The sequence below is a fragment of the Myotis nattereri genome (genome assembly GCF_964212035.1).
Source record: "Myotis nattereri genome assembly, chromosome: 2".
Classification (NCBI taxonomy): Eukaryota; Metazoa; Chordata; class Mammalia; order Chiroptera; family Vespertilionidae; genus Myotis; species Myotis nattereri.
Window position 1 is genome coordinate 143,140,216 of NC_138076.1, and position 288,358 is coordinate 143,428,573.

The following is a 288,358-nucleotide window of genomic DNA, read 5'->3' on the forward strand; positions in this document are numbered from 1 at the left end:
ATGTGGGGTCCATGCTTCATTTGGACTCCAAGCAGAAAGACATTTCCTATCAGAGTTTCTCTTATCATCACATCTAAATGTCCATAGAAACACATGATCAATTACTATAGGGAGAATGAAAACCCAGAACGTTCAGATTAGAGTGACTGAACTGCAGAATTACCCAGGCATTCTCAACTTCCACGAGTAAAAATGCTTATGTACCAATACAGCGAGAATGATAACAGTTTATTCTTTGTGATTTTCTTCTTAATATTTAGAGTAAACAAAATGAGATGTGTGGAAATATTTCATAAAGTGCAAAGAGAAAAGGGGCTTAACATTCACTGAGCATCACCGAGCTCCAGGCAGCACAGGTGAAGGAAGTAGCACAGGCGTGTCTTGGATCTCTGGCACTGCACTCTGTGGGAGCATCCAAACATGTTAATTTCAGAGGTTTATTGTACTCTGTCATACTTTATGTAAGAGGAGGACCTTCATATTTGAATGCTCAGACTCACTGTTAAGGGCATTCTCTGTTGTTTCCCTAAATTTAAAGTGGTTTCATAGGATCTCACCTAGCTCTACATTATTTTGAATGACTTTACTATAGCTAAGCTTCAAAAATGTTATTTATATCTGTTCTTCTTAAGTTGTAGTATTTAAATTAAATAAAAATTTTCTTTCTTCTTTTTTTTTCTTTCTTAATCCTCACCCAAAGATATTTTTATTGACTTTAGAGAGAAAGAGAGGGAGAGAGAGTGAGAAACATTGATGTGAGAGAGAAACATTGATTGGTTGCCTCCCATACATGGGGAATCAACACCACAACCGAGGTATGTGTCATGACCAGAAATCAAACCTGCAATCTTGTGGTGTATGGGACAGCGCTCTAACCAACTGAGCCACCTGGCCAGGTCTCCATTAAATTAATTTTATTATTTAATCTATCTCTGTCTTTCCAAGTCACAAATAAGGAATAGAAATTGTCATTCCAAAGGGAAAGGAGTTGTCTCAAGAAAGAGAGTCCCTCGATGGGGAAAATGTTACTGGGGGGAAAAACAGATATTCAAACGTAAAAGAATAAAACTGCCCCTGTCTTACACCACTCACAAAAATTAACTCAAAATGGATTAAAGACTTAAACATAAGACCTGAGACCATAAAACTTCTAGAAGAAAACAGGAGAAAAGCTCTTTGACAGTAATTTTTGCATATGACACCTAAAGCACAAGTAATAAAATAAAAAGTAAACAAGTGGGATGACATCAAACCAAAAGCTTCTGCACAGCAAAGAAACTATCAACAAAGTGAAAAGATGACCAATGGAATGGGAAAAACATTTGTAGACCTTATATCTGATAAGGGGTTAATATTCAAAATTTCTACACTAATAAAAGAGAAACATGGTAATTGGCGTACAACCACTACCCTTTTCATTGGCTAATCAGCAAGATATGCAAATTAACTGTCAGCCAAGATGGCGGCCGGCAGCCAGGCAGCTTGAAACTAACATGAGGCTTGCTTGCTTCAGTGACGGAGGAAACCAACGTTCCCCGCCTGCGGCTGCAGGCCTCTGAGCCTGCAGTTTCAAACATTGTAACAAATACCGCCTGACTTCAGCCAGCAGATTCGCAACATTGTATGCAAAGGCCAGAAACCTACTTTCAGGAGCAGAGGCCTAAGAGCTGGAGCCAAGCCTCAAGCTAAAGCTGGCCCAGAATAAAAAAAAAAAAAAAGGAAAAAAGCCCTCAGCCCCTCACCCAGACTGGCCAGGCACCCCAGTGGGGACCCCCACCCTGAAGGGTGTGTGACCAGCTGCAAACAGCCATCATCCCCTCACCCAGGCTGGCCAGGCACCCCAGTGGGGACCCCCACCCTGATCCAGGACACCCTACAGGGCAAACCAGCCAGCCCTCACATGTGCACCGGGCCTCTAGTATAATAATAAAAGGGTAATATGCTAATTAGACCTGACGTCCTTCCAGACAAAGCCAGGGCTGGAGGGAAGCTACCCGGGTCCTAGGTGCCAGGGGGAAGCTGGTGCCAGCAGCCAGGGGAAGGAAGGCCTATTCTTTTTTCTTTTTTATAATAATAAAAATTAAGTTTTATTTTAAAAGGTAAAAGTTTATACATCCTTGTAAAAGAAGTGGTAGCATTTTGCCAATGTAAAACATCACAGAATTCAAATCACAGTTTGGATCTCCAAGGTTCAAGTGTTGTATCCCATTAAGTAAAATGTGGTCAGTTTTAACATAAAAATTCCTCCTCTGGATATCCTGTTTCAATCAAGTCTTTCTTTATCATCATCATCTCACATGGTAGGATAACTGGCCAGGGTGGCGATTCCACAGTGGTTGTTCCGGTGCTTGGCCATCTTTATGTAGTCACTCTTGCCCCAAGCTTTACCCCATCTATCCTTGACAATCCAATATTTATTGCTACTTGATTCTTCTCCTTCAAAGCCATAGACAACAACCAGAACACCATGATCTAGTGCTGCTGCAGTGCCACTCATAATAAATGCCATCTTCATAGAACCAGAAGCTAAGATGGCTTGCATCTATAACAACAGAGATGTTATAGATGGTTGCCATTGCCTTCCTGAGGGACTCTCCTGCTCAGGGATGTCCATGAAGCCAGTGTCATTGGCAACAGAATCCTCGGGCCTGTATTTGCAGGGTCCAACCTTTGCATGATATAGATAGGACTCCTCTGAGTCTAGGCCTCTGTTGGACTTACTAGTAACATACTGGAAGGCATTCTCCATTAGGCCACCATTGCAGCCCTCATTGCCTTGAGCCTGAGAGCAGTCTACAAGGTTCTGCTCACTCAATGAGATAAGTTTGCCAGTTTTCCAGAACATCTGTCCTTCAAGGGCACCTGTTGCACTCACTAACTGCCCAAAAATAACCACAGTGACCCTGGTTCTTCATGGGAGTTACATAGCCTTCTTCTCTCCAATCCACAGTTGGGGGGATTTCAGTAATGTACAGTTCCTGGATCACTCTCCTTTTCAAGTACTTCTGGTTTTGATGGCTATTCATCACCTGTGTGAATTCTTCATTGGTCATGTCACCAAAAGCATTCATTGCAAGGTGAAGCTCTGTCTCCCTAGGTTGTATTCTTGGTTGTGCACGTCAATCATTTTCATATTCTTCTCCCACACTGTTCTCCTCCATCCTTCTTCATTGGAGCCATATAGTTTACTGTGTGTTGTCTTCCACCAGTGCCATCGTGACTCTAAACTTCCATCAAGTTTTAGAGCAGCTGAAGCTATTCCTAAGTAAAGGGCAATCAAGAAGAGTGAAGGGAGAAACTAAGATGGCGGCATAGAGAAACACCGGGAAATAGTCGCCTCCCACAGCAATTGAAAATTATCCCAAAGGACGGAGCAAACATCGTCCAGAACAACAGGAAGGCTGGCTGAGTGTAATTTCTACAACTAGAAGAAAAGAAAAGCACGCTGAGAGCCAGAGGAGCTGCGGAGGCTGAGTGCAGAGGTACGGCGGCGGCTCGCGCGCGGAAAGGGGGTGGCACCTGAGGACGCGGCTGTCTTTTTGAATCACAACCTCCCGACTACTCTGAACTCTGGTTCTGGGAAATCTCTGGAGACCCAGGTCTCATACGGGGAGAGGCTGTTCTGTCAGGCGGCAGCGGGCGAACTTGAGGGTGGATTGCCCTCAGAGGTGCTTGCAGCCGTTACCCGGACACTGAGACGTGCGACTCCGGGCGCGGAGAATCAGCCATTGCTTCTTTCTCCGCCTTTTGACTCCCTGAGACTCCGCCCCACCCAGGCTGCAGCAGAGGCTTTTGCATGTGAATGTACCTAACTATAGCCCAGCCAAGCAGACCCGGAACTTCCAAGAGAAGGCCCAAGGCCCCACAGCGGCGTGCATTGCTTCACAGCTGAGCCTCTTCGTGGCGGCTCGGGCTGTGAGGCCTCAGGCAGGGGCTGAATTAGCACCTCCTTAGATCCAGGAGCCATTGTACCCAGTGGTCAGAGGGGGACCATTCTCCCACTTCAGACACAGCTGCTTCCCACAGCCAATTGGCCTGGAGGTCAATTCCTCCCAGTGATCCTACATCAACCAAGGCACCAAGAGTGCACCAAGAGTGTCCACCCCAGGTAACTGGGGAGGCTGAGCCACTGGGCCCTACAGGACACCTGGCGCGCAGGGCCACTCTATCAACACAGGGAAGCAGCCAAAATGCGGGGACAAAGAAACAGGTCACAATTGGCAGAAACGGAGGAGGACAGACGACTGGATATAGAGTTCAAGGCCACGTTTATAAGGTTTGTCAAGAATTTTATGGAAACCGCCGATAAATTTAATGAATCCCTCAAGGAGTATAGTGAGACCATGGAGGACATGAAAAAGGACCAACTAGAAATTAAGCATACACTGACTAAAATAAAGAATAATTTACAGAGATCCAACAGCAGACAAGAGGATCCCAAGAATCAAGTCAAAGATTTGAAATACAAAGAAACAAAAAATACCCAACCGAAAAAGAAAAAAGAAAAGAGATTCAAAAAATATGAAGATAGTGTAAGGAACCTCTGGGACAACTTCAAGCGTACCAACATCAGAATTATAGGGGTACCAGAAGGAGAGAGAGGGCAAGATATTGAAAACCTTTTTGAAGAAATAATGACAGAAAACTTCCCCCACCTGGTGAAAGAAATGGACCTACAAGTCCAGGAAGCGCAGAGAACCCCAAACAAAAGGAATCCAAAGAGGACCACACCAAGACACATCATAATTAAAATGCCAAGAGCAAAAGATAAAGAGAGAATCTTAAAAGCAGCAAGAGAAAGACAGTCAGTTACCTACAAGGGAGTACCCATCCGACTGTCAGCTGATTTCTCAACAGAAACCATGCAGGCCAGAAAAGAGTGGCAAGAAATATTCAAAGAGATGAATAGCAAGAACCTGCAACCAAGATTACTTTATCCAGCAAAGCTAGCATTCAGAATGGAAGGTCAGATAAAGAGCTTCACGGATAAGAAAAAGCTAAAGGAGTTCATCACCACCAAACCAGCATTATATGAAATGCTGAAAGGTATTCTTTAAGAAGAGGAAGAAGAAAAAGGAACTCTTACCATTTGCCACAGCATCGATGGAACTGGAGAGCGGATAAATACCACAAGATCTCACTTATTTGTGGAATATAATGAACAACAAAAACTGATGAACAAGGACTGATCCAGAGACGGAGAGGCTTTGATTGGACTGTCGGGCCTTGGAGGGAAGGTAGGGGAGGGTGGGGGCAAGGGGGAAGGATCAACCAAATGACTTATATGCAAGCATATAGGCCTAACCAATGGACACGGACAATGGGGGGGTGAGGGGATGAGCGGGGCGGGGGGGGGGGGGTAGAGGGTACACATATGTAATATCTTAATCAATAAAAAAAAAAAAAAAAAAAGAAGAGTGAAGGATTCATGCTTCAAAACCTTCGGGGGCGCAGCTGAGCAGGTGCAGTCAGCATGTGCTGGTCCAGGATCTCCCAGGAAGGCCTACTCTTGCACGAATTTCGTGCATCGGGCCTCTAGTATATGAAGAATTTACAACTCAATAGTAAAAAAAATAATAATAGGCAAATAATCTCATTTAAAATGGGCAAAAAGCCTAAATAGTTTTTCTTTTTTTAGTTTAATTTTAATTTTTCAATTAGAGTTTTGTTTCAATGTTATTCTGTATTCATTACAGGTGTACAGCATAATGATTAGACTATCATATATTTTACATAGTATTCTCTCTCTCCCCAATATTTCCCAATATTTCCAGTACCTAACTGGTACTATATATTGTTATTACAATATTACTGACATATTCTCTATGCTGTACTTTATATCCCCATGACTATTTTGTAACTACTAATTTGTACTTCTTTTTTTAAAAAAATGTATTTTATTGATTTTTTTTTTTTTTTTTTTTTTTTACAGAGAGCAAGGGAGAGGGATAGAGAGTTAGAAACATCGATGAGAGTGAAATATTGATCAGCTGCCAAGGTACATGCCCATGACCGGAATCGAACCTGGGACCCTTCAATCCACAGGCCGATGCTCTATCCACTGAGCCAAACCAGTTAGGACTAATTTGTACTTCTTAATCCCTTCATCTTTTTCATGTAGTCCATAAGCCACTCCTCCCCCCCTCCCCTCCCCCCCCAACCCCCCCGTGGCAACCACCAGTCTGCTCTATGTCTATGAGTCTGTTCCAATTTTATTTGTTCATTAAATTTCAAATATAAATGAAATCATATGGTATTTGTCTTTCTCTAACTGACTGATTTCACTGAGCATAATACCCTCTAGGTCCATCCATGCTGTTGCAAATGGGAAGAGTTCATTCTTTTCTTATGGCCCAGCAATATTTCATTTATATATGTACCACAGCTTTTTATTTACTTGTCTACTGATTGGTCTTGGATTGCTTCCATATATTGACTATCTATGTATATAAAAGCCTGAGTGATCATCCGACCATTTGACCGATCACCCAGTAGCTAAGTGCAATGACTACCAGGGGGTAGATGCTCCAATCAGTAGAGGGGGGAGCCCAATTCCTCGCAGAATCAGCCATCGGTTAGCTTGCTGCTGGGGCACTGTCGGCCCCAAATCTGCTTCACCCACACCCCGGACCCAGAGATCGGTTTCAGCCTGATCCCCACAGGACAGACCAAAGGACCCGATTGGTGCACAAATTCATGCACTGGGCCTCTAGTTATAAATAACACTGCAGTGAACATAGGGGTGCATATATTCTTTTGAATTAGTGTTTTGTGATTCCCCAGAAGTTGACTTGCTGAGTCATAAGTCAGTTCCATTTTTATTTTTTTGAGGAAACTCCATACTGTTTTCCATTAGTGGCTGCACCAATCTGCATTTCCACCAACAATGCACAAGGCTTTCTTTTTCTCCACATCTTCACCAACACTTGTCATTTGTGGATTTGTTGATGATAGTGATTCTGACATGTGAGGTGATATGTCATGGTTTTCATTTGCATTTCTCTGACAATTAGTGACTTTGAGCATCTTTTCATATGTTTATTGACCATCTGTGTGTCTTTTTTGGAGAAGTGTCTCTGAATAAACATTTTTCTAAAGAATATATACAAAAGACCAACAAATACATGAAAACTTGTTCAATATCACTAGTCATTAGAGAAATGCAAATCAAAATCACCTTACACCTACAAGAATGGTCATCATCAAAAAGACAAGAGATAGATGCTGGTGAGGGTATGGAGAAAAGGGTGCCCTTGTACACTGCTGATGAGATTGTAAACAGATACAGCCACTATGGATGAGAAAGCGAGCCGAGAGCAGATAACCCTGCCCTTACTTGCTCCACCATAACCACGCCCTTGGCTTCTGTAATCTCACTTGCTTCTTGCATCAGCCAACCGCCCAGGCTGCCACGTGTGTGGAAAGACCCCTGAATACCCAGGAATTGATCATATATAAAACAAGGTCAGAACCTGGACGCGGGGCTCAGCCTCTGGAGGAGACTCTGCTGAGCCAGCACCGGTACAAATAAAACAGTTCTTTTCTGAATCTTGGGTGCATATGGTTTGTAGCTTCCCGCCAGCCTAATTTCTGCCATAACATGGAAAACTATCTGGAGGCTCCTCAAAAATTTAAAAATAGAACTACCATATGATCTAGCAATTTACTTCTGGGAATATATTGAAAGGAAATAAAAACACAAAATTGAAAAAGCATCTGCACCCCAGTGTTCATAGCAACATTATTTACATTAGCCAAGATATAGAAACCTAAGTGTCCATTGACAGATAAATGGATAAAGAAGTTGTGGCATATATATATATATATATATATATATATATATATATATATATATCCCAATGCACCAAATTTGTGCAAGAGTAGGCCTTCCTTCCACCGGCTGCCAGCACTGGCTTCCCTCTGGCACCTGGGACCCAGGCTTCCCTTGCAGCCCCGACTTCATCTGGAAGGTCATCCAGAAGGACGTCTGGTCTAATTAGCATATTATGCTTTTATAATATGTGTGTGTGTGTGTGTGTGTGTGTGTGTGTGTGTTAGAGAGAGAGTGAGAATAGAATATTATTCAGCCATTTTTTTTAAAAAGGAGTCCTGTCATTTGTGACAACATAGTTGAACCTTGGGGGCATTATGCTAAGTGACATAAGTCAGACAGATAAAGAAAAATACTGTATAATCTCACTTATACGTGAAATCTTAAAAACAAAAACAAAAAAACTTTCTCCCTTCCTCTCTGAAATAAGTTAAAATATATTTTTTCAAAAAAAGAGAAAATCTCAAGAGTTCTCATCACAAGGAAAAAAATGTTTTTTGCCTTCTCTTTTTATTTTATCCATATGAGGTGATGGCTGCTAACTAAATTTATCGCAGTAATTACTTCATAATATATGTAAGCTAAACCATTATGCTATACACCTTACACTTATACAGTGATGTATACCAATTATATCTCAATAAACCTGGTCCTGGGTGGGTAGCTCATTCAGTTAAAGCATCATCCTGATATGCCAAGGTTGCAGGTTTGATCCCCAGTCAGGGTACAGACAAGAAACAACTAATGAGTGCATAAATAAGTGAAACAATAAATTGATCTTCCTCTCTCTCTCTCAAAAATCAATCAAAAACACTGTGTGTTTATTTTTAAAAATCAATTTTTAAAAATTTTAAAACTATAAGAAAAAAAAGGAGAGCCCCTAAGCACAAACTTTTCCTAAGATCTCCTAAGCAGACATTAAATCAGTCTCAGAATACAATCATATAGTAAAGACCAACAGCTTAAGATAAAGGCATTCTCTCCTTTTCATAACATGAGAAGGAAAAGGGAGAAAGGCAAATAAATACTTCAGCCATTTAGAGAAGAAGAAACAAAGACTCTGAAACCAACCTCATAGAACCTGGTTTCAAATGCCATTCCACCAGTTCCTTTTTAACTTGAGTGAAGTTAAGTAACTTTGCACCTTGATATTTCTTATGAAAATCCAGATACTATCTAAGGGCTGTTGTGAGGATTAATTTACGTAAAATTTAGCATAATAAATAACACATACAAATCATTCAGTAAATGCTTATCCATTTATAAGAGCTATGTTTGTGATATATGGACCACACAAAAAACTACAGATCCCTGCTAGATTGGCCTACAGATAATTAAAATAGTGACCCATTTTTCATTTTCCCCTTTCCATTTTATTGCAAAGAGACAATATAAAGCCAATCCAGCTATAACCACAATTTTTTCATATCTGTTAAGTTCCAGTTTTTGTAAGTGCAATAAAATCAGTTCCTCCTTGACTATAGCCACTTATATGCCTAACAGGAAGAGACTTGAACCCATCTTGCCTCACACAAGCCTTTCTTTTTTCTGACTTCCTGATTTCTTTGAATAATATCACTATTCTTCCAGGAACTGATGCTTGAAATGCTAATCATTTTTGACAACCACTTCTCCCTCACCACCACATACTGATCTTACTTCCTCATTGTTCTAAAAATCTATCTCCACCCATCTCCATTTCTAGAGCCACCAACCTAGTTCAGGCCTCCAACCTGGTCTTCTTGCCTCATCTTTTTTCTCTACTAAATTCTTTTCATCTATAGTTGCCAAATAAATATCTCTCTATATAAAAGCCTAATATGCAAATTGTTTCCACGGGAGTTCGACCCGGAGACCTATCGCTTGCTATGACATGCTGACCACCAGGGGTCAGTGTGGAATGAAGGAAGGCCCCACCCAGCAGCCGGCAGCCAGGGAAGGGAGGCCCTGTCTGGCTGCCGGAAGGAAGGCCCTGACCGGCCCTGATCACCAGCCAGGCCTAGGGACCCTACCCATGCACGAATTTTGTGCACTGAGTCTCTAGTTAAGTAAATAATGTTTTGATGACTCTACCTGCTTCACCCTATTACCTTTGCCTCTGCTCAAACATCTCTGGTAGCTCCCCATTGCTTACCAAATGAAAGCCAGACACTCAACACCTTCCATGAGATGACTCTATACTATCTTTCTGTTATTGTCTACCATCTGCATCCTCCTGGCATTCCCCAAGAAGTTCCCCTTATTTTTTTTTTAACTCTATATATCTATTATTATTTCTTATACTGTACTCTGAAAAACCTACACTCTTATTTCACTTGTCCAAATCATGTCACCCTTTAAGGCCAAAAGCCCATCATCTCTATCAAATGAAATAGATTTGCAGAAAATTCATTTTAAATTCAATGAATTTATGTGTCCATTAAGTAAATTAACCAATAAATTTGCAGGGTTTGACAATAAAATTCTTCCCTGCCTTTAGGTTGATTTCTGGCAACAAGATCAAGAATTAAAATGGCTGGGTGGCTCAGTTGGTTGGAGCATCATCCTATACACCAAAAGGTTGTGGGTTCTATTCCCAGTATGGGCACATACCTAGGTTGCAGTTTTGGTCAGGGTGAGTACAGGAGACAACAGATTGATGTTTCTCTCTCACATGGATGTTTCTTTCTCTCTCTCTCTCTCTCTCTCTCTCTCTCTCTCTCTCTCTCTCTCCCCCCCCCTCTCCCCCCTCTCTCTTTCCCTCTCTTCCTCTCTCTAAGAATCAATAAAACATATCCTTGAGGGGAGAGTTAAAAAAAATCATTAAAATGGCTATGTTTCATTGGTCCCAAAAATTGTTCAAATATATCTTGGGAGGAAGTAGCAGAGAATCTGAGAGTAGGGTAATGTTAGGTTTATACCTGCATCCCCTGGTTTATTGATGTCTGATCCAAACCACAGCTTTATTGGATCAGAGTTTTGATTCCCTCCTCCCCGCTCCAGGTAGCCTCTAGAAGAAAGACTGGGGCCTGGACTTAATGGCAATAGAATCTCCCAGACTAGCTGTAATGTGTAGATTTGAGTGCTGAGGTCCTAGGTTTGTTCTGAATCATACCCTTTCTAGTTAATAAAACTACAGTTATCTTCACTACGTATAGTTAGATAGTCTAGATCTCACAGTCTATATCATTCACTAGAATGGGAGTAGAGAGTATGGGCTGCAAGGAACTAGGCAGGGATCCTCAAACTACGGCCTGCGGGCCACATGCAAATACAAATATTGTATTTGTTCCCGTTCTGTTTTTTTACTTCAAAATAAGATATGTGCAGTGTGCATAGGAATTTGTTCATAGTTTTTTTTAAAACTATAGTCCGGCCCTCCAACGGTCTGAGGGACAGTGAACCGGCCACCTGTTTAAAAAGTTTGAGGACCCCTGAACTAGGGTGATTATTCTGCTTTAGAAGAAGAGAGACAGGTGAAATACAAGATAGCTATAGAAAATGGGCAGGAGCTATAGTTTTATGATCTTGGTGGTAGGAAGGAAGCCCAGGAAGAGATTGGATAATGTTTAGAGGGTTTTATGAATGAGATATAATAAAGAGCCCCAAATTTAGTCTCCTGTCTGCAAGAGTTTCCCTGGCACAAGTTAGAGTAGACCTTGGGAACTACTTCAATTTGACAATTAAGCATTAGTACCTCAGTTCAAATAGTTTGTAGTTCCGCAAATTAGTCATGCATAGCTAAAGTATAGGAAGAGATGAAGGACACGGAAAATGGAAAACATAGTTTATGTGAGAGGGAGGGTTTGACATGAAAAAGTGCAGGACTATATTATTGTTTTAGGGGAAATCAGTAGTGAAAGGGAAAAATGGTCTAGATATTTGTCTTGATGGTAGGCCACAGTCCTCTCAATCAGCCAAAGTTAATACGTAAAGGAAAAGCAAATGTTGGTTTGCCAAAGAGAAAAAAAGACACTTGCAGCCCTGGCCTGCGTGGCTCAGTGGTTAGGGTGTCAGCCCTTATAGGTTCAATCCCAGCCTGTTCAGGGTGTGTGAGCAAGGCAGCCAATTGATATGTCTCTCTCACATCGATTTTTTTTCTCTCTCTCATCTTCTCTCCTCCCCTCCCTTCCACTCTCTAAAAATCAATGGAAGGAATACCCTCAGGTGAGAATTAACAACAAATACACTGACAAAAACAGGATAGAAATGGGAAGGAGGGATCAATATTTCTTAAGAGAAATAGACCAAACTAGGGCTGAATTATAGGAAATTTCTAGGTGTCAAAAACAAAGTTCAGATTCTGTGGTGGTCATTAGCCTATTTGCTGTGAGATCCATTATTCCCAGCCCTTTCCTTGCTCTACTCTGAGTCACAAAACATGACCAAGTTAAACAATATTTCTCAATATACTTTTCCAATTGGTTTCTGTTTAGACTCAGCCAATAGAAAGTACTGGTGGGAGATTGGAGGGGGGAATGAAGGGAGAAGCATCCTGCCACTAAGAAAGAGGCACAGTGAACCATCACATACACACTTGGAGTGGCTTGGAAGGCTGCCAGTTTTGAGTGGGCTCAAAAAGCGATTGCTCCTGGGAACAATTACTCTTCATTTATAGACCTGTGAAAATAAAGAAACATTATCTGCCTCCGACATGCCCAACATTCAATGGTGAGACAGATGTAGGATAATAGCTATAGACTTCCCAGTTCAAAGAGGAGAACAGAGATAAAAAGGAGTCTCTTGTCCATAGCAGTTTTGAAACAGAATTGAGTGAATATTGGAAGTTCCTTAATTAGGTTATTTGGCTTGGGAATAATCCTGCAAGGCTCTCAGCTCTGCCTTCTGGGCTCTTGTTTCAGCCTCTGAGTCATCCTTTCTTTTCATGGAAGGTGGATGTGTTCAAAGATGAGTAGGTTTATCAGCCTACTTCCTGCCCTTAAAATTTGAGAGTCGACATTATTATTTGTTTTGTATTGTCTCTGTCCTTCCAATTCCAAGTTGGCATTTCATCTGCTAAAATAAATTTCTTAAGGACTTTATGGTGACCTAGCTGGTTTGGCTTAGTAGATAGACCATCGGTCTGAGGACTGAAGGGTCCCAGGTCTGATTCTGGTCAAGGGCACATTGCTAGGTTGCGGGCTCAATCGCCAGTAGGGAATGTGAAGGAGGCAGCTGATCAATGATTCTCTCTCATCATTGATGTTTCTGTCTCTCTCTCCCTCTCCCTTCCTCTCTGAAATCAATAAAAAATATATTTTTAAAAAAGAACTTTGAGTCTTCTTATATTTCAATGGAATTCATTCCATTAGACAAAAACCACACAATTCACAGATTGTTTCAAAATAATTTCATCTCAATCTTTGGCTCCTGGTGAGAGCCTAAAGTTGAAGAACAACACCTTTATACTACTTAGAGGCCCAGTGGTTTGATTGAAAGTATCTGAAGCATGCCCTTAGTCTTTTGAAATGGCCCTTTGTATGACTAAGCTCCCTGATCTTTTAATCTCTGAGGTTTTAACAAAATATTATAGAGTTACTCCCTGGGCATTTTCTCTGCAGGAGGCTCTCCTGACAATGTTCAGAAGTCATCTCTTAGTGTTAGTACTTTTCACCACCTGGGGAAGATGAAGATTTTCAAAATCATTACATCCTATCCCTTTGTGTTTAACAGTTCTTCCCTTAAATTGTCTCTCTTTTCTTTCATTTACCTATAAGAAGCAAGAATAAACCAGTTGTCACCTTCAACACTTCACTTGTTAATCTCCTTAACTACATAACCAAGTTCACTACTTACAAGTTCTGCTTTCAACATAATTACAGGTGGCAATGTCACTAAGTTTTCTGCAACTACCTAACAAGGCTTCCTTTTCCTCTAGTCTCCACTAACATGCTCCTCACCTCCTTCTGAGTCCTCAGTAGCAGTGTCCTAGTGTCCATGTTTTCATTGATAATCTGGTCATGATAATTTAGGCTTTCTCTGTCATGCTCTTCAACATTCTTCCGGTCTCCACTGACTGCTCAGTTCCAAAACCACAGGCACATTTTTAGATATTTGTTATAATAGCATCCTACTTCCAGGTATCAAAATCTATATTGGTCTTCTATTGCTGTGTAACAAATTCTATAAACTTAGTGGCTTAAAACCACACGCATTTATTATCTCTGTTTCTTTGGGTAAAAAGTCTGGGCACAGCTTAGTTAGGGTTTCTACTTTTAGGTTTCCCCAGGCTACATTAAATGTGTCAGCTGGACTGTGTTCCCACCTGGATGCTTGACTGAAGAAGAATCTGCTTCCAAATCCTCTCAGGTTGCTGGCAGAATTAATTTCCTTGCAGTTGTAGGGCCAAGAGCTTCAGAGATTTCTGCTGGCTGTCTGCCCGAGGCTGTCCTCAGCTTCCAGGGGCCATCTGAGCTCCTTGCCACATGGTCCTCTCCATAGGCAGTTTGCCATATTGCGGCTTGCTTCTTCAAAGCCAGCAGGAAAGTGAGACAGAGCAATTCTGCTAGCAGGATGCAATCTTAGATAATGTAACATAATGATGAGAGTGATGTATCCCATCCCACAGCCATATAATGTAATGTAATTATGGGAGTAACACTCCATTGTCTTTGCCATATTGTATTGACTGGAAGCAATTCACAGGCCCCAGCTACATTCAGGGATACGAGCTTAAAGAAGAACATTAATACCAAAATGCAGAGATCATTGGGAGTTATCTTAGGGTCTATCTGCCACATTCAACAATGGGGAATGGAAACTATAGTTAAGTACTCCCCTCTTCTTCACTCAGCCAGACAATTCTAGATGAATTCTAAGCAACTAGTCAAAGATCTGGAAAAACAAGGCCTCGTTGCCTACAGCAATGCTTAGATTGATAATGTACTCTTGAATTGGCTTTGCTTCCTTCCATATTGTGTTTCCCAGTTCTCCACTCTTATTCACTAGGATCCCGTCTCCAAATCAACTACCTGCACACAAGTTATATCAGACTCTAATTTCTGGTAGGAACTTAGGTTAAGATAGAAGAAGTGAATAAAACTGTATAAATGGTACATTGCAAAATAAGAGGGATGATAAGCAGAAAGTTCTCCCTACAGAATTATGCCCTGAATCCTATTTCCCATATAATTTCTCTAGACTACTTTTAATGAAGCAATGCTAAAACTTCATGAAAGAAAGCACACAAAAGGATTCCAAGATACAGTATCTTCACTCTCTCATTCATAAAGCCAGAACTTTAGCTGGATACTAGATTGGAGTGGGCTGGCAAGTGGAGCTCAATTTGTTTTTGTTGTAGAGAGAGAACTTTATAAACTATCAACTTGACAACTCAAAAAAAGCAACCGAAGTATCCTATCTAATAAGACAAAGATGGTAATGGACCATACCTTTACTATGCCTCCCATTGGCTAATAAGTGTGACATGCAAATTAACTTTCAACAAAGATGGTGGCTAATTTGCATACTGCAGGCAGGGCGGGACAGCGTGAGCCACCAGTGTGCCACCATCCAGCAGGACCCAGAAGCCCCAAAAGCAGCAAGGCAGCAGGCAGGTGGGACCCAGAAGCCCCAGAAGCTGCCTGATATGGCAGTAACTCTTATGAGTAAGCACTCTGAAAGTCAGTGGCATAAATGCACCAATTAAAAGACAGATTATGAGGGTGAATCAAAAACAAAACCCACTTTAAATATAAAGACACATATAGATTAAAAGTAAATGAATTAAGCTGCAGCCTGTTTTACTCAGTGGATAGAGCATTAGCCTGTGGACTGAAGGGTCCCAGGTTCGATTCCAGTCAAGGGCATTACCTCAGTTGCTGACTTGATCCCCAGTCCCTATCAGAGCATGTGCAGGAGGCAACCAATCAATGTGTCTCTCCCTTTCCCTTCACTCTCTCTAAAATTCAATGGAAAAATATCCTTGGGTGAAGATTAACAAAAACAAAGTAAATGGATTAAGTAACATAAAGAGATTATAAGAAAAATATATTCTAAATTTTGTTAGTTGTATAATGGTTATGTTTAAATTATTAACACCTAAGAAATTGGGTGAAGGGTACATATAATATGCTGTAGTATTTTATAGGGGTTTTTTTTTACATGTATGAGATTATTTCAAATTAAAATACTAAAAAATAAAAAATTAATAAAATATTAATTGAAATGTATCTGCATTACATGAAAAATCTCCTAATTGCTTCTAGCATAGTTTATTAAATTGTGCTAAAATTTACAAGGGTTCAATTAAAAAATACCTTAATTCTAAATGATATAATAGAAAATATATAATAGTGCAGTTATAAACACTTACCTGAAAATAAAAATTTAAAGAAGTGAAGTTAAAGAAGGGATTAACCAAAGAAAATATATACACAACTCATGGACACAGACAACAGTATGGTGATGGCCAGAGAGAAGTGGGGGGCAAGAGCTGGGTAGAGGAGGCAAAAGGTGGGAAATAGGGACATCCTATATAATAATAATAAAAGGCTAATATGCACATTGACTGAACGGCAGAATGACCGGTTGCTATGATGCACTCTGGCCACCAGGGGGCAGACACTCAATGCAGGAGCTGTCCCCTGGTAGTCAGTGCACTTCCATATGGGGAGTGCCACTCAGCCAGAAGCTGGCTCATGGCTGGCCAGCGTAGTGGTGGTGGCAGGAGCCTCTCCCATCTCTGTGGCAGCACTAAGAATGTCCAACTAATGGTTTAGACCTGATCCCTTGGGGGCCTAAGACTTTAGTCAGACACCCCCTGAGGGCTCACTGGCTGCCAGAAGGATGTCTAACTGCAAGCTTAGGCCTGATCCCCCCGGGGAGTGGGCCTAAGTCGATAGGTGGACATCCCCCAAGGGGTCCTGGACTGTGAATGGGAGCAGGCCGGGCTGAGGGGGATTCCTTCCCCCTGCCCCGAGTGCAAAAATTTTTGTGCACCGGGCCTCTAGTTTGAATATAAAGGAGAAAATGATTGAAGAACATTGATCACAAAACAGCAGTTCTTTCAGTTATCTCTATCTTCATGCCACCTCAATTGGTGGCTAACATTCACTCTACTCTGGAGAGTAACTATCATTCACTCTATTTTGGCCAAGGTATTTATTTGTCAAATCATAAAGATGAAATGAGATGACTGTCAGGTCATAGGTTTAGGGCTGGGGGTACAGATGGAATCACAAAGTAAGGAAAACCATGATACTTGGGGAAAGAGTTAGGAGGAAAACCATGTCTGGCTAGGAAGAAAACCAATAGTGCTTTAAAAAGGACTTGAGTCAGAGTCATCTAGCACAGTGAGTTATAATAATCCTCACATAAAACTTCTAAAATGATTGCCTGACGATTAAACTGGCCACATGATCAGGCTTCTCACTTCCTTTTCTTAACATTGGGTGGGTGCTCTTTGAAATTCCTAAAGACAGGTGGCTACCTTTTGGTTGAGTGTATGTACAAGCCCAACACTGAGCTAATTGCTTGGCATTCAATTTCACAACTTCTTTATGAGGATAGATGCTATTATTATCCTTTCCCCTAAGTACTAGGAAACTGTTAACCTCAGTTAAGATGTTGAGTAACTTGCCCAAGGTCACACAGCAAGTAAATGACAGAGCCGAGACCCAAGTTCATGTCTGCTGACTCTAAAGTTAAGGTTTTTAACCATAGTATTACATTGCTGCTTCAGGCTTCAAGACAAGAAATTTCAAAAACAATGTTTTCAATATTTAAAAAGAATTTAAGTTTTTCCATATCTCATTTTAGTCTCTTAAAGTACTTAGCTTACAATTTATGTTCTTCTCTAGAAAATGCAAACTTATAGTGACAGAAAGCAGATCAGTGGTTACTTGAGGATAGCCGAGGCTGGGAGGGGCAGGAGGAAAGGAAATACAAAACCACATGCAAAAACTTGAGGGAGTGATAAATATTTTCATGATCTTGATTGTAGTGGTAGTTTCACCATTGTATACTTACATCAAAATTTATCAGATTATCTTTTAAATACGTGCAGTTTATTGAATATAAATTTTACTTCTTATTGCAGATGAGGAAGTAGTTATCAGCAAGTGAAAAAGTGTCTTGTCCAAGATTAGCCAGAGAGGTGGTGGCAGAGAGACAGGATAAAAATAAAATTTTAAAGATTTTTGAACAAGTCATTCCCCCCCCCCCCCCCTTCAATTTAATAAATGATTCCCACATGGTTTCAACAGGATTTGAGGAGACATAAAATATGACAGAGAATTGTGTTTAAGACGAATTCTGGGTTAACTTGCATGTCAGTTGAGCACTAGAAATCCATTGTGAATCATTTGATGAAAAAGTTCAATTCATCTTTTTGCAAGTTAGTCATCATATGCAAACTATTTTTTAGGAATTCTACAATTGTATGACCAGCAGGGGGCAACTAAATACTTAAGAATCATCATCTTGTACAGAAGAACAAATTAAAATTGAAGACAGCATTCTCAGTTGTGTAGGAGAACTGAATTCTTTCTAAAATTATAATTAACTCCCAGTCACACATTCTCACAGCATTGAATTTGTGAAGACAATTAGAATACTCCCCTAAGTAGACAGATTATAAAACCACAGTCTAAGGCCTATATGCGACAGGTTGTTTTGGTTATTTTTTTCATACTACAAGGTTCTTTGTAAAAATTTATGCATTTTATAACCAATGAGGATTTTTTGGAAAAATTCTTGTATTACAAAAAATATAATAAACATTGACTTTTTTGTATATTATTCTAGGATTCTGCTATTTCACTCAACATTCTAATATCCAAGTAAATAGGGTTTGCACGGGATCTTCCTTATGCTTAACCTAAAATTTAATAAATGTCCTAACTTCCATAGAGATTAATTTTAAGGTTGTTGTATTAGTCATGGTTCTCCAGGAAAAAATAACCAAACACATATGTATATTTTTCCCCCTTTTTTTTCAACCCCCAAATGAAACTAATATCAAAAGCTATTGCCCTGAACGGTGGAGCATTGTCCGTATACCAAAAGGTTGTGGATTTGATTCCCTGTCAGGGCACATACCTAGGTTGTCGGTTCTATGCCTTGTCGGGCATAACTGATCGATGTTTTTCACAGCAATGTTTCTTTCTCTGTCTCACACACCCTTCCTCTCTTTAAAGAGCAGTAAAAATATGTCCCTGGGTGAGGATTAACAAAACAACAACAAACCTATTAATTCTTTCTCCAAAACATAGCTCCATCCTAGTTTAGGCCTCATTTAGCTCTTGCCTGGACTTTAGCCCTTATATCCTGTCTCCTTTTCAGCCCTCTAAGGAGAAACTACAACTACCTTTTTAAAAAGCAAATTTGGTTACGTCACTTACTTGCTAAAAACAAACCAGTGATTTCCTGTTGCACTCTCAGTAAAATGTGAAACTCTAACCATGCCATGTAGCCTCCTACAGGATCTGGCTTCTATTTACTTCTTCAGTTTAATTTCCAGCCATGCCTGTTTTACTCACCATAACATATATTTCGTTCCTAGCATAATTTGGCTCTCGAAAGGCATTCACTAACTATTGAAAAATTAATGCATAGAGATGATGACTTAAGTTTTAGATATATTTGTGGTGAAACGCCTAACTGGACTTTACAAAAATTAGTGATTAAATATATGATCATGTCTGTAAATAGAATTGTAGTATTTAAAGCTTTAGCTTTCAGGAAAAAGAAGTAAGAACTCAGCGTGTGCATGGCAACTCGAGCGTATGAGAGGTTTGAAGGAAGATGCCTTGTAGAGTCAGTCAGGTGGCAATTGTCAGATTGTGGGAATTTCTTTTCCCTTCGGGGTACACGATTTTGTCAAAGGGAAATATTTCTCCCAAAATTGGGAAAAGGCAAACTACTAATCAGTTTAGCTTTGTGTTGTATGCTAGTTTAAAAAAGAAAATGTGTAATATAATGTAAAAAAAAAAAAAAAAGCTTTTATGATGGATTTTGTAAATAGATTTGTTACAGGGTAACCTGTTCTCTAGCTGTGATCTTACCACTTCAAATGGGTGTGATTTGAATAAATTTTGTATGGTATCGGATCAATATAATGATTTTTTTAAGAGTTGAAAAAAATATATATGATCATGTTGCTCAGGAGAGAAGAATAGGCTAGAGATATGTACAATAAAAAGAATAAGAACACAAGAACCATTTTTTTTCTAGAAAGATGATATAGAGTGAAGATAGAAGAGGGCTGAGTATGGAATTTGGGGGCAATTAAAGAAATAGTAAAAGGTAAACTTGAAAGGAGACTGAGGAGCAGTCAGGAAGGTAGGTGGAAAACTAAGAGAATATGGTGGCATAAAAACTAAAGAAAAAGAATTGAGACATATAAAGAAGTTGCCAGTTGGTGGCGACTGCTAAAATGAAAAGGCTATGTGGATCTCGTGCTGAGGTCCCCCTTATAAGCCATGGGTAAGATGTACAGGCAAAATAACTCAGCAGGCAAATACAGGATTTGTGGCAGTAACCAGCGAGGCAGGTGCTCTGGCAGCCTGTATCTCTGAAAGATACAGGCTTGTGTTGATGATGATTCAGCAGCTATATGTAGATTCAGTAGAAAATAGTGATTTTTATAAAATAACTTTTTGTTATTATAAATGTAGTACATGAATGGTAGAAACTAAATATAAGCAAAATAGGCAATAAAAATAATTGTATTCCCTACCCACAGATTACCACTGTTAACAGCTTATTGTATATCTTTAATTTCCTCTGTATATGCATATAAATACATGAATATATTTTATTGTATTTTTAAAAAATGTATTTTTATTGTTGATAGTATTACAGATATCTCCCACTGAATATGTATTTTAAACCAAAGTGGTATCATACTCAATATGCAGTTTTCTAACCTATTTACTTTTTAAAATGAACAATCTCTACCTCTCCAAGTCAATAAATGTACACCTCATCTACAAGCTAAATTCAGATTTTCCTATTAGTTTCCAAAATATCTTTACTGTAAAATTTAGTAATTAAAAATAAAAAATTGCTATTTATTTTTCCTTTGCTGTAGGAACCGTATTTCAGGGTAACCAGCTAGTTCCAGGTAATAGAGGCAAGCACTAATTTACCACAGAAAGTCAGAATATAGAAGGAATGATGGAATTAGAATGATTTTGCAATTCTCATGGCAATTATTGACTTGTGTAAGGGTTTTCAAGAGGTGTTAAAACATGGCATTTATGTTTGAAGGGAAACTAGACATCTGCAAAATATCAATGCTACACAAATTACTTATTAGTCACAAATTTATAAAGTAGAGATAAGAATAATATATCATTAATTCTATTTAAAGTCCAAACATCAATAATTGTGCATCAAGCAAATAGCATCAAAGATGCCATATAAAAATATACTACATTGCCAACCAGTGTGGCTAAGTAGTTGAGTGTCAACCATGAACCAAAAGGTCGCTGGTTGGATTCCGCCCGGGTTGCAGGCTCAATCCCCAGTGGGAGATATGCAGGAGGCAGCCAATCGATGGTTCTCTCTCATCGATATTATGATATCTCTATTCCTCTCCCTTCCTCTCTCTCTAAATATATATATACTAGGGGCCCGATGCACGAAATTCGTGCACTGGGTGTGTGTGTGGGGGAGAGTGTCCCTCAGCCCAGCCTGCCCCCTCTCACATACTGGGAGCCCTCAGGCGTTGACCCCCATCACCCTCCGATCGCCTGATCGGCCCCTTGCCCAGGCCTGACGCCTCCGCCAGAGGTGTCAGGCTTGGACAGGGGACCCCCATCTCCCCCCGATCACTGGCTCTGGCCCCCGCCCAGGCCTGAGGCCTCTGGCCCAGGAATCATGCCTGGGCAGGGGACCCCCATCTCCCTCTGATCGCTTGCTCCACCCCCCGCCCAAGCCTGACGCTTCTGACCCAGGCTTCAGGCCTGGGCAAGGGGACCATCATATCCCCCCAATCCCCGGCTCCGCCCCCCACCCAGGCCTGATGCCTCGGCCAGAGGAGTTGACCCTCATCACCCTCCAATCACCGGATCGGCCCCTTGACCAGGCCTGAAGCCTCCGGCAGAGGTGTCAGGCCTGGGCAGGGGACCCCCAGCTCCCTGCGGTTGCAGGCTCCACCCCTGCCCAGGCCTAACGCCTCTGGCCTAGGCATCCGGCCCAGGCAGCGGGGACCTGCAGTGGCAGCGGGGGGCGCCGCGATCGTGGGCTTCGCTTTAGGCCCAGGCAAGGGACCCCTAGCTCCTGGGACTGCCAGCTTCGACCTTGCCCAGCTCCCATGGCCGGCTCCACCCCTACTTCCTGTTATCACTGGCCAGGGCGGCAAAGGCGCCTGATTCTCCGATCATGGCTGGGGGGCAGGGCAAAGGCGGCCCCAGGGCCGCCTTTGCCCTGCCCCCCAGCTCTTAGCTCCCCCCTGGGTTTCAGATCACTGTCAGTGGCAGGGGGCTTCTTCCTGCTTTCCCTTTCGCCTCCCTGCATTGTGCCTACATATGCAAATTAGCCGCCATCTTGTTGGCAGTTAACTGCCAATCTTAGTTGGCAGTTAACTGCCAATCTTAGTTGGCAGTTAATTTGCATATAGCCCTGATTAGCCAATGAAAAAGGTATCGCCGTACGCCAATTACCATTTTTCTCTTTTATTAGTGTAGATATATCTGCCCGGGCCAGACGCCTAGGCCAGAGGCGTTAGGCCTGGGCAGTGGCAGAGCCTGCAACCGCGGGGAGCTGGGGGTCCCCTGCCCAGGCCTGACACCTCTGCCGGAGGCCTCAGGCCTGGGCAAGGGGCCGATCCGGTGATTGGTGATCGGAGGGTGATGAGGGTCAACTCCTCTGGCCGAGGCATCAGGCCTGGGTGGGGGGCGGAGCCGGGGATTGGGGGGATATGATGGTTTCCTTGCCCAGGCCTGAAGCCTGGGTCAGAGGTGTCAGGCTTGGGCGGGGGGTGGAGCAAGCGATCAGAGGGAGATGGGGGTCCCCTGCCCAGGCATGATTCCTGGGCCAGAGGCCTCAGGCCTGGGCGGGGGCCAGAGCCAGTGATCGGGGGGAGATGGGGGTCCCCTGTCCAAGCCTGACACCTCTGGCGGAGGCGTCAGGCCTGGGCAAGGGGCTGATCAGGCGATCGGAGGGTGATGGGGGTCAACGCCTGAGGTCTCCCAGTATGTGAGAGGGGGCAGGCTGGGCTGAGGGACACTCTCCCCCCCCCCCCCCCGCCCCCCACACATACACCCAGTGCACGAATTTCGTGCACCGGGCCCCTAGTATGTATGTGTGTGTATATATATATATGTATATATATTATATCAACTATATTTTAGCCCAAAATGTTTAACTTGAATCCATTAAGTCTTTACTTCTAACATCTTTCAAAGATATTAGCTTTCAAAAGCCATTTTTACATTTATAAAATATCATAGATAAGATGTTCTGGGTTGCTAAGCAACACTATGAAGACATAAGAAAATACATGCACTACTATATGTGCTTAGAGATAAATTTTTTTTTACCATGATTTATTGTACTTAATAAGTCTGGCAAGAGTGAATTGGCTTAGATTGTTGAGTCCAGCTATTGTAAGAGGAGGTTGGTTGGAAGTCTTACTTGAATGGAAAACATAACTCTGAAATTGAGTCTATCTAGTTCCTGATTGCTGAAGTAGTGGCTTTCATTCTCACATCACATATGAGATACCGATATTTGAATTGGGGATTGTATAGATTCTTAAATAAATCAGCTTTTATGACCCGAGGTTATGTCTCTGTTTTCTATAATTCTCTGAATTAGGGCAGTTCTGCAAAAGCCTTGATATCAATGGAAGATTAGTGGAGTGTATGTATGGTCTGTGTGTAATTTTCTTATAACTGAGTGGAGTGAAAATACAGTTTGTAATATTAGTAGAATATAACATTCCCCCAAATAGTAATCATAATAGTTTCTATGTCTTGAGTTCTTGAATTTTTATTTTTTGTTATTCATCATCCGAGGATATTTTCCCCACTGATTTTTTACAGAGAACAAAAAGGAGGGGGAGAGACAGAGAGAGACACTGATGTGAAAGAGACACATAGATTGATTGCCTCCTGCACTCACCCCAACCAGGGCCAGGATGCGGCCTGCAACCGAGGGACATGCTTTTGACCAGAATCAAACCCTCGACCCTTCAATCTATAGGCCGACACTCCAACCACTAAGCCAAACTGGCTAGGGCTTGAGTTTCTTTAATTCTTATAACACTGCAAAATTGACTTTTTAAAAAACTCCACAGATGAGAAAAAGAGCATTGGTGAGGTTACACAGCTAGTAAATGATAGGGCTAGGATTAGAACTGAAATCTGACTTTATAGTTGAGCTCGGTTCCTCTATTATACTACTTTATTGAGTCAAATTTGTATTAATGAACCTTATAATGTTGATTAAAGTGATGTTGATATTTTCTTTGGACCTAATAGTAATACTAACTCACAATAGTTTCTGGATTATCACTGCCAAACTTAGTTCTTGTCAAATATTAGCACTAAAGAAATAAAACATTAACTGAACACTTAAAAATTTTTTTCAGGTAACATTCAGTACTATTCAAGGCAAACCTAAACTTTTACTTGACATTTTTTTTCTACTTTTTATGAATTTGACAGTTGTGCATTTGGAATCTCTTCAAATTCTATTTGTAGCTGAATCATGTGAATGCCAAGGAGATCAGTACATCTGCTTCTTAGCATCTCTAGAGTAATCTATATTTGCAGAAAGCTTTATATAAATTTGAACAGGTTAATGTGTTCAATCTGATTTATTTACCAGAGGTCATGTGATATTAGCCTTTCGCAGGGGTTTAGAAGTTGGAACAAATAACAGGTAGCATGAGTAGCTTTTGAATTGAATACTTTTACTAAGAAAAAGCAATGACGTGATAAGGAGGGAATGATTACTGTATTTGGTTAAGAGTAGAAAATGACAAGCAGTGTAGTAGAGTACATTTCCACAGACCTGACCTACAGGTAGAGAAAAGACAGAAACATATTTTCAAGTTCTTTTTTATTTTCTAAAGCAGAGGCCCATATAGTTTAGAGTATGTGTCTCTAACATCTGAGACATTAAAAAAAACACGCAATCACATATCATTATCATATCTAAGACAATAACTAATGATTCCTTAATAGCATGTAACATCTAGTCAATATTAACATTTCCCTGATTGTCTCACTGACATATTTTTATAAAAGTGCTTTGAATCACAATCTAAAAAAAGTCCATGCATTACATTTGGTTGCTATGTCTAATGAGTCTATTTTAATCTATAGCAGTGCCCTCTTTTGTTCTCCCTTGCCTTTATTTGTTGAATAAAGGTCATTTTCTTCTAGAATTTTCCCTGTTCTTAGTTTAGATCATTATATTTATATGGTGGACTACTTTTGTAACAATTTAAGGAAGGGTTGTTAGGATGTAAATGATGTCAGGTCCAAGACTATTGGTTGACAGAAAAAGGAAGTTAGTGGGAGTAATCAACAATGGAGGACCACCAGGGGTAAAGTCTCTGGCCATCTCTGGAAGGAACTGACATTCAAAGATGAAGTCTTAAATATAGGCGTGCCAACTCCAGTCCATTTCCAGGAGGGTGTTAACAGGGATTAGGGTTAAAGGAAACCACTGGAGGAGTCAGATTGGGAGTCTGGTCTCAGCTGCGCATGTCAGAATACCAGGCAAAAGTAAGGCTCCCACAGGAATTGACTGAAAACAGCTAGGGGAGAATATCAAGAGGGCCCAGAGCAGAGGGAAGAAGCAGACAGGGACGCATTGAACAGATGCTTTCCTGTTTGTATGTTTTTTGAAAATTTTTATGAGTTTATTTGAGCCACACTGACGACTTATGTGGAGGGAGATCTCAAATGCCCCAAGAATAAGTTTTGCAGCTTCTTTTATTCATTTCTAAACAGATGTTTTTGGAACATAAGAGTAGGTCCCCTCTTTTTTTACCTTGTCATCTCTGGGAATTTAGTGTCTGGGGTAAGAGACACTAAATATCTAGATTTGGCAGAAGGCATCTAGGTAGGACCTGTCATTGTTGGGATGGGTGGTGTTAGATGGCTGCTACCTGATAATGCTGTAAGTATGCATGACACCTTCATTCCCAGCAGAGAATAGCAGGAATGACAGTTCTGAAACCTGTTAGTTTACAGGGTGTGGCCTCTTGCTGGTTTTTGCGTTCATTTCAGGAAAGAGGTGAAATAATCTATAGATATTTGATTATATTTTTTCTTTTGTAAACAGGATGGACCTTTGACTGATTAAAAACTGATAACATTAAATTGAAAGACAATGTCTATTAAATTGAAAAACAATGTACAATCTGGCTTATACAAATTGAATTACTTGTGACCTCTCAGAAAGTTTATAGATGCATAAATAGAGGTTGGACAAAGCTAACTGGATAATCTATACTACTAATATATAATCTTTTATATGTTTAAAAAATACAAACATAAAAGTCATTTGGACATTCTGCAGTGAAATTATAGATTTGGTTTTATCAAGAAGTATGCTTTGAATAATCACATATGGTTGAAGGAAAGAGAGTGCAAAGCTTGGTTAAAAAAAATACATAAATAAGTAGCCCTGGCCAGTGTTGCTTAGTTGGTTGAGTATTGTCCCCGTGCACACAAAAGAGGGGTGAGAATGGGAGGCAACCCATTGATGTTTCTCTCTCACATCAATGTTTCTTTCTCTCTCTCTTCCCCTCTCTCTAGAATCAATAAAAACATATTTTTTAAAAGTAAGATTATTTCTTTGCCATTATAGTTACAACTTTGGAAATTTAAGGGATTATTTGTTCTGTTTCCCATGTTTACATAATTATGATAAACAGATTTTTATATACTCTCATGCAATTGAAATGACAGACATATTTACAACTGGGAATAGGTAGTCTATGTAGCTATCAGAAAGAAATGAGTTTTTCTTTTTAAAATTTATTTGGAGTTTAGGATGCCCTCCAAGCTGAACTCAGGAGTCAATTCTTACCCTGAGCATACATTTCTAATTATTTCCAGAGACGGTGTTAAAAATCATAGTACCTAATTTTGAATAGGCAAGGTGGGTGGAAGAGTAGGCAGAGTTTTTCAATAGGACTTAATTGTCTTTTAACTGTGACTACATAATTATATAATTCATTATGATGAACTTTCATTTTTAGACTTCTATGGTGGGAATCATTAACACTTCATAGTTATGTGAAAATTGTATATAATGCTGCGTTTTATTACTCTGTATCATGATGTTCTAAATATGCACTAATTTCTTAGTCTGATTATTAATAAATCACCTTCATTGGTACATTATGCAAATTTGAAATAACAATGCCATTATGAAGAAAAACTTAAAATGCTGTACCAGTATAGCTATTTAAAAACAGAATAGCAGTAAAATATTAATATAATTTTGCCTATATGGATGAGAAAAAAATAAATGGAAATGTTTAGTGTTTTTGCTTCTAAAGGCATAAACCAGATGGAAATAATTATCAAATGGGTATAGTACTTGGTCTGATGAGGTTGGTAGGTATAAAGTGAGAATTTTATTGAACTTATTCTGATGTTGGGCAAATGAGTAATTGTCATTTTTCTTTTAATATATTATTAAAATAATTTTAACAATTCACTTTGCATAATCAATAGTTTTAAATTTATATAAATATTTCCACTTTCAATGCTCTTCCTTCAGTCTCAACTCAGACCTTCCATTTAGGATCATTTTATTTTTGCCTGTAGGAAGACATTTCTTTAGACTTCCCATTAGTGAGACTATATTAGCAGCAAACTCTTTTGCTTGCCTGAAAATGCCTTTATTTTTGCCTATTTTTTTAAAAAAATATGTGTTTATTTATTTTAGAGAGAAAGGGAGGAGAGAGAAACATTGATGTGAGAAGGAAACGTGGATTGGCTGCCTCCCGCACTCACTTGGACAGTGGGATGGTGCCCACAGCCTGGGCTTGTGCCCTGACCGGGAATTAAACCGGGGACCTTTCAGTGCACAGCACGACGCTCAACCAGCTGAACCGCACCGGACAGGGCTGGCCTCATTCTTGAAAGATTTTTCCACTGGGTAGTGACAGTCATTTTCTTTTAGCCCAGTGAAGATATTATTTGGTCTCTGGTTTCTACTGTTACTGATGAAAGTCAGTTACCAGATGCTTTGAGGGTGATCTGTATTTTTTTTTTTTTTTTTGCTACTTTTAAGGTTTTCTATTTTGTGTTTGATTCTCTACATAGTTTCATTATGATGTATCTAAGTGTGGATTTATTATTCTTTAGCTTGCTTGGGATTTGGGGGTACTTAAGCCTGCAGGTTGGAGTCTTTCATCAGTCCTCAATCCTCAATCATTATCTTGTCAAATATTGCCTCTGTCCCACATTCTATTTTTCTGGAGCTATGATTAGATTTGTTTTAGATCTCACAATACCTCCTATGTCACTTAAAGTCTCTTTTATATTTTCATTTATTTTTCTTTTTCTGTTGTGTTTGGGATTTCTTCAGCTCTAGTTCCCAGTTCACTAGATTGTACTTCTGCAGTGTCAAAGAGACTATTAAACTTGCCCGCTGAGTTTTAAATTTTAATAATTTATATTTTTTAATTCTTTAAGTTCTATTTTTTCCAAATATATTCAGTCATTCTTTACAGTTTATTGTTCTCTGTAATATTTTCAAGTTTGTCTTTTATTCCTTTATTCATATTTTATATAATTACTTTATAGTCTGTGCCTGGTAATTTCAGTATCTGAAGTACTTTTGAATCTGTTTCTGCCGTCTTGTTTATACTGTTTCTCACTAATGATTTCTTATTATTTCCGTGCTTGCTATTTTTAAAAATGTGAGCTGCTCGTTTTCCTCAGAATTTTATTTATAATCCTTCTGTAAGGCTTAAAATGAAGACGAGTTCTTCCAGAGATGATTAGCATTTGTTTCTGCCTGATATCTGAGAGTATAATTAGTTAAAAATTGTCGGCTTAAGATGTTTTGGATTCACCCAGGCAATATAAATTCAAGTTACATCTTTGTGTGAGAGCTGGACTGTGACTCCAAGTTAACAGATATGACTTTGTTTTTTCCCCTGTCCACTAGGTGTCAAGGTTTAAAACAGTTAATTTTCTTTGTAGAGAGGGGGGGTGTATGCTAGTAAGGGGCAAGTTTATTTCTAGTATATTTTCACACTGAATGAATAATCTTTGGAACCATAGCTTTCCGTGTGTGTGTGTGTGTGTGTGTGTGTGTGTGTGTGTGTAGGGCAGGTGATGAATTTTGTCTCTTATAAGGCAATGAAAACCAAGGCTTATGTTAACTGGGTTTGGCAAATGACTTTAGGGTAAAAGGCTGGCTTTAGGCTCTGCTCTTCTAGGTTCTGCCTGCATTTCATTTATGACCTAATAATTTCTTACTTATTTCCAGTTAATCAATATATTTAATAAGATTAAAAATAATTTTCCAGGAATTTTGTTTTCAGTGTGATCATTGACTGAGGTATAGAAACAGAAGCCTATATTCTTTTTACTTTGGTTATTATCCAAATTTTCCTTGAGGAAAATCATACTAAACAGAAGTACTTAAAATCAATATGCAAATATTTTGCAAGCAAATCTGTAGATTTTATAGACTTTACAATATATAAATATTAATTGTATGTTTGCCATATATGTGGTGGATGACTTTGTAAATTATTATTATTTTATTAAATAGAAGTTTAAATATTATCATTCTATAGTGCATTTAACCTTTGAACCACTCATCTATCAGGTATTGGCTCGAATTCACTTTAGGTGATTTGTGAGATTATGCTACTATTATACAACAATTTCAAAATGCTCTGTGATTTAGATCAACACATATTTATGTTTTACTCTTGTGTGATGTTAGTAGCTTCAGGTCAGCTTCCTCAGGACTGTTCCAGGGTAAAGGTCAGTTTTGGATCTACTCTATGTATTTTCTTATTCAGAGACCTTACTTGGAGCACACCTTTCTCACGGCAGCCAGCACAAGATTAAGAGATTGACCTGAACCTTGCACACAGATTTAAAGCAGTTAGCACGTGTCACATCTGCTCCCAAACCATTGGCTAGAGCAAGTCACATCACCAAGAGTAATAATACAATCTACCACAGTGTTCAAAGTTGTGAATGCCTTATTTATGTCTGAGGTTGTTCTCAATCTTAAGCTTCAAGAAAAATCCTCATTAGCAACCTTTGGCAACATAATCATCTACATGGATGCTTATGAGGCTAAACAAAAATACAAAAACAACCTCAAGCCCAATCTCTCATTCTAGGTCAGGGTTTTAAATGCATTCTGTGAGAAAGATTATCATGCCAGTGAGTGCTTAAACTGTTTTGGAAAAAATCCTTCTCATTCTTAGAAATTAATAATTTATTAAACACTAAGCAAAAGAGATGATTTTTTATTGGAGTTAAAATTGGACAGTTATAATTTAAAAGTTTTATTTAAAATGTTATTCTTAAAATCACTTTAGTAATAGCAAACTGCAAGGTATCTCTTAACATAGTAATGGGTATTATCGGATATTTTTCAGTTACAGTAAAAATCACACATAGTTTCTTTTTATGTTGTGATTACATTGAAAATAGTAGATTGATCATGTGCTGGAATCATAGAATATTAGATCTGAAAGTATCTGAAAAGCATATATTTTCAACTTTAGTGCAATGATACATCATTGTGTTGTGATCAGTTGTGAGATACGCCAAATCATTAGTTATTCATGATAAGGAGCTATTATAAGTAACTAGAGGCCCGACACACGAAATTCGCGTGTGGGTACAGTCCCTAGGCCTGGCCTGTGATCAGGGCCATCTTCCCCAGCTGCCTGCAGCCGGCCCCGCCTCCCTGCCGCCACCCCCCTGCCCCCGCCCTGGTTCCCTATTCGCCATAGGGTCAATATGCATATTACCCTTTTATTATATAGGATAGAGGTCTGGTGCATGGGTGGGGGCTGGCTGGCCTGCCCTGAAGGGGGTCCCAGATCAGGGTGGGGTGTCTGCTGGGACAGGGCCAGCCTGGGAGAGGGCCCGCCTGGGGTTTGCAGGCCGGCCATGCCCCCGATCAGGGTGGGGGTCCCTGCTGGGGGGTGGTGCTGGCCTGGGCGAGAGGCTGAGGGTGGTTTGCAGGCCAGCCACGCCCTCAATCAAGGAGGGGGTCCCTGCTGGGGGTCAGGGTGGCCTGGGCGATACCCCGGCTTTGTCAAGAAGGATCTCCAGAAGATGTCGTCTAATTAGCATATTGCCCTTTTATTAGTATAGATACTTAATATATAGAAGATTTGTGAAATATATACTTACATTTGTTATCCTATATCTTCACTTTCACTTACTTGCATTCTGATTTTTTTTTCTTGAGTATGGTGAAAGGAGTTGAAGCTAGTTTGGTAAGAATTTGTATAATCCTTGCCTAATCCTCTTCTGTCTTAGCCCCACTTTCTTATATTGGCTATTGCATAAACAAATAGGTGTACCATGACTATTTGTTTCAAATCTGAACATCACCCATTAAGAGAAAAGGGTTGACTATCATACCTTGAAGAGCATCTAGTACAACTCCCTACTTTTACCAGAACTTGAAATGCAGAGAGTATTTTATCTAGTCACACATCTAGTTAGCTAAGCCTATAACCTAGGCCTCTTTGCTTTCAGTATAGTACTTTCCATTCCAAAAAATAACCATTCATTTTCAATAGTCAATATAAGAAAGTGGGGCTAAGACAGAAGAGGATTAGGCAAGGCAATTTGCCCCCTTTATCTAACCTTGAGCCTCACTTCCAAAGTAAAGGAAAAGCACCCGAGAACAGAGCCCTGCTGGTATATTTTGCATGTCATCTATGCTTTAGGAACATTATTTATCAAATCTATTTGATTGCAACTCACAATAGGAAATATAGTTTAAATCACAGCATAGGATACACTCTCCCTCTCCCCCATAACTAAGACAAAGGTTTTACAAAGCAATACTTGCCCTTAGTCGATATGCATTCTGACTTTAAATTCTACTTCATTAAAAAATAAAACTGATTTTTTAGTCAGGTTGAAAAAAACTGCTCTGGAAAATAGGAGACAGGTTTCAATCTGTTGACAAACTATAAAGTTACTAGCATTGCTGAAATAATTTCGTTCACCGAATAATAAACTTACCTCATTTATTTGAATCATAAGTACCATCTCTCAGACTTCAGAACCTGTAGAATCTTTTCCTCATTGGAACTCTAGTTCATTACAATATCTCATAGATTCTGAAACTCATTGTTTTTCACATTTTAACATCTCTGAATTCAAGATGTGTCTTTAAAAATAATCAATGAGCTGTAACCGGTTTGGCTCAGTGGACAGAGCGTCGGCCTGCGGACTGAAGGGTCCCAGGTTTGATTCCGGTCAAGGGCATGTACCTTGGCTGCCGGCACATCCCCAGTGGGGGGTGTGCAGGAGGCAGCTGATCTATGTTTCTAGCTCTCTATCCTTCTCCCTTCCTCTCTGTAAAAAAAATCCATAAAATATATTAAAAAAAAATCAATGGCATGGCATAGTTTCTTTTTCTTTCTTTCTTTCTTTTTTTCTCTTTCTTTCTTTCTTTCGTAACACGAAATAATGGTGAATCTTAAATTCCACGATTTCGTAGAGTTTCTATGAAATATATTAATAATAATTATATATGCCAAACTCTACTGCTTACTCATTTCAAAATATCCAGTTGACCAGAAAACTTTTTGATGTGTTATTAAGAAAATGTAGTGAGATGAAGAAAACTGCTCAAGAAAAAGCCTTAACAATGGAAGGAAAATGTTACAAACGGAGTTTAGTTACTACAGAAAGCTTTTCCATGTATTTTCTTATTGGCATTTGATTATAAACTTTCTACTTTTCTATCTCCCTTATTTCTGTATTTTTTTTTCTTCCTTTTTGCGACTAGCATTTTATTCTTTTCCTCCCATCAACAAGGTTGAGGGAAGGTTCCCTCTGAAAACGGTTAAAAAGAAGGCAAAAGGTTATGCCCAAAAGGTAAGGTACTTCAATAAAGACTGAGGCCCCCCGATGTGGCTCAGTGGCTAGCGCGGACCTGGGAACCAGGAGGTCACGGTGGGATCCCAGGCCAGGGCACCCGCCTGCTTGTGGGCTCCATCCCCAGTGGGGGGCGTGCAGGAGGCAGCCAATCAATGCCGCCAATCAATGACTCTCTGTCATCATGGATGTTTCTTTCCCTCTCTCTGAAATCAATAAAAACATGTTGGTTTTATAGAAAAAAGAAGTAGGCTTTATTTTAAAAATGGAACGAATTGCCAAATACCCAACTGCCACCGGCCTAACACGTTGTAAAAACTTAATGGACTGTAAAACTGGCACGAAGGATCCTGAACAGGACTAGGAACAAAAATAAGTTTGCTATTTTCATCCAAGTGTGACTGACATGCACCATCCGTCTCTTAAAAATGAGAACCTCTAATGAAGAAAGCAGTAAATTAAGTGCCACAGTTCACGTGTTACTAGAAATAGGAACAAGCAGTTACTGCTTTCCAAGCCAGACACCACGAGACCTTTTTTTCCTTTGTTTGACTAAAGCTTGAGCAAGCCCCAGGCCAGGAGGCGGGGCGGGCCGAGCGAGCGTGGGGTCGCGAGCCCTGAGCAGGGAGCTCGCAGGCGCCGTGCGCTCAGCCCGGGCAGGACCCTGCACGACCGGTCCCGCAGGCCCCGCCTCGGCCAGTCACAGGCGTGGGGCGGGCGGTGGTGGGCTCGCAGCCCGCGGCCGCCCTCGGGTGTGCGGAGGCGAGGCGGCGGCGATAAGACTCCGGCAGAACCTGGCGCGGCCAGCTGCTCGGGCGTGGTGCCGCCGGGCCCGCAGGGGAGGCCTCCGGCGGCCGCCCCCGCGCGCCGTCACGTGACGACAAGGGGCGTGGCCGCAGCCCGCGCGCGGCCGGGCGGGACACGGACGGGGAGGGCGCTCGAATGTGAAGATTCTCCGCGGCTCCGGGGACCCAGAGAGGCGGCGACACGGCCGATGACAACATTAGGCCGCGACGCGCTCCGGGTCGGGCGGTAGGGGTGGTCGTGGCAGCCCCAGCGGCTGCAGCGTGAGCTTTCGCCGCCGCGGCGAGTGCCACCGGTTCCCCACAGCCCGAGGCAGGTGGGGGCCCGCCCCGGCCGGTGGACCGCGCGGGCCGGAGTTCCCGCCCCCCCGGAGCGGCGAGCCGGCAGCGCCTCCGCGGCGGGGAGACAGAGCCCTCCGTCTGGGCTGTCTTCCCAGCTTCCGCCGGCGACGGGGGCCGAGAGAAGTTGAGGTCGGACCGGACGCGTGCAGGGCCCCAGAAGAACCGGCCCTCTGGGCCCCGCCAATCCGGCGGCTCCGCACCGGTGAGGGTCGCGTGGGTCCCTGAGTTGGGGGGGCGGTGGGTTCGCACCCCTACGGAGCTGCACCTCCCGAGCCTCACGTTCTGAGCTGGGGCCGCGGGGACTCCGGGCACCCGCCCCGGGGAGTTCCTCTGGGGCTCCTTTGTCCCCTCCGGAGTGGGGGGTTCCAAAGGCCGGCGCGGTGCAGTGTTTGGGGGCCCACCGTGGGTGCCTGTGCCTCCTTCCACCGCGGCAAGGGGGCTGCGGGGAGGTGCGAGCCTCTGGGCCGCCCTGAGTGCCTGCCTCCTCCCGAAGTCTGGGGGGACGGCCGGGTCTCGCCGGAAGCCCCTGCGCCCGGGGCGGTGAAGGTGAGGCTCGGGGTTTCCCGTGCCAGCCCTGGGGCGGAGGCTGTGCGCGCCGCAGGCTGCACCGCCCTGGCACCGCCGGATGACACCGCGCTGTTCCTCTCGCCTCAGTTCCTGTGGCCTCCGTGTAACGCAAGAGGAGGGCGAAGCCTGAGCTGTGCTCGTCCATTTAAAGTTGGTTTCAAAGCCCCTTCTCGGGAGTGGGTCCCGGTTCCCAGGAGCTTCCCAATGGAGTGTGCTCTCGGGTTCATGGAGACACCCACTCGAGACCGGCGGAGGGGGCGAAGCAACTGTATATGCAGATTTTCCATTCACAAAAGTCATTTAACACTTTGTGAGGTACAGCTGCGCTGGGGAACTCACCCAGTTTCATCTGATCTATATGCTGTCTGAAATGATAGGTCACTCGGGCTCCTACTTAAACAGGTTACAAAACTTATCTGATGACATAAGCATATTTGCTTTAAATACCTAGTTTAATGAATTTTTTTTGCCTTTCTGATGCTGGAAGACTTAAATGGCATCTGAGTAGAATGCCCCGTGTATGGTAGAATTATTAATGTTTATTAACTTGCCCAGAAATTAAGGCTTTTTTAGGAGAGCAAGGATCGTGGGTGATTTGCTTCTTAGGGTTTGTGCATCCCATCAGGCATCGTCTATCTAAACGGATCACACTCTGAAGCTATGGTCAGTTTCTATGCTTGCTAGAACCTGTCTTGGAATGAAATTACTAAGATCATGCTAGTTTTGTAAAACAGGTTGGAGAAGGGAGATTAAGGGAATGCAGTTTGTCCTCTTGAAAATACAACTAATATCAAATATCTGTTACTTCTTTATTTGATAGCAATTATGCATGGATGACTATGGTATGCTTGTTCAGAGTACTAGGAAAGGGAATAGAGGAAACATAAGAACTACCTTTTAGGTCTTTAATTATGGAGATTAAGTCCTTGGGGTCAAATTCCATGTGAACCGTTTGAGCCACCATGCATTGTACACTGGTGCTTAGAAATGCCTGTTTAATTAAAAAATGGTCATGGTTTATTTTTCTTTCATTGAATCATAATATTTATTGTACCTGTGATATGTAAAAAGATGCTATATTTTTGCAGTTAGAATGTTACTACATTTTAGAGGCAATCAAATGCTTCTTTTAAAAAATACTGATTTTGAGAGAGAGACAGAGATAGACAGTTGTTCCACTTACTTATGCATTCATTGGTTGCTTCTTGAATGTGCCCTGATTGAGGATCAAACCTGCAACCTGGGCATATCAGGATGATACACTAACCAGATGAGTTACCCAGCCAGGGCTAATCAAATACGTTTCTTAGAACACATTTATGGCACTTAGGAATTTGGTAATACCTAGTTTTTTGTCTCATTTTGAATTGAAAAACCTTAAAATATGCTTTGAGGAGAAATTATACAATTCTAAAGAAAACTAGTAAAATACACCTAAGCCTTCAAGAAATAAGAAATATACAATTTTGTGTAATGGGGTTATATTTTGGTTTGATTTAAGAAAAAAGTAATAAAATTATGAATTTACAAAATCTGCATTATAAAAGGATCTCCTTTTAAAGGACAGATTGTAGAATTTTTTTAACTAGAGAATGTTCTTAGTACATTTAAATTTGATTTGTTTATAAATAATCCTCCAAGAACAGGTTACTTGTATTGAAGTATGAAGGACAAAATAAAGAACTGATACTTAGCATTCTAATTATTATTTTGGAAAATTATTATCCTAATAGCAATACCTGAAGAATTGCATTTTAATATTTATATTATAATATTTAAAGCTGAACACATTTGTAGTAATGATCTCTGATCATCAGGGGATTCAAAAGTGGAAGACATGGGCCCTACCTTATTCTTAGGAATATGATCTACAAACAATATGTAAATACAACTTGCATAAAAAGCTGCTTCTAAGTACTTTATTTTATTTTTAAATGTATTTTATTGCTTTTTTACAGAGAGAAAGGGAGAGGAATAAAGAGTTAGAAACATCGATGAGAGAGAAACATTTATCAGCTGCCTCCTACACACCCCCCTACTGGGGATGTGCCCGCAACCAAGGTACATGCCCCTGACCGGAATCGAACCCAGGACCCTTCAGTCCGAAGGCCAGTGCTCTATCCACTGAGCCAAACTGGTCAGGGCTCTAAGTACTTTATTAATGAAGGTGGCTGTTTTCAAGGAGATTGATGGAGGTACTTGATTATAGCAATTGCAATTGCTCTGAAGTATAGTAGTTTCCTTGTAAATGGGACAGAGAAAGATGTCTGGACTAATGTGAGATTTCATGTCAGCATGAGGGAAACCCCTGAGAGATTTTTAGATCTCTCCTTCCTTCCACCTTGGTCCCCATTCCCTCATGTATCTTCTCAAAGGTGTGAAGCTGAGGTTCTCATCTGGAAGACCTGATATGTGGGATTTTTCCTCCCTGAAAAATGTTATCAGGTTTTCAGGCTTTCTTCAGAGACTTTGTAGGGAAGGAATCCTTGCCCTGGAACATCATACCCTTAAACCCTGTGTTATTTAACTTTGTTAATGTTGCAAACAGTGTAATATGCCCATGATAGCAAGGACCTTGTCTATTTTGCTCATCATTGGCCCAGCAAATGTTATTGAATGAAAAAATGTAGTTCCAGATACATGACTAGAGAACAAAAAGGAATATGTGATAATGTATTCCAAAGTAGATACAAAGCAGTGAGATGATGAGGATATTGGCTTCCGGAGAGTGGAGCAGGTCTTTTAATCAGGGAATCTTTCTTGGTGGTGTTGTTTCTTAAGTTAGGTCTTACTGAAAGCGGTATACCTGAAGATAAGCAAGTTTTCTAAGGGGGTAGATAGCATAAACCAAAGCATTTAACTTGTAATCACATCAAATTAAACACAGTGAGTCATTTTTGGTAACATGAAGAATTTTTCTTCTCCTAGAATAGAACTGTCGCCTCTACAGATAAGATTGTCATACCTTATAAGACCTAAGGTTTTGAGTACTTGAGTTTTGAAAGTGACAGTGGTACAGTGAAAGCAAGAGAATTAAATGTGGGATCAGAAAATCTGAATTATATTTCTGATTGCATTTTATACAAGCAAGTGTCCTTGGGCAAATCACTGGGCCTTAGTTCTCTCACAATCCTTATTCCATATGAATGAAATTGCATAATGTATATGAAAATGCCTACCTCAGTATTTAGCACATAGGGGAAATCAACAAACATTAAATTATTTAAAACATTTATTTGTCTTTAGATATTTAAAAAATATTTTGGTGTATTTATCAAGAAATTTAATATCTACTTGACCAAGTGTTACTGTTGTAACTAGCTAGCTGATATTAATAATAAGAAAGGAACAAAGGGGAGGTCAGACATTATAAGTATGGTTGTCTGGGCTGGAAGCTGCAACTTTTCACTCCCCAGGGAACCACCATTTCCATTCCCTGCAGATCACTGGGGAAAGGGATCAAACAAAGGGGAAGATTGGTGTATGCATAGTGAAGGGGTTGCATAGTGAAGATGCTTGTCTGTTGGTCTAACCTGGAACTAAGATAATTGGCTAGGAGGTTGAAGCCACCATAAGCCCGAGAAAATTTGGGAATACATAATCCCTAGGCAAAGGAATTCTCTCTTTCTCGTTCCTTTAACTTTGCTCCTGCCTCCTTGCAGTCATATTCCCTCCATAGCCATGTGGCCCTAAAGCCGCATGGACCATGGCCATGTCGACTCCACATGCAATGGACTACAGCTGGGAATAGGAGCTAAATAAGCTAGCCTGATGTGCAAATATGAAGCAGAAACTCTGGGCAGCAGCTTTAATCCTAGCTCTGCTGAAGACATATCTGGACTGGTGTCGGGATGGAGGGAGATAGAGACCTTGGAAACTCAGAATTCCACAGAAATAAAACTTTTCATGCAAATCAACATCACTCATTCTCCTGTGTTTGTCTCAGAAAACTCATGGTTTCATGGCAAAATTAGATGCTTGCTTTTCTTTCAGTCACGCATATGCTTCCTGATAGAAATGAGGCTTAATTGTGTTACTTCTTAATATTAACACAAAGAATGGTAGATGCCTCAGATTTTTAAAGCTTCAAGTAAGGGATATGTATGGTTGAAAATCTGAGCCTTTAGGCTTTTCTTCTAAACAGTCTGTTTTTGAAGAAATTGCTTTACCTGTCATGCCATCTGTCTAGTCATTGTTGTGAAGAAATGGGATTTTCCTACTATTAAGAAGAAAAACTACCAAAAATATTCTCTATATGTTTCTAGTGCTCTGAGTGATTGTAAACCATGAAGGATCTCTACCTGCTGTTTTATTTTAGAATTCAATATTTTCTGAGCATGCTAATTGACTTTTGCATCATTTCTTATCTAAGCTCTTTGTTCCAGTAGCTGTTTATTCTTCTATGAATCTCAAAATTTCATTATACTTTGTGAAGTCTTTGTAGCGTTTTTACTCTATGGAGTAGTCTGTACTTTGTAATAATATTTGGAGGGGAATTTTATTATTATAAGAAGACTGAAAAGAGTCTTGAGTCTTCAAATGATGAAGAAACCAGTTACCTACCATCTTCCATATTCACAGAGGACTGAAAAAAAAGGGGAAACGGTTTTAGAGTTTGAAGACTCTTCCAAATTAAGAGGAGAAAATGTCAATTTAGGGTTGTTAAAAACTTGATAGATTCAAAGGGAGATTATTATAGCTCCCAAAGGTGTCTTAGTAGGAGTGGTTGATCATCATAATAATAGCTAATATGTTTTGACTGCTAATCTATGTGCTATTTTAAAAGTATTTGACATATGTTATATTTATTCCTCACAATGATCCCCCTCCCTCCCCCCCAAAATCAGGCTATTTTCTTGTCCTTTTTAGGCCTCAGATACTGAGAACTTAAGTAATAGGTATTAGAGCCAGGATTTGAATTAGACTGAGTCACTGGGAGGCTAAGGTGGTGGAGCCTATCGAAGGATTTGAATTTGAAGTTTATTGAGACCTTTGACTTTAGAGCCTCTTCTTTAACCACGGAATGATGCTGCCTTGTATAGTTTATTTGCAGTTGCCCCTCATAACAGGTTTTGACCTTGTGATATTTGTGAGTCTGTTTTGACTATGATCTGATGAAAATATACTTTGTAGTAAGATGACATATAACCTCGATCCCCCCCCCCCCCATTTTATGTGTATTTGACTATTTTTTAAGTTTAAAAAATACAGTAAGTAAAATAATTCTTTGTTATTCAGTTGCCATTTTTCACTAGGAAATTCAGGCTCTATTGGAAATATAAGAACATGGTAAATATAGTATTTTAAGGTGACTTGTTCTAATTTTTAAAATTCATACTTTAATTAATTTACTTTTTTAAGAATAAGGTATGCACAGAAATAATGTGGATGGTTTTTATATAGTGTATTTGAAGGCCACAAATATATATAATTGAAATCCTTTTTTCTTTCCATGACCAATCTAAGTTATTTAAGTTTATTTAAGCCATCTCCTGCTGAATTTTCCACCATTAAAGTAACTTGTTTTTTGGCTGCCCAATGCCACATATTAGCAGAAATACTTTATCAGATTATATAATTTGTAACAAAGAAGGCTAAGGTACCTGAGGAAATTGTGAAATATGTGTAGGTATGTTTTGATAGGGTTGGGGAAGTGGTAGTGATGCTGTTGTTATAACCTGGTTATTATATAACAGGAAAAAGGAGGAAAGTGAAGGTTATGTAATATAGACATGCCATTTATACAGCTTTGCCAAAAAGCTGCATTTATCACTCCACGTCTGTTCCCTGCTGATTGATGGGGGAAGGGACTGGACAAAGGCAGTTTAGACACATGCCCAGTAAAGACCTGAGTGAGGTGGGAAGGGGCCTACCTTCTTGCAGGTCAGTCACATCTGGAAGCCAGTCACTGGCCAGAATGGAGGTGGCCACAGCAAGTGCCCCAAACCTAAACATTTAAATTTCCAAGTAAAATTCCCTCTCATCTCTTTGGCATGCTGGGTTCCTGGCTTTCCTGTGTCAGGGGATGTGCTTCCCTTTGCCCACATGGCTCATGGCTATGTGGGACTCCACACATGGACTAATGGACTTTAATTAGCTGGGATGTTAAACTATACCCAGAACGGGAGCTCTGGGCACTGGTCATGCTTCTGGCTTTACTACCAGCAGCCCCTATTTCAGGACTGGCTTGGGGGAAATGGGATATTACAACCCGAGGAATGTTATTTTACGCAAATAAAGCCCTTTTCCACATCCTATCCTCCCATGGGGGGGGGGGGGGTGGGTTCTGAAAATTCTTATTTCAGCAGTACCCCAAGAACCTCAGCCTTATTCCCATGAGCGACAGGAAAGTTTGATTCTCCAGTAACAGTAGATCTGGGGAGAGAACAGTCCAGTCTAAGTAATATTATTACTGGGTTAGAATAATGAGGTAGAATGCCTCGGATATGAGGGCATAGGTACATTGTTCAAGTGGAGAGGAAGATAAGGAACTTCGGAAAACTAGCTATGCTTACTGTATACTAGTAATTTTGCCTGTTTGTTTTTTTTTTTTACTATAACATTTAAGATTAGCAATTCAGAAATGAAGAAAAACAGTGCTATGTATCATAGTGGGGAGTTTGTACTAGTTTCTAGGCTGTTTTGCAAGCTGTGGATACTTGAGGGGAGAACCAAGATAGTGGCATAGGTAAACCACAACCACATCAAAATTACAGCTAAAACATAAAACAATCATCATTCAGAACCACCTGAAAGCTAGCTGAATGCAAGTCCTACAACTAGAGAAGTAAAGAAGAAAATATGTTGAGACTGATAGGAGGGGCAGAGGCCTGGCACGGGCTGGTCTGACACCCACATGTGGCATGTTTTAACGGGGAGGGATATCTCTGAGGCCTCCGTGAGGAGCAAAGAGTCCTAGCCCCACACCAGACCCCTAGCCCAGGGTTCCAGAACTGGGAAGAGAAGTCCCCATAACTTCAGGGTGTATAAACCAGCAGGAATTGTGGCTGAGTTACATGGAGGCTGCTGGTGACTTAGGCAGTCTTTCTTAAAGGGCCAGCACACAAACTTACATGGTCTTGCTCTCTCTCAGCTCCAGCGCTGAGCAGCAGCATTGGAGGAACCAGGAACATACAGGGAGGAACTGGATTGTATGGCATCTGGGCAGGAACTTGGGGGTGGCTTTCTCCCTGATGGAGGGGCTCTCAGGGGGTCCTTGTTCCTGTGCTGGGGCCCCCCACCCCCATCACAGAGCTGATTGGTGGACATATCTGAGTTTCTATCAGCTTACCTCACACTGTTTGCTACACCCTTCTGATTCCTTGAGACCCTGCCCCATCCAACTTGCCGCCCCACCCAAGCTGTTTGCAGTGGCTTTTCCATATGAATGGCCTGTCCTGGCTAAGGCTTCAGGCTTTGCTAAAATCTCTTAAACAAGCAGCAGCTGGCATCAGCATGTGCCAAATCTATCAATGAGAGGCTCAAGACCTGGCACTACCACCAGTCTGCCTTGCTTCACAGTTGGGCCTCACCTGGGCATTTCCAAGCCTAATACAAAAAGTAGCCATTTGCAGATCACTTGGTAGCTCTTCTTGGGTGGCCCAGGCAGTGGCTGAGTTTGCATCTCTTGTAGGCCCCAGAGCCAGTGCACCTGGGGGCAGCTTCAGACCGTACCAGATTACAACTCTACACATCCGCAAGTGACACACTCAAGGGGCAGACTCAGTGAGCACCAAAGCCCCACAGCAGCTCTTTCACTGTAGTTGCAACTGGTCCTCACAGCCTATTGGCCTGGAGGTCAATTCCAATGATGCCAGCAGCAATCAAGGCTCAACCACAACAAGACTGTGTGTACAGCCCACGTTGGGTGGTCTGTACCTAGAGTGCCCAGCTTAGGGGACTAGGGAGGCTGAGCCACTGGGCCCTACAGGACACCTGCTACACAAGGCCGCTCTACCTAATACATAGAAACAAACACAGGGAAGCAGCCAAAATGTGGAAATAAAGAAACGTCACAAATGAAAGAATGGAAGAAATCTCCAGAAAGAGAAAAATGAAATTGAAGCAAGCAAACTACTGGATACAGAGTTCAAAACAATGGTTATAAGGTTGCTCAAGGATCTTAATGAGACCTTCAAGGGACTCAAAGAGAGCTTCAAGGGGCTTAGTGAGGCTTTCAAGGATCTTAGTGAGAATTACAAAGACATGAAAAAGGACCAGTCAGAAATTAAGCATACACTAACTAAAATAAAGAATAATTTACAGTGATTTAACAGTAGAGGATTCTGAGAATCAAATCATAAAAGAGCAAAAAGAAAAAAGAATCCAAAAATATGAAGATAGTGTAAGGAGCCTCTGGGACAACTTCAAGCGTACCAACATCCACGCTGTGGGGGTGCCAGAAGCAGAAGAGAGAGCAATATGTTGAAAATCTATTTGAAGAAATAATGACAGAAATAGATTTACAAGTCCAGGAAGCTCAGAGAGTCCCAACCAAGAGGAATCCAAAGAGGACCACACCAAGACACATCATAATTAAAATGCCAAGGGTTAAAGACAAAGAATCTTAAAAACAGCAAGGGAAAAGCAGTTATTTACAAGGGAGTGCCCATATGACTGGCAGCTGATTTCTCAGCAGAAAGTTCGCAGGTCAGAAAGGAGTGGCAAGAAATATTCAGAGTGATGAATAGCAAGGATCTACATCCAAGATTACCCAGTAAAGCTCTCATTTAGCATTGAAGGTCAGATAAAGAACTTTCAGACAAGAAAAAGCTAAAGGAGCTCATCTGCCACCAAACCACATAAAATTACATGAAATGTTGAAAGGTATTCTTTAAGAAGAAGAGGAAGGAGCAGGAGAAGGTGGAGGGATAAAAAATATGAGCAATAAAATGGCAATAAATACATATATATCAACAATTGAATCTAAAAATCAAAATAAATGAACAAGGAATCTAATGAGCAAAATAAAGTGATGAATAAAATAGAACCATGGAAACATGGAACAGACTGGCAAATCTCAGAGGGGAGGGAGGGAGTGGGGAGAGATGAACTAAAAATGTTATATGCACATATGAATTACCTATGGATATAGGCAATAGGGTGGTGAAGGCTTGGGGTGGAGTGGGAACTGGGTGGAGGGAGGCAATGGGGAAAATAAAAGGGAATATTGTAATACTCCCAACAATGAAGAAAGTATAGAGAGGCAGAATAGTACAGGCTTGAACTCAACTGTTCAAATTTAGAACCTGCGCAGCCACTTACTAGCTCATTGCCCTGTATCTAGCCCTATGCTGACGTGGTGGCTGCAGGGTAAGAAAATGGTGTATTTAATCAGAGTGAGACTCAGCAGTGCATCCTGTGAGTTTTCCATGGTTCTTATGTGGTATGAAAGACATCTGGAAGTCCTCACATAATCATAGTGAAGGAAATAGAAATTAGCAGGGATCCAGCAAGTCTGTCATGAGGCTAGGGGGCGACCATGCAAATGAGGTTGTGGGTAGGGCGGCTGTAGCAGATTCAGCTCAAATGTCCAGCATAGTTTGTGCTCCTTCTTGTGGTATAGTTCAAACTGGGAAGTGGTTGCTCAGCCAGGAAATCATTTTTCAATCATTTTCCTCCTCTACCACCATCCTCCCTCCCTCTATTGAGGTGGGGCCATGTGACTGGTTTTTGCCATTGGAATATGAGTGGAAATATGCCATAACTAATGGGTTGAGGTGACTGAAAGCAGGTGTTCTTTCTCTACTTTCTCTTTCCCCATCTAGAGGCCAGATGCAGAGGCTGAGGCTCTTATGAGTTGATAGAGCCATAAGGTTGAAAGGATCTGGAGTCCCTAAATTAGCATGTGGGAAAAAGCTGTGCACCAAATAGGAGCACCCACACCAGACTGTAATTTTAATGAACATTTTTAATTACGTTAAGTGACTGAAAATTTGGGGTTTATTTGTTAGGCAGCTAGTGTTGCCTTAATTATAAACATGAGCTGCATAAAAGAGGTCTTTGAAGCTCTAATAATATTCATACCAACAGGAGCTGAGGTGGGACCAAGTTAGGAGATCCACTGGATACTGTTCCAAAATATACATGAGCATATGCTATTATGATTCTATGAGGGCCAATAGCCGAATCTTAAAGGGCTGTGAGGAACCCATTCAGACCAATCATAACACCCTAAAGCTTTACTCTATGACCACATACTATCATAAGAACAAGGAGTAGATGCCAGGCTGTTGTGGCTCAGTGGTTGAGTGTAACCCATGAACCAGGAGGCCACAGTTCGATTCCTGGTCAGGGCACATGCCTGGGTTGTGGGCTCAATCCCCAGTAAGGGGAATGCAGAAAGCAGCCTATCAATAATTCCCATCATTAATATTTCTAATTCTCTCTCCCTTTCTCTCTCTGAAATCAATAAAACATATATTACACACACACAAAATGAGGAGCAGAGAGAAACTACAAAAATTTTTCTTTAAAAGTCTGAAGAGTTTCCTTACAGCAGGGTTTGTCAGCTTGACACTATTGACATTTTGGGCTAGATAATTGTTGTGAGTGGCTGACCTGTGCATTGTAGAATGTACAGCAGCATCCTGGGACTCATTAGATGCTAGTAGCACCTCCCAGAGTTATATAGCAAAAAATGTCTCCATATATTGCAAATATCCCTTGGGGGACAAAACTTATCATATATATATATATATATATATATATATATATATATATATTTCTTTATTGATTTCAGAGAGGAAGGGAGAAGGAGAGAGAGATAGAAACATCAATGATGAGAGAAAATCATTGATCGGCTGCCTCCTACACACCCCCTACTGGGGATCGAGCCCACAACCCAGGCATGTGTCCTTGGCCGGAGTCGAACCTGGTACCCTTCAGTCCATAGGCTGATGCTCTATCCACTGAGCCAAGCTGGCTAGGGCAAGAAACTTACCATTAATAAAGGACTTTTTCTCCCCTTAGGAAATCAGTGGAATTCATGGGGGGAAGTTTATTTATGAATTTGCAACAAAGAAAGCTATGTTTTTATGAGATACACCAGTTTCTATTAAATATTGATCCACACTTCTTTTAATTTATCAATTTAGACATAAGTATTTTCCATTTTATCTTTCTTCTTTTCTATTCCTTCTGAACAACTATATTTCTTATTCCCTAAATAAGTATATCTCTCTCCTGCTCTTCCACCCAAATTACTCTAGCTGTCATGTCCATAGATTCTATCTAAATGGTGAAAACCAGTAAGTAGTTGAAATTAATCAGTGATACATTTTGTGGCTATGAGACAAATTATGATTTTAATTAAATTCAGAAAATGTATGACTTTTTGGTATTCTCTAAGGTTTTTTTTTGTTATATTGATTAATTTTCTTTCAGGAACAGACTTTCAATATAAGAATTATCTCCATAGTTTCTTATTAGTGATCCTTAGGTATTAAAAATCATGTTGGTTCTCATAGATCCTTTTGAATTGGCAAACAGAAGTGTAATTATGTCTTGGTTACTTACACGATAAGTTAAAGATGATGATTACTTTCTGTGTAGTAACCTATACTAGTACCTAGAATTCAAAACACAGAAGCATCTAGGCCAGAGTGAAGTACTCAGGTATTTTTCTTTCATGTTCAAGATAGAAAGCCGTTCATAATCTGTATTAAAATATATGAAGAAATGGTTTTGGGATTGAGTAAAAAAATCAATAATCAAATTATTTGAGATTGTCTTTTTTTTTTTTTTTTTATTAGTTAAGGTATTACAAATGTGTCCTCATCCCCCCCATTAACCCCCAACCTCCCCCCCCCACACACAAACTCATGCTCCCATCCCCCCGTTGTCCATGTCCATTGGTTTGGCTTATATACATGTATACAAGTCCTTCGGTTGATCTCTTCCCCTTACCCCTGCCCTCCCCTACTTTCCTTCTGGGGATTGATAGCCTGATCGCTGTTTCTCAGTCTTTGGGTCTGTCCCTTTTCATCAGTCTATGTTGTTCTCTATAATCCACAAATGAGTGAGATCATGTGGTATTTATCTTTCTCTGACTGTCTTATTTCACTTAGCATAATGCTCTCCAGTCCCATCCAAGCTGTTGCAAAAGGCAAGAGTTCCTTTTTTTTTACCGCAGCATAGTATTCCATTGTGTATATGTACCACAGTTTTCTAATCCACTCATCTGCTGATGGGCGAGATTGTCTTAAATTAACTTGAGATCTTGCATTTCAAGCTTTAATATTTAGTAAAGAACCCTCTGCTTAAGTATGAGTATGGATTTTACTTGTAGAAAATTGGGTAACTTTTGGTTTATTATAACCAGTTAACATACTTAATAAATGAGAAACACATTCATTTTTTTTCTAGTATCTTAATTTAAAACCAGGTTCATATTTTCCTTAGAAGATGATCTTTCAAGAAAACTGAAAATTTATGCTGAATCAGGTAGTAAATTAAAATATCCAACTTTAAAAACAGACTTAAAATCCAAGGGAGACATTTAATATATAAGACTAGATTATTACTGTATGATTGCCAGTATCATATTTGCTAGCACTGTCCTTTGGTGGCCTTGATTTATTGCTGTCTCAGAAACTCTCTTTTGAGACCTTCTGTCACAGACAGGCTTGTACAACCTAGAATTACAAACACCAACTGATTTAGTAAACAGATGCACTGGGAAAGTAAGGAACCTGCCAGAAGTGTTGTCTTTCCTATTAAGTAAGTAACCGTGTGACCTTGGCAGCCACTTGGTCTCTGTGGGTCTTAGTAAAATGGAGAGTTTGGAACAGATAGCCTCTTAGGTTCTTTAGAGGATTCCTTAAAGATGTTAGGTGCTAGAATTCCAATAAGATAATATATTATGTAATATCCTTATAATAGCTCTGAAATAGATAGTATTATTCCTGTTTTACGGATCTACTTATTCATGTTGTACAGATTCCTTGTTCAAGAAGCATGCTTGGTCATGTAGCTACTAAGAGGCAAGCAAGAAGTTGAACCTTAGCTTATGTCATTTTATAGCCATGTTGCTTTTAGTGTACTATACTGTCTCCCAAGCCATGTTGCTATAGTAGACCACCAGATTTTAGTCTTAAAACTTGTTTCATTTCTTAGTCTGTAGCTTGTAATAAATGTACTTTTGCCTTACAGGATCTGTTATTCTGCAAACCAGAAGTTAGGGATCAGGCCTATGCGCTGTGCCCAAAGTACAAATGTGACCAGTTTTTAAGTAAACATACTAGGATTTGTGTGTCTAAGAGTTAGCTTGAATTCATTTTTAGTAATGTCACTGTTGTTCAAAAATACTTCTGGAATGACTCCTTTGTCATTTCTTTAGTGCAGGGGTCACAACCTTTTTAAACAGGGGCCAGTTCACTGTCCCTCAGACCGTTGGAGGGCCGGACTATAGTTTAAAAAAAAGTATGAACAAATTCCTATGCACACTGCACATATCTTATTTTGACGTAAAAAAACAAAACGGGAACAAATACAGTATTTGTATTTGCATGTGGCCCGCGGGCCGTAGTTTGAGGACCCCTGCTTTAGTGTGTTCAGCCTCATTCTTTTTTTTTTTTTTTTAATTCTTTATTGTTGAAAGTTTTACTTATGTCTCCTTTTTTCCCCATTGACCTTTCCCCGCCCACTCCCGCCCTCCAGCACATACCCCAACCCAGTCCACCTCATTCTTTTAATCTACATTCTATGGTGACAAATGGCATCTTTAGAAAATGAATTTGATATTTGGAAAGAGTAGCAAGTCATTCTGAACGGAATCTCATCATAAAATTAAGAATCACCGTGAGAAATGCCATTTTAGTTCAAAAGAAGCAGTAACCAAAGGAATGAAACCTATAGGTAGCTAAGAAAATTAGAAAAGAGGAGTTCCAAAATTGCTTTGTTTAGTGGCAACTTGAAATGGTCTCTAAAAACGACTACTCTAAATGAAGACAACCTTTTATTTGTATGTAAACTGCTATATTAGTTAAAATTACATCTTAAGATAATATAACTGTTAGTCTGTGTTTGCCACTTAGGCCATTGCTATGCTAATTTAGCTTGCACTTTAGAGAACAAGAATTGGTGAATGAATTATCGATGTCAGGTATTCTTTCCATTTTAAAGGAGATCAGAATCTGTAGAGCATGTGTTTACATAATAATTCTTGGTTATATGCATAATATTTTAATTCTTGGTTATATTCATACTTATTATGTAATTTGTACTTAAGGTTATCCATGTTGAGGTTTAATTCCAGGCAGCTACTCCATCTTATTTTCTAGTATGATCTAAAACCACTTCTGTTGCCTCAGTGTACTCTTTGATGCAGATTTACAAGTAAATTAAATTTGGGGGGGGGGGGCAAAAATTATCTTAGGCTGCCTTATACACTTACTGTTGAATGGCTTTTGAATATCAGTGCTGTACTCTTGTGGTGCAGATAATAAACAATAATATACCTCTAGATACCTTGTTGCACAGAGGAGCTTGTAATAGGAAGATTTCATTTTATATTTTTAAGGTATTATTTTTCTTGATTTAAACTCCCAGATGATACAGTCTGATGAAGCTACCTAATTTATAAGTATTAATGAATGATAAAAATAAATCTCTAGTCTGCCCCCCCCCCCTTTTTTTAAATCCTCACTAAGAATATGTTTTTGGTTTTTCTTTCACTGATATTTAAAGAGATGGGAAGGGAAGGAGGGAAGGGGGCAGGGGGGAGGGAGGGAGGGAGGGAGAGAGAGAGAGAGAGAGAAAGAAAGAAGGAAGGAAGGAAGGAAGGAAGGAAGGAAGGAAGGAAGGAAGGAAGGAAAGAAAGAAACAGAAAGATTGATTGGTTGCCTTTTGTAGGCACCCTGCCTGGGGATCAAACCCTCCTCTCTCTACCTTTTGGTGTATGGATGATGCTCCAACTAATCAAGCCACCCAGCCAGGGCTAGTCCCTTTTAAAAAATTAATTAATTATTTTTTAAATTTAAAATTTATCTTTACTCTTGAAAGTATTACAGATGTCCTTTCCCCCCCTCCATTGACTCCCCTCTCCCCTACTCCTGCCCCCTCCCCAGGCCTTTACTGTACTATTGTCTGTCCATGGGTTATGCATATTGCTGTCCAGAGGTTATGCAAATAAGTTCTTTGGTTATGTCTTTTCCCCCACCCCTCTCTGAAATACATCAGTCTGTTACTTGCTTCATTGTCTCTGGATCTATTTTGTTGTCAGTTTATTTTGTTCAGTAGATTCCACATGTAAGTGAGAGCATGTGATACTTGTCTTTTTCTGACTGGCTTCCTTCACTTAGCATAATATTCTCCAGGTTCCTCCTTGTTGTCTGGAAGGGCAAGAGATCCTTTTTTTGTACAGTTGCATAGTATTCCATTGTGTAAAAACAGTGTGGAGCCCTAACCGGTTTGGCTCAGTGGATAGAGCATCGGCCTGTGGATTGAAGAATCCCAGGTTCGATTCTGGTCAAGGGCATGTACCTTGGAGTTACGTGTGTGTGCAGGAGGCAGCTGATTGATGTTACTCTCTCATCGATGTTTCTAACTCTCTATCCCTCTCCCTTCCTCTCTGTAAAAAATCAATAAAATATATTAAAAAAACAAAAACAAAACAAAAACAGTGTGGAGTTTCTTCAAAAAATAAAAAATGGAACTGCCATTTGACCCAGTGATCCCACTTATAGGAATATATCTTAAGAAGCCTAAAACACCATTCAGAAAGAATATATGCACCCCTGTGTTTATAGCAGCATTATTTACAATAGTTGAGATCTGAAAACAGCCCAAGTGCCCATCAGTAGATGAATAGATAGTTCCTTTTTAATAATACCTTTCCTTTTGAGGTTTCAAAATAATTTAATGTTAAAAGACAGGTATTTAATTCAACAGATAATCTGAGTGCAAGTCACTAAGCAAGGAGTCGAAAATTCAGTGGGAGCTAGGTAGACATGTGACTTCTTTGAGTTTGTGTATGTGGGAAGGGTGAGGAACAGAGTAAACTGTTAATTGCACAATTCATTGTGTAATCTCCATTGTGGAAAGTGCTAAGAAGAAGAAATATGGGGTGACATAAGAATTTGCTCACCTAGTGGGGGAGAGGAGGCAAGGATGATGACTCGAGCAGTGGTAAAAACAATATTTCAGGCAGCACATCTTGTTTAAATATCTTGGAACAGCAAACAACTTGGCTTTTGCTAGACACTGAAAGAGTTCACGTGGCTGGAGTATAAAAAAGAGAGAGAGAGAATAATAGCATGTGGTGCAGTAGGCAGACTGGGTCATGCAAGGCTTGATAAACCATATTAAGGATTTTGTTATTTGTCTTAATATTCCTTGGAAACTATTAGAATATTTTAAATAAAGGATCATGAAGTGATCAGGTTTAGAATGAATGATCACTTTGTATGCTATGTAGAGAAAGGTTTGGAGGCAATTAGAGAAGATGGTGGGAGATCCATTAGGTTGTGTTGAGATTAAGGTCCTGTGGCTTTTCCAAGGGAGAATTCTGTAGGCCAATGGTTCTCAAAGGGTGTGCCACCTGGAAACTTACTAGTAATACATATTCTTGGGTTCTGTCCAGACCTTTGAAATCAGAAACTTTGGGGTTGGGCTTAGAAATCTGATTTTGAATAAGTCCTCCAGGTAATTCTGATGTATCCTAAAGTTTTTGAACCTCTGCTTCAGGCCATTAGATAATGGTTTTTGAATGTAGGAGAAAGTTGTAGGCTGGTGGTATAGATCAGCAGTAGTAACTGCACTAAGGTGGCAGTTGAAAGTAAGAGGAAGAGAAAAGGCTCTAAGAGAGTGAAACCCTAAGATACTTTAATGTCAAAGTCCTTGACAGAGTGAGGGGAGCTTGTGAAAGACTGAAAAAGGGGTTAATTAGAGAGACTACCAGGTTCCAGAGAGTCTTTGAAAAAGGGCGTGGCAAAGTGAGTGTTAAATTTGATAGTGAATGATCTTTGTGTTAGTATTTGGAGTAGAATTACAGAGGTGGACACCATCTTTGACAGGATTGAGAAGGAAATAAGGAGAGAGGAGTGAAGAAAGTATAATTTATTAATGTAGGACATTCCTTACCCTTTGGACAGATATTTCATATTTAAAAACTATGAGAAATCAAAATAACCTTGAGGGCGGCTAACCAGCATAAGATCCTATTGAAAACTATATAATAAAATCTCATGGTTTGGATCTGTTGATTCTGAAATTAATCATTTACATAGAGGACTGAGCTCAAGTTTAGCATTGTCTTTAACCATCTTGCAAGGAATGCCATAGTATAATAATAAACCTATGGGAATGGGATTAGGGGATGTTTAGCTTACCAAGAATTCTGTTTATAACATGATTAAAATAACAGCAACACAGCTTAGCAGAATGCTTTTATATAAAAACTAGAGGCCCCGTGCACAAATTCGTGCATGCGGTAGGAGGGGCTGAAGGTGGTTGGCAGGCCTGCCCCGCCCCCTGGTCCAGCTCCCAGACGAACTCCCAGTTAAGGGGACAAGGCTAATTTGCATATTAGCCTTTTATTATATAGGATAATTTTTAAATTTCAAATACATTAATTCACTTTCTATTACTATTATGTATCTAAAGGAAAATGGCTTTAAATGCATTTTATAATCAGACTTAAAAATTACCTAATTTTTAAGAATTATTCTAACATGTTAATGTTATGCTATTCTTTTTTTTTTTTCTTAATGCTATTCTTAAGGGAAGACCACATTTAATGTGAAGACAAATTAAGATAATTTCAAGGTCAACCCCACTCACATAGTAATATCTTTGGAGTGTGTGTGTGCGCGCACATGAGTGGAGACAGAAGTGGATAGAGGGAGACGGAGACAAAGCATTTTGAGATGCATTTTCTTTTCTGGTCGATACATCTATTTGCTTTTCTAAAATTTTTTTTAAGGAAAACTGATTTCTTTTTTACATTTTATTTAATTTTATTGGGTTAACAGCATTATGTAAGTTTAAAGTATACATTTCTATAGCACAAAATCTGTATATTGCATTGTGTTCTCATCATCCAGAATCTAGTCTCCTTCTGTCATCATATATGTGACCCCCTTTACCCTCTTAATTCTCCTCCCAACCCCCTTCCTCTCTGCTAACCACTATACTGTTGTGTGAATCTAAGATTTAAAAACATTGTTTCCCAATGTGTGGCTCAGTGGTTGAGCATTGACCTATGAACCAGGGGCACATGCCTGGGTTACAGGCTACATCCCTAGTGTGGGGCATGGAGGAGGCAGCTGATCAATGATTCTCTCTCATCATTGATGTTTCTGTCTCTCTCTCTCCCTCTCCCTTCCTCTCTGAAATAAATAAAAATATACTTTAAAAAAGAACATTATTTCCCATCATTTGCTTGTGTACTCAGTAGATCTCCTTGCTGCTTTTAAGTAAGCACTGACAAAAAAAAAACTTTTTTAGAGCTGATTGGTTTTTTTTTTTTTATTAAAAATTCACACCAAATGTGGGATGTGGGTGGGTCTGTGTTTGGTTGTACTCATTGACTGCTCATGGGAGGTAAGTTACATGGGACCTATAGCCTGCTCCTTGTTCAGGAATCTTTAAAGAATGTGTCATCTTCTCACATAAGTGTCGTAGAAAAGCCAAGAGCTGTAGGGATAGAAGCCATTGGTATGAGGCCAGGAACTGTGCTCTCTCTGCTTTTTGGCTTTCCACCCTGAGATTATTTGCTAAGTAAAGTTTTCATGAAAACTTGAGAAGGCAAAGTAGTCTTAGTTTGAAGAATCTTTGAGTGAAGGTGTTCAGCTTTTGAATTAACATTGTTATGTTATTAATGTTACATTTATTAAAAGATGGTTTTTGTTTCCCTGCTTTTAGTGTTTTAAGTTGCTGATATTATTTCCTTTTAAATGTTAGTTTTCATCTTTTTTTAAATAATGTTCTTTTTCTACTAATATTTTATGGCGCTCCTCTAATTTCTAATTGTTAGTTTTTATTTTTCTAATATTTTCTTGTCACCTTTATATATTTTTAGTTTCTTTACCCATTTCATTTGATGTTTTGCTTAAACTCTTTTTTAAAATGTAGTTTTTCTTTTTCCAAATAAAATTTCGTTAATTGTTTTCGGGTAGTTTTTATTGCGTGCTAACAGGTGGCGCGGGCCATTTTTACTAATTTTTTGTGCAAATGGCAACGTTCAGTAAAATTACGATAACTTTAGTTTACGTATTTATACGTTACCCGCATTCTACCGCTAGTCTATAAAAAACTTATTAATACGTGTCCCGCGCTCTACTACCAGTCATCGTAAAACGTATAAATAACGTTTCCCGCATACAATGTGTTAAGTCAGAGAGACACAAAAAGTATAAGGAAAAATCATTGAGAAAACTAATGACCCCAACAGTGGCTTGTCCAGGGAGAACTTTAATGTAAATGTACTCTTTATTGGTATATGTGTATTCTTTTTCTATATAAGGGTAATTGGGTTGGCATAGTTCTAAGGTGGATAGCCCAAAATTTACTTCACACTCTTAGCAAGAAATTCAAGAGTGTGAATTTCCCCCCTCCACTTATATAATAAATAGTAGCTCTCAGGGCTTCTAATTAAGAAACTTTCTTATTCCTTTAAATTTTGAACCTCTTCCATCAAATCTATAATCTGAGTAATGCAGATGTACCACAGGCAAATTCCCCGTTGTTAAATAAAATAAGTTAATTTACAGCAATAAAGCCTTCAAATTATACTTAAAGGGACTTCTTTCACTGTTTGTCATCTCTAGCCATTTGAAGTTCTTTGATGTAAAAAAATTTACAGTCCTTATTTTGCAAACAATAAATAATCTTTAGCAGTATCAGCCTTCCAAAATCTCAACAACAACAAAACAAAAAACAGTAGTGGGTCTTAACTAGTATTATTAGTCTTATTAAAACACTTTTTTCGTAATTTATAGTTCTTAAACTAGATACTTCCTTTTTAGTGTATATATAAGGGGTGGGGGAAAGTAGGTTTACAGTTGTGAGTACATGACACACAGAGTTTATTCTTATATTATTATTTATTTATTATTATATATATTTGTATTACAACTACAAACCTACTTTTGCCTACCCTTGAATATATAGGAAAGGCTTTGAAAACTATTTTATAGTATAAAATACTATCATCATGAAAAAATTTTAAATGAAAAATTATTTATGATTCTGATGATGTAACACATCAATAATTTTTATGTTTTATAAATATTTCAGCTATTACATTGATATGTAACATATGGGCCCAAGATAAGGTCATTCTTTAGTCTCCACATGTTCTACTATGAGCCAAGGATATTGCTCTGATGTTACATGGAGCAGATAAAACCTTGTTTGTTAACTGTCACTACATGACATCCTTTCTCACAAAAGACTTGAGTTAATTTAATTTGTAGCTTTGTTGTCCTCACCATAGCTACATTGCTGCTACTCTGTTTAAAGGTCAGTATTATTGCCCTTTAATATTTTGTTTCCCATTGTGCATCTCATTCTCCTCCTACATTTCTCTCATTCTGGGAACTAAGTTATACTAGCTATCTTGGCTATCTCTTCCTAGAGAAAATGGTGAAATGACACTTCTGTTCTGTATATAAAGTATAGAGAGGAATTACTCTGCCAAATATGTAAAATCTTAATTTAAGGCTTATGTTATTTTGAATGCCATAGGAATGCTAACCCTGCATTATTTTATTTAAACATTTAAATGTATACATGTAAAAACACTTCAAAATTATAAATGTTCAAGAATCCTGATCTTACTCACATTAGGTCTCCTTAAATACAATTTTAGCATTCTGATACCTTTTAAGTATTATGCCATGAAATAATTCTTGTAGCTGCATAGTTCTCTGAGGAGATTTTTTTATATCTTGTTTTCCAAAATAATCACTTAGAGGATTCAGATTCTGGAAAATGTAAAGGTTTTCATAATTTTAGGAGTGCAGTGACAGCTGCACAGCAAGTCCATATGTTGCTTAGCTATAATTATATTTTAATAATTTTTCTTTGGGGAAAGAGCTATGGCTAACCTCCAAGAGACTGAAGCAGATGAATGTAAGCATTCATGTTTTTTCAACAGAAAGACAGAACTTTTCCCCCACTTTAAACATGAATGTATTTATCTGGTGCCATAGCATCAACTGGATGAAGTTACTATTCTGGATCTTACTGTAAAATTTAAATGAGTATTTGCATTAGATAGGAAGATTACCTTGGTGGTGTTTTTTTTTTTTTTTATACTCCCTTATATAGACTTGCTGCCACAGGCATACTAATTTTGATATCTCCTACACGACTTCCTTCTTTCCGCTTCCGTTCTTCTGCACAATCCCTTTACCTGCAGTACTGTCTGTCCTTTCCATCCATTTCCTTTTAAAAATGGCATCTAAAATTATTTTCTCTAGATTATTTTATGATTTACTCCATGTATCTGTTACTTATTTTCTTGCTTTTATCTTAACATTTAACATTGATAGGTACAGATTCAACTAATCTGAGTTGTGTTTCTGTGATGTACCAGGTATAGTGTTAGCTATCTCATTTAATTTTTACAGCTATCCTGTGACTTATTAGTCCCATTTTACAGATGGAATTAAATACATTCCCTGTACATTCCTAGTTTTAACTGTGCTAGAATTTGAACTATTTTCATGATTTAAAAAACATTGCTTTTACTATGTCATTCTGCCTTTCAGTGTTTCTGTAGTCTTGTCTTTTTTGCTCTTACCACTTACCCTACCAACATCACTTTAAAAAAACACCAAAGTACTTATTCAGATACAATTTGCATAAAGTAAAATGTACCCATTTAAATTACATAATTTGTGCATTTTGACAAATGTATACACCTATGTGAACGCCACCACCACAATAAAAATACAGAACATTTCCATCAGTCTCTAAAATCCCTTGTGCATTTTTTCACTTAGTGTTTCTCCTTCCCTACACTCACAACTCTTCCCCAGATAACAGCTGATCTGGATTCTGCCCACTATATATTGTTTTGTCTGTTTTTGAATTTCATATAAATGGGATTTTAAATATGTACTTTTGTCTGACAATTAAAAGGAAAGATTGTGACCAGCCAGTGTAGCTCAGTGGTTGAGCATCGTCTCATGAACCAGGAGGTCATGGTTTGATTCCCTGTCAGGGTGCATGCCCAGATTGCGGGCTTGATCCCCAGTAGGGGGTGTACAGGAGGCAGCTGATCCATGATTCTTATCATTGATGTTTCTATCTCTCTTCCTCTTTCTGAAATTAATAAAAACATATCTTTTAAAAAAAGAGAAAGATTATTCCTTTGTTATGAATGAACTAGAGGCCCAGTGCATGAATTCGTGTACCAGTGGGGTCCCTCGGCCTGGCCTGTGGGATAGGGCTGAAACGGGCTCTTCAACATCCCTCGAGGGGTCCCAGATTGCGAGAGGATGCAGGCTATACTCAGGGACCCCACTAGTGCATGATGGGGGCCAGAGAGGGACGTGGGAGGTTGGCCAGCCAGGAGGGGACCGTGGGAGGGCTCCAGGGTGTGTCCGGCTTGTCTCGCTCAGACCCAATCGGCCCGACCCCAGCAGCAAGCTCACCTACCGTTCAGAGCGTCTACCCCCTGGTGGTCAGTGCACGTCATAGCGAGTGGTTGAACGGCCTTAGCATATCATTAGGATATTACGCATTGATTGGTTGAACAGCCGACTGGACGACCGGACACTTAGCATATTAGGCTTTTGTTTATAGGATATACTACAATTTGTTTATCCATTCCCTGGTTAATAGACATTTGACTTATTTCTAGTTTTTGCCTATCCTATATAATAGAGCTAATATGCAAATGGTCATCACACCCTTGTGTCGTCGCATGCTCATGCCCTCGCACCCTTGCCCCGGGGCTGGGGGACCTGAGGCTGTGCCCCCAGCCCTGGTGCTGGGGCCGGGGGACCTGAGGCCGGGCCAGGGGACCTGAGGCTGTGCCCCCCGCCGGGCAGGGCTTGATGGGGGACCTGAGACCGCGCTCCCTGCCCTGGCACCTGGGCTGGGGGACCTGAGGCTGTGCCCCCCGCCGGGCAGGGCTTGACGGGGGACCTGAGACCACGCTCCCTGCCCTGGCACCGGGGCTGGGGGACCTGAGGCTGGGCCAGGGGACCTGAGGCTGTGCACCCTGCCCGGCAGCGCTTGACGGGGGTGGGGCCGGCTGGGTTTGGGTCTTGCACGATTTTGAGGCGTGCGCAGGTGGGTGGGTGGGGGGGACTTGACTCTGGGTCCCGCAGCATGCCCCAGACTCTGTGACAGGTGGGAGATTTTCATATACATTTTACTAATTTTCTTTCATCTCTGACACTTCTATTATAGAGAAAGGGCAAATAGAAATATTAAAATTTTCCTCTAGTTAATTCCCTTTTAATGTGCACGAATTTCATGCACTGGGCCACTAGTTATAAATAAAACTGTTACGAAAAATCCATTTAGAAATCTTCGAGTGGACATTTTCCATTTCTCTTAGGTAAATACCTAGGAGTGGCTGTGCTATTTTGCATTCCCACTGACAGTATAGGAGAATTTTAATTGTTTCCCATCCTTGTCAGTGCTTATATTGTCACTTTAAATATTTTTAGCCATTCTAGAGGTTGTGTAGTAACTCATGGTGGTTTTTCATGTATGTTATACTGAGGACCAGTGGTATTGAATATCTTTTCATGGCTTTACTGGTCATTTGTATAACTTTTTTAAGTAAATCATTTTAACTATTTTGTCTGTTTGAAATGTTTTGTTTCCTTATTGTTGACTTTTAAGAGTTCTTTATGTATTTTTGGATCATGGTTCTTTATCAGATGTGTGTATTGTGCCTATTTTCTATTTGGCTGTGTTTTCATTTTCTTAACTTATTTTTAAAAAATTATTTTTAAAATTGATTTGAGAGAGAGAGAAAGTGAGAGAGGGGTGGAAACATTGATGAGAGAGAAACATCAACATTAATTGGCTGCCTCCTGCACACACCCTGCTGGGAACTGAACAGGCCACCTCTTGGTGCACGGGTCGATGCTTCACCACAGAGCCACACTGGCAGGGCTTCTTCACTTTATTTTTGAAGAGAAGCAGCTTTTAACTTTTATGAAGTCTAACATGATTTGTGTTTTTAGTCTCCTAAGAAATTTTTGCTCAGCCCAAGTTTGGGAAGATTTTCTCTCATGTTTTATTCTAAAAGTTTTATAAGTGTTGGCTTTTACATTTAGCTCTATTCATTTCAAATTAATTTTTGTGTTTACTGTTAAAGTCAAGATTTTTTTCATTTAATAAATATCCCTTTTTATTGAAAATATTTTTGTTTTCCATTGGGTTTTCTTGGCACTTTTGTTGCAAATTAATGTGTGATCCATTTCTGGACTGCCTATTCTGTTTCAGAAATTGATATATATGTGGCATACCAATATCACACTTTTACTTTATTTTTATAATAAGTTTTGGAGGTAGTGTAAATCCCCCAACCCAGCATCTTTTTGAAAATAGAAAAAAAAAATCTTTGTATAAATCACTCTCTTGCCTTGGTTGCTTATGTTTGTGTTGTTGTTTTTTGTTTTTTGTCTGTTTCTTCTTTTAAAGATGTTGCCCCCAATAAAGACTTGTATATTCCAGGACAGATATTGTTTGTAGTAAGGAAGATGCTAAGTACTTTCAGCAGACTGGAAGGACTTAGCAATTGATGTTATTCCATTGCCTATCATTGGAAGAACCAACTCTAGGTTCGACTGGTATATCTGTATGGTCTTCGATTGGAGTTGCAATAGCACACGTGTGTACTAGACACTAAGTGTTTAAATACCAAGTGTGAAACTTGGCAGAAAAGGAAATTGAAACACTTTTCAATTACGTTAAAATCATATATAGTTTTCTTTCTCTTTCCTATCTCTAACGGAAACATCCTAGCCTTGGCTAAAGCAGTCTTTGCATGAATATTTGAGTAGCTCTAATGACAATTACCAAAACTATAGCCTGTTCTTGGTGGGAACGTGTTGAATTGAAGAAAAATGTTAGATACAGATTGCATTTAATTTAGTTTCTGACCACATGTAAATGGAAGTAAAAAATCCTGGGTTAAGGATACCATTCTTGGTTTCAAAACAACACCCATATGCTTGCATTTTTCTTCTTTTCTTAAGCTGCCTTTCTTTAGAATAAAAATAATAGGAAAAAAGGTAAATGTAGCATATATTCAGTTATATATTGGTTTTTATTTATCAGTTTCATATTTTTTTGTCTTTCCAATTAAATTGTATGCTTTCCTATACAAAGATTTTATCTTCTGTTTATTTTGTATCCGTTTTTTTTACTTTCCACATTCTAGAAATGTTGATGGATCTTGATTATTTCATTTTAATTAACCTGTTGTAGTTAATAATAAATCCTAGCTATAGTAAAAATATATGGGTATTTTTTCTTCCTACTGAAATCACATTTCTTCTTTGAAAGACATTTCTAAGCCTTGTACTGAACATAACTTAGAATTTTAGAAACCAGGTAGGTGATGAGGTAGAGGTGGGTAAATAGCTTCCTCTTTATTAGTTATTAGTACAGGATGATTATGGTCCAGGGCCTTAAAAGGATTGGCCATCCCTTTGATTCTGCTCCTGTATTTGTAGCAGATTATTAGATCAGTCAGACAAATGGAACTACCAGTCAGCTGCTCAAATAGATATTTTTAGATGTCTCACCTCTTAGTACTGATCATGCATCTGACCACAAATCCTTCACTTGATAGTGAGATGATATGAAGCAGGAGCTGCAGAGGAAGCACCTTGGATATTAAGATCCAAACTAAAATTGAGGTAGAGATCACATTTTTTAGTAAAATAGTTTTTTCTCCTTATGATTCTGATCAAAACCTAATGTTTATATCATAGATCTCAATGGAATTAAAACAGCTTGCTAGAAAAACATAGATGAATATTACATTATTTTTTTCTTATGACAACATATATGGTATTTTATGCTCTAAGCCTGACAGAAATTTTACTTTTGTAAATTATGAGAAAATACTTTGAAGTTAACTTCCATTTTGTTTTAATATTCTAAGGTTGACTATTTTGGTTATAAACGAATGGCTGAAATAGAATCTATGTCCATTTAGGGTTCTTTGGTTCAAACAATAGGAAGCTTTGGCTAACTTAAAAAAAAAAAAATTACCAGAACGGTAAGCTCATACTCTTGAAGTAATAATGGAAAAACTGAGTTTTAGAAAGAATTGACACTTGAACAACTGTGCTTTACAACGAAAGAATCCACTGCTGGTATAGTTTCTAGGCTAACATAATATTTCTTTAATGTAATAGCACTGTATTAATTATTTCTTGGCTGAACTCAAATCTTTCAGCCTTTACAGATTTGCTGTGATTAAAATAGAGCAGTCATGCCCTGGCTGGTTGCTAAGTGGTTAGAGCGTTGGTCCACAGACAGAAGATTCTCAGGTTTGATTCCCAGTCAAGGGCACGTACCTCACTTGTAGAGTCAATCCCTGGTCCTGGTTGGGGCTTGGAGTTGGTGGCAACCGGTCAATGTGTCTCTCTCTCACATTGATGTTTTTCTCTTCTACTCTCTTTTACCTCCCCCCTCCCTTCCACTCTCCAAAAATCAATGGAAAAAATATCCTCACTCCTTGGGTAAGGATTACAAAAAAATGGAGTAGTTATTAAATGCCCATGAAGACAGGTCAGCTTTATACTTCAGTTCCTTTTCCTGTCTTTTGTACATACCCTTAAGTGAATAAATGATTTAAACTATCTAGTCTTAATTACTTTTAAGAAATTTTTTCTTAGTTACTGTTACTCATTCAATGAATTTTTTTTCAGTGCTTGTTAGATGCCAGGCACTATACAAGAAGCTGAGATTTCAAAAATAAAAGCTAACATGTTCCCCGGCCCAGCTTTATTGAGATATAATCTATACTAATACTAATAAAAGGGTAATATGCTAATTAGACCAGGTTGACCGGCCATCTTCCTGATGTCCAACTTCCTTCCAGATAAAGCCATGGTGGCAGGGGCTGAGGCAGAGTCAGTTAGGGGCGTCAGGCTGGCAGGGGAGGGCCGTTGGGGATGAACTGGCTGGCAGAGGAGGGTAGTTGGGGGTGACCAGGCCTGCAGGAGAGGGCAGTGGGGGTGAGATCAGGCTGGCAGGGGAGGGCAGTTGGGGCAACCAGGCTGCAGGGGAAGGCAGTTGAGGGCCACCAGCCTGCAGGGGAGGGCAGTTGGGGGCTACCAGGCCTGCAGGGGAGGACAGTTAGGGGAGACCAGGCCAGCAGGGGAGGGCAGTTGGGGGTGACCAGGCCAGCAGGGGAGGGCAGTTGGAGGTGACCTGGCCTGCAGGGGAGGACAGTTGAGGGCAACCAGGTTGGCAGGGGAAGGGAGTTAGGGGTGGCCAGGCTAGCAGGGGAGGGCAATTAAGGGTGACCAGGCCTGCAGGAGAGCAGTTAGGCATAGATCAGGCTGACAGGGGAGTGGTTAGGGGGTGATCAGGCTGGCAGGCAGAAGTGGTTAGGGCAGCCGTGGGCAAACTACGGCCCACAGGCCGGATCCGGCCCATTTGAAATGAATAAAACTAAAAAAAAAAAAAGACCGTACCCTTTTATGTAATGATGTTTACTTTGAATTTATATTAGTTCACACAAACACTCCATCCATGCTTTTGTTCGGCCCTCCGGTCCAGTTTAAGAACCCATTGTGGCCCTCGAGTCAAAAAGTTTGCCCACCCCTGGGTTAGGGGCATTCAGGTAGGCAGGCAGGTGAGTGGTTGGGAGCCAGCAGTCCTGGATTGTGAGAGGGATGTCCAACTGCCCGTTTAGGTCCGATCCCAGGTAGTCGGACATCCCTCGAGGGGTCCCAGATTGGAGAGGGTGCAGGCTGGGCTGAGGAACACACATACCCCCACCCTCCACCCTGTGCACGAATTTCGTGCACCGGGCCTCTAGTTTATGTATAATTGTTTATCGTAATCTCTTATGATCCTTTGTATTTCTGTGATATTAGTGGTAATGTTGCTTTTTTTATTTTAAATTTTATTTACTTGAGTCTTATCTGTCCCCCACCCCACCCCACCCCACCCCACCCCACCCCCCTTAGGAAGTTTAGCTAAAGATTTGTTAATTTTATTTCTTTAAAAAAACAATTCTTTGTTTTATTTGTTTATTTACTTTTGTATTGTTTTTCTCCTCTCTATTTCATTTATTTCTGTTTTGATCTTTAGCTTTTTCCATTGCTAACTTTGGCTTAGATTATTCTGGTTTTTCTAGTTCCTTGAGGTTCCAAGGTAGGTTGTTTATTTGAGATCTTTACTTTTTCTTAATTTAGACATTTATCACTGTAAACTTTCCTCTTAGTACTGCTTTTGAGATATCTCATAAGTTTTGGTATGTTGTGTTTTTATTTTCATTTATTTAAAGTTTTATTTTCCTTTTTATTGCTGCTTTGACCCATTGGTTGTTCATAAGTGTGCTGTTTAATTTCCACATATTTGTGAATTTTCCAATTTTCTTCTGGTTATTAATTTCTGGTTTCATACATTGTGGTTAGAAGAGATATTTGGTATGGTTTCAGTCTTAAAATTTTCTAAGACTTCTTTTGTAACCTAACATGACTTATCCTGGAGAAGTGTCCTTGAAAAAATGTGGATTCTGCTGCTGTTGGGTAGAATGTTGTGTCTTAGCTTTATTTGCTAAAAAGTGTAATTCAGTTCAATGTTTCCTACTGATTTCCTGTCTGGATGATATATGTGTTGTTGAAAGTGGCATATTGAACTCCCCTATTTTATACTAGAGGCCTAGCGCACGAAATCGTGCGGTAGTCCGCTGCCCTGCCTACCTGCAGGTGCTCTGCGGCCCTGCCGCGCTTGCAGCCCCGCTCAACTGCCTGCCATTGTTCGCAGCATTTGAACTCTCTTAAGGGTGGTTGGGAGGGAATTTCCAGTCCCACTCTTTTTCCTCTAATGGTTTTCCTGCCCCTCCCCCTTTTCCCTATGCTGGTCAGGAGAGCCTCTGGCTGCTCCCCCATCAAGGGCTAATCAGGGCAAAGAGCCTTTGACCTTGGCTATAAAATCACCTGTCTAATCACTGAGCTTATTAGGCCACCTGGAGTCCAGATGCATAAGTTACTTCAAATAAACATTTTTGGGGTGTGTTTGAAAATTTAGGTCTCTGATATTGAGAAGAAAAAACTATTGCTTTGAAATAATGACAACACCTATTTCAAATATTGTAATGAAAGTATGAAAAAAAAAGGCTCACATAAAAAGGCTGCAAAAATGTTATTTTACTTTGAAGACAGTAATAACTGGAAATAATAGGTTTCTTTTAGGCCACATCCTAAAAGGGTATCTGCTTTTTTATGTCTTAGGCCTATACAAAGGTCTTCAAAGACCCCTGACCCTGCCTCCTGAAGATTTTAGGTTAACACGTTTGTCTTAAAAACTGTGAGGTGTCGATAATTTTTAAAAACAACCAGCCACATCCCCTTCCTCAACCATATTGTCACATCATCTAAGTTATACTTTATAAACAGCCTTGAAGTGCTACACATGTGCAAAAAGTACACAAAGTGGGTAAACTACTTTGCCTTAGAAGTATATATTTAGTAATCACTTAGTTACATTATTTTATTTTTGTGAAATGAGAACTGATCGACCAGACCTTTCAAACAGAGCTACCAAACAATAAATATCACCATATGTTTGATTCACAGTACATTTGGACATAAACACTTTGATTACAGCTTTGTGTTTAGTATCAAAAACCTTTTCTTGCGTGCGTGTTTTTGCTACAGATCCCTTGCTCTGGATTACATTTTGAAAACTGCCTATTACAGATAAAGCACCTTTTCAGGTACGCTTCTGTGAAACATGTATTTATGCACACAAAGGTGTGTGCACACCTTTTCACACACAGATGTCCATATGATGCCTGCGTCGCACTTCCAGCACATGCCCACCGCATGTGTGTGGCTGTGCACCCGGGTCCCGGCATAAATAGGCTGCCCCCAAACATGCCGGAGCCCTGCCAGCCTCCCCAGCAAAGTTTTTGTTTTTGTTTTTGTTTTAACTTTGAAATAGTTTTATTGGCTCATAAGACCTTTGCACATAAAAAAATACCCCAGAACATTATGCAGTATTAAATCACAATTACATTTTTTTTTAGCAATTAAAACTACCCAGAATATACATTTTTAAAGGGAAAAAAATCCTACAGAACTGAATTCTGAAATGACATTATGATTTAAATACTGTGACAAAATAGTAATTCCTTATAACATTAATTCATTGCACAAAGCTGCTAGACACTTCCATACGCATAACTATTGCAGAGTGCAAATGAATACAATTTAACATTACACCCTTAGCTGAAGTAGCTGTGCCTCCACTTAAGAAACTCTCAAATTTCTGGCACAAAAAGTTGGGCTGTTTTAACTTTTACCAGGAAACCAACTTCACAATCCATTTACTCTCTTGCTGGCCATTCCTATTAAAAAAAAAAGAAGAAGAAAAAGAAACGTCCTTCTGCTGTCATAGCCTCAAAGAGTCAGCATCGCTTCTGCTTGAAGAAATCCACACCTCTCAATTCTTCGGGCAGGTATTCCTGGTCCACAGGCTCGCTGTACATGGGGTTGTATTTGTAGCCCTTGCTGTAGCCCTTGCCATAGCCCAGGTCCTTCAATGAGCCGGGTCGGCGTGTTCCTCAGGTGCAGCGGGGCAGGGGCAGAGGCCCCTGGTGGTTCCTTAGGTAGGCTTTGACATTGTAGGTGCTGTACACCTCAGTAGACTTTGGGGCCTCTGGCAAAATAGACTACACACTGGGCCAGAGGCACTCACATTCGGGCATGCCTATGAAGTGGCAGCCCTGGTAGGCGGCCACTGCTTGTGGTAATGCGGATGGATCTGCCGGACCTATGTCTTCACTGGCAAACCTCACCAGCCGCCTTGCCACATACAGTGGGTCCTCTCCTCCTTCGAGCATGCTTGCCAGCCAGTAAAGGGAGGCGCTCGGGTCTGAGCCCCGTATCAACTTAAGAAGAGCAGAGATGCAAGTTGTAGTGCTCTTCTCCTGCTCGCTCATATAAAATGTGAGACTTCTGGAGGCCCTCCTTCACATCATTCTCAGTGATCAGAACTCTTCTGGGAGAATAGGCTTGCCCACTCTTCTTATAAATATCTGCCTGGAGCTTAACCTGGCCAGCACTGCCAGCTGTAGTCCATTCAGTCCAATTCGGACTCCCCAGCAAAGTTAACCGGCATTGCTACACCGGCCATGAGACATATGAAAACATGCTCAAAGTCACTAATCGTCCGAGAGATACAAATCAAAACAACAATGAGGTACCATCTCACACCTGTCAGAATGGTTATCATCAACAAATCAACAAAGGACAAGTGCTGGAGAGGATGTGGAGAAAAAGGAACCCTTGTGCACTACTGGTAGGAATGCAGACTGGTGCAGCCACTATGGAAGACAGTCTGGAGTTTCCTCAAAAAATTAAAAATGAAACTTCCATTTGACCTAGTAGTCCCACTTCTAGGAATATATCCCAAGTTTACTTTTGTTTATTATTTTTTACATTAAAATATTTTTATTGATTTTGAGAAAAAGAGTAAGGGAGAGGGAATGAGAAAGAAAAACATTTTACAGGCCCCCTGTGGGGGATTGAGCCACACCCCAGACATGTGCCCTGACCAGGAATTGAACCAGCAACCTTTTGCTGCACAGGATCATGCCCAACCAACTGAGCCATACAGGCCAGGGCTTTTATAGTTACTTTTAATACTTGTTCTTCAGCTTTTATGTTTAAAGTGGTTAATTCACCACCATATTACAGTATGAGAGTATTCTGAATCTTACTATATACTTGCCTTTACCAGTGCATTGTTTATTTTCATAGGTTTTTATATTACTAGTTAGTGTCCTTTAGTTTTACCTTGAAGAACTCCTTTCAGTATTTGTTATAAGGAGTTCTGGTGGTGAAGAACTACCTTAGCTTTTGTTTGTTTGGGAAAGAATTTTGCTTCCATTTCAGGACAGCTTTGTTGGGTAAAATATTCTTGGTTGATAGTTTCTTTCAGCACTTAGAATATGTATCTCATCATTCAGTTCTTTCCATGTTTCTGCTGAGAAATCCACTGATAGACTTATGGGGCCATTTTGGCATATGAAAATATTTTTCCCTTGCTACTTCTAAAATTCTCTCTTTGTCGTTGGTTTTAGACCATTTTATTATGTTTTGGATTGACATTTTGGGTGACCTATTAGTTTAATGAACTTGAATGTTTAAACATCTCCCAAGGTTTGAGAAATTCTCAGCCATTCTTTCTTTAAATAAGCTTTCTATTCCTTTCTCCCTGACTTCTCCTGGGAATCCAAAGATACATACCTTATTTCTCTTAAGGATGTCTCATAAGATCCAGAGGTTTCTTCATTCCTCTTCATTCTTTTCACTCTTACTGGATAATTTCAAAATATATGTCTTTGAACTCAATTGATTTCTTTCTTTTTCTTGGTGTAGTCTTTTGTTGAAGCTTGTTATTGAATTCTTTGATTTATTATTGTATTCTTCAGCTACAAAATTTGTTTGATTCTTTTTTTGTTTTCTATCTCTTTGATGAACTCATATTCTTGTGTTGTTTTCCTGATCTGTATTCTCTTGTAGCTCTCTGATAATCTTTAGAATTATTATTTTGAATTTTTTGTCAGCCAATTCTGGGGTCTCCCATTTTGTTGGGTCCAGTTATTAGAGCATTACTATATTCCTTTGGTTGAATTGTGTTTCCCTGATAATTTTGTATCCTTATATCTGCGTAGGTGTCCATACATTTGAAGAATCAGTCAACTTCTTCCTGACTTTATGTATGGACATTCACCTGAAGGCAGGGGTATGCTGATACATGCTGTGAGCCTTGAGACTAGAGGTGTAGGGTGACAGACTAGTTGGAGGTATGTGTGAAAAGCACTGGGTTCTCAGGGGACACCATGGCTCTCTGGCTTGGGCCATGGGTACATAGTATCAACAACTATGTGGTGTTTGGCTACCACTGTGGGGGATCCGCAGAGGCTTCCAGGGCTGTTTGGGTCCTCAGTAGCACCTCCAGGTCTAATAGCTAGGTTTCAGGGCAAGCAGTGATAGTGACTGAAACTGGTGGTGTGCACATACTCAGATGAGGAGGTCAGCTGCCAGCACCTATGAGTAGCAGGTGTGGTTGCAAACACATACTGTATATAGTGGTGGGGATCAAGGCAGGCAGACAGCTGTGGGGGTGTTTACTGTAGGCATGTACTACCATGGCTGCTGCATCTCAGCATGGGTGCATGACAGTTGAGGCTAGTGATGCAGGTGCACAGCTGAAGAGGCTAGCTGCAGGTGAGTGCAGAGGTACAGGCTAGTGCAGCTGTGGGCAAGCTACGGCCCGCGGGCCGGATCCGGCCCGTTTGAAATGAATAAAACTAAAAAAAAAAAAGACCGTACCCTTTTATGTAATGATGTTTACTTTGAATTTATATTAGTTCACACAAACACTCCATCCATGCTTTTGTTCCGGCCCTCCGGTCCAGTTTAAGAACCCATTGTGGCCCTCGAGTCAAAAAGTTTGCCCACCCCTGGCTGGTGACAGAAGATAGGACCTGATCTGGATCTACAAGCACCTGTGGTGATCCTGGCTGCTCTTTCGTGGCTGCACAGTCTCCCCCTGCTCATGCACACAGCCTGGAGGCTGGTACACCACGCATCAGGTTAGTGGTATGCAAGCACAACTGGAGAGGCCAGTCCTGAGCATATGCACAGCAGTGAAGAGCTAGGCAGACATCTTGCATTGAGCAGCTGAAGAGGCTTGGGCTGGCTGCTGGTTCCAGTCCCTAGGCCCCAGTGGGGGCAGGAGTGGAAAGGGCAGCTGATGTTAGTGAATGCAAATACCTGTGGGACAAAAGCTGGTAAAATCTGCCGACAGTCTGTGGCACCTGTGCTGGCTGTTGTTTTTTCCAGTGTAGATGCTTGGGTCCTCTGCAGAGCAGGTCACTGGGAACTGTGGTTGCTCCCACTGCGTGGCTGCTATTAGTAGTCCTTACTTTTCTTCCTTGTTCCTAGTTCCTAGCCATGTCTGTATGTTTCAGCTTTGACACTCTCTGCATGGGGTGAAATAAAAGCAGATCCTTTGTGCAGTACCCCTAAGAGCCAGAAAAGCTGGATGCTCGCTGGGCTTTCTCTTTTCCATCAAGGGGAACTTTGCTAGGGAGTTTCTTCTTGGTGCTGAGCAGTGCTGTGTGTGTGTGTGTGTGTCTGTGTGTGTATGTGTGTGTGTGTGTGTGTGTCAAGGAGGAGGATAATGAGTGAGATATTCAGGCAAAATCAAAATGCAGCTGCTTTCCTTCCCTTTTTTTCTGTGTCAATACTTACTTTTCTTTCCTAGTGTTGCTAAAGTTTTAGTGGACTGCAGATCTTTCCCAAAGCTCTTTTTGTTCAGGGATAGCTGTCTAATTGTTACCCTTGTTGGAGGATGAACCCTGGGGGCTCCAGTGCTGCTATTTTGGTCCCTGAATTTTTCTGCATGATGGTTAACTTTGATGCAGAAGGCATTCAGTAATTAAGACTGAACTTGACAAAATGTGATCTATATATATAAAAGCCTAAGCGACCTCTATGACCGAATGACCGGAACAACTGGTTGACCAGTTGCTATGATGCTCACTGACCACCAGGGGGCAGACGCTCAACGCAGGAGCTGCCCCCTGGTGGTCAGTGTGCTCCCACAGCCAACCTCCCCTGATAGGCCTGGATCGCCCTCCAGGCCAAGGGACCCACTCCGTGCACAAATTCATGAACCGGGCCTTTGTTTACATAGAAAAACATTCTTCAGATTATTTAGAACCAGATAGAAAATTTTCTAATCACATCTCTTAGTAGACATTTGCAAAAGTACTCATAGGAATGGCTTGTGAATCACTGTTGACTTGATCTATTATTAACAGCTAGAGGTCCGGTACACGAAAATTTGTGCACTGGAGTGGGAGCGGGGGTAGGGGTGGGGGAGGGTCCCTCAGCCAGGCCTGCACCCTCTGACAGTCCGGGAGTCCTCAAGGGATGTCTAAGCTGCAGTCTGGCCTCCCTCTGCGAGAGGCGAACTGGCAGGCCGATCAGGATCAGGGGACAGTACCACCCCCATCACCCTGTTGAGGCTGCCACCTGGCCTTTCTTTGTGGGATCGGCCAGCGCTGCCCTCATCACCCCGCTGCAGCTTCCACCCGAGCTTTCTCTGCAGGATCGGCCTGGCGCCACCCCCATCACCCTGTCACCACTGGCCTTTCTCTGCAGGATTGGACCAGCGCCACCCCCATCACCCTGCTGCACCCTCCACCCAGTCTTTCTCTGCGGGATTGACCCAGCGCCGCCCCCATCACCCCACCACGGCTTTGCTGGTGGCCTCCCTCTGTGGGAGGCAACTGGGCAGGCCCCCCAATTGCCCCTCCGCCACGGCTGGTCGCCATGCCCCTCCCCCCCATTGCTGTTTCCTCCCTCTGCCTGCTGGCAAGCGCTTTGGCTGGCCTGGCATAGCTTGCTCGCTGGCCCTGCCCCCTGCCGGCTGGTTGTTCTGCCGTTCAAACACTTCTGATAGTATAGGGTGAAATTTTACAGGGGGTGGTATTGGATAGTAGTGATGTAGACAAGGATGAACAGGCTGCTCTAAGGCAATTCTCTATTGGTGTCTGTGTTTCTGCACTTACTGTACTTTGTTCTGGACTATCTTTTCAAGGATGTTTGTATAGGAAATAGCCATGGAAGACAGATAGTGTCTTCCTCCCAAGGAAAGAACAAGTTTGATTACAGCTCATTATAAAAAAGGGGGCGATCCCTAAGCTCAGAGTGCTGTATTGCAACCCATTGCTTCTATATGGATGCATCGGGGCCTGTACACATGGCTGCTTTTAAGATTCTCTCTGTCTTTGACCTTTTGCATTTTAATTATGATGTGTCTTGGTTTGGGCCTCTTTTGGTTCATCTTGTTTGGGACTCTGCACTATCTGGACTCATATGTCTATGTCCTTCACCAGGTTAGGAAAGTTTTCTGTTATTTTTTTAAAATAGGTTTTCAATTTATCGCTCTTTCTCTTTTTTTGGCACCCCTATGATGTGAAAGAATATTGGTAAGCTCGATGTTGTCCTAGAGCAGCGGTTCTCAACCTGTGGGTCGCGACCCCTTTGGGGGTCGAACAACCCTTTCACAGGGGTCGCCTAAGACCATCGGAAAACACATATATAATTACATATTGTTTTTGTGATTAATCACTATGCTTTAATTATGTTCAGTTTGTAACAATGAAATTGGGGGTCACCACAACATGAGGAACTGTATTAAAGGGTCGTGGCATTAGGAAGGTTGAGAATCACTGTCCTAGAGGATCATTATACTATCCTTGTTTTTTTTTTTTCTTTTTGCTATCCTGATTGGGTGTTTTTTATCCCTTATATTCCAAATTGCTGATTTGATTCTCAGCTTCATCTACTCTACTGTTGATTCCCTGTAAGTTATTCTTTATTTCAGTTAGTATATCCTTAATTTCTGACTGGTCCTTTTTTATGATGTTGATGTTCTCACTAAGTTCATTGAGCATCCTTATAATCAATGTTTTGAATTCTGCAACTAGCAGATTGCATGTCTCCATTTTGTTTAGTTCTTTGTCTGAAATTCTGTTCTGTTCTCTCATTTGGGACATGTTTCTTTGTCTCTTTATTTTGGCAGCCTCTGTGTGTTTCTTTCTATATATTAGGTAGAACTGCTGTGTCTCCCATGCTTGGTAGATTGGCCTAATATAGTAGGTGTTCTGTAGGGTCCAATGGCACAAGCCTCTCCAATCACTAAGCTGGCACTCAAGCTGCACCCTCCTCCCGTGTGGTCTGTGTACACCCTCCTCTTGTAGTTGAGCCTAGGTTGCTGTTGGCACATCAATGGGAGGTATTTAACCCCAGGCTCATCAGCTTCAAGGACTGGCTGCAATACCAACCACTTTGGAGGATCAGCTGTGCAGGGGCCCCCACTCCACAGGGCAGGACTTATTTCAGTAGGGCTCTGGTGTCAGCTGCGTTTGCCCCTTGAGTGTGTCACTTATGGGGATGGTTGGGTGGTGATGCTTTGACATGGTTTAAAGCTCTCCACTTGTGCTGGCTCTGGGGACTCCTGGGAGATGCAGGCCAAGGTTAGCTGCTGCCTCTGTTTTGCCTGGGGTCACCTAGCATGAGCTACAAAGCGATCTGCAGGTGGCTGCTACTTGTGCTGGGTTTGGAGATACCCAAGTGACTCTAAGGCTACCTGCTGTGACCCTAAGAACAGCAGGTCAAGGCATGCTGAGGCTATATGCTGCTTGTTTTAGAGATTTTAGGAAAATCTGAAGCATGAACCAAGACCGGCCATTTGTATGGAAAAGGCCTGGAAACAGCTTGGGTGGACCTGAAAGTTGGGAGGGCTGGGGCCTCAGGAATTCTCCAGGATGGGGTGAACACTGTGAGGCACATTAATGGTGTCTCAGATATGTTGCCCACGTGCTGGCTCTGTAGGGAGAAGGCTCATCAAATGAACAATGGCCTCTTCCAGAACTTCTGTCTGGGAGAAAGCTGTCCTTCCTTACCCCCAGCTCTTGCCCTGATGCCAGACTATTCAGTTTCTCCTCATATGTCTCTGTTGTCTTTCAAACTGCTTCCCCCGTGATGGAGCTCAGAGGGAGTAAGTACGTGTACAGTCTCTTTAAGAGGAATTGCATGGGACTCCATCAGACCTCCATCTCCCTCAGCCTTAATCCCTGTTGGTTTTTACAGCTGGAAGTTATGGGGACTTCTTTTCCTTGCACTGGAATCCTGGGATAGGGGACCTGGTGTGGGCCTGGGACCCCTCACTTCTTAAGGGGGACTTCCACAACCAAAATAGCTCTGCCAGTTTTTATCTGCCACACATGAGTGTGGGACCAGTACGTTCTGCATCTCCATTCCTCCTACTAGTCTCAATGTGGCTGCTTCTTTAATTCCCTAGTTGTAGGATTACCATTCAGCCAGATTTCAGGCAGTTCTGAATGATGGTTGTTCTGTAGTTGTAATTATCATGTGGTTGTGGGAGAAGGCAAGTACCCATTTACTTGTGCCACCATCTTGCTGGAAGTTGCCACATACCACTTTTTAAAAGGCAGAAGATTTATATGATCTGAAGAGAAATCAGAGTATCACACACCACTTTTTAATACACTTATTTGGTAGGCAGAAACATTAGTTTTGTTATTTACACTCCTTTGCAGTCACAGCATCCTATCTAATAAAAGAGAAACATGGTAATTAGCCCTACGCCCGCTACCCTTCCCATTGGCTAATCAGGGCGATATGCAAATTAACTGCCAGCCAAGATGGCAGCTGGCAGCAGGCAGCTTGAAGCGAACATGAGGCTTGATTGCTTTAGTGACGGAGGACTCCAGCGTTCCCCGCCTGCCGCTGCCGGCCTCTGAGCTTGCAGTTTGAAACATTGTTACAAATATAGAAGCTAAACAAAACCTCAGAAACCTACTTTCAGCCAGGCGGTATCTCAGAGCTGGATTTGAGACAGTGTTTCGATTATAGAACCCAAACAAACCAGATACCTGCTTTCAACAGCCAAGGCCTCAGAGCTGGAGCCAAGTCTCAGAGCTAAAGCTGGCCCAGAATAAAAAAGAAAAAAAGGAGCGGTTGGGAGCTTCAGTCACCCGCCAGCCTGAAAACAGCCCTCAGCCCCTCACCCAGACTGGCCAGGCACCCCAGTGGGGACCCCCACCCTGAAGGGTGTGTGACCAGCTGCAAACAGCAATCATCCCCTCACTCAGGCTGGCCAGGCACCCCAGTGGGGACCCCCACCCTGATCCAGGACACCCTTCAGGGCAAACCAGCCGGCCCCCACCCGTGCACCAGGCCTCTATCCTATATAGTAAAAGGGTAATATGCCTCCCAGCACCGGGATCAGCGGAGCCGCGAGGCCTCCCGGCACCGGGATCAGCGTGACAGGGGGCAGCGCCCAAACCCCCTGATCGCCCTGCGGCTCTGTGTGTGACAGGGGGTGGGGCCACAACCCCCTGATCAGCTCTGCTCTGTGCCTGATAGGGGGAAGCTCCCCAACCCCCTGATCGCCCTGCAGCTCTGTGTGTGACAGGGTGCGGTGCCCCAACCCCCTGATTGGCCCTGCTCTATGTGTGACAGGGTGGGGTGCCCCACCCCCCCACCCCCCACCCCCCCACGGGCCCTGCTCTGTGTGTGATGGGGTAGAGCCATAACCTCCCCATCGGCCCTGCCCTGAGTGTGACAGTGGCAGCGCCCCAACCCCCTGATTGGTCCTGCTCTGTGGGTGATAGAGGGCGGCGCCCCAACCGCCCCCCACGGGCCCTGCTCTGTGTGTGACGGGGAAGAGCCATAACCTCCCCATTGGCCCTGCCCTGAGTGTGACAGGGTGCGGTTCCCCAACCCGCTGATCCGCCCTGCTCTGTGTGTGACAGGGGGCGGTGCCCCAACTCCCCTATCGGCCCTACTCTGTGAGTGACAGGGTGGAGCTCCCCAACCCCCTGATGGGCCATGCTCTGTGCATGACAGGGGGGAGCTCCCCAACCCCCTGATGAGCCCTGCTCTGTGCGTGACAGGGGGGAACTCCCCAACCCCCTGATCGACCCTGCTCAGTGCATGACAGGGTACGGAGCCCCAACCCCCCTGATGGACCCTGCTCTGTGAGTGACAGGGGGCAGCGCCCCAACCCCTTGTTTGGCCCTGCTCTGTGCATGACAGGGGGTGGTGCCGTAACCTCCCCATGGACCCTGCCTTGAGTGTGGCAGGGGGCGGTGCTCCAACCCCCCAATCGGCCCTACCCTGAGCATGACTGAGGGTGGCAACGCAACCTCCCGATCCGCCCTGCTCTGTGCATGACAGGGGGCGGCGCCCCAACTCCCCAATGGGCCCTGCTCTGAGCCTGACCAGGGGCTGCACTTAGGGATTGGGCCTGCCCTCTGCCACTTGGGAGCAGGCCTAAGCCAGCAGGTCGTTATCTCCCGAGGGGTCCCAGACTGCGAGAGGGCACAGGCTGGGCTGAGGGACCCCCCCCCTCCCCCCAGTGCACAAATTTTTGTGCACCGGGCCTCTAGTATTTGTATAATTAGGAACTCAGTTCTCAGTTTTTGGCTACTGTGAAAACCCAAGATGTGTTTTATGAACATTTAAGGATATTATCATTCACATCATATTAAGTGCTGATTTAGTGGTTTATTTGGACCCTGATGTTGGATTATTAAAGTACAAGAAATGCTTTTAGGAAGAAAATAGCAGATAAGTAAAGTGATGTTTTGTTTTTTTTAAATATATTTTATTGATTTTTTACAGAGAGGAAGGGAGAGAGATAGAGAGTTAGAAACATCGATGAGAGAGAAACATCAATCAGCTGCCTCCTGCACATTTCCCACTGGGGATGTGCCCGCAACCCAGGTACATACCCATAACCGGAATCGAACCTGGGACCTTTCAGTCCGCAGGCCGATGCTCTATCCACTGAGCCAAACCGGTTTCGGCAGTGATGTTTTTTAAAAATTTTTTTTTTTTTGCTCATTCTATGCAACAAATTATTCTTTTGAGAACTTGCTTCTTCAATAGTAGAGGAATGTCAATATTTTACACTCTTAATTGCTTCTTTTCCTTACTACTTTTTTTTTTTTATATATATATATATTTTATTGATATTTTTTACAGAGAGGAAGGGAGAGAGATAGAGAGCTAGAAACATCGATGAGAGAGAAACATCGATCAGCTGCCTCCTGCACATCTCCCACTGGGGATGTGCCCGCAACCCAGGTACATGCCCTCGACCGGAATCGAACCCAGGACCCCTCAGTCCGCAGGCCGACGCTCCATTCACTGAGCCAAACTGGTTTCGGCCTTACTACTTTTTTTGACTAAGAGAAGCAGCTACTAATGGACTCTCACCAGTGGTTTAATTTCTTTAAAATGTCTAAGTGAGTAGCATGTTTAAATTTGAATGATCAAATTCAGAATACAGAGTTCGGTGAAATAGGACTGATCTCATATTTGGGTAATTTTTTCTCTCCCATTCTTTTATCCGCTCATACCTCCTCCCACATTATCTCGTTATCACCAATGCAATGTACAGTGCTACGGGAAAAACAGAAGAATATAGGAGAGGCTTCCCGCCCTAGGGCTTATGCATATTCTCTACTTGGAATGTGTTTCTTGCCATTCTTTGTTTAGCTAGCTACCACTCATTCTTTAGGTCTCAACTTAAAACATCACTTAATATGAGAAACTTCCCATAACCTCATGGATTTCATATGAGGTGATAGACCATGTGTATTTTGTGCAGTTTGGTTCTCCACAAGGTAGTGGAATGCTTGTCACATATCAGGAACTTATTAATTGGTATAAACTGTCATCATGGAGCTTTGGATCTAAATGGCAGAGGCAGATGGATAAACTAATTAAGAAATACAGTGTACTCAGTTTAATACTAGAAGCAGTTTGAGTTCACAGAGAAGGAAACAACTTTGCAAAAGAGGAGAACTGGAGTCATTTGCTCTTCTGTTCCTTTTTCGAACTAGTATGATATTAGTATCTATTTTTCAAGTGAATTCATTAATTTAAAAACATTTGGAATATCTATTCACGCCCAAAAGTTCATAATAAAGCTTTCCAAAACAATTAAATTATCCATATTTTGTTTCTTGTGGCCTTTTGTTTAAAGTTGTTTTCTTTGAGATGTTTTACAAGATGGTGTGTGGGAGGTAAGTGAGAGGGAAAACTGTGATTCTTGTTTCTGGTAGTTTTTATTAAACTAATACGCTCTTGTATGTCATTTTTCTTTTTTAGGTTCTTGAAGCCAGATATTTGAAATTTACCATTGTCTATCTGAGCAACTGTAACTTGTCTTTGTTGTATATACAATTATAAAGATATTAATTATTCTTTTTTTTTTTTTAAATATATTTTATTGATTTTTTACAGAGAGGAAGGGAGAGAGATAGAGAGTTAGAAACATCGATGAGAGAGAAACATCGACCAGCTGCCTCCTGCACATCCCCCACTGGGGAAGTTCCTGCAACCCAGGTACATGCCCTTGACCGGAATCGAACCTGGGACCTTTCAGTCCGCAGGCCGATGCTCTATCCGCTGAGCCAAACCGGCTTTGGCGATATTAATTATTCTTAAAACAGTTTAAGTGTCAGGTTATGGAAGAATATAAATGAATACATTAGTAAGTAGATAATATTTATGTTTAATATTTTTCATAGATAGCTGGTAATGTACTATTTACTTATCTTTATAATTAAAAATTCATCTATATTATGTAATTAGTATAAAATATTTTAAAGACCTCACCTGAAAATTTAAGATTACAGTGATCTCCAGAAACATCTAGAGAGCATGAAAATGATTATTTTATTCATCTTTAAGCTTTATTTTTTTTCTGTTTTCCTGCTTTTATGTTGTCACCATACTCTTTCATTTCTGCAATAGAATTCAGTATGAAGATCCATATTATCTTCTTTATTTTTATTTATTTATTATTTATTGTCTAAAGTTTTACATATGTCGCCCTCCCCTCCCCCCAGTTGGTTCCCCCGACCCCCAACCATTCACACCCCGGGCAAGCCCCCACTGCCCCAGTGTCTGTGTCCATTGGTTATGCTAATATGCATGCATACATGTCCTTTGGTTGCTCTCTAACCCCCTGCCCTTCCCCAGCCATTTGTCTCTGGATCTATTCTTGTTCCCCAAATTGCGTTGATCATTATAGCCCACATATGAGTGAGATCATGTGATATTTACCTTTCTCTGACTGGCTTATTTTGCTTAGCATAATGCTGTCCAGTTCCATACATGCTATTGCAAACTGTAAAAGTTCCTTCTGTTTTATAGTGTCGTAGTATTCCATTGTGTAGATGTACCACATTTTTAATCCACTTATCTGCTGATGGGCACTTACGTTGTTTCCAAATCTTAGCTATTATAAATTGTGCTGCTATGAACATAGGGGTGCATATATCCTTTCTGACTGGTGTTTCTGGTTTCTTGGGATATAGTCCTAGAAGTGGGATCACTGGGTCAAATGGGAGTTCCATTTTTAACTTTTTGAGGAAACTCCATACTATCTTTCACAGTGGCTGCACTAATCTGCATCCCTACTGGCAGTGCACAAGGGTTCCTTTTTCTCCACATCCTTGCCAGCACTTGTTTGTTGATTTGTTGATGATAGCCATTCTGACAGGTGTGAGATGGTATCTCATTGTCCTTTTCATTTGCATCTCTCGGATGATTAGTGACTTTGAGCATGTTTCCATAAGTCTCTCGGCCTTCTGTGTGTCCTGTTTCTGTATGTGCTAAATAGAAAAGTGTCTAAGTCCTTTGCCCATTTTTTGATTGGATCATTTATCTTCCTTTTGTTAGGTTGCATGAGTTCTCTGTAAATTTTGGAGATTAAACCCTTATCTGAAATATCATTGGCAAATATGTTTTCCCAGGCAATGGGCTTTCTTGTTGTTTTGTTGATGGTTTCCTTTGCTGTGCAGAAGCTTTTTATTTTGATGTGGTCCCATTTGTTTATTTTCTCCTTAGTCTCCATTGCCCCTAGGAGCTGTGTCCGTAAAGATATTGCTACGAATATGTCTGCAATTTTGCTGCCAATGGAGTCTTGTAGGATTTTTATGGTTTCCCATCTTAATTTAAGTCCTTCAGCCATTTTGATATTGTTTTTGTGTATGGTGTAAGTTCATGATCTAGTTTCATTTTTTTTTTTTTTTGCATGTGTCCAAATTTCCCAGCACCATTTATTGAAGAGACTGTCTTGATTGACTCCATTGTATGCTCTTGCCTCCTTTGTCAAATATTAATTGAGCATAATGGGTCGATTTCTGGGTTCTCTGTTCTGTTCCATTGGTCTATATGTGTGTTCTTGTGCCAGTACCAGGCAGTTTTGAGAACCGTGGCTTGGTAATATAGCTTGATATCTGGTATTGTGATTCCTCCAACTTTGTTCTTCTTCCTCAGGATTGCTACGGCTATTCAGGGTCTTTTTTTTTATTGTAGAGTTTGTTCTAGATCTTTGAAATATGTCATTGGTATTTTAATGGGGATTGCATTGAATCTGTAGATTGCTTTGGGTAGTATGGACATTTTAATGATGTTGATTCTACCAATCCATGAACACGGTATGTTCTTCCATTTGTTTATGTCTTTCTCTATCTTGTTTTTCAGTGTCCTGTAGTTTTACAAGTACAGCTTTTTTACCTCCTTAGCTAACTTTATTCCTAGATATCTTAATTTTTTTGGTGCAGTGGTAAATGGGATTGTTTTTTTTCGTTTCTCATTCTGTGAGTTCATTATTGGTGTATAATAAGGCCATAGATTTTTGGGTGTTAATATTGTATCCTGCTACATTGCCGAATTAATTTATTAGGTCTAGAAGTGTTTTGATGGAATCTTTGGGGTTTTCTATGTATAGTATCATGTCATCTGCGAATAAGGATAGTTTTACTTCTTCTTTTCTAATTTGTATGCCTTTTATTCATTCTTCTTGTCTAATCACTATGGTTAGCTCTTCCAGTACTATATCGAACAGGAGTGGTGAAAGTGGGCATCCCTGTATTGTTCCCGTTCTTAGAGGAAATGAGTTTAGTTTTTGCCCATTGCGTATGATGTTGCTGTAGGTTTGTCATATAGGCTTTTATTATGTTGAGGTATGATCCCTCTATTCCCATTTTGCTGAGAGTTTTTGTCTAGAAAGGGTGTTGGATTTTGTCAAATGCTTTTTCTGCATCGATTCATATGATTATGTGACTTTTGTCTCTCAGTTTGTTTATGTGATGTATCACATTTATTGATTTGCAGATATTATACCATCCTTGCATTCCCGGAATAAATCCCGTTTGGTCATGGTGTATGATCTTTCTAATGTAATGCTGTATCCGATTTGCTAGCATTTTGTTGAGGATTTTAGCATCTATATTCATCAAGGATATAGTTCTCTTTTTTTGTGGTGTCTTTATCTGGTTTTGGAATTAGGGTAATTCTGGCTTCCTAGATAGAGCTTGGAAGTGTTCCTTCCTCTTGAATTTTTTGGAATAGTCTGAGGAAGATAGGTTTTAGTTCTTTGAATGCTTGGTAGAACTCCCCTGTAAAGCCATCTGGACCAGGGCTTTATTGTGATGGAAGATTTATGATCACTGCTTCAATTTCTTCGGCAGTTAAAGGCCTATGCAGGTGTTTTGATTCTTCTTGATTGAGTTTTAGGAGCTTGTATTTTTCTAAGAATATGTCCGTTTTGTCTTGGTTGTCCATTTTGTTGGAATAGAGTTTTTCATAGTATTTTTTCATAATCCTTTGTATTTCGTGGGATCGGTTGTTACTTCACCTCTTTCATTTCTTTATTTTTAAAGTTAAATCTTTATTGTTCAGATTATTACAGTTGTTCCTCTTTTTTTCCCCCCATAGCTCCCCTCCACCCGGTTCCCACCCCACCCTCTGCCCTTACACCCACCCCCCGTCCTCATCCATAGGTGTACGATTTTTTCCAGTCTCTTCCTGCACCCCCCCACCCCTTTCACCCTGAGAATTGTCAGTCTACTCCCTTTCTATGCCCCTGATTCTATTATATTCACCAGTTTATTATGTTTCATCAGATTATTTATTCACTTGATTTTTAGATTCACTTGTTGATAGATGTGTGTTTGTTGTTCATAATTTGTATCTTTACCTTTTTCTTCTTCTTCCTCTTCTTAAAGGATACCTTTCAGCATTTCATATAATACTGGTTTGGTGGTGATGAACTCCTTTGGCTTTTTCTTATCTGTGAAGCTCTTTATCTGACCTTCAATTCTGAATGATAGCTTTGCTGGATAAAGTCATCTTGGTTGTAGGTTCTTGGTATTCATCACTTTGAATATTTCTTGCCACTCCCTTCTGGCCTACATAGTTTCTATTGAGAAATCAGCTGACAGTCGTATGGGTATTCCCTTGTAGGTAACTAACTGTTTTTCTCTTGCTGTTTTTAAGATTCTCTCTTTGTCTTTAGCCCTTGGCACTTTAATTAAGATGTGTCTTGGTGTGGTCCTCTTTGGATTCCTTTTGTTTGGGGTTCTCTGTGCTTCCTGGAGTTGTAAGTCCATTTCTTTCACCAGGTGAGGGAAGTTTTCTGTCATTATTTCTTCAAATAGGTTTTCAATATCTTGCTCTCTCTTCTTCTGGCACCCCCATAATTCGGATGTTGGTACGCTTGATGGTGTCCCAGAGGCTCCTTACACTATCTTCATATTTTTGGATTCTTTTTTCTTTTTGTTTTTCCGGTTGGGTGTTTTTGCTTCTTCGTATTTCAAATCTTTGACTTGATTCTTGCGATCCTCTAGTCTGTTGTTGGATCTCTGTATAATATTCTTTATTTCAGTCAGTGTATGCTTAATTTCTAGTTGGTCATTTTTCTTATCCTCGAGGGTCTCACTAGATTTATCGAGGATCTCACTAAATTTATCGGCGGTTACTAGAAAATTCTTGAAAATCCTTATACCCGTGCTTTTGAATTCTATATCCAGTAGTTTGCTTTCCTCCATTTCTGTCATTTGTGACCTGTTTCTTTGTCTCCGCATTTTTTATGCTTCCCTGTGTTGGTAGAGTGGCTTTGTGTGCTAGGTGTCCTATAGGGCCCAGTGGCTCAGACTCCCCAATTACCTGAGGTGGACACTCTTGGTGCACCCCTTTGTGGTCTTTGTGCACAGTTTTGTTGTAGTTAACTCTTGATTGTTGTAGGTATCACTGAGAGGACTTGACCTCCAGGCCAATTGGCTGTGAGAATCAGCTGTGTCTACAGTGGGAGAACTGTGCTGAAGACACCCTTATGGGGCAAGACTTGCTTCAGTGGGGCTTTGGTGCTCACTGAGTCTGCCCCCTGAGTGTGTCCCTTATGGATCTGAGAAGTTGTAATCTGGATGGTCCCACTCTGACCACTGGGTACACTGGCTCTTGGATCTCTAAAGAGGTGCTTATTTAGCCTCTGCCTGAGGCTACCCAGCAGGAGCTATGGAGAGATCTGCAGATTCCTCTTCTTTGTTTAGGGTTTGGAGGTGCCCAGATGAGGCCCAGCTGTGAAGCAGTGCAAGCTGCTGTGGGGCCTTGGGCCTTCTTTTGGATGTTCTGGGTCTCTCTGACCCAGCTGCAGTTTGTTAGGTAATTTTCAGATTGCAAAGGGCCAGGCCTTTCATATTCAAAAGCCTCTATGCACAGCTTGGGTGGGTTTGGGTCTCAGGGGATCAACAGGGTGGAGCAAGCAGCTATGGCTGCTCTTCAGTCCTACCCTAAGAGGCCCCGAGTCTCAGTGTCCCGGTAATCACTGCAAGCACCTCTGAGAGAAAGCTGCCCTCGAGTTCTGCCCTATGTCAGACAGTCCAGCTTCTTCCCGTATGAGTCTGGGTCCCCACAGACTCGTCCCGAACTGGAGTTCAGAGCAGTCGGGAGCTTGAGACTCCCTCCTGATTGAAAAAGACAACCGTGTCCTCAGTTGCCAGCCCTTTCCGCGTGCGCCTCCATACCTCTGCACTTTTACTCCCGCACCTTCTCTGAATCTCAGTGTGCTTTTCTCTTTCCTTCTAGTTATAGAATTTCCACTCAGTCAGTCTTCCTGTGGTTCTGGATGATGTCCGTTTTGTCTTTTAGTTGTGTTTTTGAAGTGGCTGTGCGAGGCAGCAATTTCCTGTGATTACCTATGCCGCCATCTTGGTTTCTCCTGGATCTGTCCTCTTTCATTTCTGATTTTGCTTATTTGGGTCCTCTCTCTTTGCTTCTTGGTGAGCCTGGCTAGAGGTTCATCAGTTTTGTTTATCCTTTCAAAGAACCAGCTCTTGGTTTTGTTGATCTTTTGTATTTTTGTTTGTTTGTTTCTATGTCATTTATTTCCACTCTGATCTTAATTTCCTTCCTTCTGTTTATGCTGGGCTTTTCTTGTTGCTCTCTTTCTAACTCTTTGAGTTGTAGGGTTAGATAATTTATTAAAAGTTTTTCTTGTTTTTTGAGGTAGGCATGTAGAGCTATGAAGTTCCCTCTCAAGACTGCTTTCACTGTGTCCCATAGATTTTGCATTGTTGTGTTTTCATTGTCATTTGTTGCCATGATGCTTTTTATTCATACCCACATGCTCCAGGGAAATCCAGTTAAGTGGAGTCATCTAGATTTCCCCTGCCTGCCTCTTTTCACCTTTATATCTTTAGGTCATTTACTGTGCCCTTTCCCTCTTCTCATAGTTGGATTGATTAGTTCAGTCTACTTCTGCTTACCTGATTAATGTTTCTAATCCATTGCCCTGAAGTTGAATAGCTACATGGAATAACGTGCCTTGCATATTTCTATCCCACTTCCCCTTTGCTCATCAATGTCCAGCTTTTTTGCCTTCCTCCTGGTCTTTCATTATTATCAACATCATCATTGTTGTTACTATTTGTAGAGTGGAGAGAATCTTAGGATAATTAATAGGTGCCAAAATATTAAATATTAGCACACTCTGGGAAGCATGTGTACTATACTATTTTGTAATAATTTTATGAAAGCCTTTTGGGTAGATAGACTGCTTTAATAGAACAATCACTTTAACATATTTTTTCTTTCACAGTGTTTATGAGTAAGATTTTGGTGCTAGCTTGCTTTTCAGGAACTGGCACATTTATAAAGTTAATTTCTCACTATATTATTCTTTCCTTTAGAATTTGACTTAGTATAGATTAGTTTGACTAGCTTAACCAAGTTCTTATTTGCATCTAATTATTTTGTAAAGTTGGCAGTGAGATTAAGATTATTTAATTCAGTTTTCAGTGATAAGATGTTATAGTTTAGAAGTGCGGAGTGTTCATTGATAATACTCTTACTTTTGAGCATTTTTGTTACATCTGTATTTAACAAAACAAACAAACAAACAAAAAACTTCTGGGGCTTCCTGTGAGATAGGAAGCCATAAACTAATCATATACATCTTACTGCTGCCTTTAGAGGCAGCCATTATCCAATACAGCAACATAAGGTTGTTAGGTTTAAACAGCATGGGTTAAGCATGTTGGCCTTGCTTAGTAGAGGCTCCTTCCTTTTTTCTGTGACTGAAATAACAATCTGTGTCCAAAATAGAGAAGAGAATAATTTTTATAAAAATTGCTTTCTCTACAAACTTTGTAAGTTTAAGTGCAGATAGTGGGGCACCAGTTCCTGAACAATTGCTAGAGTACTGGTAACAAAAAACAAACAAACAAAAGAGGGAATAGTCATCTTTAAACTTTGAATTCAACTAGTAATTATGTTTAAATTAGGATGCAGGCCTAGTTTTAGCTTGCCAATTGGATTGTGATACACTGTACTCCTTTACAAAAAGTATATTTAACATTCTTTTTGGCTATAGAAGTAATGTTCAGTGTTTTAAAAATTAAAATGGCAGAAAAGACTGCCTTTCTTCTCTTCAAGCCAACTCCCTAGAACCAAGTGCCATTAAGTTTGTTTTTAATTACTGTTTTAACTTAAAAACAGACTTTTCTATTCTCATATTTATTATCGCTTAAACATCTTTGACTTTCACATCTGAATGATGGGGAAATTAGCATGCTTATACCGTATTTTAAGCATCCAATCACCCACCCTCTCCTTCTAGGATTTCTTGTTACGTATTTTTAGTTTTAGTCTTTGGCTTCAAAGAAAATACTAAAAAGTTGTTTCTTGACATATTTGTAGTATCTCTCTATCTTCACTCCCTTTTTTCATAGGTGAGGAATTTACGGTACCTATCCTTAATTTGGTCTTTTCTTTCCTCTCTCATCTCTCTTTTAAAATTAGTCATGCTATAATTTCATTTTTACTTTGTGTTTGTGTTTCTTTGCTTTTTATATAAAGCAATTCTCTCTTTACATAATTATATATAGTCATTTTGAAATTTGAAAACCAAAAATTGTGATTCATTCATTCTATAAATATTGATCCTTTAATACTTAAGTATCTCTGGGTTCTGAACTTGCTCCTCTGTTCTCACTACACAGATTCCCAGGAGATCTCCTTCAGTCTCACGATTTTAAATTTCATCTATATGCTGACTCCCAGTTCACATTTCTAGCCTGACTTCTCCTCCTCAAGCCTCCCATCTGCATATCCAACTGCTTCCTTGATATTCCTACTCAGATGTCTAATTGATATCTCAAAGTGTATATGTCCAAAAGGAGATCCTGATATACATCCCTTTCTCTCTCCAACTTTTCCCACAAAGTACTCCATATCTATCAATGGCAATTTCTTTCTTCTATTTGTTCAGGGCCGAAACCCTTTAAGTTTCTGCTCTCCCACTCTTTTAAAATTCACACCTACATCTGGTTCATTGACAAATGTTTTCTGACTTATATTCAAGATATTTAAAGAATTTGACACTATTCTTCACATCCTCTGCTACTATTCTGGTACAAGCTGCCATTGCTTGGATTATAGCAATAGCTATATAATTTTTGTGTCATCTGCTATTTTGGATTATTTTATTTATTCATATAGCTAACTGAGTTGAAAGAATTAATTCAGTGCAACAAGTGTTTATTAAATGTCTACCATGAACTAGTGCTGGATAGTCAGATCATTAAACACTGTCTCTGCCCTAGAAGAGAATTGGATCATGAGAACAAATAATTACAATGCATTGTAATACATAGAGTGAGGAAGTGTATGTAAGATTCACAAGTTAAAAGTCAGCATGGCTTGAGCATATATTGGTTATATCGAAGAAACCAAATGATATCCCTTAAAGCCCAATTAAAAAGTATTTTCAGCCTGGCCAGTGTGGCTCAGTGGTTGAACATTGACCCATGATCCAGAAGATCATGGTTCCATTCCCTGTCAGGGCACATACCCGGGTTGCGGGCTTGATCTCCAGTAGGTGGCATGCAGGAGGCAGCTGGTCGATGATTCTCTCTCATCATTGATGTTCCTGTCTCTCCCTCTCCGCTCCTCTCTCTGAAATCAATAAAAATATATTTTAAAGAAATATATTTTCCCCAGCATTTATATGTCAGTACAGACTTTTATACCCGCAGAAAAAAAGTGTTTTTGGAACTCCAAGAAATGACTAGAAGTCTACTGATTTGTTGAGTTTTGTTGTGTTAGTCAGCTGTTTTAAGGAAGAATTATTAGAGAGGTTATTAGAGACTTCTGAATACATGTAGTTACTATAGGAGATCTGCTTGGAGTTTTTGTTAGTTTAAACGTACAAAAGAAAAAGACCTGTGGTGAAGATACTCTTTCTAAGACTCTCAAAATAAAAATAAGTACAAACGTAATACAAGTTCATTATAAAAATTTAAAAATATAGAAACACACAGAGTATTTTACGTTCTATCATTTGCTTTTTCTACCTCATGTGTCATGGTCTTCTTTACAATTTAGTATGTCTAGAGCTATTTCATTTTTTAAAATGTATGATATTTCATTTTATGTCTGTAATCTAGTTTAAGCAAACTCTGCTGATGGACATTGTTTCCAGTTTTTCCATCATATCTATTACTTTGTTGGATGTGTTTATTTATATATCTTTATGCATTTGTAGAAGTATATATGTGAAATAATCCCTAGCTTTGAAATTGTTGGATGGAATCATTTGTATTTTAAGTTGTCCTTAAAAAAAAGTTATGATTTATATTCTTATCACAAAAATATATGAGAATACCTGTTTTCCTACATGCTCACCAATGTTGGATATTAGCACACTCTTTAGTTTTTGCTAGTGTAATAACGAAAAAACTAATATCTAATATTATTTCATTAATTAAAAGAAGATTTAAATATCTTTTCAAATTTTGAACAGTTTCATGTCTTTAACCCTGTTCTTGCTATTTCTCCTCACTTGGAATATGTTCTAACATTTTTCTCTGAACCTTTACCATTTTTCAAGCTATGTCAAAATCTGTGGGTTTTTTTTTCTTCCATTATTGGATTTCTCAGTAACCTCACCTAAAATGATTTCTCCCTTCTAACATATTTAATGTTTCATTTTCCACTTGTCACATTTTTATTACTCCTAATACATATTGTTTTCTTTTTCTAGAATTTCCAGATTCACGGGATGAATAAACCTTAGTGGAAAGAGAAGCATAAACCCGTCTTCTTTCACTATGGAGGCAGGTTTGGCAGATGGAGAACCTGACCGAATTTCGGTGAGTGGTTCAAAGATAGCATAATAAGATACTATCATCTACAGCTATGAAGTGTTTAAGTTATGATTTTATTTTAAAAATGTATTTCAAACAAGCTTTAAAAAACAATACTTTAACTCCTCTGTTGATATGAAAGTTACAGATAGTTTAAATTCTTTTGGAGCACAACCTAGTCAATTTTCTGATTTTTTTGCCCCATCGCCTCCCTTTTTTCCCTTTCTAGTGGTATAGTGTAAGATATACTGATGTCATAGTTTGTGTTTATGTTTTCCTTAAAACTTTCTGCCTTAGGGAAGTCAAGAGAATTATACTACATTGAGGAAATTAAATGCCTCCAAATCTCACATCATGTGAACTTATGAGCAGGCAGAGGGAGTAAAACAGTTAAAATAATTAAGAATTAAGAGTAGCTGCCACGTATATTCTTTCTATAAAAGTCTGAAGATTTAATAAACATTGCTGCCTTGTGATTGTGATTGAATTGTATTCTGAAATAAAATTAGTAGGAATAGTGGTTAAGTATACCTTACCAATAAGTAAAAAATAAAATCCACCAGGAGGGTATATTAAATGATGATTTGCCATTGTAAAAAAAAATGTCCCATGATAATTTCATTTTCAATTCTCCTGCAGCATTTTGACAGATCCCATTAAATACTGATTTATACACTCTTTATTAGGAATGTTTCTATTACCTAAAGTAAGGGTGGTAACTATATAAACTGTCAGTTTGGGAGCTCTGATTTGTTAGGTGGAAGATTCTTTGACAAATTTGTATTGTTGGAATAATGTGAAGGTCAAATTGTCTATCTTTCACATTGCTATGGAGTTGAGAGTCACTAGTATATTGAGAGGCTTGTAAATTTTAACTTGGTGAATGTCCTTTGTTCAGGCTCAAATGTAGGACAGTCTAATGATTGACAGCAAAATGCAATTTTGCTTACCTGTATTAATTTGGTCCCAACCTTTCTTGAATTTCTACTTCAAACTTGTTTACTTTCTTAAGTGGTCAAAAAATAGTTAAACTTTAAAATGATGACTTGTTAATAGAGAATAAAATGCACATGGAAAAAGCTTGATTTGTGAAGGTAATTGTCATGATGCTTATAAATGGAAAACTGATGGTAAGTTATTTTATTTTCACTATCATTTCAGAAACAAAGTTAAAATTAAGGGTCCTGTCTTAAAATATGGTGTATACTTTTCCATAAGTAGCATCTTATTTAAAGCTAATGGTCTTTCATAAGTCATTTTAGTTGAAGTATTTTAAATCTTTTAGTGATAATAAAAATGCTAGAAAAGCAACAGTAGCTGTTTTCTAAGTCTGTACTTTGTCAGACTATCCTCATAACAGCCGTTAAAGGTAGATACTTGTCTGTCCTCACTTTTGTAGGTGGGCAAATAGATCAGGGAAGTTTATTATGTTCCCTAAGAACTCATAGCTTAACCGGTGGAACTATCTGTCTCTGAATACTTTACTTTGCCACTAGGGTATTCACTACATATCTGTCTTTCTGAATAGAATTGCTTTAAATTTATTGTTACCTGTTAAAATATGTATCTAAGTAGGTAGTATTAAATTCTATAGCTGAATACCTGTAGTATATTAATGAAGTTTTAACCATTTTTATACTAAATTCTGTGCTGTTGAGAGGTTGGAGCAAGTTATTTAAAAAGCAATGAGAGCAATTTTTTGTATTTGTTCATTAAGTTTCTTCAGGGAATCGAACCAATGACCTCTTGGTTCATGGGTCGATGCTCAACCATTGAGCCATGCCGGGCAATATTTCTAGATTTTAAAAATGTATTCATTATTCTAGTTACCTATAGTTCAATTTTTGTTTTAGTGTTGTTAGTCTTAGGTGGTAAATATTGAAAAATATGGATTGAATCTCTTTATATGTGGTACTAAATATACTAAAGAACACAATGTACATTTAATATGTCTTAAAACATTTTGTAAAAGTCCAGAATTTATATCACTTTAGAAATAAACCACTAAGAAATGCTTAAAGTATAGGAGTCAACTTTCTATTAATAAATTGAGGTAGACTAAACTGAAATATCCTCTTAGATTAAAAAAAATTGAATATGTTCCTTAACTTAAGGAAAGTCATTAAATGTTTGAATATTTTATATATTATTTCTCTTACCAGAGGAAACTACTTTATAAGCTATAGTAGAGGTCAAAATTTTTTGTTGTATTAAAATTGATTATATAAATGATTTTTAAAAAATATGTATTTTTATTGATTTCAGAGAGGAAGGGAGAGGGAGAGATAGAAACATCAATGCATGCTCCCCCACTAGGGGTCAAGCCCGCAACCCCAGCATGTGCCCTGATGGGAAATGAACCATGATCTCCTGGTTCATAAGTCCACACTCAACCACTGAGCCACTCCAGCTGGGCCTCCTATTTGCTTTTAATTTTTCCTTTCAATATATTGAGGAAATGAAGTAGTCTGTCCTGTAGAGTTTCCCACAATCTGGATTTTTCCCATGGTGATTGTTTAATGTGTTCTTCAGTCAGTTATCTTTATTGCAAATTGGTCATTCAGATTAGACACTTGCTCAGATTCAGGTTCACTTTTTTTTTTTTTTTTAAATAATACTTCATTTATGGTGTGTGTATTATCATCAGGAGACATAATTAGTCTGTCTCTCTTCTTGTGATAATAGCAGCCCTTGATGACCATTGCCTAGATCTGTTCATTCAAGAGGGATATAAATGAATATTATAACTGGCTTAGAAAAATGGGAGCTGGAGAGAATGACTGACTAGCCTCTACCTTAAAGCAAGTAAACCAACCAGCCTACATTAGGTTAGGTATTTTGTCTTTCCATCATTTTACATTTAACCTTCTAAAGGGAGACATTTAATAAAATGATAAAACAATTTGGTAGGGATGATTTATGCTATATTAACATCTGAAAGTTACAAGTTAGTAGTATTTAAATATTTGTAATTTAAACTAACCAAGTGGGAAAATATTGCTCAATATTTCCTATTGTATGAGTATTTAATTCTTTTATCTTCATTTTTTTCGACTTGTTAGAGGTACTCTTGTTCTTCTTAGAGGCTTGAGTAATGTAAAAAATATGATGGGACTCTTTAATACATTTGGGGAATTGGGTTGGAGAAAGAGTTAGTTTTTTAAAAAGTAAAAGAAATAACCATTGACACAGTACATCAGCAGAATTGTAAGCTAGAATTTTTTTCTGTTCCATTATGCTTGGAGGTGGTCTCAAATTCCGTTCCCAGGACTATGGAACTCCTTCAGAACCTTTCATAGAATCCGTGAGGCCCAAATTATTTTTGTAGTAATACGATGGTATTTGCTGTTAACTGCCTTTTTTCTCATTCTCTCCTGAGTGTAGAGTGCACTTTTTCAGAGCTGTATGAGATATGATGTCATTGCTGTGCTGAGTAATGGATGTGTGCTTGCGTATTCTTGTTTTCAGATTTTCCTAGTTTAATTTTTTTTTCTAGGCAGTGTTTTTTTCTTTATATAATAAACTTAATTTTTTAGAATAGTTTTAGTAAATTCTCACTTAACATCATTGATAGCTTCCATGACTTTAAGCAAAATGATGTATAACAAAACCAGTTTTACCATAGGCTAATTGATACAAACGAGAATTAAGTTCCTATGGCATCTCATCAACATTATTTCAAGACATAGTTGCTATATACCTTGTCTCCAGTTTTTCCTGTTACTACCTTATTAGCCTATATTTGATATAATTAATGACTCCATATTGAAATATTATTAACTGAAGTTCATACTTTTCCCAGCTTGCCTTAGCTGTTACCTAATATTCTTTTTCTGTCCTAGGATCCCATCTAGGATAGCACATTATATTTAGTCAGCATGCTTCCTTAGGGCCCCTTGGCTGTGATAGTTTTTTTTTGATGACCTTGATGGTGTTAAGAAATACTTATCAGAAAGGGAGTGGACTGACTCTTCTTGGGGGGGAAAGGGGTGTGGAGGATCCGGGAAGAGACTGGACAAAAATCGTGCACCTACGGGTGAGGACAGTGGGGGGTAGGGGGGGAGGGCGGAGGGTGGGGTGGGAACCGGGTGGAGGGGAGCTATGGGGGGAAAAAAGAGGAACAACTGTAATAATCTGAACAATAAAGATTTAATTAAAAAAAATAAATATTAAAAAGAAAAAAAATACTGATCAGATATTTTTTGCAATGTTCCTCAATTGGGATTTGTTTGATGTTTTTCTCATGATTAGACTGGGCTTATGGGTTTTTGGGAGGATACCACAAAGGTAAATACCATTTTATCACATTATTATCAAGAGTATACTATCAACATGACTTACCATCTTTGATGTTGACCTTGATAGTGAATAGATGAGTCAGTGAATTTCACATATAGCAAATATAAATAGGTATAATCCATATAAATAACATTTCTTTGGAGTCCTCAGTAATTTCTAGGAGTATAAAGGAATCTGGAAACACAATAGTTTGAGAATTGCTTGTTTAAATCTTCAGCAACCAACACTTAGAAGAATAATTGTTAAGAAAAGAGAGACCCAGAAGGTGATGGGGGTGGAATGAGGGAGTGGTGACCAAGATAAAATTTGCCTATTTCATAACTGAACTGAGCATTAAGACATGATCTATACCTTCAAGGAATTTTGTTGTTGTTTTTATTATTTTCTTTCTTCATGTTGACATTTAACAGATATCTGTTGAATGCCGACTTATTTTGTCAGATTCATATCATCTACAAATAATTTTTTTCTTTTTTTAAAATCCCTACACAGCTGAGTCTTTGGTTTTGTGTATGCATGTTTGGCAGCACAGCCAAGGGTGAACATGAGTTGGGACGGCTGAAAGGCTTAGAAAAGACAGACAAGAGAATGAAAGCTGGGTCTCGGTGGGATGCTGCTTCTCTGAGAGACAGCGACCACGCCCACAGGCCGTGTCTTTATTTTATAGCAGATGCCATGAGGCAAAGTAAGGGCTTGACCAAGATGTTTACAGCATTCTCGTTGGTTTCAATCCTCCTCAACTACATGCACCTGAACTCTATCAAGCCCACATCACTCAGGCACGTGGGGCCACGTGTTCAGACCATAGGTTCAAGCTTACAACTACACCTGTTGGCTATGATTGTGCTGGGAGGGCCCTGCTCTCCAAGCTGGGACTTGCACGTGGCAGTGAGAGGACTGTGCCCTCTCCTCAGTCCAAGGCTTGAACCTGTCCAAACACTGTAGCGGCTCCCCACACATGTTTAAGGGAGAGAGTTGGGGTAGTCTATAGCTTTTCATATTTTTCAAGAAATTTACTCATTTTGTGTAGGTTTCAAATTTATTTAAGATTTAATATTTCCTATGAAATAAAGAGGTAATATGAAAATTGACCATCATGCCCTTGCACAAGATGGCTGCCACAAGATGGCCAGCAGGGGAGGGCAGTTGGGGGCAACCAGGTTGGCAGGGGAAGGCAGTTAGGGGTGATCAGACCAGCAGGGGAGCGGTTAGGGGGTGATCAGGCAGGGAGGCAGGCGAGTGGTCGGGAGCTAGCAGTCCCGGATTGTGAGAGGGATGTCCGACTGCTGGAATAGGTCCAGTCCCACAGTGATCAGGCACTCTCTCTCTCTCTGTCTCTCTCTCTCTCTCTGTCTCTCTCTCTCTCTCTCTCTCTCTCTCTCACACACACACACACACACACACACACACACAGCAGTGCACGAATTTTGTGCATCAGACCTCTAGTTTTTTAAAAGCCCATCATGTCCTCTTTGGGGGTCTTCTATTTTGTGAATGTGGCACTTTTGTTTTTTTCTTACATCTCTCTTAAGTTTTTTTTTAATATTTTCCATCTTTTTTCTCCTTATGCCTTCTTGTTGAATTCTTTTATTATTATTCCAGCTCACTAATTTATTATTGTGTCTTTTTGTTGTTGTTGAAACCTGCTGAATACTTTATTTTACCATGCTATCTTATAGCTGGTATTGCTAGCTGTTTTTTTTATGATTGCTTGGTTCTGCTTTATTTTTACAATATTTTCCATGTCTTTATTATGGTTATTTTAAACTTAGTTCACTAATTTTTGCGTCTTCTACCAAGATTTTTCAGTTTTTTTTCTTTCACAGCACTTGAGCTCCATAGGACATTATTTTTGTTTGTGAGCTTATACTTTCTTGGAAATAATATTCTCCTGGGAATATTAACTGCCTTGTCTCATGCTGCCCCAGATAAAAAGGGAGGGACACAGAGACTCTTTTGTTCAACCTAGGGAATACATGTGTTAGGGTAGAGAACCTCTTGTTAAAATTGTTGCTTTATCATTCCTCATTTGCCCCTTCCACTCTTAAGTTCTGTTTCTTAGAGAACTTTTTGTTTCTTAGAGAACTTTTTGTATTTGTGCTGTGGGCCATAGTTCTTTTCCACAAGCTGCCTCCTTATTTATATTCAATTCATTTGGGGGAAAGGGCAGTGGAAGGTAGTGGTCAGCTTCTTCATTGGCATGTATGTGCATACTGCAACTGTACATGTGCACAGTTTAAAAACAAAAGTCTTTAGAATTGTGTTTAATGCCTCTGGTTGGTTGAAAATCTTTTTCTGCCCTGGTGGTAAAGACACGAAGGACAATGATCTATCCATTATTGCAAAGAGAAAAGGGCACAGAACGATAGCTCCCAATCTTACTTCCTACCTCCACCTCCCTTACCTTCCTCCATCTGTGGTACTATACTCTCTTCTACTCGAGGGTTGCTCTCCATCCATCCATCACTAGGCATGGCTTTAGGGAGGGTGTTAGTTACTTATAAGTGACTCAGTTCCCATTTGCAAAAAGAAATCGATTACTTTCTTTTTGGCTTTGTGTTCCCAGCGTGAAGAATGGCTAAGGTGGTGGCTGAAAATGGACTAAGGATTCAAAAGAACAGTAGCTATATTGGGCAGTTCATTAATATAAGATCCTTGCCCGCTGTCACATGCCCACAATTTAAAGGTCAAAAGTAGAACTATTAAGGTAACTATCTCCCAAGTAAATAGGTCATGCCATTTACCCAGTAGATTTTTTTTTTTTTTTGCTAGACTAGACTAGAGGAGGAAAACTGACTTTTTAAAGATTTATTATTTCTTTCAATATCCATAAATAATGCAATATTTAGTTTTTTAATGTATAGATTAAAGATTTTTCATAAGCATTATTACTTGCTGTTTCTCCTTCATTTTAAGACATGCAGGTGCATCTTGTAAGCAGGATATAATTAAAGCCAAGACACCCACAGCTCTGCATTGAGCTCTTAATTATAATTACAGTGAGGCCTTGACTTACGAGTGTCCCAACTAATGAGTTTTTTGAGATACCAGCTGTCTCTCGGCCAATTTTTTGCATTGAGTTGATAGAGTAATTTGAGTTAACGAGCTCGGTCTCAGAACGAATTAAACTCGTAAGTCAAGGCCCCATTGTACGTGCATTAAGAATCTTAACATAAATTTCTTCCTACTTAAAAATAAAATAACATGGGAGTCCCATAAACCTCAGGAAGAGGTTTTATGCAAAGGATTGGGGTTTTATCATGTTGGAGATACATGAAGATAAATTTGATTTAAAGTTAGAGAAAATCTATACCTACCAACTGTGATGGGAGAGCAAGGAAGGATTTTTATCTAGACTCAAGATCACTTTAGTAGGTTTTCATTAACTTATGGCGATTTCAGAAGTCCCCTACTGTAAATTTATAATTTAATATAAATTTAAAGTGGAAACAGCAGCAATGGAGCAAGAAAGAGATTGGGAGAGAAAATGAACTTTTTAGTGTGTATGTGCATATGTATATGGATTTATATTAATGTATGTACATGCACATACATTAATATAATGTATACACATGTACATGTACACATAAAATTTAATTTTGGTCAAACATTTATTGAGTTTAGCAAACTAACCTACTTTCAGTGAGTATACAGCTATGTTGCTAGGTTTTTTACTATATTATGTTCAGAGCAGGTTTTTGAGTCTTACAGGGAATATTGTTTACTACTTTAGGGGAATTAGTAGAAAGTAAAACTAGAGGAAATGAGTAACAACTAACATTTATTAAATTTCTATTACGGCCCCGCTGGTTTGGCTCAGGTTGAGTGTTGACCCAGGAACCAGGAGGTTGCTGGTTTGATTGCTGGTCAGGTCACATGCCCTGGTTGCAGGCTCGATCCCCAATAGGGGCTGTGCAGGAGGCAGCCAATTGATGATGTTCCTCTGTCATGGTTGTGTTTGGGCTACTATATTTGTGTGGAGAGAAAACAATTTTTTTGGCACAATTTTTATGAGTCCTGACCTCATTTATCGTTTCCATAATACTGTGAAGTATATAATATATATTACTGTCTCTGTTTTAAGAGATGAAGAAACTGAGGCTCTGAAGGGGTTATAATTTTCCTAAGATCACCTTGCTAGTCAGTGGGTATGTTAAGGTTTCAATACAGATACTCTAATTCTGTTATTCTTGTCATTGAATGCAAAGGCTAATAATATGTTTATGTATAAACGGATATGTTTTATACCTAGCCTTTTTAAAACATTCCTTTAAAGTTTTTACATACATTGCCTAATGTATACTTCGAAAAGTATGTAGTACATGATTTATTTTATTTAACCCAAAGCTTTGTTCACCTGTAACTAATTTTGACTTTTTTATCTGGGGTGAATATTTTGGCATTTAGGAACTATGTAGTTGCTGACACATGAAGAGCCATTGCTAACTGCATTTTTATGTGTGATAGATACTATGAATCATGGAGGTTGATATTTTCGTAATATTATTCACAATCTTGCCTGTGGCTTGCTACTGAACACCATGATATACCAATCAGTCATATGTTAGAAATAGAATAGAATTCTAGAAGGAAAGTATTTGCTATGTAGTCCTTAAGTCTTTTTTAAAATTACCTTTCAATTATAGTTGACATTCAATATTGTATTAGTTTTAGCTGTACAGTATCATGCTTAGATATTTATGTAACTTATAAAGCGATCCCCTGATAAGTCTAGTACCCACCTGACACCATACATAGTTATTAAAATACTAGAAGCCTGGTGCACAAAATTTGTGCGGGGGGGGGGGGGGTCCCTCTTCCCGGCCTGCACCCTCTCCAGTCCAGGACCATTCACCTGCCTGCCTGCCTAATTGCCCTAACCACTCTGCCTGCCTGCCTGATCGCCCCTAACTGCCTCTGCCTGCTTGCCTGATCGCCCCTAACCCCTCTGTCTGCTGGCCTGATCGCCCCTAACCGCCCTCCCCTGCTGGCTGATTGCACCTAACTGCCCTCCCCTGCCGGCCTGATCGCCTCTAACTGTTCCCTTGCCGGCCTGATTGCCCCTAACCGCCTCTGCCTTGGCCCCTGCCACCGTGGCTTTGTCTGGAAGGAGGACTGGATGACCGGAAGATGTCCAGTTGACCCGGTTTAATTAGCGTATTACCCTTTTATTATTATAGCTAATTGACAATATTCCCTATGCTGTACTAGTCCTTATGTCTTAATTCAGATCCTGGTCATGATTAAATATAGGATATAGGCTCATGCATCTGTATGAGAATTGGCCACAGTGAAATTCCAAGTAACATAAGCTCTTACTTCAGACTCAAAATCAAAATAATTTAAATAGGTCGTAAGAGCAAGCATCATATACATGAGCTATCTCATAGAACTAGTTTCATACCTAACCTGGCATGATTGTGATGTGATAACATGGTTTCTGTTAATTCATAACATTTTCAGGTAACCATGGATGGTTAGGTTGGATATAGAGGAGAATGTTAGTAAGGTCAAAGGCCATGATTATGGGTTTATTTTTTTAGTAGTAATCACTTTTCCCCCCTGATTTCATAACCACAAACTTCACCAGCAGTCTCACCAGATGCACGGCATTAGTTACAATTGACATATTGATTGATTTTGAACTTTCCTTGTATATGAAGACCTAGATGAAGGAGGTTGATGTAATCATGGCAAGAGACCACTAGTACTGAAAGAAATACAATTTCTGTTCCATTACCAAAAACCAATGGTAAGTCTGTAACAATGTTATTTATAAAGGACAGAATTATTTAAGAGAAAGGATGGGGGAATTCCTAACATTGGAATTTGGGCATATGATGATAGCCAAGACTGATAGTTGAAGAAAATATGAATATGCGTTAAGCACAACTAAGGATATTAGCATTGAGGCACTTTTCTATGTTGAATTTTTAGTATAACAATTTTAGGACAGTTCTCATGAACAATAAGAACATTAAATTTAAGATATTTATTTGTTTACCCAGGGAATCTTGTGGAGAGATTTCATGATTGTAATCCATATTAGTTCTTTGTGTATCCATATTAAGTGTGCAGAATGTTAAGTTTTGTAAAATATAAAGGTGAATAAGACTTGTTTTTGCTGTAGAGAATTTAAGCTAATTCATTTAGTAAACAAGTAACTCAGCAAGCTACATGTAAAAAATCCTTTGCTAGATATTAGGATTATAATAATGATTATGCCCTTTTCATTTATGCATTTATTCAGTATTTATTGAGTGTCTACCATGTGTCAGGTTCTGTTCTAGTTTTAAGCAGTACAACAGTGAACAAAACAAAGTTCCTACTCCAGTGAAACTAACATTCTAGTGGAGGAAGAAAAAAAATACATAATTATATACTACTCGAGGCCCAGTGCATGGATTCGTACACTGGTGAAGGGCGTGGCATGTGGGGATGGGCTGCTGTGGGAGTGCCGCTCATCCCAGTCAGCTGAATGGCTGTGGACCCGCCCTCTGAGCAGCGGCTCCTGCTGTGGGAGTGCCACTCATCCAGGTCAGCCAAATGGCACTCCCATTGTGGGAGCACACTGACCACCAGGGAGCAGCTCCTGCATTGAGCTTCTGCCCTCTGGTGGTCAGTTCGCATCATAGCGACTGCTTGACTTACCATTCTGGTCGTTCCACCATTTTGTCACTGGGCTTTTATATATATAGATGTTATGTGATGATTGTTGTGATGAAAAATAAAGCAGGGGAGAAAAAGAGTACTGGCATAGGGGATGGATGTTGTTGTTTTCTAGGAATATCATGGAAGTCTTCTGATGAAGTGACTTTTGAACAGAGTCCTAAATGTAGTTTTCTATGCAGAGAAAAGAGCTAAGTGTGGAACTCACAGGCCTGTTAGGCAGATTGCTGATTGGGCTGTAAGTGTTGAGATTTGGGGGAAAGGTGAGTGAGAGGTCTTTCCACCTCCTTAGTCAGGAAGATGGAGGTACAGGGACAATGTCCTTAGAAACATGTGGAGCTCCTTTCTGCAGTTCTGCCTGATAGAAGGATGCAGTGACAATCAGATGGAATATCCCTTTTTCTGCCTGGCTGGGATATAGTATCCCTTTGTTATGCTTGACATGGAAAGTTAGGAAAGACCTTAACCAAGGGTGTGATATTTTATCTGGGGTAAGAAGAATGATTATACTGGGAAGGTGATTGGGATGGCCTTAAGGGGTTGGAGCTCAGGAGAGGGTAGGTGGGAAACTAATTTGGGGAATTGTCAGGGAATAGAGCCCATTTAAAAATCAAGTCAGGGAAAGCATATTGAATGAGGACAGGAGAGATTTCAGAATGCAGCCTTGGGAAATAACTATCTTAAGCGGGCAGAAAAGGAAGGGAGCCAAGCAGAGAGAGGGAAGAAGAGAAAGAAGAGAAAATAGCTGGAAAACTAGGAAAGGGAAGAGAGTTTTGAGAAAAAGAGTGGCCAGTAGTGGCAAATGCTAGATAGAGAACGGTCAATTAAGTTGAGCTGGGGAAAGGTAAGGTTGTACTAGACCTGAGCTGTCCAATAGGGCAACTATTTATGGTAAATTTACATTTAAAGTAATTAAGTTAAATATTTAATCTCTCAGTCTCACTCGCTACATTTCAACAATTTAATAGCTATATGTAGCTATATCTATTGATTAGCATAGATATACCAGTAGAATATTTTCATCATTGGAGAAAGTTCTATTTGACAGAACTGTATTAGACCATTATAATACCAGGAAAAAAGTTAAATAACAGTTTAATTTTTATGATAGCAACAGAGAAAATACTATAAGATAACTATGAATTGTAAAAACAAACAAGTTGATATTTTAAGGCCAGAGTTGGGGAAAGATAACTTTAGCTTGAAGTTTGGTAGCAGAATTGGCTATTTGAGTTGAGCCTTCAGGGTCAGAGAACTTTCGAGCTATTGAGCAGGGAAGCAAAAAGAAAGCAGGTACAAAATTGCAGATCACTCTGAGCAATCAATTTTCCTAGATAGAATTTACTTAAGTGGAGCTGTGGAGTGCAAGGCTATTTCATAGGAGATCAAAACATTTCTGTGGAGTGAATGATTGTAGAAAATTTAAATATCGGTGTTTGGAGCTTATTTTCTAAGTAATGGGTGCTATCAATGTTTTTAAGTTAAGGAGGAGCAACATGGCTAAAGTCATAGTTGGTAAATTAGTCATTCCCTTCTCCATCCGTAGTCTTTGTCATTTGTTTTACTACTAAGTAATTTTGCCTTACGTCTATGTATTGCTTTAAAAAAAAAATCTATAAAGCAGCCCTAGCCAGATTGGTTCAATGGATTGTCAGCCCATGGACTGAAGGGTCTTGGGTTTGATTCTGGTCAAGGGCATGAACCTTGGTTTCAGGCTCTATTCCTGGCCCTGGTTGGGGCACGTGCAGGAGGCAACCAATCAATGTGTCTCTCTCACATTGATGTTTCTCTCTCTCTGTCTCTGTCCTTCCCTTCCACTCTATCTAAAATATCAATGGGAAAATATCCTCAGGTGAGGATTAACCAAAAAAAAAATCTATAAAGCAAAGTCTGGAAAGTTGTAAGTTTTAATAATTATGTATTCATAGAGGAAAAAATTAACTTCACAGAAGTTAAATTACTTGCTAATTATGAGGCTAGCTTCAAAAATGAGTAATTTAGGTAGACTGGAGATAACTTGTCAAATAAATTACTACACAATACATATAGTCTTCAATATATGGTGATTGCCTTGACAGTAGGAAACATGTCTTTATCATGTTTGTGAATTTTAGTACCTAACATAGTAAATGAATGAAGTGAGATTGAATGCAGGAATATCTGTTGAAAGGGAGATAGATGCAAAATTTGATAAATGAGATAAGTGGATCTGGCCCTACATTGTATTAATAGAAATTGAAAGAAAGGGCTTGGTGTGAGAAAGACATTGTCTAGGTAAAAATCATCAGAACTTAATGACTTGTTCAGATGTAAGGGAAAAAGAGTTTCAGATGACTAAAGGATTTAGGAAGATGGTACCATTGAAAAATTAGGCAAATTGATGTGGAATCTTGTTTCTGAGGAAAACTGCTGAGTGCTCTTCATTACATAATGTCTTGTAAAACAAACTAAAGCCCTTTCTTTGTTAATAAAATTCTGTAACAAGAACTTAATTTGCAATAATGTCCGAACATACAGATAGCAATGCTTTGTAATGAAGGTCTGTGAAAAAACAAAGAACATTCCAGAGAGAACATCACAGGTTAGAAGATTGACTAATTTCCTAAAGCCTCAGGATTTTTTTTTTAAGGATTTAGTTTCTGGTGTAAGCTTAATATTGCACTCCTTCCTTCCTTCCTTCCTTCCTTCCTTCCTTCCTTCCTTCCTTCCTTCCTTCCTTCTTCTTTCTTTTTTTTTGCTACTTAAAGATTAATGCACCTCTTAATTCATTTACTCAACTGTGGGTGCTGTCTAGATTCAGATTCTGGTGTATGAGATTAAATCACTCCTGAGAAAATTTGTTTCTTTTTTAGATCTTGCCATATTCAGAAGTTGCTGAAGGTGAAGAGACAGTGAGTAATATATATGGTGTTATTTTTTGAAATGTTAACATTTTAATATTTTTTTTTAGGATTTCAAGTTGGATTCTTAAAATATATGTTTATTGGATTTAATCATAGATTATTTTGTCATTCTGAGAAGTAGCTAATGTAGCCTAAAAAGATTAGTTTAAAAAATGTTTTTATTTTTTTCAAAATGTAAATAGGCATAATCATTTTTACTATAAGAATAATACATAGTACTGTGGCATATTTAAACAATATAAAATATAATAAAATTCTACCTTATAAAGCTAACCACTGTTAATATTTTGGTGACATATTTCCTGTGTGTTAATATGTGTATATCTTACATATGAAATTTTAGAGAAGTTGAGTCATATCATACATACTTTTTAATAAAGTCCTTTTAAAAGCCAATATATAATGGATGTTTTTTAGTCAGTGAAAAAAACCTTTAATTACTAGTGATAGTATTTTATTGTATGACTATATTTTTAATTTATACCTTGTTTTAAATAGGTTATTGTTTTAGAGGACTGTAAATATTGTGATATATACACACACACATACATACATACATCTTTTTGACCATTTTGACCTTAGTATACATTCCTAGAAGTGGGGGGTCAAAAGTGGGATCAAATGTGTGATTAGTTTATTTTAAAATAAATGCCTGGCCAGTCAGATCATATTTTCCTAGCAGTAATAAGCTCTGGTTCCCAGAAAAAATATTGCTTAAAATCTCTCCTGTAAAACTCAGGGGTAAATGTGCACGTGTATGTTTTGCAGGCAATTGCAGGAATGTAGAAATTCAGTTATATGTTGAAAGAACAAACAGATGTCAGCTGCATTATATATCCCTCACTGAAGTTTCTTGCTGTAAGGGCCCAAAATAACACTAAGTAGAGCACTCTTGAGATGTGTTATATAATCCTGCTTCTGAATTGTGGCTTCTGAGAGCCAGCTGCAGTAGGATTGCTTCTAGGAATACAACCTGATTAGCTTTATTGGGGTAGAGGTTCCACCTGCTTGCATCTTTATTTTCAAGGTGTACTCATATCAGTGCTTGATAAGCTTGTTATGCTTTCACTTAAGATCAAAAGATGACTTAAATCAATGTATATGTTAAGGAGATGCTGTGCTAAAGGCAATGGAATCAAGTTGATGTATAGATCTCATGGGATTATTTTGTATAACAGGGTAGCTATCTGTCCTGGATAGCTCTGGACTGAGGTTTCCCAGATCACAAGGTGTGATTGATTATGAGCTTCTACCTATTCCTTTACATTTCTTAAAGATTGCAAATTTTATGCTAATTATTCATGGCAAATACTTAAAAGTACATTAAAGTAAAATCACATTTTTTTCCATAATGTTCTTTTTCTGAGATTTGTAGACTAAATTCAGTAATGACTTTCATGCTTTTAATTAAAGTATGTTGGTAATACACTAGCATATCAGTATAATTTTACTATTTTCAGCCTATACTTTCTGCCAAAAGAGAGTATTTATTTATATGTTAAAAAGATTATTGAGGTGACTGTGTGGACATTGTCTAAGGCAGTGGTTCTCAATCTTGGCTGCACATTAGAATCACCTGGGAATCTTTTTAAAATCCTGATTTCTGGGCCTCATGCTCCGGAAATTTTGTTTCTTTGTTACTAATGTTGTGGCCCCACCCCATAACGAAGACACAGAATTTCTGGAGGATGAGGCGCAGAAATCAGGATTTTAAAAAGATTCCCAGGTGATTCTAATGTGCAGCCAAGGTTGAGAACCACTGGTCTAAGGGATAATGGTAAGTATGATAAATTACTCAAATAAAGAAAATGTGTGTGTCAAATCTTAATGGTCTTTTTCTGAACAAGCTGAAGAAACGTTCCTAGATTCTTTGGAGATTCTAGTAGTATTTTGGTTTGCTAATAAAAGTCAAGGAAAGTGGCTAGCTTTTTGTTTGTCTGTTTTTAATATCTTACAAGATGCTTGTGTAAAGTGTTTCCACATCAGTAATTTCACATTGTCTTTATTCATGTATTATACAATATGGAACTGCACAAATTAGATCCAGGTCCTAAAAGTGGTAAGAATAAGAAGTTAGTAAGTTACTTAGTAAAATTAACTTCTAATCTTTAATTATGTGTAGATCGCACAAATTTCGTTCACTGGGCCTCCAGTTTACAATAATTTCTTACCAATTTACACCTTTCCCTATATAGGTCTGTTTGTCCAACTGCCTGTTTCACATTTTTATTTGGATGTCTAACAGGCATTTCAAACGTGCAAGCAACTCTGGGAGGATTTCACTTGCATCCCAATTTAATGCCTTGGTTTCCACATCTTCCTGGGGGAGGTTTCTGAGGCCATGCGTATTTTTCATGGTGCTTCTGCTTTTATTTGGAGTATTTCAGTTCTGTTCCATTATTTGTTTTCTGGTGCCTGTTCTTTATTCTTGTGGCATTTTTTAATCTAATAGGTAATATAGCCTAACTCTCACAAACATCATAATCTGTATCTATAAAAGCCTAAAAGCCACTGTTACGACAGAAGGACTGGTTGCTATGATGCACACTGACCACCAGGGGGCAGACACTCAACTCAGGAGCTGCCCCTAGCCCACAGGCCCCCATCACCGATGGAGCCTGCTGGTCAATCTCCCAGTCCGTGCCCCCAGGCTGGGACCGGGAACTGGGGGTGGGTGGCGGCAGATGTGGCCCCTTTCCCAGGGGGGCCAAGGGCTGGCTCCCTTCTCAGGGCTGGCGGCCAACCTCCTGGGTCCTCTTCCCCCTCCCCCTGGCTGGCAGGTCCACATCACCCAATTGGGGCCGGGCCCCAGGCTGAGATGGGAAACTGGGGGTGGGTGGTAGCGGATGCGTGTGGCAAGAGAAGGAAGTGGTGGGGAGGCGGAGAGGCAGGGGACCTGATTGGCCCTGATCATCAGTCAGGCCTAGGGACCCCACCCGTGCACAAATTTCGTGCACTGGGCCTCCAGTTTATAATAATTTCTTAGCAATTTACAGCTTTCCCTATACAGGTCTGTTTGTCCAACTGCCTGTTTCACAATTTTATTTGGATGTCTAACAGGCATTTCAAACTTGACCTGTTCCAAACTGAGCTCCTTACATTTCTCCCTGTAAACTAGTTGCTCTTGCTGTCTTTCGCATCTCAGATAATGGCAATTCTGTCCCTCCAAGTGCTCAGACCTCAACATTTGACATCATTTTGATTGCTCTTTTTTTTTTTTTATCCCATAGTTGGTCTATTTGGAAATCCTGTTGGCTTTATTTTAAAAATATATTCAGATATCAGCTACTTCTCATCACTCTCATTGCTACCACTTTGGTTCAAGTCTCCTTCATCTCTTCCCTAGTTTATTGCAGTAACCTCCTAACTGATTATATATCCTTGTCCCTGGTCTAGTCTCAACATAGCAGCCAGAGCAATTCTATTAAAAAATAATCAGATTATGTCACTCATTTTCATAGAGCCAATCAGTGGCCCTCATTTCATTCAGAATAAAATCGAAGTTATGGCTAGGTCTTATAAAATTCCGTACAATCTGACACCCATTTACTTCTTTGACTTTATCTCCTCCTAATACTCTCCTGCTTGCAGTGTATTTCAGCCTCTTTGGCCTTTTTACTAGTCCTCAAACACTCCAAACTTGCTTCCTTATCAATATTCTACTCTATACTTGCTCCTCCCTCTGCCTGGAATACTCTTCCTTTTTATGTCCTAAGGTAAATTAACCTCATTTTACTCAGTCAACCCTGTAGTGGGGAAGTCTTCTTAGGACACTCTATCTAAATTTTTTTTTTAAAAATATATTTTATTGATTTTTTACAGAGAGGAAGGAAGAGGGACAGAGAGTTAAAACATCGATGAGAGAGAAACATCGATCAGCTGCTTCCTGCACACTCCCCACTGGGCATGCGCCCGCAACCAAGGCACATGCCCTTGACCAGAATCGAACCTGGGACCCCTGAGTCACAGGCCGACGCTATATCCACTGAGCCAAACCGGCCAGAGCTCTATCTAAAATTTTAACTCCCTCTTTCTTAACATTTTATATGTCCGAATTTTCTTACATATTTTTGCGTGTTTATTATGTCATTGTTCATCACACCCATTAGAACATAACTGCCACAAAGACAGGATTTTTGTCTGTTTTGCTCACTAGTATATTTCTTGGTATCTAAAGTAATACCTGTCTATATAGTAGATGTTCAGTAAATATTTAGATGCATGGATGGATCTATGATTGTATTAGACTATGCTTATTTTAATTATTATTCATTTTCTTAATCTGAAAATAATATTAGATTATGTCAATAGAATTAGATTTATGTGACACAAAGATGCTTTAGGATATAAAATTGAAAGCCAGCATACTTTGAAACAAATATTCAGAAATTGCTGTGTGTACTAAGGATTTTTTTCTGGGAATAAGCAGGCAAGGGGTACAACTGTACAAAAGTTGAGAAAATGCTATTAATCAACAAAAATTGAGAATATAACAGAACTGTACAATGAAAGTAAATTTAAGCCCAACTCAAAAACCTTCAAATATGACCAACCTTGTGAAATTAAACACTCCCAACCATGTATAAATGTTTAGAACAGTGGTTCTCAACCTCCCTAATGCTGCGACCCTTTAATACAGTTCCTCATATTGTGGTGACCCCCAATTTCATTGTTACAAATTGAACATAATTAAAGCATAGTGATTAATCACAAAAACAATATGTAATTATATATGTGTTTTCCGATGGTCTTAGGCGACCCCTGTGAAAGGGTCGTTCGACTCCCAAGGTTGAGAATTGCTGGTTTAGAACCATTACTTTCAGTTAGGAAGTTCCTGATAAAACTAGGGAAACTAGTAATTATTCATATTAGTACAGGAACATTTTTTTAGAAAATGTCTGTGAAACATTTGTAGTTTTCCACAGCTGTCTCTGTCAATTTCTTAACTTCTTTCCATTTCCAATGTTATATTTATTGGTGTTAGCTTATCATCCTAAAAGTAAGTGGTATAAAATGAAAAGCATTTATTATCTTACAATTTCTGTAGGTCAGGAATCCAAGAACAGCTTTGCTAGTTGTCTCTGGCTCAAAATCTCTATATAGTTGCAGTCAAGCCACTGAGAAGGGGGCCTGCTGCAGTCTTTTTTTTAAAAAATATATTCTTATTGATTTTTAGAGAGGAAGGGAGAGGGAGAGAGAGATAGAAACATCAATGATGAGAATCATTGATCAGCTGCCTCCTGCATGCCCCTCACTGGGGATCGAGCCCGCAACCTGGGCAAGTGCCCTGACCAGGAATCTAACTGTGAATTCCTCGGAGTTCATAGGTCAGCACTCAACTACTGAGCCATGCTGGCTGGCCCTGCTGCAGTCTTGCTTGAACGCATGACTGGGTGGGTTGGAAGGGTCAAGGTGGGAAATGAAAGTTCACTTAGTGATTATTGACAGACCTGTTTCTCTGAGTCCTGGGCCTCTACAAGGCTGGGCAACTGGCTTTCCCTGATGACCTACCTAAGAAAAAATATGAGACTCCAAATAAGATGGAAGTGGTAATCTTTTTACAATCTAATCTTAGAAGTAACATCCCTTTCTTTTGCCATATTCTGTTCATTAGAAGTGATTTCAGCAAGGAGATTATACACCAAGAAGTGGGGATCACTGTGCCATTTTAGAGATTGCCTACCGTAAATATCTCTTACCACATGCTTGCTAGTTGTTCTCACATGGTAATAAGGACTTTAGCATAATTAGTTCATTGTCACTGAAGTTGTGGGATGTTTTCTTACCCTGTGAAATTGAAATCAGTTTATTAAAAAAAAATGCACTTAAATGGGCAACTATAGGAAAATCAATAAAGCATATGCCTTTATTTATTTTTTAAGCAAATGCCTTTAAAAGGCATTGGAAAATAATTTCAAGCATTGTGAAATAACCATCACTTCAGGAAACTAACAGGGCCAAGATTTTTTTCCTAGGAGACAACAGAAGCCCAAAACAAACAACTGCTATTAATTGTCATAACCAATTAAGACTCCCTCATTCCCCTTAAATAAGGCCAAGCAATAATGTAATTGGTGGGAATATTTGTTTTTGTTATTTTAGTTTTGTTATGTTATCATAGTTGGTATTTGAAATGAAGGAGAGCTAATGACTTTGTCCCTACTAAGGAAAACCAAAATACTTGTCCATAGGTGACATTTAGTGTAATGTTGTATGTTTAAATAGTAACTAAAAGTCAGCAATCTTTTTTTCTGTTTCTTTTAGTTGATTTCAAGTTATTCATTTAAGAATTGGGTCTTATAACTTCCTAAAGATTAGTAACTCTAGGTGGTATGGTTGATATTTAGTAGGCCCTAAGGAAATTCTGTCTGACTTAATAAAATTTATCATTCTAATCAATATTCCTCTTTGTGTTTTTGCCATTTGAGAAAATAATTGTATTACTTTGTTGATATCTTTGTAAAAAGGTCTTTGCACAATGCTTGGAACATAATAAGCACTCAGTAAATGTTCCTTTCTTTTTATAGAAAAAATAGACTGTATTACCATATAGTATTAAGTGCTTTCTTGGCATGCAGAACTAATACTTAATAGTGCATGGGTGCTATATAATTTTAAACTATTTAAATTTAAGAATGAATACATTTTGGCTGAACCTTACATTTCTAAATAATTTTTACTACTCCTAACCCATATCTTAAATTCTAATTGAAAGTAGTTTTTGACTTGAGTAATTTTCAAAACAAAATACTTAGGTGATTTCATTTTTCTCTTTCTACCTTCATTTTCCAGAATAAAATATTGGGTAATGCCTAAGCCAAGATCTTTTTATGTGTGGAAAAGGAAATTTCTTCTGAATTGTGATTGTTAGGATTGATGTGCATGTGCTTTCTACTTATAAACTAATGCTATTTTCCTTGTCCTTTTGTTTCACTGCTGCTTCAATCCTGATGCATTGTGCTTCTTCCTTGTTTGGATTGTATTTGTTCGCTGCTCAATTACACTGCATTAAAAGCTTCTTGGTGATAGCAAAGATGTCCTTGGCCCACCAAGTAAGTAGCTAAAGTTCAAATGGCATGTTTGGAGACATGATAATATTTTGATGTGTACTTATAAAAGGCATGCGGTATTTTTGTTTTGATTATTTAAGTGTTCTACTTTTCTTTCCAGACAGTGAAATATAAAGAATATCGTCATTTAGTGCTTATCTGTTGACAATGTCCATCTGAGCTTGATAGTATTTGTATATTTACATCTGGATTATCTAAGGATAGATTATTTACTTAATTATCTAGTTAATAATTTAGGACCTTTTCTCCATAGTATTCCTTTCTGCAATCATCACAAAAAATAGGTCAGGCTACTTTGAGGCTGGACATGGTCTTAAAAAATTCACTGCCATATGACAATGAGAAATACTGTTTTGTTTTGTCAGAATTTTTACATAATAAATAATTTGGTTATGAAATGTATTATTTATACTTTGGGATTTCATAAGTGAAACATGTTTCATCTTAGGAATTTAGAAGATGTCTCCCCCCCCCCCTTTTTTTTTTAACCTGCACTGTTAGCTTTGGAGGATACACGAAGAATAAAACCTATGCTCTGCCCATAAGGATCATTATAGTCTAGCAAGGGAGTTAGACTCATCTATAACAATAAAGTATAATATGCTAATTAGACCGGATGTCCTTCCAGATGAAGCCATGGCGGCCGGGGCCGAGGCAGAGGAGGTGGTTGCCACGGCGGCAGGACCTGAGCCCCTTGCATGAATTTTGTGCACCAGGCCTCTAGTCTATGTATGTATATAAAAGCCTAAGCGACTGGATGACTGGCCAGTAGCTATGATGCGCACTGACCACCAGGGGCCAGATGCTCCACACAGAAGCTGCCCCCTGGTGGTCAGTGATCCCCACAGTTAACCTCCCACAGCCGGCCAACCTCCCGTGGTTCCTCCCCCCGGCTGGCCGGGTGGTCAGTGAGCTCCCATGGCCAACCTCCTGCAGTCCCTCTCCCTGGCCGGCTGGCCCCGATCGCCAGCCAGGCCAAGGGGACCCCCCTCCCACCATGTACAAATTCATGCACTGGGTCTCTAGTGAATAGATAATTTTAAAGCATTGTGACAGGGGAAACTTTTGTTTTAAAGTTTTGTATTAAAAGTCACAGAATTACTGCCCTGGCCTGATGGCTCAATTGTTTGGAGCATTGTCCTGTGCACCAAACAGGTTATGAGTTTGATTCTAGGTTAGGGCACGTACATAGGTTGCGGGTTCTATCCCTGGTTGGAGTGTGTACAGGAGGCAACTGATTGGTGTTCCTCTCTCTCTCCCTCTCTCTCTCTCTCAAAAATCAATAAAACATATCCTCGGGTGAGGATTTAAAAAAAAATCATAGGATTACTGAGATGAAAGGAACTTCAGATGTCATCTAAAAAGATGAAGATACTGAAGCTAAGAACTGAAATGTCCAAGAAATTAGAATTGGTTACTTACCCAGTGTGTCTTCTACTGGTTTTCAATAATTAAAATATCACTGCATTGTGAATTGGACAAAGATTTTTAACTTTATTAAAAGCAATGTGGAAATTATATTGACTTAGGAAGTTTTAGTATTTTTTATGAAATATATATCTGACTGTTGTAAGTTTGCTCATTCCTTTAGGGTTCATTTTGTTGTTCCATTGGCAAAAGGAAGGGACTAAGCAAAATAATGGCAAGATTTCTTCTAGTTCTAAAATTATTTGATCTAAAACAATTGCTATTTGTCTCTAATGTATTATGTGGGGAGCCAACACGGCCATGGCATACTCAGCCCCAGGGCGCGTTATGTGCCATGCCAGCTCAGCCTGGTTCAGTGATCCTGAGTGGGGGGGTGAAAGGATTGAGAAAAGACAGACAAGAGAATGAAAGCTGGGTCTCGGTGGGACGCTGCTCCCTGATGAGGAGACAGCGCCAGCACCCACAAGCCGTGTCTTTATTTTATAGCAGATGCCACGAGGCAAAGTAGGGGCGTGATCAAGTTGTTTACAGCATTCTCCTGAGTTTCATCCTCACTTAACTACATGCACCCGAACTCTATCACAAGGCACGTGGGGCCACGTGTTCGGACCATATGTTCAAGCTTACAACCATAGCTGTTGGCTATGATTGTGCTGGGAGGGCCCTGCCCTCCAGCTGGGACTTGCACGTGGCAATGAGAGGCCCTGTCCTTTCATTAGTCCGAGGCTTGAACCTGGCCAAAACACTGTAACCGCGCCCCATAGTATTATTTTTTTAAAAAAGAGAGATGATTTAAGGTAATACGCTAAAATTCCTTTTTTAACTGCAGTAATTTATAGTATTTTAAATATATTGTTTGTTATACAATCAGCATTATTAGAATAGTAGAAATTTTGAAAGTAAAGTACACAAATACCAAAACATTTTTGTTTTCTTATTCAGCTTTATTTGTGATGCATGACAGATATTTTCTTTCGTGTGTGTGTGTGTGTGTGTGTGTGTGTGTGTGTTTTGTTGTTGTTGACAGTATTACAGATGTCTCCCATTCTCCCTTTTTGCCTTCCTCCACCCAACCACGCCCCACCCCAGGCCTTCCCCATACTATTGGCTGTGTCCCTAACTTATGCATATGTGCATATATGTTCTTTGGTTAATCTCTTCCTGTCCCCTGAGATCTATTATTCTGTTCCAAGCATCCATACCTCTGGACCTATTTTGTTCATTAGTTTATTTTGTTCATTATAGTCCACATGTGAGACAATTTGTCTTTCTCTAACTGGCTTATTTTGCTTAGCATAATACTCTCCCAGTCCCTCCATGCACTCTTAAAGGGTAAGAGCTCCTTTTTCACAGCTGTATGGTATTCCATGGTGTAAATGTACCACAATTTTTTTATTCACTCATCTGATGGGCACTTGGGCACTTAACTGTTGTAAATAAATGCTGCTATGAACACAGGGGTACATACATTCTTTCTAATTGGTGTTTTGGGATTCTTTAGGGATATATACCTAGAAGTGGGATTACTGGGTAAAATGGCAGATCCATTTTGAATATTTTTAGGAAACTCCATACCATTTTCCATAATGGCTGCACCAGTCTGCATTCCCATCAGCAATCTACTATAGGGTTCTCTTTTCTTCACATCCTCACCAGCACTTGCTATTCATTGATTTATTGATAGTAGCCATTCTGGCCGGTGTGAGGTGATACCTCATTGTAGTTTTAATTTGCATCTCTTTGATGATGAGCGAATTTGAACATTTTTTCATGTTTATTGGCCATCGGTATGTTCTCTTTGGAGAAGTGTCTGTTCAGGTCCTTTGCTGATTTTTTAGAATGGATTGTTTGTCTTCCTGGTGTTGAGTTGTATGAGCTCTTTGTATATTTTGGAAATTAATCCCTTATCTGATGTATCATTGGCACATAAATTTTACCAAAGTATGTTCTCTTTTCATTTTGTTAATGGTTTCTTTTGCTGTGCAGAAGCTTTTTATTTTTATGTAGTCCCATTTGTATATATTTTCCTTTGTTTCCCTTGCCTTTGGCAATGTATCGGTGAAAATATTGCTAGGTGAGATGTCTGAGATTTTACTGCCTGTGTTTTCTTCTAGGATTTTTATGGTTTCCCATCTTACATTTAAGTCTTTTATCTCTTTTGAGTTTATTTTGTAAATGGTATAAGTTGGTGGTCTAGTTTCATTTTTTTTTTTTTTTGCATGTACCTGTCCAACTTTCCTAACACCATTTATAGAAGAAACTATCTTTACCTGGCAGATATTTTCAATGGATTTTTCAGTTACTCTAATTACCTTATACATTCAAATGTTGGCTCAGATGAACTGATTGACATAGCTGAACTTTATAAATAGAATTTAATTTTTTTTAAATATATTTTATTGATTTTTTACAGAGAGGAAGGGAGAGAGACAGAGAGCCAGAAACATCGATGAGAGAGAAACATCGATCAGCTGCCTCCTGCACATCTCCCACTGGGGATATGCCCGCAACCCAGGTACACGCCCTTGACCGGAATCGAACCTGGGACCCCTCAGTCCGCAGGCTGACGCTCCATCCACTGAGCCAAACCGGTTTCGGCAATAGAATTTAAGTTTTAATATCAATTAAAATGATTCTAATTTGGGGACTGGGTTTTATAAGTGGAGGTCTTTAATTTACTTGGAATATAAGAAATTTATTGTATATTTTATGCCTATAGAAATAAAAATATACAGCATATATTAGGGATCGTTTATATTGTGCTCTATCAACTGTTAAAAGGGGACTGTATAATTATTTCATGGAGACCATATGTTTTTTAAAGTGGAAAGTAATTTCATATAGTACTTCATTAGGATCTGTACTGTTGAATGAAAAAGCTATAATTTTATATCTACCAACATATTTAATATATTTAAGTATTTGGGAAAAGGTATACCATCTGTAAGGGGAGATTTAGAATTTATGTAGAGATCATTTATGACTTTAAAATATTTACTTAACTTCAGCTTATCTTAGCTTTCACTTAGATTAAGGGCAAATACCAGACTTTGAAGCTTATACAGTTCTTCAGATTTTATATTGATGAGTTGAATTCAGAAAGTAAAGAATGATAGTTACAGAGTCATATTCTCCTTAGAAGTTGCAGTTGGTATGTTAATATGTTACTGCTAATTATTCCATTGTGATTAATTTTACTGTAGTTAAGATAGTAAAACAATATGAATAGCAAAGTAGGTTACTTTACTTCCACTACAAAATACAACCATGAGAGGGCACTGTAATGCTATCATTAGTAGGTGAAGTAATTGATTGTAATGTTAGACATTACACTGAAATCATGCAGTCATTCATTCGTCAAATATTTATTCAGTCATTTAGCATGGATTTATTGTCACTTTTATTTCAAGGGATACAAATAAAAACAAAGTCACTACCCTTTTTAAGCTTATACTTAACTAGTCTACAATTGTGCAAATGATGTAAGCTATCAAGATGACTTTTATAATGTGAAAATTCCTTTTTCTGTGTATAATGTTAATGTTTATGAATGGGGTAAGAGAAAAAGTAGGAAAATGCACTTTCTGTACATTGCTATTTCTACAACCTTCCCACTTCAAGGTTATCAAAATCATAAGCAGTAATACCTCAATCAGTAAGAAGTTAGGGGTGAATGGAACTAAATATTCACTTCTTAGACTATTGCCTTTTTTTATATGGTAAAGTTATTCAAGACATAGATACCTATGTCTCACTGACGAACACTAAAGCATACTTTAATTCTATTAGTTGTCCTTCTCATAATGTATTTTAAATTAGCCTTAATGTACTGCCTGATACTACAAAAAAATGTAGCATATGTAAATTATAAAGCATGATTATACAGTTAAGACACTTTGAATTTACCACTTAAGAACATGAATCTTAAAAATATTTCATGTCCATTTGTGTGCTTCTTCTCTTCTTTTCCTGTGCCAGAGGTGATGACTATTTTGTATTTTATCATTCTTTACTTTTTTAAAATAGACTTTTATGTTATTTTTAATTATGTATGTATCACTAAGGTTTACTTGGTTTTTAATTTTATGAGAATGGTAGCATGACAACATGTCATGTTTTAGGACTTGTTTTTTAACATTTTATTTCCAAGATTCAGCCATGCTATTGGGTATAGCTAAGATCACTCCTTTTTCAGTGCTACATACTATTTCATTATAGGCATATACCATAATATATAAATCCATTTTATTTTCAGTTGATGAGTATTTAAGTTGTTTTGATTTTTGTTACTATGAACAATGTTGCTGTCAACATTCTTATTTTTGTCTTTTGCTACACATGTTTAAGAGTATTTCTAGTTATAAAGCTAAGAGTGGAACTGTTGGACTCGTAGGGTATGCTGAAATCACTTTATTAAGACAGATCTAAGCAGTTTTCCAAAGTGCTTATTTTGGTTTATACCCCACCATCAGTGCTTAAAATGTCTGATTGATCTCACCCGTATCTATTTGTTATTATCAGACTGATTAATTTTTGTCAGTTTTACTGAGTGTAAAATATTAATTTCATTGTGATCTTGATTTGTGTTTTTCTCATTACTAAAGAAGGTGAGCATCTTTTTTATATATTTATTGACCATTTGCATTTTTCTTCCATGAAATCACCATTCGAGTTTCCCTCCCATTTTTCTTTTTTTGTATTAAAATATTTTTATTGAGGCATAATTGACATACAACATTATATTGGTTTCAGGTATACTGCATAATGATTCAGTATTCATATATATTTCAAAATGATCATAATAAGTTTAGTTAACATCTATCACAATACATATAGATTTTTTTCTTGTGATGAGAATTTTTAAGATTTGCTCTCTTAGCACCTTTCAAATATGCTATGCAGTATTGTTAATTATAGTCTCCAGGCTGTATTTTACATCCACTTGACTTTTTTATCTTATAATTAGAAGTTTGAACCTTTGACCCCCTTCACCCATTTTGCAACCCCTCTGAACCTCTTCACCTCTGGCAACCACCAGTCTCTTCTCTGTATCTATAAGCTAAGTTTTTTTGTTGTTTGTCCTTTTTGATTCTACATACCTTATTTATCTTTCTCTGTATGACTTATTTCACTTAGCATAATGCTGTCAGGGTCCATCCATGTTGTCCCAAATATAAAGATTTCATTCTTTTTAATGCTGAATAATATTCCATTGTTTATAGGAACCACATTTTCTTTATCCATTTACCCATTGATAGACACTTCCCTTGGCTATTGTAAATAATGCTGCAGTGAAAATGGGGGAGCATATTTCTTTTCAACTTAGTGTTCTCATTTTCTTAGGTAAATACACAGAAATGGAATTGCTGAAACATATGTTAGTTCTATTTTTAATTTTTTTAGGAACCTCTATATTGTTTTCCATAGTGGCTGTACCAATTTATATTCCCACCATCAGTGCAAAGGATTTTCTTTTCTCCACATCCTTGCCAACACTTTTTATTTCTTGATTTTAAAAATAATAGTGATTCTAAGGAGGTATAGGATGATATCTTATGTAGTTACCACTTGCATTTATGTGATGATTAATGAAGTTGAGCACTTTTTCATGTGCCTGTTGAACATCTGTGTATTTTTTGGAAAATATGTGTATTTAGATACTCTGTCCATTTTTATTAGGATTTTATTTCTTTTTTGCTATTGAGTTGTATTAGTTCTTTATATATTTTGGATATTATATCCACTTATCAGATATTTGATTTGCAAATATTTTCTCACATTTAGTTATTTTCTCATTTTGTTGATGGTTCCTTTGCTGTGCGGAAGCTTTTTAGTTTGATGTAGTCCCATTTATTTATTTTTGCTATTGTCAGATCCAAAAATCATCACCAAGGAAAGGAGCTTATTGTGTATGTTTGCTTCTAGGAGTGTTATGGTTTCAGTCTTCCATTCAAGTCTTTAATTCATTTTGAGTTAATTTTTGTGTAAGGTGTCAGCAGTCTAGTTTCATTCTTTTGTATGTAACTATACACTTTTCCCAGGACTACTTACTGAAGAAGCTGTCCTTTACCTCATTGTATATTCTTGGCTTCTTTGTCATAAATTAGTTGCCCATGTAGGTGTGGGTTTATTTCTGGGCTCTCTGTCCTGTTCTACTGATCGTATGACTTTTTTTTTTAAAATATATTTTATTGATTTTTTACAGAGAGGAAGGGAGAGAGATAGAGAGTTAGAAACATCGATGGGAGAGAAACATCGATCAGCCGCCTCCTGCACATCTCCTACTGGGGATGTGCCCGCAACCCAGGTACATGCCCTTGACCGGAATCGAACCTGGGACCCTTCAGTCCGCAGGCCGACGCTCTATCCACTGAGCCAAACAGGTTTCGGCCGTATGACTTTTTTTAATAGCTAATACCATATTGTTTAGATTACTATAGCTTTGTAATATAGTTTGAAATCTGGGAGCTTAATGCCTTCAGTCTTGTTCTTTCTCGAGATTACTTTGACTCTGTAGGGTCTTCTGTGGTTCCATACAAATTTTAGGATTATTTGTTCTATTTATGTGAAAATGCCATTAAAATTTTCATAGGGATTACATTGAATCTGTAGATTGCTTTGGGTAGTATGGACATTTTAACAGTGTTAATTCTTCTATTCCATCAGCATGGAATATCTTTCAATATATTTATATCTTCTTCAACTTCTTTCATCAGTGTCTTAACAGTTTTCAGTGTACAGTAGTTCCTCCTTATCTACTGAGGATAAATTCTAAGATTGCCGATGGATGACTGAATCTGCGGATAGTACCAAACCCATATGTATTATGCTTTTTTCTATACATACATACATACATACAACATATAAATTAGGCACAGTAAGACATTAACAACAATGCCTAATAATAAAATAAAACACATAACAATATGTTTTAATGAAAGTTATGTGAATGTGGTCTCTTAAAATATCTTACTATATTGTACAGACAACATGAATATGCTGGAAAAAGGCATGATTCACATCCCAGATGGGATGGAGTGGGATGGCATGTGATTTCATCGTGCTACTCAGAATGACACACAATTGTTTATTTCTGGAGTTCTCCAATTAATATTTTCAGACTGCAGTTGACCGCGGGTAACAAACTGTGGAAAGCAAAACTATGGATAAGGGGAGACTACTGTACAGGTCTTTCACTTCCTTGGTTAAATTTACTTCTTGGTATTTTATACTTTTTGATGCATATGCCCCCATTTTTTATATTGCAGTATTGGTCTTTTTCAGATTTATTTATGAGTAGTGGTTTGTTTGTTTTTTAAAAGAAAACATTCTGGATACTAATTATACAGATATCTTTTGTTAATTGTATATGTTGCAGATATCTTCTACTGTTTTCTGTTTTTAATTTTGTTTTCTTTTGATTAAATTCTTACCTCTTTTTTTTGTTTAGTGTGGTAGAAATTATCAATTCTTTTATAATTAATGCTTTGTGTTTGTTTTTTTTAAGGAATCATTCTTTAGCCCATGCTTATAAATATACTCTCTTATATTTTGTTATAAAAGTTTTCAAGTTTTGCTTTTTACGTGTATTTCTTTAATTTTCATAAAATTATTCTTTATGTGTGGTTTGAGGGTAGGGACCTATTTTTCCAATTTGGAAAACCAATTTTCCCAGTATCAGTAATTAAATAGTCTTTTCTTTCCCTACCTTTATTGTATATCTGGACTCCACAACCATGGGTTTGTGTCTGCGAGCTCTCTGTTGGATTCCTTAGGTCAGTTTGTCTTTCTACATCAGCAACATACATTTTTTAATCAATAATAATTTTTAGGAGTTAAATGGATCTTGGATTCAGCAATTGAAGGAGACATCATATACTTTTTCATAATGAAGTTTCATAAAACTATAAAAGTTGTTAATTGATTCATTCAACAAAATTTTGTTGAACACCTTCAATATGCCAGGACCATACCAGGACTCGGGAATTATGGGAAAATAAGACAAAATTTCTTTCTGTTATGGAACTTATAGATTAATGAAAGCATGTAATAAAAACATAATAAAAATCATGTAAAGTGTTAGAGTATAACTGGTGGAATGGGCACTAGTGGGAAAAAAATAAAATAATTGATACATTATACTATATTAAAATGGGAACTTATTGCCGAAACCAGTTTGGCTCAGTGGATAGAGCGTCGGCCTGTGGACTGAAAGGTCCCAGGTTCGATTCTGGTCAAGGGCATGTACCTGGGTTGCGGGCACATCCCCAGTGGGGGATGTGTAGGAGGCGGCTGATCGATGTTTCTCTCTCATCGATGTTTCTGACTCTCTATCTCTCTCCCTTCCTCTCTGTAAAAAATCAATAAAATATATTAAAAAAAAAAGGGAACTTATTTATCAAAAGGCACCATGAAGGGCTTTTCTGAGGAGATGACGTTTGAACACAAATGATGAGAGGGGCTAATAGTGAGAAGATGTGGGGTAGGAGTATTTTGGGTAGAGAGAACAAGAAGTATAAAAACCCAGAGATTGGGGCAAGATGGTGTGTTTTGAGAAATACCAAGAAGACCATTATGACTGGGAGCCAAGGAGTAAAGAGGAGAATGGTAGAGAATTAGGTTGGGAAGATAATGGGTGCCAGACACTCTTGAATCTTTAGGCCATGGAATTTATTATAGGTGTAATGAGCCATTGAGAAGACTTCTGCATGATGCAGATCTGATTTATGGTTTACAAAGATTGCTTGGGCTTCCATGTAGAGAATGAGCTCTGCACAAGCAGGAATAAGCCCCTAAGTCTGGTCTCTAGGTAGAAATCTGATGCTGTGATCCAGTGGAAAGGTAATAGTGTCTTGGAACAGGGTGGTAGTTGTATAAGTGGGGGGAAATAGAAGGCCTCCAGATAAATTTTGAAGGTAGAATATAAAGCTCTCAGAGATAAATGGGATGTGAAGTGTGAAAGAGGAACATTGAATAATACATCTAAGGTTTTTGGCCTGAGAACAAGGTGGAAGGGAATAGTGATTCCACTAACTGAATTAGAGAGAGGCAGGTTTGGAAGATAAGCAGAATCAAGAATTACATTCTGGATAAATTTGAGTTGCCTATTAAAGGATAGAGGCAATTAGCCCTGCTGGCATGGCTCAGTGAACCAGGAGGTAACTGGTTCGATTCCCAGTCAGGGCAGATGCTTGGGGTGAGGCTTGATCCCCAGTGTGGGGCGTGCAGGAGGCAGCAGTGATTCTCTCTCATTGTTGATATTTCTCTCTCTCTCTCTCTCTCTCTCCCTCCCACCCCCCGAAATAATAAAATTTTTTTTAAAATTAAAAGAATAGAGGCAGTTATAAGGCAGGCAATTGGGTATGTGAGTTTGTGTTCAGGAGAAGATATATAAATTTTGGAGTTATCAGTGAGTAGATTCTTTTTTTAATGGACTTGATGGGGAAATAATTTTTTTATGTCTTGGATGATAAATGGAAGTATTTTTGAAATTTAAGGAGCTAAAATATAATTTTGAAAACAGCACAGTAGAAAACATGATAAAGCAATTTGATTAAACAGTATGATTGAAATGCAAACATGAAGCTCTGGTTAAATTAAAAATTTAGAGTGAAGACAGAATCATTCTCGCTCAAAATAAAACTAAAGCCTTTGTAGACTGAAAGCACAAAAACATAAAATAAAAGGATGTGGAAATCCTAGGACACTGTGGTGTTGCTCACAATTATTTGCCCGATTCTTTCATTGAGTATTTTTCTTTTTTCTGTTCTCTCTGGAACTGGGCATTGCTTTCCTCTATTTGTAGCTTGGCCAAGTGGGAGAATAGCAGCCTGAAACACTATTTAAACTGGTTATTGGGGCAGCAAGCTTTTAAGAGCCAGACGTTGGAACCAAATCCTGAGTTAGAATCTTACCTCTATTACTTAGTCTTAGACGAGGCAATCTCTGAACCTCAAGTTTCCCATTTCTAGAACAGGAATTATACCTACTACCTGTGAAAATTAGAAATTAGAGTAGAAATTTTAATGAATGTACAACATTATTTTATACTACTATTAATTTGTATTTTTTCTGATCACTAATGAGGTTGAGTATCTTTTCATATGTTTATTGACCATTTGTATTTCTTCTGTGAAATGGCTTTTGCTTATAAAGAGTTAATATTAATAGCACAGTAAATCTTGCAGTACATTTTCTTATCAATTGCATATGTTTTCATTTTTATAATCTCCATAATTTGTATACTTTTACTCATACATACCTATCAATTTGGGGGGAATTGAAAGCAAAGTAAAAGAAAAACAGTTATGCAAATTTATTAAAGTATTGAGTTGGTAAAATTAATAAACATTGAGGCAGGTTCAATCATAGTTCTGTTCCATGTTATTAACTAGCCATTGTGTAAATCTAGCGCTGAAGTTCTAATACTTTTTCCCTTTTTTCCTTGAGCTGTTATAGCAAACAGTGAAGAATCTCAACTTCTGACACCAGGAAAGATGAGTCAGCGCCAAGGGAAAGAAGCTTATCCAACTCCAACCAAAGACTTGTGTCAGCCATCTTTTAGTCCTGCAAGCCTTCATAGTCAGGGTAAGAGTTGTGGTTTGAATGTGTTTTGTGTTGTTGTTTTTTAAGGGAAGAATGACATTTTGGATCTATCATAACTTTTATCTTTTGAACCCTTTAGCTTTATAGGGGTTTTTTTGTTTGTTTTGGTCATACATACTATTCTTGAAATGAGTACATTTTCCTTTTGAGTCTTTTAATTTCTCTTATATTCTCTAGCATACTTTGTTAGTTATACCATTCTTCAAATTATTGATTCTCAAACTTCTTAGTCTCAGGACCCCTTTACACTGGTAAATTATTGAAGAAGCCAAAGAGCTTTTGTTTATGTGAGCTAACCTATTGACATTTACTATATTGTAAACTAAAACTAAGAATTTTTTAAATTGTTTATTATTCATTTAATATTATAATAGTAAACCCATTACATGTGACTATGAATAACACATTTTTTATGAAAATAACTATGTGAGAAGGGTGGTATTCTTTTCCCGCAGGTTTCCTCAACCTTGGCACTATTAACTTTCTTGGGCTGGATGATCTGTTGTCTTGTACATTGTAGGATATTTCACAGCATCACTGGCCTCTACCCACTAGATGGCAGTAGCACTCTCCCCAGTTATGACAATCAGAAATATCTCCTGACATAGCCAAATGTCCCTTGAGGGACAAAAATCATTTTTGATTGAGAAGTATTATTTTATAGTTTCTGAAAATTCATTTCTAGCTTTAAAAAAGACACGTGAATTTTTATATCTGCTTCTGTAGTCAGTGTTGTGATGTGATGATTTAATTGAAATACTATATGATGACAATCTGGCCTCATACACATGAGTATTGACAGTAATACCTTTTATACATAACTGTAGATATTTTTCTTTGATACTGCACCAAAACTGACAAGTGGTAGTTTTTTAAATGTTCATTGCAATCTGGAATCTGAAACCATATCAGTAAGCTTTTTATACTCAGTTGAATTAAAATACACTGATCTATCTTGAACTTTGAATGGCTATTTACTCATACATGATTTTGAAACATTATGCATTAGTCATTGAAAAATAGTTGCTCACTGAATTATGCAGATCTACCAAGTGTTGACACATTTTAAAATATAATATAAAGAAGTGCTTTAAACATATTTCTCCTTTTTCACATGGAATATTAAAACCACCTGTACTCAGGGTTTATGATTAATAATTTTTACTGCTTCATCAAGGACATTTGTAAGTGAAACTGGCCAATTATTACAAGTTCATGGCAGTGAAGAAAGCAGTGACTACTACTATAGTTTGGTGCCTCTGCCTTGATCTGTGCTGAAGTGCTGGCAGTTTTACCCAACACTGCTTTTGTACCTTAAGTAGAAGTGTCAATGCAATGAAAAAGTATTATGAAATAGTTTTAACTTTCTATACCCTCTAAAAGAGTTTTGGGGATTCCCAGGGATCATATATTTCACTTCCTAAATCTTAATAAGTTTTATGTATTGGATTCTACTCCTTAGCTAGTTTATTTAGTCAAATGCTTTGAACTCTCCTGAGGTTACTACTGATAGCTGTGGTGGAAAGACTACTGCTTTTAAAACCAAGAACTTAAATTTGGTGTTAGAAAGCTAATATATGTATGCAAGTTATCAAGTATTTTAAAAACTTAAATTTAGAGTTTTATACTGTCTGTATAACTTGTCAGGTTTTGGTGTTGTTACTTAATAAAATAGGCTTTAGTTCTTTTTAAATGAGTATTAACTGGTAAATAGTAAGTTACATAATCATTTTTCTACTTTATTTCAGTAGAAAATGTTTTTCTAGTCAAGTGTTAGATGGAACATACTATGTTAACCTTTATTGCTTGTTGTTGGATATATTTTTTGGAAAGTTTGAATTTTCGTTGCCCAGATGTCTTTTTGAAGCCTGAAAGTGCATATATGGTACACTGGTATACATAAGTTTCATTAAGAAATGATACAGTTTACCTGGTTTTTCCATTCTATGCATCACAATTTTGACTGTTTTAGATATGGTTTATCTGATTCATGTATCTGTGCACTAGAACATTTAGAGGACTTCTTTAACTTGAAACTTAATGAAGCAACAGAAGGGTTACTAATAATTTCCTTTCTTTTGCATCTATCAAGAACATTTCAGGCAAACAGGGAATTTGAGAGATTAGTACAATGAACACTAAATATACCTATCATGTAGATTTAAGCAATTATTAACTTTTTGTTGTGTTTGTTTTATTTATTTAGAAGTGGGGCTGGAATATTTAAATTATAGACCTCATGATGTTGTGCCCCAGAATATTTAATGCATGTCTAAAAATTAGAATATTTTTATATTACCATAAAACCTTTTTACATCTAACAGAATTTATAATAATTTAATATAACCTAACACCTAGTTCATATTCAATTGCCTCAGATTGTCCCCAAGTCTTTCTACTGTAGGTTTGTTACAACCAGGATCCCAGGAAGTTCATACATTATATTTGGTTGTTATGTTATTACTAGAGGCCCGGTGCATGAAATTCGTGTACTTTGGGGAGGGCGGGGGGTGGATCCCTCAGTCCGGCCTGCACCCTCTTGCTCACCAGCTGTGGGCCTGGCTTCTGGCTGAGTGGCGCTCCCCTACATTGAGTGTCTACCCTCTGGTTGTCAGTGCATGTCATAACAACCAGTGGTTCCGCCTTTTGGTCGATTTGCATATTAGCCTTTTATTAAATAGGATATCACCTTTAATCCTGAATAGTCTCTTGTTTTCTTTATGAACTATTGTGCCTTTTTTTAAAAAAAATATATTTTATTGATTTTTTACAGAGAGGAAGGGAGAGAGATAGATAGTTAGAAACATCGATGAGAGAGAAACATCGATCAGCTGCCTCCTGCACATCTCCTACTGGGGATGTGCCCACAACCCAGGTACATGCCCTTGACCGGAATCGAACTTGGGACCTTTCAGTCTGCAAGCCGACGCTCTGTCCATTGAGCCAAACCAGTTTCGGCAGTGCCTTTGACATCTTAAAGAAACTAGAATACTGTCTCTATAGAGCAGGGGTGGGCAAACTTTTTGACTCGAGGGCCACAATGGGTTCTTAAACTGGACCGGAGGGCCGGAACAAAAGCATGGATGGAGTGTTTGTGTGAACTAATATAAATTCAAAGTAAACATCATTACATAAAAGGGTACAGTCTTTTTTTTTTTAGTTTTATTCATTTCGCGGGCCATAGTTTGCCCACAGCTGCTATAGAGTGTTGGACACCTTTTGGATTTATTTGATTGCTTCCTTGATGTGTTGTTTTCACTTAAAGATGTAAGCACTGAATTGGTTATAACATTAGGGATTGAAAAAAATTGTGATTTCTAATTCTGTCATTCTTTTTACATTTGTTCCTGAAATTTTTCTGTGAAGAGAGATCTTAATCATCTTAGGGATGGTTGATAAGCATTGTTCTGATTCTCAACATTTTCTGTGATTTTTTTTTTTCTAAAAGTGTTAGTGTCAGTGCTTTGATCTCTCATTTCATTTTTATTCTTACTATCACCATCTTAGATAAGGTCCTTATCTTTTCATACTTAGGTCCATAGCCTCCTATCTCCTGACCTTGCCCTCCAGTATACTAGACTTATCTCCCTTAACAAAATAATCCAAACAAACAAAATTATTGTTATGTGTTAAGATGAGATTATGATGTGATTGAGGTTCTTCTAGATCAGGGGTCCTCAAACTACGGCCCGCGGGCCACATGCTGCCCACCGGGTGTTTTTGCCGCCGCTGCCTGTCCTGCTTAGCAGCTGACTTGTCCCGGGCCCGCAGTGCGCATGTGTGGAATGTCTGAGGGACAGTGAACTGGCCCCCCCCCTTTAAAAAGTTTGAGGACCTCTGTTCTAGATGTATATGGCCAGAAAATACATCGATTCTGTGAAGTGGATCTCTGAGGGAAATAATATGAAAGAGAAATAAAAGTTGTCAATGAAAATACCACTTTTTATTATTCATGCTTGTAACTGAAAACTTCATTAGATGCCTACCTTTGTGTCATTCTCTTTCTCAAAAAGTCAACAGCTGACTGTTGCCTAGAGCAATGGCTCCTAAGTCTGAGAGTCACCTGGGAACTTTGCTTAGATACAGATTCTACTGCAACCTTTTAAAATCTCTAGGGTAAAGCTGTGTAATTATAAAGCTATCCAAGTGCATCTGATGTAACATTTGGACCAGTAAGTGGAAACCAGCAGTTGAGAGCATAAATTGCAGACTCCATAATATGGTAGTCAGTTCTCTTAGTATATTCGACTTTACTCTACTCTTCCAGTTTCATTTTGTGTTCCCCTCATCATGAACCCAGATAGATGGTTTTCTTCTCTATTCCCCAGTGAGACTGTGCTTTTATTTATTCTGGTCCTCCATTGTGGGATATCCTACCCCTTCCCTTTGCTTAGCTAATACTTCTCAAATCCCAGGGTGCTGTCAGTAAAAAAATGGCCTCCAAATAAGAATCAGATCTTCTGTGAAATCCTGTGTTGGACCTCAGAAAGATTTAAGACAAGTCCTTTTAGACCTTTTCAGCTAGACAAAAGGGCTTCAAAGAGTCTTAAAGGCATACTTTTCTAGAATGTCTCAGCTAGTCAAAAAACCTTCTAAGGCTCTTAACTCTGATGTCCCACAGCACCATGACACTCAGCCCAAAATAGAAAGTGGCCTATCTCAAATTTGTGGATGTGGCATCTGTCTAATGGAATTAATTTTAATAAAATTCATAGATAACTCACAAAGTTTTTATAAGAATGGTTCTAATTGAAAGCACCACAGGATAGACAGAAAAGAATAGACATAGTTCAATTAAAAAGAGCCTTTGTGTGTTGGGGTATCCCAATCTTATATGGCAGGAAGCAGGCCAATAAAGATACAGTGTTATAAATATGGACTATTTCTTATGAAATAGTCAGAATGACTCACAGGATGGAGCTAGATACAGCCGTGGGCAAACTACGGCCAGCCCGTTTGAAATGAATAAAACTAAAAAAAAAAAAAAAGACCATACCCTTTTATGTAATGATGTTTACTTTGAATTTATATTAGTTCACACAAACACTCCATCCATGCTTTTGTTCCGGCCCTCCGGTCCAGTTTAAGAACCCATTGTGGCCCTCGAGTCAAAAAGTTTGCCCACCCCTGAGCTAGAACCTCAGAGGCAGAGTCAAGATTCACAGAGGACTATTTTTCAGGGAGCAGAACTGTGCTCCAATCAAGTTGCTGATGACATGTGCTGAGCAGATTTCACAATTGCTATGGTACTGTTATGGGCCTTCTGTATAACTCTACATCCCATACATCTTTGAACTCAATTGCAAAAACCAAAGATAGCATTGCAATTGTCTATTGAACCTGATTTCAAGCTAACAAGATCCTGGCCTTACAGCCAGTGCTGTAAAAGATGACATTTTAGTGGGGGTATAGGGGTGAGGGAGGGCCTTGAGTGTATTTTGCACGTGGAAGGAAGTCAACTGGGTAAACTGTGGTATGTTTCATTTTCAAAGACAACTGCAGCATTACCTTTTATCTCACATGCTCTTTTTCTATATGTCCTTGCAACTTGCCCACCAAGAAGTGGAGTCTATTCCTACTCCACCTCTACCCTTATTGAATTTAGGCTGGCCACGTACACCTTGTACACCTTTTATGTGTTGGCTCCTGCCCTTGTAAAGCTTACAGTCTGGTAGCTTTCTGTGCTGGTAACTGTTCTCCAACATCAACCTCACATGTAATATTGTTCCTGTGATTGCCAAAAGAGAGTCATACAAGAGAGTGAATGACCATACAGCAGGAAAATAATAACATATATTTTGATGATAATTGTTGGACTCATACTAATAGCTACTATCTAGTAAGCACTTACTGAGTTTGGCTGTCATGCCAGAAGTTTTATATGCAAAATTCTATTTAACTCTTGAAACCACCCCACAAGATATAGGAATAGTTACTATGTCTGCTTTATAAGTTTAAAAACTGAGGATTAGAGTTGTTAAAAATTTCCTCAAATTTACAAAACTAGTAAATAGCAGAGGTGGATTCAAACTCAGGATTGTCAAAGCCCATAGTCTTAAATACTCCACTATACTGGAGTGCATTACAGTGTCAGCTGTTTCTTTTTTGTGTTATACACATCATGGTTTTATTTATTTATTTATTTATTTTAAATATATTTTTATTGATTTCAGAGAGGAAGGAAGAGGGAGAGAGAGATAGAAACATCAATGATGAGAGAGAATCATTGATTGGCTGCCACCTGCATGCCCCCCGCTGGAGATCGAGCCCGCAACCCAGACATGTGCTCTTGACTGGAATCGAACCTGAGACCTTTCAGTTCAGAGGCTGATGCTCTATCCACTGACCCAAACCAGATAGGACCACACGATGGTTTTAGAAATTTATGTCTGCCAGTGCTTTAGAATTTCACAGATTCTCATTATTGCTCTTTTCTGACTGAGTCTCTTTCAAGCTTATGATTTCATACCAATTTATAGTAGGTCATTAAAAACAGTTTTGTTTTTTGCAGTATAGTTTCCTTCCATCATTTTAGGATTTTCTTTTCCTTTTTTTTTTTTGGAACTCCGGAGACTCTGACTATCCTTCCTAAAGCCCACACACATCATGATATTCTTTTATGTGTTATACATTTAAATTATGATGGCGAATCAGATTATTCCAAAAAATTGTGTTGTTGCCCGACTCTTTCCCTTATTCAAAGACTAAGTACCAGTTTACGTCAATATAATTTTAACTTAAGTATGATTACAATCTCTTCAATAGGATGGTGTTGTTTTATGGTGAGTTGTTTGAGCTTAATGTATTTCAGTTGTTTTTCAAGAAAGAAAGACATAACTTAATTAGGTTTGTTGTCTCCCTGTTCCCCTCTACTTTTGAATAAGGACAATGGCCCGGGTGCCTAGAGACTAAATTATAGCTCATCCCTGTGGATCACGTTTGAGATTGTTATCAAAGCTTGATGAGTAATATAATTTATCTTGTAGTTAGCCTTTCATTTTTGGTCATAAAAAGCTATTTTACATGTTGTTGTCTTTTAAATTATCTTTTAATTATAGTACTTTCTGAGAGAATATGAAATGTTGCTTTGCCAAAACAAATTAATTCACTTCAAATTAATTTTTAAGTATTTAAAATTTTAAAGACTTGGAAACTAAAAATTTTACCTACCTAATCAGTTTTATAAAATTAGTTTTAACTACTTAATTAGTTTTATAAAATTAAAATTAATGCTTGGTTCATCTAGGCTTGAATTAAAATGTCTATATTTAGTCTGTGTTTCTTTTATCTTTTAGTAACTTCTCTTAAACCTGAGAAGTCCCTTCCCCTTGAATGCTCTGGCAGCATTGAACATGACATAATAGAAAACGTCAAAGTAAAGGAGGGTTTCTTTGACCGAGAGTTTACTAGTTGAAAATGTACCAGATTTCCCAGGGCTACAGTTGTCGACATTGTTGGTATAACCTCAGGTGACTACCACTGAGTACCTTCATTAAAGTGGTTCATAGACAAAAGGAGACATAGGAGTCAGTTTCTTCCATGAATCGAAGCAGTTCTTCCTTCCTTGGTAAGGCATTTCTAGGATCAATTCTGAACATATATGAGACCATATGTGTATGGAACACGTAACAAATGTGTTCTTGAGTATGTGTGTTATATTTCATGAAAATTGTTTTACCAGAAAGAGAATTTGAATTTAATCTTCCCCCACCCCCACTATCTTTAATTTTTCTTTCCTGAATGATATGCTTTGGTTTATAGCCATAGATTGTTTTCTTTAAAATTAATATAAATTAGAGTTTATGTTAGTTTTCTTCTGAGTTTTTCAACTCTCAAAATATGTTAGATTTCTGAAGTTATTTCTTAAGACATGGTTGTTTTCTGTTTCAAAATTCCTTAAATTGGGTAGTTGCTTCATAGAGCTATGAAAGTACCTATTAAGTAATAAAAGAGAATATATATTTGGCAAGTTAAGAAAATTAGTTAAAATATTTTTCTAAGTTTCTCTTCTGAAATATTGTAGTATCTATGTTCTTCAGTTTTTCTAATGCTCCTATAGGGGAAACTGAAATATTTTGAAAGCATTTATTGAAAAGTGAGAGAGAATAATTTAGCTTTGTTTTAAGCATCTTTATAAAGATGGGAGGAGTCTGTCTTATTATTGCCAGGCCTTATTAATTACTTTTTTAACAAAGTAGTAAGATGAACGTTAAGAACACTACAGGATCCCATAAATGTCATTATACATATATATGTGTGTGTGTGTGTGTGTGTGTGTGTGTGTGTGTGTGTGTGTATAAATATGTTTTCATTTTACTTAAGACAACATTAAAGAATTATCAAATCTTACATGTACTAGTTTCTTAGCTCTTTTCTATTGTGATTTCCTCCCATTTGTTTCCGAGGTCTAAGAGGTTGATAACATCTTAGCAAGAGTGGTAAAATAATTTTACCTATACAGTTAACTGCTACAATTTTCCTGTTTTTATTTGAGGTGTGTAGAGACAAGTTTTCTACACTTTTGATAAATATGTAGCAAGATAATGTCAATTTAATTTACCAAGTAACATTTGCATATTTTCTGAGAGAAGAAAAACAGTACTCATACCTGGGAGTACTTTGGTTCCATTTCCTTTGGTTGTTGTAACTTTGAACATATATAAATTTTACTTAAGGATGAAACAGTGAAAGTTTAGCAAACTCATCTCTTTCTAGGTGAAGGAAGGATGTTTGTGACAGATGGACAAATACCCCCTTGGGGATACTTTTCTAAGTTTCTCTTCTGAAAAGTGAGAATAATTTAGCTTTGTTTTAAGCATCTTTACACAGATTAGAGGAGTCTGTCTCATCTTTGATTTTCCAAGAATCTCTTTTATAGAGCTGACCCTTATTTAGCCTCCTCTTACCATAGTTATATACTAGAAAGCAAGAACAAACCCAAAATGATATTCTCAGCTCAGGCCTTCACGAGTTAAATTTGTAATTAGAAAATTTAGGAAAAAGAAGTAGGGTAACATAAGCAAACATGAAAACCTCTAAGTGAACTTTCAGTTAAAAAACAACACACCTTCCTAGTAAGAACATTAAATGTTAGATATAATGTTTTACAATTTGATTTTTAAAGTGTGGCTGAATTGTCAGTAGTGTAACAGAATTAATGGGTGGCGGGCAGAATTATTAGAGTAGGAATCCACATGAGCACTGGAGCCAGCATTTGTCCTGACTAGCACTTGCTAATATCTGAAGGTCAGAAGCTTGGGTTTTAACAAGAGATTGGAGGAAAGGCTCATTCATGATGGAAATTTGAATTGGAGATCACTTCATATGAAATTAAGAGTCCTGAGGGCAGCATTCTTAGTTTAAAAACAAAAGTTGGACAACACGGCCACAGAGGAAACTGGTGGTGTATTTGCCTGTCTTGGTCTTGTCTCTAGGTAGAATGGAGGAGAGAGGGATTCTTCCTTCAGACATACTGATATAGGCTTGGGGCCAGAATTCATACTATTTCTGTGGCAAAACCAAAAACAACTCCCAGTTTAGTTTAAAATGATCTTGGGTTATATTAGTATTCTTAGGTGTTCGGATGAGTCGACACAGATCCTTTTTAGAGAAAGAATATTTTAAACACAGGCCTCAAAGAATTACATATCTATAATACTAAAAGGTTAATATGCTAATTAGACCAACGTCTTCCGGACGTCATTTCGGACATTCTTTCTGAGGAAGTCGGGGCTGGAGGGAAGCCAGCCGGGGTCCCAGGTGCCTGTGGGTGGCCCTAGGGAAGCCAGCCAGGGTCCCAGGTTCCTGCTGGCAGCCGGAGGAAGGGAAGCCCAGGTCCTGTGTGCCGGAGGGAAGCCGGTGCCCACAGCTGGGGGAAAGAAGGCCTACTTTTGCACGAATTTTTGTGCATTGGGCCTCTAGTAAGCTCATAATTAAAAATCAATAAACAACAACGAGTTACCCATTAAAATATGCACTCATTAAAATGGCTAAAATTTAAAACGCTGACAACACCCAAATGCTGGCAAGGTTGTGGAAAAATCAGTAAACATGGGAAACAAGCCACCATCAGAGAGAATCTGCTTAAACTACCTACCACCCAGTCCAGAGTTTGTATCAATTGGAATAAGTTTCAAATTATGATTTAATGGGTTAAAGGCAATATAAAAGACATAATGCTAAGGACCTTTCAGAATTGATGAAAGATAATCCTCTGATTAAGGAGGCCTAACAATTCCCAAGTAGGAAATGTAAAAAATAGTGGTTTAACACTTATATATGAGAAGAAGGAAGGCTGAAAAGTACTGAATTAACTAAGCATTTAACTTAGAAAAAAGAATAGGATTAACCAAAAGAAGATAGAAGGAAGGAAATAATAAAGAAAACAGAATAGGCATAGTGGGAGTATCAGGAAAAACAAAGTCCTTAGAAAAGCCTCAAAAGAATTATCAAACCTTTGGCAAGATTAAGGGGGGAAAAAGAGAAATAGACATCATTGGCAATAAAAAGGAGACAAGAAAATTACAAGCAGCTATTTCAAAGGTAATATAAATAGCTTAAAGCCAATACATTTGAAAGATTTTAACATCTCTGAAATTGGGTTGAATCTTTAATTGATAGTGTTTTACAATCTCTGTTGGCCATGGTTGAATACTTTATAGCATCTGTGAATCTGGCATATGTGTTATGCATGTTAAAATTGCCATCAGTCTCCTCTCCCCTCATATTTTGTCATTTCTGAAAGTCAGAAACATAGCCAATAGTTGATGGCATCTTAGAATTGATGAAATGGAAAAGAAATATTCCTTAAATGAGGCTTGTATAGGAAAAGCAGACAAGGACATTACAAGAGAGAAAAGTTATAAAACATTCTTGCTCATGAACCTAGATACAGCAATTCCAAATAAACTGTTAGCAAACTGAATCAAGCAAATAAAAAATAATTAATTACAACCACATTGGGGTTATTCCAGGTTTGATATTAGAAAATCTGTGGTTGTCATTTAACACTTTAACAGACTAAAGAAGAAAATCAATGTTGTCATCCTACTAATAAAGAAAACAGATTTGAAAAGTTTAACATGATTGGGGGGAAAAAACTCAGCAAATTAGGAATAGAAGGGAACTTTCTTAACCTCGTAAAGTTAGAATTAGGAACAAGAAAAAGGTGTATACTATCTACACTTTATTTCAACAATACACTTGAAATGTAGCCAGTGAATATGGTAAAAAAAAAAAAAAAGTAAAGGAAAAAACAATTTTTTATTTATCTGCAGCTAGTACAATTATTTAAACAGATTCACAGATGAATTCTGAAAATGATTAAGAAGTTACTGTAATATATGTTAACTGCAGCAGTAACAAATGGTTAGGAAAATGCAATTCAAAAAATACTGTTTAGAATAACAGGAAATAAGGAACATAGAAATAGGTCTAACAAGAGATGAGAAATACCTTTACATAGAAAAGTATAACATGTATTCTCAATAAGTGGAGAGACATACCGTGTTTCCAACTCAGAATTCAATATCAGTAGCATTTCACTTCTCAAGTTGATTTCATCTGTTCAATGTGTTTTGAATCCATTTCTTAACAGGATTTTTTCATGGTATTTGATAAAGTCATCTTTTTAATTCTCTAGGGAGAGCAAAGGGCAAAAAAGAGTCAAGACATTCCTGAAGCAGCAGAACCAAGCAAGGGTCAGGTGACTTAGCCTTCCTCTGGTGTTCCAGTAAATAGGGCAGGAAGTATAGGGGCTGAAATAGATACAGAGATGAATGAAACACAAAGAGACTTAGAAACAAACCCAGCATACATGGAAGCCTCAATTTATGGCATATTACTCAAATCATTCGGGGAAAATTAGTTTATATATTTGAGAAAAAAATGAAAATAGCTTTCTCCCACTACTTACAAAATCAATTCCAGATTAAATGTGAAAGATAAAGCTTTTAAACTTTATAAACTATAGAAAAATATTTTTATATCCTTGAAGTAAGAAAGGGTGAACCACACACACAAACTGAAAAGAAGACTGACATTCTGCCTTGGTGAACTTAAGAACATCTGTTTATCAAGATACCATAAAAAATAGTGAAGAAACAGATGGTGATGCATGTAACTGACAAAGAATTAATATTTAGGAAAAGTAAGGTACTTCTATGGGTCAACCAAAAAGACCAAAACCCACTAGAAAAAAATGTCCAAAACTCATGAATAGCTATTTACAGAAGAGGTAACTCAAATGGCGATTAAGTGTGAAAAGATGCTAAACATCACTAGGAAACTGGCAAAGGTAAATTAATACTGTAATGAATTGCCATTTCATACCCACCAGATTGAACTAATATTAAAGTCTGATAATTACAAGTGCCAGTGAGGATGTGAAACAACAGGAACTCTCATCTACTACTGGTGGAAGCATGAGTTGGTAGAATGATTTTGGAAAACACTTTTGACATTACATAGTAAAGTTGACAATGAGCACACCCTAACCCTAAGTTTTTATACTCCTTAGTATATCCTAGACTTAGTGAAACTCTCACAAAATGTGTACCAGCAGAATTGTTTGAAAGAGGAAAAGATATGGAAAAATTCAAATGTCCCATCATCAGTGGAATGAATATATATTACAATATCTTTACATAGTAGTATGTCATACAGCAATGAAATGAATGATTTAAAGCTATCAGCATCAATATGGGAGAATATACAAAACATTAAAATTCATGCAGTATGATGACATTTATGTAAAATGAATCAATACATATTATGTGGAGATAGATACACGAATGAGTAAAAGAGAATTTGGAATAATGGTTAACTCGGGTTAGACGGGAGGGGGATGCAACCAGACACACTTGGGAATCTTCCAAGGTACTTGTAATGCTCTTTTTTATTTGTTGGTGGTCATTAGCTAGGTTTTCATTTTATTAGTAATGTTTAAAATGTACATATGTTATATACATTCTTGTGAAAAAGATGAAAATGCATCTTTTTTTTTCTTTTCTTTCTTTTTTTTTTTTTTTTACAGTATAGTCTGTTGACTGATGCTGGTTCCTGTGATTCTTTCTTAGTTATATAACTAGATAGGAAAAATAATTACACTATATATAAGTTTGTTATTAGGTGAAATTCCCTCAGTGTAAAGGTCTCTCCTCTATTACAAGATTATAGTCTTCCTGCTATATGATATTTAATGTTCCTTTATGAATTGATGGACATTGTGAATTATAGGTTTTTTTTAAAAATGTCTCATCTAGATGAGAACCCTGATAGCAGTGCCACAATTTTGGGGGGAAATTTTACTGGTCCATAGAATTCAAATCTAGGAACCATAGGTTTATGTCATTTACCTGCGTGAGGACATTGTGGGTATACGGTAAAGATAGGGAAAGTTTTGTTACTGAATGGAGTAATGGAACATGAAGTTAGTTGGATATGTGGATATAACTGTGAAACAAAAATAGCTTCTTCAGGGCCTTGTTGGCCTCATCATTAGAAAATTTCTGGAGTGTGGCACCTGTAATTTAATTTTATGTCCAACTCCAAAGCTCCTGGGTTGGATAGATTCTCTGGTGGGTAAGTAAAAAGATGTGAGCATTGGCACCAATATTTGATTATTACCTGGGAGAGTGAATGGAGAGATCAATATTCATGCTTGTCATGCTAGAATGAGCAATATTGCCTTATAGCTTGGTTCTCATGCTTGGAGAGAAAGGATAGAAGACTAGTTATTTTTGCAACACTAAGAGATTCAAATCAGTACAGTGGGGAATGGAATTTTTCTTTATCTGTTAATGTTTTTAGTTCTTTTCCCTCTCCTTTTCAATCCTCACCCAAGGATATGTTTCCACTGATTTTAGAGAGAGAAAGAAACATCGATCTCTTGCCTCCCCCCATGCCTCAACCTGGGATTGAACTGAACCCACAACCTGGGTATGTTCCCTGACCAAGAATCAAACCTGCAACCTTCCTGTGCATAGGACGATGCTCCAACCAACTGAGCCACCTGGCCAGGGCTTATTTGTTATGTTTTGAGAACTTAGTTATACAGAAGGAAAGAGTAAAAAGCTTTCTTTTCTAACAAATATTTGCATGGATTTCTAGTGGAAGAATCCTTGAAATATGTTTTCTAAGTTTTGGGTTGAGTTCTTGATTTACAAACTGCCCTTGTATATAAAGGGTGATTCAGTTGAGTGACCTGTGTCCTATGGGCTCCTCTTCTTCACTATCATTAAGATGTCCCTCACTTTTCTCCCTTTCTACTACAGACTCTATTGTTGTCTGGGATCATCTTTTTTATCCCTGGTCTTTGAGTCTCTTCTTATCATAAAACTGCTTGATGCTGGCATCTGTGTTGATAGGCTTAGGGAAAGGAGAATGAGGAGGAGCTGGAAAGTAAACCCTACTCTACTCCCAGGCCTGGATTCTACTCTTGGCTCTTTTCTTGTTTACTATGTGATTGCTAAGCCTATATCTCTCAGGGCCTGATTACCTTATCTGTAAAACCAGGACATTATTAATTTTACATGTCTCTATTGAGAATATATGTGAAAACACTTTTTTAAAACATTAATTACTGTATAATTATGAAGTAGTATTAGGTATTTACATTCATAGGTACTATTTAGTACATTTTCAGTTAAATAGATTTTTGTTAACAGTCTTAGAAACCTAAATACCTCATTACACATTTACCAAGTGTACCGGTTAATAATGCGGATTTTTTCCAATAGAAAAAAATCAGTGGTTCTCAACCTTCTGGCCCCTTAAATACAGTTCCTCATGTTGTGACCCAACCATAAAATTATTTTTGTTGCTACTTCATAACTATAATGTTGCTACTGTTATGAATCATAATATAAATACCTGATATCCAGGATGGTCTTAGGCGACCCCTGTGAAAGGGTCGTTCGACCGCCAAAAAGGTCGTGACCCACAGATTGAGAACTGCTGCAATAGATGGAGTTACACATATGTTGATATATATATATATGATTTGATATGTATGCTATTTTGTTGTATTGACAGCAAGCTTCAAAACTTCATATGTCAAATATTCTGAAGGTGTTAACAGATATTTTTACGCTTAAAAATGCCATATTTTGTACCCAAAAAAGAGCATTTACAGGAAGTTTTAATTCATTATTTTGAAGAAAAGTGCTGCTGAAAGTTAACAAATACTTTGGGAAGCTTATGGTGAACATGCTCCATCTCAAGATATTTGTGAATGCTGGTTTAAACGCTTTAAAAGTGATGATTTCGACGTGAAAGACAACATCCACGTCAACCGAAAAAGTTTGAAGACCAACAATTACAAGCATTATTGGATGAAGATGCATGTCAAACTCAAAAAACTTGCAGAAAGATTAAACGTTTCTCAACAAACAATTTCCAATTGTTTACAAGCAATGGGAAAGATTTTAAAGGAAGGAAAATGGATGCCACATCAACTGAATGAAAGACAAATGGAAAACCAAAAAGTCATCCGTAAAATGTTGCTTCAGTGGCACAAAAGAAAGTATTTTTTGCATTGAATTGTGACTGGCGATGAAAGTGGATTTATTTTGAGAATCACAAATGCACAAAATCATGGGTTGATCTAGGTCAACCATCAACATGGACTGCAAGGCCAAATCACTTTGGAAAGAAGACAATACTCTGTGTTTGGTAGGATCAGGAAGGTGTGGTGTTTACACGCTTCTGAAACCAGGTGAAATCGTTAATATTGATCGCTACCTACAACAAATCAATTTGAACCACACTCTGATCATTAAAGGACCAGAATGGGCCAGAAGACACGGCAGAGTAATTTTGCTTCTTGATGACGCACCATCACACACTTCAAAACCAGTTAAAGACACGTTAAAAGATCTTGCCTGGGAAGTATTAACCCACCCGCCGTATTCACCAGACCCTGCTCCTTCAGATTACTACTTGTTCCAATCGATGGCACACGCACTTTCTGAGCAGCACTTCAAAACATAATGAAGAAGTGGAAAATTGGGTCTATGAATGGTTTGCCTCAAAACAAGGAAAGTTCTATTGGGACGGTATCCACAAATTACCTGAAAGATGGGGGAAATGTGTAGCTAGCGATGGACATTACTTTGAATAAAGCACTTTTGATGTTTCTCTTGAAATTATCGTGTTTTCTTTGACTACAAAATCCGCATTATTAACCGATACATCTAGTTAATATAAAGAATTTGTCATCCAAAGGAAAGTACAATATTATACTTTTTGTAGTAAATATCCTATATAATAAAGAGATAATATGCTAATTAGACCAAACAGCAGAATGACCGTCCGTTCAAAGGACATTCCAGATGAAACGAGGGCCGTGAGGGCTGGCTAAGGCTGTGAGGGTGCCGGGAGCCGGTCCATGCTTGCTGTTTCAAGGGACCTGGCATATATGGCATACTGTTCTTAATATGTTTGCTCACCTTCTTGGCACTATGTGTTTTAACCAAGGTCTCTGAGAAAGGTTGTTTCCCCAGGTAGGGATTTTCCCCTGAAGTTAGGAAGGGAATAAAACCTCTTAACTAAGTGCCAGGTGGGAAATTAATCACTTTAACTACGAACAATCATGCTTAAGCTACATAATCTTTACTCCCTGGAATGGAGATAAGAAACGCCCTAACCTTTGAAATAGAGATTGATAGGATTGGAATCAACTGGTATAAATACAGAACTAAGAAGACAGAACCAGGTGGCACAGAACCTACACAGAACGTTCTCTAGAGACAGAAGAACTTCGCTGGAGAGAACATGGCAAAAGATCCTGGACAGAAACTGGCCTCAGAACCTAGAGACAGAACCTAGCAAGAGAACATGGCAAAAGATTCTGGACTGAACCTGACTACAGAAATTGGCAAGAGAACCTGACTAGAAAACCTGGTGACTGAACCTGGCTGGAGAACCTAGCAAGGGAACATGGCTACAGAACCTGGCTGGAGAACCTAGCAAGAGAACATGGACACAGAACCTGGCTGGAGAACCTAGCAAAGGAACATGGCTACAGAACCTGGCTGGAGAACCTGGAGAACCTAGCAAGAGAACATGGACACAGAACCTGGATGGAGATCCTAACCAGAACTTCGCTGGAGATCCAGACCAGAACTTGGCCGGAGATCCTGGCTAGAGATCCTGGCTAGGCTGCTGATCAACTGAACGCTGTCTCCGTGTCATTCCTTCTTCGCCGACTCCGTCAACACCTTTGGGGACCCCTGGACCTGCTGGGGCTGGACCCCGGCATCTGGCGCCCAAACAGGGACCCCTAGGTAAGCGCCACGCACTCAGGACGGATAGGACTCCACCGTAGGAAGAGGGTGGATAGTCTTTGCCCCACAATCGGGATGGATTGGACTCCACCATAGGAAGAGGGTGGATAGTCTTCGCCGACTCCGTCCACACCTTTGGGAACCCCTGGAACAGGATTCCCCTAAGTAAGCCCCCCCATTGAGAACCCCCACATTCGGGATGGATAGGACTCCACCAGGGTACTTCAGACCCCCCTATAGAGGATAAGTAGGGTAAGAAGGTGGATAGTACGGAACTTAGATTGAGAAGATGTGCCATACTGAGTCCAAAGAAAGAAGACACTGTATTGATTCTTAGATTGAGAAGATGTGCCATACTGAGTCCAAAGAAAGAAGACTCTGTATTGATCTTTAGATTAAGAAGATGTGCCATACTGAGTCTAAAGAAATAAGACTCTGTATTGATCTTTTAACACATATGCTTGCTAGCAGAGGAATTAAGGTTACTCCCAGTCAGACAGAACTTTTTATACAAGAAGTATGTCCATGCTTTTCTGAGGAAGGAAAGGTAAATGTAAAGGCATGGGAGAAGGTTGGCCCAAGGAGCCTTATCCTTAACCCCACTGCAGCCTTTCCACCCCGGGAAAGTGCAGGATTGGCAAGCTCTCCCTGGGGTGATAGATCAGGACTCAGGTAATAGCGGGAAGCGCCAATCCTACTCTTAAAATGGATACAAGAGAGCATTTCGGGTTTTTCTTTTTAATGTCTGCTTTTAAATAATAAAAAAGGGGGAATTTGCCGGGAGCCGGTCCATGCTTGCTGTTTCAAGGGACCTGGCATATATGGCATACTGTTCTTAATATGTTTGCTCACCTTCTTGGCACTATGTGTTTTAACCAAGGTCTCTGAAAAAAGGTTGTTTCCCCAGGTAGGGATTTTCCCCTGAAGTTAGGGAGGGAATAAAACCTCTTAACTAAGTGCCAGGCGGGTAATTAATCACTTTAACTACGAACAATCATGCTTAAGCTACATAATCTTTACTCCCTGGAATGGAGATAAAAACGCCCTAACCTTTGAAATAGAGATTGATAGGATTGGAATCAACTGGTATAAATACAGAACTAAGAAGACAGAACGAGAGAGACAGAAATTGGCACAGAACCTACACAGAACGTTCTCTAGAGACAGAAGAACTTCGCTGGAGAGAACATGGCAAAAGATCCTGGACAGAAACTGGCCTCAGAACCTAGAGACAGAACCTAGCAAGAGAACATGGCAAAAGATCCTGGACTGAACCTGACTACAGAAATTGGCAAGAGAACCTGACTAGAACCTGGTGACTGAACCTGGCTGGAGAACCTGGACAGAACCTGGCTGGAGAACCTAGCGAGGGAACATGGACACAGAACCTGGCTGGAGAACCTGGAGAACCTGGCTGGAGAACCTAGCAAGAGACCATGGACACAGAACCTCTCTGGAGATCCTAAGCAGAACCTCTCTGGAGATCGAGACCAGAACTTGGCTGGAGATCCTGGCTAGGCTGCTGATCAACTGAACACTGTCTCCGTGTCCTTCCTTCTTTGCCGACTCCGTCCACACCTTTGGGGACCCCTGGACCCGCTGGGGTTGGACCCCAGCATGAGGGGCTATGAGGGCTGGGCCCCTTGCACAAAATTCGTGCATTGGGCCTAATATATCTCTAAATAAGAATGCTATTCAGTCTAAGATTATCTTAAGCTATCCTTTTAATTTTGTATATGCATTTGCATGTACTTATGTTGAGAACATATTTAATGTTGAGAATCTATAGAGTTATTTTCTGAGGAAATGTAGGATAATAAATTTGCTTTGTATAATTTTCACACCATATAATCAACATGATTTTTACCAATTAATAGCTAACAAATTACTTTGCCATATTGATGGGTGGAAATTGATGGAGAGCTTTATTGTTGAGCTTTGTTTTATTTCAAAGCAGATGTCATTATCTCCCATTTCAATTCATATGTCCTTATAAAGGGTATTAATGGGCTTGTTTACTAAGCCTGAGCTGCTGCCATGTGTGAACTGTATTCTTATTTGGATTGCTTGCACTGTGAGGGAACTTACTGCTAAGTTTGTATCTTCAGATATTTATTTCATTTTATAGGTTAGTGGTTCTCATAATTGGACATAGTACTAAGTCTTTTCTTTTTCTTTTTTTTTTTAAAGAACACTTCAATGTATTGGAAATATCCTCGGCTTAATTTGCCATCACTTTTTGGTAGAATATATATTCTAGTTACTAGATTCTATTCTAGAATCTAGTACATACAGCTTTTCTCTTACGGGGTCCTGTGAGGGAAGTAAGGCCTATAGAAAATAACAATTGAATATTTTCTCAATCTTCCCAAGAATATGGTGTGTGGTTAGAGCAGGGGTGGGCAAACTTTTTGACTCGAGGGCCACAATGGGTTCTTAAACTGGACCAGAGGGCCGGAACAAAAGCATGGATGGAGTGTTTGTGTGAACTAATATAAATTCAAAGTAAACATCATTACATAAAAGGGTACGGTCCTTTTTTTTTTTTTTTTTTTTTTTTTAGTTTTATTCATTTCAAACGGGCCGGATCCGGCCCGCGGGCCGTAGTTTGCCCACGGCTGGGTTAGAGCCATTATAGATACGTGGGAGAAAAAGTTAATTCCTTTTGAACAGTGGATATACAGTGCATTAGGCCTAATTCTGTTGTAACCCCAGGTGAGAAGAGCTACTTTAGTAAATTATTTAAAAACATGCATTGAAAGTAAATTTTTGAGATCTTGCATGGTCAAAAGTATCTTTATTTTACTGTAATATGTAATTGATAGTCTGGTAGGATATGGAATCCTAATTTAGAATTTGCTTCCAGTTTTGAAGGCATGCTTTTTATTTTTGTCCTGATACCAGTAGTAGTATTGATGTTGGTAACTTACCTGATTCCTGATCTAGAGGAACTTGGTTTTGTGAATTACGTGCAAAATGATCCTTTGGTATAAATACAGATAGTTTTTACTGCTGTTGCTTTGTTGTTTGGCTTTCTTGAATCTGCAAGTCAGTGACTACTTGTTTATGTCTTACTTACCAGTGTCAAATTTATGTTGTTGTATCCTCTCTTGGACTCATACTTGTGAAATATATACTGAGTGGCCAGATTATTATGACCACCTGACGTTTGTAGGCAAATTAGCCGTACACCGACTGCATTGTATGGGATATGAAAGCCAAAGGAAGGCCTGTTCGAACACCTTTGCTGTCTGCAGTTACCAAGATAAAACGTCTCCAATTCGCACAGGAACACAAGGATTGGACAGTCGAGCACTGGAAAAAAGTCATATGGTCCGATGAATCACGTTTCCAGTTGCATCATGCAGATTGCAGAGTGAGAATTGGGCGGAAACAGCATGAAAGCATGCACCCCACATGCATGAGTACAACCCTTCTAGTTGGTGGGGGCAGTGTTATGGTTTGGGGCATGTTTTCCTGGCATGATTTGGGCTCTTTAATTCGTGTGGAACAACGTCTGAATAGCACAACATACCTAAGTATCGTTTCTGATGAAGTTCATCCTATCATATTGATGGTGTATCCCAATGGAGATGGCTTCTTCCAACGAGACAATGCGCCATGCCACGGTGCTCGTATCGTGCAGGAGTGCTTTCAGGAACATGAGGGAGACTTTACCTTGCTTAGGTAGCCCCCACAATCACCAGATCTCAATCCAATTGAGCATTTGTGGAACAAAGTTAAAAGAGCCATCAGGGAGCTGGTTCCACAACCATCAAATCTCACAGAACTGGACAGTGCTATTCATCAGGCATGGTGTCCGATTCCTTGCATCACCTTTCAACATCTCATGGAGTCAATGCCAAGAGGAATTGCCACAGTATTGAAGGCAAAAGGTGGCCCAACGAAATACTGATGGGGTGATCATAATAATCTGGCCACTCAGCGTATAGCCATACCTATTGCTTTTATTTTTCTTGTGTATTTTATTTTTTATTTTTAAAAAATATTTCTTGCCCAGCCAGCATGGCTCAGGGGTTGAGCATTGACCTATGAACCAGGAGGTCACGGTTCTGTTCTTAGGTTGTGGCTCGATCCCCAGTAGGTGGCATGCAGGAGTCAGCTGATCAATGATTCTCTCATCATTGATGTTTCTCTCTCTTTCTCTCTCTCTCTAACTCTCTGAAATGAATAAATATATATTTTTTAAAAATTTCACTTCTGTAATTTTAGTTGAGATTTAAGAGGGAACACATTAGGTCATTGTCTATATTCTGGAACATTTCTAGATTTTACATGCTATTCAATTTGATCATTATAATAGTCCCATAATATAGGTAATATTATTAGCATTTTATAAATGAAAAAAACACAGACTTAGAGAAATTAAGTTAATAGCTCAAATATATCCAGTTAGGCTAGAACTAGGATTTGAACCTAGGAAGTTTAATTTCAAATCCTGCTTAATCATCCTAATAAAAGGGTAATATGCAAATTAACCATCACTAATAAGGCAGCGCCCGTAGCCACATGATGGCAGCGCCCAGTCTTTTCAGCCCCACCAGTGCGGGGTGGGGGGGTGGGTGGGGGGAGGGTGGCCGCTGAGAGCAGGCAGCATGAGCAGCCTGGCGGAATGCTTGCTTCGAGGCAAGCATTCCACCCTGGCCACAGAGGGCTTCTGGGCAGTGGACACAGAGCGGCTGGGGTAGGGGGAGTGGAAATGCTTGCACCATCGCCCCGACGAAGCAAGCGTTCTGCGCCCGGCCGAGGATGGGCCTCTGGCCAGGCTGGGGCATGGAACGCTTGCATTGTCGCATCTGCGACCGGCCACGGATGGGCCTCTGTGCCGCGGAGAGCCTTTGGGCAGCGGGCGCGGAGTGACCAGGCCCTGCAGAGAGCTACTTGCACACGGATTCGTGTGCAGGGCTGCTAGTTATACTATAATGCCTTTGTGGTATTTTGTCCTTTATGCCTTGAGAGACAAGCACCCATTTTATGAATTAATTATAGTTATTTCTCTATTGTCTATAATTCATGCTAATTTATATTTCATGAAATGGAGATAAGCAGAAACAAAACCCTTTTGTAGTTGTGGGTATCAACTATACAGTTATTCTTATCACTAATTGATTTTTAAATGTCTTTGCTTAAGGAAGAATATGTTATATACAGGAAATCGAGTTTGTTTTTAAGTGTCCTTTCTGGTAAAGAGAAAGTCTTGGGTTATATGTAATGCTGTTGTATATGAGTGGAGTGCCAGCCTTGAAATGTATGCATAATGAAGAAGGAAACTGAGATCGTATTGTAAGGTATCTGTAAAAATGAACCACAAAGTCAGTTGTAACTGAATTAGTTGTTGTCCAACTAAGTGGGATGCATTCCCAGATTGAAAGTAAAAACTATGGCCGGGAAAATCAATCTAGGATATATAAAGAAAATAACTGACTAGAGTTTTTTAATTTCAATTAAGGTAGAGTAAGGTAAATGGATTGTAACATAACTAGGAAAGAATTTTTTGGAATTTTAAGGTTAGCTGTTGAGAGGACATAGTGTAAAATTTTGGCTATAGGTACTTTACTATTAGATTTAATACTGTGGGATCATACCAGTCACTTAGTTTAAAGAATGATACTTCTTTCTTTACTGTGAAAATAAAGGTAATTTTTTACTAGGAGTGTTTTAAGTGGAAAATACTCATTGGTAGATTATATATTTTGAAAAGTTTAAATGTAATGAAGAACTGTAGCAGCTCATACTTGTTTCAAAGGAACATGAATTGGAGTAGTAGTCTTTTTAATCTTCTCTGTTGATTAGTTTGGATTAACACTGTCTTAATGACTCGTAGATCTCTGCTAGAGGTAAAACTTAAATGTTTATCCTTTGCTTTAGCTGTTGGAATCCATTAAAATTGTACTTGAAAGAATATCTTTCCTTATGAATTCTTAATCATGGCTGAGGCAAGCAGTAGATTAGATATAAATCTAGAGGCTTCAGGAAGGATAAACAGTATTATGTTTATATCCATTTTGGAAGTAAACAAAAAAAAACAAACAAAGGAAATAATCATAAGAGGTGGGTACTGTGGCGGATCCTACAAAAACATAATAGATGTGGAGAAAAGTGTTGCATTTTTGAGAAAGGAAGAGAAACTGATTTTATTACTTCATCCTGAATCTTTTAAGTATTGATCTTGGTTTGTTTTCCTAAAGCAGCAATTCAGTGCAGGGCATTACTGGAAGCTAAAACGTTAGTGGAATAGCCTTTCTTGTTTATCAAGTCATTTAAAAAACCCAGCAGCATGGTTTAATGCCTTTTCTGTCAGTCTCTTTCTCGGTCTGTTTATTACTGATTTGACGGACTCTGGTCCTTCTCCTTTGCTGTTAAACGTGTGTGTCCTTTGTTTGTGCTGGTGGCTTTTGCTATATTTGGATGTGAGAGAAAAGCCTGTCATTGCCATACTCATATAATTAGCCTTCTGGCTGAACATATACATTAAATAGACTTTCTAAGCCATGAAAGAGGGAAGCTCACAACAGCGTAGATTTTCTTCCTGTACTGTTGTATCGCCTGTTTTATGTCCTCCACGAATTGATGGCCGAAAGCTTGTCCGGAATGCTTCATTTGGAGGATACAATGAACTTTCATTGCCAGGTTTGTTTTTTAATCTTATTTCTTAATTTCTTACACAGTTTTCATTAAAATAAAATAGACATTTTAATATCTTAAACCTGCTTTTGTTTAAAGAAAACAACTTTATGTGAAAGGTTAGGTTTTAGTAGCTGCTGCTGTAGTGCTTGGCTTTTCCATATTTTCTCTTACAATTTCTTAAGCTCAAACTTGAGAACTAATGATTCAGTAAAGTACAAATCTTCAATACTTATGAGTTTTTGTTTTAATTATAGAGGTAAATAGTATACCCTTTGATAAAATTGAAGCCTTTTCTGGATTTGAGATGAATGTAAAATTCTATAAATGAACAAATTATTCTGAGATTTCTATAAATGAAACCCAAATATTTAATATTGATATTTGTTTGGCTGTTTTCAGGAAAAGAGTAACTAACCTAAAATTGATGTTTAGTTTAATTTTTAATAGCTCAAGCCCTGACTAAAGTGAACTTTTCTGCCTGAGAATAATATTTGACATCCCTTACTTGTTGTTAGATATGTTTGTGTATGTTGTTTTTGCTAAGAAAAACAAATTGTTAGGGAAATAGTTATTAAATGAAATTTGGTGTTTAACAGCTATGATTTAGACATTAAATCATTTGTCAGTGAGAGGTAAATATAAATTGATCTTTTATTGTTTGAAAAAGATTTATTATAGCAAATATTTGGATATATTTTAAAATATAAACATTTTTTCTTTTCAAAATTTTAAATTGCTACATAATTATATCTACTCTTTAAAGTTATATTTTTCTTTTAAAGTAAAAATACTCTTAATATTCATGAAAAAGAAATATTGCCTGAAACCGGTATTTTAACAATCTATTTTTCTGACACATATTTTGTTATTCTATTTCACACTAATTTTTATTCTTGACTTTTTGTGAATATTCATGTTGATAGATGATATATTCATTTCTTTGTGATAATGAAACACTATAGAAGGTATTACCTGAGCAATTAAATAAACTATTTTTAAATTCACTGATTTCATTTTCTTTTTTAAGTGTTTCTGAAAATTGGAAACCATAGTCCTGAACTGTTGCCTAAGTAGTGTAAGCTTTAAATAGCATTTATAATCCATATTTAGTCTTGTTAGTGTGGCATCGTACTATCATGCTTCTTTCTTACATTCTCAAAGGTTATAAATATTCGTATTTATCTTTGTTTGAAGTGGCTTTGAAAATACAATATACTGAATTTTTTAAATGTTGCTAAATGCTCTCTTTGCTTTTACAATGTGATTTCCATTTCTATATTTGTTTCTGCCTCCTTGTTCTTTTTTTAAAGAAAGCCAGCAAGCTTGCTGGAATACCTTTGTTGACCTTGCCTCAAGTCTGCTCAATACTAAAGAATCAGGTGACCCTAATAAAAAAAATAGAAAATGTCACTTTTCAAATTTGGTATTTACTTAATTAGGTAATTAAAGGCAGAATTCTCAGTTTTCTTGTCAAAGAATATATTGAATGTCATCCTGGATCAATTTGTTTGAATGGAAAAGTGAATGATTGGCTTGTTTTTCTAATTCTTGAAACAGAAAATATCATATTCATGCAGATACTTCCATATTCCACTTAATACAACCAACAGTTATATTATAACCAGCCATGATAAAAAGCTCTTTAAAATATGTTTTATCAGCTCCTTTAAATATGTTTTAAGTGGAATTAAGTACTTCCACGAAGCAAGCAGCTTTTTATGTATTTTTTAAAGTTAAAACTAAAAAAGGGAAGTCTTGGTCATTTTATTGTAATGAAAAGAAAAATTTTAGGTGTGTTTTTTTTTTTTCATCTGACATTTAAAGGTAACTTTATCTTACTACTTTGATCACAACCTTTTTTCATTTTAGTTTTCCTTAGGAAAATATTTTAATTATTTTGTCATTTCTACCTTCAGAAGTACATTTGATATGACCTTTTTCTTTATAATGAGCTATAATATAGAAATGGTACTCCTGCCCATGTACTCATAGTGATACCATAGTAGTTTTTTAAAAGTTTATATAGAGAATCTCTTATTTTTAAATATGTTTTTACTGATTTGAGGGAGAGAGAAATGGAGAAGGATAGAAACATTAATGAGAAAAAAACATCAACTGGCTGCCTCCTGCATGCCCCGCCCTAGGGATCGAGCCAGCAACCCGGGCATGTGACCTGTTGGTTCATAGGTTGATACTCAACCACTGAGCCACATCAGTCTGGCTAGAGAATCTTTTAAAATGTGATTTATTGGTTTTGACAGATAACATACAAACTAAGTTTATTAATGTCCTTTTCAAACATTTGAAACTTTCTATAAGACATACTTGCATGGTAAAAAAAAAAAAAAGCTTATTCAGACTTACAACTTCTACTTTTGTTTTAATTTACTGTTCAGTTTTTAAAATAATATGTGAATGTAGACACAGTGAAGTGGTGTTTTTCTTCATCTAATAAATGGATTTGTCTAAATTCAGATGAATATAAAACTTCACTAGAGAAATTGAAGTCTGTTTTTGTGAGAATAAAAGACATCATTTTTTATTTACAATATGTACTTTTAGAAAAGCTTTATGCTCTTTTTTTTATATATATATTTTATTGATTTTTTTACAGAGAGGAAGGGAGAGGGATAGAGAGTTAGAAACATCCATGAGAGGGAAACATCGATCAGCTGCCTCTTGCACACCCCCTACTGGGGATGTGCCCGCAACCAAGATATATGCCCTTGACCGAATCGAACCTGGGACCTTACAGTCCGCAGGCCGACACTCTATCCACTGAGCCAAACCGGTCAGGGCGCTTTATGCTCTTGTACATATATTTAGAAGATCTTTGAAGTGTTTTTTATTTTTTATTTTTTAATTTTTTATTAAATCTTTATTGTTCAGATTATTACATTTGTTCCTCTTCCCCCCCCCCCCCCATAACTCCCATCCTCCCAATTCCCACCCCACCCTCCGCCCTCACTCCCCACCCACTGTCCTCATCCATAGGTGCACGATTTTTGTCCAGTCTCTTCCCGCATCTCCCACACCCCTTTCCCCCCAAGAATAGTCAGTCCATTCCCTTTCTATGCCCCTGATTCTATTATAATCACCAGTTCATTCTGTTCATCAGATTATTTATTCACTTGATTCTTAGATTCACTTGTTGATAGATGCGTATTTGTTGTTCATAATTTGTATCTTTACCTTTTTCTTCTTCTTCCTCTTCTTAAAGGATACATTTCAGCATTTCATATAGTACTGGTTTGGTGGTGATGAACTCCTTTAGCTTTTTCTTATCTGTGAAGCTCTTTATCTGGCCTTCACTTCTGAATGATAGCTTTGCTGGATAAAGTAATCTTGGTTGTAGGTTCTTGGTATTCATCACTTTGAATATTTCTTGCCACTCCCTTCTGGCCTGCAAAATTTCTGTTGAGAAATCAGCTGACAGTTGTATGGGTATTCCCTTGTAGGTAACTGAGTTTCTTTCTCTTGCTGTTTTTAAGATTCTCTCTTTGTCTTTTGCTCTTGGCATTTTAATTATGATGTGTCTTGGTGTGGTCCTCTTTGGATCCCTTTTGTTTGGGGCTCTCTGCGCTTCCTGGACTTGTAAGTCTATTTCTTTCACCAGGTAGAGGAAGTTTTCTGTCATTATTTCTTCAAATATGTTTTCAATATCTTGCTCTCTCTCATCTTCTGGCACCCCTATAATTCTGATGTTGGTACACTTGAAGCTGTCCCAGAGGCTCCTTACACTATCTTCGTATTTTCGGATTCTTTTTTCATTTTGCTTTTCTGGTTGGGTGTTTTTTGCTTCTTCACATTTCAAATCTTTGACTTGATTCTTGTGCTCCTCTGGTCTGCTGTTGGGAGTCTGTATAATATTCTTTATTTCAGTCAGTGTATGCTTAATTTCTAGTTGGTTCTTAATCACAACATCAAGGGTCTCATTAGATTTCTTGAGGATCTCACTATTTTTATTGGCGGTCTCACCAGTCTTTTTGAAGGCCTTACTAAGTTTATTGGCGGCTTCTAGACAGTTCTTCAGAGACCTTAAAAGTGTGGTTTTGAACTCTATATCCTCCATTTCTGTCATTTTTGTCCTGTTTCTTTGTCTCTGCATTTTTTATGCTTTCTTGGTGCACCCACTAGTGGTCTTTGTGCGCAGTCTTGTTGTAGTTAAGCCTTGATTGTTGTAGGTAATACTGGGGGGGATTTGACCTCCAGGCCAACTGGCTGTGAGAATCAGCTGTGTCTGCAGTGGGAGAACTTGTGTCCTTTAGGGAGGTGCTAATCTAGCCTTTGCCTAAGGCTATCTAGCGAATACCTCTGTGCAAGGCTTGGGCAGGGCGGGTCCCAGGGGATCAACAGGGCGGGCTGAGCAAGCAGTTATGGCTGCTCTCAGTCCTGTCCCCAGAGGCTCTGCCTCTCAGAGTCCCAGCAACTGCTGCAAACCTCGGAGAGAAAGCTGCCCTTGAGTTCCGACCACTGCCAGACAGTCCCACTTCTCCCGTTTGAGTCTGGGTTCTCAGAGACTTGCCCGGAACTGGAGCTCAGAGCCTGAGACTCCCTCCCGATTGAAACAGACAACCATACCCTCAGCCGCCAGCCCGCTCCGCACGCACCTCCGCACCTTTGTATTTTCCGCACTGCGCCTCCTCTGAGTCTCGGTTTGCTTTTCTCTTTCCTTCTAGCTGTATAATTTCCCCTTAGCCAGCTTTCCTGTGGTTCTGGGTGATGTCCGTTCCATCTTTTAGTTGTATTTTTGAAGTGGTTGTGCGAGGCAGCAATCTCCCGTGTTTACCTATGCCGCCATGTTGGTTTCTCGAAGTGTTTTATATTAGTTTATAGCATTGAGAATTACCTATTACAAGTATTTATTACTCTGAAATATTTCACAACTTTTAAGCTGAATTATATAATTTCAGTTTTTTTTACAGTAAAGATTCTAATTCTGAAAAGTTTTCATTTAAAATTCTATGTTGGATTTATGAGACAGGTTTTTCCCCACAAGGGTTGGAGTTGTGTGGTCATTATCTTTACCAGAGGGGGCCGGGAGTGGGGAGGGGGACTGGTGGAGGAGGTGATTCCTTCTTTATATTACAGAAAAAAATTCTCTAAAATCTCTGAATTAGGAAAATGGAATGGATTTGTTCTTAGCTGATATAAACCAAATATAGAATAAATGGTATTTTTGCTATCCTAGAAATGATTTTTAAGTCCCAGGCTATGAATAATTATACCCTATATAATAAAAGGCTAATATGCAAATTGGCCAAACAGCAGAACGACCAGTTGCTGTGACATGCACTGACCACCAGGGGTCAGATGCTCAACGCAGGAGCTGCCCCCTGGTGGTTATTGTGCTCCCACAGGGGCAGCACCACTCAGCCAGAAGCTGGGCTCATGGCTGGTGGGTGCAGTGGTGGTGGTGGGAGCCTCTCCTGCCTCCGCTGCAGCGCTAAGGATGTCTGACTGCCTAAGCCGTCAGCCAGACATCCCCTGAGGGCTCCCAGACTGTGAGAGGGCACAGGCCAGGCTGAGGGCCCCCCCACTCCAAGTGCATGAATTTCATGCACCGGGCCTCTAGTATATATCTATATATATATCTATATATCTATGTATATAAGTATATGTATATAACTATATGTATATGTATGTATACGTATATGTATATTTTTAATATAGGTTTTTATTGGACTCAGAACAAATAGCTTTAGGGAAGAGTTAATATTACTTGCCCTCAAAAATAGAAAGAACATTAAAATGAGTACTGCTCTTTCATGTCTGCCATATAAATCTCAGAATTAACATTTCTCTAATTACACCCTTATAACATTAATATAACTGCTTTTGGCATAGTGTTACATGATTGCAGAGATGTGTACATGTTTATCCCAGTACACTCATATATTTTAGATTTATCCTTTTACAATGTGTATAGCAATAGTGACAGTGATACAAGGGTCAGTATTAACTGCATGTATACTATGGTGCAGAATACTATGCTAAATGCTTTCTGTGCAGTTTCATTTAATTCTCACAATAAGCACATTGTTAGATTTAAGTCTGTTCCTCAGTCCAGATTTATTGCCCTGGTCATCTTTAATCACTAATTCTGGAATTGTTTTCTAGTTTGGCAAGAGGTATGAAAAGTATGTTAGATTGGTTTATCAGGAATCTTTGTAAAGAAACAGTTCACTAGGAGAACAAAAGCACCATGAAATCTGAATTTATCCAGAGTGCTCTAGGAGCAGAGAAAAGTAGTATGTAGCTTGATGTTGGTGGGTTCAGGGAAAGATTTCATTACTTCTGGAAGCCTTAATTTATTCTAGAGAATTATTATACTAGAAACCTTTAAACTTATAATAGTTTAAAACTGTATATTCAGTCTAGGCTTAATGTACATAAAACATAATATATATTTGAAATTGAATGACTTATTTGCATTTGCTTTTAGCGCCTATATATGCTCAAAAGTAGTGATACTGATGTAATCACAATGTTTTTAAAGGTTTTGAAAGAGGAAGGGAAGACATTTCTCAAAATAGAGATGACTCTTCACTTTCTATGTCAAAGAGCAAGGTAAGCGTATTGTTGTCACCAAATATATGAGTACAACATTTTTCTAACATTTAAGATGAGGAAACTAATCTGTAATCCTATCAGATCTTCTGAGATGTTCTTATGTGGTATATCTAAGCCCGTGATGGTGAACCTATGACACGCATGTCAGAGGTGACATGCAAACTCATTTTTTTGATTGATTTTTCTTTGTTAAATGGCATTTAAATATATAAAATAAATATCAAAAATATAAGTCTTTGTTTTACTATGGTTGCAAATATCAAAAAATTTCTATATGTGACACGGCACCAGAGTTAAGTTAGGGTTTTTCAAAATGCTGACACGCTGAGCTCAAAAGGTTCGCCATCACTGGTCTAAGCCATGGATGATATGGTGAAAAAAGGAACATTTCACTGGGGCTGGTGTTCACTTGCAAATTTGGCCTTTTGATAACCAGTATCCTCCCTGGAGTTACTGTTTCTGGTATGGCTGCTACAGCAGTACTTCTCAAACTGAAATCTGATAGTTCCATTTGGAGAAATTCTCAGGGTTTATTTATTTTTTTTAAAAAAATATTTAAGTGTTTGGGGTTCATTTGAATGAACATCAAAATGTGTACATTTTACGTAAGTCCAAAGATCTTACAGTAATAGCCTGCAATTGAAAGACATTTTCTTAGAATAAGACATAGTTTCCTGAGTTAGTTTTTCTCAAACCAAAATACCTATATATAAAGTATGTGTTTGAGAAATAAATTGAGAAGCACTATATGATGCCTTGGTTTTCCTATGGGTTTGTAATTTACTAGATTTCCATAATATGTCAAGGGATTTGACTTTTGACTATTACTTCTGGTCAGGTTTAATAGCAGGAGAAGCTTATGTTTGTGGAATCAAACTTTGAAGATGTGAAGTAAGAAAACCTATTTCTTAAGCTAGTAAATTCTCTGCTATTCTCAGCAAATGACTTTGCTTTAAAACACTTTACATTTTTTTGTTCTTGTTCTTGGGAGTGGTTGAGAAGATTACATATGTTTTAATGTATAATTTTACACAAATTTTATTTGTGCTTAACTTTTCAAGTATTCGTTACATAAAGGTCCATCTGTCATATGTGTAAAAGTACTTAGGATGGAATTTTAATAGTGCTTTATATGTAGGTAACATATACATGAGAAATGCCTTGATTATTTTATATAAAATATACTTAAAGAAAATTAAAGAGAAAGTGATTATCTTGGGTCTGCCATGGCTAGAAATACAATGCAATTTATAGGATTTTAAAAACCTATTTTCAAATCTTAATACCAGAATTGGTGAGTGTATGGTATAATGTATTCCTTCCTACTCAGAAGCCTAAACACTTAAACCCCACACCTACACAGCCCCCTATATGTAGTCTATAAGTAGGGGGTGGGGGAGCAGGGAACCTAGAAAGAAAGTTTACATACCTTAGTGAAACAGTATGCTTTGAAACTGCTCTTTGAGTACAGTAGCACCTAGTCATACATGATTCTTTAAATTTAAAGTAATTAAAATTAAATGAAATTAACAATTCCGTTTCTCAGTTATATCAGTCTCATTTCAAATGCTTAATAGCCACATTTGACTAGCAGCTACCATATTGGACAACTGAGATATGGAACATTTCACATTTCTGTCATTCAGAAAGCTCTCCTGGACAGCATTGCTTTAGAGTAAATAAAGCTAGTTTAAATCTTGATTCTCATGGTTAAGATAATGGTCAGTGCCCTGGATGGTGTGGCTTAGTGCGTAGAGCTTTGGCCTGAGCACAGAAGGGTCTCTCTCGGTTTTAATTCTCAGTCAAGGGCACTTACCTGGGTTGCAAGCTGGATACCTGCCCCAGTATGGAGTGTGCAGGAGGCAACCAGTCGGTGTGTCTCTCTCACAATGTTTCTCGGGGTGGGCAATGGGATAAGGACACATATGTAATACCTTAATCAATAAAGAAAAAAAAATTAAAAAAACCAATGGGAAAAATATCCTTGAGTTATTGTTTCTGGTATGGCTGCTATAGGAATACTTCCTTTTGTTAATTTGACAATTAACAAAACCAACCAAAAAATATAGTGGTCAATAAGATTTTAAAAGAAGGAAACTTAGTAAGCTATTTCCAACAAAAAATATTTTTGGTATTTAAAAGGTAACCTATTCATTGTAAAAACTTAGTGATGTATTTAAAAAGACTGAAGACCTCTTTCACTGGATCTTTTTTTTTTTTTTCAGAACTAGCTATACAATATGGCAAGGATTTTTTGAAGTATATGTGTTCTAATTTATCAAGCTTGTATGATACCCTTCTGGCCTGTTGGTCCCTTATATACTGGAATCTTTTAGGAATTACCAAGCTAGATCTTGTCATGTGTAGGAAACAGATTTCCTATTGTTCATGAAGATAAGTATTAAATTTTAGTCTGAGTCAGATTATGTATAAACAGTTTTAAAAGGTGAGAAATCAATATAGTGAGATGGCTAAGAGCATGAGACTGGAAATTAGCCAAACCAGAATACAAATCCCAGTTTATCTACTTACTAGCTGTGTGTGACTTGAGGGAAGTTAGTTATTTAATCTCTTGGTCTTAATTTCCTTATTAGCAAAAGGAGATACTACTGTCTCATGGGGTTGCCTTGAGGATTAAATGAGGTAGTGCACATAGAGTGTTTTGCATAGTACTGTTTTTGTTTCTTTATTATATTTTATTCCCCTAATGTGGATTAGTTTTTAAATCCGAATACTATACTACATGGAGAATCAGTATTTGAAAATCAACATTTGCGGAAATCACAGAAATAAATGGGAAGAATGTCACAAGCATAGCTTGAACATTAATATTTTTATGCCATATGTTTAGGATAAATGAAGGTTTTAATTTTTTGTTGTTCACTTCTGTGTGATTTTAGTCTGAATCTAAACTTTATAATGGCTCGGAGAAAGACAGTACAGCTTCAAGCAAGCTCACAAAAAAAGAATCTCTCAAGGTTAGTTTCCACAGTCATTTCATAACTAACATTATGCTTTGCATGTGCTTTTGAAAGTAGGCTAATAAGATAAAGAAGTAAATGTGTCTTCCTGAAAGAAGAAAAAAAATCCAGAGAGGCACACATTAAAAATGTCAATATTTGTATCACATTCTGGAGACAACTGAAAAGGCTGCATAATGACTCTCCCAGAGCAGTTTCAGGCCTCACTTGGCCACTGCAGGGGTGGAGGACTAGGTGTCTTTGCAGAGCTGTCCTCAGTCAGGCACATCACTGTGCCCTTTGAAATTCAAGTTTACTAACTGCTGGGTCATGCATGGGCTGAATCTGGGCATTGGGTAAATATACAGAAGTCCTCATTTCACATTGTCAATTGATTCTTAGAACTGAGGTGAAATGATGACAAAACCAATTTTACCATCGGCTAATTGATACAAACGAGTAAAGTTTCCGTAGCATCTAATCACCGTTGTAATGAAGTAATGGTGAACAAAACGATGTTATTTGAGGACCTGCTGTATTTTATTTGACCTACACGGTGTTTTAAAAATTCAACAATTACAAGTTCAGATTTCCAGCTTCTCTTAAGAAATGTGCAATATGGCCTGGCCGGCGCAGCTCAGTGGTTGAGTGTCGACCTATGAACCTGGAGCTCACGGGTTCAGTTCCAGGTCAGGGCATATGCCCGGGTTTTGGGCTCGATCCCCTGTGTGGGGCGTGCAGGAGGCAGCTGATCAGTGATTCTTTCTCATCATTGATGTCTCTCTCTCTCTCTCTCTCTCTCTCTCTCTCTCTCTCTCTCTCTCTCTCCCTTCCTGTCTGAAATAAACTCAATAAAAATATTTTTTTAAAAAAAGAAAGAAAGAAATGTGCATTATGGGGCCTGCCTTCCAGATCACCACAGGCCCTGGAGCCTAAGGAACACATCCTTTCCAATTGACTGATCCCTGTGTAGTCTCGTACCTCTCCCCCCCCCCCCCCATATTCGATCTTGTATTTATTTGCACTTATAATTTCATATTAAATCTACTCTTAATTCATATGTGCATTGTAATAAAGACCAAAAGTCTACAATTTTTTGGCTGTAGAATTATTAAAATTTTGTTATTTGTATACAGTAAGACTAGGAAGATTTTGTGTTATAGTTAAAAAAAATATTCATATCACTGACAGGTTACCACCATTCTCCCATCCATGTAATAATAACAAAGCAATAAGACTAGATTAATTCACTGCTACTTTCCCAAATTATCTCAGAACTGGCTTAGTTATTTATATTTTACATACTAGTATCAGGAAAGAGCAAAATTGTCAGTTGCAAACCGTTGAAGCATTGTTCATAATGTGAAAAAACTGCTAACAGAGAACATTTCCATGAGTATTAGAATATATTAAGAAAAATTTTAGAAGCAATATGGCATGGCAATTAAGAGCATGTCTTTTAGAGACAGTCTGCCTCTGTTTGGATCCTGCTTCTGTTACTTACTAGCTGTGTGATCCTGGGCAAGTTACTCTCTGTGCCTCAGTTTTATCTTTTGTAGAATAAGGGTACTAATAGTCCTACTTCCCAAGGTTATTATAAAGATTAAATGAAGTAAAACACATAAAGTGCTTAGAACTGTGACTGGCACACAGAATATACCCAGTAAATGTTAGCTCTTATTATTTATACTAGGAATTCTATGTAGCAGTGAAAAAATGAGGTGGAGCCCTAGCTGGTTTGGCTAGAGCGTCAGCCCATGGACTGAAGGATCTCGAGTTCAATTCCGGTCAAGGGCACATACCTTGGTTGCATGCTCAATCCATAGCGCTGGTCAGGGCATGTGTGGGAGGCAACCAGATATATGTCTCTTTCACATCAGTGTTTCTCTGTCTCTGTCTCTCTCTCTCCCTTCCACTCTCTAAAAGTCAATGGAAAAACATCCTTGGGTGAGAATAACTGAATGAGTGAATGAATGAATGAATGAATGAATGAATGAGACATGGAAATGCTCCAAAAAATAATGAATTGGAGAACAGTTTTTTAATGTGTTTAAAAATTCAAACATGAAAGTTGTATATTTGATAGGTTCTATACATAGAAAAGGGCTAAAAGGATAGTGTTTTCAAAATGGTTAACAGTGGTCAATTCTGTGGATTAGAATAGGATAGGGTATACGAAAGATGGCTTTTTAGCTTTATTTGTGTTGTTTTAAATTTTTTACCAGGAAATTGTATTTATGTATTATTGTGTAATTTTAAGAAGGTAGAATTATTTTAAAAGATACAGAGAACTGAACTAGTGATCAGAAGTTAGATTCTAACCATACTTCTCTAAAAATTCTACCAGTTCTTAAAAACAAAAAAAAACAAAACAAAACAAAAAACACTGAAAAAAGTAGTTCTTTTATCCTAAGATGCTAGAATTCTAAAAGAGGGTTAGACTTTTATACTCTAGATTCTATAGAACTAAAAATTTTGAAAATAAATTGCCCATTTCTAATGAATTTTTAATTTTGCTATTGTTTCTGTAAAATAGGTGCAAAAGAAAAATTACCGAGAAGAAAAGAAAAGAGCCACAAAGGAGTTACTCAGTTCAATCACAGATCCTTCTGTTATTGTCATGGCTGATTGGTTGAAGGTCAGTTTGTATTGAATCTTGAATTCTCATTGCTGGATGTTTATCTACTGGAATAAGAAAGCCCAGAGGACACTAAAGCCATCCTGCAAGACATAAATAACTACTAGGATGATTGTTTTTCACTGACAAACTATTAATTATATCCCAGAGGTTCTCTGGTCCAATCTTAATGGGGAGAAGGAACCTTAATGTTGTTCTTTCTTGACAACAACATCAAGTATGTATAGCAGTTCGTTTAAAAAGGCTTTTTGATTTGTACGACATTATGTAGTCTAATCAATATGCTATAAAAAAATATTTTGGCCCTAGCCAGTTTGGCTCAGTGACAAGAGCTTCGGCCTGCAGACTGAAGAGTCCTGGGTTGATTCCCAGTCAAAGGCATGTACCTCTGTTGCAGGTTCGATCCTTGGCCAAGTCTGGGTTGGGGCATGTGCAGGAGTCAACCAATCAATATGTCTCTCTCACCACCCCCCTCCTCCCTCCCTTCCACTCTCTCAAAAATCAATGGGAAAATATCCTTGAGGATTTAAAAAAATTATTTTCAGATTATCATTTAGTATTATTACAGACTTGGCATATGCATTATTGAGAAGATATGATACAAAGTTAATATAAAAATTATCATTTGAAAAGGATTAGTTTTCAGAGAAATGTACATATTGCTGTTTCCATGACTTATTATTTTGGCCTCTGGTTATTCCCACTTATTTATATTTCCTTTTTTTTATCATATCAGTCACTCTCTCTTGTTTTTATCAGAAGGATATTTGGTAGTAATCTTTCAGACTAAGGCTGACTTTGAGAATGATCTTATAAAACCCTGACTCCCAAGAAATTTTAGTATCTGGCATTGACCTAAAAATCACCCCATTCCTGAAAGCTTTGCACTTTCCCAAAGAGTTGGTACAATCACCAACCTAAAATCTTTATGAGATCTGTCATTGAAGATCTCTTACTAACATAGGAGTCTAGTTCTGGTTTCCCTGAGAGTTCAAGTAATATTAGGGTCTTCTTCAATGTTGTGCTGAAAACACCTTCTAATTTTGACTTTACTTAAAAGACTTCAAGCTCCAGATCACACTTGGGTTTTTCAGAGCTAAATCTACTCTTGTCTTTTTGACATTGGATTTCCCCAACCAGTTCCCCCAAACTCCCTAATACTTCCCCTGGCTGACTTTCTAAATCCTACCTGAATTCTGATAATTTACCATTCATGTTTTACTATCACATCTCCAAGATCTAGAATCTTATCTCAGAGTAACTCTTACTTTCCATCTCTTTTACATATGTGAAAACTCTTTCTTAAAGATTTTCTCTTTTTTCATGTCTGATTCCAAATGCCCCCTTTCTAAATTTTTCTTATCTACAGTTACTGTGGTATGCCTATTTGAGGAATTTGGGAGCCTTATACTTATTTCATAATTCATGTAAGTGAATTGAGAGAACAGATGTTTTACAGTAAATAAAACTGAGGATAATTCCTAGTTTTTAATATTAATACTATATTAGCATCCTTTTCAGTACTGTGAACTCAGTGACTTACATAGAAACACTTTTAATGGATTACAGATATAGAATAGGAAAAGGTAGCTATAGACTATTTTTTTTACATAGCATTAAACCCTAGGATGAGGAACATTTTATAAGACTAGAGAGAGAATTATGTGACTTGTGTTTTAAAATATTCCCAAGAAGTTTATATGGCATACTCTATGTAATAACAATGGAGTAATTTAGAGAAGGTGATTTTAGGGATAGAGGATGTTCTTCCCTTTTTCTACAACTCATCAAATATTTAGAGGGAATTCCTGGTGTGTGTTAGCAGTGTTTGCAGCACTTTATGTAGTGGTAAAGGGATAAGATTTTAAAAGGTAGAATAATCTTATACTCACAGAAATAAAATTACAGCTGTTAGAGATGCTAAGAGGAGACTATTAGGAAAGTATATTTTAATAGTCCCTGACCTAACCTAGGAGGTTAGGAAAGCCATTCTACTTAGTACAGTATTTTGAAACTGGTGACCCAGTCTCCCACTAGAATTTAAGAACCTCAGAAGCAGGAGTCATGCTATTTTTATATTTATTATTAATGCTTGCCATTTAGTAGATTTAAAAGAATATCTATTGACTTTAACATGTACGTTTTCTAGAAATTTTAAATTAAAACATCCTATTTGCCATTATTCAGTTTACGTTTTATGGAGCAGAAAGAGAAAAACAGAGCCTTATTTCTTATACTTACTTTCTGTAGATACGTGGTACTCTGAAGAGCTGGACCAAGTTGTGGTGTGTGTTGAAACCTGGGGTGCTACTGATCTATAAAACCCAAAAAAATGGTCAATGGGTAGGAACAGTCCTTCTGAATGCTTGTGAAATCATTGAGCGCCCATCAAAAAAGGATGGCTTTTGTTTCAAACTTTTTCATCCTTTGGAGCAATCTATTTGGGCAGTGAAGGTAAGTACTTGTTATATAGGTAAAAAGTAAAGATGGTAATCTGTGAGTAGAACTGAGACCAATCAATCTAATGGTTGCTATTCTGTGCCAGCACTTATAAATTTATTTCTGTTTTTAAGGGTATTATTCCTCTGTCCCTACCCACAATGAAATTTGCACCAAATGTTCTTGTTTACCTTTAAGATCTAACTTAAACATTTCTCCAGAAAAATGTTTTTAACTTACATTGTTTGTTATCTCTTTGCTATGGGGATTCAGTTTGTACTGATTTTTAAAATTTGCAATTAATAATTCTGCTTTGTAATGTTGTATCATATTTACTGTGTTTTTCTGTTCGTCAAAATTGTAAGATACCATAGAACAGAAGCTGCCATTTATTTTTGTAAGTTTTTTCTGTAGTAATATAAATATGTGGGAAGTATAAGCAATCACAGTCTTTCTTACTCTTGAGAGGCAACGTTCTTTGAAGATGGAACTCTAATGCTTTATAACTAAAAAACATTACTGTGGTCATTCCTGTGTTATAATAGTAGAAACTTAATCAGGAAAATAGAAAAGCCTTATTTTGATTAACTACCAAGAAATTCTACAGTAGATGTGCAGTACACGCTAACAGAATAAATGTGTCTGAGCCTAGTTTAAGTTTTTACAAAGCCACTCTTGTTTTAATTTTAAGAAGGTCAGTTATGCTTGAATAAAGGATTTAGAACTCCTTTAAGGAAAACCACATAATTGAGATTAGCACTAAGTAAAAGTAGCTTTGGCTTTTAAATATTTTTGGTATTGCTTAATTGGGCAATATACATATACCTAGGAAAAAAACTGGCCTTTTTACCTTTGTTTCAGTAGCCTAGAGAGAAGAATAAATTTAGGATTACAGTTAGTTCCATTCTGGAATTAGATACTGCCCACAGGGGAAAGAATTTAACCCATGCAGCCTGTGGTATTTATATATCATATGATACTCAAATGAAAAAATTCCTTTCAAAACCTTTTATATATAGAATTTATTCTTTACTATTACTCTTAGGAATTGTAAGAATTATAATGAATTTTAAGTCATTAAAAATACTTTTAGCCCTGGCCAGGTAGCTCAGTTGGTTAAAGCATCATCCCAATACACCAAGGTTGTGGGTTCATTCTCCAGTCAGGACACTTAAGAAGCAACCCATGAATGCATAAATACGTGGAGCAACACATCAATGTTTCTCCCCCTGACCCTTCCTCTCTAAAACCGATAAATAAAAAATTTAAGAAATAATAAAAAATAAATTTTGATATCAAGTTTATTTCATTCCAACTATCTGTGAGAGGGAAGTTTGTACAATTACATGAGCATCAGAATATTCTCAACAAGCAAAACCTACTTAGGACATTGTTTAAACACTTTTAAAGTCAGTGCCTATGATTAGGGAAAAATAATGTTTATGAGTTCTTAACTATGTGTCAGGGATTCTTTTGAGCATTCTACATGGAATATTTTTTTTAATTCTCATAACTTTAGGAAGAATACAGTTTTCTCTTATTAACCAGACAAAGAGATTGAGGCCTAAAGAATAATTTTTCTAGCATGGAACCAAAGTTGAAACCCAGACAGTCTGACTCTAGTTACTACTCTATACTGGTTCTAGGAACTGTCCCATAAATTATAAAGCTATTTGAAAATACCCAAGGGATTTTAGAAGATTTGTTAAAATCATATTGATTTTTCTATTTTTAAATTTTGACTCTGAATCTTTACTTTCTAATGATTATACTTCTTAAAGTTCATTTTATTCCTTGATCTGAGAACTTGAAAATTATGCTTTTCAATCAAAATTATACTATAAATTGAATCCTCAGATTTTTCTTTCCAAATAAGAACTATATCCTCCTAAGATTAGCCTTGATGATAATAATTACTACAGAGCTCTTGGTGTTGTATACTTCTAAAACAATATATGTGAGATGGAAATTCTCTGTTAAATTAAAATTTTGTATAGTATGGTGAATTTTAGATTTTCTTTTAATGTGTGAACAATGTACAGAAATAATGTTTAACTAATGATAAATATAAGTTGTTCAATTTTTTGGTAAGGAGGTATATTTGTTGGGAAAGGAAAACTTTCCTTAAACTCAACATTTGCTTTCTCAAGAAGCATGAAATTAAATCTTGTTTGCTTTTAAATTATAATCTATGGCTAACTTAGATTGTTATCGATAATAATAGATAATATAAAGTCAAGATATTACAATACTACATGCCATTTATTTTGCTTATTTTTATTTTATTTGTTTATTTTAAGGGTCCAAAAGGTGAAGCAGTTGGATCCATAACTCAGCCTTTACCTAGCAGTTACTTGATCATCCGAGCTACTTCAGAGTCAGATGGTAAATACAAGTTTTGATAGATTGGATTTTGGCCTCATTTTAAAAGGTTTATTTATATTCCACTGTGTATTTTCCTTTGGGAAAATCTGTCTTTAGTATGGTATTTGCAGCAGAAGTATTGTAATCATCAATTGCTTAGAACATTAAATATATCATTAACTTGGTAGAAAACAGAGGAATCTGATAGGAAGGAGGCATTAGATAATTAAATGATGAATTAACAGCCTTGAGTTTTCTTCTTTATCCTTCACTGACATGTTAACACCTTCTTGATTTGTTTAATGTTCCCCGTGGTAACTCGTTAAGTTTTATCATTTTAGAGGTACATTTAATATTATTTTTCTATCACTAAGTATTAATATTTTTAAGACACACTGTTATAATTTTTTTAAATATAAACATTTAATTATAAACTGTTATTCTGCACTTATTAACTTCATACATAATTCCTGAAGCAAATACAGGGAAAGCAAAACTTACTTATTTGAAATCAAGGTAACTTTAAAACTTTACTAATTGATAATGGATTTCTGTCACACTTTTATATTTTATAGTTTAGACTAGCTTAGCCTAAGGAATCCTGTAACCTTCCAGAGTTTACTTTTACCAGATGATTATTTTTAAAGTTAAATTATCATAGGCACAAGTATTTGTTATAGAAGTGTTTTATTTGGCTGACAATTCCAGCAAATGCTGAAACAAATATATGTGGATTTTAAGTGAAGGTAACATTTTTTTCTGCTAATTACAGTTCTAAATTTCAATTTAAAAAATAAAGTTAATAATGTTTCTACTAACTAATATGGCAGTTAATAACAGTATTGTACAGGCATTTCCCTGACTTAAAATTTTTTATACATATGAGTAAAATGGATGCTAAACCTGGGAATAGACCCACTACCAACAAAACATTTTTTAGTTTGTTTATAGTAAAACATAACCCCTTCAGTATATTTTATATACCTTTTTGGTACCTTCAAATTATACTATATGTTACTGTTCTAAAATTTAAAAAATAAAATACATGTATTTTCACTAGGTATACTTACCAATGTGTGCTATATTCTATTCATTTACCAGTGGTTTCTGGATACTTAAGATGTAAAAAAACACTTGATAAACTGAAAAATCACATTTAAAAATCCTTGTAAGACTTGATGTTCAAAGTAACTTTTCTGGTGCATGTTTCTCAGAGAAATGATAGTATGTCTAAAGGGTAACAGTGTTACATTAAGATGGATGCCAGTTTGTGTAGTTTCTCGAATTATACTGCTTATGAATCTGTGTTCTTCTAGGAAGGTGCTGGATGGATGCTTTGGAGTTGGCTTTGAAATGTTCTAGTCTTCTTAAACGTACAATGATCAGGGAAGGGAAGGAACATGACCTGAGCATTTCATCAGAGAGCACACATGTGACTTTGTATGGCTTATTACGTGCTAACAATCTTCACAGTGGTGACAACTTCCAGTAAGTAGATACTGCCCCTAATTTGGTAATTTGGAGACCATGTTGTTCACTAGGTTAATTGGCAGGCCTAGAATTTTTGTAGTGTATGTAGGATTGAAATTTGGCTGTCTTCTTCTGATTATATGATCTAAGGCCTGGTTTAAGATTTGTTTAGTTACTATGATGAGGTATAGAAAGTTATTTCCATGATCCTAGCTAATGTGAATTACTTGTTATTTTCCAAATGCAACCATGCTGTTGTCTACCTTGTCTTTGTGTATGGTGTTCCCTCCATTAGGAATGAGTTCTAGTCCACCTTGTTCTTTTCTCCCATCAAAAGACTATGTATTCTTCAAGACTGACCTCAAATATTGTATCATATGTGAAAGTCTACCTTGCTCTTTTCTCTTGTCATAGGACTATGAATTCTTTAAGACCGATTCAAATGTTATATGCAAAAACTTTCATGCCTCCTAACCATGAAATATCTGGCCTTCTATTGCTGTTCTGTAATGGCACTTGACTTATTATTTTTTTTTGTAATGGTATTTGACTTAATCCTTTCTGGTATTTATGGAATCTTCCTATGATATTGTGCTTTGAGTTGGAACTGTGTCTTATTTTGGTTTTACCACCTGAAGCATTTATAGTAGTTAATTTTAAAAAAATTTTCTTCAGGGAAACACAATACTTTCCTTGAGGTTCAGAGGTTTGTTGAGGTTCAGATTTATTTTGTTGCTTTGTAGGAAAAACATTAGACTTCCCCTTTTCTTCCCTTGCTCCAATGCTCAATTTCTGCTCTACAGCTACTTATTGCTATGGGCATTGGATTACTCTCCTGAAAGTTGTTAGACTGCTATTCCCCTCCTGTAACCTGAGCTGAACTTTTTTTTTCTCTTATCCTTTTGCTTGACTCTTTTTCTTCACTCTCTTTGAAAATTTCCACTACCTGACCTTTTACATCCTTTCTTTGCAGAATTATAATCTCGAGTTTTATCTTAATCCTCAGAACAAAAGCCTGAATGGGAAAAGATTGGGGGGTGGGAGCACAATTTATATAGGAATGGATGTTTGTTGGGGCCACTTCCTGAAATGTTTTCGTTGAAGCTCTTCAGCTGTAAAATGTGCATTGTTTTTTTTTGAATACCAGGTAATCTCTAAATGGTCTTATTTGGGGATCTTAACAATTCATTTGCTTCACATATTCATTAAAAATTTGGAGCTTGTTTTCTGTATAAGATACTGTACACTTTTCTGTATAATTTTGAATAGGGAGATGAATCTGATATGATCTTAAATTTGAATCCAGTGTAACAGTTTATTAGCTATGTGATCCTGAAGAGATGTTTTGTTGTATTTGAAACCTATAAAATGCCAGGCAGCAATAAATAGTAGAAAGAAAAGAATAACATAAGCAACCAAAGGAGACATGCTTTAGGGTAATACAAGATCAAGAGAATTTATAGGATGAAGACATAACATCCTTCTAGGGAATGAGGGAGAGGATCAATGTAACAGATTTTTGCAAAAGTAGAATCAACATATCAACATGTTCATTTTGGCTGGATGGCAGAAAATGAGCTGTGAGCTATGATGCAGAGATGAGGGGTGAGAATCTGCTTGGATGTAAGGGACAGGGAGCTGGTGAAGTTAAAAATTACCAAGCTTTATGCCTGAGTGATAGGGAAGATGATGGTAAAATAAAACAAAAGACCATGTTTGGGAGATAATAATTTATTAAATATTATATATGTTGAAGATGCAGCAGTCCCTAGACATAGATGATGTCAGCCAAGCATTTAAAAACATGGGTCTAAAGCTTATTCCTGCATACATGGGTTTGGAAATCAAATAGAAATTTGGTAGCTTGCCAAAGGAGAGAGAATAGAGAAAATAAAAAAAGACCAGGGAAGATGAAAATATTTAAGGGTAGAAGGAATAAGAGGGATCAGAGAGCTTAAAAAGTAGAACTACAATTACATGGAACCCACGCATTTAAGACTATTTCAAGGAAAATAATTATCATCTAGGCTCAGTAATGCAGAGAAGTCAAAGGAGGTAAAGATTAGATAAGGCCATTGGGTTTGTCAACTAAGCCATCATTAGTGACTTTTGAGGGAACAGAGTCACTTGATTTAGGGGAGTGAAGACCAGATTGTGAGAGGTTAAGGAGAGCAATTTTAGACTACTTTTTAAAAGGGAAAGAGCCGAAATCGGTTTGGCTCAGTGGATAGAGCGTCAGCCTGCGGACTGAAAGGTCCCAGGTTCGATTCCGGTCAAGGGCATGTACCTGGGTTGCGGGCACATCCCCGGTGGGGGATGTGCAGGAGGCGGCTGATCGATGTTTCTCTCTCATCGATGTTTCTGACTCTCTCTCTCTCTCTCTCTCTCTCTCTCTCTCTCTCTCTCTCTCTCTCTCCCCCTTCCTCTCTGTAAAAAATCAATAAAATATATTTAAAAATAAAATAAAATAAAAGGGAAAGAAAGAAAGCGTAATATGCATGTAAAAATTATCTGGTTAAAATCCAAACAAATGAAGATTTTGGAAAAATGGACACTAACATAGGAATCAAATAGGACTTCTCTGCTCTGTTATTATCTCAGCATTGCTAAAATATCAATGGTATATAATGGCATCGTGTATTCATTTTTAAAGTAGTACTTAAGTGTTCATCCTTATAAGATTTTTATGCTAAACAAAACCCCCAGATACTTTCCTAAATAAGAAGTTTCTAAAAAAAAAAAAAAAAAATTATTCTGGAAGTAAGGTTTTTTAATTCTCTTTTTGTATAGATTATTGACCCTAATCACTTTGGGGTTAGGATAAATAGGACTGGTTATAGCAGTATATCAATTTTAGGTTACAGGTTTATTTCCTTAAACTAATATTTTCATTTCCAATTTTCCTTGAACTTTTTTCTCAATTATCTTATCAGTTAAGTATTAAGTAGCTATAATTATTACCTTTTACATTTTCTTGTCTTATACTTCTTTTGAGTGACTTTGGCAACTTTTACAGGTGGAAAGTCATAATTCATTTGAGTTCACTTGATAATCTGTCTGATGATCTTAACTTGAAGTTTTCCTTCAGACCACAAGTGACTCAAGTGACGATGACTACAAAACTAAGAAAAAAAGCCAGCAACAGATTGTCTAAAATTTTGCTTTTGGACAATTTTAGCCCCAGCTGGTAGAGAGGCAAAGAGTTCAGTGTCATTTTGAACATTTCCCAGATTTTTCCTTAACTTCTCTGTGCCATTTACTAATCTCATATGGTTATTTTGAAGATTAAATGAGTAAAACTATTTAAAATATTAAGAATGGTGCCGACACATAATAAATTCTCCGTAAATGTTACATATCATTCTTATTTATAAATTAAATATTCTTAACCTCTTTTATTCTTCCTTCTAATAATTCTTTTCCTTAAGGTTAAATGATAGTGAAATTGAACGACAGCATTTTAAGGACCAAGATATGTATTCTGATAAATCCGATAAAGAAAATGATCAAGAGCATGATGAGTCTGATAATGAGGTGATGGGGAAAAGTGAAGACAGTGACACAGATACATCAGAGAGGCAAGATGATTCATACATTGAACCTGAGCCTATCGAGCCTCTAAAGGAGACCACCTACACTGAACAGAGCCATGAGGAACTCGGAGAGGTAGAAGTCTGTGATTTTCAGAGATTTGGGTTTTCTAATTCTAAAGAAATTGAATATATTATTAGTTTGACCTATTGCTTATTTTCCCAAAAGAATATTTTATACCTACTTTATTTTAGTTGTATAAATATGAAATATATCAGGATTTATAAACAACTAAAAACATGTAATACACAAATATGAATATATTCTAGTAAACTTACAGTTTACATTTTCTTCAGGCTTGCTTTTGATATAGGATGCTGCTAGATGTCATTGCCAGGTACAAGTAAAATGCAGGAAACTTGAGTTTATAACTGTTGTTTATTGCAAGTGCATAGAGGTAGCTTTATTATAATAGAGTATGTTTTTGTAATAGAGTCTTTAAATCATTTACTTTGATATCTTTTGCAAATATCCTTTTTACCTAAATTTTATAGCTATAGACTTTATTATTATTATTATTTTTTTAAATATATTTTATTGATTTTTTACAGAGAGGAAGGGAGAGAGATAGAGAGAGTTAGAAACATCGATGAGAGAGAAACATCGATCAGCTGCCTCCTGCACATCTCCTATTGGGGATGTGCCTGCAACCCAGGTACATGCCCTTGACCGGAATCGAACCTGGGACCTTTCAGTCCGCAGGCCAATGCTCTATCCACTGAGCCAAACCGGTTTCGGCGACTTTATTATTTAATGGGTTGTTTTCACATTTTAAGAATGCTTGGAATGGTCAGATAGAGAGTTCTGGTTTTCAACATTAGGTGTCTTTTCTATACATCTATGTGTCTGAAATAAATATAACATTTCAATATTTTTTGTCAATTGCTAAAGGCAGGTGAGGCTTCACAAACAGAAACTGTGTCTGAAGAAAACAAAAGCCTTATCTGGACATTGCTGAAACAAGTCCGTCCTGGTATGGACCTGTCCAGGGTGGTTCTGCCTACATTTATTTTGGAACCTCGTTCTTTCCTGGATAAACTTTCAGATTATTACTATCATGCAGATTTTCTGTCTGAGTAAGTAAATTCTTATTTCTTAGAGATTTCCCAGATTGCTATTCAGTGGTCATGCCTTACCAAAATTAGTCTGTAGTGAGATAATCACTCTCTTCTTCACCACTTCTGTAGTTGACCTTAAGAAATAAGAAACATACTTAATTCTTTGGTATGCTGTTTTCAGTTGAGTTGAGAGATCACGAGCTTTAGGAGGACAAGAATCTTACCTTCATCCGACAGCACTGTTGTCACAGGCTCCCTGACCTTTTGCTGACCTAACACAGGGAAAGGTGGTTGGCATTCTTTGTTCTCCCCACTTCAACCCTGTTCAGGTCCCACCCTGTGGCTTGTGCTTTTGTTTATACCTATCCTCTCTGCGTGCCTTTAAGACATGTGTAGCTTTCCGGATCTAGAATGCCCCACCAGTTGTTGGCTCTTGGTGTAAATCACCACTTTTGTCTTTGCTTTTTTTCTCTGCCAGCGGTTCTCAACCTGTGGGTCGCGACCCCTTTGGCAGTTGAACGACCCTTTCACAGGGGTCGCCTAAGACCATCCTGCAGATCAGATATTTACATTATGATTCATAACAGTAGCAACATTACAGTTATGAAGTTGCAACGAAAATAATTTTATGGTTGGGTCACAACATGAGGAACTGTATTTAAAGGGCCAGAAGGTTGAGAACCACTGCTCTAGCCTCTTTCATCTGAAGATCAGCACACTGGATCTTCAGACGTGCTTAAAGAGTATAAAAAATAGTTAAATCATGAGAGAGAGAGAGAGAGAGAGAGAGAGAGAGAGAGAGAGAGAGAGAGAACCAATGCACTAACTTCACAGTAGAATTCACTTCTGACTTACACAATCAATGTTTTTGCATCAACAAAAAGGCAAGGGAGTAGCTGAGTGGGGACTTCTAAAAATTTTTTCTTTAAAATAAAAATTGTTTTTTGATTACCTGTTATATTGGTAGAGTTTGTTCACTCTGCAAAATCAGTTGATAGCACATAGGGAAGGTTGAAGGCTAAACGTGGATTAAAAACCTTTTTTTATTAGTTTAAATTATTTTAAATCTTATATCTTTGTGATTTGAAACTTCAGTGTACAAGGGATTAAAAAGGCATATAATCTTATACTTAGGGAGGCTGTGCGGGAGAGGCTAACATTAGCCTGTTGTCCTCCCTTCATGTACTACAGCCCCCACCAGTTACCGTTGATCTCCCCTAATTAACGTCAACAACTGAAAATAGCCGAAACCGGTTTGGCTCAGTGGATAGAGCATCGGCCTGCAGACTGAAAGGTCCCAGGTTCGGTTCCGGTCAAGGGCATGTACCTTGGTTGCAGGCACATCCCCAGTAGGAGATGTGCGGGAGGCAGCTGATCGATGTTTCTCTCTCATCGATGTTTCTAACTCTCTATCTCTCTCCCTTCCTCTCTGTAAAAAATCAATAAAATATATTTAAAAAAAAAACAACCTGAAAATAGAGTAAACTCCCAAGTGGACATGGTCCTTCTCTGACATATAGGACTGGAGACCTCATACGAAGTTGTTAATGAGGTTGCTTGGCGATTGCTCCATTATTGCAAATGCTAGGTATCAAACAGTGCCCAAATCTCAAAATCTATGTTTATTTTTTTATTTTTTATTTTTTTAAAATATATTTTATTGAATTTTTACAGAGAGGAAAGGAGAGGGATAGAGAGTTAGAAACATCGATCAGCTGCCTCCTGCATGCTCCCTACTGGGGATGGGCCCGCAACCAAGGTACATGCCCTTGACTGGAATCGAACCTGGGACCTTTGAGTCCGCAGGCCGACACTCTATCCACCGAGCCAAACCGGCTAGGGCAAAATCTGTGTTTATTTTTCATAATCACAATTACAGAACCTCTAGCAACATCAAGGGTTCTGCAAAACCCCAGTTGAGAAATCTTGATTTGGAGAGTTTTCAGAAACAAATTGAGCTAAGACCTGGGTAGCATGTTAAAGAATAGGATAAATGGGAAGAAAAGTAACCAGGTTATAAAAACTGGTTCTTACAAACTAATGTACGTGGTTATTTTTGATATTTATTTTAAATATGAATTATGCTTTTCAATCATATATTACATTCAATTGTTGACTTAATAACTATGAGGGAGAATTTGTGATATAGTCTCTAAAATTTTTGTGTTTACCATTTTGATATTAGGGCTGCTCTTGAAGAAAATCCTTATTTCCGTTTGAAGAAAGTAGTGAAATGGTATTTGTCAGGATTCTATAAAAAGCCAAAGGTAATGTTTATATCTTACCTTTTTCAGCCTTATGTGAGTTCTTTATTTTTTTGTTATCTTTAGATTATTTATTAATAATTACATTGCAAGGCCTTGAGTTAGCAAAATTGCAAAATACTTAGTCCTGTATTGTGAGTGAAGTCGTTTAACTTTATTTCATGTCCCTACTGTGAAATTTTATAAGGATAGCTCCTACATAATACAGCTAAACCCATCTTGACTGTTTTGAACTATTTTGAATCTTCCGTATTTATAATTTAAATTTGGATGTTTTTTTCCTAGGGACTGAAGAAACCTTATAATCCTATACTTGGTGAGACTTTCCGTTGTCTGTGGATTCACCCCAGAACAAACAGCAAAACTTTTTATATTGCTGAACAGGTATTAGAAATGTGTCTTAAGCTAGCTGGTTTGGTTCAGTGGCTAGAGCGTCGGCCTGCGGACCGAAGGGTCCTGGGTTCGATTCCAGTCAAGAGCACATACCTTAGTTGCAGGCTCCTCCTGGCCCAGGCCCAGGTCATGGCATATGCAGGAGGCAGCCAATCGATGTGTTTCTCTCACATTGATATTTCTCTCTCTCTTAAAAAAAAAAAAAAAAACGGAAAAATATCCTCAAGTGAGGATGAAAAAATAAAAAGAAATGTTCTTAAGAAACAAAACTAATTCTGAAGTTATTGGAAATATTAATTTAGTAAATTCACTGTTGGTTAACCATTGTTAATGAACATAAGGTAAGCATTTTACCTTTTAGTACTGAGTATTACTAAATACCATACTCAAAATTATTACTATTTCAGCCATAGAATCCTTTGACAAAAATAACTTTTTTCCTGCCTCCCAACCCTTTATCAGAATTCTTCCCTATTTTCCCAGTTCCTAAATCAAATTTATACCATTTGTGTGGCATTTAAGGTCCTCCATATTTTTTAAATTTACCTCAAATTACATGCTTTTCTGAGCTCTTTCAAAGTAGTCAAACTTGTACATTCAGAATTCGGTAACCTGATATTACACATTTTTTTTGCCTTAGTAGTTTTAAATTTAATTCTTCTATCCCAATATTTCTTCTCTGTGTACTTCATCTAAATAAATCTTGACCTGCTCATCTTTCTTGGTCCAAATGATTACAGCTCCCAGTGATTTCTCTCCTCAGACTTCTGTATTATTTTTTGTGATTATCCATTAAGCTGTTATTTTAACACTTTTTATAAAATATTTATTTCCCAAATTGAATTGTTAGCTCCTTAAACGTATACCCTCCCCATAATACATCTCTTTTTATTGTACACGTAGTAGGCAGTCAGAATACTTCTTAGTTTTAATCTTTGATTATTTTAAATTTATGTACACCTGTATTCATGATTGTTAATCTACATGACAACAAACCGTCCTGACAAACCTGACGAATGTGATACTATCTTTCAGTAACAGTGGGTCCTTATTACCATAATTCTCACCTGTATTGTAAGGAGGATGAGGAGACCATGTGGCATTTGAAAAACTTTCCTCTTCCCTAGAAATTTTAATATACCCCTCAGATTGAAACCACATATCTGTATTAATTTTTTAAATTAACGATTAGAATACCTTACATTTTAGTTCAATATAATTCTTCTCTAAATTGAGAAGCTTGAGAAGAGTTTAATTGACTTTAGCTTTGTCTCATTTCAGAAAGCATAGGATGTGTATATATATTAAAATATTAGATTATTAAAATAATATATTTGTCAAAGTTTTTGTTAGTTTTCTATAGCTATTCATAATTTATATGAAGACTTGCCACTGGTTAGTTATCCATTTTTGTATAACAAATTACTGCCCAAACTTAATGGCTTAAACAACATTTATTATATCATACAATGAGGTTCAGGAATCTGGAGCTCCTCAGCTGGGTGGTTCTGGCTCAGAGTCTTCAGAGGTTGTAGTTAAGATGTCATCCAGCTTTGTAGTCCTTGGAAGGTTTAAGTGGGATAGAAGTTTCTACTTTCAAATTCATCACATAGCTTTTGACAGTAGGACATAGTTCCTCACAATATGGGCCCTCTCCATTGGTTTGTTCACAATATGCAAGCTGGCTTTTTAGAGCTGATTATCTGAGAGACACACACATTATAACTTAATTTCAGAAGTGGCATCCTATCACGTCACATAAACCAACTTTGGTATAGTGTAAGAGGAGCCCACCTAATGGTATGCATACTGGGAGGTGAGATTCCTTGGGAGACATCTTAGAGGCTGATTACTATAATCAATATTTAATTTTACTACTTACCAAATCTTTCTTCTTTATTAATAGAGTATACTTTTAAAACTTAACTTTTTGATATTAGCACAATAATATTCTTAATAAATTCTGTGTTTTTTCCTGTGTTCAATAGGTGTCCCATCACCCACCAATATCTGCCTTTTATGTTAGTAACCGAAAGGACGGATTTTGCATTAGTGGTAGTATCCTGGCTAAGTCCAAGTTCTATGGTGAGTTTCCTCTTGGCTCAGTAGGCACTCTTTTCTGGGAGGTAGTATTTTTTAGTGAGCTTTTATTTAGATGGTGTCTTGATATGTTTTCAGTATGGACTTTTTATGTTATTTTAAGTGTCATTTTTACTTGAATAATGACTTTTATAGTGATTTTTTTTGTCCATTCATAAATTGATATCTGCCTCATTTTATTTATATATATATATATATATATATATACATATATATATATATATTCCATATGTATAAATTTATCCCAAACACCACTTATTAAAAAAACTGAATAATGATTGCCCACTATGGTAGCCCTTTTAGTGCATAATGTATTTCTTTTGCCGTTAGCCCTCACTAAGGTTTTTGTTCCATCTTAATGTACCCAAGGGGTTCATTTTTTTTATTTTAGTCTTTCTTTTTTAAAATATATTTTATTGATTTTTTTACAGAGAGGAAGGGAGAAGGGTAGAGAGTCAGAAACATGGATGAGAGAGAAACATCGATCAGCCGCCTCCTGCACACTCCCCACTGGGGATGTGCCCGCAACCAAGGTACATGCCCTTGACCGGAACTGAACCTAGGACCCTTGAGTCCGCAGGCCGACGCTCTATCCACTGAGCCAAACCGGCCAGGGCTATTGTAGTCTTTGACTAGAGAGAGAAAGAATCCAAGTACAATTAGAATACTTGGTTCAGCATCATTAGTAACAACATTTAACCTTGGTCCCAAAAACATACCAAAAAACTTTTGTTAAATACAAGGGGGAAAAGAAATATAGTTGTAATAAGAAACCTTAATCTAATAACTGTAACTATCTAAACAAATCATGGCCATAGCTATGTACTAGTAGAAAATATAACCTTAAAAGCTTTTATTTGTTTTTTTAAATGGAGAAAAATCAACGAATTAAATTTCAACTGGGAAATTTTAAACTTCAAAGAAAAAATAATTATGGTAAAATAGGAAAGATCAAATATGTCAACAGAAATCTAATCTTTGGTTATTTGAGTAGGTGGAGAACCATAGATAAGTCTGTGACACGGAAATCTAACAGTAGTTTTAGGTCCAGGAACATGATGTTCTTTTCTTCAAGATATTTATTTTATTTCCCTTAATCTTAGTTTTATTTGGGTTTTGTTTTTTGCCTACTTTTATGTTATGCTTGTTTCAGATGGTGATTGTTTTCTTCTGAAGGTTACATATATTTGTAATTCCCTCCCCATTGCACCTTCCTTCCATCTAGACTCCTATTTTGACTATAGGGTAAATGGCTTACGACCATGAAGAACACTATCAACCACCTTACCATAATTAATATTTCTAAAACATCACAATCAACAGCTACAGCATACCCATTATTTTCAAGTATATGTATGGTGTTGTCACTGGTCTAGACCACGTGTTTGACCATAAAACAACTCTCCATAAATTTCAAAAGGCTGAAAATTATACAGAGTATGTTCTGTAACTTCAATTAAATAGAATTAGAAATTAATGATATCAAGCTAAATTACAAATATTTTGAAATTCAATAACATGGGTCAAAGAAGAAGTCACAAGAGAAATTATTATGTATTTTAAACTAAATGGTAATGAAAATATAACATTAAAATTTGTATGATGTAGCAAAAGCAGTGCTTAGAGGGAAATTTTTAATTTTAAATTGAAAAAGGAGAAAGATCTAAATCAGTGATCTGAGTTTTTACCCTAGGAAATTAGAAAAAGAGCTAATTGAATTTAAAGTAAGTAGAAGAACGGAAATAATAAAGAGTAAACATCGGTGTAGAAAGTAGAAGAACAATACACAAATCAAACAAGGGTTGGTTTTAGACTGACTATAAAAAGAGAGTAAAAGATCAGAAATAAATGAGCAGAATTATTATTGATCCTACACACCCTGAAGTGATGATAAGGAGATATTATGGACAATTTTATACTGATAAATTTGACTGCTTAGATTGACATGGGCAAATCTCTTAAAAAACACAAGTTACCAAAACTGACCCAAGAATAAATGTAAAAGTATAATAGTCTTAAATCAATGTAAAAAATTGAATTAGTGATTTAAAATCTTCCTTTGAAGATGTACTCTGGGCCCAAGTGTCTTAAGTTCTTTTAAATATTTAAGGAAGAAAAATACCAATTTTATCCAACTTCTTACAGAAAATAGGAGAGGAGGATACACTTCTCAACTTATTTTATAAGGCCAGCACTATTCTCACCCCCCAAAACCAGCATTATAAGAAAACTGTAAATCAGTATCTCTTTAATATACTTGTAAAAATCTCTAACAAATTAGTAATAAGTCAGTATTATAAAGGATAATATTTAAACCCATATAAAAGGATATATAAAAAGGATCTGTATCATGATCAATATATTAAAAGGATAATATGTTGTCATCAATTGAAGTTTATCTCAGGAATACAAGGTTGGTGTGTTATCTGAAAATCAATATAATTCATATTAATAGAATAAAGGAAAAGCGTTTTACAGAATTCACTACCCATTTACAATAAAGGCTGTTGACAAATTAGGACTAGATTAAAGGTATTTATGAAAAATATATAGCCAACTTTACACTCCTAAGGTGGATATTGAATAATTTTGACTTAAAATTAGGAGCAAGGTAAAGATGTTCACGCTTACTACTTCTGTATTAAATTACATTTAAGGTGTTAGCCAGTGCAGTAGGCAAGTAAAAAGCATACAGATTAGAAAGGTAGAAGTTAAAATATATACATACCTGATCTATATAAAAAATCCTTAAGAATATATCAAAAACTACTAAAACTATTAAGTAAATTTAATAAGGTTGCAGGATACAAGGCCAAAATACAAAAATAAATTGTACAAAATGAACACTTGCAGAATGTAACTTTAAAAAAAAACTTTGATTACAACAGTATGTGAAAAATAGAATATTTAGGAATAAATTTAATGAAAGATATAAATTTAATGAAAGATACCTGCACACTGAAACTACAAAATATTGCTGAAGAAAATTAAAGAAGACTTAAGTAACTGGAGAGATACACTATGTTCATGTATTAGATTTTTTTGATATTGTTAAAATGGCCTGAAATGTTGAAACGGAAACATGGATGAATGTAAAAAACCAGTTTGATAAGTGAAAGAAGTCAAACACAATAAACTACATATTTTATGGTGCCATCCATACAAAACTCTAGAATAAGTAAAACTACAGTGACAGGAACCAGACCTGCGGTTTCCTGGGGCTGGAGGAAAGCATTGACTGCCAAGGTGCAAGGGGTAGTCTTTTTGGGGTATGGGAAATTCTGTATCTTGACTGTGGTTTAGGTAATTACATGACTGTATACAATTGCCAAGACTATCAAAATAAATACTTAAAATGGGTCACTTATTATATCTAAAGTAGAGGCCCGGTGCATGAAAAACGTGCACTCTGGGGGTTCTCTTAGCCCGGCCTGTGCCCTCTCGCAGTTCAGGAGCCTTTGGGAGATGTCCAACTGACAACTTAGGCCCGCTCCCCAATATTAAGTGGGGAGCGGGCCTAAGACATCAGTCGGACATCCTTAGCACTGCCGCAGAGGTTGGAGAGGCTTCCACCACTGCCACTGCACTCGCCAGCCATGAGCCCAGTTCTGGCTGAGCAGCTCTCCCCCTGATGGAGTGCACTGACCACCAGGAGGCAGCTCCTGCGTTGAGCGTCTGCCCCGCGGTGGTCAATGTGTGTCATAGTGACCGGTCATTCTGCCGTTCAGTCGATTTGCATATTAGCCTTTTATTATATAGGATTGTTATACTTCAGGGGTCCTCAGACTTTTTAAACAGGGCCAGTTCACTGTCCCTCAGACGGTTGGAGGGCCGGACTATAGTTTAAAAAAAAACTATGAACAAATTCCTGTGCACACTGCACATATCTTATTTTGAAGTAAAAAAACAAAACGGGAACAAATACAATATTTGTATTTGCATCTGGCCCGCGGGTCGTAGTTTGAGGACCCCTGTTATACTTCAATAAAACTGATGATGGGGGGAAAAGAAAAATACATATGGGATAAAAGCTAGAAGAAAATATCCTGAGATTTTATCATTGATTGAATAGATTATGGGTTATGTATATATATATATTTTTAATATCTATAGCATTTTTCAAAAATACTTTTTAATTGATTTCAGAGAGGGAAGGAGGGGGAGAGAGAGAGAAACATCAATGATGAGAGAGAATCATTGATCAGATGCCACCTGCAAGCCTCCTAATAAGGATTGAGCCCAAAACTACTGAGCCATACTTGCCAGGCTCTAACATTTTTATGTCAAAAGAACTTAAAGCTTGGGACTTAAGTAATACGACTTACTGAAGAAATAATGTTTTTATTAAAAATTGGGCAAATTAAACTATACAGTGAAATAGTGTTTTTTGCATGTTCTACATGTTTAAAATTTTTCTTAAAAGTCTCATATAAATTAACAAGCACTTTTCATAAAAATGAAAATATAGATCAAATATATTTCAGGTATAACATGTGTTTGGACACATTGAGATTGTGAGACATTTTTATTTTTAAAACATTCCATTGTAGGTGTCTGGTAGGTGTCTTAAATATATTTCATCTGTTTTGAATTGGTGAAATTAGTTTTGTGAAATTTAATAAACGTTATTTATTTCAGGAAACTCATTATCTGCAATATTAGATGGAGAAGCACGATTAACTTTTTTGAATAGAGGTGAAGATTATGTAATGACAATGCCATATGCTCATTGTAAAGGTAAATGTTTTCCATACTTGAGTAAGATATTACTAAAACCTTTTTAAATTAATGTATGTGGCTATAATTTGTTCTTTTTTGAGATTGGTGAAGTCAGTTGTTTGTTTTAAAAGTATACTTGTTTTATAGATATTTAAGATTATTGCAGTTATATTGAATATTTCTGTGGTGAATTAGTCTACACATATTTCAGACACATATTTTAGTTGAAAGAGGCTGTTTACAATAATGGAATTTCATTTGCCTTAAGTGCAGGTCTTAAAATTGATGAAACTACCCATTATTTCAGAATCTTCAAAAGTGATTTTCATCATCTTGCACTACCACCTCTTTTTAAAATTTTAATAAATTGTTTTTCAGTGTACCAAGTCCTTCAAAATTTTTTCTCATCCTCATTTGGAAATTTCTTAAAAGGTGGTGTATTTGATTCCCCCCCCAGCCCCCATTATTTAGGGTGCAGATATTAAAATAACTATTGTTTACAACAGTCCGGGCACCCAACTATTCCATGCATTTTATATTTATAAACTCAGTCATTCCAGCAACCCTTATACTGGTAAAGTAGGTAATATCCCTATTTATGGGCAATGAAAATGAGACACAAAGAGCCTTGTCTGATACTACATAGGTAGGATGTGGCAGAGTCAAAATTCTGCAATCTGCACCACAGTGCGATAGGGCATCAGCCTAAACACTCAGGTTGGTCATTATCTATACCAGTGATGGTGAACCTTTTGAGCTTGGCATGTCAGCATTTTGAAAAACCCTGACTTAACTCTGGTGCCGTGTCACATATAGAAATTTTTTGATATTTGCAACCACAGTAAAAGAAAGACATGTTTTTGATATTTATTTTACACTAGAGGCCCAGTGCACAAAAATTTGTGCACTGGGGGGCGGGGGGGGCGGGGGGGGGGATGCAGTTTCCTCAGCCTGGCCTGTGCCCCCTCTCAGTCTGGGATCCCTTGGGGGATGACCACCTGCTGGCTTAGGCCTGCTCCCCGAGGGATTGGGCCTAAGATAGCAATCAGACATCCCTCTGGCAGCCTGGCAGTCCTCGGGGGATGTCCACTTGCCAGTGGGGAGCAGACCTAAGCTGCAGTCAGACATCCTTAGCGCTGCTGAGGTGGCAGGAGAGGCTCCCACCACCACCACTGTACTGGCAGCCATCAGCCTGGCTTGTGGCTGAGCAGAGCTCCCCCATGTGGGAGCGCACTGACCACCAGAGGGCAGCTCCTGCATTGAGCGTCTGCCCCTGGTGGTCAGTGTGTGTCATAGTGACCAGTCACTCCCAGTCTTTCTGCTGTTAGGGTCAGTTTGCATATTGTCCTTTTACTATATAGTATAGAGGCCTGGTGCACGGGTGGGGGCCGGCTGGTTTTCCCTGAAGGGTGTCCCAGATCAGGGTGGGGGTCCCGCTTGGGTGCCTGGCCAGCCTGGATGAGGGGCTGATGACTGTTTGCAGCTGGTCACACCCCCTTCAGGGTGGGGGTCCCCACTGGGGTGCCTGGCCAGTCTGGGTGAGGGACTGTGGGCCGTTTTCAGGCTGGCCGGCGACTGAAGCTCCCAGCTTCTCTTTTTCTTTTTTTTTTATTCTGGGATTTATTTACCTTCTATAATTGAAACTTCGTTGCTGTCACTGGAGCTGAGAGCCGGCTCCAGCTCTGAGGCCCCGGCCTGCTGAAAGCAGGTATCTGGGGTTTGTTTAGCTTCTATAATTGAAACTTTGTTGCTTTCGGAGCTTAGAGCCAGGCTGCGGCAGGCGGGGAACCTTGGCTTCCTCCATCACTGGAGCAAGCAAGCCTCCTGCTCACTTCAGCTGTGTGGCTGTCGGCCGCCATCTTGGTTGGCAGTTAATTGGCATATCACCCTGATTAGCCAATGGGAAGCGTAGTGAAGGTACAGTCAATTACCCTTTTTGTCTTTTATTAGATAGGATATTTAAATGCCATTTAACAAAGAAAAATCAACCAAAAAAATGAGTTCGCTTGTCACCTCTGACACGCGTGTCATAGGTTCGCCATCACTGACTGTACTCTCCTTTCCAACTCATTTTTTTTAATTGATTTCAGAGAGGAAAGGAGAGGGGGAAGAGAGAGAGAAACATCAGTGATGAGAATCATTGATTGGTTGCCTCCTACATGCGCCCTACTGGGGATTGAGCCCACAACCTGGGCGTGTGCCCTGACCGAGAATCAAACTGTGACCTCTTGGTTTATAGGTCAATGCTCAACGACTGAGCCACGCCGACTGTGGCCAACCCATTTCTTAAAAATAACTATTTTTGGTAATGATCCTCTATTTTAGGAACTGATCATGAAAACATATAACTTATTTCATATGACCTCATTTCACAGAGAAAGAAACTGGGAGGGTTAAGAATCTTATCCAAGGCCAAACAAGCTAGTTCGTGAGAACTGAGAATAAACTCTATGCTTGTTGATGCCCATCTACTGTACCATGAATCTACCTAGTACTAAGTACAAGAATGGCCAACCTGTGGCCAGTAGCTAGATAATTCTTAGTTTCATGTGTGGTTCTTGAAATAAACATGAAGTGAAATATCTGAAATTATGAAATGAATTGATAAATATATTTTTAAATTTTATATCACGTGAAATATTTCATGTAAGTACCCAATACCATAACCCAACTAGCAACAGGGGCAACTTTTTTCATAGCGTTGTTTTTATTGCATGGAAGGAAGACGAGATTATAACTTTTAGTGAATGAGCATAGGAAATAATGATTATTTTTACCCTTTGTATTTTCTAAGATGTGTTCCCCAGATCATTAGTCTGTTTTACAAAATTAGAGTTCCGTAGCCAAATAAGAATGAGAAGCCTTGCATAGTATGTTCCCCTTTTGGAAATGAACATTGTTTTATAAAATTAGTGTTCCATAACCCAGTAAGAATGAGAAGCCTTGCACAGTTTGTTCCCCTCTTGGAAGTGAGCATTTTAAACTGTCTTACAGCTTGTTCCAAGAACAGATAACAACTCAAAATTTCAACACTCTGCCCGTGTTCATGAATGACTGCAACAGTGCTGTGGGTAGTGATTTGGAGATTACTAATGTATTTCAGTGTGTTTGTGAATATGCAGGTGTAGAATCTACAGATAATGTGGATCATCTATTATCTATTCAAATTCTATAGAACTAACTTTATATGTATATTATAAGTTGTTACTGAGTGGGATGGAGTACCCTTGCATTTTTAGTTTCTCCTAGAATGAAATTAGATTTTAAAGCTCTGCTTGTTATTAGCCAGTGTCTCTCTCTTCAACCTTCTGTCAAAATTGTTTTTTTTCTTTAGGAATTCTTTATGGCACAATGACACTTGAGCTTGGTGGAACGGTCAATATTACATGTCAGAAAACTGGATACAGTGCAATACTTGAATTTAAACTAAAGGTTAGTAGAGAATAATAGGACGTATCACCTAATAAAAAAAGGAGTTGTAATATAAATACTAAGAAAAGAACACAGTTTAGTTTATAATTTAAAGACTAAATATAATAACACAGAATTCATGAAAGGGCAGTCTTGGAAGATCCAGATCACTACAGAGCCATCATTTTTTATTTCTTCATTTTAATAAAGTGGTTTGCATTATATGAGATGAAATCTAAGAAATAAATGGATATAAATTTTTCAGTAAATGAAAGTATTGCTTCACAAAAACCAAAAAAGTATGTATCCGCTTGAGCTATAGCTGTGTACACTGAGAGTTGTGTTAGTTATTTCTAACTAACAATTTACTCTAAAACTCACAAGCTTAAAAACAACAATTTTTTGATCCTTAGGGGTTCTGTGGGTTGGGAATTTGGATAGAATATATTGGAAGTGGCTTATCTCTGCCACATAATGTCTGGGGCTTCAGTTAGAAAGACTTGCAGACTGAGTGACCACAGTTATGGCCTAGAACAGGGGTGGGCAAACTTTTTGACTCGAGGGCCACAATGGGTTCTTAAACTGGACCAGAGGGCCGGAACAAAAGCATGGATGGAGTGTGTGTGTGAACTAATATAAATTCAAAGTAAACATCATTACATAAAAGGGTACGGTCTTTTTTTTCAATAGTTTTATTCATTTCAAACGGGCTGGATCCAGCCCGCGGGCCATAGTTTGCCCACGGCTGGCCTAGAACCATCTGAAGGCTCATCAGTTAGTTATGTGTCTGATGCCTGGTCCAGATGACTGAAAGACTAGGACTGCTAATTTAACACCTCTACATGTGGCCTTTCCGTGTACCCTGGCCTTCTCACAGCCAGTTGGCCGCTTCAAGACAGTCAGACTAACAACCACTTGGCAGCTCAGGATTTCAAGTGTTAAGTGTTCTTGTGAGTAAGGTGAAAACTGCATTGCCGTCCTTGACTCAAAGGTCCAATTTCATCACTTCTACCACTCTCTATTAATTGAAGAGTTATAAACCTACCCAAATTCAAGGGGAAGGGATGTAGACTCCACTTCTCACTGGGAAGATGGCAGGGCATCATTGAGGAAGAGCATGTGGGCTGGAGTGGGAAGGATAGATATGCTTGAGATAATCTTTGGAAAATCCTGTCTGTTTAGAGTGAAAGGGAAATTTAAGGCCTTTCACAGTGTCAGTGATTGGTGTAAGATAGTACATTATGTTCAGATAAAAATATTTCTATGAACTATTAATATTTATTAATAATTCCCATGTTGATATCCAGCTGACCAGCAGCTTTTCACTAATAAAAAGGATCTCTTTTAAGTGTTATTTGATGTAATGTCCTTCATTTGATTTTTTTTTCATCTTAACAAATTTTTGCTTGTATGGTGATAATGATATTTGAAAATCATGACTAAAGAGCTCTTAAGTAATTTATAATATCTTTAACGATTAGACTGGAGCACCAAAATTTTATCACTGAGGAGAAACATCAGTAATGCAACATAGTAACTCAAAGTGTAGTTCTTCTAATTTTATTTTTTGGAGGTACTTTTGGTTGCATATTATTTTACTGTTTTATTTTGAAGGAGGGGATGTTATTTCTTTTAATAGATGAGTTAAGTCCTTTAGGTTTACTGAGTTATTTTTGCTTCATCTATTGCAACATTGATAGAATACAGTCTGAGGCAGGAGATAGCACAGGACTTGTCAGTTAGATCAGTGTGATCTTTCTCAGTAAGTTTATTTGAACTTCATGTAGTCTGGTTTTTTTAAGCTATTTTTTTCCATGTCAACAACTTCAAATTTCTATTTATTGAGCATTTCTGACTAAAGTTTGAGTCAGTATTTCACCATTTGTGCCTTCAACATCACTGTAACTATGCACTTACTTTTCCTATTCATCACTGTAACTATGCACTTACTTTTCCTATTGTTTTTGTCACATTGTATCTAAATTTAAGTTAAAAGCAAAATATTTATTTAATGTTTTGTTTTTTAAAAGCCATTTTTAGGTAATAGTGACTGTGTTAACCAAATATCAGGGAAACTTAAACTGGGAAAAGAAGTCTTAGCTACTTTGGAAGGCCATTGGGTAAGTATTTTTATGTTTAGCTTAACAAAAACATTTTCTATGGAAAAGAATTAACAATCACATTTTATAAACTCACTGATTCCATTGCTAAAAACATCACTATTTACCATAAGCTTCACCCTAACAAATATTTTGGTGTTGCTCTGTTACCAACAATATCTACTTGTATGTCATATTTTATCTTTCCAAAACTTTAAATCAGTAAGACCAACTAACACATATGTCACTTACTATGCACTGCAGTGTTTATAAATGTTCCTCATATTAACTCATTTAATGTTTAATATAATAATTCTTTGTGGTGGTTACTGTTATTGTCCCTGTTTTACAGAGGAGACTGAGGCACAGAGAGTTTAAATAATTTGCTGCCCTAGCCGATTTGGCTCAGTGTACAGAGCGTTGACCTGAGGACTGAAGGGTCCCTGGTTCGATTCCAGTCAAGGGCATATGCCCGGGTTATTGATTCGATCCCCAATAGGGGGTAGGCGGAAGGCAGCCAATCAGTGATTCTCTCTCATCATTGATGTTTCTATTGTTTCTATCTCTCTCCCTCTCCCTTCCTCTCTGAAATATATATATCTCCTATCTAATAAAAGAGAAACATGGTAATTAGCGTACGACCGCTACCCTTCCCATTGGCTAATCAGGGCAATATGCAAATTAACTGCCAGCCAAGATGGCGGCCGGCAGCCAGGCAGCTGGAAGCGAATATGAGGCTTGCTTGCTTCAGTGACAGAGGACTGCAACGTTCCCCTCCTGCCTTGCCGGCCTCTGAGCTTGCAGTTTGAAACATTGTAACAAATATAGAAGCTAAACAAAACCCCAGAAACCAGCTTTCAGCCGGCCGGGGTCTCAGAGCTGGAGTTGATACAGGGTTTCGAGATTATAGAACCCAAGCAAACCAGATACCTGCTTTCAGCAGCGAGGCCTCAGAGCTGGAGCCAGAGCTAAAGCTGGCCCAGAATAAAATAAAAAAGAAAAAAAGGAGCAGTTGGGAGCTTCAGTCACCCGCCAGCCTGAAAACAGCCCTCAGCCCCTCACCCAGACTGGCCAGGTACCCCAGTGGGGACCCCCACCCTGAAGGGTGTGTGACCAGCTGCAAACAGCCATCATCCCCTCACCCAGGCTGGCCAGGTACCCCAGTGGGGACCCCAACCCTGATCCAGGACACCCTTCAGGGCAAACCAGCCAGCCCCACCCATGCACCAGGCCTCTATCCTATATAGTAAAAGGGTAATATGCCTCCCAGCACTGGGATCAGCGTGACAGGGGTCAGCGCCCAAACCCCCTGATCGCCCTGCAGCTCTGTGTGTGACAGGGGGCAGGGCCACAACCTCCCTATCCGCCCTGCTCTGTGTGTGACAGGGGGGAGCTCCCCAACTCCCTGATCGCCCTGCGGCTCTGTGTGTGACGGGGGAGCTCCTTAACCCCCTAATCGGCCCTGCTCTGTGCGTGACAGGGGGGAGCTCCCCAACCCCCCTGATGGGCCCTGCTCTGTGCGTGACAGGGGGGAGCTCCCCATCCCCCTGATGGGCCCTGCTCTGTGCGTGACAGGGGGGAGCTCCCCAACCCCCTGATCGACCCTGCTCTGTGTGTACCCTGCTCTGTGTGTGACAGGGTACGGAGCCCCAACCCCCCTGATGGGCCGTGCTCTGTGCATGACGGGGTGGTGCCGCAACTTCCCCATCGACCCTGCCTTGAGTGTGACAGGGCAGTGCCCCAACCCCCCAATTGGCCCTACCCTGAGCGTGACTGAGGGTGGCATCGCAACCTCCCAATCCGCCCTGCTCTGTGCATGACAGGGGGCGGCGCCCCAACTCCCCAATCGGCCCTGCTCTGAGCCCGACCAGGGGCTGCACCTAGGGATTGGGCCTGCCCTCTCCCACCCAGGAGCAGGGCATTATCTCCCGAGGGGTCCCAGACTGCGAGAGGGCACAGGCCGGGCTGAGGGACCCCCCGAGTGCACAAATTTTTTTGCACCAGGCCTCTAGTATATATATAATATAAAATAATTTGCTGAAAGTAAGTGGTGGAGTAAGAATTCCAGCCTAAGCACTGTGGCTCCAGGACTGTGCTTTTATTACAACAGTATACTGCCTCTCACCTAGGAGGAAGGGGCATTTCCCATTAGAGTTATATTTCCTTTTCAGGAACATGGAAAGGCTATGGTTGTATATGAGAGCAATGGGTTTTATTTACTTCACTATTGACCTAAATTCACATCTATGTATTTTTGTTAAGAGAAGCTTAACTGAATAAAAAGGATCAGACCATGCCATTGCCTGGGTGCACTCTCACTACGAACACTGAGTATTTTATGCATTATAATAAGCAGGAAATGGTAAGAAATGTAAGAAAATGAAACTGGATCTAGAAACTCAACCACAGAGCCCTCTGTAATTTTAAAATTATACTTCTATATGGCCGGCCGGTGTTGCTCAGTGGTTGAGTGTCGACCTATGATCCAGGAGGTCACGATTCAATTACTGGTAAGGACACATGTCTGGGTTGCGGGCTTGATCCCCCAGTGGGGGGTGTGCAGGAGGCAGCCAATCTCTCCCATCATCGATGTTTCTATCTCTCTCCCTCTCACTTCCTCTCTGAATTCAATAACATATTTTTTAATTTACTTCTATCTGAATATCATTGGGAAAATGATAAAAAGTTTTTCAAAAAATGAAATTTTTCAGATTGTGCTCAAATGTTTAATGCTTAGAAAGGCTCTTTCAGGTTTTTCTACATATGTTGGATGTATAAATAGTCATCTCCTTGTAGCTGTAGCAAACACTGTGATCCACTGTGGCAATTCGGAGATGGTTGGTGAGGCTTTGCATATATTTGTTTGAAATTTGCTTATTAAGTAAAACTTGTGAAATCTCATGAACTTCCTGTGTACTCAATCAGATTTTAAAGTTCTAGTATTACATATTTAATCTTGGTGTTTTTCTAAAAATGAGGAAAGATTTGGGTTTTTTAGAAAAATGGTAGTTATATTTGTTTTTAAAATGTGTTTAACTGTGGGATTAAGTATCAGTACATATTATTATTACATTACTATATTGTGTAATCTCCTTTTTAAATAAAGATAATTTTCCACATTAATGTTTCAATTCTTTAAATACAGGATAGTGAAGTTTTTATTAATGACAAAAAGACTGATAATTCAGAGGTTTTCTGGAATCCAACACCAGACATTAAGCAATGGAGATTAATAAGGCACACTGTAAAATTTGAAGAGCAGGGAGACTTTGAATCAGAGAAGTAAGTATACCATTTTTCAGCTACTTTCATGATGATAAAGAGTATATTTTTAATCCCTTAAAAGTGTAGTCATTTTTCTCTGCCTTCAATTATATTTTAATTCAGGAAAAATAGTTTAATATTTGTGGGATGTGTCAGGATTCTGTTTTAGTTTATGTGAATGTCAAATAAAAGAACTTCTAGGTTTTTTTGCATACAATTACGGCACTAATTAATGATTCTTTGGCAGCTGTTTTCTGACCTGGGTAGGACATCTCGAACTCTAGGTGAAGGATATGGCACAAAATCTACTTTTGTTTTATTTTTGAAAATACATGAATAATGCCATTGCATGTGCAGACTTGGATTAGTTGGGTAATAATTAAGGCCATAGTTTCTGCTCTTAAAGTCATGAAATTCTTGATAGCTAGATCTGTAACCTTTTAAACCAAATATATTATATACATATTATCCAATTTTATTCTTACTATATTTCTTTTTTTTAAATTATATTTTTACTGATTTCAGAGAGGAAGGGAGAGGGAAAGAGAGGTAGAAACATCAATGATGAGAGATAATCATTGATCGGCTACCTCCTGCATTCCCCACACTGGGGATCAAGCCCGCAACCCAGGCATGTGCCCTGACTGGAAATTGAATCGTGAACTGCTCAACCACTGAGCCCAGCTGGGCCTTACTACAGTATATTTCTTTGTGTTAGAAGGGGGTGTTTGTGTAAAAGATACTATACTGAGTACTTGATACACATTATGCAGTTTAGTAAACTCACATGCGTTATCATACTCTCTAAATGATTCAAGTCTTTGTGTATTTTCCTTCTACACTTAAAATTGAGGTTGTCAAAGATGGAATAATATGTATGCGCAAGTCCTAAAATTCTGTTTCAGCTATAACCACATGATGCTCTTCATTTAGAATGAAGTTTTGCCAAGGCATACAATAATTTTTGAGGTGAGAACATAATTTAACATATTTTAAAGGTGAAGAAAACCAGTCTGAGTTAGTGTAAGTAATTTTAAGTTCATATCCAAGAAGTGATCTAGGATTCAACCCAAGTCTAATTCCAAAGCCTTTGTTCTTTCAGTCCCAACATACTGTTTTCCCAGATTAGTGGAATATAGATACTATATTTTTCTGATATAAAACTAAACTTTAGTAGGGGGAAAAATTTTATCTCAATAGTCTTTTCTGGTAAATCAGTGGTTCTCAACACTGGCTGCACATTAAAATCACTTGGGAAGCATTAAAAAAAAATACTTGGGCCCTAGCCAGTTTGGGTCAGTGGATAGAGCATTGGCCTGTGGACTGAAGGGTCCCAGATTCGATTCTAGTCAAGGGCACATGCCTGGGTTGTGGGCTCGATCCCCAGTGGGAGGCATGCAGGAGGCAGCCGATCAATGATTATCATCATTGATGTTTCTGTCTCTCTCTCCCTCTCCCTTTCTCTCTGAAAGCAATAAAAATTTATTTAAAAAAAAAATAAAAATACTTAGGCCCCTTCCCAGATTCCTCTCATCTTGGGTCAGTACCATTCATTGCCATATGTTTAAGAGTCCAGTCCTAGATGGTTTGGCTGTGTCGGGCCTGTGGAGTGAAAGGTCCTAGGTCAGTGATGGCGAACCTATGACACGCGTGTCAGAGGTGACATGCGAACTCATTTTTTTGGTTGATTTTTCTTTGTTAAATGGCATTTAAATATATAAAATAAATATCAAAAATATAAATCTTTGTTGTACTATGGTTGCAGATATCAAAAAATTTCTTTATGTGACATGGCACCAGAGTTAAGTTAGGGTTTTTCAAAATGCTGACACGCCAAGCTCAAAAGGTTCGCCATCACTGGCCTAGGTTCAATTTCGGCCAAGGGCACATGCCTGGATTGTGGGCTCAATCCCCAGTGGGGGTCGTGCCAGAGGCAGCTGATCAATGATTATCTGTCATCATTGATGTTTCTATCTCTCTCCCTTCCTCTCTGAAATCAATAAAAATATATTTTTAAAAAAGAGTCCATGTTAATAAATTTCTATTGCCAAGAAAAAAAATTAGTTTCCACTGCTGCTCTACTCAAGGACCACTTTTTATATCTGCACTCATTTCTAAGCATCTCAGTATAAGCTTTGTCAAAGACAAAAACACACATGGGTATCATTTTCTTTAAAGGAGTTTTAAACCTGTTCAATGTAGATTTGATTTTCTGTTGCTTTTTATACTATTTTTGTACATGTATTAGACTTTGGCAGCAAGTAACTCGAGCCATAAATGCAAAAGACCAAACAGAAGCTACTCAAGAGAAGTATGTTTTAGAGGAAGCTCAAAGACAATCTGCCAGAGATCGGAAAACAAAAAATGAAGAGTGGACTTGCAAGTTATTTGAACTTGAGCCACTCACAGGAGAATGGCATTACAAGTTTGCAGAGTAAGTAATTATCAGCATAATTTGTTGCCTTTATTTCTAGAATTTTTGTTAGTTTTTTATTAAGCCATACATATATATATACATATATATATGTGTGTGTGTATATATATATATATACACACACACATATATATATACGTATGTGTGTGTGTGTGTGTGTATATATATATATACATATATATATATAATGTGTGTGAGAGTGTGTGTGTGTAAATTAATGTGAGATTTAAACTTATTCCATTTATTATAAATTTGAATCCATGATAATTGTTAGTCTATAAAATAAGCTGAGGATCAGAAAATTAGATATGACATATCTTAATTTTACTGCTAGGTTTATAATTACTAAAGAAAATCTAATCTAAACTTTGAAAATGTTAAGTGTTTTATTTAATCATTAAACAAATGGTGTTTTTATTGCTTATGTAGTACTCGACCATGGGACCCACTTAATGATATGGTACAGTTCGAAAAAGATGGTGTTATCCAGACCAAAATGAAACATCGCACTCCAATGGTATGTAATTAAAAAAGTATCTAGATCTGCTAGGCATAAAAAATGTTTTAATCCTTACTAGGTTCTTTGACCACCAACATTTAAAATTTAGTTTCAGAATTTAAAATTTTGGGTTGGCAAAATGGCAGAGTAGGCCATTCCAAGTTCTTATCCCCACAAAGAAACAAAGAAACAAAAGTAAGCAGAAACTGTCGGAACAGAATTTCCCAGAACTCTGAAAAGAGTCAGAGGTTTGCAGTAATTAAATGAACGCTAAATCAAGAAAGAGGTGACTTCAAAAAATATGGATAACTTTATGGCATTTATACTTGCCCTGACACCAATCCCTTCCTGATGCAGTGGCAGTGAAGGGTTCCCACATTTCTTGTATAAGCTCTGGTTACAGAAGGAGCAGAACAAACCTTACTCACAAATTGTTTTATACATCTGTTATAACCTGTCTGGCACTACCTGAAGGATTTATGCAGGGCCCATGTTTCTGTTTGATATAACTCAGAGCTCAGGTAGATAGGCTGCAGGCAATGAGTAGAAATACAATAAGCCAAACTAATAAACTTCAGACACCCAGAGCAAAAGATTATTATTGAAACATACAATAGATTATGAGAGGCCCAAAGATCGTGTAAGGAGCAAAAGCTAGGGAAAGATTCTTTGGCAAACTAGAGCATTAAAAAGCCCCATGTGTCCAGGGAAATTTAGAACGCCATGCAGATGTCGAAGGCACAATGTTTATGCTCAGAATAGACCTGCAAAAACCCTAAGCTTTTACCTCAGGCTCTGGTATTAGCTTTGCAAGCCCAGGTATTAGCATTGGAGTGCCCCTGCAGACTCATTCTGCTAAGATTAGGAGAATACTTTTTTGTTTTTGTCGGGTTTTTTTATTTGTTTAGCTATTAATGTTCAAGGAAATCTCTGTCAGCTTAACACAGCTAAGGAGCGGAGATTTCAGTGACCGTGCACAACAAGGAATACAATGGATTTTTTCAAAATTAGTTTGGAAAATTCACTGAACAAATTCAGTAACCCAGAAAATAGCAAACCCTGGGGAAGGTGGAGAATCTCTTATCCAGAGTTACCACATTTTAATATGTAGATGTTTAGTTTTCAAAAAAGAATTACAAGGCATGCCCAGCTGATGTGGCTCAGTGGTTGAGTATCAACCCATGAACCGGGAGGTCACAGTTCAATTCCTGGTTAGGGTACATGCCCAGGTTGAAGGCTCAATCCCCTGTATGGGACATGCAGGAGGCAGGCAATCAGTGACTCTCTCACCACTGATGTTTCTATCTCTCTCTCCCTCTTCCTTCTTCTCTCTGAAATCAAAATAAATATATTTAAAAAATAATTTTTTTTTAAGAATTACAAGGCATACAAAGAAACAGGAAAGTATGACTCATTAAAAGGAACAAAACAAATTGACAAAAAACATTCCTGATGAACTCTGGGAATCAAACTTACTAGACAAAGACTTTAAAACAACTATCTTCAATATCCTCAAAGAGTTCAAGAAAATAGAGACAAAAAACTAAAGGAATTCAAGAAAAAATATATTAAAAAATAAATATCAATAAAAAGAAATTGTACAAATGAACCAAACAAATTCTAAAGCTTAAAAATACAAAAATGTAAAATTCACTGGAGATATTTAACCAGTTAACCACCATGCATCCAAAACAGAAACCATCTCCATATGCCATAATAGATGTTTATGGCATACAAAGGGCTAACAGAAGAATCAGCAAATGTAGAAATAGGACAATGAAATTATCCAGTCTGAGGCAAAGTAGAGAATGAAAAGTGAACAGAGCCTAAGGGACCTCTGGAACACCATCAAGTGGATCATCAAAAGCATTAAAGAAGTCACTGAAATAAAAGTGGAAGAGCAAGAAGCAGAGGAATATTTGAGGAAAGAAGTTCTCCAAATTCTCAGATTTAAACAAAGATGAATCTACAAATCTGAGGAGTGCAAAAAATTCCAAGTAGGATAAATTCAAAGATACCCATACCAAGACATAAGCAGACTGTCAAAAGCGAAAGAGAATCTTGAAAGCATTGAGAGAGAAGCAACTTGTCATATATGAATGATCCTCAATAGGAATAACAGCCAGTTTCTCATCAGAAACCATGGAGGCCAGAAGGCATGAGATAACATATTTAAAATGTTGGAAGAAAAAAACTTCTCAACCAAGAATTCTGTATCTGGCAAAACTGTCCTCCAAAATGGGAAGGATGTGAGATATTTCTAGATAAATAAAAGCTGAGAGAGTTCATTGCCACTCGACCTGTCATACAAGAAGTGCTAAAGGTAACCCTTCAGATTGAAATGACCAGAGCCATCCTCTTATACAGACAGTCCTTGGGTTATGTCGGACTCAGAATATGTCGTTTCATGGTTACATCACCATCTCCCATTTATTTATATATATAAAAAAATTTCCATCATTTTGACATATGTACATACGTGCTTTAAGTTTTTTATTATTTATTTACCACAAGTACAGGTCAGGAATTATCTTTAAAAAAAAATTTTTTTTTACTGTTTCACTTCATTACTGCGGTATATGTGCTCCATGTGAGTGATGAAGGTGCTTATGTAGGTGGATTCCAACTTACGGTGAAAATCGTGTTACGTCGTGCCGTAGGACCGGATCTCCGACATAACCCAGGGACCTACCGTATAATAAAAGCATAGTATGCAAATTGTTTCCTCGACCGGGAGTTCATTCTGGAGTTTGACCAAAGGGTGGGGCTGGCCACGGAAGAGAGGGAGGCCCTGTCCACCAACGGCTGCAGCTGGCAATCACTAGGGACCCTACCAGTGCACGCATTTCACACACCGGGCCTCTAGTATGATAAATACAGATTTTCAATAAAGATAAATAAGTGGGCAAATATAAAAGCCAATGTTACCAGGTGTACTGGTTAATGTAGATTTTGTAATCAAAGAAAACACGATAATTTCAAGAGAAACATCAGAAGTGCTTTATTCAAAGTAATGTCCATCATTAGCTACACATTTTCCCCATCTTTCAGGTAATTTGTGGATACCGTCCCAATAGAATTTTCCTTGTTTTGAGGCAAACCATTCATAGACCCAATTTTCCACTTCTTCGTATGTTTTGAAGTGCTGCTCAGAAAGTGCGTGTGCCATCGATTGGAACAAGTGGTAATCTGAGGGAGCAGGGTCTGGTGAATACGGCAGGTGGGCTAATTTAACTTCCCAGGCAAGATCTTTTAACGTGTCTTTAACTGGTTTTGAAGTGTGTGATGGTGCATCATCATGAAGCAAAATTACCTTTCCATGTCTTCTGGGCCATTCTGGTCGTTTTACGATCAAAGCATGGTTCATATTGATTGTTTGTTGTCAGTAGCCATCAGTATTAATGGTTTCACCTGGTTTTAGAAACTCATAATACACCACACCTTCCTGATCCTACCAAACACAGAGCATTGTCTTCTTTCCTAAGCGATTTGGCCTTGCAGTCGACGTTGATGGTTGACCTGAATCAACCCATGATTTTGTGCATTTGGGATTCTCAGAATAAATCCACTTTTCATCGCCAGTCACAATTGGATGCAAAAAAGACTTTCTTTCGTGCTGTTGAAGCAACATTTTACTGATGAATTTTTGGTTTTCCGTTTGTCTTTCGTTCAGTTAATGTGGCACCCATTTTCCTTCCTTTAAAATCTTTTCCATTGCTTGTAAACTATTGGAAATTGTTTGTTGAGCAACATTTAATCTTTCTGCAAGTTGTTTTTGAGTTTGACACGCACCTTCACCCAATAATGCTTGTAATTGTTGGTCTTCAAACTTTTTTGGTTGACCTGGACATTCTTTGTCTTTCACATCGAAATCATCACTTTTAAAGCGTTTAAACCAGCGTTCACAAATACCTTGAGATGGAGCATGTTCACCATAAGCTTCCCAAAGTATATGTTAACTTTCAGCAGCACTTTTCTTCACAATAAAGTAGTGAATTAAAACTTCCCACAAATGCTCTTTTTGGCACAAAATTCAACATTTTTAAGCATAAAAATATCTATGATGTTAACACCTTCAGAAAATTCGGTATATGAAGCTTTGAAGCTTGCTGTCAATACAAAATAGCATACATATCAAATCGCATATATATATCAACATGTGTAACTACATCTATTGAAAAAATCCATATTATTAATCAGTACAGCTGGTATTGTAATTTTAATTTATAACTGTCCTTATTTCCTACAGAATTTAAAAAATAATAAATGAATAATAATTACAAATATGTTATTCATCGGGCATATATAGTCCAAAGATATAATTTGTGATAACATAAAGGGATGGAAGATGAGCTGTATAGGAGCATAGTTTTTGTGTTCTGTTGAAATTAAGTTGGTATCAATTTAAGCTAAATTGTTATAAATTTAGAGGTAAATGTCATCCCTTTGGTGACCATAAAGAAAACATATAAAACATAGGAAAGGAAATATGAGGGAAATCAGAACAATTCACTACAAAACAAAATCAGCTAAACACAAAAGAAGGTAGTAATGGAAAAAATGAACGATAAAGATATAAGGCATATAGAAACAGTAAAATGGCAGAAGTCTTTTTTAATCAGTACTTTCATTAACTATAAATGGATTAAATTATTTAATCATGAAGCAGACTGGCAGAATGAATTAAGATAAATATCCAGCTCTATAAAAAAACAATCCCATTTACTGTTGCACCAAAAAAAATTAAGATACCTAGGAATAAACTTAACTGAAGAGATAAAAGACCTGTACTCGGAAAATTATAGGACATTGAAAAAAAAGATAGAGGAAGACAAACAAATGGAAGAATATACCATGTTCATGGATTAGTAGAATTAACATCATTAAAATGTCCATACTACCCAAAGCAATTTATATATTTAATGCAATCCCCATTAAGATACCAATGGCATAATTCACAGACCCAGAATAAACTCTCCAAAAATTCATCTGGAATAAAAAAAGACCCCAAATAGCAAAAGCAATCCTGAGAACAAAGTTGTAGGGATCACAATACCAGATACCAAGCTCTATTACAAAGCCATTGTTCTGAAATCTGCCTGGTACTGGCACAGGAACAGACATAGACCAATGGGACAGAACAGAGAACCCAGAAATCAACCCAAGCTATTATGCTCAATTAATATTTGGAGGCAAGAGCTTACAATGGAGTCAAGACAGTCTCTTCACTAAATGGTGCTGGGAAATTTGGTCAGATATGCAAAAAAATGAAACTAGATCACCAACTTACACCATACACAAAAATAAACTCAAAATGGTTAAAGGATGAACCATAAGATAGGAAAACATAAAAATCTTAGAAGAATCCATAGGCAGCAAAACATCAGACATATGTTGTAGCAATATCTTTACCCATACAGCTCCTAGGGCAGTGGAAACTAAGGAGAAAATAAACAGATGAGACTACATCAAAATAAAAAGCTTATGCACAGCAGAAGAAACCATCAGTAAACAACAAGAAAGCCCACTGCATAGGAGAACATATTTGCCAATGTTACCTCCAATAAGAGTTTATTCTCTAAAATTTACAGGGAACTCATACAACTTAACAAAAAGAAGATGAAATATCCAGTCAAAAAATAGGCAAAGGACTTAAGTAGAATTTTTTGAAAGAGGACATAGAGAAGGCCGAGAGACATAAGAAAATATGCTCAAAGTCACTAATCATCCGAGAGATGCAAATTAAAATTAAAACAACAACGAGGTACCATCTTACACCTGTCAGAATGGCTATCATCTACAAACGACAAGTGCTGGCGAGGATGTGGAGAAAAAGGAACCCTCTTGCACTGCTGGTGGGAATGCAAACTGGTGCAGCTACTGTAGAAAACAGTATGGAGAGTCCTCAAAAAGTTAAAAATAGAACTCCCATTTGACCCAGTAATCTCATTGCTGGGAATATATCCCAAGAAACAAGAAACACCAATCAGAAAGGACATATGCACCCCTATGTTCACAGCAGCACAATTTACAATAACTAAGATTTGGAAACAGCCTAAATGTCCATCAGTAGATGAGTGGATTAAGAAACTGTGGTACATCTACACAATGGAATACTATGCTGCTATAAAAAAGAAGGAACTTTTACTATTTGCAACAGCACAGATGGGCCTGGAGAGCATTTTGCTAAGCGAAATAAGCCAGTCGGAGAAAGATAAATATCACATGATCTCACGCATATGTGGGATATAATGAACAACATATACTGATGAACATACACCCAGAGACAAAGAAACAATGAACAGACTGTCCAACCTCAGAGAGGAGGCTTGACTAACTCAAATCAACTAGGCCTACCACACATATGTAGAATAGTTTACCCAACAACAACAGGATATACATTCTTGTCAAGTGCACATGAAACTTTCTCCAGGACAGACCGTAAGTTAAGGCATATAACATGTCTCAGTAAATTTTCATACAAAGTATTTATTTTTGCCCCAATGAATGAAGCTAGAAATCAGTAACAGAAGGAAAACTGGGAAATTTACATTATGTGGAAATTAACACATCTTAACCATTGACAAATGAGAAATCACAAGTGAAATTTAAAAGCACTTAAACGAATGAAAATAAAAACACAACATCCCAAAACTTGTAAGAAAAAACAAAGGCCGTGCTCAACAGAAATATATAGCTGTGAATACCTACATTCAGAAAGATCTCAATAACTTAATTTAATAATGGAAAACTAGAAAAAGAGAAAACTAATCCCAAAGCTAGCAGAAGGAAATATAGAACAGAGAAAAAACTGGAGAATAGAACAAGAGAGAATCAGTGAAGTTAAAAGTTGGTTTTTTGAAAAGGTCAACAAAATTGACAAACCTTTAGCTAGACCAGTGATGGCGAACCTTTTGAGCTCGGCGTGTCAGCATTTTGAAAAACCCTAACTTAACTCTGGTGCGTGTCACATACAGAAATTTTTTGATATTTGCAACCATAGTAAAACAAAGACTTATATTTTTGATATTTATTTTATATATTTAAATGCCATTTAACAAAAATCAACCAAAAAATGAGTTCGGGTGTCACCTCTGACACGCGTGTCATAGGTTTGCCATCACTGAGCTAGACTAAGAAACAAAGAACAAAGACACAAATAACTAAAATCAGAAATGAAAATGGAGCCATTCCTATTGACCTGACAGAAATAAAAAGGATTATAAGAGAATAATATGAGCAGTTTTATACCAACAAATTAAGTAACCGAAATGAAATGGACAAATTTCTAAGACCACATAAATTACATAAACTGGCTCAAAAAGAATTAGAAATTTTCAATGGACCTTTAACAAGTTAAGAGATTGAATCAGTAATCTAAAACCTGCATACAAAGAAAAGGCCAGGACCAGAGGCTTCATTGGTGAATTTTACAAACATTAAAAGAAAAACAAACACCAATCCTTCTCAAACTTACAAAATAACAGAAGAGTTGGGAAACTTTATATGATTCCAGCATTACCCTAATACCAAAGCCACATAGAGATACTACAAAAAAATAAAATTACAGGTCAATATCACAAAATGTAGATGCAAAAATTCTCCACAAAATACTGTCAAGCTAAATCCAACAGCATATTAAAAAGATTATGTTCCTTGACTAAGTGGGATTTATCCAAGCAGTGTGAAGATGGTTTAACATAAGACAATTTATCAGAATGATACATCACATTAATAGAATGGCAAGTGGCACATGAAATGATGCTCAACATTATTAGTCACTAGAGGCCCAATGCACAGAATTTGTACATGGGGCTTGGCTCTCGCAGCTGCAGCAGCTGCCTGAGCCCTTGCAGCCCTGGCTTTGTCCGGAAGGTCATTCAGCTGTCTGGTCTAATTAGCATATTACACTTTTATTATTATAGATAAGGGAAATGCAATGAGGTCAGGTACTACGCATCACTAAAATGGTAATAATTTTAAAAAATGAAAAATAGGTATTGGTGAGGATGTAGAGAAATTGGAACTCTTGTATATTGCTGGTAGGAATGTAAAATAATGCCACCCCTGTGAAAAACAATTTGATGGTTCTTCAAAAAGCTAAATATAGAATTGCCATATGACCCAGCAAACTACTACAAAAAATTTAAAAACAGGAATTCAGGTACTTGTACACCCATATTCATTGCAGCATTTTTCACAGTTGCCAAAAGGTAGAAACAACTCAAGTATGCATCAACAGATGGATAAACAAAATGTGGTATATGTTTACAATAGAATATAGTTTAGCCATAAAAAGAATGAAGTTCTGCTGCGTAATACAATACAACATGGATGAACTTCGAAAACATAATACTAAGTGAAATAAGTAAAACACAAAAGGACAAATATTGTATAATTTTACATATAGTATAATATACAACATAGGCAAATTCATAGAAAGATTGGAGATTACTAGGGACTGAGGGAAGGAGGGAATGGGAAGTAATTTAATTGTTACAGAGTCTCTGGAATGGTGAAAATGTTTTGGAAGCAGTGATGGTTGCACAATATTGTGACTGTACTTAGTACTGCTGAATTATTCACTTAAAATTATTAAAATGGCAAGACTTATTTTATGTATGTATGATGTATATACACACGTTATCAGAAGTTAGAAATTTAAAAATAAATAAATTTTGTTATTTAACAAAACACTAATATGATAGAGACACACGGGGCACCTGTATTTTCTCCTAAAGGTAGAGTTTACTGATCACAATAAATCTTGTAAATCACGAGTTGGATTGCTGAATCCCTTGTTATTTTAAACTAGTGGCTTGGTGCACGAACTCGTGCACATTGAAAGGAAATTAATTAGAAGAAATATTTTAATATCGCTATTCATCCTTTCTCTATAATAGAAGTTTCAACCAAATTCACGATCAACAATGAAAGATCGAAATACACGCATGTGATTGGCGCCAGTGAGATCTTTATATGTATGGCACATGCTTGAATCAACTTATCCTTTTATATATAGAGAATGAACTTGCTTAACTAGACCTGCTTTCTGATTTAGCTAAACTTTTTCCAGCCCAGTGAAGCACCCCAACTTCTCTTTCAGGTAATTGTCAGCAACACAGCAGTAAATATCAACACGAAGCAGATTGTTATTGTAGATCACACAGGGAGAACAAAGTGTAAAATATTTAACTGCAGCAGTGTTTGACTATATATTGCACAGTGAGAAAACCTGAAGTCATTTTCAAGGTCCACCTTTTCTTCTTTTCAGTCAGGTCAAGTTCCTAAGCTCTCTAAATCTCCGTTTTCCAGCTAATGAAAAGAAAATAGGATTCCATTGAGTCTCCTATCTACCTACTCCAGGACTTTTGTGAGGATCAAATGAGATGAGGCACAGGAAAATGCTTCACAGACATTTGGTTAACGTGTAAATTGTTTGCACCTGGCTATAAAGCAAATCGTGTTCCTGGGCTGAAGAAACTCCAAGGAGGCTAGTCGCTAGGGAGAGGAAGCCAGATGTTGCTACATGACATCATTACCCGGCGCCCACAGCCACCATTTCTGGGCTGGGCTGGACTGTGGGTTGCATTTTGCAGCATGGGTTCTCATTAGCATTGGCTGTGATTTGGTGGGGTGTCACTCTGGGGTGGTTTCGGGGCCTGTGTCCCACTTGGGGGAAGCCAAGTATTGCTTTGTGGGCACCAGGTCTGCAGTGCCGTTTATTGATAAATGGCCTGTTGCTAGGGAAAGGAAGCCAGGTGTTGCTACGTACGTCATTACCTGGCACCCATAGCCACTATTTCCAGGCTAGGCTAGGCTGTGGGCCGCATTTGCACCATGGGGTTTAAGTCTCCATGACTTGAAGTAGGAGGACACAGTGTAGGTTGAATACACATTATTTTTTTATAATAAAATTATAGAAATTTATTTTTTATTTTTAAGACATGAATAACATTTTATAAAGTTATTTTAAGGAATAGGTAATTGGAGATTGTTTCTATTTAGAACAGTAAAGAGGTAAGAACAGAGTTAAAGGCATATGACCACTGATTTTCTGTTTTTGTAAGCATATAAATTACCTTGCTCTTCTGATTCTAGTTTCTTCTCTTGCAAACTTCCTGATAGAATAAAGTCTAAAGTTTATTTTTCTAAGGAAAATTTAGTTCTAATTGATTGATATGCTCTTGTGCATGTACTCTGATGTTTTTAGTAAATTTAGACCATATTCTGCAAAATGATATCATTTATTATAAGATGCTTTCTACATTAATCAGATACTATTAGTAAATAATTTTATTGGAAACACATCATTCAGTGGAAATGTTTATAATTTTGGGGACAAGATAAGTATGATTAAAAAGAACACTATTATTTAACATTCAACTAGAGGTACTAAGTGGTGCAGTTAGAAAAGTGGTGGATCTATATTTATATTTGTGTTTATATTAAAATGTCTCTTAAAGGATGTACAAATAGCAGTGACTATCTGTTTAGGAGGGTGGGGGGAGAAGACTGAATGTATAGGGATCAGGAGTGGGAGAGGAACTCTTCGTTGTATATCTTTTATGCTTTTTGATATTTGTGCCAAATTAATATTTCCTATTAAAATGAAATAAAATAGCCTTTGGCCAGGTAGCTCAGTTGGTTGGAGCATTGTTCCTACACCACAAAGTTGTGGGTTCAATCCCCAGTAAGGGTGTGTACAGGAAGCAGGCAACCAATTGATGTTTCTCTCTCACATTAATCTCTCTCTCTCTCTCTCTCCACCGCCCCCCCCAAAAATCAATAAACATATCCTTGCATGAGGATTAAAAAATTAAATAAAATAATTTAAGTTTTAATTAGACTATATCACCTTTGTTTTTATGTCTAAGTATTGTGCCATTGAACAGATAGTTTCAACAGTTGTACATTGGTCTTTAAAATTCAATGCAAATTCACATAATAGCATGTTTTTGTTTTCAGGTTAGTGTCCCGAAAATGAAACATAAGCCAACCAGACAACAGAAGAAAGTGGCAAAAGGCTATTCATCTCCAGAACCTGATATCCAAGACTCATCTGGAAGTGAAGGTAAAACTATTTATTGCAGACTATTCACTATAGGAATCTAATTTTTTAAAAAAGATATTACTATACTATGTTTGATAGATGAAAATTTTTTATGTTAATTTAAGAAGATATGTAAAAGTTTTGGTGGGGGCAGGAATGGTGTGCCAAAAAAATGTTTTTAATCCCTATTTTATATTATAGATAAATTTTAAGACCAGGCCACAGGTAAACGCATGGGGTATGGAAAAAGGGGGAAGCATGCAAATCAAGAACCACACTGTAGTGTTGCTCTTATGCCTGGTTAAGCTTCTGAAAAATTGTTGATGGCTTCCTAGATTCAATTCAGGAAGCATTTTTGAGCTTTGAGCTTAGCTCCATGCTTTAAAAAGTTTTTCATTCTCTAAATAAATTGTCATAGTTATAGAAGTCAAGTAAATATATAGCTATACTAAAATTATAGGCTAAATTAACTAGTGTGCCATTCTTGTTCAAATCAGATGTGTAAACTGTGTTGAACTACACAGAGTTATAATCAAGAAAGGATTAAAGTAATGTATGAGACACTATGAGAACAGGTTTTTTTGTTTTTTGAGTTTTTTTAATATATATATTTTTATTGATTTTAGAGAGAAAAGGAGAGGGAGAGAGAGAGAAACATCAATGATGAGAGAGAATCACTGATTGGCTGCCTCGTGCACGCCCCCTACTGGGGATCGAGCCTGCAACCCAGGAATGTGCCCTTGGCCGGAATCGAACCTGGGACCCTTCAGTCCACAGGCCGATGCTCTATCCATTGAGCCAAACCAGCTAGGGCAAGAACAGGTTTTTTAAAGGCATAGTCTTTAAGCTCGCACTAAACTGGGGAGCTCATTTTTATAGAGGTAACACTTGAGGTGAATAAATGATAAATATCAGGAAAGTAGTAGAAGAAAAATAGTTACGAGTTGAAAGGTAGGTGAATTCAGTTTGGGGAAATGTTCTTAGAGGAACTCTGATGAATTTATAATGAATTATAATACAAGCTTGAGAAATGCAGGTAGGGAACAAGCTACTGGAATAACGAGGAATAGACTGAATAAAGGTTTAAAAGCAGGAATTGCATGGTACCCATGTGCTAGAGGGAGTGTTTGATACACTGTTGTTCCCATTTTAGAGAACAGGAAACTAAGATACAGGTTAATCTGCCCAAGGACATATAGCATCCCATAAGACAATATGTATGTTATATAAGCAGATATTTTGGCTCCTTAATTTACTCTCTTCTCTTATCCCTCCACTATATTACCTATAATGTATCAGCTGTCATTTATTGAGTACTTAAAGTGTACCAAACTGGATGTTAAACACACATTACTACTATGAAATTTGGGTGATAATTATACCTATTTTACAAATGAGAAAGCTGAGACCTGGAGAGAGGTTAAGATCTAACAAAAATGGAAAGGAAGGAATAGATACATTCGGGGAATTAGAAAAAAAACAAAACACCAGTACAGTTTGCTGGTTGATAATAAAAGTGTATAGAAGTATCAAAACCAATTGAAAAAGTTTAAAGTTTGGGTGGCTAGAGGAATAAAGATATAACATTAACAACTAATATAAAATTGAAAAAGGGGCTCAAAAAGCTGAATTCCTCAGATGAAGGCAAATGGGCAAAGAGATAGAAGAGAGTAATACCTTCCCAAGTTAATATATGTATTTATTGAGCTATTTTTGTCTGTTTTAATTAGTTAAAAAATAAAACTGATACCATCCAAAACTACTACTTTGTGGTTACTTTAAGTATATCTGTAGTGTTCTAGTTTTGGAATGATATGATTAAAACTTCAAAAATGCAGAGTATTTGTATTATTATGTTAATCTCTAAACCATAAAAATGGTGCCTGGGAAAATTTTTATTATATGAGAATCATTAAGCTACAATGTAGATTGTTTATAATTAAATATGTTCACTATTTTCACCATGTTTATTCTAAATATCCTTTTAGCTCAACCAGTAAAACCAAGTACAAGAAGAAAGAAAGGAATAGACTTGGTAGACATTCAGAATTCCATTGAATCCATAAAACAAGCACAGGAAGAAATTAAAAGGTAATACATGCTAACTATTGAGTCCAGAGGAGTAGTTAAGAATCCTGTTACATAGGAAATCATAGGCCAATATTTTGCAAATCATTTACATTTTTAATATCATTACTAAACTAAAATAGAGCCTTGGCTTCTGTCACCTAATGACTGAAATGCATGAAAATCTTTCAGCACTACAATATTGGGGGAGATGTTGAGATTGCTTTTTCTCATCTCTGAGCGTGAAATTGGAATCTCTTGATCTTACTGCTGTAGCATACTAAGAATGCAGCTGACCTGGATGTGGAAGTGGGTGATTTCTGAGAAAGGCCATTAAGAAAGGCTTCTGCAGTCTCCTTCGTTCATGGCTAATATTTAATTGCAATGCACCAGTTGAAATATTGAAATACTTTCACATGTGGATAAAGAACCACTACCCTGAGACTTTCATGTGCCCCACTTGCAGTCCCAGACCTTTTCCCCACACACCTCCCAGATCCAGCAACTAAAAGTCATTAACACCTACACATGTTCCTTGGAGGGAAAAGGAACTTACACTGCTCCTTGCTAAAGCTAGCATGAGTTCAGATCAGTTGTCTCCCATTGCTGTATCAGATGTTAAATTTTTTTAATACTAGCCAACCTGCTTTTGTCTATTCAGTACTTAGCACTAGATGTTCTGGAAGATTTCTTTCAAAGATATTTTCTCTTTTCATAGTGATCTTATAACTCATATTTAGTTGCTATTTTCATCCACAGCCTCATCTCCTGCCATTCCCCTACCACGTGGTCGGCAAACTGCGGCTCACGAGCCACATGCGGCTCTTTGGCCCCTTGAGTGTGGCTCTTCCACAAAATACCACGTGCGGGCGCGCATATACAGTGCGAGTGAAACTTCGTGGCCCATGCGCAGAAGTCGGTATTTTGTGGAAGAGCTACACTCAAGGGGCCAAAGAGCCGCATATGGCTCGCGAGCTGTAGTTTGCCAAGCCACAGTCTGCCGACCACTGCCCTACACCAAGCATGTCAAACTCAAAGGCTAACACAGGCCAAATAAACAAGGTTTAAGTTAACGTGGGCTGCAAAAAAATAAAAGCTTCAATTTTTATCGAAGCGTAGGTTTATTTTGATAGAGACATGCTGAATACAAGGGCTGAAATAAATGAGTAATTGTTAGCATAAAATAATAGGACATTTTAATAAAAATTAATATTTTTTCTTGAACTTTAATTTACCAGACACTGAATAACTGTACAAATTAATAAGCATGACACAAATAAACCTATTTTTCTTGTTCTCTGAAAGCGAAATATTTCCTCCTTACACACACCGAACAAGTCAGTCCAAGACTAAATACGTGGCCATTGGCTGCTAAAATATTCGCTGCTGGTATTAGTGGAGAGAAATGGTGTGCCTGTGCATAAGGCGAGTAAGGGAAATGAATGCAACACAATTATAGTGATCAGTCATTAGTGAACATTGTAGTTCATTTTTAATAATTATGTGTAACAGGATATTGTAAAAATTAAGTTACGAAATTTTTATTAAAACGTTTCTTACATACCGTTATATTGGCTGGGCCGCAAAAACGTTCGTTGTGGGCCGTGAGTTTGACATGCTTGCACTACACCTATCCCATGCTTCAGTCCTATGAATCTCCTCACATCTTCAGACTATACTCTTCTCTCGCATCTTTGGATTTTTGCCCACACTGAACCCACTTCTTAGATGGCCCTTCCTCCCACCCTGCCCATCAAAAAATCCCTGTTTATCCTTCAGAATATAACTCAAATGCCATCCTTTTTGTAACATGTCTCATCACTTACCTTCCCCTGTAGGGTTATTAATGCCTCCACTCAGATTGTTTAGCTCTCTGTACATATTCCTTTGGAGCATGACTCTATCAAAATAGACCTACGCTTCAATAAAAATTGAAGCTTTTGTGTGTCTGTTTATCCCTGCTGGACCATGAGCTCCTCTAGAGCAGGGAGCCTGTTTTCTGCATCTTGATATCATTGACCCTACCATAATGTGCTCACATTTTCTAATTTAATTATATTTATAAATTGAGTCTACTTCTTTGTTCTGCCTCCTTTTCTTTCTCTGTAGTGGTAAGACACTTTAATAGAAGAAGTCAGAAAAAGAAACGGTCTTCACTAATCAGCTCTTTTTAGCCAAAAGCAGTTAGGGTGGCATGAGGATATTTTAAACTCACTTCATAATTAAATTGACATTTTATTTTTATTTGCATATGAAATGTCCATAGAGCATTCTCTAAGTTATGAATGTCATGAAATCTGTTGCATTATTTTTTTCTGGGTAATTTAGGATTTTTCTTCTATTTCACCTCTGTCTTCCGAAAGTAAAGATAAAGAACCTTAGTGGGCCAACTAAGACACAAAATTTTTGTTTTAAAGCCACTGTAATAACAGAGAAGGTGATATGTTTCTACATCATCAAACTAATAATTATGTTTGATGCACAGCATTAAGTAATATATTTGGTACAATGTGGAATTTAGATTTAGATAAGACCTAATAATAGCTCCACATAGCTCCTTCTTCAGGCAGCAGTGATTGAGATAGTTACTCTTGTTACTGTAATTAAGTGCTCTGTGGCCATATATGAAATTATGAGTTCTGTGCTAACATTTTTCACAAATAATTTAAAAATTTACTGTTGCTTATTTTTGTAGAAATATTACGGCTCTTCGAAATCATTTAGTTTCAAGCGCACCTACCACGGATTATTTTTTGCAACAAAAAGACTACTTCATCATTTTCCTCCTGATTTTGCTTCAAGTTGTAATAAACTTCATGTTTAAATAGTTCTTTACAGTAAACTATTCAATGAACTGGAATGATCAGATTCGGCCTGGGATCAATGTTCAAGTTGGTTCAGTTTTATTAAAACATCACTATATTTCTGAAACAAAACCTTAGAGATAAATGCAGAGGTGTTGATCTTTCATACCGTTTATCTTTAACCTGAAACAAGAGCTATTCTGTTTGGTTATTAAAGTGAGCTATGTGTTACGTGCCAGAACATTTCTAGTTTTTGTGAGAATGTGTCTACATGTGAGTATAATAAATCCACATGTATACACAACTGTGTCTTATGTATACCTGATAGTCTTTGTATTCTATAGTATGTTCTGAGATATAGCACTAATGGTCATAACAAAAATGTTATCAATATTATAAATATGTGTATTAACTCTTTTCTTCATAACAGGCACAAACTTTTATCAGTAAGGAATTACAAAATAGGAAATGATGGGATAATAAACATATTATAAATAGTTCAATACACTCTAGTGTTTAAAAAAATCATTTCCCAAAATAAAAATAAATAAATAAAAAATCATTTCCCAAGCACCTAGGTCAATAGTCTTCTTAGATAAAGCAAGAAAAAGTGGTCAAAATTGATATATTGAGATACACAAGGTGGCAACTTGCTTTTTTTAAAGTTTACACAAGATTATCTTTTTTTGCCCCCTCGAATTTAATATTTATAAGGTACAAATGTACACAGGTGTATATCAATATAAAAAAAGATATACAGCTACTTGGATCTGTTGATTATATCTTTCTTACATCTATATAATACTACCTTAAGCACTTGCTGATAAAAGTGTGGTCAAAATTGGTTGCTGTCCTTTTTTCTTATTTTTGTTTTTTTAATTCAATCTGATAACACAGTCCAAATTCTAGAGATGTGTATATGGCAGCGATTTTCAGCCTTTTTCATCTTATGGCACCCATTAACTAATTACTAAAATTCTGCAGCACACCAAAAAATAAATATTTTGCTGATCTGACAAAAAATAGATATAATTTTGATTCATTTACACTGGACAGCTGTTGTATTGGCTGTTGTCATTTTTTATTTGACAATCTAAGGAAAAAAAGATCAGTGCCCTTGACCAAATAGTCAGATATTGCATGTTTTAAAAATTCTTGCAGAAAAATAAATTCTGTGGCACACCAGTGTGCCTGCCACAGCACACCGGTTGAAAATTGTAATTATAAGGCATACGAAATGCTGAAAATTCATGTTTTTTTCATTATGAAGAACTTATTTTAGCTTTCATTTAGACTGCAGTGTGCTCAGTGAATAAATAGGAGAAATTATAACCAACATTTTATTTTAAAAGCCGAATAAAAGATGCTTTGTATGGTGGCATTTATATGTACAATAAAATTAGTTTCTTTAAAATGTGCAATAAGTAGAGCATCAAGTTCTGAAGTTTAATTTTTTATTCTCCTTGGTTCCTAGTAACTTCATTATGTTACAAAACCATAATTCTTCAAGATTCCTTTTGTTCAGGCTCAAACTTTTCCTACTTTTCTTTTCAGGTTAATATTTTTACTTTATGTTTTTTACATAAATGTAGTCCTCAAAAGCCATTTTTACAAATGTAAATTAAGCGTCGGAACGTGTTCTAAGATATATCTTAGAAACCTGAAAATATCAGTTTTGAAAATAAAGGCAGAATAATTGCTCTGGCTACATTTGCCTTTGACTAAGAAGAGAGTGTTAGACACTAGTAAAATTACAATCAGCTGTTTATTGCCATGATAAATATAAAATCAAAGAATGGTTGCTAAATTATGAAAATTGAAAATGATAAAGGAGCCTACTTTCCCCCTCCCCCTAACCATTATAGCTATCTTAAATATTCTAAAGTTTTATGAAGAGCCATTTCCTGTGTATTTTTGGCAAAACAATGTATTCCATATGTGCATGTGAAACATAGTTTAAATTGATTAAAACATAAATAAGATGTACCTATACCTAGTATAAGTATAGGTATAATGTGAGTACACTAGAACAAGTGGGGGATTTTTGCTGGTATTTCATTCTTGTCGATACAATTTTTGTATTCTCTGTTACCAATGTTATGCTCAACTGCCTATTCACTGATATATATTTTGTAAATATTGTACAATTTGATCTTTTTTATGGTTTAAATTAGTATTAATTTATATTACATATAACTTAATTGGCTGATCACAAAGTCATTTCATCATTAAACCCTGAAAACTTAACATTTTTGTTGGTAACCCCCTTTTGGGGTTTTAGTCTTAGCTGCTTGTGGGTTATTTACATTTGGTCTAAATAGTGTTTATTTGTATAGGTATCTTCTAAGACTGGAAACATATTTATTTACTTTATTATTTTCCTTTAGGGTAGATGTTATGGGTTCTGATTACCCAACGAGTCAAAAACTATTTCATGAGAAAGCAGGGTTACTTATGACTGTTCCGTATACACTAAAAGCATATATCTAATCCAAAGGTCTTCTTATGCTTTTAGTTGTATGAGTTCCTTTCTGCAAACAGAACACAAAACTCAGGAATTGGTGGCTTAGTTTTAGATCAGTGCTTATACCAGGTTTAGTATGTGAATCTTTTAAAACACAAAATTAACTTTGTAGTTAGCCATATATGTTATTGACTTTGAATGTTCTCTACCTGGAATTACTCTTCCTTCACACATGGATTCATAAAAATTGTGATTTACAGTTCTCAGTTGTCTGAGAACTTTATAATGATTTCTAGGATTTAAGATCTTATATCCTGTTTATTTTCATTTGATCAAAAATTTTATTTTTTCACATGAAAATTAAGGTAATAATTGACATGTGCATTTCTATTTTGGTTGTTAAGTGTATTATACTTTCAGTTATTCACCATTTAATGAGGGGTAACTGGCCCAGGAAAAGACAATAAACAGGGCATGTGAAATAAGTAAGTTTCAGCAATAGATATTTACTATATTTCATGTCAGTACTTTTTGTATCATTTATAAAGTGTAAACTTTGTCACCATTCCATTGAAAAAGTTGGCCTTGTAAAATACAACCCTCATGTAGTAGTATTCACGCTTTTGTGCCTTTAAGAAAATACTTTTACTCATTTTGTGTTACAGAACTATATAATATGATTCAAAGTGTTTATAGGCTTACGTGTCATAAAGGGTCATTTCTCTTTGTCACCTTATTTCCTTTTATATAGCTAAGTATATTTCAATGGTAATGCTGTACTTTTATAAGGGTTTGTCTATTTACCTATTTCAAATATATTCACTCTCAGACATCATTGAAGTAGACTTGTGAGATTATTCTGAGTATTGTAAACAGTGCCTTTCTGATGGAATTCACACTGTTTTGGGTGTCAACTTGTGCCATAAATACACAAAATTCTGTGAAAGGCAGTTTTAACTTTTTGAAGAATATCTTAGTCAAATATTTAAGAAAATAAATGTATAAAATTCCATTTTCCTAGTGTTTAGCATTTCTAGTGAGCAGTGAATATATTTTTGGGGTTTGTTTGACATAAGTTGATAATGACATTGCTGTTGAGCCATATATGATGCTCTAGATTATTTTGAATTATGCTAAATGTACAGAACTAAAATATTAAAATTAGCACTTATACCAAATTCTCCAATTTGAACCGATGGTGGGGGGGACCCCACACAAATCACTAAGTTTACATTTCAACGTCTGATTACATGGAAAAAGAGATTCTTTAAAAATATATAATCTGCCGCTATTATGTAATTTGGTTTCATTTTGTTTACCTATAGTGTGAATTTAGTATATTTAATTTACTTTTTGTTACTCTTAATATAGCTTGATTTGTTACAGTTTTTATTTGAAGACAGACTATTAAAATTGTATAGGACCAGTATCTCCGTAATATGATTCACATAGTTAGAAGAGCCACAAGAACCCTATGACAAAATGAATGTGAATATACTTTCTAAAAAATTTAGAAAATTTTATTTCTGCATTTATCATGTAAAATTATTTTAGTATTATAATATTGAAATTTATTTAAAGAAAAATGCCACAAGACATTTGAACTGATGAGCCACAGAATGTCAGTTGAAAATTTTTTCACTTTTTAGCATGCTAAATATACATCTAAGTTAAATATTCTGGTTGATGGCCACTTATAAATTCACACTACCACTGGTCAGTTTGTATAACAGAATAAAAGTATGTTATCTGCAGTGTAAGTACAGCACACTGTCAAATTCTTTTCCTTGAGGTGCATCGTAAATGTACAGATAGTCATAGGCTACTGTTTTGTAATGTATTACATTTCTAATCTATTATTCCTAACCTATTATGTGTGCAGAGACAAAGAATTGAATTTTTCTAATGATCTGTAAAATTATGCTAACTTCTACAAGTAGGCATTCTAAATAAAATTTTAAAAAAGCAAATTGTGATCAAATGACTTTGAATATAACACATTAAATTACTAGTCCTAATTTTTTAATTAAAAATTTTAATGGGTGTAGTTGTGAAGGATGGTGCAGAGTTTGGAAGGGGTTTAACAGAATCCCTAATGCTTGCTTTATTTGGTACTTTATATTCATTTCTCTTTGAGTACTCATAATAACCTTAAGGTAAGTGGAAGTTAACCCGATTTTATAGAGGAAGACTCTGAGGCTCAGAGAAGTTAAATGATTCCAAAGCTTCATAGAGTAAGGGTGATGATAACAAGCACAAGTTTGGATCCAAGTCTAACTGCAGCGTCCATGCTTTTTCACTGCACTTAAAGAGAACTCTGCACCACTTTTAAGTGTTTGGAATAATCCTCTGCTCTAATCTTTATTGAGTAATGTAACCCCTTTGTGATGGGTAGAACCAGAAAAAAAACAACACAACTTACTATTAAAGAAGCATACACACAAAACCCATATGAAAAAGGTTTTCCCTCTTAAATCACTTTTATGTCTATAATGATATCAGATAAGTTCCAAGAAATGACTCTTCTCTGGTTTTCCTCATCCTCTTGCCCTCCCCTTCTCGCTCTCTCCTCAGGGTCCAGTGGCTTCTGGCTAATAGTCAGTTGGTTCTGTCTTGTTAATTGGGGGAAGAGAGGGAAGGGCTTGTAGCTTTTGGAACACAGGAGTAAGGGGCAAGGAAAACAGCCCCTCACTGTTCGACCGCAATGAAAAAAATCTACAAGATGCTTTTCTTACTAATAATTGGCCACACTCTGGGATGTCCTGTGTTATGCTATTACCCTAATCGATTCTTCTGCACCTTACAGAATATCCCTTTCTTGTAGAGGTAGTAAGCCCATACAGGTGACATGTCACAGCAACTTGGTGGGTGAGCTCTTAGGTACAGACTGTTGAGTGCCTAGAATATGCTGGCACCATGCAAAAAGGCACTCTGAAAACACTGTCACCCTCCTCAAAACCTTGAGATTTTTCATATACATCCTATTCTCTCCATTTGTGTAAATCTGAGAGATTTGGGAGGCAGAAATACTTGCTGGCAGATAAATGGGAGAGCAAATCCCAGATCTAAACCTTAAGCCCATGCTCTTGACCACTTCATCTTTGAGTGTCTTAATACGTAAAACAGTATGTTCCTCTGCCTAACACTATGTTTTCCTTTCCTGCCGCTGGACTGTACCCAGTAATGTTCGAGCACTGTGTGTGTAAAGCATCCCACTGACCACTAACCAGTGCGGCCGAGTATTCACGTCACCTCTGCTCACGTTCAACAAAATTACGGTGGCGGGCATGTCAGTGATGCCCGAGTCCAGGACGTGCGGGAAGGAGCCCTGCGCAGAGCAGAGAGCCTGCAGCTGTGACCCTGCCCAGCCCCGCCCTCTATCCTGCAACCCCAAATCGCTTTCGTGAACGGAAGGAGAGCGCTGGCGGATGTGGGTCCAGGGGAGAGGTTCTGCTGCGAAACCACGAGGAGCTCGGAACGAGCCGAGCCGGCCCCGCGTGTCCGCCCCCTCCCTCCCAGGGGCTCCACTGCCGCGCCGACGGCGGGAACCGGGGAGGGGGGTTCACCCACCCAGCGCCCTGGGGGAGGGGAAAGGATCGCGGGTTCGGGGCTGGGCAGCCCCGGGAAGGCCACATGCTTCCTGATCATCGCGGGCTACTGGACCGCCGCGCAGCCCGTCTGATGAGTGGGCGCAGGGGCCGTCCCCTCGCCCCGCTTTCCGGCGTCCTCCCCGCCCTTTCCGCTTCCTGCCGCGCCGCGCCCCGCCCCCTCCAGGCTGCCCGGGGCGTCTGCCAACAGCCCGAGCATGACCCGCAGGGCTATGGCTGCCGAAGGGCCGGTGCAGGCGGCGTTACAGGTCGCGCAGGCGCTGGAAACCATCCTGAGCGGCTGCGTGGGGCCCGAGGGCCGGCAGGTCCTGTGCACCAAGCCCACCGGCGAGGTGCTGCTCAGCCGGGACGGAGGACGCCTCCTGGCGGCGCTTCACCTAGAGCATCCCCTGGCCAGGTACCCGCGCCCCCGTCCGCCCGGAGCGCCCTCTGAGCGGTCGCCCAGGCCGCCCGCAGGCGCTCCGTGCCCCTGCGGCTGTGCTGCTGGGAAAAGCTGCCTTTGGGTGAGGCCGTGTGTGCGCCGGGCTGGAGCGCTGCCCCCGCGAACACCGCGCTGACACCAGATCCCACCAGCTCCTAATGTTTGTCACTCCCGCCGCAGCCGACCCCAGGCGCTCGGACTCCCAGTAACTTGGAGAAGGAAAAACTAAACCTAAGGGCATAGCAGAGGGACAGCATCCTCATTTTATGCCGACAGCTGTGAAAACGTGGTTTCAATTTGGTCTAGATGTAGGAAGGCAGCCACTGAAAATCTGAGTTGCTTTATTTCTTTTTTTTGTGCAGGGTGATGGTGGCGTGCGTTTCCAGCCATCTAAGAAAAACAGGAGACGGTGCTAAGACATTCATTATCTTTCTTTGCCATTTGCTCAGAGGACTTCACGCAGCCACAGACAAAGAAAAAGATTCTTTGATTTCCAAACATAGTCACACTCACGGAAGGCATTGGAAAACTTGTTGTCGGTGGAAATTTATTTCCCAAGCTCTTCTAAGGTTTCAGACACAAGTATTAGACCGTGTTGTGGACCAGTGTTTGAGTAGACACTTTCTGTCCATCTTTTCTTCCTCCACTAAAGGGAGGAGGCTGTGTAGGAGCTCTTTCCAGTTGCTCTTAGAAGCATACTTTGGTGGAAGAGTGGGAAGAAATAATCACAGCTTTATTTCACAGTTGATGTGCGACTACTTTTTCCAGTGTATGGCTTGTGAAAGTGGGTGTGAAGAGGTATCTGAGTTAGTGGATGACTGTTTCGTAGAGCTGAACATTGGTGTCACTGGCCTTCCTGTTTCAGATTCCAGGATCCTGGCTGGGCTTGTGCTTCACAGAGACTTTTCTGTGTACTGTCCAGCAGATGGTGACATAAGAATAGCGTTCGTAACGGAAACCATTCAGCCTCTCTTTTCAACCTCTGGATCAGAGTTCATTCTAAATTCAGAGGCACAGTTTCAGACCTCTCAGTTTTGGATTATGGAAAGGACAAAAGCAATCATGAAAAGCTTACAGAGTCAAAATGTAAAATTGCTCCTGTCTAGTGTGAAACAACCAGACTTAGTTATTTATTATGCAGGGTTGAATGGCATATCAGTGGTGGAATGTTTATCATCGGAAGAAATTTCTCTTATTCAGAGGATCATTGGTCTTTCTCCCTTTGTACTACCACAAGCCTCTTCGCAGTATGAAATCTCCAGCGCTGCTTTGGTGAAATTTTGTAAGCCCCTTATCCTTAGATCCAAAAGGTATGTTCATCTTGGCTTGATTAGCACATGTTCATTTATACCACACTGTATGGTTCTTTGTGCACCGGTGCAGGGTCTTGTTGAACAGCATGAGGGTGCTTTACATGGAGCGTTTAAAATGCTTCGGCAGTTATTTAAAGACCTTGATCTGAGTTACACGACACAAACCAGTGGCCAAAATTATACATCAAGTCCTCTTATTTATAAGAATAGAGAAAGTAATCCGTTACCAGAAATTGTTAGTGGCTCAATACAAAGGCCACCTCAGGGCACAGTTGAAAAGAACGAAGGTCAACTGGCAAAAACTCACACATATTTAAAAGTACATTCAAATTTGGTAGTTCCAAGTGTAGGATCAGAAACATGTATTTCTTGTTCAACACCAAAAGTGATACCAGCAGATACACACCAGACAGATGAAACACGGAGATGTTTATCTGCGAACAAAACCAGGATAATTGTTGACTGTGATTCGTTTATTGAGAGTGATCCTACTACTGAGTCGACAGCAGAAAACACTAGAATAGAAGGTTCTTATGAAAATTTATCGATCACGAAAATGGCTGGAAAGGGAAGTATGTTACCAGTGAGATGTAAGCCACCGGAGATGGGTGCTTCCCGGAGCTACTCTTTCTCATCTATACCAGCAGGTTGTGTTTTGCCAGTGGGTGGTAATTTTGAGATCTTGTTACATTACTACCTTCTCAACTATGTCAAAAAATGCCAGCAATCTGAAGCAGCCATGCTTGGTACGATAATAGCTAATGCACTTTTAGGCATTCCCAGAATCCTGTATAAATCTAGGAAAGGAAATCGGAGCTTTCCACAAGTATATGTGAGAGCTCTCCATGCGCTGCCAACCAACCAACCCATGGGAAGCAGTCAGACAGGTTTGGAATCAGTATCTGGTAAATACCAGTTACTAACTTCTGTTCTTCACTGTTTGGCAAAAATTTTAACCATTGATTTGGTAATCAGTATTAAGAGACAGCCTCAGGAAATTTATGATCAAGAGTCAGAAGAAGAGCTATGAAGTTGGAAAGTCTTTATTAAACAACAGTTATAATCCAACTCAAGCCATAAAGCAAAACAGGCATATGACTATTAATTCTCAAGTCAGTTCAGTCTAGGTAGGAAAACAGCATAATTTAAAAAGTCTTTCGAGGAAGTGCACTAAGAGGCCAGCAGACATTCAGACACAAATATTAGATTGTTGTGGAACAAGTCTGAGGATAAAGCCTCCTGGCTGAGGGAAGCTAAGACCTGACTAAGTGTGTTCCTCCCCACCAACAGACACCTCTCAATGTCCCTGTGTTTCAGCTCTGTGTCAGTCTGTGTGTTTAGGGGAGGGATTTTCATTAGAGCGCCTTTTCACTCTCCATCTCTGTTCCCTCGCCTGTCTGTATTTAGTTAATAGAATCATTTAACCTCAGATTTGGATGAGGTCTTCAAATGCCATCCTATTTTAATTGTTTACAATATATTATTTACTTCATTTAAAATAATTACTCATGAGTACAAAATCTCTATTCCTTTCTCAAAAAACATAAATCAAATTGGTTTGTACTTTCATATGGTCCCTTGTCTATTTCCATTGCATTGGAAAGCCTGGAGAGTGTCTGACCCTCCATACGCCATTGAAGATATGCTGCTCAGAATAGGACTTTGTGCACTGTGAACTTATTTCCATTTTTGTAGTTAAAAGTTAATTCCAGAAAGGACATGAATTCATACTTTAACTTTTTCCTGGCCCCTAAGAGCTTGTAAAAATAATTAATGGTTTTGCTGGTTTTTTCTTGTACTTGGTGGATGGCCAGACTTTACTAGTAGCAAATAATTTAAGAATTACTTATTGCCCATGTGAATTTTAAATGTTTTTATTTTATTTGAAAGGTTTATAAATACAAGTAATGTGCATCTACCCTTGAATAAGACAGTGTCTTCTACTTTTAGTTCTCTGTAACACCCACGACAATGCTGTTTATACCAAGTACTCAGAAGTGTTTGTTGAATAAAATTGTTATCTTTAATCTGTTCTCCTAAGTACATATTTCCAATGTAGTAATTCAACAAATTCTTGATGAGGCTTACAATATGCCGGTGCTGAATAGCCCCCGGCAAACAAATACTGTAGATATGGTTCCTGCCTTCACTCACCTTTCCTCAACGGTGAATGGGTAGATAGTGACACTATTTGGGTTGGGATTAAATTTAGGAAAACTGACTTTTAAAAATTTAATTACAGTTAAACTTGAAAAAGTGGAGACTAATAATGTATTTAGAAATTATACTCCAACATCTTATAATGCAATATCTCATAGTCTTTTACAATAAACATAAATCCTATCTTATAATAGACAAACATGGTAATTAACCATAACTTCACTACGCCTCACATCGGCTAATCAGCTTGATATGCAAATTAACCGCCAACCAAGATGGCTTCCGGCAGCCACGCAGCTGAAGTGAGCAGGAGGCTTGCTTGTTCCAGTGATGGAGGAAGCCAAGGTTCCCCGCCTGCCATGGCCCGGCTCTGAGCTCCGAAAGCAACAAAGTTTCAATTATAGAAGCTAAACAAACCCCAGATACCTGCTTTCAGCCAGCCGTGGCCACAGAGCTGGAGCCGGCTCCTAGCTCCAGTGACGGCAACAAAGTTTCAATTATAGAAGGTAAGTAAATCCCAGAATAAACAAAAAAAGGAGAGGCTGGGAGCTTCAGTCACTGGCCAGCCTGAAAACGGCCCTCAGTCCCTCACCCAGACTGGCCAGGCACCCCAGTGGGGACCCCCACCCTAAAGGTGGTGTGGCCAGCCTGAAAACAGCCATCAGCCCCTCATCCAGGCTGGCCAGGCATGCAAGCGGGACCCCCACCATGATCCGGGACATCCCTCAGGGCAAACCAGCCGGCCCCCACTCGTGCACCAGGCCTCTATAATATAGTAAAAGGGTAATATGCAAACTGACCCTAACAGCAGAAAGACTGGGAATGACTGGTCACTATGACACACACTGACCACCAGGGGGCAGACGCTCAATGTAGGTGCTGCCCCCTGGTGGTCAGTGCGCTCCCACATGGGAGAGCTCTGCTCAGCCACAAGCTAGGCTGATGGCTGCCAGTACAGCAATGGTGGTGGGAGCCTCTCCTGCCTCCTCAGGAGCGCTAAGGATGTCCAACTGCAGCTTAGGTCTGCTCCCCGCTGTCAAGTGGACATCCCCCAAGGGCTGCCGGGCTGCCAGAGGGATGTCTGATTGCCAGCTTAGGCTCAATCCCCCGGGGAGCAGGCCTAAGCCAGCAGTTGGTCATCCCCCGAGGGGGTCCCAGACTGCGAGAGGGCACAGGCCGGGCTGTGGGACCCCTCCCCCGAGTGCACAAATTTTTGTGCACCGGGCCTCTAGTCCTATATAATAAAGAGGTAATATGCAAATTGACCATCACACCCTCGCAAAATATGGCTGCCCCCATGTGATCACAAGATGGCCAGCAGGGGAGGGCAGTTGGCAACCAGGACGGCAGAGGAGGGTAGTTGGGGGTGACTGGGCTGGCAGGGGAGGGCGGTTGGGGGTGACTGGGCCGGCAGGGGAGCAGTTAGGCATCGTTAGGAGGTGATCAGGCTGGCAGGCAGAAGTGGTTAGGGGCTGATCAGGCAGGCAGGCAGGTGAGCGGTTGGGAGCCAGCAGCCCCGGATTGTGAGAGGGATCAGGTCTAAACCAGCAGTCGAACATTCCCCAAGGGGTCCCAGATTGGAGAGGGTGCAGGCTGAGCTGAGGGACAGCCTCCCCCCGCCCCCCTCGCAGTGTATGAATTTTGTGCACCAGGCCTCTAGTTTATAAGCTTTATGTCATAACATTATTTTATTTCTGTGAATAAATAAATTAGCTCTATTTCTTATACTGAATTCATAGTATGTGAACCTACTATAAAATTGCTGTATACTTTTTTCCATTTACTTTTTTTTAATTGCCTTTCAGGTCATTTGATAGTTTTGCTTTATTATTATTATTTTGTTGTTGTTTTAAATACTTCTCCATAATTGAGGGCATTCAAAGACTTTTCCAGACATGCCCATTACCTTACATATGGTAGGTGTTTTATAGCTATGAATTACCACTAGTTTAGGAGCCCCTATGTAAGCTGGGTACTGAGTCTTTGTATATTTGGCACCTCGTCTAATATCTGGCACACAATGTCTGTTGAGGAACTATTTGGTGAGTGAGTCATTTGGTTCTCATAGATGAGGTCATAATTATTTCTATCAAGGTTTCATGGAAAAGAACCTGGAGGGAGTAGAAGGCAAAAATGTAGAAGAGATGTACACAAAGCAAATCCTTTTTTTTTTTTAATTAAAAAAAAATCCTTTAAAAATTGTGATAAGGCTTGCTTTCATGGGTTATAGAATAACACCAGAGAATTTATATCACTGGGTTAGATAGAAGAGCATTTTTTAAAAAATATATTTTATTGATTTTCTACAGAGAGGAAAGGAGAGGGATAGAGTTAGAAACATCGACGAGAGAGAAACATCGATCAGCTGCCTCCTGCACACTCCCTAGTGGGTATGTGCCCGCAACCAAGGTACATGCTCTTGACCGGAATCGAACCTGGGACCCTTGAGTCCACAGGCCGATGCTCTATCCACGGAGCCAAACCGGTTAGGCCTAGAAGAGCATTTTAAAAAATGTAATTATATCATACTTAAACCCTCTTCCACAAATTATTTGAGATGGCCTGCAATAAGAACAGACAAAATTACAAATTTGAATAAAAAATTAAGGAACCGAGATCAAAGACAATGTAAAGACGATTAAAAGTCAGGACTGCTCTGGCTGGTTTTTCTCAATGGTTAGAGCATCGGCCCATGCACTGAAGGGTCGCGGGTTCTATTTCCAGTCAAGGGCACGTACCTTGGTTGCAGGTTCCATCCCCAGACTCAGTCAGGGCACATACAGGAGATAACCAATCAATGTGTCTGTCTCACAACAATGTTTTTCTCTTCCCCTCCTCCCTTCCTTACACTCTCTCTTAAAAAATAAATGAAAAAAATATTCTCGAGTGAAAATTTTTTAAAAAGTCAGGACCATGTTCCTGTTTTCTATTGCTGTATAATGAATAACCTTAAAACTTACTAGATTTGAATCGCTATTAATACTTCTCTTGTTTCTGGGAGTTGTCTGAACTTAGCTGTACATCTTCCACTGTATTCTGGTTGAGGCAGTCCCAAAGGTCAGCTGAAGTTCAAGGGGAGGGAACACAGGCCCCACCAATGGGAAGAGTGCGATATCACATTAAAAGAAGAGCATATGGGATGAGATATATTGAGGCTGCTATCTTTGAAAGCTATAGCCTGCTACATCATGGGAGAGAAAAGAGGACAAATATATGAATTAACTTCTTAGCTGAATTTTTAATTATTTTTTAAGTTACATCTTAGTCCACCTCCCATAAGCACATATTCTCCAATAACCTTTATGAACCTCTTTTTTTTTTTTCTTCATTGGTTCAGCACAAGCCTTTTTTATCCCCAAAACAATAGGCATTAAATAGTTGAATTTGAACATCGCTGAACTGCTGTAGCTAGAGGAGCTATGTAATCATGTTAGAGTCATGGTGTCCACATTTCAGACTAAAAGGGAAGTGGGAGAGGAATGTAATTAGAGCCTGAACTTTGATCAGAAATTACTCATCCCCTCCCAAATGGAATATGACGTCTTTCCCATCGCCACAGGACAACAAAGAACACAAAAACTACAGCTCAGAGACCATATGTACAGGGTGTAGCAAAAGTAGGTTTATAATTTTGAGTATGGGAAAGTTTATGGTTTTATTATTATTTATTGTATTATTTTCCATATGAACAACTATAAACCTACTTTTGCCCCACCATGTATGTTTATGTATGTATTATTTATTTTCCATGGCAGCAAGAGATTGGTGACCACCCAAATTCTAGATGATACACAAAATAAATGGGTAGTGGCAGTGATTTGGGAGGGAAACATGCATAGGGAAGAGGCAGGAGGGTGAAGTCTCAGTGTATACTTTATACCATTTTTATTTTTAAACCCTTTGAATACAATCCAAAAATGAAATAAAATTTAAAAGCTGGATTAAGAGCAAGCACATAGAGCATACTCTCCAAATAGTAATAAAGTAATAGGGATTCTGCTATAAAGAAATGCAAGATCAGCATGGAAGAAAAACTACATGAGCAGCACAGGGATAAATCAATAGAACTTTGAAAAGGTATATCACCTAAAGAGGAGTATTCTCTTATCTATACCTGGGTTGAGGTTTTCTCTCTAGTTCTGGGAACATTCCTTCTTTGCGGCTACTGTGAGCTAATGAAAAGTGCCAGCAAGCAGTGTGTTATTCATTTCCTCAGGGAATTTCCACAGCCCTGGGTCTGTTCCTCTTATGCAGACTGACCGTCAGCTTTTGTCAGCACACTGGGAATGGATCTGTCTCAGGGGCTGACTCAAACCACACTTGTGAGTGTGATCAATTTATTTACAATGATAACTGTCCTGAGAACTAGAATATTCCAACTCCATCTGACCAGTCTTTCTGTTGTGGATGGACTGATATGGGAAGTCAAAGTAATAATCAAGTGGTTACTCAGCAGGCATGGAATCAGAAGAGAAATCCGTTTAACTTCATGATCCTCCCCGCAGTCTGTCCGTGTGCTCAGTCCGGATCCTCTTCTCCACGTACACTTGCTTCCTGAGGGATTCTGTCCATGACCTGGCTACCACTACATGCTGATAATTCCAAATTGTTTCGCTCCAGCCAGTCTTTTTGCTGAACTCCCAATTCATTTATCCAACTACCAATTCAGTCCCCACTGGGATGCTCACCATCCATGTGTCCAAAACAGAATTGCTATTTCCCATCCCCTAAACCTTGTCCTTCCCCCGCTGTTCCATCTCACTTAATGGTAACACCAATCTCCCACTTGCTCAGGACAAAAACCTAAAAGATAACTTGACTCCTCTCTTTCCTTTACATCCCACAACCAATCCATCTGTCAGCAAATCCTGCTGGCTCCACATACAAAGTAGACTTCAAATCTGCCTGTTTCTCACCATTGCCACTCCAGCCCCAACCACTTCGTGTCTCAGCAGCCTCCTAATGGTTTTCTTTGCGTCTCTTACTATGTAGTTCTCTAAAGTGATTTCCTTCTAGTTTTTTATTAAAAATTTTTTGAACCCACAAAAAGTTGAAAAGTACAATGAATATCTACATCCCCTTCATCTAGATACACCAATTACCATTTTACTCCCATTGTGCATGTACACACACAGAGAGAGAGAGAGAGAGAGAGAGAGAGAGAGAGAGAGAGAACACATTTTACTGAACTATTTGAGAATAATTGTAGATGTTATACTTTATCCCCAAATACCTCAATATGCACTTCCCATGAACAAAGACTTTCCCCTACATGACTGAGTGATTCTTTTTATATGCAAATCATGCCATTCCCCTGCTCAAAAGTCCTCCAAAGGTTTTTCATTCACACAGAATGAAATCCAAATTTATTATTGTCTATAAAGCTCTGCATGATCTGTCCCTTACCTATACCTTAGCCCTCATCCCCAACCACTCCCCTCTAACTTTCTCCCCACCAGCTACACTGTACCAGTTAGGACAGGTTATGCCATAGTGAGGTAACAACTCCAAGCCTCAGAGACTTGAGACACAGAAATTTCCTTTTTTTGTTTTAATTTTGTAAAATTTTATTTGAAAGAGAAGGAGACATCGATTTGTTGTTCTACATATGCATTCACTGGTTGATTCTTATATGTGCCCTGACCGGGGATCAAACCCATAACCTTGGTATATCAGGATGATGCTCTAACCAACTGAGCTACCCAGCCAGGGCACACTTTTATTTCTTGCTCACATTCATATCTGTTAGGGATCAGCTGGGGACTCTGTTCGCGCACTGTTTTCTTCCTCACTCTTAGATTCAGACTGATGGAGCAGCTGTAAGCATGTCAAACTTGTGGCCAGTGGTTCTCAACCTTCCTAATGCCGTGACCCTTTAATATAGTTCCTCATGTTGTGGTGACCCCAACCATAAAATTATTTTCGTTTCTACTTCATAACTGTAATTTTGCTACTGTAAACAATATGTAATTATATATGTGTTTTCCAATGGTCTTAGGCAACCCTTGTGAAAGGGTCATTCGACCCCCAAAGGGGTCGCGACCCACAGGTTGAGAACCGCTGGTCTAGAGCATTTTCATCACCATGCCAGAGACACACACAAAAAAAGTGCTCTAAAGGGGCTTTCATTGAGTCTTTCCATTAATGGTACAAGTTATTTCTGCTCATGACTCACTGTCCAGAACTAACCACATGGCCCACCCATCTACAGAGGATCCAGGTAGTGCAGTCCTACTTTGTGCTTGGGAGGAGAGACAACCAGAACATTTGACAAGCAGCACTAACAAGTACAGGACTAGCTGCCTTTCTGTTCCTTGGATACACACAAGTTCATTCCAGCCTCAGAGATTTCCACTTGCTGATCTGGCTGCTTAGAATTCTCTTCCCCTCTGATCTTCAGGTAGCTCATTTCCACACTTTATTTACTTGTCTCTGTTTTAATATCACCTCCTCAGAGATACCTTTTTTGGCCTTTCCATTTGACATAATATCATGTTCCCTCATTCAATCTCTATCTTCCTTCCCTGTTACATTTTTTTAAACACTGACCTCACGTTGAGAGAGAGAGAGAGAGAGAGAGAGAGAGAGAGAGAGAGAGAGAGTTTATTGACTGACCCTCCCACTAAAATGCAAATTTCATGAAGACTTTGACTTATTCATTTCCAGCATGTAGGATAGTGCCTGGCCTAGTAGGCGTTCAATAAAGTTCAGTGAATCAATGAATAAATAGGACAGGCCCCACTGAAAGACTGACTAAGGTTCCCTTCTCCTCAGCAGTGATTGGATAGACCCAACCAACATTTGCCTCTGTGACTCCATTTTTGTTTGTTTCCAATGCGCCTAAACTCTGATGGACAGTTTTTTCTCAAAATACCAAATCCCTGCAGAATCCTACAGCCCTGAGAGCCATTCTGTTTCTTCCAGATGACTGATGTCTCTGTTCTAAACAATTATTTGTTCTTTTTATAGAGGAGCTTTCAGAAAATTTTATTTCCAAGTCTATTGCCCCATGTATTGATGTCACTATGTTATGGTCTAATCACATTTATGGTTGGATTAACATTATGGTAAAATATGCATAATTCTTCCAGTCTCTTGTCATTCACAACTGCTCCTTTGGATATATTTAGTATCAGGTAAAAGAGGGGCATTCTTATCCCTCCACCACCGATTCCAGATCTCTTTATAAATATACTAGTGGCTCGGTACAGGAATTCATGCACATTGAAAGGAAATTAATTAACCCTAGCCAGTTTGGCTCAGTGGATAGAGCATTGGCCTGTGGACTAAAGGGTCCTAGGTTCGATTCCAGTCAATGGCATATGCTTGGGTTGCACTGGGGATGTGCAGGAGGCAGCCAATCAATGATTCTCTATCATCATTGATATTTCTATCTCTCTCCCTCTCCTATCCTCTCTGAAATCAATAAAACTATAATTACGAAAGGAAATTAATTAGAAGGAATATTTTAATATCGCTATTTGCCCTTTATAATAGAAGTGTCAACCAAATTCACGATCGACAATGACAGATGGAAACACGTGTGCAATTGGCGCCAGCGAGAGCTTTATATCTATAATTATGAAAGTGTAATATACTAATTAAAGCAAACGTCCTTCCCGATGAAGCCAGGGCTGTGAGGGAAGCACAGATCCCGGGTGCCTGCTGGCAGCTGGAGGGAAGCCTGGGTTCCAGGTGCTGGAGGGAAGCCCAGGTCCTGGGTACCGTTAGCCAGGGGAAGGAAGGCCTACTCTTGCACAAATTTCATGCATCGGGCCTCTAGTATATAGAATAAACTTGCTTAATTAGACCTGCTTTCTGATTAAGCTGAACTTTTTCCAGCCCAGTGAAGCACCCCAACTTCTCTTTCAGGCAGTTGTCAGCAACACAGCAGTAAATATCAACACAAAGCAGAATATTATTGTAGTTCACACAGGGAGAACAAAGAGTAAAATATTTAACTGCAGCAGTGTTTGACTATACTCTGTGCAGTGAGAAAACCTGAAGTCATTTTCAAGGTCCACCATTTCTTCTTTTCAGTCGGGTTAAGTTTCTAAGCTTTCTAAATCTCCATTTCCAGGCTAATGAAAAGAAAATAGGATTCTACCAAGTCTCCTATCTACCTACTCCAGGACTTCTCTGAGGACCAAATGAGATGAGGCATGGGAAAATGCTTCACAGACATTTGATTAAAGTGTAAAATGTTTCCACCTGGCTATAAAGCAAATCGTGTTCGTGGACTGAAGAAACTCTAAGGAGGCTAGTTACTAGGGAGAGGAAGCCAGACATTGTTACATGACGTCATTACCCGGCGCCCACAGCCATCGTTTCTGGGCTGGGCTGAGCTGTGGGTCGCATTTTGCGCCATGGGGTCTTGGCAGCATCAGCTGCGATTTGGTGGGGTATTGCTCCGGGGTGGTGGTAGTGCCTGTGTCCCACTTGGGGGAAGCTAGGTGTTGCTGTGTGGGCACCAGGTCTGTGGTGCCGATTCTGTAAATGGCCAGTGCGCATCATGACAGCTCCTGCGTTGAGCATCTGCCCCCTGGTGGTCAGTGCATGTCATAGTGACATGTCAGATGGACTCTTAGCATATTAGCCTTTTATATATATAGACTGGAAGCCCGTTGCACAAAGATTCGCGCAATAGGCCTTCCTTCCCCTGGCTGCTGACACCGGTTTTCCTCCAGCACCCAGGACCTTTGGTCCGGCTGCAGCGGAGAAGCCAAGCCTCTTCAGTCTTCAGTCTTTAATCTTCGCTCCGTGCCTGGATATGCAAATTAACCGCCATCTTCGTTTAATTTGCGTAGTCGCTCTGATTGGCTGGTGGCTATAGCGGAGTGACACCAATTTGCATGTTTCTCTTTTATTAGTGTAGATTATATATATAGATGTCTGGGTGAAAACCTCCCTAATCATTGCAACCAAAGTTCACATGACCAGGTTAAGTCTACCTAGTTTCTGATTGGAGGTGCTCCGTGAACTACTCAGGGGGTTTCATATTATGATGAACTTCGTTATCTGTGCCCCAACTATAGGGAAGTCCCTGCTGCAACAACATGGTATATTTAATCTTAATACATATTCCAAAAATACATTTATGACCCAGTTCTGTAGGTTTCACTTTAATTATTGAAATATTAACCATTCAATACAGGTTGAAGAATTTTTAATATCTTAATGTTCTTAATGCAATAGCAAACACACACACACACAAAATAAAAACCCATCCCTGCCACAGACATCGCCAGCTTTATACATATGTAGTGATCACACCATGTATACGGTGTTTAGTGAATTGTTTTCTTTTCCTGTTTTGCTTACCTCCCCACTCCTTTCACATTGTACCCCCGTCACTATGCCCAAATCAGATAATCCTGTAAAGCACCTATCAGGTCTCCTTCCATATTTTTCACCATGCCGCTCATGAAATCATATACAAATGTACATACGTACACATAATGTGCTAATGGTTTGTTTCTGACCTACTTGATTGAGATTCCTCTCATCTTGTCTCACTCACTGTCCCTCCAGGGAGGTAAAGGCACTCACCTGACTGGTGAGTTTGGCTCAGCACTCTCTTTCTCTTGGTTAAGAGAAAGGAAACATGGTCAGCTTCAACCCTGTAGGCCTGAGACAGGAGTCGGCATGTTGGAAACCACACCTGGGTGGGTGTGAATGACGCAGAGGGAACACTGACCAGCCTGCTCCATTTAGCCCTCTAAGCCCTGCCGTCCAGCACAGGCGTCATCTGGAATTACTGCTGTGTTTCTATCTCCCTCCGCCTGATTCCCATGTCTGCCATCCAGTGGGAGGGGTGTTATTTATCCGTCCCCTAAAACTCCATCCCTACAGACATTGCCAGCTTTGTATTGCCAGTGTCAGGTAAAGTAGCAGCAAGGACCAACTGAAACTGGACAGTGCCCTCATTGTCACCACCAGTGTGCCAGCTCTCACATGCTCACAGGGCTGAACTCTCCCCCGGTCTCCACTCACGCCACCAACCCAGGAGCAGGCCCAGGGAGAGGAATGGAGAAGGGAGGCCCATGCCTCCCATCACACAGCTGAGCTGTCCTCGGGGGAAGGACTCTGAAATGGACAGGAGACTGGATTTTAATCATAAGCTTTGAAAGCAATCACTAGAATGGGCTTCATTTGGCCAAAGAGACCCAAGTGTTGGCGTTTTTTTGTTTTGTTTTGTTTTTGACATTATAAGTGTTTTCCAGCTCCAGGGTGAGTGGAGTCTCTGAAAAAGAAAAGTTATTGGGAAACCTAGGTGTTCTGTGTTCTGTGCCACTGAATAGAGATTCTTCAATCAACCCCACACCAGATACATAAAGATGGAATCACAGACAGAAGAGAGAGCTCTCTCCAGTTCACAGCTCCAGAGCCTGCCCTGGCTCAGTAGTGTTCCTGCAGGAGAAGGGAACTAGTGGCAATGCTTTAATAAAGAAAGAAAATCCAGATTAGCGGAGTGATTTAGTGAGAGGAATGGTTTATTAATTTGGTTAGGAAAGTGGAAGGTGGAGAGAGAGAAAGGGAAATGAGTCATTCCAGGATGGAGATATCAGGTCTAACCAGTGTAGACTGGAGCATGGGGCATGCACATAATTAGCTTAAAAGGCCAGTTAAGGTTGTGTTTTAAGTTTGGTGCTTTTTGTGTCCACTACAAGGCTTGGGCCCTGGGAATGGTAAAGAAATCTCAGGGAAATACTGAATTTCAGTTATTCCTCCATAAATACTAAATATAAGTATTCAAATGCATACATATAGTAGAGATACATAATAAATAATATGAAATGCAAATCCTATCTAATAATAGACACACATGGTAATTGACCGTACCTTTGCTACACCTCCCATTGGCTAATCAGCGTGATATGCAAATTAACCATCAACAAAGATGGCGGTTAATTTGCATACGTAGGCTCCAAGCGGCAGAGGGAAGACTGAAGGCAAGCTGGAGCAGCAAAGACGGAAGACGGAAGGCGGCTCCAGCCAGAGCGAAGGCCTGGGTCCCCGGTGCTGGAGGAAAACGTGTGTCGGCAGCCAGGAGAAAGGAAGGCCTATTGCACGAATCTCTTCATGCAACAGGCCTCTAGTATATATATTAAAAAAGCAATTTAGTATAATTCATTAACACTATGAAATCTATTTTACAATACCATAATATAGCTAAGGAACAGGTTATTTTCAAGTTATCTCTTTTCTAATTTATAACAAACTTGCTTCAGTCTCATCTTCAAAATGTCTTCACCACAAAATGTCTTTCACAGAATTTCTTTAATAGCACTGTGCACTTAAACGTCTTCATTAGAATGCCTTTTTATTCACCATTCTTTCAGAAATTCTTCCAGTCAGCAGCTTCTTTGGAAATCCAGAAAGCAACCTCCTGAAACTGTAACATGGCCCAATCTGCAGACTTTATAATTACGCAGTCAAATGATTTTGCATTTGCCATACTAAGCACATTTAGGAGGCAGCATGGCACGGGGACACAGGCTGTAGAGCCTCATAGACCTGCGTTTGGATTCTGGATCTGCCATTTACTAGCTGTGTGACCTTTAACAACTTGCCTAACCTTGCTGAACTTTACTTCCCTCATCAGTTCTTTCAGTTATCTATAGTTGCATAACAAATTATCCTAACTTAGTAGCTTGAAGTAACAAACATTTATTCTCTCACACGGTTTCTGTGAGTCAGGAGTCTGGAGTGGGCGAGCTGGGTGCTTCTGGCCCAGGCTCTGTCAGAGGCCAGGCGTTGGTCAGGAGACGACGGGCTGAAAGGACGCACTTCGCTCACTCACAGGGCTGTCGGCAGGAGGCCTCACTGCCTCCGCCACATGAGCCTCTCCATAGGGCTGCCGAGGCGCCTGCACCGCAGGGCAGCTGGCTTCCCAGCCAGTGACAGCGCAAGGCGGAGGCCCAAGGGCTTTTCTGATCCTGTCCCTTCTGCTGTATTCTCGTCATTAGAAGTGAGTCACTGCGTCCTCTCCCACTCGGTGGGAGGGGTATAGGCTTTACCCTCTGAAGGGAGGAATAGCAAAAAAAAAAGAAATTATGGTTTAAGATGATCGCAATTGTAAAGCAGGAATAATAGTATTTATTTTATTGCACCCTTGAAAAGAATCAAAATTAAACATTTAGAACTGTGCTGGCTTCAAAGTAAATATTCATCGACTTAGTCTTCATTGAGCACCTACTACTGAGCTGCATGATAGGAATATGATCGTGAGAAAATCCAGCAGAGTCCCTGCCCTCATGAAGCTCCCAGTGTAATGGGAAGATTGACACTAATCAAATAATACATTAACCATGTCAAACCACTGCTTCGCATGTGAGGAAATGATGTTGAACTGAGATCTCAAAGATGAGTAGGAGTTGACTCGGTGCAGGAGGAAGAGAAGAGGGTTCTGGGTAAAAGGGACAACAGGGTGAGCTGTGTGTGTGTAAGTGGGGAGAGGATAGGGCACAGGGCGGCGGGTGTGGCTGGGGCAGGGGCAGCGCAGCCGCCAAAGGCTGAAGAGGTAGCGAGGAAGTAGCCTCTGCTCTGCTCTGTCTGACAAAGGAGAGGGAACATTTCGTATACTTTTATGAGATAGGCTGCCGGGAGTTGACTACAAAGGGACGTGAGAAACTAGGGGATGAGGGGTGTTGTCTATGGTGATTGTGGTAGTGGCTACGAGAGTGTATGTTTGTTGGAAATCATAGAACTGTAAAGAGGGTGAATTTTTCTATACATAAATTACACCTTAAGAAGCCTGAGTTTTAAAATATACACTTTTATGAAGGCACTTTTATGGAGGGGTACTATAACATTGTGAATTTTCCTCTAATATGGGTTTTGGATTTTTTCCAAAGAATGTTAATCAGCAGAAGACTGTCTCGATGAAGTTTAACCGGCCTAGTGGTGCTGTAGCTAAAACCCTACGGCCAGTGAGACTGAGCTGTGTGTGTGTCTGTGTGTGTTTTGGTGGGAGGAATAAACACATCAAAGTAAACTAAATATAGTACAGTTTTTGTCATTAAAAGTAAGACGTTTACAACTATGTAAAGCATGAAGGGAGGGAGTTTTCAGAGATGATAAATCAAGTTACTTTAATGTACATGCTGACCTTTTTGGTTGCTCTATTTTTATTCTGAAAAGATGTTGCTGTATGAATACAGTTCCAAAATCAACAATGATGCTTAACAATGGAATTTAAGAGACTATTATTTGATACAAACACAATAACAGACACGAAGTAGAACAGGTTTTCCTGGCTCAGAAGCTGATAGGATGCCTGTAATCTTATCCTTAGGCCAGACACTGATGCCATTAAGCTTTAGTGAAATTAAAGATTCGGGAATAGCAGCATGTTCGTTGCAGCACTGGACTTCCCTTCCAACAGCTGAGCTCTTGAGATTTCCAATATAAGATGCTGTCAATGAAAAAAAATGGATAGGATTGCATTGTATACATTTACCACATTTTATTTATCTATTACAAAGCAATGGGAAACAGCCCACAACTGTTCTCCACACCGTGGGTGAATCTCACAAACAAAAGAAGCCTTGTACAAATGTGCATCTTGTATGAGTGCGTTTCTATAAGGGACAACCCCTGGCAAAGCGAGTCAACGCTGCGACACATCAGTAGAGCCGACCCCTGCAGGGGGGCTGGAGAGCCACTGACTGGTATGGATAATGTTCTGTTTCTTGATCTGGGAGCTGGTTACACGGGTGTGTTCAGTGTGTGATAATCATTGTGCTGTACATTTATGATATGTATACTTTTATAGGTGAATGTTATATTTCATTAAAAAGTATTTTTTTAACTAAAAATGAAATATATGAAACAACTCCTGGAGGCATGTCTCCTAAAACAGAAAACGGGGACGTTAGCCCCGGCTTTCACCGGGTCACGGATTGCGCCAATGGAAGGCTGCTGCACACAGGGCTGCAGAACTGCCCTCCTCCCTGAGGAGACTGCCTCTCCCAGCAGGGGCTTCAGGAAGCAGCTCTCAGGGAGGGTAAGGAGTTAAGGGGCACCAACCAAGCCTCCCCATCAACAAGGTAATCAGAGCCGATCACCCTCACTTTCTTGTTGTAAGGTTTGGAATTTTGCACAGTAATCCAGTAGCTTAAAAACTGACCCAGCCCGGCCAGCTTGGTTCAGTGGTTGAGCATCGACCTATGAACCAGGAGATCACGATTCAATTCCACGTCAGGGCACGTGCCTGGGTTGCAGGCTCGATCCCCAGTAGGAGATCGGCAGGAGGCAGCCGATCCATGATTCTCTGTCATCGTTGATGTTTCTATCTCTCTCTCCCTCCTTATGCTCTGAAATCAATAAAAATATTTTAAAAAAACAAAAACAAAAACAAAAACTGACCCAGACTGTGTGAAAATGTTTGGGCATACATTTCTGTAGGGCTTGGGAGTTAGAAAATCTGTTTTCTAGTATTTCTGATGATTTCACTATAAGCAAATTTATCAAACACAGTTTTATTTAAGTCCCTTTGCCAGAAGCTGTGGAAGTGACAAGAAGATATAGAAGACACTTCCTTGGCTTCAATAAGCTCGTGATCTATGGGGAGTTGGTCCACACCATGAAAAGATGAACCAAAAGCACATAGCAGCCTACAAGGTCTGAATGAGGAAGCTCTGATTAAATGCAGCTATTGGCACGCAAGGTAAATTTACTATGTTCAGTCAAGGACAGGGAAAGCAAAGGAGACAGAAACTGAGCTAGAATTTCGGGGAAGGAATTTAAAGGAATAAAGTAGACATGGAAATGTGAAGAGAAATTTAAGAAGGGAGATTAATGGTGTAAACAAAGATGCCAAAGGATTAATACACAAAGGGGATTTATTGGGATGTGCTGTGGCTCCAACTCTGAGAACGCATAGTCAAAGAAACTGTCCAGCGTTAAAAGTAATTCAAATTTTTACTGGAACCTTTCAAAGGCTGTCGGCAGGGAGCCATCCAATTGGTAATTCTGAGCATCACTTCTTAAAACATCCTTTTCTACATTCCTGGAGCTCTAATATCTCACATATTGCAGCTGTAACTAGACCAGGGGTTGGCACATTTTTTCTGTAAAGGGCCAGATAGTAAATATTTTAAATTTCCATGGGGTAGATAGTCTCTGCCACAACTACTCAACTCTGCTGTTGTAGCACAAAAGCAGTCAGAGACAAACTGCAAATGCTGGAAGTGGCTGTGTTCCAATAAAACTTTATTTACAATAACAGGTGGAAAGCTGGATTTGCCATGCAGATCATGGCTTACTTAGACCTGAGTGAGACTCATCCAATAGTGGACAACGACAACTCCTCCTCACAGCCTACTGTGTCCTTTTCATTTCCCCCCACCCTTATTCTTTTGCTATTTCTCTCTCACAATTAAATTTTATTCCTTCTAATGTCAATCCTTTCTTTATTCTCACCGAGCATATATTTTTATTGATTTTTAGAGAGAGAAGAAAGGAGAGAGAAAGAGAGAGAGAGAGAGAGAGAGAGAGAGAGAGAGAAATGCATCGATCAGTAGCCTTCCATATGTGTCCTTATAGGGGATTGAACCAAAACCTAGGTATGTGCCCTGACCAGGAATTGAACCTGAAACCTTTTGGTGTATCGGATGACACTCCAACCAACTGAGCCATCGTCCAGGGCATCTAATGCCAATTCTTGTTCTATGATAAGAATCAGAGTCAGTGGACTCAGATAAAATAGGACTCCCGGACATACCAGGGAACTGTGGATTCCTTCTGACCAGGGAGACTGAGGTAATCCAAGTGATATTTTAAGGAAACTAATTTGGCAGCACTGTGTAGAATAGATTGTTGTGGTATAACCGAAGCAAAGAGACCAATTACTGCAAAGAATTGGAGGTTACTGCAAAGAATCTATGCAACAGATGTGGAGTTGAAGCTAGGAATGGAAAGAAGAGATGGGTGTGGGACAAAGTGTGATTCAAAGATTAGCTGGAATTAACAACCAATTAGATGCAGGAGAAGAAGGCAGAGGAATCAAAGATGACTGAGATACAGAGACTAAGTAGGAAAACACCTGCATCATTTTAATCTCCTTTTTGAGTTCCCTTCTCCTTACCCCATACGTGTCAGTGTTCCTCAGGTATCTTTCCTTAGCGCCCCCTCTCTTCCTTTCCCTTCCCACTTCATAAACTTTTCCTGGATGACATGATTCAGATTCATAGCTTTGACTATGACTTCTCTGGTGATGATTTCCAAATCTCTTATCTCTAGCCCAGCTGTCTCTGGTGAGCTGCAGACTCATTTACTCAACTCCCTGTTTGTTTTTTCCAGGACTCATAGACCCTCAACTCGGGGTCTGGTTGAGGTTGATTTCACCCCACTTTCAACCCAGTGAGTTGGCCTATTACTGTTGTAAGGATGCAGGCGAAAGAAACAAGACTCTTGTTCAGAGACAAAGGACCTCACTGCTCACAGCACAGCAGGCAGCATGAGCCGCAGCCTGTTGGCGTCAGTCTCCTCGCCCCAGGTCCCACAGGGTAGAATGGAGGGCCTGATGACATGCCTCTTATGCAGTGGACTGAGTGGCAGGAGAGGGACCCTGAGCTGGAGGAACCTGCTGTTTTGCTGCAAACAGTGAGCAAGCCTGCCTTTTGTCCTAGGAGGAGTCCCCCAAGGCGACTCACTGCCAAAACAAGCTGGAGAAACGACCCAGGTGAAGAGCAGCGAGCCTTGCATTCCTCACACACTCAGCAAGGTGTGGGGGAGAGGCCCAGGGAAGGCTGTCTGTTCCAGCAGTCAGCAGAACAGAATTCACCAGCTTCTTCCTGAGACCAGTGCTTCTGTTTCCAGTGGTGAAAGGCTAAACCAGGAACTGGCAACTCTGCCAGGCCCTGCCCTGTTACCCACTCCCCACATCCAATTAGCCATGTATCAGTTTCCTGTGGCTGCTGTAACAAATTATTACCACCTGGCTGGCTGAAAACAACAGAAATTTATTCTCTCACAGTCCTGGAGGTCAGAAGTCTGGAATTAAGGTGTCAGTATAGCTATGTTCCTTCCAAACACTATAGGAGAGAATCTGTCTCCTGCCTCTTCCAGCTTCTGGTGGCTCCAGGAGTTCCCTGGTTTATGGCCACATTATTTCAGTCTTTGCCTCCATGGTCACATCCTCCTCATCTTCTCTGTCAAATCTCCCTCTGCCTTCAGCCTGATTCTTATAAGGACACTTGTTATCAGATCCAGAGCCCACATGGATAATTCTGGATAAACACCTCCATAATGTAATCACATCATTTGCCATATAAGTGTGTGTGTGTGTGTGTGTGTGTGTGTGTGTGTGTGTGTGTGTGTGTAACATTTACAGGTTCTGGGGATTAGAAGGTAGACACATCTTATCTTTTTTGGCTAAGTCTACTGCAGTCACCAAGTTCCCTAAAAATTCTAGCATAGTGTTTTTATGCAATAAATATTGGTTATCTACATAGCAGTAATGGTTAAAGCTGTGAACATGTAGCTAGTGAACAGTGATGCCAGATTCAAACCCAGGCTGGATGACCTCAAAGTTCATGTTTTTAATCACTGACCAATACTGTCACCTTCTTGCCCATTTTTTTTATGTTGGTTGTCAATATGTTCAAAAGTCAGCAGCTATAGGAAGGAGCATGGGCTTCAACTGCACCAGTATCCCCTGGGTCCTTGTGTTGGCAAGGCTTCTATGGACATAAGAAGCTGAACCTTTTTCAGCAGGAGGAGATGCTCTTGGCAGACAAAAACACATAATCCCTATATCTGGACTGATAGCCAGCCATATGCACTATACTGCCAAACAGGTCATTAAAAAATTGAACCACTTTCTTACACCTAACACCAAACAGCTATTGTCCTTAAAACCCCTCCTCAGCCCCTACCTTAGGTTCTGCCTTCGTAGTTCACCCAGATTAGGTTCTGATTGGTCAGTTTCTATGCCAATCAGGGTCAAAAGCTCTGCCTCCTAGGCAGCCATAGGCTCCTCGCACTTCACCCAGATTAGGTTCTGATTGGCCGGTTTCTATGCCAGTCAGCATCTCCAGGCCTATCTCTGGGCCTGATCAAAGAGGCGGGGCTGATCAGCAGCCTCCCCGGAGGCCAGAGAGAAACAGAGGCATGGCTGCTGGCAAAGCCCGGAGAGAAAAAGAGAGGCGGCGGCTGATCAATAGCTGCCACAGAGGCTGCAGATAAGACCCTGCCTCTCTCTCTCTGCAGGCCTCTCTCTGGGCCTGATCCACAGCCCTTTCGGCAGTCAGTGCTGGGTCGCTGCACCATACCGGCTGCAGTCAGTGCTGGGTCACTACGGCAACCGAGCACTGACTTCCAGTGGTCAGTGGAGCCTTGGTCATTGCAGACGTTATGGACCCTGGCTCTTTATATATAGAGATTAGAAAGCTGATGAATATATTTTTCATGAGTTTCCACCGGGGAAATTGGAGTCAACGAGGAACCAAATTCCAGTCCCTTTAAGGTCTCTCAACAGAAAAGCAGCAGAACCCAGACTCACTGCAGCAAGTGGGACCCACGGAGGAGGGGCACTGGAACCTGCTCATCTCCCTGTATGGCAGTCATAAGGTCACCAACCCCTCGAGGCTTCTATCCTCTGTCAGCCACACACCACAGCTCTGCCCTGCTTCTCTCACCGAGCTGACCGGTGTTACAGTCTTGGCGGAAATGAAAATGTTATGCTCTGGGAAGGTTGATTGACTTGCATATTAGATTAATTTGAAATAAATTATAATTAGCAAGAGTGCTTTTAAATCATGGATTCCTGAACTATTATGTATTACATACCTGGCTTTGTTGGTGGTATGTTATGGTTTAGAACACAGGATCTGGAACCAAATATCAGGATTTTAATCTCACTTACTACCTGGATGACTTTGGTCCAGTTGCATACCTTTTCCATAATATGGGCATCATGATAGTATCTGCCAGATAGTGTCATCTTGAGGACAAATGAGTCAGTATAGGTAAAAACACTTAGCCTGGTTCAGGGGACATGGTAGGTGGCCAAGAAATAATCATTGAGGACTTGGAACTTTTATCACAACAAAAAGAAAACATGAGCATGTGTCCCATGCTTCTCTGTCGCCACAACCTTTCACTAGATGGGCACTGGCCCAGCATCCAGCAGACTCACTGACCCCTCACTTCCCTCTTCTCTTTCCCTGATTCCTCTGTGTGTCTTTCTCCATTTCTCCTTCTGTTGCTCCAGCTCTCTCTCTTCTCCTTACCTCCCCTTTTCTTTTTATCTTCTTTTTATCTCCTCTTCCTGTAACCTTATCATCTAAGACAATGAGAGACCCTACAATTGGCTGAGTCCGCTTGTGGGAAATATGTTTGTCTCCTGAAGTATCCAAGAAAAACAACCAGTAAAGGCCTCTCTGAGTATATTCTCCTTTTTGTTTTTAACTTTATTTTTTATTGTTGACCCTATTACAGATGTCCCCATTTTCCCACCCTTTGCCCGCCTCCACTAAGCCCCGCCCCCCCTTCCTCTGGCCATCACCACGCGGTTGTCTGTGTCGATGGGTTATGCATATATGATCTTTGGTTAATCCCTTCACCTTCTTTCATCCAGTCCCTCTCTCCCCTCCAACAGCTGTCAGCCTGTTCCATGCATCCATGCCTGTTCGTCAATTTATTCTGTTCATTAGATTCCACATGTAAGTGGAATCATATGGTGAATATACTCTCCTTACTGAACTGACTCTGTGTCTTTGTCTTTACCCCACTTTTTATATCATCTGTCTACTTGCCTCTCTCTCCACCTCTGTCTGCCTCTCTGAATCTGTCTCTTTCTGTCTCTTGGTGTTCATGTCCTTCTCTATTTCTCTTTGTATCTATTACTATCTCTTGCTGTGTGTGTGTGTGTGTGTGTGTGTGTGTGTGTCCTCAGCTGTGGGAGGTAAGCTCCCTGGGCTCTCTGAAGACCTTCTGGTAGAAAAGAAAAGGGGGAAAGACCTCAAATCCTTCGTGCAGATCCTTCCCCCTGCATTGCAATGTGATTGAGAGGACTGTTTTCTCAAACTAGAGTAAACTGTCAGTACAACCTGCAGTCTTTTCTGGAACTCCAGGGCATCAGGTCCCTCTCGATAGCCCCTGAAGTATCGGGGACTTTAAGCAACGTGTCCCTGAGCAACTGTCTAAGTGGAGCAGAGGTGGTGACTAATCAAGACAACTTACATGAAAGTTAACTGGGCACATATTTAATGATACACATGATTATGGTTGTGCTGCATGGTAATTCAACATAACTGGTAAGAGCTCATTAAATGACTGTAATTAGTATTACTTTTTCACAGCTAAACCATATTTTATTTTCCCTTTCTACACTGCTAATTCACCAGCATCTGTAATCAGTGTCAATGTTGATAATTTCTTTTTTTAAATATATTTTATTGATTTTTTACAGAGAGGAAGGGAGAGAGATAGAGAGTTAGAAACATCGATCAGCTGCCTCCTGCACACCTCCCACTGGGGATGTGCCCGCAACCAAGGTACATGCCCTTGACTGAAATTGAACCTGGGACCCTTCAGTCTGCAGGCCGACGCTCCATCCACTGAGCCAAACCGGTTAGGGCAATGTTGATAATGTCTTGATGTTACATACTGTTTAGTCATCACACCCCTTGAATGTACACATGCACATACACACACACACACAAACACACACACACACACACACACACACACACACACAAAGAGAAAACTTGGACCCATCTCTCCAAAACAAGGATTCCTTTGTCCCTGGCTCCCTGGCTCACTCACCACCTTCTTCAACTCCATCCATCTCTTTCTCCCCCATCCTGGCCCTGTAGTAGCTGAGGTTTCTTTAGAGAGAGAGGCTTGGCCACTGGCTGATGTTACTAGTATTTGTGAGTTCCCTTCTAATCCTGAAATTCTACTTTAAAAATACTAATGGGGGTGTGTGAAAACATATAGATAAATAGGCTTTAATTCCTTCATAATCATCACCATCATCTTCATCATCATCAAAAACAATAAGTATTGAATTTTAATATATTTTAGATACAATGGTGTGTTCTTTACACACATAATCCTTTAACATTTTGAGGTAGGTGCTATTCTTCATTTTTGAAATAAGAGAACTAAGACACTGAGGTTGAGTGTTGGCCCATGGTCATGGAGCAAGTAAGTGAGAAGTCAGGATTCAAATTCTGGTGATTTTTACTTTAAAGTCTATAATATGGCCGAAACCGGTTTGGCTCAGTGGATTGAGCGTCGGCCTGCGGACTGAGAGGTCCCAGGTTCGATTCCGGTCAAGGGCATGTACCTGGGTTGCGGGCACATCCCCAGTAGGAGATGTGCAGGAGGCAGCTGATCGATGTTTCTCTCATCGATGTTTCTAACTCTCTATCTCTCTCCCTTTCTCTGTAAAAAATCAATAAAATATATTTTAAAAAAAAGTCTATAATATGTAACCAACTTGTTCTTCTAGCAAAATATAAATGGTAAGGGGAGATATTTTCTTTCTCTCAATCTTCATTTTTTTCACTGGTAACTTACTTTTTTCATTGGGCAGATCTGTTTTATTTTTATAGGAAAAGGAAGGGGTAATGGGCATTGGATACTTGAAAGGGGTTTTGCTGCCAAAAACAGATAAAAGAAAGAAGAGGCACAGAGCACAGCCACTATTCAGAGGTATATTAAAACCAAACTTGTTTATCTTTTCTAAGATAATCATTTTAAAAGTTCCAAGGATTTCAGAAGAGGAAGTCTGGGCATTCGGGCTGAGTCTGTTTCTGTCTTTAATAACACAGCCTTCCAGCAGTTCTATTTGGGGCTGCTCCGGAAGAAGCTTTCACCACTGCGGCTGGGTTTGCTCTTCACACTCATTAGGCAAAATGTCCTCTGAGTGGTCCTCTTTAAGCAGTGTCCCCTAGAGACAAAGTTGAACTGTTCCCCTGGAAGGAGGAAAAGGAAGGTATCATGGACACAAATGGAGAGAAAGGGTGGGGGCTGCCCTGCTCTCTGTGATACTCTCTTGGGCCAGGTCTAGCTACTCCCTTTCGAGAGCTGTTCCTCCCCCTGCTCTAACCTTTGGGCTGGCTTGAGAGCAGCCTCTTTGTTTTTAACCCTGTTCCTTGACCACAGTAGTGGTTCATAGATAGGCATATGTTCCAACTCAAATCAATAATAAGCCTTTCCTAGGATTTAGCCAACTGCATGTGAGAACAGGGTGTCTATGGTTTGATGACTGAAAAGTTTCCATTGTCCACTGTAGCTTTGCATCCTCATTTGCACATGACTTCAGCCCTTCATGCTTCCTCCCATTCCTCTTGGTAAATCCAAATGGTCCAAATAATGGCTGCTAATTAGTGAGAATAATTCCTCCTTTTCTCTAGAACCATCTTTGAACGAGTATTCTTGAAACTAGCTGAACTTCATCTGACCCTGCCTGCTGAAGCACTATAAAAAATTCCACCCTCCTTCCCAAGTTAGAACACTCCTCATGCCGACAGTTTTGAAAAAAAAAAAACTTATGCTAATGGTGCTCTTGTTTTTTTCCACAAAGGATATGAGTAAGAGATACTGAGATGCTAGAGCTTGTAAGTCAAAACTTGTGGAGAAGGTAGCCTGGGAGAATGAAGTTAACGGTAGAAACAGGTGCGGGATAATTGCTGGGGAAAGCGAGAGATCCAATGGTATTTGTTTTTCTATCCTGTTTCTCTACGGCCATCATGACATCTGCTATTACCATTTTCTTTGTTATGTAAGTGAACTAGTTAAAATGTAGGATTGAAAAGAGAGAACCACAGCAGTCCTCAAATTTGGCTGTGCAAACATATAGTGTTTTTTATAACTCTATACCAAATTAAACCCAAATCTGGAGCCTCTATGTCCAGGGAGGAGGGTAAACATTATCTTGCCCTTATAAGTAGCTCATTCACTAGTCTCTTCTGGGTAAATGCTTAGTTGCCCCTTCCCAACCCTATTTTTGGGGATGAACTAAGTTGCTAGAGAATCAGGGTGCTAAAAGGTGATTTTTAAAAATTGTAACTTTCACCCTGGCCTGTGTGGCTCAGTTGGTTGAGCATCGTCCCATGCACCGAAAGGTAACTGGCTTGATTTCTGGGTCAAGGCTGGGGTTTGAGGCTCAATTCCCAATAGAGAGAGTGTAAGAGGCAGCTGATCACTGTTTCTCTGTCATTGATGTTTCTCTCCTTTCCTCCCTAAATAAATAAATAAATAAACAAATAAATAAATACAAACATTAAAAAAATTGTGACTCTCATACAAATATAAAATGAATGTGTCAAAGATTTTTTATTTCACTATTTATTGAGGAAACCAGTAAGAAGCAAAAATTGATTCAAAGGAGAATCCAACGGAAAAACAAATACATAGGTATCAGCAATTCTGAATTGAATTTACTGACCAGTGCAAAACTGGTCTCTTCCGAAGAGTAGAAATTGATGCAACTTCATTAAACAAAATTCATTTGTATTTCTAAAAATGGGAATTAGTTACATCACTATCAGTCTTCCAAGAACAGTGATTTTTCAACTTTTTTCATCTCATGGCACACAAACTACTGAAATTCTGTGGCACACCAAAAAATATATTGTTTTGCTAATCTGACAAAAAAATATATGTATCATTTTGATTCATTCACACCAGACAGCTATTGTTGTGTTGGCTGTTGTCATTTTTTTTTTTTTAAATTTGACAATCTCAGGGAAAAGAGGTCAGTGTCCCTGACTAAATAGCCAGATGTTGCATGTTTTGAAAATTCTTGCAAATCACCAGTTGAAAATCACTGGTCAAGAACAATGAAAGACACAGACCTCTATAAAATCAGATAATCCTGGAAGGGTCTTTAAAGAATCTGCCAAGAATTTCATCTGTGCAATCTGATCCTCTACACAGGATCTACAGCGTGCCTAAAATAGAAGTGAGATTTGAATAACCAAATTTGAGAAATTTACTGCCACATATGGCAAACTAAAATTATTCTTCTATTTTTATACAGTCTCCCAATCCAATTCATGGGCATTGTGACAACACAATAACCACCTAAATATCTGGTTTTCTCCATTAATTTAATTAGGGCAATTTATCCAGGCTCATTGGGAAACTCATCACAAGCCTTGGCACCCACCTTGAGATTCATGTGTAGATGGAGTGCTGTCTCAGAAAATAGGGTTTCTGGAGGAGGAGGAAATAGGTTTATTTTTTATTTTTTAAATATATCTTTATTGATGTCAGAGAGGAAGGGAGAGGGAAAGAGAGACAGAAACATCAATGATGAGAGAGAATCATCGATCGGCTGCTTACTGCATGCCCCCCACTGGGGATTGAGCCCACAACCTGGGCATGTGCCCTGACCAGGAATCGAACCCACGACCTGTTGGTTCCTGGGTCGACGCTCAACTGCTAAGCTACACCCGACTGGGCGGAAATAGATTTATTATTTCAAAATTAGACATAACAGAATATATGACTGGGGATTTGTACCTCAATGAGGAAAGCCTGAAAGTCATGAAGAAAATATTTGAAAACCAGCACCCATCTTCTCAGGCCCCCACCTGCCTCTCAAGCACATGGTACTTATATTTGGATATTTCATCCTGACTTTTTGTATCAGGAAACATGATGCACACTTTTGGTTTGGTAAGGGATCAAGAAATGAACATGCTCATGGTCTGGTGGGATTGCTCCTCAGAGCTCACGCTGGATTTCGTTACTCCTTACTGGGAGAAGAATGGCCAAATAATGCAAATGAAATACCTTGTGCAGGTGGAAAATCAGCCTCTCAAATAGGGTGCAGCCCCCTTCACAGTTGGGAGGAGGTGCAGACAGAAACTGAGTCAGTAACTGCAAAGCCAAAGCCAAATGAAGGTCCAATACAGGCCCAGGTGAAGGACCCCAGTTGAAATTCTAGATGAAGGGTCAGAAGACAGAGGATTCAGACAGGTGTGCCCCATTGATTTTGCTTTCCTAATGGTCTAAGGCAGTGGTCGGTAAACCGTGGCTCGCAAGCCACATGCGGCTCTTTGGCCCCTTGAGTGTGGCTCTTCCACAAAATACCATGTGCGGGGGCACACGTACAGTGCGATTGAAACTTCGTGGCCCAAGCGCAGAAGTCGGTTTTCGGAAAGGAGATAGACGAAGCAAGTATACAAGACGAGTGTGAATGGGAGAGTTGGAAGGGGTCGACCTCAGTGAACGTACCTCAATCAGATTGAGGACGTTTTTAGCAAAGGGCAGCTTAGGAGTACCCTAATTAAGTTAATAACAATGGACCTACCTATATAGTTTAAGTTTAAAAAAATTGGCTCTCTAAGTGAAATAAGCCAGTCAATGAAGGAAAAATACCACATGATCTCACTCATTCAGGGATAATAAAGACCATTATAAACTTATGAACAATAATAGATACAGAGGCAGAGCTGCCTCAAACTGATTGTTAAACTGCAGCGGGAAGGCCAGGGAGGGTTGGGGGGCAGGAGGGAGGGGGGTAAGAGATCAACCGAAGAACTTGTATGCATGCATATAAGCATAACCAATGGACATAAGACACTGAGGGTTAGGGGAGGCCAGGGGATTGTCAAGGGCGGGGGGAAAAAAAGAACACATATGTAATACCCTTTGTAATACTTTAAGCAATAAAACAATAAAAAAAAATTTGGCTCTCAAAAGAAATTTCAATCGTTGTACTGTTGATATTTGGCTCTGTTGACTAATGAGTTTGCCAACCACTGGTCTAAGGGAATTTAGGTAGGGATCCTGTATCAGAAAAAGAGCTATTACCAGAAATAGCTTTTTACATTAGAAGGCCTTGTCTGGATAGCATGGCAAGCTTTTGTTTACCAAACTTCCGCTCTTCTCATCTTTCTGTGAATAATTTTCCTATCCTTTGAAGATTCAAACCCTTACTCCTTTCTCCTCTGCTCAGGATGGTATTAAGACCTTACTGCCAGGGAGTGTCATATTTTTATGGGGCTCCTATATACACAAAACTTGTTTTCCTTCTATTAATGTGTCTTTTGTTAACTTGGTCATTAGACCACCCAAAGAACCTAGAAGGAAAAACGGGGAGAGTTTTCCATTGCTATATCTACTATAGTCAAACAAATAGAAAAATTTTACAGTCAATTTTATGCTATTTCACATAAAATAATAATGAGTCCAAGAAAATCAGATAACCAGGCTGATAAAATAATTTAATTCTTTGAATATCAGACAATATCAATATCATAAATGGGAGCCAAATTTGTCACCCCAAAATATGCTTCCTTGGCACAAGGGTTATTTTTAAAATAGCATAAGCTGGAGAATCTTGGAAAGCCAAGTAAAAGTTCTTACATTTATATGGAAAATCTCCAGATGTAAGGCTGTCTTTCTCTCTGTATGAGAAAGAGGCAAAGGACCCGAAATCTCTAAAAACGCTTATTAAGCAACTTAAATCTGCATACCAACCTTGTTTACTATGCTTTTCCTGGTAACTGTGCCATGCCAGCACAGCCAAGGGTGAACCTGAGGAGGGGCAGTGAAGGATTGAAGAAAAGACAGACAAGAGAATACAGCTGGGGCTCGGTGGATCTCCCGTACCTGGATGAGGACACAAAAGACCCAGCCTGCAAGCTGATGCTATAGTCTGATTAAAACAATGGTAGATTAACATATATACAAATGTTCTTGTTTTGACAACACTTGCTGCACCTCCCACAGCTCATTAGCTACTTAGGAAGGAATTAGGGAGGGCTACAAAGTTAGGCTTAATTATGTTAGGAGAGCTCTGCCCTCCGGACTGGGACTTGTTTGTGGCCCTGACACAGGTCAGCCCGAGGCTTGACCCTAGAGCCGCTCCCTACAGGTAACCTCCCATAACTCAACTCCCTGAACCCACAATATTTTCTTTTGTCTTTAGCTGGAGATGTTATTTAAGATGGTAGCTGGACCATTTGAGGGAAATACTCAACTTTTCTAGATATTTAGTATACAGGAGGTATATAAGTTATTAAACATTCTGTTGGTTTCCCCCCTCCTCCAACCCCCCCCACCCCCCCGCAGTTAATCTGTCTATTATTACTAGAGTGTCTTAGCCAAGAACCTAGAAGAGTAGAGGGGAAATTATTTTTCCTCCCCCGACAATCACTTACCTAAAGGAATGTGTGTGCTGGGCTGCATATGTGGTGCTTTGGCCAGACAGGTCATGCTTGCTGTCTGTTCCTAGAACACATAGATAGGAAGGTACTGACATTAGGCCAGGCCTTGAGATGTGGTCTCATGGCCCCTTCCCAGCATGCAGGTCTTCTTTCTCAGAAGGCCTGGAAGTCTCATTCCAAATTTGGGAGACAAAGGACTGGAAAAAGTATAAATAAAGAGAGTTTTCTCCATATTGGGGGCCCAGAATTTGAAAGACACATTTTTCTCTGGGCCTCCACAAAATTTAATAATAAATGTAACTCCTGTAGCAGGCACTGCAGTTCAGCCTTTGCTTCGGCAGGGTGCTGTAACTGTAGTCGCTGGCAAGCTCAATAAATCCTCGCTTGCTGTTTAAAACCTAATTGGAGTCGGTGGTCTTATTCTCGTGAATGTCACTCCACAACATGTGGATGAAAAAAGGGTTCCATGGAAAGTAACCTCACAGAGTGATCTAATCATAAATTTCTATCTGGGCCGGTCACGGTGGGTAGTCATGCACAAGGCATATAACTTCTTTAGTAAAGGGTTTATCTTTGCTTTAAACTAGTCCTGTCCAGTGTTTCCATGCATCAAGGTCAGTGGTTCTCAACCTTGGCTGCACATTAGAATCACCTGGGAATCTTTTTAAAATCCTGATTTCTGGGCCTCATTCCGGAGGGCCTCCTTTCTCTCTCTCTCTCTCTCTCTCTCTCTCTCTCTCTCTCTCTCTCTTTCATTAACTCAAAAGATTTTATGAGACATGGTCTAATGACAGTATGAAAAAAATCAAAGTCCATGTCTATTTTAGTAGACAAGGAAACAGTGATGTAGATGCCACACAAACTTCCTAAGACCAGGAGGGCACAGCAGTGTTTACATACAATTTAAGGAGTTTCTTCTCAGAGTCCCAGAGCACTGCGGTCAGGGTAACAATACCTGTCCATAATAATCTGTTTAGTCGTGTAAATGGGAAACATTACATTCAATCACCCAAAATCTCTTCATCCAGGTTGATATCTGTTGTGTCAGTATCTTCTAAATCCAAATTATCCAAATCCTCTAGTTCGAGTAAACTCTTTTCTTCTTTGTTGGCTGTGTGGGAGTCTATGATAACTGGAGTAGGAGAAGCAGGTTTCCCTTCAAGTTCCTGTTGAGGTGGTCTTGAGAGCTGAAAGCTGCCGGAAGCCAATCCACCCTTGCTGCTTGACACAGTCGCTGCAGGAAGAAACATCTGCACAGTTTATGTTTCACGGGACCTGGCGTATATGGCATATGTTTGCTCCCCCTCTTAACCCTATGTGTTTTAAACAGGACCACCTCCCCGAGAGAGATTGTTTCCCCAGGTGAGGATTTTTCCCTGGAGTTAGGGAGGGAATAAAACCCCTTAACTAAGTGCCAGGTAGGTAATTAATCACTTTAACTACAATCACGCTTAAGCTACATAATCTTTACTTAGGATAATCTCCTTCAGTTACTTCCTTGTAGCTTAATAGAACAATAGAGTAACCGTGGAATGGAGATAAGAAACATCCTAACCTTTGGAATAGAATTAATAGGATTAAAATCAACTGGTATAAATACAGATGTAACGAGACAATAAATACAGAACCTGGCTGGAGATACTTGCTAGAGAACCAACTATGCTGATCAACTGAACGCTGTCTCTGTGTCATTCCTTCTTCACCGGCTCTGTCCACACCTTTGGGAACCGTTGGATCCCAATAGAAAGCCTTTTGACTCTTCCATTACATTTCTTTCTTCATTTGGCGTGAAAGTGGGTATTGCTTAGCTGGCAACAGGTCAGCATGTGTTTCCTTCACCCATTCGTCCACAACAAAGGCTTCTTTTAATCCAGGAAAAAGGTTCTCATACTCTGTTGGATCAGCAAGGGATTCCACGCCCAGGTTAGCCTGTGACCCGCGGTGCAGGGCGGAAGGGGGTGGTTTGGGGCCAGGGACCTGCCGAGCTGGAGGGCGCGGGGGGAGAGGAGCTCAGGCGGCCCCCGCGGCCCTAGGGAGTGGGCTGCCGGGGGGGCCTGCAGCGGCGCCAGAGGAGCGCGGTGGGGATGGGGCGTCCAGCCGGCCTGGGACCGGGGCCTCGGCCCTGTTCCCGGGGCTGCAGGACCTGGGAGTGGCCAATGGCGAGGACCTGAAGGAGATGCTCACCAACTGCACGGAACCGCTCAAGGCCATCGAGCAGTTCCAGACAGAGAACGGCGTGCTGCTGCCCTCCCTGCAGTCGGCCCTGCCCTTCTTGGACCTGCACGGGACGCCGCGCCTGGAGTTCCGCCAGTCCGTGTTCGAAGAGCTGCGGGAGAAGCTGCTGGAGGAGTGTCGGCCATCGCCGCGGAGGGGAAGGCGGAGGAGAGGTACAAGAAGCTGGAAGACCTGCTGGAGAAGAGCTTTTCGCTGGTGAAGATGCCGTCGCTGCAGCCGGCGGTGATGTGCGTCATGAAACACCTGCCCAGGGTCCCAGAGAAGAAGCTGAAGCTGGTCATGGCCGACAAGGAGCTGTACCGGGCCTGCGCCCTGGAGGTGAAGAGGCAGATCTGGCAGGACAACCAGGCGCTCTTTGGCGACGAGGCGGCCCCGCTGCTGAAGCAGTACATCCTGGAGAAGGAGCGCGCGCTCTTCAGCACGGAGCTCTCGGTCCTGCACAACTTCGTCAGTCCTTCCCCCCCGCCCCCCCCCCCCCCCCCCCCCGGACGCGGCGCCAGGGCGAGGTGGTGCAGAAGCTGACGCAGACGGTGGGGAAGAACGTGAAGCTGTACGACAGGGTGCTGCAGTTCCTGCGGGCCCTCTTCCCGCGCAGGCGGAATGTGCACTACCGCACGCTGTGCGCCAGCTGCTCATGTCCCTGCACGACCTGGACGTGGGCGACATCTACTCGGTGGACCCGTGCCACAAGTTCACCTGGTGCCTGGACGCCTGCATCCGGGAGCGCTTCGTGGACAGCAAGCGGGCGTGGGAGCTGCAGGGGTTTCTCGACAGAGTGAAGAAGGGTCAGGAGCAAGTCCTGGGGGACCTGTCCATGATCCTGTGTGACCCCTTCGCCATCAACACGCTGTCCCTGAGCACCCTCCGGCACCTGCAGGGGCTGGTCGGCCAGGAGACGCTGCCCAGGGACAGCCCTGATCTGCTCCTGCTGCTCAGGCTCCTGGCGCTGGGCCAGGGGGCCTGGGACATGATGGACAGCCAGGTCTTCAAGGAGCCCAGGATGGAGGTGGAGCTCATCACCAAGTTCCTGCCGACGCTCATGTCCTTCATGGTGGACGACTTCGCCTTCAGCGTGGACCAGAAGCTCCCGGCGGAGGAGCGGGCCCCGGCCGCCTACCCGAGCGCTCTTCCCGAGACCTTCACCAGGTTCCTGCGGGAGCAGCGCATGGCCTGCGAGGTGGGGCTCTGCTACCTGCTGCACATCACCACGCAGAGGAACAAGAACGCGCTCCTCCGCCTGCTGCCCGGGCTCGTGGAGACCTTCAGCGACCTGGCCTTCGGCGACATCTTCCTGCACCTGCTCACGGGGAACCTGGCACTGCTGGCCGAGGAGTTTGCCCTGGAGGACTTCTGCAGCAGCCTCTTCGACGGCTTCCTGCTCACCGCCTCCCCAAAGGAAGGAGAACCGGCAGCGGCATGTGCTGCGGCTCCTCCTCCACCCGCACCACCGCGTGGCGCCCACCAGGTTGCAGGCCCTGCAGAAGGTGCTGGAACCCAGCGGCCAGAGCGGCGAAGCGGCTAAGGAGCTCTACTCGCAGCTCAGCGAGAAGCTGGAGCAGCTGGACCACCGCAAGCCCAGCCGGGCCCCGGCCGCCGAGCCCGGCCCTGGAGCTGCCCCTCCCTGCCGTGCCCGCCCGAGCCCGCCTCTGACACGTCGCCGGGGAGTGGACGGCCCTGGGAGGACACGGCCTGGTCGGCCAAGGAGCCCTGGCCTGGGATCATCGGGACCCGTGTCTCCTGGAGGCAGAGCGGTGCTCATGGCTGAGCTGATGCCCAGGGTGGTCCCCTGGGCAGGTGCACCTCCACGCCTCAGCCCACCCTGACCTGACAGTCGTGTGCGTGAGCACGGACAGTTTCAGGCTGTGAGCTCTGCCTCACAGTACAGAGCTCTGCACTGTAGGCCCTGCAGGTGCAGTGGGGAGAGCCCCCTGCTCTCCAGGGGGCTGGGCGGCTGGCGTGGGGCACAGGTTAGCAGCACTGCTGGTCAGCCTGGCCCTCTGAGGACTCCTGCGTGTTTAACAGTGGACAGTCCACTGTACTGGGACCCCAGGCAGAGGGTGCCCCTGTCCAGGCTGAGGAAAGCCCAGGCCCCACCTGCTGCCTCAGTTTACCCTGGGAGAGGTGTGCTCCTTGTTCAGGTGCACTCAGCAGGTAAGGGTCAGCGTCATCGGCGGTGACTCATGTGTAAATAAAAGCGTTTTGGTAAAAAAAAAAAAAAAAAAAAAAAGTTGTGGGGCCCAGTGCTATCCTGTGCTTATCTCTGTCATGGTTCTAGTCATATTGGATGGAAATAATCATTCTGATCCTCTTTTCTAATTAGATTGTGGTCTTCTTTCCCTTCTTTCCTCCCCCTTCTGCCCCTTCTCTCCCTTGAAGGAAATTGAACCTGGGACCCTTCAGTCCGCAGGCCAACGCTCTATCCACTGAGCCAAACCAGTCAGGGCTGTTTAGAAGGAAGATAAAACAACCTCAAAAAGAATTGATTTTTAATTTTTTTTTTTTTTTTTAGATTTTGCAAATAAAAGCTTTGCTGCACACTCCATTGGGGCTGCAGTTACGAGGCTCCCTGCGAGGAGGTATGTGCTGCAGTCACTGGCCAGATTAACACATTGTTTGCGGGTAGTTTTTATCGCGCGATAACTGGTGGCTCGGGCCATTTTTGCTAATTTTTTGTGCAAATGGCAATGTTCAGTAAAATTACGATAACTTTAGTTTACGTATTTATACGTTACCCGCATTCTACTGCTAGTCTATAAAAAACGTATTAATACGTGTCCCGCGCTCTACTACTACAGTCAACGTAAAATGTATAAATACGTTTCCTGCATACAATGTGTAATAAAGGCTCTTAAATTTAAATTCTGAGTTGGTGGTCTATCTCGCTGATTGAACCCATAACATTCATCAGATTATTTATTCACTTGATTTTTAGATTCACTTGTTGATAGATGTGTATTTGTTGTTCATAATTTGTATCTTTACCTTTTTCTTCTTCTTCCTCTTCTTAAAGGATACCTTTCAGCATTTCATATAATACTGGTTTAGTGGTGATGAACTCCTTTAGCTTTTCCTTATCTGTGAAGCTCTTTATCTGACCTTCAATTCTGAATGATAGCTTTTCTGGGTAAAGTAATCTTGGTTGTAAGTTCTTGGTGTTCATCACTTTGAATATTTCTTGCCACTCCCTTCTGGCCTGCAAAATTTCTGTTGAGAAATCAGCTGACAGTCGTATGGCTATTCCCTTGTAGGTAACTGAGTTTCTTTCTCTTGCCGCTTTTAAGATTCTCTCTTTGTCTTTTGCTCTTGGCATTTTAATTATGATGTGTCTTGGTGTGGTCCTCTTTGGATTCCTTTTGTTTGGGGTTCTCTGTGCTTCCTGGACTTGTAAGTCTATTTCTTTCACCAGGTAGGGGAAGTTTTCTGTCATTATTTCTTCAAATAGGTTTTCAATATCTTGCTCTCTCTCTTCTTCTGGCACCCCTAACATTCAGATGTTGGTACGCTTGAAGCTGTCCCAGAGGCTCCTTACACTACCTTCGTATTTTTGGATTCTTTTTTCTTTTTGCTTTTCCAGTTGGATGTTTTTTGCTTCTTCGTATTTCAAATCTTTGACTTGATTCTTGCGATCCTCTAGTTTGCTTTTGGGAGTCTGTATAATATTCTTTATTTCAGGCAGTGTATGCTTAATTTCTAGTTGGTTCTTTTTCATAATCTCGAGGGTCTCACTAGATTTCTTGAGGGTCTCACTAAATTTATCAGTGGTTTCTAGAAAGTTCTTGAAAAACCTTATAACCGTGGTTTTAAACTCTATATCCAGTAGTTTGCTTTTCTCCATTTCTGTCATTTGTGACATGTTTCTTTGTCTCCACATTTTGGCTGCTTCCCTGTGTTGATAGAGTGGCTTTGTGTGCTAGGTGTCCTATAGAGCCCAGTGGCTCAGCTTCCCCAATTACTGGAGGTGGACACTTTTGGTGCACCCCTTTGTGCACAGTCTTGTTATAGTTAACCCTTGATTGTTGTAGGTATCACTGGGAGGAATTTGCCTCCAGGCCAATTGGCTGTGAGAATCAGCTGTGTCTGCAGTGGGAGAACTTCTGTGCTGGAGACACCCTTCTGGGGCAAGACTTGCTTCAGTGGGGCTTTGGTGCTCACTGAGTCTGCCCCCTGAGTGTGTCCCTTATGGATCTGAGGAGTTGTAATCTGGATGGTCCCACTCTGACCACTGGGTACACTGGCTCTTGGATCTCTCAGGAGGTGCTAATTTAGCTTCTGCCTGAGGCTACCCAGCAGGAGCCCAGCTATAAAGCAATGCAAGCTGCTTTGGGGCCTTGGGCCTTCTTTTGGATGTTCTGGGTTTCTGTGACCCAGCTGCAGTTTGTTAGGTAATTTTCAGATTGCAAAGGGCCAGGCCTTTCATATGCAAAAGCCTCTGCGCACAGCTTGGGTGGGGCTGGGTCTCAGGTGATCAACAGAGCGGAGCAAACAGCTATGGCTGATCCTCAGTCCTGTTCTAAGAGGCCCTGGGTCTCAGTGTCCCAGTAATCACTGCAAGCACCTCTGAGAGAAAGCCGCCCTCGAGTTCTGACCGATGCCAGACAGTCTAGTTTCTCCTGTATGAGTCTGGGTCCCCAGAGACTCACCTGGAACTGGAGTTCAGAGTAGTCGGGAGCTTGAGACTCCCTCCTGATTGAAAAAGACAACCATATCCTCAGCTGCCAGCCCTTTCTGCATGCGCCTCTGTACCTCTGCACTTTACTTCCGCACCTCCTCTGAGTCTCAGTGTGGTTTTCTCTTTCCTTCTAGTTGTAGAATTTCCACTCAGCCAGCCTTCCTGTGGTTCTGGATGATGTCCATTTTGTCTTTTAGTTGTATTTTTGAAGTGGTTGTGTGAGGCAGCAATTTCAGGTGTTTACCTATGCCGCCATCTTGGTTTCTCTCAAAAAGAATTGTTTTCAATTTTCAATTGAGGGGTTATTTCAGCCGTGGGCAAACTACGGCCCGTGGGCCAGATCCGGCCCGTTCGGCTATTCTATCTGGCCCACGATGCCGAAAGAGCAGAGGGTTCTCTTGCTCTCCCCTCCGCTCCTTCACCAGCAGCAGGGTTAACATGGCAACGTCGGGAAACACGGCCGCAGCTCCTTCTTCTGAGTCCAGTTTAAGAACCCATTGTGGCCCTTGAGTCAAAAAGTTTGCCCACCCCTGGGTTATTTTAAAGCAAACAGATGAACCTGGTGAAAGGGAGAAAGAGAGTGAGGAGGAAGTGTGGGAAAGAGAGGCTTTGTAATGACTTTCATGTGAGGACAGCCTGGGACCCCTTTCTCCAACCTCATCTCCTTCCATCCTTTCTTTCACTTTATGGTTGGAACACATCATAATTCCCCAACTTGTACACTATTTCAGGCCTCTGGGGTCTTACTTGGACTGCTCTGTGTCCAAGTAGAGTTCTTTTTCCCTCCTTTTGGTATGGATTCAAAACCCTCTGCTTTTCTCCTTTCCTCTTGCAGTGGTTCTCAACCTGTGGGTCACGACCCTTTCACAGGGGTCGCCTAAGACCATCGGAAAACACATATATAATTACATATTGTTTTTGTGATTAATCACTATGCTTTAATTGTGTTCAATTTGTAACAATGAAATTGGGGGTCACCACAACATGAGGGACTGTATTAAAGGGTCACGGCATTAGGAAGGTTGAGAACCACTAGGGAAAAAGAAGAAAGGAGAAGAGCCCTGACTGGTTAAGCTCAGTGGATAGAGTGTCGGCCTGCGGTCTGAAGGGTCCCAGGTTCAATTCTGGTCAAAGGCATGCACTCTAGGAGAGTCTTTCTAATTACCTATTCCTGTCTGTGTGAGGTACCCTCCCCTGGGGCCCAGTGCTATCCTGTGTTTATCTCTGTCATGGTTCTAGTCATATTGGATGGAAATTATCACTCTGATCCTCTTTTCTAATTAGATTGTGGACTCCTCAAGGACAGGAAGGTCTCTTACTCATTTTTTTAAAATATATTTTTTATTGATTTCAGAGAGGAAGGGAGAGGGAGAGAGAGATAGAAACATTAGTGATGAGAATCATTGATTGGCCATCTCCTTCATGCCCTCTACTGGGGATCAAGCCTGCAACCCAGGCATGTACCCTTGACTGGAATTCAACCCAGGAACCTTTATTCTGCAAGCCAATGCTCTATCCACTTAGCCCAGTGGTCAGCAAATTCATTAGTCAACAGAGCCAAATATCAACAGTACGACGACTGAAATTTCTTTTGAGAGCCAAATTTTTTAAACTTAAACTATATAGGTAGGTCCATTGTTATTAACTTAATTAGGGTACTCCTAAGCTGGCCTTTGCTAAAAACGTCCTCAATCTGACTGAGGTACATTCGCTGAGGTCAATCCCTTCCAACTCTCCCATCCACACTCGTCTTGTATACTTGTTTCCTCTATCTCTTTTCGTTCATCCTCTCTATATGTCCAAACCATCTCAACATACCTTTCTCAATCTTCAACACTACATCTTCTTTCACTCCAAAACTTTACCTAAAATTAACTTAATAAACTTTACTTAAAGTTTTAAGTCTTAGTTAAACTATAGGTACGTTGAATAAAACTTGATATCATACTTAATAATGATATCATTTATTGATAAAATTAAATCCCTTACAATTTACCTTACAATATCCATAAAATTAAATCATGACAATGACTGACAAACACTAATGTGAACAATGGCCTTGCATCTTCTTGGAAAGTTTGGGTAAGTCAGGTTTGTATGTTTTTGTTTTTAATTTTAGGCACGATTCCAGGTTCTCATCAATAAGACGACTTCTCAATTTACTCTTGATAAGGTTCATGCTTGAAAATGATTGTTCGCATAAATATGTAGACCCAAATAAGGAAAGAACAGCAAATGCTAGTTTTTTCAGTTGATTATATGAGTGAGGAATACTATTCCAGGTGTTAAAAATCAACATATCTTCCTTCTCCAGGTCTTTCAAAGCAAACCACTTGTGCTGTGAACTAAGTTCACATTTGTTTTTCTCCAATATTTCTATATCACCACAAAGACGTTCAAATTTCGAGCTCCACAGTTCTTTGTTTTTTAAATCCAGCAATTGCATTTCAAAGTTGCCAATGTCAATATTAAAGGGAGAAAATTTTAATTCTGTTACAGTAGCACTGAGAGTTGTTTTAGCAAAGGCTAACGTCTCTTTGCTGTTTCTGAATTCCTGAAACCTGTTGAGAAAAGCTTCCCTCATATTTGAAAGTGTTGTTTTGAAATAGCAAATGTCAATATCAGAATTATGTTCTCAGTGATGTTTCAACAGGCTTGGAAAGTGAATCAAAGTTTCTCTTTCAAAATCTTGAGCAAAAAAAGATAATTTGTTTTCGAATGAAATAACTTCTAACATCGAAAAAACTGTGTTTCCTTTCCCCTGTGGTTTATGATTAAGCTGATTTAGATGAGACATGACGTCTACCATGAAATAAAATTTTTGGATCTACTGATCGTTTGTTAGTTCTGGATAGTGAACACGCTTCTCAAAGAGAAATGCTTTAATTTCTGTTAATAAGGAAGAAAAAGGTTCAAAACTTTTCCTCTTGATAACCAGCGTACCTTGTTATGCAGCAGAAGATCTGCATACTCACTCTCCATTTCAACTAAAAATTCTTTAAATTGGCGATGATTAAGAGCTTTAGCTATAATGGAGTTGATCATCTTAATCACTAATTCCATAACTTTGCAAATTTCTTCTGGAAATGTCTGTGCACAAAGTGCTTCTTGATGAATGATGCAATGGTAAGTAAGTATCTCATGATTAATTTTTCTTTCAAAATAGCAACAAACTCGTTTCTTACGCCAGTCATACTTTTTGACCTGTCTGTTGAAATTGAGACAATTTTATCGAGTGGAATATAATGTTTTTCAATGCACTCATTACAGCATTTGCTATATCCTCTCCACGTGTTTGACCTTTGAGTAGCAATAATCCTAAAAGTTCTTCTTTAGGACCTGTAGGTGAAATAAATCGCACAAAAAGTGAAACTTGCGCTGTATCATTTCTGTCACAAGACTCGTCAACTGCTATTGATAAAGCTGAAACCAGTTTAAGATCTTCGACTTGCTGGTTGGTTATATTCAAAGACATTTTGACTGTTCTGTCTTTCACTGTTTTAGCAGACAATGGTAACTCTTTAATTTTTTTTAGAATATCTGCTTTGTTCTTAAAATCCCAAAATAGCTCTTTGGATGCATTTATAAAACAACTTTTTATGTATTCGCCGTCTGTATATGGTTTTCCTCTCTTAGCAATCTCTTGACTAACCACAAAACTTGCAATATTAACATTGTTGGAAGATTGCATCGAGTAATTAAATACAGAACTTGATTTTTCTTGACTCTTCTAAAGTTCCTCAACTGCTTTCTTCCTTGCATCACCGACAGGATATTTAGTACTAAATGACACTTATTTAGTTGTAAAGTGTCTCTCCAAATTTGATTTCCTGTTATGCGCCAACTTTTCCTGACAAATAAGAGGTCGGAAAGCCATTTAAGTTTTGAATAAACGTGAGAGTCTCGGTCCATTCAACTTTAAAGTCATGGTTTTCGTCTTCCGTTTTTCTTTGCTGCTTCTTTGTAGCCATGTCAAACAGGGCACCTAAAAAAATGTTTCATTTTATAACAATAAAGCCACCAACACAAAATAATTACAATTCTTAAATTGATGGCAAAAATACCTGTAAGATTTGCAGCTGGTTGGAAAAATACAGGTAACTTTATGCTTCGAGTAGGTACTTTTGTCACCCGTGCATGATTTACGGATGCGACTAGCACTACCCACTCACAATGAGGCTGCTAACTGACTGGCTCACTCAACTTGTGCATGAATCGTGTGCGCCTCCCCCCGCGCTGCATATCCCGCGGCCCGCCTGCGCCGTGTCTCCTGTCACCCGGCCGACCGACACCCCCCACTTCTTCTAATGCCACTTCTTCAAAATAGACTTGCCCAGGCTGAAAACTGACTTCTGCGCATGGGCCACGAAGTTTCAGTTGCACTGTACGTGCGTGCCTGCACATGGTATTTTGTGGAAGAGCCACACTCAAGGGGCCAAAGAGCCGTATGTGGCTCGCGAGCCGCGGTTTGCGGACCACTGGTCTAGGATGGCCCCTGGGGTTTAAATACCAAAGTTGGAAAAAATAAATAAATAAATAAATACCAAAGTTGGCATTGTACCCAGTAGTACAGTACTAGGTCCATTATTCCATCCATCACTTTATGCATATATGTACTAAACACATGTAGGCTGTCATTTTGAAGTCCGTAAGTCCTCTAGTCTATGTAGTTGCTTATATATTTAACTAGAGGCCCAGTGCACAAAATTCATGCACAGGTAGGGTCCCTAGTGGCTGCCAGCTACCAGCTGCTGGCCGGGGCCTTCCTTCATTCCATGCTGCCCCCTGGTTTATTCTGTCAGTGCATGTCATAATGAGTGACCAAACTCTCAGTCGGTCGAACTCCCGAGGGGACACTTTGCATATTAGGCTTTCATATATATAGTTGTTTAAATTAAACCAGCTGAGTCCCTATCCTACATTCTGTGGAGAGTTCAGTGCTTTCCCAAAATTTCTGCAAACCCAAGCTGCTTCCATGGCTGTGCTCACTCTTTGCTCGGACTTCCTGGTTCCACTAAAGTCTCAATCCAGTTAACATCCACTTCTTATGGTTCTTCTCCCTCCCCTTCCCTTCCCTCCCCTCTCCCCCTGCCCTCCCCTCCCCTCCCCTCCCCTCCCCTCCTGTCCCTTCCTCTCTTCTCTTCTCTTCTCTTCTCTTCTCTTCTCTTCTCTTCTCTTCTCTTCATGCACTATCACCTTACAAGGGGCAAACAGCACATATTTCTGATTTTTTTTCACCAACACATGTGAAGAAGTTAATATGTAGCAGACATTTAGTGAACTTTGAAACAATCAATAGTTTTACAAGGCTGAGCAGTTTTACAGATAACTTAAAATAAAATATGCCTCTTCTTGAAACCTCTTAAACAAATGAAATAAATGTGCTGAAAAGTTAGTAAAGTCTAAAACTAGATGATTACAATGGGTTAATTATACCATTTTCCTATTTTTAAGTTATAAAGTTTTCATAACAAGAGTTTTGGGGTTTCTTAAAACACATTAATCATGGGGACTAGAAATATATTTTGCTGTCTGCATTAGTTAGGGTACTGGCAGGACAATCCCCCAAATACAGGAACTAATGATGAGGACACTTATTTCACTCTCACATAAATCTTTTTTTTTAAAATATATTTTATTGATTTTTTACAGAGAGGAAGGGAGAGGAATAGAGAGTTAGAAACATCAATGAGAGAGAAACATCGATCAGCTTCCTCCTGCACACCCCCTACTGGGGATGTGCCTGCAACCAAGGCATGTGCCCTTGACCGGAATTGAACCTGGGACCCTTCAGTCTGCAGGCCGACACTCTATCCACTGAGCCAAACCAGTTAGGGCTCACATAAGTCTTGAGGGGAGTAGTCGGATGGGTGGGATGGCTCCACATGGTGGTGCAGAGGCCCAAGCTCCTTGCATTTGTTTCCCTGCCTCCCCCTGGGGCCTGGTCCTTGACTTCAGTCATAGCTGGGCTGCAGAGAAGGAGGTGCTACCATTCACAGAAAAGAATGGGAATGCAGGTGACCAGATTTTCTTCTTTTCTTTTTCTATGTGGGATGGTTGATCTTGAGCCTGCAGGAAGTCTTGAGCCTCCAAACTTCTCCAAGTCCACATTTCTTTGCCTCCAATTACGTCCAAAGACAGGGGAAACCACAGACATGCCTTTGTAGAAGGGTCAGGATTTCCTAAGTACAGACATTCCATACATCACTTTCAGTCACATTCCATAGTCCCTGACCACACCTACACACAGGGTGACTACAACATGCAGCCTCTAGCTTGGAGGCCACATGCCCAGCCCAACACTATTTCTCTGGAAGGAGGGCAGACACCTAGCAGGCGCTACCACACTGTCTGCCCCTTCCACAGGATCCCTGGTCCCCTCCATGGGGTGGGGCTTCCAACTCCCCCCCTCTGTCTCTTATTCTCATGTTCCCAACCTCAATCTGATACCTGCTCATTATGGGCTGAATGTGTCCCTCCCCCAACTCATATGTTGAAGTCCAGCTTCCTAGGTACCTCTGAATGTGACTTTGCTTGAAGATAGGCTCTTTTTAAAAAGTTTTATTGAAGTGTAATTGATATACAAGAATCCACATGTATTTAATATATACAATTTGATGGGTTTGCACACATGAAACTATCACCACAATTAAGGGAATAAGCATATTGATCACCTCCAAAAGCTTCTTCCTGCCCCGTCCTTTTGTGTGTGTACGTGTGGGTGTCTGTGGTGAGAACATGTAACTTGAGATCTACCTTCTTAACAAAGCTGTCAGTGCACATCAGAGTATTTTTAATTATAGGCACTATACTATATAGCAGATTTTTATAAGTTATTTATCTTTATAACTAAAAGTTTATATCCATTGAACAACTTCAAATTATTACCCTCCCCCAGCCCCTATAATGACCACTCTACTCTATGAGTCCATTTTAGATACCTTATATAAGTGGAATCAAAATGAGATATCACCTCACACCTGTTGGGATAGCTATTGTTACAAAAAAAAAGACAACAAACAGCTGTTGTTAAGGATGTAGAGAAATTAAAACCCTTTTATGTTGTTGATGGGAATGCAAACAGTGCAACTGTTATGGAAAACATAATGGAGGTTCCTCAAACAAATTAAAAATAGAACTGCCCTAGGATCCAGCAGTCCCACTTCTGGGTCTATATCCAAGAGAATTGGTATCAAGATGTCCTAGAGATATCTGCATCCCCGTGTTCATTACAGCACTATTCATAACAGCAAAAATACTGAAAGAACCTAACTGAACGGATAAAGCAAAAGTGGTATTTATACACATGCACTGGAGCTATTCAGCCTCAAAAAGAAGGAAATCTTACACTATGCAACAGCCAAGTCATCGTGCTAAGTGAAATAAGCCAGTCACAGGAGAAGATAGAGTCTTTCAAGGAGTAATTAAGTTAAAATGAGGTCATTAAAGTGGGCCCTAGAGCAGATTAAGACACTGACACACATAAAGGAACAACCAGGGGAAGGCAGAGGGAGAAGGTGGCAAACTACAAACCAAAGAGAGAGGCCAACACCTTGCTCTTAGACCCCTTAGCTCCAGAACTGTGAGAAATACCTGTTGTGTAAGCCGTCCAGTCTGTGGTACTATGTTATGGCAGCCCTAGCCAGCTAACACACTACTCATTTTCACGCAGAACAGTTTTATTCTCCGCTTCACTGCTCTGAACTCGTGAAAGCCGCCCTTGGTAAATCCTGACCAGCTAAGGCGCTCCTCGAACAATAGGCCATTCTCTCAGGATATCTGCCCTCCCAGCACAGAGCACCCACAGAAGCTGAGAAATCAGTCTCTTTGAATGAGAGCAAACTCTTCATCACACCAATCTCCTTAACTGGGAAGGGAGCAGCATAAGTCTATTCTTCCTCAGGAGAACGATGCCACCTCTTCCGAAGCTGGAAGCAAGTACAGCCAGACTTTCCTTTGACGGAAACGCTCTCTTCCCGCTCCCACGATACGCACACGCGTGCACTCACCATCCCACCAACAGCAGTGGCTGTCTGTGTGCAGGCCGCTGTGCCAAAGCTGCCTGCTCCGAGGGAAGGCCACCAGTCCAGCCCTCCTGGGGCTCACATGCCAATGGCAACACAGTCAGGAAAAGAGTCCACAGACCAATAAAATCTAAAAAATGAAAGAAACAGCCACAGGTTTCCCTCGCTTTCCGAAAGCGGAGCATTCCTATGATACCTTTCATAACCCAAAATGGCAAAAAGCGGAAAAGCAATTACTATTACATTTATATGAGATATTTTTAAGTGTTCCAAGACCCAAACTATAACCTATCAAATCACCCCAAATATGTTTACGTATGTCCAGCTTAACACCCTCATGAGCTCTTCCCGATACCCGGGGCTTTCCTGAGAGCTCGGGGCACATCTGGCTACCAGATGCACCACATTAGCAGAGGCAGAGCCCAGGTGCTCACAGACACGGCTCCGAGCACAGCGGCTGATGCTGAGATGCTGCGTGCGGTTCCGGGAGGAGGTGAGCGGAGCCACCACAGCTCGTTGCAAAACAAAGGTTGAATGCTATTTTCACCTCTCCCCCTTTTTCATAAAAGCAAAAATCTGCTTCGGATTTTTTTCTGTTAGCAAAAGCAGGTATTAATGTAGGTCTTTTATAAAAGCAAAGTGGCAGAAAGCGAACTGCCAAACAGCCAGGGATGCCTGTCCTGGGACAGAGACGGGCAGCGGGTTAAACCACTTCGAGCTCTCTGAGGAGACACTAGTAATCAAACGCCCCAGGGTGACAGGGAACCGCCATGCCTTGCGGGAGCCTGGGGTGAGAGCAGTAGTCCTGGAGCGGCTTTTCAGGAGGTCCATCCAGGGATATTCTTCTTGGTTAAAAGAAATGAGGCCCCATGTCCAGCCAGGTACTGGAAACACAGAAGTGGATATGAAAATAGAGCTACCAGTGGGAAGAGATTAAAAAAACAACTAGCCCCAGCCTGGTCCCGGGTTCAATTCTGGTCAAGGGCATGTACCTCGGCTGCAGGCTCATCCCTGGCCCCGGTCAGGCGCCTGCAGGAGGCAAAGAATGGACGTGTCTCTCTAGCCCTCCCCCTCCCGTCCACTCTCTCTTGAAATCAATGGGAAAATATCCTTGGGTGAAGATTCACAACAGGACAACTAAGTGAGTAAACACGTAATGCAGGTGATGGTAAATGCTATGAAGGGTAAGATAAAGCAGGACAGAAAAAAGTAAAGGGGGAGGAGAGGATGCTTTTTTGTCCACGGGGGAGAGAAAGGCTTTTTCTGACGAAATGAGATGGAGGACTTCTTTCCTTTTTTTTAAGAGATCGGGAGATAGCTCAGAGCGACTAAGGGAGCTGTACAGGATCTCAGGGAGAACATTCAAAGGGCGGGGTAACAGCGAGGGCCAAGCCCGTGCAGACACTGTAGGCAGGTCAGGGGGCAGGAGAGAGGCAGGGGAGGGTGCCAGAGTGAGGTTGTGCCAATGTGGTCCAGCACTGGGATCTGATCCTCAGTGAGATGGTGTGTCACTGGAGAGTTCTGAGCAGAAGAGGAGTGTGATCTGATTTATATTTTACAAGGATCATCGCAGCTGCTGTGTGGAAAACAGTGGGGGTGGGGGTGGGGCGGGGGCAGGGGTAGAGGCTGGGAGAGCAAGCAGGAGGCTACTGCAGTAATCCGGCAGAGAGTCTGGTGGACGGGTGTGTAGCTGTTGCAGAGACGGTGAAAAGCTGTCAGGTTCCAGCCACCCTTTGATGGTAAAGCCTGAAGCCAGAAGGCCTTGCCAAAGAGGATGTGTGTAGGATGTGAGAGCGAGAGAGGCATCTGTGATGACTTCAGGGTTTGGCCCCAGCAACTAAAAGAATGGAGTTGCCATCTGTAGGGCTGAATAGGGTTGTAGGCCTCCATTCATTCCTCTCTGTGCCGTTTTGAGCTGCTCCAGCGAGGGGCCCTCTTCAGCTACTACTGGCCGGTGCCGGGCAGAAGAGCAGGGAGGGGACAATGTTTGTTGGGGACTTAATACTTCCTAGTCACTCTATCGGGTGCTTTGTTAGGCACTATCTCATTTCTTCTCTACAAGAAAAACCCTACAAATTTCATTTTCATTTTATTATTAAAACAATTGGGGGAGGGGGGGACAAGAAAATTGAGACCAGTGGGCTAAAGAAGTGCTTCCCCAGGTCAAAAGTGGCAGAGCCTCTCCAAACTCAGAAAGTCTAGTTGCCTCTCAGGAGTATATGCATCCCACTGAGAAAATCCACGGGACAGGGAGCCTGAAAGGTGCTGGGAAAGCCATAGGGTCCCAGGGACAACACTGCAGGCAATGAGGGTAAGTTCCAAGTAAACCAGAAAACTCTTTAACCAGTTCTTTTCAGGTTCATTTTCTGGACCAAGCCATGTGTGTGTGTGTGTGTGTGTGTGTGTGTGTGTGTGTGTGTGTTGCCCTGCTCCACACTTCATTTTTCCATGCCTCCGTTGCCATAGCCCAGCCCTACCCTCCCTGTCCCAAAATCATTCTGAGACATCCCCTAAGGGAGATAGGAAACTTTGCTATTAAGGCACTCCTCACCCTTCATCTCTAGGCTCTTCCTCTCTCCTGACATCTCTACCCAGTTGTAAATCCAGATATCAGGTTAAATGAATTCAAGTTTAGAACTTGTCCACTGTAAACTAGCTCCTCTTCCACGATTTCCCACTTCTATAATAGCAGTACGATATTTCCTGTCAGCTGGGCTTGATGCCTAAAAGTCCATCTTGTCTCACACCCATACAGGTGGAAGATCTAACTTCTCAATGTCTTTCACAGCCCTTCCTACAATCCAAGGTCACCGCCACTCTGTCACGCCCTTCATGACCTGTCACCTGGATTCCAGCAACAGCCTCCTGTTTCCCATCCCATCTCAATCACTTTCTCCTTCCATCCATCCCGTGTATTTCTGCCAGATTACGTTTTTCTAAAGCTCAGCTCTCATCATGCCACATTACTCCTTAAAAACTGTCAATGTTTTCCTGTTGCTGCCAAAATATATACAAACCCTCAGGCTCGCATTCAAGTCCCACCCAATTTCCTTTCTCATCCCTGATCTTCCGTAGCATCTTCTATGAATAACTGCCGTGAAGTGCTTCTATACACAGTTTCCTTTGGACTTTTCCATCTCTGTGCTTTTCTGACACCAGATGCCGTCCACTCACCCCTCCGCCGCTGCTGCCGTTTGGAGTCCTATGAGTCATGCAAAGTTTATCTCAAAATCCTGTCTCCTCCATAGAGGGATTTCTTGGGAAACTTTTCCTTGAGCCTCTTAACGCATACCTCTCTTGTGGCATTTATCAAGACATTTACAGCTGGCTGTTTCTTTTCTCCTGTAGTGGATGTGAATTTTCAACTACAAATTCAGATGGTCAATAAATGCCAATGGAAAAAAAAACAGTATTATATCTGATTTCACGTCCAAATGCCTTCAGGTTACTGGAGAATTCAATCTTTCCTAGGGATGAATGAAAATTTAAGGAGCTTAAATGGTACCACTGAGCCCAGACTGAGGATGATGAGCCTTTAGTTTCTAGCCCATCATTTGGTCTCATTATCCAGGCATTTGCGATTCTTGAAGGGAGCCCACTGGCTGGGACGTACCCTCTCTCCATGGTCCATTCTTCCCCCCTCAACTCTGTCCTCCTGTTTATGGTGCTGTTGGAAGGAGGGACAGGCTCCAACTACCCTTGGACCCAGCTGAATTTTACTCCCTTTCCATTTGGGAGCCCTCTCAAAGATGCTCTTTTTTTCTCTGCCTTTTTTTAAAACTAGATATCTAATATTTTTTTTTAAAAAAAATTACAAAGCTTTCACATAAAAAAATAGGAGAAATTGTCTTCCTCTTATTTTGCTTTCTGCTCTAAAACACAAACCTCCCTGAGGCAAAAAAATCAGTGGGCCCAGCCTTCTTCTTAGCCTGGTGCAGGCTGAGAAATCAGAGAACACGTGGCAGGTTCTTTTCTCAGTAAGAAATCCTGTCCTACTTGTGCAAGTTCTCTGCTGACAGCGATGGCCTTACTCAGTTTCTATCCTTTGCTGCCAGTGCACATTGCAAAGGTATCTGGTTTACTAAGTGGGCAGGGCTCAGGAGGATTCGAGCAGGGAGTATTCATTTGTGTTATTTTTTTTTTCCTCTATCACTAACGTCAGATGTCCTGTTGCTTTTTCCTTCTCTGCCCTGAGACAGTATCTCAGGCAGACAACTTGGCTTTACCTGTCTGAGAATTAGAACACTCTTATTTCCTGTAATTGGGAAATGTGACCAGTCAGGCCAGACTTTTGCTCTCTCCTCCAGTTTAAACCTTCTTCCCTTTCCCTAGCTCATGTCTAACCTATGCTCAGACCCTGGATTCAGGAAGGGGACTGTGGTCTGTGTGACTCCACATCCTCTCCTGTCCTCCAGGATTCTATCGACTGTGGGAGAAAGGGGTGGAGGGGAGGAAGGATGATAGGAAAAGGGGCAAATTGTGATGATCAAACCAACTGTTAGAACATCTCTTGGCCATCGAATGCCTTCTCTCTCTTTGAGAAAGCTCACAGGCGGGCTTGTGTTCCTCGTGAGGAACATTTGTAGGTCCTTTGAAGGGCTTCTCCATGACCACATCCAGACTCCCACTCTGTCTAATGCACTCTTCGTCTAATCCCCACACAATTCTTTCTCTTGTGCCAGCTTCTTTCCCTGGTGTCCACTTGGCCCCCTGGGTACATAGTACAGGCTCACCGCCCTCACTCCCCATCCCCACTGAAACCTAGGAGATCAGGCCAGCAGCGGCCGCAGAGGGCAGCATCTGTCTTCCTGCCCACACTCAAACTCTTGTGGTCACATGTAGATTCCTGGCTCTGGTAGGAGAACTGCCGCACCCAGTGAGCACCTCGGTGGGGACTAGGTGAGCTGTCCCTTTCCTCTACGGACACCACACCCCCAGCTCTGAGAGGTTCTCTGGCTGCTTCCTTCACTTGGCTTGGGGTACAGGGGCAGTCCAGAGCCCATTCTCCTAACGGACAACCCTCTTCAAAGAAAGCCTCTTTTCTCCACCAAATAGCTCTCCTTCCTTAGACAAGCTGAAGGCAGGTAAAAGGCTGAGGACCACACGATCACATCTGGCCACTCTTAGCAAGTCCTAAGCTGGCATGTCCAACACCTCTCTCTTTAGAACGTGTGCTCCTTAGCTGTTGTTCTCAGCTTTCAATTTCAACTGAAACTCGGAGTAAGCAGGAACAAGCTGACGAATTACGTAACCTTCAAACACATTCATTTTGGGGGACATACACATGCAAAACAACAGTTTAGGAAAATGACTTTTGACCAAAAAAGAAAGATAAAAAGAAAACGAACTTCATTCTTGTAAACGTATTCCGAGCACCAGTTGGACTGGTTGTCTGCCTCCCACCTCTTAGGACTGGAAAGGGGCAGCTTATATGTTCTGCAGCTTCTTGAGTAGCCTTGTACTTATGACCAGTTATGGTAGATATTTCCTTGGTCACTTTAATTTATTACATGGCAAAATGTTGGCAGAAGTAATTACATTTCAACTGTTTGGGGAAAGTATTTTTTAAATGTTTTTTTTATAAGTTGCCGTGCATGTGCAAAAATTCAACCTCATAGACTTACATGTCAGTCAGCTGCTTTCTTCCTTCCTGAACCCAGAAAAAGGACTATCACATTCCCCTGTTTCCTACCACTTCACGGAAAAACAAAACAACACAATAGTTACATGGTGTTCTAGCAGAGCTATTCGCTTGAGAGAAAATAGCTTTTGGACTCACACAGGGCCTTCCTTGCCATCTGAGCAGCTCCTGGGCTTGGGGAGCTCCATAAAAGGTGAGGGTCAGGATCTCAGGTTGCATGAATGAGTAGAGAATTGTGGGTGGGACGCAAAGGCGGGCTCTGCAGGGGCCTGGAATTTGACCTCGTGACCCAGAGGAAGTGCTAGCGTTTGCATTTGTAACATGTTTTTCTTTTAATCATTAAAAAAGAATTCTGACTTTATCTGTGTTTCACAGTGTGGCTCATAGACCATCTGTACCAGAATCAGCTTCAGAGCATATTGAAATGCAGGTGCCTGGGCCCCAGGTAAGTCTACAAATCGGAACCAAGCAATCGGAATCCTGGAATCTACATTTTCAATGAGCCACCCACTTCTCAAGTTTGAGAATCCTCGTAGGCTATGCTTTCTGTGTTGGCACAGACACTCTGGAGAGGTTATCCGGCTCAGGTTATTCATCTTCTTGGAGCAAAACCACCAAAGCCCCCAATTCAATTTCCTGTTCATCCTGACAAACTGGTTTCACGAAATAATGTCATGTTTTGTCCCCTACTAGTTGCTGAATTCTTTCTTTTTTCTTTATTTTTAAATTAAAGTTGACATACAAACTATATATTAGTTTCAGGTATACAACCTAATGGCTAGATGTTATATAACTTATTAAGTGATCATCCCAGTAAATCTCCTACCCATGTGACACCATACATAGTTATTAAGAATATTATTGTCTAGAGGCCTGGTACACGAAATTCGTGCACTTTTAGGGGTGGAAGTCCCTCAGCCCAGATTGCAAGAGGGCACAGGCCAGCCCTAACCGGTTTGGCTCAGTGGATAGAGCGTCGGCCTGCGGACTGAAGGGTCCCAGGTTCTATTCCGGTCAAGGGCATGTACCTTGGTTGCAGGCACATCCCCAGTGGGGGGTGTGCAGGAGGCAGCTGATCGATGCTTCTCTCTCATCGATGTTTCTAACTCTCTATCCCTCTCCCTTCCTCTCTGTAATAAAATATATTTAAAAAAAAAAAAAAAAGAGGGCACAGGCCAGGCCGAGGTACCCCACCAGGGCACGATCGGGGCTGGGGAAGGACACAGGAGGTTGGCCAGCTGGGGAGGGCTCCAGGACATGTCTGGCCTATCTCACTCAGTCTCAATCTGCCGGACACCAGCAGCAAGCTAACCTACCACTCAGAGTGTCTGGCCCCTGATGGTCAGTGAATGTCATGGCTAGCGCTTGAGCTGCCTTAGCATATCATTAGCATACAGTATTATGCTTTGATTGGTTGAACCGATGACCAGACGACCGGACACTTAGCATATTAGGCTTTTATTATATAGGATTATATTCCCTATGCTGTACTTTATATACCTGTGACTCTTCTGTAACTACCAATTTGTATTCCTTAATCCCTTCACCTTTTTCACCCGTCCCCCCAAGCCCCTCCCATCTGGCAACCGTCAAAATGTTCTCTGTATCTATGAGTCTGTTTCTCTTCTGCTTATTTGTTTATTTTGTTTTTTAGATTCAATCATTGATAGATATGTATTTTTTTAATGTAGTTTTATTGATTATGAAGAGGGAGAGAGAGATAGAGACATCAATAATGAGAGAGTATCTCTGATCAGTTGCCTCCTGCATGCCCCACACTGGTGATCAAGCCCACAAACTGGGCCTGTGCCCTGACTGGGAATCAAACCATGACCTCCTGGTTCATAGGGTGATGCTCAACCACTTAGCCACACTGGCTGGGCAGATATATATTTATTGCCTTCTTCTTCTTCTTCTTCTTCTTCTTCTTCTTCTTCTTCTTCTTCTCCTTCTCCTTCTCCTTCTCCTTCTCCTTCTCCTTCTCCTTCTCCTTCTCCTTCTCCTCCTCCTCCTCCTCCTCCTCCTCCTCCTCCTCCTCCTCCTCCTCCTCCTCCTCTTTCTCCTCTTCCTCTTTCTTTTTCTTCTTCTTCTTTTTCTTCCTCTTCTTTTTCTTCCTCTTAAAGAAGAGCCTTGCCCTAGCCAGTTTGGCTCAGTGGATAGAGCATTGGCCTGCAGGCCGAAGGGTCCCAGGTTCCATTCAAGGGCATGAACATTGGTTTCAGGCTCCTCCCCGGCTCATGCAGGAGGCAACCAATTGATGTGTTTCTCTCACATTGATATTTCTCTGTCTTTTCCTCTCCCACTCTCTCTAAAAATCAATGGAAAAATATCCTCAGGTGAGGATTTAAGAAAAACAAAAAAGAGCCTTTAACATTTCATGTAATACTGGTTCGGTGGTGATGAACTCAAGCTTTTACTTGTCTTGACGTTCTTTATCTGACCTTCAATTATAAATGACATCTTTGCTGGGAAGAGTAATCTTGGTTGTAGGTCCTTGATTTTTATCACTTTGAATATTTCTTGCCAATCCCTTCTGGCCTGCAAAGTTTCTGTTGAAAAATCAGCTGAAAGTCTAATGGAAGCTCCCTTAGAGATAACTAACTGCTTTTCTCTTACTGCTTTTAAGATTCTCTCTGTCTTTAACCTTCGGCATTTTAATTATGTTGTGTCTTTGTGTGGGCCTCTTTGGGTTCATCTTGTTTGGGATTCTCTGCATTTCCTGGGAAGTTTTCTGTCGTATTTTCAAATAGGTTTTCAATATTTTGCTTTCTCTCTTCTCCTTCTGGTACTCTCATGATGCAAATGTTGACATGCTTGAAATGGTCTCAGAGGCTCCTTACACTATCCTCATTTTGGGGCGTTCTTTTGTTTTTTTCTGTTCTGATTGGGTGTTTTTATGCTTCCTTATATTCTAAATCACTGATTTGACTCTCAGCTTCATCTGTTCTACAGTTGATTCCCTGTAAATTATTCTTCATCTCAGTTAGTGTATCCTTAATTTCTGACTGGTTCTTTTTTATGGTTTCCATGTCCTTTTTATGCTGTTGAAGTTCTCACTAAGTTCATCTACTCTTCTCCTAAGTTCATCCTTATATCCAGAATTTTGAACTATGTATCTAATAGATTGCTTGCCTCCATTTTATTTATTTATTTATTTATTTATTTATTTATTTATTTAATCTTCACATGAAGATATTTTTCCAGTAGTTTGCTTTCCTCCATTTCTGTCATTTGTGTCCTGTTTCTTTGTCTCCACATTTTTTATGCTTCCCTGTGTTGATAAAGTGGTTTTCTGTGCTAAGTGTCCTCTAGGGCCCAGTGGTTCAGCCTCCCCAATTACCTGAGATGGACACTCTTGGTGCACCCCCTTGTAGTCTTTGTGCACAGTCTTGTTGTAGTTAAGCCTTGATTGTTATAGGTATCACTGGGAGGAATTGACCTCCAGGCCAATTGACTGTGAGAATTGGCTGTGTCTGCAGTGGGAGAACTTCTGTGCTGGAGACACCCCTCCGGGGAAAGACTTGCTTCAATGGGGCTTTGGTGCTCACTGAGTCTGCACCCTGAGTGTATCCTTTATGGTTCCACGGAGCTGCAAACTGGATGGTCCCACTCTGACCTCTGGGTACACTGGCTCCTGGATCTTTAGGGAGGTTCTAATCTAGCCTTTGCCTTAGGCTATCCAGCAAAAGCCTCCCTGCAGGGGTTGGGTGGGGCGGGTCCCACGGGATCAACAGGGCGGGGCTAGCAGTTATGGCTGCTCACAGAGGCTCCACTTCTCAGTGTCTCAGTAATCGCTGCAAGCCCCTCCGAGAGAGAGCTGCCCTCTAGTTCTGACCGATGCCAGACAGTCCCGCTTCTCCTGTATGAGTCTGGGTCCCTAGAGACTTGCCCAGAATTTGGAGCTCAGAGCCTGAGACTCCCTCCTGATTGAAAACAACAACCGCACCCTCAGCTGCCAGCCCGCTTTGTGTGCACCTCTGTACCTTAGTATTTTACTTCCACACTGCGCCTCCTCTGAGTCTCAGTATGCTTTTCTCTTTCCTTCTAGTTGTAGAATTTACACTCAGCCAGCCTTCCTGTGGTTCTGGATGATGTCCGTTCCATCTTTTAGTTGTATTTTTGAAGTGGTTGTTCAAGGCAGCAAACTCCAGTGTTTACCTATGCCGCCATCTTGGTTTCTCTCTAGTTCTTTTTCTGAAGTTTTGTTCTGTTGTTTCATTTAGGACATCTTTTTCTGTACCCCACCTGGATACCTCATCTAGACCTGGATATCCCACCTGTACCTCTTAGAGCCAAGGTTAAATACCTTGTGGTTTCCTTAAAACCCTTCGCCCAGCTGCCAAGGTTAAATGCACAACTGTAAAAGCTTACCTGGCTTAATACAAACAAATCTTTAGAAAGAAGGTAGAAGGCCCTGCCCACACATCCAAATCCAAGCCCCAAAGCCACAGGTCATGGCATCCCCAAAATCCTTCCCTTCTTAACCAAAATCCCACTGTTTTAATATTTCAACACTCACAGCCAAGGACCAAACACTGGAATCTCTGAAGGGTCAGGTCTCTTCTCATCTGAGTTATTAATCAATTGAGGGAACAAAACAAAGGGTGGCAAATGAAGACCAAAACATCATCAACATCCTATCTAATAATAGACAAATATGGTAATTGACCGTACCTTCGCTATGCCTCACATGGGCTAATCAGCAAGATATGCAAATTAACCACCAACAAAGATGGCGGCTAGTTTGCATACTACAGGCAGGGAGGGACAGCGCAGCCGCCAGTGCCAGAGCTGCCATCCAGGCCCCCATGTGCGACCCCAGAAGCCGCCCAGAAGCCGGTGATGAGGGGAGATGGGGATCCCCTGCCCAGGCCTGACACCTCTGGAGGAGGCATCAGGCCTGGGCAAGGGGCTGATCTGCAATTGGAGGGTGATGGAGGTCGATGCCTTTGGCCGAGGCATCAGGCCTGGGCTGGGGGTGGAGCCAGCAATAAGAGGGGTCTGGGGGTCCCCTGCCCAGGCCTGAAGCCTGGGCCAGAGTCATCAGGCCTGGGCCGGGGGTCCAAGCCAGCGATTGGTGTGAACTTCAGAGGAAACACCTTTTCTGACCACTCATTGGCTAAGCTCCCTGTATGCCACTGGTAATATTTTTAGTAACTTGGGTAATAAGAATCTAAAAAGGTGATCTAGGGTTTCTCACCACACTCCTGGCAAAAAAAAATGAAGGTCTGCTGCTGAAGGGCTAAGAAATGTCACATCCTGCCTTAGCTGGTTTGGCTCAGTGGATAATGCCTTGGCCTGCCAATGGCAGGGTCTGGGTTCAATTCTGACCAAGGGCATGCACCTAGGTTGCAGGCTCCTCCCTGGCCGTGGCCCAGGTCAGAGCTCATGCAGGAGGCAACCAATCAAAGTGTTCCTCTCACTTTGATGTTTCTCTCTGTCTTTCCCTTTTCTTCCACAGTCTCTAAAAATTGAAGGAAACATATCCTCAGGTGAGGATAAAAAAAATAATAAAGAAATTATTATTATATGAAAGACACATCTTAAAAATGCCTAAAGAAAGTTGTCATTTTTTCATGGTGAAGGGACTGGAATCCGTGTTGATGAAAAAAACCTTGCTGGCTGCGGTGACGGGCAGTGGCTGCAGCAGCGAGGTGATGGGGCTGGTGCCTTCCCCTGATCAGCCCGGTCACCTCCCACAAAGGGAGGCCAGACTGCGGCTTAGGCCCGCTCCCCAAGGACATCCCCTGTGGGCTCCCAGTATGTGAGAGGGGGCAGACTGGGCTGAGGGACACCCCCCACCCCCCGTGCACGAATTTCATGCACTGGGCCCCTAGTTAATAATAATAAATATAAATAAATTCTGTGGTTGAAATAGAGACCATGACTAAATTAAGCAGATGGCCAAGTTCTAATAAAGCAGAATACCTACTCCCTCCTAAGAGCAGAATGCCTGGGGTTGAGTGGAACATGAAGTTTTTTTCCTCAAGATTACCAATCAAGTTAATGACTGCACAACCCCCTCCCACCCCGCCTCCCCCAATGGCTGAGTACAAGGCCACAGGGAAAGAGGCTAGGAGAAGAACTAATAGGACACCATTTATTTGGAAGGAAACATAAAATGGAAGAATTGTTCTCTTGCCAAATTATTTTATGAACCAAATTGTTAATGTAAGTCCATAATCCTATAACTATATGATTCCAAAGTCGAAAAAGCTCTAAAACAAAACATTTTCTTACACATTTGTGGAAGACTCATGTGGTGGCAAAATCTGACCAGACTTGATACAAGGTTATCTATGGTCTTTGTTGATTATTGATGTTTTCATGCCAAAACATCAATGTGTGTAATTATGGGGTGCTTCCCCAGATCCCACTGAGTGTGTTTTTTAATTTATTGATTTTTTTATACTTTCTTTTTCAGAGAGGAAGGGAGAGGGATAGAGAGAGAGAAACATCAATGATGAAAATCATTGATCGGCTGCCTCTTGCATGCCCCACACTGGGTATTGAGCCCACAATCCAGGCACATGCCCTGACCAGGAATCAAACTTGTGACCTTCTGGTTCATAGATCAATGCTCAACCACTTAGCCACACCAGCCAGGCCTAATTTATTGATTTTATGGGAGAGAGAGAGAGGAAAGGAGAGAGAGACATCGATTTGTTGTTCCACTTATTTATGCATTCATTGATTGATTCTTGTATGTGCCCTGACCAGGAATCAAACCTGCAAACTTGGTGTATTGGGACATCACTCTAACCAACTGAGCTACTCGTTCAGGGCTGGGTGTGTTATTAAAAACACAGTACATGTCCCATGTTACCTTTCTAAAAACCCAGACAATTCTAAATGATTCGAATTATGAAACATACTAGATGTTGGGGACCGTCATGCTGCTGGCAAAGTCTAAGCTGACCAGAGGACATGGCAAAGCCCTGGACTCTACCCTATGTCGATCCTGGAAGGTTTTAAGGTCAAAGCTCAGGAAAGGTTTAAGGCCTTATTAGAGTTTGCAGCAAAGTGGAATTAGACAAGGCTTGACCGAGGCACGACCTCGGTGGCTAAAAGTGCAGTTACTAAAACATAACCTGATTGTCATAGTAACTGTCAAACAATAGATGGATCTAGTCAAAGCTTGCTCAGTCTTGCCCAGCCTGTAACAATCTGCTACTTCCCTATAATGGGCCAAGTCCTAGCAGTGATCTATGAAGCATGACCAGCCACAACTTAGATATAAAGCAGTGTGTGTAAAGAATAAAGTTGCTGGTACTGGTGCTGGTGCTGGTGCCTTGTGCCAGTCCTCCCAACCCCGGACTCTTGTATTTCATCCCACTCCGCCTCTACCCGTCGGACCCTCTCCAAGGTGCGGGTCACCGCAACTAGACATCAAAAGTTTTTGATGAGGAATTGTGTTCAGTGTGGAGATAATAAGTTGGTTGAAGATAAATTAGTCAGCATCTTGGGAATGTGAGGGAAGCAAGTGTAGAAGAGGAAAAATATCTTTATTCTGCATCCTTCTAAGTTCTTGGTTAGGTCCCCTATAACAAAAGGCAGGCTAATAAAAAAAAACTTATCAATTTATTTAACTAATTTTTACATGACATGGAAACCTTCATAAGGAAATGAAAACCCAAATAAGTAGTCAAAGCCGAGTTTTTTATGCTAGGTTTAATGAAGAGTGGAGAGTTTTGGGAAAATGCGATAGGATGAAAAAAGTATGAGTTAAGTGTAGTAATCTTGGGAAAACAGCAAAGTCTGTTTTCTGCTTTTCTCCAGGTTTAGGGAGAGCATTTCTCACATAAGGTTTTCTGTCCTGCTTCTGGGGAAAGTCAGGAAAGTTTTTCCTGCACATAACGCTTCTCAAGTTCCTTCAGCTAAAGATATTCTATCTGTTGGCCCTGGCTGGGTAGTTCAGTTGCTTAGAGTGTCATACTGTACGCCAAAAGGGACAGGTTCGATTCCCAGTCAGGGAGAGTCCCGGGAGACAATGGATAGATGTTTCTCTCTCACATCAATGTTTCTCTCTCTCCACCTTCCTTCTTCTCTCTCTAAAAAAATCAATAAAATCATTTCCTCAGGTGCGGGTTAAAAAGCAAACAAATAAAAGAATCAACCAATGAATGCATAAATACATGGAACTACAAATTGATCTGTCTCTCAAATCAAATTTTTAAAAAAATTTCTATGTCAAGATGGCATATTTTGGGGAAGCATATTCTGAACACTGTCACAAGGGAGGGAATTTGTTTAGGGTCCTTACTTGGGTTGTGAAAATAAAGGTGAGAGTTTATAGTAATTAGAATATCCTTGATAATTTATTTATTTATTTTTTTGGACAATTACATATATAAAAAAAAGGACACCTAAGTAAGAGAGGATCATTCCATCAGGAAAGGTAGATGCCAATGCAGAAATGCTGCTGGCACGGTGCCTGGAGTCATAGCGGTGGGGTGGGGGCATTGCCAGTCACCTGGAGTGAGCTGGAGGCCCAGGAAGATCATCCCACTTTTCTATAGAAGGGCCCAAGTAAATATGTCTCTTTTCCTCGCGTCCGGTTCTTGAGTAGGGGCGGCTGGGCATTGAGAAAATGAAAGAAAGAGACAGACACAGAGATGGAAGAAAAAAGCTGGGGCTGGGTGGGACCACTGTCCTCTGACAGGGACAGTGACAGAGACCCAGAGCCAATACAGCGTGCTTATTTTATACAGCAAAAAAAAGTAAGTTTTACTAAAAGTCAAGACAAAGGAGATTATGTGCATTCTTGGGTGGGCCCTAGTCGTATTGATTCCTGGTACTTGGCTGGATTTAAATAACAAAACCTACTCCCTGGCACCTGGGCTGAAAGTCAAGCTGACAACACTCCTACCTTTTGTCAAAACGTGTTTCCAGGACGTGGCTTTGCCAACAACGCCACTGGCTTCAGCTTACAATAATTAAAGAAATGCCCATGTGCCTTCCCAGGTGCTCTCTACAGGCCCAGACTGAGGTGTGCAAATTACAAGTCTATGCCAAGAAGGATTTGAATTCTTTTTTTCCTGGTTGATGAGGAATTGAAAATTTCCTGATTCAATGCTGATGACATAGTTCCATATAAATAGCCCAAACCATCTGGACACAATCAGGCCCTTCCTGAACCTACCCTCTTGGAACATGGACAATATACAATGAGTCTTCTAACAGCCAACTCTGCCTTAGTGTGCAAAAGCATATGAAATTATTCCACTAGCAATGGAAAGACACAGGTACATCCCAAGACAATATTTTCTTCTGAAGAGAATTCCTGATTGCTACCCATTTCTGGTATTGGAGCCATGGAAATATATCTGCCATAGATCTGCAGAATTTTTGTTAGTAGATAGAAGTCATTTGTTTTCACCTCTCAATCAGTGAAGGGTTTTCAAGCTAGAGGATGTCAATAGCCACTAAATAATAATGAGGTGATGATACCTCACCTTTATGGAGCACCTACTCTATGCACAACACTAGGTGCCTTGCAAGGGTGATCTCATTAAATAATGTGAGTAGTTACCATTTCTTGAGCACCTTCTCTATGCCAGGCACTTAATTTACACACATTTAATCCTCACATCATATCAGCAAGCTGAGTAGTATTCTCACCTGCCATTTCACTAAGAAAGAAACTGAGGCAAGAGAGTTAAGAAATTTATCTGTAAGACAACAGAGTGACTAAGTGGATGAGTCAGAGTTGAGATTCAAATGTTTAACCCCAAGGATGGCCTAGGCACCATGCCGGGTTCCAGCCCCAGCGGTCCAGGGGTTTCCAAAGGCAAAGAATGAAGGACATGGAGACAGCGTTCAGGTCATCAGCATAGTTGGGTTATTTTTATTGTCCTGTTACAGCTGTATTTATACTCCTTGATTCTATAAGCATGCCTCTAAATCACGGTATGTTTTGGGTCCTCCCTTGACCTACAGTTCCTTGTTTTATGTTTATAGTTTCTTATCTGACCTTTGCTAAAAATCTTATCTCTATCTAGCTCTGTTGATTTTAATCCTATCCATTCTATTCCAAAGGTGAGGGCTAGTTTGTTATCTTCATTCCAAGGTCACTACTCTACTGCTCTTCTGTTAAGCTACAAGGAAGTAACTGAAGGAGATTATCCTATTCTGCGGCCCAAGTAAAGGTTATGTCCTTTTAACCTTGCTGGTGGTCTTCCTTGGGACTGCCCTGCGTCGGCGGGTTTTCATAGGCTTTGGTGCTTTCTCTGGTGGGTAGAACCCTGGGGGCCTAGCAAGTCCCAAATTCATTGCCAACAGTCTTAGTCTAAGTTCTTCATAAGTAGTACACGGTATTTCTGTAACACTAGGGGATTTACTGATTTATTCCCTTCCTTAGTCCCATTAATCCCTAACTCCAGGGAAACATCCCCACCTGGGGAAACAACCTTTCTCGGGGAGGTGGCCCTGTTTAGAACACATAGCACTAAGAAGGGGAGCAAACATATTAAGAACAGTATGCCACATATACCAGGTCCCTTGAAACATATGCTGTGTGGATGTTTCTTCCCTGAAGCAACTGTGTCAAGCAGCAAGGATGGACCAGATTTGGGCAGCACCAGCCAATCAGACTGTCGTGAGCAAGGGAATGTCCCTGAAAAGAGTAGCTCGCACACGTTTGTGTCTTTCTACAATGCCAGGTTTATTAGGGGAGACCTCTCCAGTAAGCCAATAAGGTCACATGCAAGTTATACACAGAATGGGGGAGCTATTGGTTCTACTTCTCTGGAGTCCAGAGGGTAATGCCTTAGGAGGCTGTTGTGAAATTAAATCCATGTTTGGTACTTATACACATAGTAGATGCTCAATAATTGTTAGCTTTTTTTTTTTTAAAGTCCTCTGATTTACACTTCTGATATTAGCAAACATAATTCTCACAAAAGTCCAAATAAAATAATCTGGGATGAACTCTACTTACTCTCCCAAGCATAATTCTTTAGTTCACTCTCAAGGTGATCTGGTCAACCCCAGCATCTTGCCCTGGAACTAAAATCTTTGCGTATTCCTGGCTTCAATTTATCTCCTCTCAGAATAGAATCTCACACTGCAACCACCACCCCAACTGAAGTGAATAAAGTATTTCTATTTTCTTGCTTCCATTGCTTAAATGTATATACCTACTCTGTGGCAGTTGCATTTAATTTGTAATTGTTCATTTGCATGTCTATCTTTTCATGGCATTGTTTCTTTAGGAAGAGGACCAGATCTTTTCTTCTTAGCACCCCTCAGAGCCCAGCATAATTCTCCACATATTATAGATGCTCAGAAACTAAGCAGAATGAATAAGAGAATGAACGAACAGTTTGAGTCTCTAGTTCTGCAACATTGATTCCGGCTACCTAGACTGACTTCTTTCTCCGTTCCACCTTTTCCCACCCTCCAGACCGCAGGACACCACGCAGGTTCTCACTGTCGGGACAGACAGACACACTCCAAAAGCAAACCACATGACACACACAGCACAGAGGCTTGAGAGCATGTTCCTCTGAAATGAAGTGGGTCTTATCTGAGTTCTGAGAGAGAGAGAGAGAGAGAGAGAGAGAGAGAGAGAGAGACTGGAAAGAAATTTTCAATTCCAGGTTTGGTTTCACAGGCAGCAAGAACTTTTAAAAACTGCTTCCAGAACTGAAGGCCGTGTTTTCTAGTGCATCAAAGGAAAGGAACTTGGATTTAAAAATAAGATAGTAGCAGAGCCCAGAGAGTTGGAGAACCTTTCACTTATTCTGTTTTGGGAGACTGGCTAACATGAAGGAACGATGCTGAGTGGATGTGCTAATAAGAAGTCTCATCCCATCATTGTTTATATTTTTTTAGCTTGAGGGTCTGAGATCCTTTTAAGAATCAAATGAAAGGAAGAGGCTATCTTGCTAGAAAATACGTTTATAGGCTTTTGCTGGCTGGCACATGTTTCTGTCGGCCTTGCACGCTTTTGAAGAAGTACATTTGCCTCTCTGAGCGATTTTCAAGTTCCCGTGGCGCCTGTCAAGAGCATTTCTAACCACCACACCCCCGGCCACCAGCACCCACTGAACAGACCAGGGCTGGCGACTTGGCCTCTGACCAGGCAGGACGGGGTAGCACCGCCCCCGAGGCCCTGACCCCACCACGGGGCCTCCCCTTCCGGTCTCCACAGCCCCAGGAGCTGGCTGAGCGCCTGACCTGCGGGGTCGGGCTTTGCCTGTCACCCGGCAGGACGGGGTAGCACCGCCCCCGAGGCCCTGACCCCAGCACGGGGCCTCCCCTTCCGGTCTCCACAGCCCCAGGAGCTGGCTGAGCGCCTCAAGCAGCCTGGCCTGCGGGGTCGGGCTTTGCCTGTCACCCGGCGGGACGGGGTAGCCCCGCCCACGAGGGCGGGTCTCCAGGACGGAGCTTCCGGTTCCCACCTGTTCCTTCCCAGGTAATGGAGGCGCGCGCCCGCCTGGCGGAGTTGGTGCGCGCGGGCCGCGAGCGTCCGCTGTTCACCGTCTGCGCGGCGGCCGCGGACCCCTCAGAGGTTCAGGGCGAGTCCGAGCCCCGGGAGCCGGTCCGGAGGAGCCCGAGGAGCGCCCGCTGCCTCCCCTTGCGGGACGCGAGCCTGGCAGGTGAGTGCGGCAGGTGAGCCTGGCGGGGCAGCGGGAGGCAGCACCCAGACGGCACTGGGCAACGAGGGACGGGGAGGAAGAGAAGTCGAGAGTGAAGAGAAGGACAGAGGAAAGGTGTTCTGAAGGCCGAGGGAAGCGAGTCTCCGCCCGAGCGGAGTGCCCCCTGGGTCACATGCCATTGCGATGCCTCGAGGACCACTGAGAGCCTAAGGAGGGCATTGGATTTGGCTGAGAGCGTGTGTGGGTACATCGTGCCCCACTTATACTGGAGCCCGGAAAGCTTTAGATTTGGCAGTGGAAACACAGGTTATAAAGGACAGGTATGCTTAGTGTTGTTGGAAGTAAGGCGAGCCCCCAAGTCAGCGGTCCTGGTGGAATATAAAACATACTCGGGAGCCAGGCAGCAAGGCAAACATCTTTACCTCCTCTTAGAAGGGTGCGCACTCATGGTCTGGAAGCAGCAGGCACACACAGGCTGCTCGGGGATTTATAACCCCTGACACACGTGACCTGTCCCTTGCTCCTGATTGGAGCTCAGGCGCACAGTTTTTCCTGATCGGCTAATTCAAAGGCAGGGGTTGGCCTTTACTGTTTCAAGATGGCTCCCCTGAGTCACGCAGCCCCAAATGGCGGCTGTCTATACTGTTCTTTGACAGAAAAGATGACTTGTTTATTCTCACAATTCCCCCCTTTTCTTTATTTAAACTCTTCAAACTTGGCTGACATCCATTGACTCTCCTGCTCTGCAGTGTCTAGAAGACTAATTTGCTGTTTGGTCTTTTATGGGTTCACTCAGTGAGATAGACCACCGACTCAGTATTTAAATTTAAGAGCCGCCCTAGCCGGTTTGGCTCAGTGGATAGAGTGTCGACCTGCGGACTGAAGGGTCCCAGGTTCGATTCTGGTCAAGGGCATGTACCTTGGTTGCAGGTGCATCCCCAGTAGGGGGTGTGCAGGAGGCAGCTGATCGATGTTTCTCATCGATGTTTCAATAAAATATATTTAAAAAAAAAAAGTTAAGAGCCTTTATTAAGCTGGCCAGCTGACTACAGCGTGTCCCTCCAGTAGGGGCTTTGCAGCCTGCAGTACAGACCGAGGGTACAGCAAAGCCTTTTATCTGCAACACTGCAAAGCATGCAGGGTTCACACAAAGTTTACAAGTACGAATGGGGAGCTAAACAGAGTCACACCTGGCTGGGTTGAATCATAATACATTGTTTTTCTAAGACAATCTAGCAATTTTTCTCTGCCATGATCCCGGACCATAATACAATCGGTAACCTTTCCATGCCTCAGTCCCTCCCCCTAGCACATTCTGTAACCCTTCCATGCCTCAGTCCCTCACCTTAGCACAGGTCAATGCAGTTTCGATTAACCCTTGGCTAAGACATGGGATGATGTGACATCCCATCACTGTAGCTCCTAATCAAAGGGGTGAAGTGGACACCATTGCTCTGCCGTGGTCGGCAAACCGTGGCTCCCAAGCCACATGCGGCTCTTTGGCCCCTTGAGTGTGGCTCTTCCACAAAATACCACATGCGGGCGCGCATATACAGTGCAATTGAAACTTCGTGGCCCATGCGCAGAAGTCGGTATTTTGTGGAAGAGCCACACTCAAAGGGCCAAAGAGCCGCATGTGGCTCGCGAGCCGCAGTTTGCCGACCACTGGCATAGGGGATCTTGTCCTATGACATCTAAATCTAGTCCTAGCCAATCTTTTGACCTAAAGGCTGAAATATCCAAGTCATTCAAGTTATGTATAACCAATAACTTAACTGGGTAAGCACGATCCATATTGTACACATTTCTCCAGCCCACATTGTAAGCCCCTGAAATTGCCAGATTCCCAAAGCAAATAGAACCCAGTACATGATGGTTATTAAGACAGCTCACAGTTTTCAACATCCGTTTCAAGGGGATATGTCCTGGTATGGCTGTTCAGGTTGAGGTGTGTCTGCCCTTAACCCGTGTGTGATGGGTCCAACCTCACTCTGAAGTCCGAACAGCAGTCTCTGTGGTTAGCAAGACAGGTAAGGTCCTTCTCAGGAGGGTTCCAACTTGCTTCCCTTCCAAATCTTGATTAGAACAAACGTAGTCTTCTGGTCGATGGTGATAAACCAGAAACTTAAGAGTGCCTTGGGTCAGGAGGCCTTCTAACCTGAGAGAGATTAAAGTAGAAGAGATACCCAGTACACAGTTCTTAAGAAATTGGTCCCTGCCGAAACCGGTTTGGCTCAGTGGATAGAGCGTCGGCCTGCGGACTGAAGGGTCCCAGGTTCGATTCCGGTCAAGGGCATGTGCCTGGGTTGCGGGCACATCCCCAGTGGGAGATGTGCAGGAGGCGGCTGATCGATGTTTCTAACTCTCTATCTCTCTCTCCCTTCCTCTCTGTAAAAAGTCAATAAAATATATTTAAAAAAAAAAAAAAAAAAAGAAATTGGTCCCTAGTTTCCATTGTAGGAAGATCTTGAGGCATTCCAGGGCCTATTGGAATCACCTACAGCCAACTCTAGGTAAAAACAAAACAAAACACCTTTCTTAAAATTCAAACCCTAGGAAGGTTGTCAAACTTGATTTTACCAAAAGATTATATATTAACGTGTATTAGACAGGAAAATAGGCCAGCAAACTTCAGTTCCTATGATTAAAAGATGATCTTTTTATTAAATACCTGATTAATATAACATAATTATTTTACTAGAAAAGAACTGACCAAAATAAGGCTTATTTTCTAACTTCATTTATCCTTGGGTGTGGACAGCAAGTGACACTAATTGGATTTCTCCCATCAGTCTTCCTGAGAACTTCGGCATAAGCTATTTACCCTTCGTTTAGGGAGGCAAAATACAAATCACTGACTTTTAAGTGTCCTTGGTTTAGGGAAGACAGAGTTTTCTAGAAGGTTGCAAACTGCTGTTTTAATATTTCAGTTTCCCTGGCTTACTGGCCTGTATCATTTAATCAATTTCCCTTTAACATTTTTTTTTAATAAACTTCTTATAATTTTCACGGACATTCTTACAACTTTCAAAAATATTTTTACAATTTTCAGAAATAACCACCTTTAGAAACCACCTTCTTTTTCCTTCAAAATGCATAACCATGCCTTAGTCCTTCCATTAAGCATCTCCATTCCAATATTCTTTCTTTCTGTCACACTGTCAGCAATTTGTATAGACCTTTTTTTTTAAATTGTATTAGAATTCTTCATTCTTAGAAACCTTAATTTTTCAATAATTTACCAAAAAGTAAACAGCCAGCGTTTCTTAGATTAACATTTATCAACACACTTTTTGTAATTATTCTAAAAGACATTAATTAAATTTAAACCGGTTTTAATATTAAAAATTTGGTTTGGACCAATTCTTTTTTTAATCAGGCCAATAAAATATTATATCCTAGGTGAAATTTTACCACACATATTACACATAAAGACTACAGTATATTTTGAACTACTAATTTTTCCAGGGGACCTCAGGCCGCGCCCCCCTGCCCGGTGGGGCTTGACAGGGGACCTCAAAGTGTGTCCCCTGACCTGAGGCTGCACCCCCAACCTGGTGGGGCTTAATGGGGGACCTGAGACTGCACCCCCCACCCCGCACCAGGCCGGGGGACCTGAGGCTGTGCCCCCTACCAAGCGCCAGGCCAGGGGACCTGAGGCTGTGCCCCCTGCCTGGCAGGGCTTGATGGGTGTGAGGCCGGCCGGGTCTGGATCTTGCCCAATGAGGGTGAGGCCAGCCGGGTCTGGGTCTCATGTGATTTCAAGGAGCATGCAGATGGGCGGGGACTTGACTCTGGGTCCCATGGTGCACCCAGACTCTGACAGGGGGAAGATTTTCATATACATTTTACTAATTTTCTTTCATCCCTGACACTTCTATTATAGAGAAAGGGCAAATAGCAATATTAAAGTATTTCCTCTAATTAATTCCCTTTTAATGTGCATGAATTTCATGCACTGGGCTGCTAGTATTAAAATAAAATATGTCACAAAGCATACAGTTGAAATTACTGCAATGAGTAAGAGGACAAAGAAATCAACATTTTCATGCAATGAAAACATTTTCCTAGTTCTTTAAGGCCCAAAATGAGGAATTTGTGAAACAAACTGGATGTGCCAATGAGTGTACCAGTGTACCAATCCATTAATATTTTTTCAAATTTAATTTCCAGAGTTTTACTTTGCATAATAAGCACTATCATTTTGTGCATACAATAAATCTATATTTGGAAGAAGTATTCAAGTTAATATTTTTGTCTGTGCTTCCTTCAAGCTTCCTGAGCTCCAGCTGCTCTTTTTCCCCAAGAAGATCCATGAGACACTCCTCAGGTGAGTTCTAGTCCATAGTTCAGATTTTAGCCTCAGAAATACATCCAGGCCTGAGTAGAGGAATATGAAACAGTGGCCTCTGCTCCCTTTCACCTGTCAGGATGACCTCCCTCCTGAGAAAATCACATCCTGGGCATGATGAGGTATCAGTTTCCCTGCCTGAAGCTTGGTTCTCACCAGCTGGGCTCTCCTCATCATTCTCAGATTTCTATGATGTCATCACTTAGTTTAATGGAAATTACCATCCCCTGGAGCCAGGAGAACTGAGTTCCTGCCTGAACCTACATTTTTTTCTGCAGTCTATCCAGTCACTTTCCCTGGGCCTCACTGAGACCTGTGCAGCCCCAGTGGCAGTTGTCCGAGATTTCCCAGGGCTGAGAGGTTTCCCAGGAGGCAGACTAGCATGCCAGAGCAGCCGCAGGCAAACTGGGTTGAGTCAGTCCCCCTCTTAAAGGTGGAGTTTGTAGTCTGTGCACTGGTGCACATGTGAAGTTCTTTCCCTTCCTGTTGAGGATGTGCTGATGGGTGTACCCGTGTACCAATCCATTAGTATGTTTTTCGAAATTAAATTTCCAGAGTTTCACTTTCCATATTAAGCACTATCATTTTGTGCAGACAGTAAGTCTACATTTAGAAGGAGGCTGCTGACAATAAATGTGGGGAGGTATCTGAGGAAACCACCCCTGCAATTAAGTGACCCCTGGGTTTCATCTAGGCCTCTCTGCTCTGGAGATGGGGAACATCTAGAGGAAGAATTCTCACAGAGCCTTATCTTCCCTAGGTAGGACAGGACTTTGTGTCATCACAAAATTATCTTCAGTGCCATGGTAACTGTTTCTCTTCATCTGTTGCTGAGCCTCGGGGAAGTCTTGTTGGAGTGAGCCAGTGCTCTGACAGCTGACAGCAGACAGATGTGGCACTAGAGCTAGAGGAAGTGGTGACATATGTCTCCATGGGCCTTCCTGAGAGCTGCCAATTCTGGCCACTGTTGAACTCCTCATCAATTTCAGATTTTTTACTTTTAGCTAAACATGATGTATTTAATTTTCATTTTTACTGAGATGGTTTTCCCTTATAGTTAGTGTTTTGTTTTTGTTTTTTTAATGTTATGAATGTCTTTTTTATTACTGCTTCTTTTTTATCTGTTTTAAAATTTTTTATCCTAGAAAATATGTTTCTCTTAAAGTTATTTTATGTCTCTGTAATTATTTCTGTGAGAAGGTCTGCTTCTCCAGACACTTTTCATCTGAAATCAGTAGCTACTCTTTCGTATTTCTGTGGCCAAACACATGAGTTTATTTATTTCAAGCAAATTACTTCAAAACCCAGGCAACAAGTGTACTTTAGGACATGGGTAACTGGCTCTTTTTAAGCTACGCATGCTCATGCAAATTCTTTTGAGGTTCTTATAGAAAGCTTTGCAGTGCAATTGTTTGCCATTTTTTTAAAGTCAAAGTTGGCCCTAGCTAGTTTGGCTCAGTGGAAGAGCATTGGCCTGTGGACTGAAGGGTCCCAGGTTCGATTCCCGTCAAGAGCACATGCCTAGGTTGTGGGCTCAATCCCCAGTAGGGGTAATGCAGGAGGCAGCCAGTCAGTTATTTTCTCTTATCATTGATGTTTTATCTCTCCCCATCTCTGAAAAAAATAAAAATTTATTTTAAAAATAAATAAAGTCAATAGTTGACTTCCAGTGTTCTCCTTGTGATGGGCATTTCCTCTTCTCTCAGGATCACCTAAGTGGGTCAGAGCATCCTGAGCACTGGGTCTTGGTGGAGATGCCAGAATGAGAAGGCGCAAGAGTCCTGGTCCCCACCAACCAGCCTCCTGGGTGACCAGTGCTGGGCCTGGGACAGGGGCCACTGTGCCCCTGGCTGCCTCCTCTCCTGCCACCCTCACCCCGTTCAACCCACAGAGGCCCCCAGCTGAGGTTGGTGTGACCTTTGAGGATGTTGCTGTGCGCTTCTCTCGGAAGGAATGGTGCCTCCTTGATGAGGCTCAGAGACACCTGTTCCTCGAAGTGATGCTGGAGAACTTTGAACTCATATCCTCTCTAGGTTGCTGCTGCGGAGCAGGGGATGTGGAGGCACCCACTGAACAGCATGTTTCTGTGAGAGTGTCACAGGCCAGGAACCCCAGTGTAGCTGTGTCCTCCCAGAAGAGCCACCCCTGTGAGAGTTGTGGGCCAGTCCTGAGAGACATTTTCCACTTGGTTGAGCAGCAGGGAACACAACACAGCCTGAAACTATTGAGGTGCGGGGCGTGTGCAAAGCAGTTTTATTTCAGCAAGAAAGCCACTGGATGCGACCAGACGCTTGCTCAGGACCATGGTGTCTGTAATGGAATACAGTGTTTTGTGTGCCGTGAATGTGGAAAATCTTTTACAAATATCTCTGTTCTCCGTCATCATCAGAAATTGCACACAGGAGAAAGACCATACGAGTGCAGTGAATGTGGGAAATGCTTTAAACAGCACTCCAGCCTTATTCGACACCAGCGAGTTCATGCTAAAGAAAAGACTCATGAGTGTGGTGAATGTGGGAAATTCTTTAGCCAAAGGGCAGTCCTCCTGAAACACCAGAGAGTTCACACTGGAGAAAAGCCATATGAATGTGATGAGTGTGGGAAATCCTTTAGCCAAAGTTCAAGCCTCGTTCAACACCAGAGAGTTCACACTGGAGAAAAACCATATGAGTGTGATGAATGTGGAAAATATTTTACCAGACTCTCTGGCCTTTATCGTCATCAGAGGCTTCACACTGGACAAAGGCCTTATAAGTGCAGTGAGTGTGGGAAATCTTTTGTCAGGAACTATCACTTGAGTGATCATCAGAACTGTCACACTGGAGAAAAACCTTATGAGTGCAGTCAGTGTGGGAAATCTTTTAGCACTAGCAATGGCCTCCTTTACCATCAGAGTCTTCACACTGGAGAAAGGCCTTATAAGTGCAGTGAATGTGGGAAATCTTTCGTCAGGAACTATCAGCTGAGTTATCATCAGAAATGTCACACTGGTGAAAAACCTTATGAGTGCGGTCAGTGTGGGAAATCTTTTACCAATAGGAGAAGCCTCCGTTATCATCAGAAATGTCACACTGGCGAAAAACCTTATGAGTGCAGTCAGTGTGGGAAATCTTTTGCCCGTAGGAGTAGCCTCCGTTATCATCAGAGATTTCACACTGGAGAAAGGCCTTATGAATGCAGGTAATGTGGGAAATTGTTTACCTGTAGCAATAGCCTCCTTTATCATCAGAGATTTCACACCAGAGAAAGGCCTTATGAATGCAGCGAATGTGGGAAATTATTTGCCCTCAACAATCACTTGCATCATCATCAGAGTTCACACGAGAAAGGCCTCAGGATAGCAGTGAAGGTGGGAAATATTTTGCCAGAAACAGTCACTTCCGTTGTCATCAGAGTGTTCACAGGGTATGCCAATACTTTTGAAGGGAATAACTTTCAAAGATCTTGCAAAGGGCCATGTGTCCTAATGCCTGCAATTCCAAGGGTGATGGTCACTGGGGTGTAGGACAATAGGGTTTAGGGGAAAGCATAATTGCTACAGAATTACTGGCATAATAGGGATTGTGCATAATTCTTAAAATGGAGATAGGTTTCATTTATCTTCATCAATAACTCATAATGCAATGTCCAAGTCAGGGGAGAGGTGAATGTTTGTAACTTTGTCATGCTATATCACTGTTGTTCAACTGCATTATGGTGAGCCTTTTTTCAGATGTGCATTTGCTATCTCTATATTTGGTTAAATATCTGAGCATATGTTTTGCCAAATCTATGAATTTTGGCAATTTTCTTTAACAAATGGACAGTGAAACAACAAAAATGCAGGTTAGAATTTCACTCATTTTGTGTCTTTTTTGCTTGGTAGGATAAACGTTTTTCATATTGGAAAAAAATAAAATCAACAATTGACTCAAAAAAAAGAATACAGCCGAAACCGGTTTGGCTCAGTGGATAGAGCGTCAGCCTGCGGACTGAAGGGTCCCAGGTTCGATTCCAGTCAAGGGCATGTACCTTGGTTGCGGGCATATCCCCAGTGGGAGATGTGCAGGAGGCAGCTGATCGATGTTTCTCTCTCATCGATGTTTCTAACTCTCTATCTCTCTCCCTTCCTCTCTGTAAAAAATCAATAAAATATATTTAAAAAAGAAAAGAATACGTTTATATGCACACAATATGCATGAAACATAATTTCGAATTCGGAGACCCTTAGAATTAAGAATCAACCCTCCATATGGATGCACCCATATATACTGACTCTCTCCTTGCTGTTTTCCCACTCTTTCGGGTCTTGGCCTACCTGGAAGAGCCCTAGACCTGTGTGACATAACATTTGAGGAGGGCAGGAACAAAGAAGGCATGAAAAGAGATCTATTCTTCCTCTCCCAAGTTGAAATGCCAAACATGGTTGTCCATAGAAGTATGCATGTATTCGTTGATCATGTTCTAGGTCAGTTATTTTCAATTTTCATCTCATGGCACACATAAACTACTAAAATTCTGTGGCACACCAAAAAAATATATTTTGCTGATCTGACAAAAAATTAGGCATAATTGCTCGGCCCAGCTGGCTTAGTGGTTGAGCATCAGCCTATGAACCAGGAGGTCACTAGTTTGATTCATGGTCAGGGCACATGCCCAGGTTGTGGGCTCGATCCCCAGTGAGGGGTGTGCAGGAGGTATCCGATCAATTATTCTTTGTCCTCATTGATGTTTCTATCTCTCCCTTTCCCTTCTCTACAATCAATAAAAATATTACTTTAAAAATTAGGCATAATTTTGATTCATTCAAGATGGCTAGTATTGTATTGGCTATTGTTATTTTTTTTTATTTGGCAATCTAAGGGTAAAGAAGTCAGTGCCCCTGACCAAATAGTCAGGTCCTGCATGCTTTAAAAATATTTGCGGCACAATGGTTGAAAATCGCTGTTCTAGGTTATTATTATGTCTATATTTTTGGTAGCTGGTGGGTTAATAAGCTGTGAGTTCTCCTGGAGACAGAATCACTCTTCTTGTCTCTAAGGAATATGTGTTTAATTTGTTCCATCCAAACAACTTCTGAATGAGGCTTTGGAATTTAGTAAGTTGGGGACTTAGTAAGTTGGGAACAGTCTGTGTTCCATTTGTGGAAGAGGAGAAAATATCCTTTGAGACAGCCATGGAATTGGGCTACAAGCCCAAAGATGGAAGAGGATGCACATTAAAAATTGAACTTCATATCCCACGACATTAGGACTCTGTATCTCTCAGCCCTTTGCGTTCTCTGTGGCCTAACGCATCACTTCTGTGGCATTGGTAGGTGTAGGGCAGGCTGTGCTTCTTCCAGCTGATAAGAATTTTTATAGAAACTGGTGTGGTTTTTTTTTTTTTTAAAGAAAATCTGTCTATAAGCTTGAACAACCAGCTATTTTAATGACCTGAAGCTACCTAAGATTTGAGTAATTTGGACTCGATTTTGATATGCATCAAAATAATTAATTCAAAAAAGGGGGATAGTGGAAAAATACCATGTAAGGAAAAATATCCTGTAACTAATTTACATCTGGAAAATTTTTTTTTCATTTGTAATGCTAACAGCAAGACACCCATGAAAAACATACGTGGTGTCAAAATAAGCCAAAGGAAAATCATTTGGGCAAATATAAAAAGGACCCCAAGTAAAATTCCCTTTAACCGTCGGTCAAGAATATGTTTGTATGTTTTCAGAAAATAACTTGAAGACCATGTGGATTCGTGCAACAGAGAGGGATTCTCAGGAATGCTCCAGCCATGAAGACAAGAGGAAAAACAATCCAGAGATGGAAGACGCTGATGACGCTTTGCCATGCTAGCAGTCAGCAGCTGTGCGTCACTGCAGGTTGCCCAGGATCAAACCAGAGAGGGTCGGACCTGCATTGTCACCATTTGTCCACCATCCAGAACTGAAATATCATTGCTGACATGTACACATAAGGAACTGTCGGACATTGAAACTTGGACTCAGAACTGTTGGACATTGAAATTGGGATTTAAACATTCTTTGTTCTTAAAATGTTATGTTTAAGTTTTAAAATGTTTTGGGTTACGGATTGGCATTGTTTTGTTATTCTTTTAATAGCCAGAGTTTTGTTCTTCTTTTTTTTTGTTAAATATATTTTATTGATTTTTTACAGAGAGGAACGGAGAGAGCCAGAGAGCCAGAAACATTGATGCGAGAGAAACATCGATCAGCTGCCTCCCACACATCTCCCACTGGGGATGTGCCCGCAATCCAGGTACATGCCCCTGACCGGAATCGAACCCGGGACCCTTCAGTCCTCAGGCCGACGCTCCATCCACCGAGCCAAACCGGTCTCGGCAGAGTTTTGTTCTTGATGTTTAAGTTTTATTTCCATTATAGTAGCTAATAATAATTAAAAAAAGGGTGAGATGTGGGAAACTGATATAGGGTTGAGCCTCGGACTGACCTGCTGGCAAAGTCACAAACAAGTCCCGGCTTAGAGGGCTCAGTCCTTTTAGCATAATTAGGCTTGACCTTATAACACTCCCCAGATCTTACCTGGGAAGCTAATGGGCTGAGCGAAGTGCAGGGAGTGTAAACATGATCAAAACAGGTGAAACTCACAAGAACTATAACTATGGTAACCACTGCATTGTTTACCTCAGACTATAAAAGGTCGGTGGGGACTGAGCATGGGTGGAAGTCCTTTCTCTTGAGTTGTACTTACCCGCCTGGTCCCCCAATATTTCCAAATTATCTCTTGTCTTTTCTATTTCATTTGTGTGTGGTTCCTCTTCCAGATATTGAACCCTGAACCACGCGGGACGTGGAGGGAAACATTTACTGACATCCAGATATCGGTAAATTTTCCATCAATTAAGAGATGGAAAATTAATATATAAATATTATTTGAGATGATTTATCAAAAAATAAGGCAATAAGTAAGAAAACTTACTTATTTTGATGAGAATCAATTAATTTATGGTAAACATGTAAATGTTTTCCTCCACATCCTGCATGGTTCAGGGTTCAATATCTGGAAGAGGAGCCGCACACAAATGAAAGAGAAAAGACAAGAGATAATTTGGAAATATTGGGGGACCGGGCGGGTAAGTCCAACTCAAGAGGAAGGACTTCCCGTGATGCTCCTTGCACCAATCTGACATGCTGTCCAGTAACTCATCTGGCTGTTTTATAATCAGGTTAGGACCTTCGGCCAAAATGTTGAGATCAGAGTCGGTGATCAGACAGTCCATCTCAATAATCTGGTCCTTTTCGATGTCCAATCCCAGCACCTCCAGGTCCACCCAGACCATCCGCTGGGCCATGCTCTCCCCCGCCGCCATGGCTGCGCCACCTTCGCGGACACCACGCTCCCGGAACTGCCCGCAGCTCCCACCCACATCTCGAAACAACCGGGAGCGCAGGGAGCCGCCTAGCATCGCCCAGCACGCGCAGCCGCTACCCCAGCCTACAGAAAGCACAAGAGAAATTGAATAATTCATGAATGATGTGCATTTATGATTTATGTACTCCTGGTAACTCAGAGAACATCAAACACCCTATCCCCTGGCCTGGCATTTCAAGCAGCATTTGGGGAAAGGGGACAAGACAGAACACAGGAGATGTAGTGTTGACTTTATATAAGGCAATAAGTAAGAAACCTAAGTATTTCTTGGGAAATAAATTCAAGGATGATGAAGATAATTGGTGGCTTTGAAAAATATAGAGATCTCAAGAGATTGACTATTGATGCCATGAGAGAAATTGTATTTGCTCTTGTGCGTTATAGCTTTCTCTCGATGCTTTGTCCTAATTAATTCTTCATGCTGTCTTGTGATTTTTTTCAGTCTTTCTGAGTATAACTATACTATATAATAAAGAGGCAATATACAAATTAACCCTCATACCCTCACAAGATGGCTGCTTACAACCAGGCCAGCAGGGGGGTTAGTGAGGGACAACCAAATGACTGAACAAGCAGGCTGCGTGGGGCGACCAGGCCGGCAGGGGGGCAGTTGGGGGCGACCAGGCCAGCGGGGGGGGGGGGGGGGGCGGCGCCAGTAAGAGGTGACAAGGTTGGCAGGGGGGGGCAGTTAGTGGTGACCAGCCTGGCAGGGAGGGGGGCAGTTGGGGGAAATTAGGCTGGCGGGGGGCGGGGGGGGGGGGCTAGTGAGAGGCAACTAGGCTGGCAGGGGGGGCAGTTAGGGGCGACCAGGCTGGCGGGGGGCAGTTAGGGGCAATCAGGCAGACAGTCAGGTAAGTGATTAGGAGCCAGTAGTCAAGGATTGTGAGAGGAATGTCTGACTGCTGGTTTAGGCTAAACCGGCCGTTGGACATCCCTCAAAGGGATTCCGGATTGGAGAGGGCGCAGGCTGGGCTGAGGGGATCCTCCCCCCCTTCCCATGCATGAATTTTGTGCACCAGGCCTCTAGTTTCCTAATAAAATCTTAACTATGAAAAAACCCTGTGATGATTAGGAAATGGACATTATTTTGTCAGTTTTCAACATACTGAACTAGTTTGTTGTTTGCAGACATTTTTAAAAATACCACAGAGTCCTGTCGCCCCTTACCAGCCATGTCCTCATCCTTAGCCCACAGGTCCTAGGCTGGGAGGCTATTTCTGGCATAACTCATTACTGGGTAGTGGGTTACCCTAATCTAGAGCCATCCTATCAAATGATCAAACAGAGAGTTATGGGGGTGGGTAGGTGGTAGTAAGAATGACATAGTATCTTTCATTGGTAAGTTATGTTTTTTTCTCCACAAATATAGTGACCGTATCAATTAAATTGGGAAAAGTTATTGATAAAAATAAGAATTTATTTTAGAATCTTTCATGAGTTTTTATGAAGTTCAATTCCATGCGTATTGGGGACATTGAGGCTAAAGCACGCCCTCTACTTCTGGTCCTGAGAGCAGTGTATGTCCCCTGAGCCAGCAGGGATCAGATAGGATGCCTCACTACTTAGACCTGGGCTTCCCCTCCCAGTGTTGAGCTAAATCCCAATAATGAACAAGCTTTTGGTGAAACATGGGTGGTTTTAAGGTTCATTTCCCCAGGAACCATCAAGTTCTGCCTTCTCCAAGAAGCTACCTCTGTTAAAAACACAATCTCACTGTTATCTTGGTCTTTATTAAAGATAAAAACCTGACTTTGACACATTCCAATTCTGCTGGGGGGATTCTCATATATTGCCTCCTGCCACCCCTTGTATAGATGGAATTGATGGAAAAAATCACTCTCCCTGGCAGGTGGTCCTTAGCATGGATTTTAGCTCTTTCTCTTCAAGTATAACTAATATCTTAGTTAGCTTGGGCAGCTATAACAAATTACCAGAGACTGTTGGCTTGTAAACAACAGATTTTTATTTCTCACAGTTTTGGGGGCTGGGAAGTCCAAGATGAAGGTGCTGGCAGATCCCATGTCTGGTGAGAGCCCTCTTCCCGGCTTGCAGATGACGATCTTGCTGTGTCCTCATAAGGTAGAGAGAGATCATGTCTCTTGTGTCTCCTCTTGTAAGGGCACTAAGCCCATTTTGAGGGCCCCTCCTGGTGACCTAATTACCTTCTAAAGCCTCTTCTCCAAATACTGTCACATTGAGGACTAGGGCTTCATTATATGAATTTGGGGGAACACAAGTTTTCAGCCCATAGCAGAGTGTATTCCAAAGTTTTTTGTAAAAAACAAACAAACAAAACCCAGGAACTCTGAACAGATAAAGGACACTCAGTGGGCTACAGTCATGGGGGTCCATAATGTCCTGGCTCCCGGCTCTAATGCAACATTTAACCACCTCACACATTTACTCCCATAACTGCTGCATCACTAGCAGTGGTTGCTCCAGGGACCCAATCATTCTAGGGCTTTGCAG

At 39.8% G+C, this 288,358-nt stretch overlaps 3 protein-coding genes and 2 pseudogenes across 6 annotated transcripts; 4 read left to right on the forward strand and 1 right to left on the reverse strand.

The window, feature by feature from the left end:
• Window positions 1-2,293: 2,293 nt before the first annotated feature.
• On the reverse strand, window positions 2,294-3,127 carry LOC308513877 (procathepsin L-like; annotated as a pseudogene). The gene has a single exon. The product of its transcript is annotated as a procathepsin L-like (transcript).
• A 30,412-nt stretch (window positions 3,128-33,539) lies between these two features.
• OSBPL8 (oxysterol binding protein like 8) lies at window positions 33,540-205,037 on the forward strand. 2 transcript variants are annotated; one of them, XM_081083381.1, is made up of 26 exons: window positions 33,546-34,182; window positions 68,140-68,316; window positions 86,667-86,775; window positions 100,590-100,628; window positions 107,656-107,692; window positions 119,588-119,725; window positions 150,176-150,246; window positions 153,150-153,227; window positions 155,746-155,847; window positions 158,098-158,301; window positions 160,587-160,671; window positions 161,967-162,138; window positions 165,549-165,786; window positions 166,603-166,787; window positions 168,955-169,036; window positions 169,319-169,417; window positions 171,415-171,511; window positions 176,165-176,263; window positions 179,580-179,677; window positions 181,687-181,776; window positions 184,901-185,037; window positions 187,268-187,453; window positions 187,883-187,970; window positions 198,921-199,026; window positions 200,994-201,096; window positions 203,768-205,037. In XM_081083381.1, exons 3-26 carry the CDS (start codon window positions 86,734-86,736, stop codon window positions 203,898-203,900), a joined length of 2,709 nt encoding a protein of 902 aa, XP_080939507.1. In that variant the 5' UTR covers window positions 33,546-34,182; window positions 68,140-68,316; window positions 86,667-86,733; the 3' UTR covers window positions 203,901-205,037. The 2 variants fall into 2 exon arrangements, with proteins under 2 accessions (XP_080939508.1, XP_080939507.1); XM_081083382.1 differs by lacking the exons at window positions 68,140-68,316; window positions 107,656-107,692 and having other exon boundaries at window positions 33,540-34,182.
• A 5,123-nt stretch (window positions 205,038-210,160) lies between these two features.
• Window positions 210,161-214,355, forward strand: BBS10 (Bardet-Biedl syndrome 10; the record flags this gene model as incomplete). Its single annotated transcript, XM_081084301.1, has 2 exons — window positions 210,161-210,345; window positions 210,732-214,355. 2 exons carry the CDS (start codon window positions 210,161-210,163, stop codon window positions 212,710-212,712), a joined length of 2,166 nt encoding a protein of 721 aa, XP_080940427.1. The 3' UTR covers window positions 212,713-214,355.
• A 29,063-nt stretch (window positions 214,356-243,418) lies between these two features.
• Window positions 243,419-244,867, forward strand: LOC308514673 (negative elongation factor B-like; annotated as a pseudogene). The gene has a single exon. The product of its transcript is annotated as a negative elongation factor B-like (transcript).
• A 35,636-nt stretch (window positions 244,868-280,503) lies between these two features.
• On the forward strand, window positions 280,504-284,574 carry LOC308513878 (uncharacterized protein; the record flags this gene model as incomplete). Its single annotated transcript, XM_081083965.1, has 2 exons — window positions 280,504-281,684; window positions 284,208-284,574. 2 exons carry the CDS (start codon window positions 280,504-280,506, stop codon window positions 284,212-284,214), a joined length of 1,188 nt encoding a protein of 395 aa, XP_080940091.1. The 3' UTR covers window positions 284,215-284,574.
• Between the last annotated feature and the right edge of the window lie 3,784 nt (window positions 284,575-288,358).

Coding starts and splice junctions, on each gene's coding strand:
- OSBPL8 (XM_081083381.1), top strand. CDS start 86,734: ATGGAGGCAGGTTTGGCAGATGGAGAACCTGACCGAATTTCG. Junction 100,629..107,655: donor TTGCTGAAGGTGAAGAGACA/GTGAGTAATATA, acceptor CTGCATTAAAAG/CTTCTTGGTGATAGCAAAGA. Junction 187,971..198,920: donor TGAAACATCGCACTCCAATG/GTATGTAATTAA, acceptor TTTTGTTTTCAG/GTTAGTGTCCCGAAAATGAA.